This window comes from Engystomops pustulosus, chromosome 5 (assembly GCF_040894005.1).
Source record: "Engystomops pustulosus chromosome 5, aEngPut4.maternal, whole genome shotgun sequence".
Classification (NCBI taxonomy): domain Eukaryota; kingdom Metazoa; phylum Chordata; class Amphibia; order Anura; family Leptodactylidae; genus Engystomops; species Engystomops pustulosus.
Window position 1 is genome coordinate 85121670 of NC_092415.1, and position 288358 is coordinate 85410027.

Consider the following 288358-nt stretch of genomic DNA (forward strand, 5'->3'; position numbering starts at 1 on the left):
CATTGCCCTCTCTCCTGTACACTGCCCTCTCTCTCCTGTACACTGCCCTCTCTCCTGTATACTGCCCTCTCTCTCCTGTACACTACCCTCTCTCTCCTGTACACTGCCCTCTCTCTCCTGTACACTGCCCTCTCTCCTGTACACTGCCCTCTCTCTCCTGTACACTGCCCTCTCTCTCCTGTACACTGCCCTCTCTCCTGTACACTGCCCCCTCTCTCCTGTACACTGCCCTCTCTCCTGTATACTGCCCTCTCTCTCCTGTACACTACCCTCTCTCTCCTGTACACTGCCCTCTCTCCTGTACACTGCCCTCTCTCTCCTGTACACTGCCCTCTCTCTCCTGTACACTGCCCTCTCTCCTGTATACTGCCCTCTCTCTCCTGTACACTGCCCTCTCTCCTGTATACTGCCCTCTCTCTCCTGTACACTGCCCTCTGTTTTTATCTAGGGCCTAACCGCCCTTCATGTTGTACAGTGACTTCAAATTAAATATTTCATGGCTGCCCCCGGGCTTGAACATAAAACCAAGACACATGTCAGTCTCAGTGTATGTAAAGATCTTCTCCCGTTTATTTCACAGGAGATATAAAAAGACAGAAAAAATCAGCATTGGTTGGCGTGACAAGGAGATAAGGTGCTTAAATGCTATAGGCTTAGTTTAGAGTCAATAAACGTTTATTGGAAAGTACAAGACAAGTTATACAAAGAGTATTTCTGAACAATCCAAAAACAAAAATAACAACAATAGCGTAACAATGTGGTGGTTCTCTGGACCGGTAACTTGTATCCCTGAACTTCTTGCCTCATGAGGCTTGAAAATCATGCAGTTTAGGATAAGTGGATTGCCGATGTCAGATCAGTGCTGACTTAAAACAATCTTTGGTCAATTCAAAAGTACTAACATGGCCTCTTAGCAGTCAACTAACTGATAAACTCATGTTACTAATCTATGTGCCTGGTCAGGCCTGAGGCTGTGTGGCTTGAGGTAATGAGCAGCGTCAAACAGTTCAGAGTTACCTTCATGTGTGTAAAAAAAAAGTTTTAGAACAGGAACAAACATTAAAACACAATTACAATCATACATCCAAGCATACAACAATTGACACAGGGGGAAGGTGGAGCATATCTAGATCAGAATATACAACCAAGGAAAGCATCGGTATCCTGAGGGATAGTCTGTATAGGTGTGAGGTACATTTAAGTCAAGGAACCACCCCAGACGAGACCCACGTAGCGAGGGCAGGTGAGTCTTTGAAGACCAGCCAGGTGGACCACGTGGTGTGAAATCCCGTCACTCTACCCTCATCTATTGCCTTGAGCTCTTCCATCCTATGAATGTATGTCATGGCAGCCACCCAGTCAGCTCTCGACGGGGGTGTGGTTGACCTCCAGAGTCTGGGAATAATCTGGTGTGTGGCGACAAGAAAGTGCCTCAACATGCCTTTTTTAATCTTTGAGATGGGCCCAGACAAAGCTGAGAGCAGAGCCTGTTCTGGAGTAAAAGTCAAATTAGATTTTGTTAAGGCATTATATAGAAGATTGACATCATGCCAGAGAGGTACGATTGAGGGGCAGCTCCACCATATATGTACCATTGTTCCGACATGCCTCTCACATCGCCAGCATTGGTCCGAGACCTGGGGGTATATTTGTTTCAACTTTACCGGAGTACGGTACCAGCATGAAAGAATTTTAAAGTTAAGCTCTTGCAGTTTACATGATGATGATAGAACATGAGTTAGTGAATAAACTGTTTCCCATTGCTCTGGGGTTAGCTCCTTACCAATAGCTGATTCCCAAGCCCTAGCGTAGTACGGTCTGCAGTCTCCTGTCTCCCTTGTCAAAAAGATTCCATATAGTAGTGAAATGGTGTGTGTGATTGGGGTCTTGGTGAGGCAAAGTTCCTCAAATGTGGTAAGAGAGGAGTTTAAGATCGACAGCGGGGCTAATGTTGAGATGAAATTTCGCAGCTGGAAGTATTTAAGCCAATGACCTGGGCTTGCTCCCCCCCCTATATTTGCCAATGGGCGAACTCCTTCGTCGGATACCACGTCTCTCACTCTAGGCAAAATTTCCTGGCCCAGACCCAAAAAAGAACTAACTCGGAGCCCTGGTGTAAACTGGGGATTGCCCAGCAAAGGCGACATGGGGCCCGGAACAGCGATTATCCCCAATTTAAGCGCGAACTTCCTCCATATTTGTAGCAGTTTTTTCAACATGAAGGAGGTCGGGAGATGCTGAAGTGTAATGGAAGGAGGAAGCCAAAAGAACCCCAACGCATGGGGGGATGAGAGGTCCAGTTCTGAACGAACCCAAATCTTATCCTCTTTGTGATGAAAGAGGTCCAGAATGCAAGCTCCGATGGCAGCTCTATGATAAGTAGTGAAATCGGGGAGCCCCGCTCCCCCCAAGCGTTTAGGTCTTGTTAGGAGGCTTCTCCGTATGCGGGGTGCAGTGTCTAGCCAGATGAATTGGCGTGCTGCTTTATGGAGAGTCGTGAAGAAAGCACGCGGGATGTCCATGGGTACTGTTTGAAATAGATACAATAGCCGAGGAAGGATATCCATTTTTAAGACATTCATCCTCCCAAACCACGACAGACCTAATCCCTTCCATTTAGCTAAGTCGGCATTGATGGATTTTAGCAGGGGTTCGTAATTCAGGGAGTATAGGCAGCCAGAGTCTGAAGAGATTTGCACCCCCAAATATTTGATAGAGTTGTTAGCCCATCTGAATGGAAAGGTCGAGGCTAAGTGCTTTGTTTCCTCTTGTGTGAGAGAAATATTTAGTAGTTCAGACTTTTGTAGGTTAACTTTAAAGTTACTTAGTTTACCAAAGGTGGTGAATTCTTTTAATATTGAGGGGAGTGAAATCTGTGGGTTAGTTACATACAGCAACAGATCGTCCGCGAAAAGCGACATCTTGTGATGTGTGCGCGTAACCTGAAGCCCCTTAATGTCGGGATTGTTTCTCAGAGCAATGGCCAACGACTCCATCACCAGTATGTACAGGAAAGGAGACAGAGGGCATCCCTGCCTGGTCCCATTGGAAATTGAGAATGGAAGAGACAATGATCCATTCACTTTGACCCTCGCAGTAGATCTATGGTACAAGGCCAAAATTTTTTCCCTCATTCGGGACCCCAACCCAATGGAGCGCAAAGTGGATTCTAAGAACCCCCAATGGACTCGATCGAACGCTTTCTCAGCGTCTATAGAGAGCAGGCACATCGGAACACCAGCTGCTTTTGCTCTTTCAATCAGAGATATAGTCTTAATGGTGTTGTCCCTGGCCTCCCTTCCTGGGACAAATCCAACCTGTTCCTGATGCACTAAAGAGGGAATGTACGGTTGGAGTCTTAGGGCCAATAATTTGGAATATATCTTCGTGTCTACATTCAGTAGTGAAATTGGTCTGAAATTACCACAATGAGATTGGTCTTTCCCTGGTTTGGGAATTACCGTGATATATGCCTGTAGAGCTTGGTCTGGGAAAGGACATTTCTCTGAGACCGAGTTAAAGGCCTTGGTTAGTAGGGGCAGGACTTCAGACTTGTATGATTTATAGAATCTGGTTGTAAAACCATCTGGGCCTGGGCTTTTACCTGTTTTTAGATTTTTGATGACCAGAGCTACCTCCTCTTCTGAGAAGTTATTTTCCAATGCCTCTGCTGCCTCAGTCGGGATTTTTGGAAGGGGGTTTGTTGTCAAGTATGCCTCTACTTGATCAGTAGTTGGGACAGGAGGGCTGGATTCCTGATCTTTTATATTATATAGGTCAGAATAAAATTTGGAGAACTCATCTAGAATCTGGTATTCCTTGTGAACCAGACCTTTAGTCGGGGAATTTATAGAAAAAATATGCGTGGTCGGGGAGCGAGGATGGATCGTTTTCGCTAACCAGGCTCCGCACTTATCACCATATTCAAAAAACCCCTTGTGCATGCGTTCTCTAGCGCACCTATATTTCTGGTCTAGGATGGAAAGTACTTCCTGACGTAATAGGGCTATTTCGGCTTTCAGAGTCTCTGTTGGAGTGGTTTTATTAACGTACTCCTTATCCGCCAGAGCGAGGAGTGTGGTTTTAAGCTTATGGGCCCTCTCGCGCTTTAACCTGGACCCATGTGCCATGAAAATTTTTTGTATTTTAAGTTTTGACTCTTCCCAAACACGTATGGGAGGGGTAGCCTCCGATTCAGCAACCTCTATTGCCCTCCTAATTGCTAATTTAATTTCTTCCATGCAAAGAGCATCATCTAAAAGATGATCATTAAGGCGCCATGAGCTCTTGCGAACCGGATGAGGGGATCCTTCCAATGAACCACAAAAATGTGTCTATGGAGCATCTTGGGAGCATGTCAAGCAGCCGGTGGGAGAGGAACAAGTGGTCAAGCCTATGGTAGGTGTTGTGTGCTAGGGAATGGTAGCTATATTCCCTAACTGACGGATGTAGTGTTCGCCACATGTCAACTAGGTGTAAAGCTCGCAACTCAGCTTTTAGTCTACGTCTTTTGGCATGGGAGACAGATGACCTACCCGCAGTAGTGTCCAGGTCTACGTCCATCACCATGTTAAAGTCACCGCCCAGAATTATATCAGAACCATCTGCGAAGTCTGCCAACATGCGAAGCACCGACACTCTGAAGGGTACCTGGTCAGAGTTGGGAAAATAAACATTAGCAATAGTAAATATAAAACCGCGTAAGTTAATTTTCAGGAACAGAAATCTGCCCTCTGGGTCAAATTTGGAGTCCATGAGTGTGAATTGAAGGGACTTGTGAAATGCTACCGATACCCCCCCAGCCTTACGCTCAGGATGTGGGCAGTGATACCATTAGGAATATAAGTGCGTCGGGCAGGCAGGGACTGCATTAGCTACAAAGTGAGTTTCCTGGAACAGAGCAATAAGTATTTTCTGTTTGTTAAGGCGGTATAGGATTTGACCTCTCTTTGCCGGGGCGTTGAGCCCCTTTACATTAAAGGAGCAGAATGATAACCTCAGGTTGTTCATGATGGCAAAGAACGAGCAGATCCGATCGCGCTCCTAGGTGAGGAGGAACCCCAAGAGCGGGAGGATAAGAAAGGGAATAGAGGGGGATGGTAGTTAAGGGGGAAGGACAGAAGGACGACAAACAAGCAAACAACAGTCAATCCAGAACCAAATACAAAACACAAAAAGAGAAAACACCAAAGAAGACGAATTACAAATAGTCAAACCGTCTGGTCTAGATTGGGGTGCAGTAAAATAACACGCGTATAGTTTACTATACACGTAAACCCCTGGGGGATATGTCTAGCTAGAGAGGAGAGATGCGAATTCTATAGACCCCTCTTGTTAGCTGTTTCTGGAGTATTAAGACACGTAATTATCAGGCGTATCCAACACAAATGAACCTTGGGACCCGTGTAAAAGAGAAATAGATGAATAGTAAATAACCATTTTGGGATAAACAAACTCTTCCAACTCATCATGACTCTAGTGTGGACAGTAGTGTATAGTGAGCAAGTTATTGTCTGTTGGCCATCCACTAGTCATGAGGTCGGAGCTGAGGATATATTAAACATTCAGCAAGAAATATCAATCAGAGTTACTGGTTATCTCGAGGCCGGGCATTTCTCAGTGGTTGCGGAGCTGGGGGTAGCTGAGCTGCACGTCCTCTTTGGCCTCTGCGACCTCTTTGTCGTGGAGGTCTTGCTGGAAGTGGAAGTGGCGGAGCGACTCCCCCACATCCTGCCGGGACAGGGAGCCTTGACCATTCAGTAATAACGGGAGCAGGAAAACCCAGAACCTCAGAGATGCCCGGAACATCCGCCGGATGCTGCAGAGTGTATCTCCCACCTGCATGCCGAATATGTAAACAGAACGGGAACCCCCATGAGTAAGGTATATTTCTTCTTCTCAATTCTTCCAGGAATGGCTTAAGTGCTTTACGTTTAAGGAGAGTGAGGCGTGATAGATCTGGAAGCAGTTGCAGACGTGCGCCTTGGAAATCCACCTCCCCAGCTTCTCTGGCCTTTGTCATTATGGTGTCCTTTATTTGATATTTATGGACCCTGCATATGACATCCCTAGGAGGCTCTTGGGCAGCTGGTTTAGCTTGCAAGGCACGGTGTGCCCTATCCAGCTCCAAGTGTGTGTCCGCTGGGACTTCCAAGAGAGAGTTGAATATTTGCTGCAAGGTGGCGTGAAGACTTGTATTATCCACTGTTTCTGGTAAGCCCCGGATTCTGATATTATTCCGCCTCCCTCTATTTTCTGTATCGTCCAGCTGGTCAGCTATAAATTGAAGCTGAAAGGCATGCGCAGCTAGCATAGAATCGTGGTCATCTACCCGGTTGGCAAGGGTAGAAGAACTATCCTCTAAGGTGGAAACTCTAGCGGCCACTCTTTGAACATCCTCTCGGACCACCCCAATTTCTGCAGCATAAGACTGTTCCAGCCTAGCCACATAACTCTCCATGTCCTCCCTAGTGGGAATGGAACGGAGATGTGTGCGGAGAGCTCGTAATTCTGCTAAAGCTCCCAATTCTTGAGACAACAGGGTTGGCATATAATCACTTGTTTGTCTCGATTGCGCCAATTGAGGTGAAGGTGATGAGTCCTCTGAGAAAGGAGACATGGCTAAATTTGCTCCATCAGGATCCTGAGAGCCATTAGGTGGGATGGAGGCAGATGGATTAAACTCCGCTGGGGAGATGTGTATTGGTGTGGACGGCCATTCCCCATCCTGGGAAGCCCATAAAGCCGGGGAGCACATGTTCCCATATGAGGCTGTCACTTTAGGTGATGGCGCCCTGCACTCATGGAAGGTGTGTGATGGTGAGTCCCCCAATGCTCTGCTATCTCTTGGGGAGTACGTTCCAGAGCCCTGATAGGGGGAGGGAGGCTGCCTTTCATCCCCACATGCTGGTGCACCCCTGTATTCCTGCTTCCCTGGAGAGACTCTCACCTCTGACGTTTCTGAGGCCATGGAAGATCGGGGCCTCACTGGAGCCGGCTGTGAAAGGTCCCCCTCCATCTCCATCTTGCTGGGACATCTATGTGGCGCTGTCTGAAGCGTCTTCCCCGAGGATGTTGTCGGGGCATCTGCCGGTGAGCCACTGCTTGACAGGGTGATGTCAGCGCTTAGCTCCCGCTGCACCACGCTCCCGCGCTGCGCGGCGGGTTCCGCCATCTTGGCGACTCTCTTCAGCGGGGGATGCTCTGCGCTCGTAGCGCTATGACTGTTCAGACCCGATGGGCCAGCTTTCTCTTTCCCGCCACCAGGCTCCCTCGTTACCTCTTTCTGACGGCCTCCGGAGGATGATGGATGTGCGGGTCCGGCAGGAGAAGGTCCGGCTGATTTTTCGGTGCCTCGTGGTGCGGCCATAACGGGGGATAAGTATTTCCCGATGCCTTTTGAAGCAGTCCTGGTTAGAGGGGTGCAGGATGCTTTGGGGTCTGGACGCTTTTTGGGTCCCATTTTAAAGCTATTTTATGTGCTGGATCGCGGTGTTTAACAGCTTAATTCGGGGATAGAGCAGGAGCTAGCAAGATGCACGTCTCTTCTCCGCCATAGCCAGGCCACGCCCCCCCCTATAGGCTTAGTTTAAATGTACTACAACCGCCCTCTAATACATTCTACAAAAAGTTAATTAATTGTGCTCGGTTCTCAGGGACCTTGTACACAGATAACCAGTATTGTTTATACTAATTTCCCTGAGAAGAAAGAGATAAACTGTCTCCAGAATCATAATATAACGCAGCATGAAGGACAGACTAGCTTCTCATTAAATGTCAAAGGGAATTAGCTGACAGGCGAGCAAACACGTTACATAAAATTAAGTTTGAATCATGACATAACTTGACAGTGGATCAGCAAACATGTCTGCTGTATCTAAGATGGCGGACAGTAGTCAAGATGGCGTCCAAAACCAGTGTGATCTCCTTAACACCTCTCTCTCCTCTACACTGCCCCTCTCTCTTATACTCAGCCTGCTTTCATGTACACTGCCCTCTCTCCTATACACTGCCCTATCTCTTATACTCAGCCTGCTTTCCTGTACACTGCCCTCTCTCTTGTAGACTGCCCTCTTTCCTATACACTGCCCTCCCTCTCGTATACTCAGCCTGCTTTCCTGTACACTGCCCTCTCTCTTGTATACTGCCCTCTCTCCTATACACTGCCCTCCCTCTCTTATACTCAGCCTGCTTTCATGTACACTGCCCTCTCTCTCCTGTACACTGCCCTCTCTCTTATACTCAGCCTGCTTTCCTGTACACTGCCCTCTCTCTCCTGTACACTGCCCTCTCTCTTATACTCAGCCTGCTTTCCTGTACACTGCCCTCTCTCCTATACACTGCCCTCTCTCTTATACTCAGCCTGCTTTCCTGTACACTGCCCTCTCTCCTGTTCACTGCCCTCTCTCTTATACTCAGCCTGCTTTCCTGTACACGGCCCTCTCTCTCCTATACACTGCCCTCTCTCTTATACTCAGCCTGCTTTCCTGTACACTGCCCTCCCTCCTGTACACTGCCCTCTCTCTTCTGTACACTGCCCTCTCTCTTATACTCGGCCTGCTTTCCTGTACACTGCCCTCTCTCTCCTATACACTGCCCTCTCTCTTATACTCGGCCTGCTTTCCTGTACACTGCCCTCTCTCTCCTATACACTGCCCTCTCTCTTATACTCGGCCTGCTTTCCTGTATACTGCCCTCTCTCTCCTGTACACTGCCTCTCTCTCTCCTGTACACTGCCCTCTCTCTCCTGTACACTGCCCTCTCTCTTCTGTACACAGCCCCTCTCTCTCCTGTACACTGCCCCTCTCTCTCCTGTACACTGCCCCTCTCTCTCCTATACACTGCCCTCTCTCTCCTGTACACTGCCCTCTCTCTTCTGTACACTTCCTCTCTCTCTCCTGTACACTTCCTCTCTCTCTCTCCTGTACACTTCCTCTCTCTCTCCTGTACACTGCCCCTCTCTCTCCTGTACACTGCCCTCTCTCTCCTCCTGCTTTCATGAATCCTCCCCCCTCCAGCACTGGCCCCTCCAGCACAGTAGCCTCTTCCTCACATGCAGTCACATGACAGTCCCCAAGCAATAGAGTTTGACCACATGTTCCTGCTCTTTTACCCTCATGTCCTTCCACTCTGAAGATTAGACAGGACAGGTAAGAGCAGTCGCGTAATATGCACACCACTCCCTGTGCTGCTAACACCGAGCTTCTCTCATAGTCAGCAGTAACACCGGCAGCCAGCAGAGCGATAGGTGCAGACACAGGGACATTAGAAACCTTTATGTATGCAAGTCACACAGTGAGCATTCATGTAATACTGAAGAAATAGCCTCCCAATATGAGAGGGATCTATAGAAAGAGAGTACAAGTTGTAGAGAATGAATACAGATACAGTGTATCTGTACTACAGTAGTGAGACACCATTCCATATACAGATATAATCACAATTATCTGCTGCATTTGCTAAAGTGCTGAATGTTTGCAGGTTTTTACACAAAACTACGTCATGTCGGGACTGGCGTAGTTTTGGCGAATGGTCCAGCCGCCCGATGGATCTAAGCCTCTTTATGCATCCAGTGGCAGGACTAAGCCATTAACATACGCTTTGCACACAGGGCGCCCGCTACGATAAATGTCCCCCATAATGTAAAGGTATTTTTCGAAAAACAAAACAAACTGCATACAGTGCATTTTGCCTTATGAATATGCAGGATACACCAGATTATTGAATACTGGCGCACGGTCTTCAATTTTCTAGTGCACCCTGTACTGTTCGTGAAGTGTGCACCATTTTTTTTTTTTTGGTGCACCTTTAATAAACAGCGTGTGACACAATTCTGACGAGTTGCTGTATTAAAGGCGTTCTTCCACAAAACAAGTTAGGCCCTATCCACAGGGCAATTTCCGTCAGCTCTATAGAGATGAATGGAAAAGAACGGACGGCTGTATGTTCCACTTACATCGGGGAGCGACAAGGGGTCCGACAGACATTAGACCCCCATTCTCGCGATCTCTGGGGGTTTCATCACTGAGACTCCCACCGATCAGCAAGTTCGGCCCTATCCTGTCATATTACAGTAGGATGCTGTGGGTGAAGATCCCCATGCTATGTATGCCTATACAATAGGTAACAATCTTTTAGTTGGAGCTTTATGTTTGGAGCTTTTACAAAACAAAACCTAAAAAAGAGGACCACAGCGAGATGTTCTGCACTAATAATAATAAACCTTTATTTATAAAGGGCCATCATTTATAAAGGGCCATATACAAACAAAATCAGACATTTCAAAAATAGGATAGTCATATGAAATGATAGAAATGAGGGCCCTGCTCACAAGAGCTAGCAGTCTAAGCTTAGACTTTAGACTAAGGCTATCTGGACACTGAGTAGGATGGCTGAGAAGTTTACTCAGGGGTCATTTACGCTGCCAAAGACTGAACTTTGTGGGGTACACACAGACAGTTTTGCCATTTGTGGGTCCTCCAGTATATACAATAGCCATGAGTGAAAAATAGAACCCGGTTATTGCCTTATGTTATGGAAGCAATTGCCAATCCCAATTTTTTTACCAATCATGTCCCCTATAAATGGGGGGAGTGGCAAATGGTTAATGGTGAGTGCTGCAAAGAATTAAATGGATCGTAAAAATCCTGACCCGGCCATAATTCTTTGTTAACAGCTAATTTGTTAGAGAAATCTCCCTTCCTTACTTATAAATATGAGTTAGTACCCAAGGCCCAGCCTGGGATTTCTGCTGTAGTTTCCTCAATGCACTACATGCTATATCTTTCCTACGTGTGGTTTACACCAGGTGAACTTTGCAGGATATTCATTTGTGAACACCATCATTCAAAAGAATAGTACAGGCTCAGAAATTTCTTGGCCACACGTGAACATAACCTATATTTTTCAGGACCTGTTCTAGCTCTCATTAACTCTTTTTATCTTAGTAGTTAGATGACGATGCTATTAAAATCTGCAGTTGGACTCTGGAGCCACACATCTCCTTGTATTCTGTCATTAGGAGCTGTGAGGTTGTCTTCCACAAAGTCACATCAGACAGGTGTGTTTCTTTTTCATATATCTTTCCACTGTGAAACATGAATTGTATTGGCTGCATTTCTTGTACTGTATGTTGTGTTTATTATTGATTTATTCTGATAACTTAATTTTATTTCTTGAGCCTGGGAGTCACAGGATTGAATCGCTGCCATTTCCAGTGGTTATAAAGGGCAGCGGAAAACTGATATGAGATTTAGATTCAATGTTGAGAGAAACCGGGGGGTGGGGGTGGGGCACAGCCCAGGTTAAGTTTCCCAGGACTTATAGCCAAAAACGGAGTAATGAAAAGCTGGGGCGAATGATCGTATAAATATGTAGTGGTGCTCTAGCTCTCATAGTCCAAAGCGAACAACAACATGCATAGTGTTAGGAAGAAAACGAGCTGGCACTCACCATATAAAAGTATTCAGAGAGGGATCACACAGGAGCCCACGAGAGGCGACGGTCCTTTTCATGCTAACTGAGCGCTTAGTCCTGCCTTGCGGGTCGGCGTTCTCAGCTGCTATTTAATTGAGAAAGCCGGCCCTAGTAACTGTGGCAACAGCAACAAACAAATTACATCATAGGCTTGGAGGTAGGAGGCGTAGCATGAACAAACAGCGGCAAGTGCCGCTCAGCGGCTATAATTCTAAAACAATACAATTAGTAACGTCACAATGAAATTTCTGAAAAAAAGCAATGACAACATATTACAGGCGCAACCCCAGCAAAAAAATTATAGTTCTTTTGGAGTGAAAAATTCGTCCCGACAGAGTAAGATAACAATAGGACCATATGTGTAATTCCACAACGTTAAGGTGCAGCGTTAGAACGCTCACAGGAAAATCCCCATGTCATTTTTGTCATTTAAGCCTAGCGGCCCCAGTGCATTCGTTTTAATGATCCAGGAGGCTTCTTTCCTCAAAAGGATTTTATGTCTGTCTCCCCCATTAGGGGGTATTGTGACAGATTCTATACATGCAAAGGTGATAGCATTGGGGTTACCTGCGTGCTCCTCCCTTATATGCTGAATAAGGCGGGCTTCTCCTTCTCCTGTCGTGATATCTCACAAAGTTTTCATTCCAAAAAAACTATAATTTGTTTCATAGCCTTTGCTGGGTTTGCGCCTGTAATAATGTTGTCATTGCTTTTTTTCAGAAATTTCATTGCCGCTGTTTGTTCATGCTGTGCCTCCTACCTCCAAGCCTATGATGTAATTTGTTTGTTGCTGTTGCCACAGTTACTAGGGCCGGCTTTCTCAATTAAATAGCAGCTGAGAACGCCGACCCACAAGGCAGGACTAAGCGCTCAGTTAGCGCGAAACGGACCGTCGCCTCTCGTGGGTATCCTGCGTGATCCCTCTCTCCTGCATCATGATTTTAACGTTGTTCTGGAATAAAGACTGAATAATTTTATATGGTGAGTGGGAGCTCGTTTTCTTCCTTACACTATGCATGATATGAGATTTAGGGTATCACACAGCCGTATGACCATCCTCCCCTCTCCATAGAGAACAGCGCCGCACGGCCGCACATACGGGGGATGGATAGAGGTTGCTCTATCTTTTTCCTGTTTATGGCGTGGAGCTGCCACACATGTTTGTTTTTAAGTTAACTCAGGCTTAATATCCAGTCAGAACAGCTGCTTATCTTTGAATGTCCATATCCACTGACAGGATTGTGCTGTGAGAATGAGAGTGAGTGAACTTTGCACACTAGGTCTCATACTGCTCAGTCATATTTACTGATACATGAATGAACTTTGCCCTTTGTAGAATTGACAATCTTTGAAGATTGATTTGTGAACAGATCTATGCAGTAAGGTTTGTTTAATTTTGTATTCTTTGTCTTTTTGCTGCAAAACTATTGTATAAATTAATCTGATTATCACTTGAATTTACTGGGTTGTTTGTTTGTCCTGGATGTTTGAAGTACCAGCCATTTGCAGGATAGCCTACAGAATTGTGACTCTGTAGGAGTAGAAACTGAGTTAGCATTTAGTACAAGGTAATAGGAAATAATTTTTTACATGTAATCTATTTGCTCTTCGCATGGTAATGTTTAAATCAAGAGAACTTTTAAATCTACAAATGTAAAGAAAAATCTCCAAACTGTCTTATGTTGTCTTGTCTTACTGTTATTTGTCTTACTCTTATGTAAAGGTTGTTTGAGTGTTTTTGACCATTTAATGGATGAGAAGCGCGTATGATCATTTTATTTTTAAAAAGTGTCTTTGATTCTAAAGGAGACCTTAAAATTTTATACCTTATGTAATGAATTTAGATATAAGGCCCTACCCTTTTGGACTATGTGTAGGTGCACACGAAAGTGAAGCTCGGCTGTGTGCAGTCCATTTATTTTCGTGTTATTTTAATGAACTGTGCGACTGATCCGTAAAGTAGAGCATGTCCTGCTAGCTTTTCAACGATAACTTGTAGTATATAGTTTAAAAAAATAACATTTTTTGGCAATTTTTGCGTGCAGGTAGCCTGACTAAGGTAGCCCAGAAAGCTACAAGTTTATATAATGATTTAATCTGCTCCAAATCAATAAATCTTTATTTAAAACCTAGATTTTAAGTTTCACTCCAAGTGAGAATACATATAATGTACCCTGTCATATGTGGAGGTCTAAATCAAATAAAGTAAAATGAATCCATTGTATCAGATCTGGAAAAGATCCAGATGTTTAGAATTAACGCTAAAATTGAAAAAAAGGGAGGAACCACATAGCTAAGATATTACATGACTTTCATGAGTTGCTTTCAAATATTGGATATCTTCAGTGTACTAAAGCACATAACTTTACACCCTGAGTGAGAAGTACAGATCACACATGGATGTGTTTTCCCTTTGTCTCACTAAGGCAGGTGTTTGATTTGCGTCATTGATCCCTGTGATGTACTCATTTGGGATTGGTAATCTTCAACTTGGCTTCCAATTTGCTCATTATTTAGAAAACATAGAATTTAGCTATTTCACATTGCATGGTCTATTAATTCAACAGCAGCTGCTCCAAATAATGTGAACTTCTTTATTAAACCGCCCCATTTGCCTTTCAGACGTATTAGCATCATTTTAAAAGTTGATTTTAGAAGGAAGGTGTCAGAACTCGCTAATTGCTCTGAATAGGATCAAAATTCAGGCTTCTGTCTGTAGGCAGGGCCTTAGCTTGCTGGGACGTTGGAGGGTTAGTTCGCCACCACTTACCCAGTCTAGCAGATTGCTCCAAGTTTGGTTGTGGTTGCTCTGTTTGTTGGATAGGTTCCTGACAGAAAGAGGCAATGGGTAACAAATATCAGAAGATTCAGAAGATTAGCACAGTAACAGTGCCTGGATCTATTAGTAAGTGCCCCTGTTATATTAGTGCTTGATTTTGATGGTAAATTTTCAACTAAACAAATGCAGATGTGGTTAGACCTTCCAGGCAATAAATAACCAATGAGCGCTTCCATTATTGAAAGAAACTTTCATTGATTGGGAACCACAGATAGAAGTTAGTACATCTGACATGTACTTTCCCAGGTCTTCTTGTGGTCCTTGCACCACCTCTATCCTGGGTCCTGATTTTGGTTGTATGCGCCGGCATCAGGACCTATGGCATTGTGGGGCATTAGAAGAATATTGAGTGTTGTTCATGCAGCAGAAGTGGGGCGATGGTGAGTATTTTATTTTTGTATGTATTTATTTTTTATGTGATCTGGGGTCTTCATTAATAGTTTTTTGTCCGTTCGAGGGTGGGGTTCTCTATTATTTTTATTTACTTGGGATCTATATTTATTTTTTTATGTGATATGGGGTTCTCCGTAGCATTATTCTTACATGTCACTGACTGATTTTTGGTTTCAGATAATCTTGCTCATATTTATACTTTATGCATCCTGGTCACCTTAACAAATTAGTATTTTTTTTTTTAGTTATGAGGAGGACTGGATGCGATATAAAACACTATTTATTTCCTCTTGACATTTTGTTTTTTAAGACACATATGGTGTAAAGACGAACTTTTTATAGTAAAGGTAAAATTAACATTAGTAATCAGGATCTTCCCTGCAAAAGTGAGTATTATAAGATGTGATACAAAAATGGGAGAGTTTTCTTTACGTAAATACACTTGTTGATTTCAGAGCACTGTGGTTTATCTACGTAGACACCCACGTTATTCTATTTATGTATAGATGGTTGCCAAGGATTTGGCCAAAATAAACTGTTTTATATCCCTGGTATTTAGCAGCCCAGTGAAACATTTCTCTATTAATACAAGTAGATGGGATACAATGAAGACATGCAGACCTCTTTGTTGGCAACGCTAAAGGAACAACAATAACTGCAAAAGTTTATTGTATTTCTTTCATTATTGACCGTAACACCATCCTGAAGCTTTTCTTAACTGGTCAAAGTGAAGCTATGTCATTGAGCATGCAGTCCCTTCTGTTGGCAAAATGGTACTCAGTAGTAGAACCAATGAAGTTGAGTTGGGTTTTGCAAGAAAAGATTTCATCGGTCACAATAATTTTTAACAAAGAAAATGGCTGCATTGAGACAGCTGAAACGTTGCATCTGCCCACTGGCGAAATAAAACACAGATTTTTTTCACGGAGTGCTGCTTCCTTGTTTTGGCTTTTTTAAAGCTCTATGTACAGATGGGAAAAAATTTTTTACACGGTACCTTGTGTTACATTTATGACATGTAAACAGTGACATCATCGCAGATCTCTCAGCTTCTAAGAATAGCAAACTGTACACCATGCGATTACATGAAATCACAGCAGCCTCCATAGAGGATGGAAAGGAGTAGAAGTGCATGGAGGCTTCTGTGACTTCATGTGGTAAGATACATGCACGGGGTACAGTTTGCTTTTATTAAGAAGCTAAAATACCTGAGATGATGTCACTCTGGTCACATGGCATGAACTGTGACCAGTAAGGAGGCATAAGACATGTCGAGGAGTAGATGGGAGGGGCCTGTCATGCAGGACATGTCCCCCTGTGATGCCAGGTAATATAAGATAAAAGGTGATTTATGTGGATGTAAGTGAATAGGCTAAAAGAAGGGTGTCAGTAAGTGAATCGGGCTCTATAGGAACATGTCACTAACTGGATGCGTGCAAATGTGGTGCAAATTTGTATGTAAGTCAGATCTGGTATATTCTGTAAATGTACAGTAACTCCAGACACTTTTTCGTATGACATAGTCTACTGTGGACAACGTATAGATTGAGCGTAACCAAGGATGCATGCGTGATCTAACTGGCATAAACATCGTTGGATCTCACATGTCAGCCGCTTTCAGGAGCATAATGAAGATGCTGTACATGATTAACAGAGACAGCGGCTTGCAGAAGAATACTGACGCAGCTGCACTTTAACAAAGAAGTGACAGTACTGTATTGGTCACTCCGTCTTGTTTCTCAGAATTTTCTCCTGAATTTTAGTCTTGCTAGCGTGACAGACAGAAGCTCACTGGGTTGTCATATTATATAGAAGTCTGTGGAGCGGGATGGAGAATTATCAATTTTTAGAACTTCAGTGCAGAATACAGTATGAACCTAATGATCAGATATTGTGTTATAATTCATATTCACATTATACTATTTTGCAGTCTATTGAAAATATAGGTGTATTTTCAGTATGTCTAGGATTTTATTTTCCAATTGTTGAAATCTTTTTCTTACACACTACAAAGAAGTATGGGTTTAAAGAAGACCTGTCAGGACGATTAGGAACTGTAAACCCGCTACCAACCGTAAACCAACTGCTACTGTAAACCAACTGCTGCTACTACTGTAAACCAACTGCTACTCTTTGTCTATTGATTATTTTGCTATTGCTTTGCTTTTCTGCATAACCTCAGCTAGGTTTAGATGACCATTCCCTCGCTATGCGATTCTATGCCTTGACGCCAACTTGGATTTGACCCGTCTCTGTCTGACTTTGCCTGTTCATCTATTATTTTTACTTGTTCTTCTGTGTCTTGTCTCTCCTGGAGTGACCCAACGCTCCCTGATTCAGAAATGTGTTTGGTTATTGGATTGACATTTTTTGTGTCCGTCTATGGACACTAGTCTTTCTCTGACATCCTATTACCTGTCCTCTCCACCATCCAGCAGCTGCTACAGAAAGTGAGTTCCCTCTCTCACCTTGCAAGGTATATCATGGTCTGTTATCTGCTGTAGGCAGAGCAATAGCATGCAGGGATGTTGCAGGGTTAATTCACCACCACTTACCCAGTCTGACAGCTCCAACCCAGTCTGGCTGTGGTTGCGCTGTTTGCTGGACAGTATCGTGACAGACAGTTTAAAGGAGAAGTTAACAGGATCTCCCTTTATAAACAACGATCATAAAATCTGTTCCAAAAAGTTTGAGCTTTGTTTTTTTTACAAACACACTTGTTGATTTCCGAGCACTGTGGTTCATAGACACCCACATTATTCTATTTGTGCACATTTGGTTAGCAAGTGCTTAGCCAAAATAAACAGTTTTGTATCCCTGGAGTTTTGCGGCCCAATAAAAAACAGGACTATTCTGCTAATGTACGTAAATGTAATAAAGACTTGTAGCTCTACATGTTTAGGAGCCAACTATACATGCAATAGTTTATTGTATTTCTTTAGTTATTGATATAAAATCAATATAAAATAATAAAAAGTATAATAAAAGTCATCACTGTTAGAGTCTTAATCAAATTTTATTGAACAAATCTCCCAATGATAACAGTATATTCCTCAAAATTATACAAAAAAATCTAAATGCACAGCAGAGTTTCAAAACATTTTATACGTTGTGAAGAACTGAAAATGGTCATTTGTTGAATTGGTTTGCTTGAGATCAGAATAGACTCCCAGAGCTGCAGTTTTGAGGTGAACTGCCTCCCACCCTCATTGATCTTTTTTTGATACTCCAAAGGTTCTCTATAGGATTGAGGTCCGGGGAACATGGTGGCCACACCATGAGATTCTCTCCTTTTATGCCTATAGCAGCTAATGCCCCAGGTATCTTTACAACGTGAGATGGTGCATTGTCATGCACGAAGATGATTTTGCTCCAGGAAGAACAGTTCTTCTTTTTGTACCATTAAAGAAAGTGGTCAGTCAGAAACTCTATATACTTTGCCAAGGTTATTTTTAAATCTTCAGGAACCCTACAAGGGCCCACCAGCTCTTGCCTCATAGTTCTGGTCCAAAACCTCCTTGCTGACGTTGCAGCCTTGTTGGGACATTGTGGCCCTCCACCAACCAACTACTTCTCCATCAATGTGGACCATCCATGGTTGCACAGCACACGTCCGTAAACGAGACTGTTGGGAAAATTAGTCTTCAGGTATGCCTGGGCCCACTAACCCTAACCCTATCATCAAGCAAAAGATCGATGAGGGTGGGTGGCAATTACTGCTGCTTTTGATAGGTCAAATAAAGTAAACTTCTTGAGATTGTGATACCTTTTAATGGCTAACTGAAATAAAAGATGTTACAAGCAAGCTTTTGGGACATCTTAGGTCCCTTCATCAGGAAGGTGTAAATTTTCTCAAACGGCATGGAGCGTGGAGTAGCTGGACGTGGGGCTACACGTCGCGGATACTCCACGCCCCAGTTGCTTCTTTTCTCCTCCTACCCTGACATCTTCGGCATGCAGCTCCTCGTAGCTGTTCTGTGCGCAGAACTCTGGCTTCTCGGAGCTTAGGGGGGGCTGCACTCCGAAGATGTGAGGGTAGGAGGAGAAAAAAGGCTACTGGAACGTCAAGTAGCCACAACGTGTAGCCTCATGTCTGGCTACTCCACGCCCCAGTAGCCACTTGAGAAAATTTACATATTAGGGTATTAAAGATTTTAAAAAGATAGCGGGGACATGGGGATTAGCTCTAAAAAGGGCTATCCTCACATCCCATACATCCACCTACCACCCGTTCTACCTTTATAGGTAGAATCGTGGTGTTAGGTTCACCTTAATGACTCATGAACAGACCAATTATCTCAGGATAACATTTGTTAGATGTTGTAGTGGGTCATGAATCCCCTTGATAAGTCCTGTGTGGGGGGTGTCAAAGTGGGTAATAAACTTGTATTCCCAATTTTGTCTCTCATTTTGTGGATGGAAATTGCCCTAGAACCTTCATATTCATGGTATTATGGCCAGGACTGCAGAAGTGTTTGACCACAGGTAGATGTTTCTGCTCCTTTTTTATTGTGTGGTGGTGAGACCTGATCTGGGTTCTAAGTTTTTGTCCCGTCTCTCCAACATAAAGGCTTTTTCACACAGTGAAATAAACTTCTTGGACACAACAATATGTGCACCAAAGGTTCTCCAGCTTCTATGGAGAACTACATAGACACTGTAGTTTTTATTTTATTTTAAGCCACTGACTGTTGGCACTGTTGGGAACTTATTTTTAGTCAAGTTATCGATAAAAAATGTTCTTCTTTTGCAGGAACTATGAATGTAATCACAGAAAAGCATGGAGCGATTATAACAATTGGCATTAACAGACCTGATGCCAGAAATGCTGTAAATCCTGATACTGCATGCCAGCTTGTAAAGGCATTTGATCAATTTGAGAAGGACCCATCCCTAACAGCGGCTGTTCTCCATGGATTGGGTGAATATATTTCATTTTTACTCTTCAGTGGGGTATATAGCATTTGAAAATATTGTAAACTACAATTCCCTAGTCCTCCCTAACTATTTGTGTAGAATAGTGTAGATTTATAAAAGGATCATCTCTTTTAGACCTGGTTGTAGAAAAGCAAGTTTGCTCGGATAAATTCACCTCCTGTTTGTTTTGCCTGCCTGAACATAGAACATGATGAGGTTGAGGAAAGTGATAACTGCATGTAATTAACACATTGATTGGATTTAAGCACTTGGACTTGTGGTAAAAGATCTCATCTTGGTGATCTTTAGCTGCTTTTGGCTTCATAAAGCTACATAGAAGAAATGCCTGATCAAAACTAGGCAACCTTAGGCGATGTCCAGAAGAGAAAATATTAATTGGAAAAATTAAATTGCTGGGACCCCCATCAATCACGAGAACGGACTATCTCCGGCACTCCCATGGATACTGAATGGAGCAGTTAGATGCATTCTCAACATGCCACTCCACCAATCAGTGAGAATGTGATCATGGTGGTTCCATCAGATGAATCCTTGTTGATCAGATTCCCCTATTCTTTGAAAACTTTGATGAACTTCCTACCATAACCTGTTGTGATAACATGAGGGCATGCAGTGTAGAGGATGGTTTGATCCACCAAAAAGTAAGCTCAGTTCCTTGACTTGGCACAGTTGGTAACTTTATTACACATCCTTATCTCTTACTGGAAAATTTCACTGCAATCAGCAGAAGGAAACTCAGATCCCACCACAAAGTGTCAGGTATCCATCAGCCGTACATAGGCGCATGCATGAGTGTCCTCATTGAGAGGCCGCACGTGTTGGTGCACTTGATTTTGGATTACCAGTCTTATCTAAGTTATGTGAGTACTCCATGAATGTATATGTTAATGAGTCTCTGCCCACCTGTTCATATGTATCTATGTACCATCCATCCACCTATAAGGTTAATCTGCACAATGTTCCATTTGATTAAAATGTTTTAGTGGGTCAGTATTTGCCCCTGTATATGTTCATTCCTCTTATTAAAGGGGTTTTCCCACGACGGATAGGGCCTAACTTGCCAATCGGTGTGGGTTTCAGTGCTGAGACCTCCACAGATTACGAAAACGAGGGGTCAGATCTCCGTCAGATCCATAGAGATTTATGGAGCAGAGCGGTCATGAACGTCCATCTGCTCCAATAATCTGACGGAGCGATGAGGGGACCAATGGAGAACCCCACTGATCAGCAAGTTACTCATACTTATACTCAAGTATAAGCTGACCCGAGTATAAGCCGAGGTATCTAATTTTAACATAAAAACTTGGTAAACCTATTGACTAGAGTGTAAGCCCAGGTTGGGAAATGCATTGGTCAGAGCTCCCCCCAGTATATAGCCTGCCAGCCCCTGTAGTATATAGCCTGCCAGCCGTTGTAGTATATAACCTGCCAGCCGTTGTAGTATATGGCTTGCGAGCCCCTCTAGTATATGGCTTGCGAGCCCCTCTAGTATATAGCCTGGCAGCCCCTCTAGTATACAGCCAGCCAACCCCCATGAGGTATATAGCCTGTCAACCCCTGTAGTGTATAGCCTGCAAGCACCCTAGTATATAGCCTGCCAGCCCCCTAATATATAGACAGCCAGCCCCCCTATAGTATATAGCCAGCCTGCCCCCTGTAGTAAAGAAAACAATTTACGCTGTACTCACCTTTCCGACACCCCCGTAGGTCATTTTCTTGCTTTGGGTCCTTCAGTCTTCTTCGGCTCCTTTTCGGGTCGTTCTGATCCTCTTCGTGTCTTTGCGCTTCGAGTTGAGGAGTGGAAGGACCCGGAGATGCACCGGAAAATTGGAAGCAAGAAGTTGACCTACATGAGGCATCAGAAAGGCGAATACAATTATGCTATTTTTATATAGTCCAGTATAAGCTAAGTTAGGGTTTTTCAGCACATTTTGTGCTGAAAAACTCGGCTTATACTCGAGTATATCTACAGGATAGGGACTAAATTTTCTTAATGGGAAAACCCCTTTAAACTTTATCCCTATGTTTGAGAAAGGGGTTGACATTAATTGACATTCTGTACACTTTAATAGATAGCACCACCATTTTGCCATACAATTTTTTATATTCAGATTGTACTTGGACTGGGCCCTTCCCTGGATCTCTATTTTTATGTCTAAGAGGCTGTTTTCTGTTTATCGAAGACTACCAGCAGTTATAAATTAGCTTCTGGATTCTACTATTACCCCATAAGGGGCATTTTGCCAGAATTACAAGTGGAGACCAGCTGAGCACCACCGAATAGGGGACTGGTTAAATTATTCCTCATTGTTGGAAGTTATTACTCAAGGCGCCATACTCATTTTTGTTGTCCCGCCCATTAAAGAGTGTCATCCAGCTGTAAAAGTGTTTTTTCCTGTTTTAACAGAGATGCGTTTTGCTTTTTTTTATATGATATATATGAATAACTTCATAAATACCAGGAAATACTGCAACCAACAAAAGTGTATGCACAGGGGCATCTTCTGTTGCTATATTACCATCCTAACAGCTAGAAGTTTGTGTGTGCTGGCTAATTTACAGATTCCAAACTGCCCTAAGATCTATCACATTTGGCCAGAATTGGTTGACTCCTATATGGTTGACTATAAGACACAGATTAGAAAAAGGCATTTTCTCATTTATTGTATGGGTATATTTATATAAACAGACTTTTACAATTAGTGAAGTTACAGAAAAATTATTTTCTATTAAAAGAGACATGCAGTATATTGTTCTGTTTAGTCACCTGTTGTATCCAGTGACATTAAATTGGTAAATGAAAATCCATTTTTCACTGCTCCAAAGAATTAAAATCTATTGAAATTTATTACAAAAAATATGAATGATTCTTCTTTCAAAAAATTTGGATAAACCGTAGACAAACACATCCATAATATTATAGGGATTGTCATAAACTGTACAACATAGGGGCTTATGTACTAAGGGTCCCAGGGACGCATTTCCATCGGGTTTTCCAACTTTTCGGGGATCGCGCCGCCGGGGCAGGCATTTAGAAGGGGATTGTGTCGCACGCAATTGCATTTCGGCGCCAGCTTTCATGCGACAGAAATAGGGATTCGGACTGAACGCGGGATTTAACATTTAAATTGAGTCGCAAGTCATGCATTTACATGCACCAGGAAGAAGAAGGTGAACTCCGGCGGAACTGAGTGGGGAAGCGACACATGCAGGATATCAGCCACACGATCTTAGTGAATCGCGCCGGAGTCCATGATCGTCGGACAAAACACAGCGGGGATCGCTTCAGGATCGGGTAAGTAAATGTGCCCCAAAGTGTTTAATTCTAATAAGTTTCCATTTTATTTCAAGTCTTGCATTATGTACTGCTTGTGGATTGTTTATGAAATCAGCAGTGTTATAAAAATAATCTAAGTGGAAAACCCTCAAAAGTGTACAGGCAGTTGACTAACAGACACGACTTACTCAACTCACTCAACTTACAGATGACTCCTACTTACAGACGGACCTCTCTGTTCACTGTGACCTCTGGATAAGCTTTCTTCAATGTAGGTCATTTATTTTAGTCCCCAGCTGCAAAGGTCAAGTGTGAGTTATCAGAGAGCAGGTTTATTGTTAGTGCACGTTACTATGACCGTCCAATGTTTTGAAAAATCAAATTTTCACAAGAACAAAAAAATTGTCAGGTTTAACACTTACAAAATATACCTGTTCCGATTTACATATAAATTCCACTTAAGAACAAAAAGGCTACAGAACCTATCCTGTACGTAACTCAGGAACTGCCTGCATACATAAGTATACATTTATATTTATTGTGTTGGTTTTTCATACTAGATTTAGAAATATTTTCTAATGTAAGTTGAACTGTTTCTCAATGGTTGCGCTGGTCATAAGGTACCACTAGATGTCAGCATCCTCTTTGTTTCTAAATAGGTTAGGCATCCTTTGATATAATTCATTAAAGAGAACCTACCACCATGAATCTACCTATAAAGGTAGATCGGGTGGTAGGTGGATGTAAGGGACGTGAGGAGAGCTCTTTTTAGAGCTAATCCTCTCGTCCCTGCTAACTTTTGGGAAACTTTATTGACCGAATATGTAAATTTAGTTATGCGGCTACTGGGGCGTGGAGTAGCCGGCACGAGGCTACACAGCGCGGCTACTCCACGCCCCAGTAGCCACATTACTCCTCTTACCCTGTGTGTGCGGCGCGCAGCTCCTCGTAGCTGCGCGCCCTCGTCTGACAAGCCGGCTACTGCGCATGCGCAGTAGCTCCGGCCTCGGAGCTGGGACTGCTCAGCCGGCGTTCTGCGCATGCGCAGAACGCCATCATGACGGACGAGGGCGCGCAGCTACGAGGAGCTGCGCGCCGCACACAACAGGGTAGGAGGAGTAATGTGGCTACTGGGGCGTGGAGTAGCCGCGCTGTGTAGCCTCGTGCCGGCTACTCCACGCCCCAGTAGCCGCATAACTAAATTTACATATTCGGTCAATAAAGTTTCCCAAAAGTTAGCGGGGACGTGAGGATTAGCTCTAAAAAGAGCTCTCCTCACGTCCCTTACATCCACCTACCACCCGATCTACCTTTATAGGTAGATTCGTGGTGGTAGGTTCCCTTTAAGTTAAAGAAAATCTACTATCAAAATCCATCATGATAAACCAGGGACACCTACTCATATATCAGGGTACTGGGACTGTGGTAATCTTCTTATATTTGTTATCCATGCCCTCCTTTCTTCTAAAATCAACTTTTATAATTATGTTAATGAGCAGAAGAGGCTCTGGTTGATTTTTACAGAACCCCGCAGTGATGTATTTTCACTTGCTGTTACAATAAATAGAGCACTTCCTGCTGCTGCTTGATTACACAGGCAAAGGGAGGGGAGACAGCAGGGGGAGGGGGAGATATGTCTGCTCATTGTAACAGCCTGTGATGCTGCACCACTGAGGGTCTCTGGATACACCAACCAGTGCCCCTCAGACTCATTAGCATAGTGTTAAAATAAATTTTAAGGAGGCTATGATAACAAAAATATGATGCTTATCACAGTCACTGTACCTGGATCTACGATTAAAGAAGACCTTTCACCACATCACACTTGTGGAGATTAGCAAACCATTCTGTAGGGGCTGTTTGAAATTTGAATTTTCTTTCTAGCCCCTATGGTTGCGGAGATATCATTCCCAGTTTCTAACCATTGTAATTTGTGTGGTCAGAGAGGAGGATCTGGGGCTGGAGGCGTGTTTTATGCAAATCTTTTCTCATACTGTCCAATTAGTGACAGGTATTGTCAGAGAAGCTATTATGAATATTGAGCTGTGATTTTTTTTCTATGTTCATCTAAAGGCTGTGTTCACATACATTCCGCTAATATTCTGTTGACATTGCGTTTACATAATCACAATGTTTTGAAATTGCGTTCACATTGGGGGTCCCGACGTGTTACCCGAATATTTCCGATTTGCGCCGATTGTACCTGAATTGCCCCGGGATTTTGGCGCACGCGATCGGATTGTGGCGCATCGTCGCTGGCATGCACGCGATGGAAATCGGGGGCGTGGCCGAACGAAAACCCGACGGATTCGGAAAAACCGCCGCATTTAAGACAAAAAATGTGTCGCGAAAATTACACTTACCTTCACCAGGTATAGGCCGGTGAATTTCAGGGCATTCCAGCGCGCCTCCAGGGAACTTCAGCGCAGCAGCGCCACCTGGTGGACGGCGGAGGAACTACCTTAGTGAATCCCGGCCGGACCCGAATCCACCGCAGAGAACGCGCCGCTGGATCGCGAACGGACCGGGTAAGTAAATCTGCCCCATTGTGTGGACATTCCGTTTACATCGCAAATGAGTTGTGAAAGCCAATGTGATGTTACCACAAACGCAATGTAAATGCAAACATAAAACGTGTAAAAGTATCTACATTACATTTATGCAAACATGACATTTAAATGGTGAAGGTGCTAACATTGCATTTACATTGCATTTACATTTTACATGGTGTCTGCATTTACGCTTAAGTGGTGTTTGCTTTTTTCGCGTTTGTGTCACATTGGCACTTGGCACTTGCGCCACGTTTATACTTACATGGAGTTTATATTGTGTTTACGCTACCATGGCGTTTGCGTCGACTTTACAGTTACATTGTCTGAATCTGTACTTTTCCCTGTACTACATCCCCATTTCTGTGTAAACCTGTGTAAGCATAGGCGCATGGTGAGGCGCCATTACCCCCCAAAGGTAAAGATACGCTTGGCAATTCTTCCCTATAGTGCGCAGGCTGAGCAGGCTTTTAGCGCTGCAAAAGAGGGAAATGTCCGTAGCAGGATCGCAGCGCGTACCGGACCGCTCAGCAGGAAACGTGCAATGTCCGGCGTCCCGGAGAGACCCGACATGCGGGCTGTGGGGCTCCCTACCCATTCTGCAGGCCTGTGATTCCAGCTTCACCTGAGAGCAGTGCCGGGTGAGTGAGAGCCGCGGCCCGGGTGTACACTGCAACTCTATGTATAGTGAATATGTTTTGTGCAGTGAGTGTGTGCGGTGAGTGTGTGCGATGAGTGTGCGCTGTGAGAAGTGAGTGTGCTCTGTGAGCGTGCACTGTCTTCTGTGAGTGCTTGCTGAGTGCTGTGTGGGTGAGTGCACTGAGTGTGTGCCTGAGATAATTTTTTTGTTTCAATAGTGTCTATTAACATTATATACGGCTATGAGTTATATATATGTATTACCGAAATTTTCATACTCCTCCTCGGCTAAAAATGCTCCCCAAAAGTAGTGAGAGGAGTATTTTTAGCCTTCAGGAAAAATGTTAGTGCAACCTCTGAGACCAAATGATCTGTATAGTTTTGAATATGGATAGACCAAAACTACATAAGGAGCAGTGCTGGAGCCATGTTGATGCATAATAGATGGTTAGGGTGACAAGGTTAGAGATCTGTCAAGGGTGGGGGAGCCTTTTGAAACAATCCACGTGTCTCTTCAAACAGTGGGAAGGTGTCAGTCCTAGTCGCCTCAATTCTTAATTAAAAAACAATAGGTTGATTCTGTACTTAACCGCAGTAAATGATAGGTCCGGAGATTTCCATTTTGCTGCTATGTGAATTCTAGTCGCTACAGCTATCAATTGGACTGGGTGAAGGGCTTTATTTTTAACCTTTGCTGGTTTATCCCCTAGTAGGAGTACTGCTGGGATTGCAGGTGTTGCATTAGCTAACAGAGAGCAGATGAGAGTTTCTACACAATTCCAGAGAGATGGTTGCAGAGATATGGGCCATTTCACCCAGGGGGGAAGCAACTATTGGGAGGTGGGGGTACACGTTGGCAAGATGTGCGGGAATACAAGGCATAATGGGATCTGTGCGCAAGCTAACTGGCCTCAGCTTGGGGGCATAGACAGACATTAGTTTTCGTTCAATTCACCAGGTAAGCAGCACAAAGTAGGCATCGTTCTGTTTGTTTTCAAAGGGGGAATCACATATAATAATTTGGTAAAATTAAGGTTACAGTTACTCTTTAAGTCGGAAAAATTCTGAGGAAGGAACCTCATATTTGGATATAACCACGTTGTGGGACAGCGGTTTACCTCCGGACATCAGGTGCCATAAATGGGTGACACCCACCATCCAAAGTCCCACCGATACATGTCCCGGAGGAAAAGAGGGGTTATGAAACAGGGGTAACAAGGGAGAAGGGTTAGTTTGCAATTTATGTTGGAATCTAAGGGAGCATCACATTTTTAAGGAGGGAAGTGAGAAAGTGGAAAGGGTCTGCAATAAGGTTAGCAATGGGCCTGCCATTCAGAACAGGCTTGGTAGTGCGAATGGATGGATTCCAAGGGGGCTGGCAGGCTATATACTACAGGGGGCTGGCAGGCTATATACTACTGGAGGCTGGCTGGCTATATACAACTTAAGGCTAGCTATATACTACAGGGGGCTGGTAGGCTATATACTACAGGGGACTTGCTGGCTATATCTACTGGGAGGCTGTGGTCAATGCATTTCCCACCCTCAGCTTATACTCGAGTCAATAGGTTTTTCCAGTTTTTGGTGGTAAAATTAGGGGTCTCGGGTTATACTCGGGTCGGCTTATACTCGAGTATATACAGTATGTGATTAGCACTCTATTGATTGTGTGATATCATTTTAAATACGGTATGTTGGAATTAGTGTTTTCTGTATTTTTCCATATGAATAACATTACATTTTCAGGTAGGATTTTAACAATAAGTTGTGAGCAATGGAAGTATTTTCAGCGATACTGAAACAAGCAAGTATTTTTCTGAGTTCATAAAAGGGGCCGAATTAAACATTGCAGAGCAAATACATGGTCAGATGCTTTCTTCCAAGAGCTTATTAACTCACAAGGGTGTCATGAGAGCACCGACTGTACACTAGTACAACTGTGTACAGTAAGTGGATTATGAAACAGGTAGTGGGGGGTGCCAGGTGTCTGGCCCCTACTGATCTTTAATTCACCTATTATTATAGAATAATTGTACGGAATATATTATATACCATAATATGTTGCAGCTTTCAAATAAAATACAAACAAAATGGCTCATAAAAATACTATTTAGATTTATAGTAATTTTCACTAGTAAAGCTGGTAAAACAGAAAGAAATTGGGTTCTGTGTCCTCATTGAGAGCAATACATGAAATACAGGAGTCAGTTTTTACCCTGTTGAGCTTCCCTTTTACAAAAATACGAGCTGAGATGTCTCAAAACTGATTTGCCATCATGAGCTGTAACTCTACCCTAAGCACACTAATTCCAGTAGTTTTTCTGACGTATGCGCTAAGGGGCCAAGTTTAAGTTTCCATGTTCTCCATCACTTTGCCTCAAACCGAGATACAGACTCCATTTTTCAGTATTTTCAAAGAAAATATGACTTGCACCTTTTGTTACATGACCAGGAAGTCGGAGAGCTGAGCTGGGAAGCTATTAAGTTTAAACTTTCCAAAGAATCTTGTTTTTATTATTTCACATCCTACATTTTTCATCTGTGGAAAGAAATCATTGATAATTGGCCACTGATTTCCTAAAAGACCTGCTCAGAAAGGTTTGTTGTGAATGCAAACAAAGTGACATCACTGGTGAAATCATATTTAACCCATTCTCCTCATGTCGCTATTTATATTTTTGTTCTTAGATGGCACATGCTGATTACTTTTATTATTTAGCTCTCATGTCCCATTTAGTCTTGCCTAGAAAGTCTTCTTTATGGTTAAGAATTTTAAGTTTTTGGAAAATGTTACATCTTTGTGGGGGACTATTATATAATTAAACTACTATGAGACAAAAAATATTATAATTCTTGCTGTGGCCCCGGCATTGTCCGGGATAGTATATAACTGCTCTTAGCTATAACAAAATAGAATGGGTTAACAAAACATATTTCATCTGACTCTATCTTCCCCTGTCTTCCTCTCTCTGCCTCTGTCTCTCTATATCTCTCTGTCTCTTGCCATCTCCCTCTCTCCTGGTCTCTCTATCTCTCTCTCTCTCTGTCTCTCTCCATATTACCTCACACATAAGTAACCAATCAAAGCTCAAAGTTCATATTAATGACCTGTGGCAAAAAAGAAGCTGATCTGGTTACTAATTACCACAGCAATAAGCAGACAATGGCTTCTGTATGTGGTGGTTAATAAGTGTATTTTGGAAAACTTTTTGGGTGAAAATTGCCCGTACCTCCCACAAGAAGCGGCCATGGGAAAATGCCTTTCTTTGCTAACGCTACCTGCAGGATTGGACTTTGCTTCACTGCACGTTATGGGGACAGGAACAGGTAATAGGTGGAAGTGCACTGGCTTTTGATCTGACTGAGTAATTCAGCATGCTTCTGCTTCTGGGCCACTGCCCACCAATGAAACCTTCAGAAGATGAAAGGAAGGCAGGCAGTAAAACATCATTATTACCTGCACACCCCTACCACTCCCTTAATGTCATGGAAACTTTATAACAAATACACAAAGAAAAAAAGGAAGTATGCTCTGAGATCCAAAAGTAAAAAGTAAAGATATTTTTTTTGTACCAGAAATATTAAACACAGAAATATTAAAAACATTTAAAAGTGTGGACTACACACAACTGTAAACCAAACCTATATATATGATAAAGCCGGTCAACCTGACCAACACCAGCTCCCCCCAATGAGCAAAGCCTCTCTTGACCAGGTAAATGACGAAAAATGAAACAGGTGGAAATACTAGAATATGGTAGAAACCAAACAGAGGTTGATCCAAATTGTGAAGCAGTAAATCAAAATAAGATCATATAACTCTCTGTAAAGCACTATAAAGGCCGTCGACCCCAGGACACAGTTCACCAAACAGGACCAAATCGACAGAATCTTTCTGCAGTCCCATGCAACTTAAGAGATGCTGGTCTCTATTAGCACTAGCACTATTTTAAAGCGACACTTCATTGTCTGTTTAGAACTGCGGAAAAGTGAGAAGGTGCTGACAGAACTGCAATATCTTTGGAGGTCATCCTGCTGGACCCACTATTCTTCCTATACAGAGAGACCCCGGAGAGAAGCTACAATGAGAGTCTGAATATGCCCTCCTACTTTCAACTGCATTGATGGCCTCAGGGGCCTATAAGATTGAAAGATGTTGAAGAACAGGTAGCAATAAGTTACTGCTTAAAATGCAATGTTGGCAGTTCACGGTAAATAAGTGGATTTTGGTAATAGTTTGGGCACTCTGTCTCTAAAAGGTCTGCCATCACTGACCTAAGGGATGTATACAGGAAAAAAATGGAAAGAGAGGTGATTGGAGGTGATGGGAGGAAAGCTCTCCTTACTACCCCTCTTATAAAACTACTCTTCCCATGCCTTTAAATTATTTACTCCTTTTCTAGAAAGGATTGCTGGAGAATCTCATTTATTGCCCACCCATCATCATCGCCATTGTGCGCCTAGTTCTGAAATCATCCATCTGTTACATCAAATGACCGTAAATCTCACATGACTATAAAAGACACATCAGAGATGTCGATTGTGAATTAACTCTTTTGTGGTGGATATTATTGCCTTTGAAGGTATCTGATGAGTTTTATACAAGTAATAAAAGTATGGTAAAATATAATGTTTAAAGGAAATCGAACACTAGCTGGTAGACATATTAAATTACAAATACTTACCTACACTCTTCTTGATGTTAATCATGGCAGTGTCCTTCTCTAAGCTAGACAGGTCACCCAGAAAATAAACTTAGAAAAGAAAAAAAGAAATTAGTAGCACTAAGCGTGGAGAGTGGGGCACTCTGGGCTGCTAATTATGCACTCCTCCTTTGTGATGTCACCTCCCTCTCCAATATGGGAGAGCGCGGGACGAGAGGCGTGCATAATCATCAGCCTGGAGCACCGGACATCTCTTCCCCATGCTCTGGACAGCTGATTATAAGTTTCTTTTCTAGGTGCCCTGACATGTCAAGCTTAAAGGGAACCTGTCACCAGGAGACCCATTTTTAGCACTCCCCCAGTCCCAACAGAGCATAGTACATACACTGCCAAAGTGTTTTTGTATTAAAAATTGGTTTTACAGAAAAAAAGATATGTTATATTGTACCTTTCATTGGCATCTGCTGTGTAACTAGGCAGTTGCCTTTTGGGAGGAGCTGGAAAGGAGCAGTTCCCCCCACCCTTGGGGAACAGCTACTCCATGTGTCCTTTTCAAATATATGAAAACACCCATCATTTGGCTTAGCGACGCCCTCTGCTCCTCTACAGCCAATCCCGAGTGAGGGGAGTTATTCATATATTTGAAAAGGTCACATGTTTTTGTCTTTGTCAGTCTTCAGCAGCAGTTAAACTTCCTTCTCCTCTGAACAATTCCTACTAAACTGTATCAGGTAACTGGAGACTGAGAGAATTTTTACAAGTGCAGAATTTGGTCAGTGGGGCTGATTTACTTACCCGGTCCATTCGCGATCCAGCGGCGCATTCTCTGCGGTGGATTCATTAAGGCAGTTCCTCCGACGTTCACCAGGTGGCGCTGCTACGCTGAAGAGCATCGGAACGCACTCAAGTTCACCGGCCTATTCCTAGTGAAGGTAAGTGCAAGCTCCGCGACATTTTTTTTTTTTTAAATGCGGCGGTTTTTCCGAATCCGTCGGGTTTTTGTTCGGCCATTCCCCCCCATTTCCATCGCGTGCATGCCAGCGCCAATGCGCCACAATCCGATCGCGTTCGCCAAAATCCCGGGGCAATTCTGGGGAAATCGGCGCCAATCGGAAATATTCGGGTAACACGTCAGAAAACCGTGAATCGGGCCCTTAGTAAATGACCCCCAGTATTTTGTATCCTTATTTTAAAGTCATAACCAGGTGTAATTCTACAGCTATATATAACGGAATGTTTTGGACATTTTTGGTGTCCAGGATCCATTTTGGATTTCAAAATACTAATCTGAGTAAACTTGGGACCCAAACTTTATAAATGCGCTCAGAGGGTGTCCTAGGTGTTTGACCGCTGCAGCCACTGGATACATACAGAGAGGCAACTATAGGATCTGTAATTCTGTAAAGAAGATGAGAAGAGAGGTGAATATTACTTTGTATATCTTGCTGGTTCATAAAAATTCTTTCACCATAGAAAAAAATGTATATGTTACTGGCTCCTTGCAATAAAGACATAGACTCCTGCTTTGGGCTGGGCAGCGCCGTTGTCGCCTCCGCCCCTTACACAAGCAGAGAGGGGAGGGCTCCGCTTCTTCTTTGTCTCACTGTCTACCTGCTGTTGCACAATCCCGCAGGTTGCTGAGGACCAGTCTGTAGCAATCCAATGTTGTTAGGGTCGTCTTGTGCCAAGTGAGGAGTCTCCTGGCGTACAAGATGGCATCCTTAAAACAATTTATAAGGAGCCAGGCATCCTGCATATCCTCAATGGCATGAGTGCCCTGGAACAGTCCATTAAGTACCGCATGATACGTCACTCAAATTGCTGTTCCAGGATGTCCAGGCTCTGAGCACAGGTGCACTCCCAAAAAGAGTTCAGAGGGGTCTCCTCCTTCCACAGGCACCTGGGGCAGTAGGGAGTGTCACTTAGTCTTCAGGCGTACTTGAAGGACCGGAGGGGCAGCCCCCCCCGAATGGCCATCCACGATAAGTCCTTGTGCCTGTCGGACAGTCTGCTCCAAGACACATTGGCCCAAACAGTCCTGGCCGTGTCCTGGGGGACTCCTGGAATAGATTCTAACAAATCTTTGACTTGGATGAGCTTGTGCACGGTCTTTGGTTTCCACAGATCAGGTTTGAGTCCTTCCAGTTGGTGATCCCTCACAAAGCGGACGGCTTAAGCATAGTACTGTAGGTTTTTCACCATCTTCAGTCTATTTTTGAGTCTCTGGTTAAAGCCACTAACTTCACAGTTCTCTCCTGTAACATCAGTCGGGACCCAATACACACAACTGGAGTACCTCAGTGAGAGCCCTGTCAAGCAACCCCCCTCTTCTTTCTTCACCCCAACATCCTTAATGGGCATGGAAGAGGCATATGGGACTATGCAACCGTGATATGCATTACTAGGCTGCAACCAAGCCAGCCATTAATCTTCTGGTTCACATCCGACCCCATTCCATTATTAGGCTTTGATGGGGAAGTTGCTGTAGGAACTAAGAAAAGCTTAATAGTGTGTAAATCAGACACAACACATCACCCTACCCATAGAATCCTAATACTCAATTTACTTTTTAGGTATAGCAATGATAGTGTATGAATATTTAAATACATTAGGCAGCATTTCAATAGTGAATAGTATTTCTACTTCTGAACGAAAGCATTTGGGACTGTGTCATCTCAATTAGAAGATCTTTCATTTGTTTACACACTTCTCTAATTCTACTTCACTGTAAGGTGCCAATATTTGAGCATGTTTTCATTTAGAAATGAGTTGCAGCTGCTATGAGATATCTTGAGATCAACGGTTTAAGAAAGTTATCTTCTGTTTGACGTAGTCATCTGTCACAAGGGTTCCAATGTTGTATGCCAATAAATTGTATACTTGTTTAGTACTATGTACTTCTAGGGTGTGTTATTATACACAAAAAGGTGTCCAGCAAGTTGCTCTAGAACTTTTTTTCAAGTGAGACTTTTAAATTTTGCATGGCCATCTTAAAGGCTATGTTCATATTTGCATTTGAAAGCTCAGTGGCAAATGCCATTATGCTTGATAAGCAACAGTGCTCTTATTTTTCTTACAAAATCAATGGAACTTATTATTATTATTATTATTAAGTCAACGTTGTCCACTTGGCTGGTCCCATTACATGACAGATCTATTACAGCCTGAATTCAAAGCTGAGACGTAAGCTCAGCTGTATGTGGCAGCCTATATTGTACAACATGCACTGACTACATATCCATATCCACTGACCCTACATGTAAAACTTAAGCCCATTATTTAGACATTTCAGGCTATAGAAAAGTTTTTATTTTGATAATTTAAGGCCTACCAGCACCAAATCATCCCACAAGTATTGTGTAAGACATATTATATTTTCAAAAATAAATTTCCTGTTTCACAATGACTGTGTCACTATAGAGAAAATAAATTTTTATGCAAGTCAGATGCATCTGGGTAGTCGCCATCCAATATTTGTCTTTTTTCTATAATGGATGTCCACCATCTCCGCTATCCTCTATGTGTTATCTGCTGGCAGAATGTAGAAATGCACTGTGATCTCCAATATACCCTTACTATTTCTGTCTATTACGCCATTTCCAAGTTACTCCCAGTTTAATCCATATGCTAATGTCCTCAGCACCTGGAGCACTGCCGAAACCCCTGCTTATCTGATGGAGAGGGTGCTGACCCAGGCAGAATTAGCAGTACTCTGGGTGTTCAACACACATCCTAGTTGCACCTACTACATTATTAGCTTACACGTTAAAATGTGTTTTTCTCAAAAATGGCTTAGTGAACAGAAATAATAAACTTATTTTTTACATCTTTTGTGCATTATAACATGCTTTAAAACTGAATTTTCTCTAGAATGATAAATCACTGTTTAAAAAGAAAATCATGTGTGGAAAGCTTATAAAGTGCCAGTCTCAATGCTGCATTTAATAACTTTTTTTATAAATAATGATTTACATATTTTTAAGAAAAATATTGACCTGGAAGATCTTTTGTTAAACTAGTTTTTTGTATGTGATTTGTTTCTCTAGGAGGAAATTTTTGTGCTGGTTTTGATTTAAAAGAATTGGCTAACAACACAACTTCTCTCAAGCTAGAACAGGATGTCACCAAAGGGCCTGGACCCATGGTATGTTTAAGCGCCATGTGATATTAATATGAGGACCTCATTGGAATAGTTTTATATATATTTTCTATTTATTCCCAGGGACCCTCTAGGATGCAGTTCTCTAAGCCAGTCATTGCTGCTGTTAGCGGGTACTGCGTGGCTGGAGGTCTTGAATTGTCTCTACTAGCAGACCTGCGAGTTGTAGAAAACAGTGCAACATTTGGAGTATTCTGCAGACGTTTTGGTGAGTATTAGACAGACAGTATATTGGTTGTCAGATGTTACTTTTATGGGAAATAGTTTATACTGGGGAACTATTTTCAGTTCTGTTGCATGTATTTGCAGACAATGGTGGTGATGCATATTTGCTAATCTCTGACAGTTTTCTAGCCGAGACTGCACACAAATCTACCCCTGCCAGTCAGTTTAGGCATGTAGAGACTGGGAGCGGGGAGGGTGGACAGGAGGTAAACTCCCGCCCACCACACTTACTATAGTCTCGGCTGTAAAACCAGAGGAGACTATAGCGAACAACTTCAACAGTTCAGACCTGGTCCACATTTCTGAACTGGCACAGAGCCTCTTAGTGAATACGGGGTCAGGAGCACCAGCGGGGGGTGGGGGGGATGGCATTTTCCTGAAATTTTGTTACCTTCCCCTGGTTGCCGGACCAGTGTTTTTTCTGTGCACTCCATACCACCACCCTCCACCTTAGAAGACTTGCAAGCAGTCAGCTGCTAATTTTTTTTATAGCCCCTTTTCTATTTTTCTGTTGTTCACCATAATTTATAGGTCCTGCTGGCTGGCTTGGGTTATGAGCTTTGTGGTGGGCACTGTAACTAGTTTCTCAATGTTTATATTTCTTCCCCTGTTAGATTATGCTATAATTCCACTAACGCACTAAAGAAGTGAGAGATGCTGGGCTCAGTAAATAAATACATTGGGGGTCATTTACTAAGGGCCCGATTCGCGGTTTCCCGACGTGTTACCCGAATATTTCCGATTTGCGCCGATTGTACCTGAATTGCCCCGGGTTTTTGGCGCACGCGATCGGAATTTGGCGCATCGGTGCCGGTATGCACGCGACGGAAATCGGGGGGCGTGGCCGAACGAAAACCCGACGTATTCGGAAAAACCGCCGCATTTAAAAAAAAATTTGTGTCGCGAAAATTTCACTCACCTTCATCTTGGATAGGCCGGTGTATTTCGAGGCATTCCAGCGGACTTCAGCGCAGCAGCGCCACCTGGTGGACGTCAGAGGAACTGCTTTGATGAATCCCGGCCGGACCCGAATCCAGTGCAGAGAACGCGCCGCTGGATCGCGAACGGACCGGGTAAGTAAATGTGCCCCATTGTATTTGGTGCTAGGATGCAGAGACAATTCCTTTTGTATGGCTGTATGCAGGCAGAGCTTTTAGTCATACTGTGTGGGCAGAGGAAATAGATACTTGAAATTTATTAATAGCCACATATGGCATACTTCACAACTTTTGGGATCGAGGAAAAAGGACAGAAGGAGCTGTGCGTGCAGTGCCAGAATATTTCTGCCCTTAGCCATGCCCATAGAATATAATAAGATCTACCTCAATGGCTGCCCACGTAGCATAATGCCTCCTTTCTGTGACCAGCTATGACAACTCAGTAACGTACAATGCCCACACTTAATTTTATCATCATTTCTACTCCCTCCTCACTTACCCCTCACAAGTAATGCCCCATCTACTTTGATACCCCCCCCCCCCCGTATTGAGCCCTTTTATTTATCCCCTACTGCTTATAATTCTGTAGCTTTCTGAACACCTACCCCCCTCCTCACTTTGTGGTCCCTCTTCTTCTCCCTCTTACATTGTGGCCCCTATCCTCCCCCTTCACATTATGTTCCCCTCCCCTCCTTCACACTGTGGCCCCTGTCCTCCTCCTGTCTCTGTCAGTTAATGGCTCTTTGTATCATACTTGTATTTAAATCTAAATGTGCCTGGAGGCCCTAACCCTAGTTAATAAACTAGCCAAGGGCCCACAATAATCTGTCCATTCCTTGGAGAGGTTCTTTAAATAATGCTTCCTCTAGCTGTGAATATAGTTGATAAAGTAGAGCACAGTATATGGCATAGGCATTGGGCCTATAGCTGTGCCATGTAGTATGGTCCTATTCTGGGCTCTGGCCTGTGCTGTTTCGCAGTATAGGTATATTTTTAAACTGATGACTGCTTTCAATAAAACTTTTTTAAACCAAAATCAGTATTATATTTATATTATATTTCATGTGGTATGTCCATAATAAGTGTGTTTATGATTTCTGTCAGATAAGGCTTCTTTTCTTGTTTATACCACTTATTTGATACTGAACATCTGCCATTAATGGCAGATGCAGCTCTTTCTTCCTCACCAAAGTCCCCGGCCTGTGTTATGTTGTTGTGTGTTTTTCATAAAGTCATTATAAATTAGGGTAGGACATAGATGAAACCACTCCACATATTCAGTATACAGGTATATATGTCATTTTTCGACCTGAACAGATGCAGTGTGACTGGAGGTGTATACATTTTCCCATGTTCCCTTCTTTTTTGCATGGGGGCTGTTTGTTGACAACTCTGATGGGCTAAAATTAGAGTTTCCATCACCACCAAATAGAGAGAACTGCTTACATGCCTTCTGCTGCTCTATGTTTACAATCATCTGGTCTATTTTCAAGCCACACAAGCAAAATGCTACATTTTTATTTTTTCCTTATTTTGACAACTGGTTTCAACACATCTACCTTTGCTTTTCACATCCTGATTTTCTTTTTCCTCTAACTAGAAGAAGCATGAGGTCATCAGCCATCACAGCAGCTCTATCATACAAGTTGTGTTAAGATTACCGGTATTTCAAATTATCTGTTAAAATAACATCACACTAATAGTTCTACAAATTTCTAATCTGAAGTTACATCGGCTTGTGGCTTCCAGCTACCACTTGTGTGACTGTGTTTCCTCTCAGGTTATAGCTGGTTAGTAGAAAAGTTGGGATGCTTGAAACGGGATCAATCAATATTGCTTTACAGTGCCATGTAACTTGCCATCATTATCTCAAATAGATAAGGGGTCTATGCCATTATCTTTGAAGTCCAGGGCAGATAAAGAATAATGTTAAGTATGGCTGGTGGCTGAGGCTAGAAATGAAAGGAAACAATAGATTTTAACCCTCTAACTATTCTGTTACCACCCACATAGAGTGGGCTGCAAATGTTTTCATTCCCTATAACTTTTACTCATTGTACACATTTTAAGACACAAATGTCAATTTATTTAATTGATATTTTATGTAACGTGAAATTGTATTCTGCCCTCCGGACTCAATACTTTATCAGATCATCTTTTGCAGTTAAATTACATATCCATGGGGTACTTAACCACTTTGTGACCGGAGGGATATTAAGGAAAATGTATACAATAATATACTTTATATACCACCTATGTTAACTTTTAATTGCAATATTATATAATAATTATATAATAATAAAAAATAGGAACACCACTTGGTACTTCAGTGGAGTCATCCCCATTGGAAGCAGTTTTTTTGGTGTGTTCCTATAGCCAATGCATACAAATAGAGACCTGCTGTCATGTACATGTCTCAATAAAGATCGCCAGATTTGTGTTTCTATTTCCTTAGACAACTATGGGGGGCGTATATGTGGCTGTAAATTTGTGGCTGTATAAAAGTCCCTCATACGTTCGTTTGCATGGGCCCTTACAGTGTATAACACACTGCACTAGAAGAAATCACATTTTTACATCCCCATATTGGACAAATTATAACTTTAAAAATAAGTGAATAAATTTTTTTAAAAAAAGTTAAATATATATGTAAATAACAAATTAATAATAGGAAATTATTTGATATTGCATTGTCCATTATAACCTGAAATGCATAACAATATTTCTTCCCCACTGTAAAAATCATTACAATATACAATATAATTAATTTAAAAAAGAAAACAAAATGGTACCAATATAAGTTTCAAATTGTACTGCAAAAGACAAGCCCAAACAAAGCCCCATTGGCTGAATAATCAAATTCTTGTCTTGAAATGTGTTGACATGAAAACTCTTTTCCTTTTTTTAAACTGTTTTCATGATGCAAAAGACAAAAAAATAAACAATTACCATATACACTCACCGGCCACTTTATTAGGTACACCTGTCCAACTGCTCGTTAACACTTGCATTCAGTGCATTTAGGCATGTAGACATGGTCAAGACAATCTCCTGCAGTTCAAACCGAGCATCAGTATGGGGAAGAAAGGTGATTTGAGTGCCTTTGAACGTGGCATGGTTGTTGGTGCCAGAAGGGCTGGTCTGAGTATTTCAGAAACTGCTGATCTACTGGGATTTTCATGCACAACCCTCTCTAGGGTTTACGGAGAATGGTCCGAAAAAGAAAAAACATCCAGTGAGCGGCAGTTCTGTGGGCGGAAATGCCTTGTTGATGCCAGAGGTCAGAGGAGAATGGGCAGACTGGTTCGAGCTGATAGAAAGGCAACAGTGACTCAAATCGCCACCCGTTACAACCAAGGTAGGCAGAAGAGCATCTCTGAACGCACAGTATGTCGAACTTTGAGGCAGATGGGCTACAGCAGCAGAAGACCACACCGGGTGCCACTCCTTTCAGCTAAGAACAGGAAACTGAGGCTACAATTTGCACAAGCTCATTGAAATTGGACAGTAGCAGATTGGAAAAACATTGCCTGGTCTGATGAGTCTCGACTTTTGCTGCGACATTCGGATGGTAGGGTCAGAATTTGGCGTCAACAACATGAAAGCATGGATCCATCCTGCCTTGTATCAACGGTTCAGGCTGGTGGTGGTAGTGTCATGGTGTGGGGAATATTTTCTTGGCACTCTTTGGGCCCCTTGGTACCAATTGAGCATCGTTGCAACGCCACAGCCTACCTGAGTATTGTTGCTGACCATGTCCATCCCTTGATGGCTACTTTCAGCAGGATAATGCGCCATGTCATAAAGCTGGAATCATCTCAGACTGGTTTCTTGAACATGACAATGAGTTCACTGTACTCAAATGGCCTCCACAGTCACCAGATCTCAATCCAATAGAGCATCTTTGGGAAGTGGTGGAACGGGAGATTCGCATCATGGATGTGCAGCCAACAAATCTGCGGCAACTGTGTGATGCCATCATGTCAATATGGACCAAAATCTCTGATGAATGCTTCCAGCACCTTGTTGAATCTATGCCACAAAGAATTGAAGCCGTTCTTAAGGCAAAAGGGGGTCCAACCTGTTACTAGCATGGTGTACCTAATAAAGTGGCCGGTGAGTGTATACTCGAGTATAAACTGGGAAAACGTATTGACTTGAGTATAAATCTAGGGTGGAAAATGCAGCCACTACTCTCTAATAAAATGTCCACTAGTCTCCCCCATCAATAAAATGTCAATTAGTCTCCATTCCCCCTAGTATATAGCTAGCTCATGCCCCCAGTATATAGCCAGCCCCCTGCCCCAGTATATAGCCAGTCTGCCCCAGTATATAGCCAGCCCATCCCACCAGTATACAGCCAACCAATGCCCACAGTATATGGCCAGCATATGCCCTGAGTATGTACCCAGTCACCTGCCCCAGTATATAGCCAGCCAGCCTTCCCCCAGTACATACCCAGTCACCTGCCGCAGCATATAGCCAGCCTTCCCCCAGTATGCCCAACACATAAAAAAAGGAAGTCAATACTCACCTTTCCAACACCCCCTGTAGGTCTTCTCTTCTTCTATCTGGCAGTGCTAGGTCCATGCGCCGTTGCGGCGCACAAGCTCTGACGCCAGCCGCTGCTGCCATCATATTGTGTGTGCAATGTCACACGGATGGAAAAAGAGAAGACCCGTGGGAGGGAGGGGGGTGTCGGAAAGGTATTGTCTTTCTTTTCTTTTACTCAAGTATAAGCCAAGTTTGGGGTTTTCCAGCACATTTATTGTGCTGAAAAACTCGGCTTATACTCGAGTATATACGGTCGTTTTAATACAGAAATACTTTTTCTAACCATTTTTTATTACATTGTCCCACAAGGTGAACCTAGCAGGAGATCATTTGATAATAATATACTGCACTGCTTACAGAAATATGGGACAGGCAGTTTTGGGGTCCTTTAGAGGAACCCCAACTGCCACATAACATCATTGGCACCCCCAATCACCACTGAGGGTTCTGATGGGTGACAGAGAGACCATTACCTTTGCAACCACTTAGACTCTGCAGTGCATGTTTGGCTACAGTGTCTATGAGATTGGAGCTTTTCTTAACCTGGATGATTGTGCCGATGCTGGGCTGTGATAACACATGATGTCCTTCAAATTTCTCTTGAGGCTCTGCTGTAGAGACCTGGCACAACCAAAGAACTTCCCTGAATGACTGTTCTATAAACTCGATACAGGAGTTGTTAAGCAGTTTACTGTATATAGTCGAGTATAAGCCGAGTTTATCTGTGAAGAAACTGATTAGCTTGTACTGCATGGAAATGGATGTTCTGAAGACCTGAACTTGTATCATGTATTATGTCATATGGTCCTTCTGGTCTTAGTTTGCATCTCTCTTTTATGTAGAAAAATGTACTAAAAATTACCGCACATGCATATTTTTGGCACAAATTAAGCTATGCCATAAGCCACCTTTCACTTTCACTAAACCCCTTGAATAAGGTGGCGCATAGCATTTTAGGAGAAAATTAAAACCGATTTCTGTTCCCTTTATTGTGCTCTTTATGTACATACCAATTCATAAAATATATGAATTCATGAAATAGCAGTTACATCATCTTTGCTCCGTTTATACTACTTTACCCTTTTTGTTTGCAGGGGTTCCGCTCATTGATGGTGGCACAGTAAGATTGCCACAGTTAATAGGACTTTCCAGAGCTCTGGATCTTATTCTTACAGGGAGGCCAATAAGTGCCCAGGAAGCCTATACTTTTGGACTAGCAAATCGGGTAGTTCCGGATGGACAAGGTAAGGGTGGATGTCTTCAGTAAAAAATAATAATTATATGGTTATTAAACTACATTATTCTTTTTTAATAGATATTCTTTTTTTATTAATTTTGAATATTGTGTGTGGGGTGGATGTGGTGAACATTTTCTTATATACTTCAAATTCTGCTCAGTTTGTACAAAAATCAAGCTTCTCCCTCCCATAGAGATGTGTGTTCCCGCCTGTATACTTTGTGTCTATGGAAGCTGCATTAGCTTACATTTAATCTACCTATGCGTGTTTAAAGGGAACCTGTCACCAGGAGACCCATTTTTAGCACTTCCCCAGTCCCCACAGAGCATAGTACATACACTGCCAAAGTGTTTTTGTATTGTTATATTGTACCTTTCATTAGCATCTGCTGTGTGACTAGGCAGTTGCCAATTGGGAGGGGCTGGAAAGGAGCAGTTTCCCCCCTCACCCTTGGGAAACATGTGACCTTTTCAAATATATGAATAACTCCCCTCACTCGGGATTGGCTGTAGAGGAGCAGAGGGCTTTGCTAAGCCCAGTGGTGGGTGTTTTCATATATTTGAAAAGGTCACATGGAGAAGGTGTTCCCCAAGGGTGGGGGGGGGGACTGCTCCTTTCCAGCCCCTCCCATGAAAGGTACAATATAACATATCTTTTTTTTCTGTAAAACCAATTTTTAATACAAAAACACTTTGGTAGTGTATGTACTATGCTCTGTGGGGACTGGGGGAGTGCTAAAAATGGGTCTCCTGGTGACAGGTTTCCTTTAAGCAGCTTTGGAAGTGAGCATTAACCCCTTCTCATTCAGTTTCATGTTTGAATATAATGCTCATAGCATACTACAGTCAGGGAGAGACCAGGAATGGCTAACACTCACAGCTGTGTAAACAACAGGAGAAGAGAGGAGAGAGAGACCTGTCTTCAATACTGTATACAGATTTGTTATAGCAACATAGAAGTAACAATGGCAACTAGGTCCAAAAGCCTTATACCACTTTGGAAATTTGAGATTTTGCTCATTCAAACCTGGTGAGAAACAGTTTTTGTGGGCCAGATAATCATACACGTCACACCTTAGGGCAGAGGTGGCGAACCTATGGCACTGGTGCCAGAGATGGCACTCGAAGGCCTCTCTGTGGGCACACAGGCTGTCTCCCAGGCACAGAGTTTGCCAGACATGGCATCTTCCTGCAGTCTCAGGTAGCCCAAGTAGTGCCCTGCTATTTTAAAGTGACCCATCATGTGCTGCTTGGTCCTGTCCAAAGAGTGAAAAGGTGTGGACAGGGTCGGATTGGAGCTCAAAGATTCTGGTAGCAATAAGTTTGTTACTGCCTAAATTGCCGTGTTGGCACTTTGGGAAAAGCTAGTGTTTTTTGGGTCTCATTTTGGGCACTCGATCTCTAAAAGGTTTGCCATCACTGCCTTAGGGAATTTAAGTGCACAAGCAGGGTACCACCATGTTGCTGTATAAGAAAGGGATAAATCACCACTCAAATTTACAGTGAAATATTTTCTTATTTATTCAATTCGACCTTTCTCAGAAACTGTGGGATACACATGTAAACAGATTATATTGAATACAGTGAATAAAACCGCCCTAAGATCAAACAGGCAAATGGAGAGGAGGAGGAGCGCTATCTATGTAAATTGATATAGAATATTTTTAACTAGCAGGAAAATATGATCATATAACAGAAACCTGCATCATACAATATCATAAAAATTGAACATACAATTGTGGAATTTCCAATTTCCTCATATGGGGTACATCAAGTTATAATAGAATAATAAAAAAGAAGTGTGAGCACAGTCAGCACTACACATGATTTTTGATTATATTATTTCTTTATATATTTAAAAAATATTCACAATCCGTCAATGGTGGTATCACATATGCCTATTACATAGCACATATAGGTATATGTGATTTTGAATTTTGATGGACTGTGAGATTTTTTTAAATATAAAAATAAATCATATAATCAAAAATCCTATGTAGTGGTGACCGTACTGACACTTATGGTTCTTTTTTGTGATTTTTTTGGTATATACCGGTTGACACAGGGTGCAAGTGGTTGTACATATACATTGCAATTTCAAATACATAATTTTATATATAACAGAATAATAAACACAGAAAGGTGTGCTGCATAAGGAAAATAAGATAACGTTACACATTATAGAGGTAAGAAAAGCAATGGTAGAATATGTAGTAACCATAATGGCCAGGGCAGACAAGCCCAGGGCAGACAAGCCGTGCATAATTCTGTGTAAGGCATACACAGGCTGAGCAGTAATATAACTTGAAGCATATATAATGTTTAAGGGCTAAGGGATTTATCTGGGCTCTTCTTGTATAATTCTATATAAGGCTGTACAGGCTTAATAGGCTATAATTATACCTTTATACATTTATTGAACAAACTCAACGGATTACTGCAGGCTGAAAAGATGAGAATAGAGAAAGTAAGCAAGTAAGTAAGTAAGATGTCTAACCTGTGGCTTAAATTGGATGAAACATCTGGACAGTGGCGGTAAATGACTGGATGTGGAGAGAACGCTGAGGAAGAGGCGGTGGGCTGGTCTTAAATACCAGAGTGGAGGAGCTGAGTGTAGTAGGAAAGATGGCATGTGGAGATTCCTGCAGTGCATGCAGCCTTCAATACGACCGTGCCAACCCCCGGGCAAAAGTGACATCCGTGACATTCACGTCTATGGAGAGGAGTGACATCCAGTGATGTCACTGGAGCCTGTAAGGTAAGTACTGGGGCCAGAGCAATATAATGGCTTTATGTAATCTAAATATTGTAGGTTGGACCTGGTGGACAAAAGTTTTGCATTTGACTTTGGGTATTCTGGGACTAGTTCTGTATTGCTTAGCTGTTCTGAGGATCTTTGTAGGCTAGCCTCATGTTCGAAATGTATAATACCTTTTCTGTGTCCTGGCATAAAGTTGATTGGGATCAGACAATTTTTTTTTTTTGACTCAATCTGGGACATGGGAAGAGCTCTTTTGCTCTGTAGGATTTCCTTCAGGGGATTTAATCAGTCTTGTATCCAAAATAATTATCCTGTGTTGCTCATAGTGAATTGTAAATTTAAAGGGGTATTCCCATTTCATCAAATAAACATTATTGTTTGTAATGAAGATTTATTACATTTTCCAATATACTTTCTGTATCAATTCCTCACGGTTTTCTAGATCTCTGCTTGATGTCATTCACACAGCTGCACAGATTGTTAGCATCACAGAGAGTAATGAGAGCTGTGTGATATATTATGAGCCGTGCACCGGTGTGACCATGGTCAGATGTCTGTCCACTGCAAGTAAACATAGAAGCTTTCTATAGAATGGCAGCAAGTGGAGATCTAGAAAACCTTGAGAAATTGATACAGGAAGTTTATTGGAAAACTGTATATCTTTTCCTTATACAAACAATACCATTAATTTGCCGAATACCCCTTTAAGTTCTGGTCAAATATTATTGATCAACTCATGGAATTCTTAAAAGGATTTTAATAAACTAGCCCATATGCACACAATATCATCCATATATCTGTGCCATGTGATGATATGTGCCTGAAATATAGCATGTAGGTATATAGTGTTCCTCAAAGTATGCCATCTAGGCAATAGCATAGGCTACGTTTGACCCCATAGCGGTGCCACGGATCTGGAGTTTTCTTTAAGAATAAGTGTTTAAAAGTCACACAATAGCCAATAGCCTCATATAGATCAATAGCCTCATATAGGCTTGGGAATAGGACTAATCATTTTTATGAGTAACAGAAGCTCATTGGTGTCTAATAGAAAAAAGCTGTCGACTTTTTCACCAGTCGGGTGAAAATTCTCTTAAGAAATTTAGCCATTGGGGATAAATGGGAATTAGTAGCGGCCACAGTGTGCCTTCCTGAGGGGGTTTCGAGCCTCATGTGTATCTTAGGAAATATACATATATTAATGGGATGATATAATGGGATATAATTGTAACCCCAGCCAAATTTTTTTTTTGTCTCTGTGACAATTGAATTTTAAAAATGTTGGGTTGTCATAAGAACCAGGATTAACAATAAACCTTAATTACAGACACATTTAACAACGGTTACAGCTGATTATTGTAGCCTGGAACTGAAGTAAAGTAAACCTGCAGAGGTCCGTTTGTAATTAGGGGTCGTCTATAAGTCGGGTGTTCTTAAGTAGGCCGCCTGTATACAACATGTGAGAGATAAGATCCCAAAATACAAATCGGATATTAAGTGCTAATGCCTACTTTTACTCTTGACACATCAGTCTGAGGAGGCACATCGTTCTCTGTCACTCAAGTAGCTCAACGGCGCAGAGGTGCGGGGGGTGTATAAAGAGGGCTCACGGGCTGATCCCTCTTCATACACAGGTGGGGTTTGTTGCATATTGCAGGAAACCCCCACCGCTAATAAACGCGGTCGGTGCTAGCACCCATCACAGCTATTAACCCTTCCGATACAGCCGGCAAAGCTGCCGATGCCATTTAAAACCCTGCGGCGTGTGAGCGATTGGTTGCCATGACAGCCTCGGGTCTTCGTCAGACCCAAGGTTGTCTGTTTTCTGAAGATTCGTTACAATGAGCCAGTGGCTCATTGTAATGAATACTGTGCAATAATGCCATATACTGCGATACAGCAGTATTGCAGTATATGGTAGGATCGATCAGACAATCTAGGGTTATAGGGTTATAACTTATCTAAGAAATAGTAAAAAAAAAAAGTTTCAAAAAAGTTTCAAAAATATTTAAAAAAAAGTAAAAAACCTAAAAGTTCAAATCCCCAGAACTGATATAAAACTTAATAAACAGTAAAAATCACAATATGTATCGCCACGTCCCAAAATGACCGATTTATCATAATATAAAAACTGTTATTGGCGGCGGGGAACCACATAATGGAAAATAGCACTCAAATGTCCGAAACACAACTATTACATCATTTTACATTACATAACAAATGGAATAAAAAGTGACCAAAATGTTGCACAGACATCAAAATGTTGTCTCATTTCACAAAAAATGACACATCACGCAGCTCTGTACACCAAAGTATGAAAAAGTTATTAGCGTCAGAAGATGGCAAAATGTTTTATTTTTTTTTGTACACAATCGTTTAACTTTTGAAAAAGTTTTAAAACACAATAAAACCTGTATAGGTTTGGTATAACTATGATCATACCGAACCAAAGAATAAAGTAGAGTTGTTATTTGGAGCGCACTGTGAAAGTTGTAAAAACTGAGCCCACAAGAACGTGACGCAAACGGTTTTTTTTTAAAACATTTTTCCACCTTTGGAATTTTTTTCCAGCTTCCCAGTACACTGCATGGAATAATAAATGATGTGACGCAGAAGTAAAATTTGTTACGCACAAAATAAGCCCTCACACAGAAAAATGAAAAAGTTATGAATTTTTGAATGTGGAGAGCGAGAAATGAGCGAAAAAAACCCTGCATCCTTAAGGGGTTAAGCCTGTACGACCTTAAAGAGAACCCGTCATGCAAAATAACCCCCCTAATCTAAATATATTTTCATAAACTGCCATAAGAAAGCATTGCCTCTATCTCTTCATTGTCCCTCTACATGCCTGTAAACCAAAGCAATGAGGTCCTAAAGCTGTATGCAAATGACCTGTGAGATGTCCAATGAGTCATTATCATATTCAAGCTGTCCAGCCTATTCATGAGTGGGAGGTACAGCCACACCCTTAGTGTATTAAGAGGATGCAGCATATCAGCAGATGCAGCTCACACACTAGCAATGCTTTACTATACATTACACACAGACATGAGCAGGGGGAGGAGAGGGGAGGGGTAACAGGGGTGACATCACTGCCTCTGACCATGTGACCAGTCTCATTTACATAATAAAGAAAAGATGATTTTACAATGATTAATGTATGAAATAACTAGATAAAGCCTGGGATGGGATCCTTGTGATCTGCTCCAACAGGTAGAGGTGACAGAAATAGTGACAGAGACCTGATGACAGGTGTCCTTTAAGTAGATTTAAGAATAGTCTTTATAAATCACTAAATACCTTATATATTGTTAACATTATATTACTGCTTAAATACCCTATATATTCACAACATGTTTGCCCTGGGCTCTTATGATTCATTATGGCTACCACAAATTTTACAATAAAATTTCTTTTCTCTATAGTGCGTACAGTTATCCTGTTGTTTTTTATATACACCTTTCTGTGTTTATTATTCTGTTATATATTCTGATGTACCACATACAAGGAAGTTTGACACTCCACAATATGTTCAACTGTATGTTAAATTTTTATGATTTTGTTTTATGCAATTTTTGTTATATGCTCACAATTCCTTGCTATTTTAAATTATTCTATATTCATGTACATAGATGTGTTTAATCTCTATTAACTGTATTCATTATAATCTGTTTACATGTGTATCCCACAGCTAGAGGCAGGTCGCATTGACCGAAACATCAAATATATGTCGATAGTGGGGCAAGTTATTGCTTTCTTATACAGTTTTCATGGGTTACTGAAAATACTTTAGAAAGGAGACATCAATTTTAACCTGGAGATAATAGTACTGCACATCGCTCAATGCAGTACTATTACGTCCAATGTCGGGAAGGTGTTAGCACATGATACTAGATTACTACGATTACTGCAAGTATATAAAACAGCAGCTGTAATGATTTTCTTTCCTAAATAGCCATCTGTTAACATTATAAATACCTATAAATAATTTATTTGTATTTCTGAAATTTCATACACTTCCTTGCCCAAAAGAGGAGTATTTTTACTTGGTGGAAAAAATATAGTACAATTTCTGGGTCACATACTCAACCAGATAATATTCTCTAAGCTCACTTAAGAGTCTGCTATTCCGTCAACAGCTGGCCTAAGTCATGCTAAGCCTCACATAAAAATTTTGTCATTTGGGTTTCATGCCAGACTGGGTCAAAACTCTGACTCATCACTGCCACTAAAGAATGTAAAGACTTTACTGCTCGATTAAGAGGATTTCTTTTTCCTCATGTACAGAAGAAACTTTGGTAATATTTTCCAAAATGATATATATTTTTTATATAATTTAGTTTCAGAATAAAACTAGCATTGGAGCTGTTACTTTCTTAATCAACTATACGGTCATGTGAAAATCCTTTGACGCTTATCTACACAATTTACCCTTCTTAGAATCCAGTTTTTTATTAAACTTACTATTATTCTTTCACCTGACATTTACAAATCCCTGGTCACAAGGTGAATCATTGGATGTGACCTAGAACCAATACGGGAACTGTTCCATGTATGGCAGTTATGTTTGTTCGGGAGCCCAGACATGAGCATTACTCATAACCTTTAGTGCTAGGAAGAAATTATTTCTGTGAAATGCTTCATACCATGGACTTACTGTTCAAAAAATATTCATAACGTTTATTACTATATGTTTCCCTTTTGAATTTTTGACTGCTGTAGACATAACCCGAGTATAAGCCGAGACCCCTAATTGTACCACCAAAACTGGGAAAACCTATTGACTTGAGTATAAGCCGAGGGTGGGAAATGCATTGGTCACAGACCCCCCCCCCCCCAGTATATAGCCAGCCTGCCCCCTATAGTAAACAGCCTGCCCCCAGTAGTATACAGCCAGCCCAGCTTGCCCCCAGTAGTATACAGCCAGCCCAGCCTGCCCCCAGTAGTATACAGCCTGCCCCAAGTAGTATACAGCCAGCCCAGCCTGCCCCCAGTAGTATACTGCCAGCCCAGCCTGCCCCCAGTAGTATACAGCCTGCCCCCAGTAGTATACAGCCTGCCACCAGTAGTATGCAGCTAGCCCCCAGTAGTATACAGCCAACCCAGCTTGCCCCCAGCAGTATACAGCCTGCCCCCAGTAGTATACAGCCTGCCCCCAGTAGTATACAGCCACCCCAGCCTGCCCCCAGTAGTATTCAGCTTGCCCATCGTAGTTTACAGCTTGCCCCCAGTAGTATACAGCTTGCCCCAGTAGTATACAGCTTGCCCCCAGTAGTATACAGCCTGCCCCTAGCAGTATACAGCCTTCCCCCAGTAGTATACAGCCTGCCCCCAGTAGTGTACAGCTTGCCCCCAGTAGTGTACAGCTTGCCCCCAGTAGTATACAGCTTGCCCCCAGTAGAATACAGCCCAGCATTAAAAAAAAAATATATACTCACCCTCCGGTGGCCCCGATGCGCAGCGCTGCTCCCCCGATGTCTGCGCAGCTCGTCTTCAGGCTTCCGCGTCCGTCTTCTTTCTTCTGCAAGGCGCCGCCATCGTTCTCCCCCGGGCAGGTGCATAGCCATCATACGAGGCGCCGCCCCGGGTGGAAAACATGGCGGCGCCCAGCACGATGTTACAGATGAAAGAAGACGGGTGCGGAAGCCTGAAGAGGAGCCGCGCGGACATTGGGGGAGCAGCGCTGCACATCGGGGCCACCGGAGTGTGCGTATAAAAGTTTATTATTTTTTAAGTATTTTTTACTTGTGTATTGACTCGTATATTAGCCGAGGGGACGTTTTTCAGCACATTTTTTGTGCTGAAAAACTCGACTTATACACGAGTATAAATGGTACTTTATTATTATAAATAATAAAATAGTTTGTTTCCTGAGTGGTAAATGACAAAAAAGTAGCTATGATTATATGGTGTCACTATTCATGGCTATTTTAGTAAATGCTCTAATGCTTTTTTCTTTGTTCTGGAGTATCAATTTCCAATAGTTATGCATCATAATGTTCCTCTGTTATTCCTTATAAAATTTTTATGAAACCATTACAACACTTGGTGGTTTGTCCATGCATACTCTAACACTGTCCAATGGGACTGACAGTATTATACCGTAGAGGGTATAATACTCACTGTGGCAAGTGATGACAGATCTTATTAAACCACTTTACCACTTAGATTTTAGTTTCTATATTTATCCAAAGCATGTACACTTAAAAAGTGGAAGGAAAATGCTATAGTTCTGTAGAAGGACAATAATGGTTGTCTACTCTATAACCTGTAGTTTAACATTGTCACTACTTTTTTAAATCTATGAGGAAATATATTAAATCCGACAAGATTCAATAGGTACAGCAAACTACTTTGAGCAGGAGTTTTGAAGGAGTGGTCTGCTCAAAGAGAAATTGACACAACATTTAGGTTATTGCCTCCTCTAATCTTATGTATATTGGCCTGGGACATCAGAACTGGCCATACATTAGTTAACTAGATAATGAAAGGGAGGAGGCTTCTCTGATGTTGTTGAAAGCTTAGTTTAGAACTCCAACTTTTTGCATTCTACAGAAAGGTAAATGATAAGAAATGACTACCAACTTTTTTTTTCTTGGCTATAGTTAATCTAAAAGTGTAACCGTCATTCTGAGCAAAAAAATAAAAATAAAAACAAGATTCTGCACCAGGTGTATCTGGGATTCATTTGCCTATCGGCCCACATTTAGTACCTTTTTTGACCCATAGCAACCATGGTTTCCAGCTCTCAAAAGAACGACAATCAGCAAGAAGGAGGCGGGACCTGCCTCCTGTCACCTCATCACGAGCACCTGCTGCTGACCAATGACACCATATCTATCTATCTATCTATCTATCTATTTAATATCTATCTAATATCTCACATTATATGATATCTTTTTTATTCCATCAAATGCGACATTTTGGCCCTGTTAGAGTCTTTTTCAAGCAGTCTACAAGTGACATATGGGGGCTATATATACTAACATACAAGGGTCATATAACCTTACAAAACATGACCCTTGTATTAATACTAATACTAGTATATATAGCCCCCATATGTCACCTGTACACTGCTTGAAAAAGGTTCGAACAGAGCCGAAACATCACATTTTATGGAATAAAAAGGAGCCACTTCAACTACTGCCTGTGGGAGTGCTGTTCTTTCCTTGGATATTTTGAGGTACATATGGCCCAATTCCTATAAACTTGCAGCCACCAATTTGGATTTATGTTTGTGCTGCTTGGACTTCTTCCTCGTCTATCTATCTATCTATCTATCTAGCTCATATCTTTCTAACTATCTATCCATCTAGATCATATCTTTCTATCTATGTATGTCATATCTATCTAGCTCATATCTATATATATATATATATATAATATCTATCTTTCTAATATATATCTAATATCTATCTACCTATGTATCTAGCCATCTAAGTAAAACCTTAGCACAGCAAATGAGGGGACAACTTGAAGACATGGAGAATCTCTCTCTCCTGCCATGGCCTGTTGTGGAGTGTGAGGTGTTGTGGGAGGGGGATTGTGATTATGTCTGGTGGAATATTTGTTTATATACAAGTGTAGGGAAAATAGACCGAATGTGCCTTGCAACAGCTATCTAAGGAGTCCCCGACAACAGGGAGAAGGCAGCAGAATACAAGAGGAAGGCGCAAGATTCAGTTAACTATTCCAATTGCAAAGGGACTTAAAATTACCTGCCCTACAACATATCAAAAGTTTTTTGAAATGACGGTAACTTTTTAAAACCAAAAGTAGAACATTAGATCACATGAAACCTAATGCAATTTTCTATAATCTGCTGATATAAACAATTGAACAGTATTTAGTGAATTTCCAGGCTGCATAATGCTTTTTAAGAGAAATCTCCACTGAGTTACATTAATTCTTAGTCGGTTCAAATTGTCAGAGTAAATCATCTCTGTTAGAATAACAAGGGTGTAACTCTGTAGAAGGTAAAGGTTCCAGAATTCAGTCTGATACTGATGGATCACCCCGCTGAAAGGTAAACAAGTGCATGGCCTGTCAAATACTATACAAGAACATTGCACTGTCTCTATCAGTCTAATATTTGGATGATTATTAAAAGCTAACAGTACTGCTAATCCTGCTTTAACACACTATGGGTACTATACTCTCTCTATTATGGCGGTACGCCATGAAAACAAATGTTTATGGGAACAAACAGTGCATGTGAAAACACTTGTTGAACATTTCAGTAAATTTTATGAAAACTTACCATGTTTTTGTTTACGAGAACTGTTTTTTAATAAAATCTGCAATGAAGTAACTGCTAAAATAATATGAGGTAAAATGATCTCAATGTATTTCCTCTCTCTCTTCTCATCTTCCTCTCACTGTTGGAGTTCCTCAGGGCTCAGTCTTAGTTCCTCTTCTCCCTGTATACTGCCCCCATTAGACCATAGGCAGATTTGGTTTATGCTGATCTTTATGCTGATGATACCGAGCTATATAATTCTGCACTGACATCACCTCTGCCTTACTTCAGAACGTCTCAAACATCATGTCCTCTCTTTTCTTGAAACATGATCTTTGTAAGGCTGAAGTTCTTGTCTTTCCACCATCTACTAACCAATCGAACCTTAAACTTATGCTCTCAGTCAGTGGGATCACCATAACACTGCGGCAGCAGCCCCCCTGTCTTGGGGTTTTGTTGGACACCAACCTCTCCTTTGCACCGCATATTCAATCTTTTGCTCGCTCTTGCCACTTGCATCTCAGAAATATCTCCAGAATCTGCCCAATTGTTATAAATGAAACTTCTAAAATGCTAATTGTTGCTCTGATACACTCTAGACTACAGTAACTTCCTACTAATTGGTCTTCCACTCACTAAACTGTCTCCTCTCCAATCTATTCTTAAAGGGGTATTCCCATCAGGGCATTTACATTTAATTAAATTCATTTGCCATATGTAAACATTTCTTCAATTGGATGTTATTAAAAAAAATGTTCCTGTGTGAAGATAATTTCTCATAAATGTAGTCATGTTGTCCCTTAGAAACCAGATAGCTTCCCCGGATACGACCACGGCACACTCTGGCAGTGGTTGCCAGACTTGCGCTAAAGAGCCCTGCCGGACCACCTAGCTTCAGCAATCATTATCACAGGGCGGCTGTGCGACATGTAGTAACTACCGGACATTTTATATACAATAACCTTTTGTTTCTTTGTGCAATCCCTCCAGCAGAGGTGGTCGTATCCGAGGAAACGATCTCGTTTCTAAGGGACCATATGACTACATTTATAAGAAATTATCTTCACACAGGAACATATTTTTTAAATAACATCAAATTGAAGAAATGTTTACATATGGCAGATTAATGAAACTGAATGTGAGTGCCCAGACGAGAATACCCCTTTAATGCAGGAGCCAAGCTTGTTTATTAGACCAAACGCAACACAGATAGATGCCTCCAGTCTTTGCCAATCACTGCATTGATTGTTCGTCTCCTTCCGAATACAGTTTAACCCCTACGGGACTCATCCTCTTTTGGCCTTAAGGACGCCGCCCTATTTTTCAAATCTGCCCTGTGTCACTATAAGTGGTTATAGCGTGGGAACGCTATGAGATATCCAGGGGATTTTGAGATAGTTTTCTTCTGACACATTGTACTTCAAATTAGTTTAAAAATTTGGATAAAATCTTTTGCGTTTAGTTATGAAAAAAAAAATAAATTTGGAAAAAATTTGGAAAAATTCTTTATTTTCAACGTTCTAAATTCTTACATTTCCCAAATGTCTGCTTTATGTTGCCATGGTTTTTTAAGATTCCACATATTTTACTAGAATGTTATGAGGCTCAGAATTTAGGTATCATTTTTCACATTTTTTGTAAAATCACCAGAACCTGTATTTATGGACCTGCTCATCTTCTAATTGACACTGAGAGGCCCAAATAATAGCGAGACTCATAAATTATGGAAACTACACCGCTCAACGTATGAAAAACCACTTTTAAGAAGTTTGTTAACCCTTTAGGTGTCTTATAGGGGTTAAAACAAAACGGAGGTGCGGTCTACAAATTGTAATATTTTTTCACAATACACTCATTTTGGGTGGAAAATTAAACATTTGCAATGGATTAAACGAAAAAAGGCTCCACAAAGTTTGATACCCAATTTCTCCCAAGTACACCGATACCCCATATGTGGTGGTAACCTGCTGTGTGGGCACGTCTGGGCATAGAAGGGAAGGAGGCGCCATCCAGATCAGATTTGCTACATCACATTGTACAGGCTATAATTTTTTTTCTTTTTTTTAATGTGGACCTATAGGGGCTTATTTCTTTTGCCACATGAGATGCACTTTTCTGGTATGTAATTTTGGGGCATCTATAGCTAATTGGTGAGATTTTAACTCTTTGTTGGTGGAGGAAATCATCAATTTTTAGGAAAAGTTTCATGGGTTTTTTTGGCCGTTTATAATAGTATATTATTTTTATTCTATGGGTCACCACGATTATGAAAAGACCTAATTTGTATAGGTTTTTTTAAAGTTTTTTCCCATTGTTACTGAATAGAAAGTAATTTGGTAAAAATGTTAATTTTAGCATCACCGACTTTCATATGCATAACTTTTTTATTTTTTTATTTTTTATTAATTAAAAATCATCTTTTTTCGGAGAGTTTTTTGAGGTTGTTTTTTACAAGGTTCACTTTGCGGGTGCAATAATGATTCTGTTTTATTATGCAGATTGTCACGGACGTAGCGATATCAAATATGTGGGGGTTTTGTGTATTTTATTCAATTTTACTGAAAACTAATTTGGAGAAAATTTTGTTCATTTTTGCATCACCATCTTTTCATATGCATAACTTTTTTATTTTTCGGCTGACAAATCTGGGTAGGGGCTTATTTTTTGCGAGAAGAGTTGTTCTTTTTAGTGGTCTCATTTTAGAGTGCGTAACTTTTTTAAATCACTTTTTAGAGCATTTTTTTTAAAGGTATTAATTAAAAATTATCTTTTTTTGGAAAGTTTTTTGTGTTTTTTTCCCCTGGTGTTTACTTTGCAGGTCTAGTAATGATTCTGTTTTATTATATAGATTGTTACAGACGCGGCAATACCAAATATGGGGCGGGTTTTTTGTGTGTTTGCGTTTTTTATAGTTTATTAAGTGTTTTTATGGGAAAGTGGCATTTTAGGGACTGACAGCCACTGCTTCTGGTACCGGCTCCGTTCGTCAGCCGGTGCCAGAAGCAGGACGTTATAGTATGTCCTGGTGCGCTAAGTATCTAGCCACTGGGACGTACTATAACGTCCAGGTGCGCCTAGGGGTTAAAATAATCAACCTCATCCACAAAGCTATGCCCCTTTTTACAACTTGTATCGCAAAATAAAAGTTCTCCTGCCAATTAAGTCCTGTATGTAGGCGTGTTGAGTCTTATAGCCATTGATGCTCCACTAGGGGGATTCTGGGGAAATATGCCAAGTTTTCTTGTATGGGATAAGGAAAACCACACCTATTTTAGCTACCTTGTAAGGCAGCTCCTTTGACATCAAGCATGAACTACACAAGGCCTTTTTAAGAGACCTACAAGAGGTTTACCTTATCCCATCCTGGAAAACTTTGCATATTTTCCAAGAATCCCCTCTCATTTCAGTCTATCGCCCAACCCATGCTCTTCAATCTGCCAGTGATGTTAGATAAATGTCTTTGAATCTTAATTCAAACCTCTCACACACATCTCCAGGAATTCTCCTGAACTGCACCAGTTCTCTGGATTGCCCTTCGCTGAGTGCTTTAGCTTGCACCCCTAGTCACTGATGCGTGCTGGTCATGTGACCAGATTATCAGATTCTTTTACTGAATAGCATTGCTAATCGCTCTCCATCAGTGTCAATAATCATCACCATGATTTAGAATGATATGACGTTTCTGTATCACATTTCTTTTTATGGAGTGATCTATGTTTGTGGGTATTCTTTTGTTTTTTGTTGTATGTTCTTTAAAAACTGCGAAATCTTTTTTTAAAAATGTGTCACAAACAAATAATCAGGATCACGATCATTGTCCTTTTACCTGACCGCCTATCAGTCATGAGGACAAAGTCCGCAACATTTAAATACACTTGATGAAGACTCCTTAGACCAGTGATTTTCAACCTTTTTGTGCCGCGGCACACTTTTTATACTAAGAAAATCCTGGGGCACACCACCAACCAAAATAGCACAAAATGACACTAAAACAGTCATATTATACATATAGTTAATAATATAGATTCTAAATTTATTTTACTCACTCAGGTGAAACCTGGACCTGTTTAGATAAACACAAAAGGGAAATCCTGACAGGAATGGTGGAAAGACACACACAAAGCTCTTCCTCAACAGTTCTCAGGGTGCTTGGGGCAGCTGTGGGTGCTTGGGGCAGCTGAGGGTGCTTGGGGCAGCTGAGGGTGCTTGGGGCAGCTGAGGGAGCTTGGGGCAGCTGAGGGTGCTTGGGGCAGCTGAGGGAGCTTGGGGCAGCTGAGGGTGTTTGGGGCAGCTGAGGGTGCTTGGGGCAGCTGAGGGTGCTTGGGGCAGCTGAGGGAGTTGGGGCAGCTGATGGAGCTTGGGCCAGCTGATGGAGCTTCTGCACAACTTGTTGTCGCTCCTCTGCCATGATGATCGCTGATGCTGGGCTCAGTGTGTGAGGGAGGGATAGAAGCAGGACGATGGATGCATCTCTGCACACTTGTCCTTTACCCAGACCTCCAGTATATCACCTCCCGTGACTGTAGGGACATGACGGCGGCAGCTTGTTCGGGGGAGGGGAGGACCGAGGGCAGCTAGTGCCATACAGCAGTGTGCAGCAGGGTTTTCTTGGACTGGAGGACAGTGAAAGGCCAGGTGGTAGTAGCAGGATGGGAGCTAGCAAATGGCTTTTTTTTACCTGGTTCTGCAGTACTGTGGAGCAGAGGAGCGTGTGTGGCTGAAGTCTGGCAGCCGCACAAACTAATGAAACATGTTCAGACTCCAGTGCACTCAGCCAATAACAAAGCCCCTTACATGCTGCTTTATACTAACAGCATGAAAGGAGCATTGTTATTGGTCTTGTGGACACTGCATCATGTGCTGAGCAGTGCCCGCGCGCTGCGGTCACAGTGATACTTTTCTCCACGATCGCAGCGCGCCGGTCTGCTTATCCAGGACTTTACAGGGTATAATTGCCAAGCGTACTTTTACGCATGGCAATTATTCTGAAGAGTAATAGTGCCTCATCATGATGCTTGGTGAGGCGTTAATGCGACCTCTGGGGGGCACCATAGTTTGGGGAACTTTCCCCGCGGCACACCCGACCATGTGTTGCGGCACACTAGTGTGCTTTGGAACACTGGTTGAAAATCACTGCCTTAGACCATCCTTTGTATGGAACCAATTTTAGGTATAATACGTTACAATGAGTTATTGCTGTGAGCATTTTATATACTCTTAACCCCTTAACGACATGTGACATAGTATTATGTCACATGCCGAGTCCCGGTGCATGGAGAGGGCTCGCGGGTCGAGCCCTCTCCATAGCCGGTAAGTCTTTGCTGCATATTGTTTTCCTGCTGATCGCCACCGGCAAAGCTGGCCATGCGCCGCCATCTTTCCGAGGATCGTCGGGGAGCGGCGATCCGTCGCCATGGCAGCCTCGGGTCTCACGAAGACTCATGAAGACCCGAGGATACTTCGGGTTAACCCATGCATTACAATGTGCTATCAGACATCCACAATATATGAGGAGTAAAATCCCCATATACTGCTATACAGTAGTATGGCAGTATATGATAGGATCTTACAGACAACCTAGGGTTAAAGTACCCTAGGGAGTCTGAAAAATAGTAAAAATAGAAAAAAAAATGTTTAAAAAAAATATATAATAAAAAAACCTAAAAACTCAAATCACCCCCCCCCAGAACTGATATAAATATAAATTAACAGTAAAAATCATAAACACATTAGGTATCGTCGCGTCCAAAAATGCCTGATCTATCAAAATATGATAATAGTTTTTCACTCCGTTTAACCCCGTAACGGAAAATCACGCCCAAAGTTGAAAATGTCACTTTTTTGCCATTTAAAAAAAAAATTAAATTCTATAAAAAGTAATTAAAAGGTCGCACAGTCCTAAAAATGATAACATTGTAAACGTCATCAAAATCTGCAAAAAACTACACCACCCACAGCTCCGTACACCGAAGTATAAAAAAGTTATTAGCACCAGAAGATGGCAAAATCCCCCCAAAAATTTTTGTATAGGAGGTTTTAATTTTTTTAAATGTATGAAAACATTATAAAACCTATATAAATTTGTTATCCCCGTAATCGTATAGACCCAAAGAATAAAGTAGATGTGTCATTTGGGGCGTACAGTGAAATCCGTAAAATCCAAGCCCACAAGAATACGGCTTCCCAGTACACGGCATGGAATATTAAATACCAACATTTTGAAGTGTAATTTGTTACGCAGAAAATAAGCCGTCACACAGCTCTGTACATGGAAAAATAAAAAAGTTACAGATTTTTGAAGGTGGGGAGTGAAAAATGAAAACGCAAAAACAAAAAAAAAGGCTGCGGCGTTAAGTGGTTAAAGGAAACCTGTCACCACATCTTCACATATACAGCTAGTGACAGGTTCCTGTAGAGCCCTATTAACTAACTGACACCCTTCTTTTAGCTAAAAATTGTTTCCCTTACATCCACATAAATCAACTTTATATTATATTCCCTGGCTTCAGAGAAGGCTTGTGCTGCTTAGCCGACCCTTTCCATCTACTCTTCCCCATGTCCCATGCTTCTTCTCAGCATTTCATGTGACCAGAGGGACATAATCACAGGTCCTTTAGCTTCCTAACATTAGCAAACTGTACACCATGCATACATCTGATCACATGACATCACAGAAGTCTCCATGAACTTCTGTTCCTCCCCATCTACCATGGATTTATACTTTTCCCCATTCTCCATGGAGGCATGCTGTGATTTGTGTAAAAGCAATGTAATCAGGCAAATCTCCTCATCTCACCTGTTGTGAGAATTCCATGCGTGAATACACCCTATGGGCAATGCCCTTTAATTATAATTTTTAATGAAGCCTTTATTTTGGGTTGGTTAATTTGCATGGCAGGTTCTCTTTAACAAGAAGTCAACATGATTGACTCCTTGTGCTCATTTTGACCCTCACAAGAATTTTCCAAGCTTTTTTTTTTTTATGAAAAAGGTGCCTCTTTCTAAAGCTGTGGCTGACTCGGCAGTCACTTGCCATACATACAGACTTGAACACTTGACTTGACTTGAAGACTTGACTTGTTATCAGTCCTCTTCTTCCTGCTAAACTACTTAAAGGAAAACTGCTTCTAGTTTTTAGCAGAAGTCACAGACATACATGGGTTTTAATACATCTGCAGGATCTTTTTGTTAGGCATAAAACTTTAGTATTGCTGCCAAAGTTAGTTTTAAAATTAGCATCTGGCGCTCCAGGCGCCTCTTAACAATGCTGTTCAAGGTTCCTACTTTCAATCATTATTTACGCCTCTTTCCTCCTTTTATAACCTACCTCTCCAAATTGCCAAATTTATAAATGGCAAAAAAAGTTCCTTTTTTGTGAGCCGAAGAACACTGCGAACAGATTTATTAAAGCAGCAGAGGTCTGACTCATGATAAGTGTCCCCTAATGGGTTCTAAAGTATACCGTACATTGGTGCAATACATGTATGTACAGTATGACTGCTTCTGATAGGCATAGTACTGATACAATGGCTCAATATATCATACCAACTCAAAGACCTTATTGTTCTTGAAAGGGGATTCTGGGTACACCTGGGTACACCTGGGCTGTAAGGTTCTGATTACTTTCTGCCACTTATTACGGTAAATCCTGGTGGACTGCATTTTATAGTTGAGCACTGCACTTATCTTGTACAGTCTCCTATGGATAAATGAACCTTCAATGTTCATTCTGAAACTCCTGCTTTTCCTTTTCTATCAGGCACTGATAGAGTTAAACCCTAAACTGTAGATTTACATAGCATAGAGTTCTATATATTGTCTGGGAGTACGCAATAGCAGCCTCTAGTTGATGTTCTGTATTTGGGATGTGTTCCTCTCAGCCAGATGTTCTACCATTTGCAGCATTAGTCTTTTAAACCTGGAAAATGTCCATTTTCTATCTCATTTGGATCTGTTATGATTTGCACTACACAGTAGAGTTGAGATGTGCTTCAGAACTCAAGGCCAAGACATTTGCTGCATGATGTCTATGTTTGTATGTGTACTGCACAAGTTGTATACAAGGGAAACCAAGGGAGGTGATCACGTATGAAGTGTACAATATTACAGCACAGAACATTATTCAGACCTCCCGAAACTACGATCATTTCATCCAAGAGGTGACTAATGTCTCTACAGACTCAGTGCAGCTGCCTTGCACCCTGGGCATGTTGTTGCCCTGAATCAAATTAAAATATGAGTGTTTTGGTTGGCAGGTAATGGGCTATCTTTAAAACTAATGCTAATAAAATCAAGTGGCGTTTGCCGAATATACTGTAAGCAAAGTAGAATGACATTTGGCATGTTTTTCCTGGCAGGTCATAGTAACTTAAGGATGTACGGGTGGAGACTGACATTAAGATGGTAAAATGCAGACATAAGCTTCAGGAGCAAAATAACATAATTTTATCAGGGAAAATGTATTTCATTCATCTAGTGGTGTATCTACCAAGAGTGCAAAAATATTATTTATAGTCTAACATGGTGTATACATTAGTATTCTTATAGTGGAAAGCCACCTGCAAAAAACGATCTTCGTTTCTAATATCATCTAATTGCTAACTATTACTCTCCAGTGGTGCTGTTTTCGTCATTTAATTTATATAAAAACAGAAGTGAACTTGACTCATTATTTCATATTACTTTATTGGAGTGTCTGGCCTGGAAAATCTCATTTTTAATAAAAAAAAATGCTGAGATATTTTATTTCTGAACACTTATGTGAATAAGGACAGATATAGGGACCTAATATATTACATCATACAACATATTCTTTTAATGGAACCTGTCATGAGCATTTACACCACTAAACTAACAACCCCCCATGTAGGGTATGACATTTACTTTCTAGAATTACCTCTTTTATATTACATAGTGTCCATTTACCTTTAAAAAAAATAACACCTCCAAAGTCATGTGAAAATGAGCTGAGAGGAGTTTAAGTCATTTTAAATAATTCCAAAATCATTGTTCTAGGTGCTAAAGAGTCCTGTGTGTGAGAAGCTGTGCCCATGCGATCACCGCAGGATCCCGGCAGTAGCTGGGATGCCGCAGTAACAGCCTTGATTGCTACTATCGCGATCCCGCCTGTTAAACCCTAAAGACCCCTATAGTGCATCGGCATAACGATCGTTGCTCTGGCAACTTTTAGGTCCGATAAGGACCCCAGGGCTGCCTTCAGTAGCAGCCTTGCAGCACGATCTAACAGTGCAGCTGTCAGCCTATGCAGAATGCATTGGCTGACTATGTTATATGCCAGTGATGGCTAACCTTTTAGAGCCTGAGTGCCCAAACGTCAACCAAAAGCCACTTATTTATTGCAAAGTGCCAACGCAACAATTTAGGCAATAATTTAATTTCCCTGTTCTTTAACAACTTCAATCATATCAGCCTTCTGAGGACACCAATGCAGTTAAAAGGAGGAGAGCAAATTTGTCTATCGTTGCAAGAAGATTCTACATGAAAATTCTTTGAGTCCTGTCTGGTGAACTTCATTCTGGGTGATGGCCTGGGTGCCCACAGATAGGGCTCCGAGTGCCGCCTCTGGCACCCGTGCCATAGGTTCGCCACCACTGTTATATGCTGTAATACATTAGTATTGCAGTATATTACAATGAATAAGTGATCAAATGATCCCTTGTTAATGTCCCACCTAAATAAAAACATAAAACAAAATTTAAAAAAAAAACTGCAAGTAAAAAAATTATTAAAAAAGAATAAACGTCCCCTTAAGTCCCTTCCAATGTAATAATCAAATAAAGCATAAAAAAGTGAAAATCGCCCCAAAAAATACAACATAATGTCCATAACAACCCGTACACAAAAATAAAATTGTCACCGAACTCCTACGGTGAACGCCGTAAAAAAAGCACAAAAAATGCACAAAAATGAAATTTTCACATCTGACCTCGTAAAATGTGCATAAAAAGTTATCAAAAAGTAACAATTACCCTGAAATGACACCAAAAAAAAGTACAGCTTGTCATCAAAAAATAAGTTCTTAACCCCTTATCACCGACACTAGTTTTCAGCTCAATGACCAGACTCGATTTTTCAAATCTGACATGTCTCACGATAATTGGTTATAACTTCGGAACGCTTTAACATATCTGGGTGATTTTGAGAATGTTTTCTCGTGACACATTGTACTTCATGTTAGTTCTAAAACTTAAGTGATAAGTTTTGCGTTTCTTTCTGAAAAAAAGTGGGAATTTGGCAAAAGTTTGTAAAAATTCTTCATTTTCCAAGTTTGAAATGTTCTGGTTTCCAGACAAGATGTAAAACTACCCAAAAAGTTTGATTAACATTTACGGAATGTCTGCTTTATGTTGAGATGATATTTTATGCTTCCGGTCATTTTTCTAGGATGTTATGAGGCGCAGAACTTTAGGTGCGATTTTTCTTATTTTCATGAAAATTGCCAAAACTTACATTTTGAGTGACAACTCAGCTTTCAAGTGACTTTGAGAGGCCTAAATAATATTAAAACCCCATAAATTACCCCACTATAGAAAGTTCACGCCTCAACATATGTAAAACAACTTCTATTAAGTCTATTAACCCTTTAAGTGTTTCACATGGGTTAAAAAATATGGACTTGCGATTTAGAAACTATAGAATTTTTTTGGAAAATACATTAATTTAGGCCAAACTGACAGTTTCAGAATAAATTAACTGATGAAACGCACTGCAACGCTTGATGCCCAATTCCTCCCGAGTTTACTGATACCCCATACATGGTGGTAAACTGCTGTATGGGCGCACGGCCGAGTATAGAATGAATGGAGGCGCCATTCACAGCAGATTTGTATTGTCACATTGTACAACCTATAAATTTTTATTTTTTTTGGTAACATATGAGGTCTTATTATTTACGGGATGATATACAATGTATAGATAATTCATTTTGGGAGTCTAAAGCTTATTCATGAGATTTTATTAACTATTTCAAGGGGGACAAACAAAATCATCAATTTTTATTTTGGATTGTTAGCATTTTTTTACCCCCGCTCACCGTAACGTAAAAATAATATTTTATCTTTATTCTCTGGTTCACTACGATTGCGGTGATACCTCATTGATACAGTTTTTCTTATTTTTGCTCAATTTTCCTGAGCAAAACCAATATTGGAGAAAATCGCATTGTTTTTACTATTGACAACTTTTCAGGGCCATAACTTCTGTATTTTTCTGTTGTCAGATCTTGTTGAGGGCTTATTTTTTGCGAAAACAGTTGTTCTTTTCAGTCGTATCATGTTAGGGAACGTAACTTTTTTTGATCACTTTTTAGAACATTTTTTGTGATGGTGTTTGATGAAAAATTGTATATTATGGGAAGTTTTTCGAGTTTTTTTTTACGTAGTTCACCGAGCGGGTTCAATATTGATTTAGATTTATTGTACAGATTAATACGGACGCGGTGATACGTGTTTTTGTGTTTTATTTACTTTATTTGCATTTTATGTGTTACTGGGCAGATTATGAGACTTTTATTTTATTTATTTATTTAATTATATTATAAAAAGATTTAATTTTTTTTTTTTTTACTTTTATACATTTTCTACTTCTTGGCTTGAATAAGCGATCATCCGATCGCTTATTCAAGCCTTTACACTGCAATACACTTGTATTGCAGTGTATAGTGTAAGTAACTGAGCATGCCACGCATGCTCAGTTACTTACAGCCGGGTCCTGCCAGGAAGGCAGAACCCGGCACAGAGAGGAGCCGACAGCCCCGGGTCACTCGTTGGGACCCGGGGCAGCGGGGGACACGCTTACACGCCGCGGTCATGCTTGACCGAGGCGTGTAAGGGGTTAAACACCCGGGATCGGAGTTTTTCCGATCCCGGGTGTTAGTGCCGGGACTGGGCTGTGATATCACCAGCGGGGCCCGGTGTCCCGAAATCTTCTTCTGACGCGCTGCCGTAGAAAGGCGTACGCGTCAGAAGAAGTACCCTTAATGACCGCCATAAAAAGCCGATACGGCGGTCATTAAGGGTTAAACAGCTCTGTAAACAAAAAATATAAGCATTATGTGCATTGTTAAATGGTATTGCAAAAACAAGCTGATTTCTCCAAAAATGAGCTCTATATTCTGCAAAACAAGTTTACCATAAAAAAGCTATATAAATGGGGTATCGCCGTAATCGTGATGACTTGACTAAAGATCACACATTAGTTTTAGGGTAAACGTCCGGGAAAAAAAATTATAAAAACCATAAACAAGAATTAATTATTTTTTTAACCACCAGAAAGAAAGAGTTAATAAAATCTGATAATTAGCTATTGAATCCCCCGGAAATGATGTACCTGAAAAGTGGATCTCATCCACAAAAAAAATAATCCCCCATATGTCCAAATTACAAAAAAGTAAACATTTTATAGCCTGTTTACCAACACATATGGGGCATCCTCATACTTAGGAGAAATTGGGTTTCAAACTTTTGTGGAGTTTTTCTCATTTAATACTGTGTGACGATTTAATTTTTGACCAAAATTAATACAGTGTCTAAAAAAAAAATACAGCTTGTAAATTACACCTCCATTTTGTTTTAACCCCTGTGAAACATCAAAAGGGTTAACACACTTCTTAAAGTTGATCTTTTAGACATTGAGGGGTTGAGTTTCTAGAATGGCATAATTTATGGGGTTTTATTGCTATTTAGGCCTCTCATAGTCACTTAAAGCTGAGCAGGTGCCTCTAAATAAGTGTTTTTGCGATTTTCATAAAAATGAGAAAAATTGCACCCACAATTGTGATCCTCCTAACAACCTAGAAAAGAGAGAGGATGCAAAAAAAAGCCACGCAATATAAAGCAGACATTTGGGAAATGTTGGTTATAAAGTTACTGAGTGCTGTGACTATCTGCCTGAAAAGCAGAAAATTTGGAACTTTGAAAATGAATAATTTTTAGAAATTTTTGCTAAATTTCAATTTTTTTCATAACTAAACACAAAAGATATTATCAAAAAGTACATGAGAAAACAATCTCAAAATCCCCTGGATATGTTAAAGCATTACAAACCCCCTGTAATGACACATTGCAAATTTTAAAAATGGTCCTAAGGCCCTAAAATGGTTTAGACCAGAAGGGGTTAATGTGTATGATGCACACAACAAAATTACCTAGTTTAAGGCTTTAATTTATATGATTGATATCCTGTTTATATACTGTATACTGTGTACACTATCCATTAAGTCAGTTAAACCAATCCATTACTAGTAAAAGTTCTTAATAGAACAGCTATTTTACCTAATTACCTCGTATGTCTTTTTAGCTAAGTATCAAAACATGTATACAATTTCCTTATTGTTATGTATTATTATTAATATCACTACTAACTCCCTATTTTTTCCATGTTTTAGGCCTTCAACATGCTATTGAGTTAGCAAAACAGATCTCAGCCTTCCCTCAGCTGTGCATGCGTAGCGATAGAGCGTCTGCTTATTACAGCACTTTTGATGCCACAAGCTTCACAGATGCATTGCAGTTTGAATTTGACCATGGGGCAGAAGTTTTGGCTGAAGAGTCAGTTCGTGGTGCAAGCAGATTTGCTGCTGGTGAAGGGAGGAAAGCAAAGTTTTAGATTTTTTTCTACTCCAGTAGAGGGTGGTGGATAAGGCATCAATCTACTTTTTGTACGTACAGAATAATATGTAAAGATTCTCAATTAAGAGCTACGGAGTCTGGAGTCCCATCAGGCTCCCGGCTCTGTAGCCTGGTGGGCATAAGAAGAAAAAAGAGGAGTAGATCCTGCACACACCAGTATGTCAGTGTGCTTGGTTTACCATCCTTGATCCTGGTGGTAGATTTCCTTTAACGGCAGGATATATGAAAATTTTACAGTCTTGTAAAATACACCCCACGCATAATCTCTGATCCCCAAAAGAACTTTGTTAGAGCTTTGCTCTTCTACTGCTTGTCTCTTAACTATCTCCAAGACTTCTCCCATACATGTCCCAAACCTTCTACCAAACCATGTCATACTGCCCCCACTTTCCAAACCTTGAATTGTAACCTGAAAACCCACCTTGTTAGAATTGCCTCCAACATATAATAACCACACTACTATACTCCCTCACCTGATGTTTCCATCTACCTCTCCCATATAGATTGTGAGCTCTCATAGCAGGGTCCAACTCTCTCTTGTGGCATTAAAGTCTAGTTTTGTGTCTCTCAAACTAACTTGTTCTTAAATGCAAATGAATGAAAATAATGTAAAGAACAATGGAATTAATGGTGCTCTATGTAAAAATAATAATAAAATTTTAATCTAGCAAAAATCTCTTCTAAATATGGCTTCACTTTTTTTCAAAAGGGATTGGCTGATGTAATTGGCTGATGTGTTTAATACTATAAATTATAACTTTACAATACTGTAGGTTACATAGTAGAATAAAGTTAGTTAAAACTCACCTTCTGAGTTCTAAATCCATGGGGAGAAGGTTGGCATCTTTAAGTTGCAAAATAAAGGTACAGTACTTGCTCAACATCTGTTTCCCTTAACAGGACAGAAAAAGTGGAGTCCCAGAGCAGCAGCATGGATCTCTCCACGCTGGGGTGATATACACGCCTAGAACAGTATGTGCGGAGTATGATCCCATGTAGAAGCTTCACAGCCTCTAGTGACCCTGAATCATGCATGCTTGGTTTATACCAACATGGTCAATACCCCTACATTGAAACACTGATAGCCAGGGTTGGAACTTGAGGAGGTGCAGTCGCAATCGGGCCCAAGAGGCCAAGGGGGCCCATATGGTATATCTTTCCTATATAAGAAGACTAGTACTATAAACAATACAGAATCTGTAAAGCGCTACGGAATTTGACAGCGGTATATAAATAAAGATTATTATTACATTATAATTGGGGGCCTGGCACACATTTTGCCCTCGACCCCACAGCTCCAAGTTATGTCAGTGATGTTAGCTCAAAATCAGTTTCTGCCCAGGGCAACCATGACAATACAGAGGACTACAAGACTGATGTCCCAAAAACAGGACTTCTGAATTGTTTATGTTGAACATCACTGGTACCCACACAGGTCACAAGACACACAGAGGTACTTAGGATTTTGGACCTGGCAATGAAATCTGGATTCTGTCCAGATAGATAAGCTGTCGGTTTCTTTTTCCAGCTGTAATGTGCAATGGCATCACTGTACTTGGTAAGTGGCCACAATGCCAGATGTCACATTTCCACCAATCAACTACCTAAAAGGAAAGCCCTTTAAGAAAAGTCCATTTATATGCAGAAACATTTCTAGAGATTTAAAGAAAAACTGCCATCAGATAAAGCATGATAAACCAGGGGCACTTACTCATTGATCCAGGCACTGAGACTGCTAATATTATTTTATTTATTATCTATTGTCTGCTTCCTTATAGATTCAACTTTTAAAATGATGCTAACAGACTGTTACACTGTCTCCCACTCCCTCCTGCTTCCTCAGCACTTGTGCAGTGAGCACTTCCTTTTGGTGACCAGAAAGTTTGCAGTCTACAGCGCTATTCTACACTAGGCAGGACCTGACATTGAATTGTCCGCCAGCTGTAGCCTCCTGATGTATCTGGTGGGGAGGGGAATTCATCATACATGAATATTTGTAGAAAAAAAACTAGTAGAAAAATGTACCTAACCTCTGGTGCCTGCGTGTGAATGGGCTCCACATAAATTCATCAGATGGTGCAAAGGATGCCCCGTTTGTTCTGGGGAAGGAACAATAAATGTTGGTGAGAGAAAGTCCAGCACCATAAAATGCAGCGAAATATAAAATCTCCTTTATTCAATACATTTTAAAAGGGTCCTGAGCTGGGCTAAGCTAGGGACTCTTCTAAAATGTATCGAATAAAGGAGATTTTATATGTGATCATGAGTACGATAATAAAGTTCATAATATTGGCCCACATTTACAAAGGGCAGTTTTCTGGCTGGCGCATCCTGCATAATACACAGGCAAACACACTTTTAGGGCAGTTTGCCCTACTCTTAGTAAATTATCTATGTTACAGTACCATAATCTCAGGTGCGTCGTTTTATCTTTTATGAGTGACATTAATAGTGAAATGAAATGTAATTAAGATATTGTTTTTGTACTTTATTAATATTATTATAGTCCGTGTATCTGCTTTGATAGGTGGCTTAGTATTTTTCCCTTTTTACAGCATATGTAAAAACGCCTTCATCAATCTTCAGATACAACACAATTTTAAACTCTGTTTCCGTTGCAGTTGTGTCATTTTCTTATTTTTACAGTTTCACTTTAGCATCTCATGCCATCAGGTCTATTCACTGTAGAGCTAAGCTTCCCACCATACCGATGTACTACGTATAGGATGACTACTGAACCAGCAGATGTAGTGCAGTATCTACACCGAGCACTAGGTGTCTCTAGCGGACACGTTATGGTAATTGATAAATCCCTGCTTTGGAGAAGTGAGTCAGTAAATCTGCGATGGAAGGAAGAGCAAGTCCGCTGAAACCTGTATGAAGTTTTCCACTTGTGAGAGGAGGAAGAAGCCTGTGCCGAGGGCTGGAGGCTGCAGTACATTGCCCCCCACGTGATGCTGCTGAGGTGTCCTGAATCAAGGCTGTCACTTGTGAGGTGGAGGAGGGACACAGGTGCAGGTGGCTGTGGTGAGATGAGCCCTCCAGTGCTGTGCCATTAGCTGGTCACACTGGGCACACAGCATGCAGAGGTCACCCTGCTCCTGGCCACTCTGGCTCTCCTACTCCCTCCTGCTGCTCCCCCTGGCACAGGGGACACTGATGGAAGGCAGCAGGAGAAAAAACATGGACAGCGGCTTCTTATACAGGCGACTGAAGAACCACGAGAAGAGGGAGATGCAGAAGGAGATCCTCTCCATCCTGGGGCTGCCCCATAGACCCAGACCCCTGCATGGGCTCAGCCCCGCACAGCTGCACCAGCCCGCCAAACTCAACTCTGCCCCACTCTTCATGCTGGACCTGTACAATGCCATGTCTGGCCCGGAACAAGCCATGGACATGAAGGGCTGGTCACACAGACTCCCACAGGGTCACCAGCTGAAGGCTAAGAGTCTCCTGAGCAGCCCCCTGGCCAGCCAGCAGGACAGCGCCTTCCTCAATGATGCTGACATGGTCATGAGCTTTGTCAACCTGGGTGAGTCCTGGGCTATACATGTATGTGCTGCAGATGAGTCTAATAGAGAGACATGTGGGAAACACTGGGAAATCTCTATATTTTATCCAAGTTTCCATTTCTATTCAATTATCCGCCCAGTATTTCCATTGTGGGAGGATGTTCCCAATGATGGCAATGTATTCAATCAGGGAATGGGGCAGCGGAATGACACGACAAGGCATTTGTTGTGGAAGTAATAGTTATAGTAGGATGACACCATAAACAGATCAGGACAGGTGCATCTAAATTTATAGAAATCTATTCATACATGTAACGTGTATACATCATATCAAGATTCCCCTCATTCCTCATGGCTGACTCTTGAGTCTGTAGTTATAGTTTCTGTAAATTGGTTTCACAGTAACAGACTGGCCATTCTCAGCGATGAAAATGTATCCAAACATAACTCAAATGTCAGATATGTCTGTGTCCATGTATAACCAATGTCTGTACCTGTAGCTATGTATCTGTGCCTTGTTAATGATATCTTTCCTTTATATTCTAATGTAAGATTTGTGTTGCTGTCTACCAGGCATCTGTATTTAATAATTCACTTCTAACTTTGCTTATATAAGACGCTGCATTTCTTGTTGCTGAAAATTAATTTTGTACATTGATTCCTGTTCTTACACTATTACACTAAAGAAAGTGTGTTCTAGTATAGAAAGTAAGATTCACTAGCTGCCAAAGTGTACTTGTGGAGGGTAGCACACATACATGAAATGTATGTATAATGTATATTATAGTCATGTCAAGAGACAGGGGAGTAAGAAGTAGTAATATGGGAGTATCATACAGCAAATTCACATGTAGCCAATGCCTTTCATTATATCTAAAAACAGAAAACATTCGGACATTTAGTACTGCAGTGACACACCTTAGCCACTGATTCACTGAACAGTCTTTCCTATGTGTAAGTTCGGGCGAGGATGCAGGTCTCATCTTTATATGTTCAATTTGGTCTTCATTATAATGTTTAATTAAACAAAGAGGAGGAATATGATCAAAACACGTAATAACTATGTAACCATTAGAACTAGGTAGCTCCATGTTCTGAAACTAAAACAAAATAAACTTTTGGATTGTAAAGACACTGGGATTATGTGAAGCTTCATTAAGGAATGATTATTGTAACGAGTTGGTTAGTGTATACCATATATGCACCCTAAGGTCAAGTTCAATCAGAATACTATACAAGCTTTTCAGACAGTCTTTAATCCATTCCAAAATCTGCAGGGAACCATGTACATTGTGATACAGAAATAGCTATCAACAATATTCACTGGGAAAATCCAAAGCATTTCCATAGAATTTTTAAGCTGTGCAAGAATGTTATTCATTTAGATTGTGCTTTACTTTGTTGGGCAAATTTTCTATGGCTTCAGTAACCAAACTATGCTAAAAGTAACTCAGCCTAAAGGTGGACATGCACTCTTGATAGTTGATGGCCAGTTACCCAATTGCCATTACTCTCCACACACCTTCCTCAATATGCATGCATGTGTTCTCAGTAAGGAAAGGGGAATACACTGCTGTCAGACATCTTATCTGTAAGCTTATCTTCCTTGGCGACTAAAGATCTGGGAAATTAAATGTGAATGATTCTTTTTTCACGCATTGTTGGTTTGCTTTACAAAAATGGTTGTTTTTATCCATCCTTCATCTCATAAAGTACCCTTAGGTGAACGGCATTCACCCCTGGTTAGTCGCAGAATCATGTACTATGCACTGAATTTTGTCTGAACTTCTCCGAGGTGCAGCAGTGGAAGAATACCACATTTTTTCTTGACAAATGTGGTTGCTTATATTTGCACCTTCTCAGGTAAGTTATGCCAAAAAAGGTGCAAAACTTTCTGGCCCAACCTTCACATTAGCAAGTTTTTTTTTCATTGAAGCAAGAATGACAAAATTGACCCTGATGGTAATGGCCTTGGGTATATGGAATTTGTGGAGCTTCTTTCATTCCCGTAGATAGTATAAGGTATCCCATAGTATCTTTTTTTCTATTTTTGGATGTAATAAACTGGACCATATGTTCCATTTTTGTCTTATTTAATATTCTGGAGCAAATGGAAGGCAAGTCTATAAGCAGATGATTGACTTTGAGAAATTTCCAAATAAATTCCCCAAAGGGACTTGCTTGGCTTGGCAGTTTTAAAGCACAGGATGCATTGGCCTTTTTAAGGGATGGTGCACTGCAGGCAACAACGTCTGTCTGCTCCACAGAAAACAAAAAGGCACAAATTCTGGCAACAGTAAAAAAAAAAGATCAAATAAGAGAATTGATAGATCACTAAAATCACTTAGATAAATTGGACACAGACCACATTTACTAAGGCCCTTGCCCCAGTTTTTTTAAAAAGTGTCCACCCCACATATGTGTGGCACAAGACTCATTTGTGTCGCCGCAACCCGATGCAACACAAATTTTTGCATATAAAGTGGCATTCTGGTGCACAGTCGGAAGCAGTTGTCATGCAGAAGTGTTTCGCAAGCCCCATGCTAATGGTGCAAGTTGGTGCATTCTGGAGCTGTGTAGAGGGTGCTAGATTCTTGATGAATTTGGCACACACTACACAGGCAAACTGCACATAGTGCATAAATGTGCGTCATTGTTTGATGTTGAAAATAAAACCTAATTATAGGTGTTATTTTATGGACTGATGTAGGAGATATTATAATAACTTTGTTTATATAGTAATGTTGAAACATAATTGTGAATCATTGCATTGTTATAGATATAGAGTCCTTCAACAATTTGTAGCATACAGTTATAATAATAATAGATATTTTATTAGAAATAGTGGGAGGACTATACACACAGAAGAATATGCTGATATGCATGTGAATGTTCTAGCAAATATTTTATGATGTTTTGCTGGTTTTGGGTGGATTCCTTCCACATTATTCACATTACATCTTCCATATTCTATTGTTCTACATAACAATAACAACTCATTCACATAACAGTTGCTGTTCTAAATGTTCTACAGTGTTAAATATGCTGCTATCAGCATTTTTACCCAGCATGTTACTTCCCAGGATGGGTGTTAGGGGAGTGCTAGAATATCAATTGCGGATTTCAGATTTAAACAGCATTCTTCTTCCATATATTGGTGAAAATGAAAAATAAATAGATAAATTAAAATAAGTTCTGCTATGTGAGAGGCCTTTTTGCTTGAATTGTGAACCTGAATTCATCCAGTTTTTATTTCCTGTTTAAAATTATTATAGAATTTCTATGCCTGTCAAATAAAAACTAGAAATGTTGCCATCCTATTTTTAGGGGATATCATTTAGTAGAGCGTTTTTTATTATAGCACTTTATGTTGCAGGGCAGAAATAGCCCTTCTGGTCAGTGTGAACCCTATATTAATTAAACAGTATGCAGATCTTATGTCTACCAAACATGACCTGTGAGCTGAACTTCCTTCCACCCCTGGTTTCCTGATAAGGACCAATCACACTGTTTCACGGTTAGTGTTATGTCAGTAGCGACCACTTCTGACGGGATGTTGGATCACTCCCTCTCAGCCTTTCTATTTACAGTAGCACTCCTTTACCCTTTACTTTCTTAGTTCTTACATGTTCCAAATCCCCCCCCCCATTTTTTCTGTTTCCTCTCTGGCGGACTTCTTAATGTTGAGTAAAGAACCTTGACAAAATTGACAGGCTATTCAAGGTTATAAGATCATAGGTGAGTTATTATAGCATAACTAAACTTTTGACAATATTTTATAAATCAATAGTGCAAACGGTAATAATGAACTTTATAGTACACTTTACTAAAAAAATATGTTCCTGTGTTCTTCTTTTAAGCAGTTTGTATACACTCACTGGCCACTTTATTAGGTACACCTGTCCAACTGCTCGTTAACACTTAATTTCTAATCAGCCAATCACATGGCGGCAACTCAGTGCATTTAGGCATGTAGACATGGTCAAGACAATCTCCTGCAGTTCAAACCGAGCATCAGTATGGGGAAGAAAGGTGATTTGAGTGCCTTTGAACGTGGCATGGTTGTTGGTGCCAGAAGGGCTGGTGTGAGTATTTCAGAAACTGCTGATCTACTGGGATTTTCACGCACAACCATCTCTAGGGTTTACAGAGAATAGTCCTAAAAAGAAAAAACATCCAGTGAGCGGCAGTTGGGCGGAAATGCCTTGTTGATGCCAGAGGTCAGAGGAGAATGGGCAGACTGGTTCGAGCTGATAGAAAGGCAACAGTGACTCAAATCGCCACCCGTTACAACCAAGGTAGGCAGAAGAGCATCTCTGAACGCACAGTACGTCGAACTTTGAGGCAGATGGGCTACAGCAGCAGAAGACCACACCGGGTGCCACTCCTTTCAGCTAAGAACAGGAAACTGAGGCTACAATTTGCACAAGCTCATCGAAATTGGACAGTAGAAGATTGGAAAAACGTTGCCTGGTCTGATGAGTCTCGATTTCTGCTGCGACATTCGGATGGTAGAGTCAGAATTTGGCGTCAACAACATGAAAGCATGAATCCATGCTGCCTTGTATCAACGGTTCAGGCTGGTGGTGGTGGTGTCATGATGTGGGGAATATTTTCTTGGCACTCTTTGGGCCCCTTGGTACCAATTGAGCATCGTTGCAACGCCACAGCCTACCTGAGTATTGTTGCTGACCATGTCCATCCCTTTATGACCACAATGTACCCAACATCTGATGGCTACTTTCAGCAGGATAATGCGTCATGTCATAAAGCTGGAATCATCTCAGACTGGTTTCTTGAACATGACAATGAGTTCACTGTACTCAAATGGCCTCCACAGTCACCAGATCTCAATCCAATAGAGCATCTTTGGGATGTGGTGGAATGGGAGATTCGCATCATGGATGTGCAGCCGACAAATCTGCGGCAACTGTGTGATGCCATCATGTCAATATGGACCAAAATCTCTGAGGAATGCTTCCAGCACCTTGTACTTATCTTTCGCTTTATAACTTAATTTTTAAAAATTAAATTTTAAAAATTGCACTGATTTTAATGAGATTCATAATAGATCTGTTCAATTTCAGTTTCTAACTATTTTAAAGAGTAACTGTAAAGGTTTTTTGTTTTTCACAAATCAATAGCAACTTTGCCTATTATCTCTATTACCTATATGCATTAGTTTCCTTGCTATAGCCCTCACATTAGCTCATTGCTGTAATGGCTGCCTCCTCTCCATGTCCTGGTAAGCCCTGGAATCTGTGAGAGAAACAAAGTGTAATCAAACTATGGATTCATGGGAGGGGAGGAGTTGCTGCTCCCTGCTCACAGATGAGAAGGTCATGTAACAGTGAAATGAGCAGAGCTGGATGTGTGAATGCAGATGTCTCCTGCACCTAATAGTGCGGTACAAGGTCTCCCGGTTCCCTCCCTCCACCCCAGTCTGTGATTCTACAGAGTTTTATCTGTCTGTACCTGCTCTTCTCACTGCCCACTTCCCCCACCTTGTAATTGGCAGTATCAGCTCTGTGTAGATAAGCTATTAACCTTTAGTGCCCAGATAGCACAGGCATAGACTTCATGTGCTAATGATTTCTACCACTAATTACATTTTCCTTGCTCCTCCATGTGATGAAAGCTGCCAGGCCATATACATTCTGTATGTTCACTGTGCAGTATTCAGTGGGTTTACTTGTGAGAAACTAAATGGGTTTAATGCTAAATTACTTTGAGAGAGAACACAAGGCATCATGGGATCTGTAGGCAAGCTAACTGGCCTCATCCTGAGGGCATAGACAGACAAATATTAGTCTCCGCCCACTTCACCTCCAGTGAGAAAGATTTTTGTCAAACAAAAAGAAAGGGGTGAGCAGCACAAAGTCATTCTGTTTGTTTTCAAAGGGGGAATCACATATAATAATTTGGTAAAATCATTATAGCTTTACAGTTTTTCTTTAAGCATAAGCTAGGAATTAAAATCTGAACGGTAGTGGGAACTGAGCCTTAGCTATATTCTTGCCTGTATGTCAGCAATGTAATACATTCACATCTGTACATAGTGAACAGATATTTTTTCAGGTTTCCAAGTCTGATAAGAAAACTGTTGAAAGGAAGAAAGTTGCTGACCTTTCTTTTCAGCAGGGGATTGTGTCAGGGGCTGCCCTCTTTCTATACAGTTTATTATTGTGGTTTCCTGCTTTTCATATTGGATTTGGTTCCTGGTTTTAGATGTTATCACTTATTGCTGACATGATAACCATGTTGTTTACATCTTTGAGGAATGCCGAGGCACAGTCCTCCTTATAGCTGCAGTTTCTTCTGAAGTATAAGATCTAAACTTTCCAAGAGTTAAAAGTGAATTGCCTGAGAATTTAGATGATGACTACTTGTATTTAACAGCTGTTTATTGCATTATCTTTACACTCATCAATTGAGTAAAATGGCCAATCACCAAAGTGAGTGTGGTCTTCGATTTCCACACTAGATGTCAGTATAACCAGTCCTCCCACCTGAGAAAGACCACAATGCTTTGTAGCGGTGCTGTAGGAGGTAACTATGATCAAACTTAACACTCTATGGAATAGAAATAATGCAACATGTCTGAAAACTGCCATACCATCATCAGACACTGCTTACTATAAAATGGGTTCTCCAAGAGTTGCAAAAAATTAGGAGCCAGACTGGAAGGGACTTTTTGAAAAAATAAACATGTACACACCTCCTCTGTCCATCCCAATGTTCCGCAACGCGGTCTGTCTGATCCATGTCGGACACACTCACCCAACCCTATCTCTCAGTGTATCAGGTGCTGGGATATGGTGACGAGTGGGCGTGGATAGCCACCTTGGCTGGCTGGAGGCTCCCTGAGCACAGCTGTTTGTTTACAGGGGCACGGATCAGATGGACGTGGCACGGAACATCGGGAGGAATGGAGGAGGTGAGAATGCATTTATTTTTTTAAAAAGATCACCCGAGCCCTGCTCCTAATTTTTTGCAACTCTCAGACAACCCCTTTAAAGCTATGTTCCCCCTTCTCTCCAGTATTATAGTAGATTAGGTTGGAAAAAGACACAGATCCATCAAGTCCAATCTATAAGATTAAACAAATGTTTTTTGCCAAGATATTTTTGTTCTCACAAAAGGCATCCAGGCATCTCTTGAACTATCGTCATAACAACGCCCTGCGGCAGAGAGTTTCACAGTCTCACTGCTCTTACAGTAAAGAACCTTTGTCTATGGCAATGGTAGGACCGCCACTACTCTAGACGTAGAGGATGCCCCCTTGTCCTGGTCACAGATCTAGGTATAAAAAGATCTGTGGAGAGATCCTTGTACTGACTATTGTACAATGAGGTCTACCCTCAGAGGTCTTTTTTCTAAATTGAATGACCTCAAGTGTATTAATCTATCATTGTATTCTAGTCCCCCCATTTCCCTAATAATCTTGGTTGCTCTCCTCTGCACCCGTTCCAGTTCTATTTATAGAACCTTTTTATAGATTGGTGCCGAAAACTAGCCACAATATTACATGTGTGGTCTGACCAGTGATTTGTATAAGGGCAAAACCATGTAAGATTTATCACAACTTGGGTCTGACATACATGTTTGGGTGCAAGTTTTGCACATAAAAATTAGCAAATATGGACATGCATGTTTTTGGCACAAGAACACACAAGGCAGACCTGTCAGAGCTGTATTAAATCCCCCCACATGTCCTTATTATGAGTATCTATTCCGCTTTTGAAACATTTTAAAAATATATTTTCCTTATTATCGCCTGGCTCTGGACACTAAAATTAAGTTTACCATCTACCAATACCCACCTAGAAATAATATTATAAAGACATTGTGGCAGACATCCTTGGCTAACCCTTTAAATGTGTTTATGTAGACATTTTCAAAAACATTCTGACATAATATAGGCTGAGTAAAATATTTGCTTATAATACATGTACATTAAGGCCAACCAGAAGGAGACATTAGCACACTAAGATTGTGTGCCAGAAATCATGAATCTGCACTGGCCCGACAGAGCTCACCATCTTTTTTGTAGTGCACCTTTATCATATGGTCTGTGATACAATTTGCAAGTTAAATACGGCACTCCGTCCGACTGAACACACAACAGACCACCTCCTAATAAGTGATGTATGGAAGCTAGCGCAGCTGTGCCGCGACCCGCGTGCGACATAATCTCAGAGCAGACACTTCTTAAATACCTGTGAAAGCCTTTTCAGGCTAGAAGAATATGCACAGTCCGACAAAAGTGCATTGTAAAGCCCTTTGCAGAAGGCTTGAGAGAGCGTGTGTACACGCGAAACGGCTCGTCGCCTTGGCGAGGCAGCTCCTCACTCTGTCCTGTCACCTCTACTACAATAAAAAGAAGCATTTTTAAACCCTTACCGACATGGAGAGGGCTCGCGATCGATGGATGGGCGCCGCCATCTTTCTGAGGATCGTCGCTCCCCGTGAAGTCATCGGGGAGCAGCAATCCATCGCCATGGTAGCTTCGGGTCTCACGAAGACCCGAAGCTACTTCGGGTTAACCCATTCATTACAATGTGCTATCAGCACTTTGTAATGTATGAGTAGTAAAATACACATATACTGCCATACTGCAGTATGGCAGTATATGATAGGATCCTACAGACACCCTAGGGTTAAAGTACCCTAGGGAGTCTGAAAAATAGTAAAAATAAAAATTTTAAAAAACTTTAAAAAAATTATAATAAAAAAAACCTAAAAATTCAAATCACCCCCCTTTCCCTAGAACTGACATAAATATAAATAAACAGTAAAAATCATAAACACATTAGGTATCGCCGCGTCCAAAAATGCCCGATCTATCAAAATATGATAATAGTTTTTCACTGCGTTTAACCCTGTAACGGAAAATCGCGCCCAAAGTCGAAAATGTCACTTTTTTGCCATTTAAAAAAAAAAATTCTATAAAAAGTGATCAAAAGGTCATACAGTCCTAAAAATGATAACATTGCAAATGTCATCAAAATCCGCAAAAAACGGCACCACCCACAGCTCCATACACCAAAGTATGAAAAAGTTATAAGTGCCAGAAGATGGCAAAATCCCCCCAAAAAATTTTGTACAGGAGGTTTACATTTTTTTTAAATGTATGAAAACATTATAAAACCTATATAAATTTGCTATTCCCGTAATCGTACCGACCCAAAGAATAAAGTAGAAATGTCATTTGGGGCGCACAGTGAAATCCGTAAAATCCAAGCCCACAAGAATACGGCACAAATGCCTTTTTTTTACCAATTTCACTGCATTTGGAATTTTTTTCCTGCTTCCCCGTACACGGCATGGAATATTAAATACCACAATTTTGAAGTGTAATTTGTTACGCAGAAAATAAGCTCTCACACAGCTCTGTACATGGAAAAATAAAAAAGTTACAGATTTTGGAATGTGGGGAGTGAAAAATGAAAATGCAAAAACGAAAAAGGGCTGCGGCAGAAAGGGGTTAACATCATTCCAGTGAGTGCCACACTTTCCTCTCTTTTTTTTGCCTCATTTGACTACATATATAGGACGTGCATCCCAGACTGCTTTGACTTCCCTAATGCCCTCCTTTAACATATGGTGTGTCATACAGTTTGCAAGTTAAATACGGTGCTCGGTCCGACTGATGTATGGAAGCTAGCGCAGCTGCGCCACAAAAGGGTCGCGTGCGACATAATCTCATAGCAGACACTTCTTAAATACCTGTGCAAGCTGTTTTAGGCTAGAAGAACGTGCACAGTCCGACAAAAGTTCGGTGCAAAGCCCTTAGTAAATGTGCCCCAATGTTGTGCCTGCAGAGCTGGCTCGATTGTGAAGATAATCCACAGCTTGTTATTGTCCAAAAAATAGGTGTGGTATTAAATAGCAACAAAAAACCTCAATGGTACAGTCATATAGATGTGTACTTTGAAGGTTCTTGACCCTAATGCAAAATCTGCCCCAGGTCCAACACTTATTATGTATTATGTATAGTACTGGCTCCTAACATGGAGCATAAGCACTTTATGAGCCATGTAACCCTCCTGAGCCCTTTGCATCCCCTTTGATTGCACCCCAGGTAATTTATTGTAATAAATTAATAATTTATTAATATACCACCTGTACCTACATCAAAGAATTAAATGGACTTACATTTTAACAATATTTATCCCCTATACACAGGAATAAATAGAGCAGTGGTGCATGTCTGCAACTGCAATTCCATTAATTTCTGTGCTACTATGAGAGTATTGTACTCCACTATCTATTTTAGGCCATTTCATGTGTCTTTAGCATTTACCAGCCTGAATGTAGAAATGCTGAACTCAACCAACATGTTGAGTTTGGTTGAGCAGTAATACATTTGGGCCAGTTAACTCCTCAAGCACAAGAAGTGTGTTTGTTGGAACCAACTTGCTTGTGTAGAACCAAGCCCAGGCCTCATGCACACGGCCATTTTTGGTGGCCATTAACTGGAATTATGCACAGTCACAGTGCAGTGAGCACACTGGGGGTCATTTATCATCTCATTTTAAAAGGTGGTGGAAATTTAGTTTGTTTCCCCCTGCTGTGCCTCTTGCACCCTATTTATGAAGTATTGGTGCCACAATTTTGGTGGTTTTCTGACTCTCACAACTGTTTTTGGGTGCAAAATTGTGATGCTGCTTGTAAATCTGTCGCTTCTATTTTTTTTACTATCTTTGCGGTGCAATTTTTGGCGCAGATCATAATTCCTTGCGCCACAAACTTAAATTACACTGAAATTTCCAGTGCCACCCTGCTGACAAAATTGATAAATGCCCCCCACCGTATCTCACCACACCCTGGCCAAGCCACGCAGCTGCACTACAAAAGAGAGCACATATCCTATTCCTGTCCCATTCTGCATTCTTAGACTCCTATGGAGATGGGAGAGACGAGGACTTCTCACACTTCCCATCTACACCAAGCCAGAAACAAGTCTCATAGAAATGAAAGAAGCAGTGGTCACCTACCCACACTACTTCCAGCAATTCTACCAGCAAGTGGAGGTGAGTTCTACTGGACCAAATTTAGATTCTAAATCCGAATCTGATCACTGCCCTAAATCTGCTCTTCTCACTGCCCACTTCCCCCACCTTGTAATTGGCAGTATCAGCTCTGTGTAGATAAGCTATTAACCTTTAGTGCCCAGATAGCACAGGCATAGACTTCATGTGCTAATGATTTCTACCACTAATTACATTTTCCTTGCTCCTCCATGTGATGAAAGCTGCCAGGCCATATACATTCTGTATGTTCACTGTGCAGTATTCAGTGGGTTTACTTGTGAGAAACTAAATGGGTTTAATGCTAAATTACTTTGAGAGAGAACACAAGGCATCATGGGATCTGTAGGCAAGCTAACTGGCCTCATCCTGAGGGCATAGACAGACAAATATTAGTCTCCGCCCACTTCACCTCCAGTGAGAAAGATTTTTGTCAAACAAAAAGAAAGGGGTGAGCAGCACAAAGTCATTCTGTTTGTTTTCAAAGGGGGAATCACATATAATAATTTGGTAAAATCATTATAGCTTTACAGTTTTTCTTTAAGCATAAGCTAGGAATTAAAATCTGAACGGTAGTGGGAACTGAGCCTTAGCTATATTCTTGCCTGTATGTCAGCAATGTAATACATTCACATCTGTACATAGTGAACAGATATTTTTTCAGGTTTCCAAGTCTGATAAGAAAACTGTTGAAAGGAAGAAAGTTGCTGACCTTTCTTTTCAGCAGGGGATTGTGTCAGGGGCTGCCCTCTTTCTATACAGTTTATTATTGTGGTTTCCTGCTTTTCATATTGGATTTGGTTCCTGGTTTTAGATGTTATCACTTATTGCTGACATGATAACCATGTTGTTTACATCTTTGAGGAATGCCGAGGCACAGTCCTCCTTATAGCTGCAGTTTCTTCTGAAGTATAAGATCTAAACTTTCCAAGAGTTAAAAGTGAATTGCCTGAGAATTTAGATGATGACTACTTGTATTTAACAGCTGTTTATTGCATTATCTTTACACTCATCAATTGAGTAAAATGGCCAATCACCAAAGTGAGTGTGGTCTTCGATTTCCACACTAGATGTCAGTATAACCAGTCCTCCCACCTGAGAAAGACCACAATGCTTTGTAGCGGTGCTGTAGGAGGTAACTATGATCAAACTTAACACTCTATGGAATAGAAATAATGCAACATGTCTGAAAACTGCCATACCATCATCAGACACTGCTTACTATAAAATGGGTTCTCCAAGAGTTGCAAAAAATTAGGAGCCAGACTGGAAGGGACTTTTTGAAAAAATAAACATGTACACACCTCCTCTGTCCATCCCAATGTTCCGCAACGCGGTCTGTCTGATCCATGTCGGACACACTCACCCAACCCTATCTCTCAGTGTATCAGGTGCTGGGATATGGTGACGAGTGGGCGTGGATAGCCACCTTGGCTGGCTGGAGGCTCCCTGAGCACAGCTGTTTGTTTACAGGGGCACGGATCAGATGGACGTGGCACGGAACATCGGGAGGAATGGAGGAGGTGAGAATGCATTTATTTTTTTAAAAAGATCACCCGAGCCCTGCTCCTAATTTTTTGCAACTCTCAGACAACCCCTTTAAAGCTATGTTCCCCCTTCTCTCCAGTATTATAGTAGATTAGGTTGGAAAAAGACACAGATCCATCAAGTCCAATCTATAAGATTAAACAAATGTTTTTTGCCAAGATATTTTTGTTCTCACAAAAGGCATCCAGGCATCTCTTGAACTATCGTCATAACAACGCCCTGCGGCAGAGAGTTTCACAGTCTCACTGCTCTTACAGTAAAGAACCTTTGTCTATGGCAATGGTAGGACCGCCACTACTCTAGACGTAGAGGATGCCCCCTTGTCCTGGTCACAGATCTAGGTATAAAAAGATCTGTGGAGAGATCCTTGTACTGACTATTGTACAATGAGGTCTACCCTCAGAGGTCTTTTTTCTAAATTGAATGACCTCAAGTGTATTAATCTATCATTGTATTCTAGTCCCCCCATTTCCCTAATAATCTTGGTTGCTCTCCTCTGCACCCGTTCCAGTTCTATTTATAGAACCTTTTTATAGATTGGTGCCGAAAACTAGCCACAATATTACATGTGTGGTCTGACCAGTGATTTGTATAAGGGCAAAACCATGTAAGATTTATCACAACTTGGGTCTGACATACATGTTTGGGTGCAAGTTTTGCACATAAAAATTAGCAAATATGGACATGCATGTTTTTGGCACAAGAACACACAAGGCAGACCTGTCAGAGCTGTATTAAATCCCCCCACATGTCCTTATTATGAGTATCTATTCCGCTTTTGAAACATTTTAAAAATATATTTTCCTTATTATCGCCTGGCTCTGGACACTAAAATTAAGTTTACCATCTACCAATACCCACCTAGAAATAATATTATAAAGACATTGTGGCAGACATCCTTGGCTAACCCTTTAAATGTGTTTATGTAGACATTTTCAAAAACATTCTGACATAATATAGGCTGAGTAAAATATTTGCTTATAATACATGTACATTAAGGCCAACCAGAAGGAGACATTAGCACACTAAGATTGTGTGCCAGAAATCATGAATCTGCACTGGCCCGACAGAGCTCACCATCTTTTTTGTAGTGCACCTTTATCATATGGTCTGTGATACAATTTGCAAGTTAAATACGGCACTCCGTCCGACTGAACACACAACAGACCACCTCCTAATAAGTGATGTATGGAAGCTAGCGCAGCTGTGCCGCGACCCGCGTGCGACATAATCTCAGAGCAGACACTTCTTAAATACCTGTGAAAGCCTTTTCAGGCTAGAAGAATATGCACAGTCCGACAAAAGTGCATTGTAAAGCCCTTTGCAGAAGGCTTGAGAGAGCGTGTGTACACGCGAAACGGCTCGTCGCCTTGGCGAGGCAGCTCCTCACTCTGTCCTGTCACCTCTACTACAATAAAAAGAAGCATTTTTAAACCCTTACCGACATGGAGAGGGCTCGCGATCGATGGATGGGCGCCGCCATCTTTCTGAGGATCGTCGCTCCCCGTGAAGTCATCGGGGAGCAGCAATCCATCGCCATGGTAGCTTCGGGTCTCACGAAGACCCGAAGCTACTTCGGGTTAACCCATTCATTACAATGTGCTATCAGCACTTTGTAATGTATGAGTAGTAAAATACACATATACTGCCATACTGCAGTATGGCAGTATATGATAGGATCCTACAGACACCCTAGGGTTAAAGTACCCTAGGGAGTCTGAAAAATAGTAAAAATAAAAATTTTAAAAAACTTTAAAAAAATTATAATAAAAAAAACCTAAAAATTCAAATCACCCCCCTTTCCCTAGAACTGACATAAATATAAATAAACAGTAAAAATCATAAACACATTAGGTATCGCCGCGTCCAAAAATGCCCGATCTATCAAAATATGATAATAGTTTTTCACTGCGTTTAACCCTGTAACGGAAAATCGCGCCCAAAGTCGAAAATGTCACTTTTTTGCCATTTAAAAAAAAAAATTCTATAAAAAGTGATCAAAAGGTCATACAGTCCTAAAAATGATAACATTGCAAATGTCATCAAAATCCGCAAAAAACGGCACCACCCACAGCTCCATACACCAAAGTATGAAAAAGTTATAAGTGCCAGAAGATGGCAAAATCCCCCCAAAAAATTTTGTACAGGAGGTTTACATTTTTTTTAAATGTATGAAAACATTATAAAACCTATATAAATTTGCTATTCCCGTAATCGTACCGACCCAAAGAATAAAGTAGAAATGTCATTTGGGGCGCACAGTGAAATCCGTAAAATCCAAGCCCACAAGAATACGGCACAAATGCCTTTTTTTTACCAATTTCACTGCATTTGGAATTTTTTTCCTGCTTCCCCGTACACGGCATGGAATATTAAATACCACAATTTTGAAGTGTAATTTGTTACGCAGAAAATAAGCTCTCACACAGCTCTGTACATGGAAAAATAAAAAAGTTACAGATTTTGGAATGTGGGGAGTGAAAAATGAAAATGCAAAAACGAAAAAGGGCTGCGGCAGAAAGGGGTTAACATCATTCCAGTGAGTGCCACACTTTCCTCTCTTTTTTTTGCCTCATTTGACTACATATATAGGACGTGCATCCCAGACTGCTTTGACTTCCCTAATGCCCTCCTTTAACATATGGTGTGTCATACAGTTTGCAAGTTAAATACGGTGCTCGGTCCGACTGATGTATGGAAGCTAGCGCAGCTGCGCCACAAAAGGGTCGCGTGCGACATAATCTCATAGCAGACACTTCTTAAATACCTGTGCAAGCTGTTTTAGGCTAGAAGAACGTGCACAGTCCGACAAAAGTTCGGTGCAAAGCCCTTAGTAAATGTGCCCCAATGTTGTGCCTGCAGAGCTGGCTCGATTGTGAAGATAATCCACAGCTTGTTATTGTCCAAAAAATAGGTGTGGTATTAAATAGCAACAAAAAACCTCAATGGTACAGTCATATAGATGTGTACTTTGAAGGTTCTTGACCCTAATGCAAAATCTGCCCCAGGTCCAACACTTATTATGTATTATGTATAGTACTGGCTCCTAACATGGAGCATAAGCACTTTATGAGCCATGTAACCCTCCTGAGCCCTTTGCATCCCCTTTGATTGCACCCCAGGTAATTTATTGTAATAAATTAATAATTTATTAATATACCACCTGTACCTACATCAAAGAATTAAATGGACTTACATTTTAACAATATTTATCCCCTATACACAGGAATAAATAGAGCAGTGGTGCATGTCTGCAACTGCAATTCCATTAATTTCTGTGCTACTATGAGAGTATTGTACTCCACTATCTATTTTAGGCCATTTCATGTGTCTTTAGCATTTACCAGCCTGAATGTAGAAATGCTGAACTCAACCAACATGTTGAGTTTGGTTGAGCAGTAATACATTTGGGCCAGTTAACTCCTCAAGCACAAGAAGTGTGTTTGTTGGAACCAACTTGCTTGTGTAGAACCAAGCCCAGGCCTCATGCACACGGCCATTTTTGGTGGCCATTAACTGGAATTATGCACAGTCACAGTGCAGTGAGCACACTGGGGGTCATTTATCATCTCATTTTAAAAGGTGGTGGAAATTTAGTTTGTTTCCCCCTGCTGTGCCTCTTGCACCCTATTTATGAAGTATTGGTGCCACAATTTTGGTGGTTTTCTGACTCTCACAACTGTTTTTGGGTGCAAAATTGTGATGCTGCTTGTAAATCTGTCGCTTCTATTTTTTTTACTATCTTTGCGGTGCAATTTTTGGCGCAGATCATAATTCCTTGCGCCACAAACTTAAATTACACTGAAATTTCCAGTGCCACCCTGCTGACAAAATTGATAAATGCCCCCCACCGTATCTCACCACACCCTGGCCAAGCCACGCAGCTGCACTACAAAAGAGAGCACATATCCTATTCCTGTCCCATTCTGCATTCTTAGACTCCTATGGAGATGGGAGAGACGAGGACTTCTCACACTTCCCATCTACACCAAGCCAGAAACAAGTCTCATAGAAATGAAAGAAGCAGTGGTCACCTACCCACACTACTTCCAGCAATTCTACCAGCAAGTGGAGGTGAGTTCTACTGGACCAAATTTAGATTCTAAATCCGAATCTGATCAATGCTCAATATATTTATATTTGTTTATATTTATTTTATATTCTTCATAAATAAATTGATAGCTGATTGGTCTGTTATAAATGGTCTTTTATAGTATAATGCTAAGCTTTGCTCTTTTTCCTATAGATAGCTGGTGCGGTACATTTAGCCTGTACCTGCTGTACATCTGTAGCTCTATATGTGTTTCTTTGATCCCTGAGATCTCTCCAAATATGTTCCTAGTAACCTAAGAAAAAGAAAACATTGCTACAAACAATTTAGGACATGAGGTGAAGGTGGATTGCTGAAGAGTGTTGACTAAAAGAAGGAAATATGCAAAATGCAATTTTCTTTCTAACAGCAGATGCTTTATTATTTTCTGAAAACAGGGGTTTAATGAATACACTGCCTGAGGTGTTTCATTCATGCAGTGCATTTTCAGGCAGACGTTACATAGTTTAGCATCATTTCTATACCATGAGCTCAAAGTAGCAACATGGAGAATCCACTTTCTGCAAATGAAGAGAGTAGATCTGCAAAGTCTATCAGGAGTCTTATGACATCATAAATCACAGTTCCTCATCTTCCAACTCCAGAATTTTGGCCATAATCTGTCTGTTTTATGTCTTTGTGTGGGATGGAGAAAAGAAAAATTTTGCTCAGTGTCTCCGATTTATGTAACTCTTTCAGTGTGTGGATTGTTTTTACAAGATCTTAATAGATGGAGCAAGGGTTAATACAGTTAGATCAGTAGCACAGTAGATGTTTGTTTTGTGTTCTGAGGTTATAGTGATGTTGGGCTTGCAGGCTCCAAACCATGGCTTTATGTGGTATTGATTGATGTTGTTTAGATTTTTTTTGTATTATGTTTTCTTTGTTATGTTGTAAATACTGTATATATTGTATATAGTTGGGTTTGGGACATAGTGTTAGGTTGGGAGGGGGGTGATGGTGGTGGGACTTACGAACTGACCTTGGACACTGGTCTGGACTACTTAACGCAAACTTTGGACGTTAGACCAGTGTCTGGGGGGAAGAAGAGGGTGCGGGCGAGGGATTTAGTTTAGTGTAGTGTTATGTGTATTCTGTGTTTGTTATTATATATTTAAGAAAAATAAATATGGGTGTGGGTGGGTTTATGTATATTTATGTTTATTTGTGGGTGTGGCTTGTGTTTGTTTATTGGTTTGGTTTGGGTTGTGATAATCGGTTGGGTGGGGGTTGTGGTATTTGGTGTTCATTTCGGTGTATTTTAAGTTATTGTTTTTGCTAGGTGTGAATGTGGCTGGACCAGCAGGTAAGATATTGTATATATTATGTTTGGTTTGTATTGTTATGTTTTTTACTTTTATATAAAATAAAAGATCTACAGTTAGATCAGTATAGATACAATTCTCTCTTTAGTAACATATCCTTGTAGATCGTGTAACAATCACCAGAAAAGATAGATGCATATACTGGACCAAGGTACAAGTATGAATTTTATTAATCAAAGCAAGACAAGACAAAAATACAATAAAAACACTAAAAGGGTACATCAATGATATGAACCCAGCTCTCACAGGTCCAAGAATGACCCAAACCCCCCTGATTCAAAACTGCCCACCAATACAATATATTGGAGTATCAAAACTGGCACAGTAGAGTAAACAGAAAACCTGTGGTAAGCAAATATGTGTAAAGGTGTGAAATACCTGCCCTACTGATACAATACCCAGCTAAATCAACCGCATGAGAACGAGTGTTCAGGGTAATGGAGGTGGACAGAGAGCCAGGAGAGTGGAGAACCCCACGCAACAATTTTTGATTCTGGCAGTGCCTGTCCTCTTCTGTGTATTATTGTCCATATCCTTGTAGATCATCACAGGCTCTCAACAGCAGATACAGGCCAAAATAAATTCCGTAGTTATTAATAATCAAAACCAAAAACTATTGTATATAAAAATGTAAAATGTTGTCAGAAGTAAAACCAGGTTTACTAGACAAACCTCCATGGATTTCTTATAAGGCATTAAAGCAGTCAGAGTGCTTTAGCATCACCAGGACATTGCACATTGTACGGTCTATAATTCTTTTTATTACACTGATGTAGCAGTATCTTTACATATAGAAATAAGCATGTGACAGTGTAGTATCTAAGGTTGTATTGCAGAATCTACTTTAGATGTATTGTAGAATCTGTATGTAAAAATTTGTATTTTCTGATCTGCCTTTTATTTACATTGCAGGTGAAAAACTGTGGTTGATGTCTTTTTTAAGAGACCCTGACAAGGTCTGACAGTACCCTGTTTTTTGACAATAAGCATAATATTGCAGACTGTGTTTGAAAATAGGAATACATCTTTCATAATAACATTGCTGCTTTGCTCCAGGGGCATGTGCCAGTCCAGTAGTTTTCCTACTATAACTTCATGGCAAGAAATGATGTAAGAGAAAATAAGGGTGAATTAAAGCTGAGTGACTTTGACTGATAGGTCTATGCATCCCTCAGCGTCTGTGTTGCTGTTTACCTGTTTTTTTTTCTGACTGAGAATTATGTGAAATGATTTTTTATGTAAAATCAAGTATAAAATTCAAGAAAAAATATAGACGGATTGTCTTTTTGATATTTTCACAAAATTAACATATTATTACTGTCATGGACTTAGGTTCAGGAAGGGAACCTGCTGAGTCACACTGGACCACTCTCCACCCTCCAGAACCTGAGTGATTTTAGCTGCCACCATTCATTATATATAGATTGATGAGACACTTTGCATTGACTATGCCCAAATAGAATATTACACTCTTTTACTTAGCTTGTGAACATTCTACTACTATCTGACACATAGAAAAAGATATCCATGATATGGATATAAACTACACTCCGCCCTGCTAACTCACCTATAACAAGCACAGAGTCAGCCCTGGTATATGCCCCCGTCCTGCATAAAGACCTTATCTGAGTGCCTGTGTGTGACTGGGTCTTGTAAGGCAAGAGGGAGGGGCAGGAGGCAGAGAGCACTGCAGTGTACAGAAAGGAGAAGCTATTCATAAGGTTGTATCCAAGGGCAACAAAAATAGTACTGTTAGAGACAGGTTGGACTTGTATCTGTAAAATGCTGTATTTTCGTTAATAACAGTGAAATAGAGAATGTGTTATTATGTTATCCTGAGTATATTTATGAATCGTGTCTTCAAGGGAATATCCCTTTAAAAAGATATTTACCATGAGAGATAACAGGTCAATAATTATCAATGCTTTCTATTTTCATTAGGACCACTAATTACAACTATCTGTGTCTTATACATGTGAATATTCATTAACTTCCGCTTCTGTTGAACCAGTACATTTGTTGAATACATGAGGGTGGCCTCCAAATCTGCAATGTACTCACCCAATGAGTCCACTGACAGATTCCCCAAGGTAGCATGATGGTCACTGTATCATAGTATTTAAGGCTGGAAAAAGATGCAAGTCCATCAAGTACAACCTTTAAGAATTAAATAATATTTTTTTTCACCATAACCCAGCTTTCCAGAAAGGCATACAGGCCTCTCATGAACATTTCCACCATAACAATCCCCTGCGGAAGACAGTTCTATAGTCTCACTGCTCTTACAGTAAAGAATCCTTGTCTATGGTTATGGTAGAACCTCCTTCTCCTCTAGGTGTAGAGGATGCTCCCTTGTCCCGTCTACAGGCCTAGATATAAGAAGATCTTTGGATAGATCCTTGTATTGCCTGCACAAGTATTTTCACATTGTAATGAGGTCTTCCCTTAGACGTCTTTTGTTTAAAACGAATAATCCCAAAGTTTGTCTCTGCTAGGTCCTTTTTATACTCTGGTGCCCAAAACTGTACCTAATATTCCATGTGTGGTCTGAACAGTGATTTGTATAAGGACAAAACTATGTCTTTAGCATGAGAATCTTTTCCTTAAACTTAAACGCCATATCTTTCTGACTTACAGTACTAGTTAACCACATTGACTTTTTCTTGTTTCTCTTATGCTTTTTCCCATTTGGTATGTTTTTTTCACAGGCCTTTTTTGAGTTGTTTTTGAGAACCTTGTCCCTCTACTAACCATCATAGTAAAGCATAATATAAAATAAATGAACGTTGTCCCTCTACTAACCATCTTAGTAAAGCATAATATAAAATTTATGATATTGTGGTCACTATTACCCAGTTTCCCCTCAACCTGTAATTGTGATATTCTGTTAGGTATGTTGGTTAGGATAAGGTCCACCAGTCCTCCCCCCTCCATGACTAGTTGCTATAGGTAATTGTGTTTTGTTGTGGACAAAAACCTGCTATCTTTGAAGGATGGGCAGGTTTCTGTCCCCCAGTCTATATCGGCGTGATTGAAATCCCCCCTGATAAGTACATCGCCATCCTTTGACCGCTTTGACTTATCAGCAGTTCCTCTGCTACCTCCATTATATTTGGAGCCTTATAATTCTTTTTTCTTCCCCTTATCTCCACCCATAGGGACTCCACATTTTCATTTTCCTCACTAATGTCATTGCGCAGGACGGGCTTGAGGCAACATTTCACATATAAACATACCCTTCCCCCTTTTTATATGATCATTTCTAAAAAGAGTATAACCTTCTATATTAACAGTCCAATCATAGCCATGGTCCAACCATGTTTCACTGTTTCACCCACTATATCATATTTGCTCTTTAACATTAAGAGTTCCAGTTCCTCCATTTTGTTTGTGAGGCTTCTGGCATGAGTGTACATACACTTTATATGGTTTTCCCCATCCCTATTCCTTTGGTTCTTGTCCCAGACCCCCTTCCTCCCCCATGCCTCCTTTGTGTAGACAAAATAATTTTTCAAACATGCAGTATAACTGCAAGTGAAGAGACATCACTATATCCCTATTAAAGCCCCCCCCCCTGTGTACTAGGGGGGCCACCGGCTTCAGGTACCCTTCTATGCAGAGCGCATGTGCAACACTTCCCTAAAGCTATCATTGCAACAGGAGCCACAACGCAATTGCAGACATGTAACAGAGAAAATCGTAGGAAAGAATGGGGCATGTAATCAGTGCTGGGGGGAAATAAAAAATGTGCTGAAAAACCCTAACAAAGTTTATACTAGAGTCAAGAAAAACATCAAAATGTGTACTCATCTTCCCACGCCCCACCAGCAGGTCCTCTTCTATACATTGCGGCTCCGGCATCGGCTCTGTGTCCCGGTCCGCCACAGGCTTGGTGACGTCACTTTGATGTCAGCGAGCAGCTGACGTCACAAAGACTGCAACGGAACTAGGGGCTGGCAGGCTATATACTCGAGGGGGCTGGCAGGCTATATACTTAAGGGAGCTGGCTGGCTATATACTCCAGGGGGCTGGCAAGCTATTTATTACAGGGGGCTGGCAGGCTATATACTCCAGGGGGCTGGCGGGCTATAAACTCCAGGGGGCTGGCAGGCTATATACTCCAGGGGGCTGGCAGACTGTATACTACAGGGGGCTGGCAGGCTATGATATTGATGATTCCAATAATAAGGAAGCAGGCATCCGTGAAACCCTCGTCCGGGCGCTAGCTGTGTGATACCAAAAATGGGCAAGGACCATGTAACAGTCTCTTATTGTTTGGGAAAAAATCTTTGCATATAATCCGAATAGATTCTTATACTTGCTAATCACCCACTCGGCACTTCTGTGTGTGTCACAGTGCTTAGGCATTAGCATAATAGGGCAGGCATGTAGTGTAGCGAGCCTTCAGGAGCATTAGGGCTTGAGCATTCCTGGCTTGCAAAGTGCACCCGCCAGCTCGAAGTGTGGCTGTGCGTACATGCTATCGCAATACTTCAGTGAGGAGACCCTGCGAGCAGGCCGTGAGACTTCGGCGGTCTCCTCGCCGAAGTCTCGCAATAGCACAAGACTTCTGTGATAGTATGCGCACTTGCTCGGAGAGCTGGCGGGTGGGCTTTGCAAGCCAGTGATACGCATGCCCTAATGCTCCTGAGAGCTCAATGACTGGCTCTCGGGAGCGAGGAAGGGTGGGTGGGGGGAGATGGGGACGGTACGCTACATGCCTGCCCTATTATGCTAATTATTGCTGTGACGCACACAGAAGCGCAGAGTGGGCGATTAGCACATATAAGAATCTATTTTTATAACAAAACGGCCAAATTAATGCTTAAAGTGTAACAGTCATTCTCAGCAAAAAAAAAACTAAAATTGATAATTCTGCTCCAGGTGTCCCTGGGAATCTTTCCTCAAAGTATTTTGCCTCTAGGTGCTCATTCAGTACTTTTTTTGGCCCATAGCAACCAGGGTTTCCAACTCTCAAAAAACCTGCAATCAGCAAGAAGGAGGCGGGACCTGCCTACTGTCACCTCATCAAAGCGCCTGCTGGTGACCAATGACACCGTATCTATCAATCTATGTCGTCTCTATCTATATCATATCTATCTATTTATCCCAAATCTATCTATTATCTACTCTTATCTATCTAATATCTTTCTATCTCCTAACTATCTATCTATCATCTATCTATCTATCAGCTATCTATCTCATATCTATCTATATATCTATTATCTATCTCATATCTATCTGTCTACCTACCTATCTAAGTAATACTCCAGCACAGCACATGACAGGACAGCCTGAAGACTTTGAGAGTGTCTCCTGCCACTTCCTGGGGGGAGAGGGAGGGCTGCATCTTGTTTCTGTGTGGATTATTTGTTTATACACAAGTGTAGGGAAAGCTGAGGGAGGCATGACTGAGTGCTGGGGCACTGAGCCATGAGGTAATCCGCTGACTGCAGGGAGAGAGATGGGGGTGTGTCTCCTGCTCCTTAGTCTCTGCTCCGAATGTCCTTAATAACAGCCATATGAGAGATGACTGATATCTAGGGGAAGTCTGCAGAATACAAGAGAAAGGAGTAACTAATCCAATTGCAAAAGGGCTTAAAATTACCTGCCCTACAACATATCAAAAGTTTTTTGAAACGATGGTTACACTTTAACCAAAATATGTTCCTGCTTCATCTCAGCTACACTTATGTGCGGGTATGTGTGGGTCAGAACGGCCATTTACAAATGTAACCTATTTTGGAGGTTAGATTAAAGAAAATCTACGATCTGATTTTATGCATTATGAACCAAACATACCTTGAGAATAATGTACACTTATGCAGAAACATAATTTGTTTAATTCCCGCGTTGAGTGGTTTTGCTAAAGAAACAATTATAATATTCAAGATAATGAGGCTCTGTCGCTCCTTTGCCCGGCTCCTTCTCCTCTCACATTAAGTATGCACTGCTGGAAAGAACGATGCAATCACTGTGTTGTGCCTGACAGGCAGAAGTAATCAAGCACCATCTCCCAGCTTCTGTGTAGGAGTGATCTAGCTCAGGTTGATCAGTCCTGTTTAGACAATTCAGAAAACTCTGTGTAATGTGTTTATCAATGGCAGGCTGAAGCAGTGCAATTTTCTCAAGGTCCTGCATGTTATAATTGTATTTTCAGCAAAACCACTCAGCTCAGGGATTAAACAATATATGTCTCTGCATCACTGTAGCGACAGCTTTCTTGAGGTATGTTTGGTTCATAATGCATGAAATAAAATTTTTTTTTCATAAATAAATGCAAAACATTTCAACCAAAATATACCACAAAGTACAACATGTACAACATATCATGAAAAAACATTCAGAAAATTACCATGGTAAGTTAAAGTGTTATAAAGTTATAATCACATGTAGTGATGCATGGCAGCTTAGAAAAATTGGAGTATTTGAAGAGAAAATGAGTAGAGTCCTTAAGGGGTTAAAAGCCTGTTTGGATAAAGTTAAAATGTACACAAGTTTACTAACAAGTATGTGCACCCCCTTTGCCTGTAGTTACTACTGTATACGTAAAAATTATAAGAATACCATTAGAAAAAAAGTAACAGTGATACTTAAGATGAGGGACCCTCTTGCAGTTGGTCCAAATGCTAGGATAAGACACCAGGAGCTAAAGACCTGCAAGAACCTGGGAATTTATGTGACAAAAAAGCTTTGTACCTTCATTCTGCTATTTGATTGTTACCTAAACAATACATTTTGTGATGCAACAAGTTTTACCATATTTTAAAACTTCAGATTAGTGCATGTGTTACATAATACTTGGCATCATATAGCAATGAAAATAAAGTTAGTCTACTACAGTAAAAGCAAATGCTTTATACTAGCCATGTTCATTACTAGGGTAACTGAATTTATAAGGGCATGGTTGAAAAAGACCACTCTTTCATGGGCTATGATTAGCTCAGAGTGGATTTTGGGTCGGGTCACACCTTGGTGCTTTACCACATGTGATGAAGTTTGGAGTCAGTCTGTACAACGTTATGTCCTTCAAGTGTTATATTTGAACTCTTTGGGCCTCACCAGATCAAAGCCTGTGCAAAGTGCAAATAAATAACGCCATCAGTGTTTTTCTCACCCCAATTGCTACTTTCTGCCTCATATTAATTATTTGGTTCACTTGGCATGAACTCTTTTCCCTAATGACGTGTTAGTGAGAATTACTCTCTTTACTGAAAAGACTTGTTGATTCATGATGATGGAGTTCTATATGCTGCCAGAGACACTCTCTTCTTTTCCTAACAGCATTTGTAAGTAAATGCTTGAGAACTGCATTGCTATGGTATGTTCTACTTATCAAACATTTCAAACATATTTTAAACTTTTCATAAAATCAGTGAAGAGCACATTCTATTTTTACAACAGACTCTCAATACAGTACCTCTGTCCGTTGTAAAAACATTCTCAGAAGAACCTGTATTTTTATGTGGGAATCCCTGAAAAACTCCTGGGAGACAGGGGTGGGGAAAGCTCCAGCTACCTGATCACCAGTTTCAGCCACCTGTCTGTGAACATAGACATACAGTGGGTACGGAAAGTATTCAGACCCCTTTAAAATTTTCACTCTTTAAATTTTGTACTCATTAATGAACACTCTTCACAACATCTTGACAGTGAAAAAACAGAAATGTAGATATTTTTGTTTAAGTTATTAAACTGAAAGAAAAGAAAAACTGAAATATCACATGATCATAAGTATTCAGACCCTTTGCTGTGACACTCATATTTAACTGACATGCCTTCCATTTCCTTCTTATCCTCCTTGAGATGTTTCTACTCCTTCACTGGAGCCCAGCTGTGCTTAATTAAACTGAGGCTGATAGACCATCCTGGCTGCTGCTTTTGGAATAGATTGTAGAGGCGAGAGTTTAGTAAGTAGAAAACCGATTAGTAGGGAGTTACAGTAGTCAAGACGAGAGTGAATCAGTGCAACAATTAGGGTTTTAGGGGTTTCCATGGCGAAGAAAGGACGGATTCTAGAAATGTTTTTGAGGTGCAAGCGGCAGAAGCATGCAAAGTGATTGTGTGTATGAAACAAACAAAGGCTAGGAGCCCAGCACAACCCCAAGACAGGGGATCTGCTGCCTGGGAGCTATGGTGATAGAAATGGAGATGTCAGAGTTAGATTGATTAGTAGGCGGTGAAATATAGATTAAAGGGGTATTCCCCTTTCAGCAAATAAATGTTATTGTTTGTATAAAGAAAAGTTAAACAGTTTTCACACTGCACACACTACACTACACTCACACAGCACACACTACACTACACTCACACAGCACACACTACACTACACTCACACAGCACTCACACACTACACTACACTCACACACTACACTACACTCACACACTACACTACACTCACACACTACACTCACTCCGCACACACACTAAACTACACTCACACCGCACACACTACACTACACTCACACAGCACACACACTACACTCACACACTACACTACACTACACTCACACAGCACACACTACACTACACTACACTCACACAGCACACTACACTCACACAGCACGCACTACACTACACTCACACAGCACACACTACACTACACTCACACAGCACACACTACACTACACTCACACACTACACTACACTCACACACAGAACACTGCACACACTCACCCGGCCTTGCTCTTAAGTCCCGACATAAACGCAGACAGCTACGGGCAGGTAGCGAGATGGAGCAGAACAGGGAGCAGCAGCCCCGGTGTCCACAGGTCTCCCGGGGCCTGCGCTCTCGCTCCGGAGTGCTGCTGACACAGATCACTGTGTCACGTGTCCCGCTGAGCGGCCCGGCGCGCGCTGTGATCGCGCTACAGACACATACCTCTTTTGCAGCGCGCGCCGGGCCGCTCAGCCTGCGCGCTACAGAGAATAATTGCCAAGCGTAACTTTACGCATGGCAATTATTTTGGGGGGTAATGGCGCCTCATCACGTGTCTATGACGAGTGGTGAGGCGTTAATGCGACCTCTGACCCCACTCTTAAGGTGGGTAACCCTATATGTATATAGTGCAGTTAGTGTACTGTATTTTACCATGCACTGTAGCTGGTGAGGACTGGCTGTCAGTATTACCCATGGTCACTTAGGGCAAGATCGAGGTGGGAGATCCTTTACCTGTGCTTATATTTATAATTATAAAGTTTAGAATAAATTATTGCTGTTCATCTAAGGATGCTTCGACATCTAGTATCCTCAAAAATTGCTCAGTTGTGTGCCACAGCTTTATTTTAAAGGGAAGGAAAAAACTTTATGGATAACTTTTTGTATTAAAAAAAACCTAACCGCATTGCTTGTAGAATCAAAGTGTGCACAAGTTCTTGTCAATTCCTTATAAGACTCAGTAAGTTTTTTCCAAACATCTAGAAATAGGCATTTTATTGGCTACACAGTTAATGTGATAGCTACAGTATATTGCATTGGACAATTTCATAGTTAAGTCACTAAAAGTTTATTCCCATATTATGAAGTGATAGAATGACACTAGAATATGGCATCACTTTATGATTCATGGAGGTTTGGCCTTGTACCTACTATAGTCCACTGAAAATTTTTTGATTATAAGAGTTTTTTTAAGTATTATATAACAAAACAAGCTCTGAACTAAAAACCTTTATGATGTTTGTGTTAAGTAAATTCTTTTTTTCATGCATGTTTTCTAATCATTAATATTTTAGTCTTTTTGGATGCAACAGACATTAGGGCACATTTAATATAGGGTGTGCAACACATTTCTGTCAAACTTTGCATGTTAAATCTGGTGCACCAGAAAGCCAGTGCAGAAATTTGTGTAACATGAAGCACAGTGCAGCCGCGCCACAAAACAGACACGTGCAACACAAATGCGGCGCAGGCACTTCTTAAATACATGTGCAAGAAGTCTGCACATAATAGAACGTGCACAGCCCAAGAAAACTGGCGCCCGGCCCTTAGTAAATGTGCCCCATTAAGTTTTATATTTACTTTAAATGTCGAGCAAAAACATCTGTATGAAACAGGGAGGAGCAGCAAATAGGACACATCTTGTCCATGTTCACCCGTTTGAATAATTCTTCCTGCAGGTGCAAAATTGTGTACTTATCTTGTCATCATTTGCATGACGCTAGCCTGGCACAAGTTATTTAGGTGTTAGACATTATGTTTACTTGTGCCAAGGAGGTGACATAATGTCTATTGAAATTCAGTCACTGGTGACTGACAGGGAACATTAAAAACAGAAAACTAGATCAAAGGTGTAAGAGGCCTAGATGCCCTCAATTACTGTATGGTGGCAGCAGCGGGGAGGCCAGGGGAACACAGTAACTAATGTGAGGGAGAAGTAAATAAGCCCATATTAAATCATTTAATGACAAACCTGCTGAATATTACAACCATGAAACACTTCCCGTCATTAGGTGTTACTATATTTTATAGCTTTAAAACATCAAATAAATCCCACATGAGATTTACATACATATTATGTTTTTTTGTGATCTAAGCGAACACAAATTCTTAAAGGGATACACCTTCAATCACAGATCTAGTATATGGCATTAGGTGTATTACGTTTTTGCTTTATTAAATGTATTTCACAGAGCAATCTTTGCCATGGGCAGAATTGGTGTAGGACCCCTGACTGCAATCTACTCAGAATAAATTAGTTTGTGTGACCATTTCTCCCAGTATACTAGATATACATGTTAACAACATTGACACATTCTGAACTCTTGTCACAATATAAAAAAGTCTTTTCTATTTTGTAATAGAAACAGACACCCAAAATCAGTGCTGGTACCGATCGCAGGTGTTAAACCTCTACATGTTGCCATGTAACAGCCAGCGCTGCCATCTTGGCTATGATTGTTGCTTCCCATGACATCAGCGATGACAGCATCAGATCTGTGCAGAATCCCATATACTTCTTCAGCATGGCAGTATATGGTAGGATCGATCAGACAACCTAGGTTTAAAGTATTCTAGGGGGTTTGAAAAAATAGTAAACAAATTTTTTTTAAAGTTTCAAAAACCAGCCAGAAAAGTTCAGATCACCCTCTTACCCTAGAACTGAAATCCTTATAAATAAACAATAAATACACATGTTAGGTATTGCCGTGTCCCAAAAGCCCCGATCTATCGATATATAAAAATGGTTATTCCTGACGGTGAACCTTGTAACAGAAAATAGCGCTCAATTGTCCAAAACATTACTTTTGTCCTTTTGCAATTGATAAAAATGTAAATAAAAAGTGATCACAAGGTCTGAGCTCTCTCCATACAAGGTGGGTGTTTGCTACATATTGCAGCAAACACCCACCTGTAACACCCACGGTTTCTGCTGGCACCAATTGCAGGTGTTAACCATGTAAATGCTTCCAGCGAAACCTAAAAATTCAAGTCACCTTCTTTCCCTATAACTGATAAAAATATAAATAAACAGTAAAAAATGTTAGGTTTCTCTGCATCCTAAAATGTCCCATCTATCAAAATATAATAATGACATTTAACCCGTAACGGAAAATAGCTCCCAAAGTAGATAATGCCACTTTTTTGCCATTTTGAAAAATATTAAAAATTCAATAAAAAGTGATCAAAAGGCTGTACAGTCCTTAAAGGGAACCTGTCACCATTTTTAGCACTCCCCCAGTCCCCACAGAGCATAGTACATACACTGCCAAAGTGTTTTTGTATAAAAAGGTTTTACAGTAAAAAAGATATGTTATATTTTACCTTGCTGTGTGACTAAGCACTCTCCACTGGGAGTGGCTGGAAAGGAACAGTTTCCCCCCCACCCTTGGTAAACCACTCCTCCATGTGACCTTTTCAAATATATGAAAACACCCATCACTTTCTTAGCGACGATCCCTGCTCCTCTACAGCCAATCCCGAGTGAGGGGAGTTATTCATTTATTTGAAAAGGTCCACTACCAGTGCCTAGTCACACAGCAAGGTACAATATAACATATCTTTTTTTCTGTAAAACCTATTTTTTTTATACAAAAACACTTTGGCAGTGTCTGCACTGTGCTCTGTGGGGATTAGGGGAGTGCTAAAAATGGGTCTCCTGGTGACAGGTTCCCTTTAAATTGGTAGCATCGAAAACACCATCAAAAGTGTCAAAAAATGACACCACACACAGCTCCCTACAAGGAAGTATAAAAAAGTTATTAGTGCCAGAAATTACTAAATAAAGATTTTTCTTCTGTACAGTAGGTTTGTAAGTCTATGAAAACCTTATAAAACCTGTCATTTGTCATTTAAGTGAAATCCTTAAAATCCAAGTCCACTAGAAAATGGCGCAAATGTATTTTTCACTACATTTAGAATACCTTAATACCTATACAAATTTTGTATCCCCCTACTTCCACCGACCCAATGAATAAAGAGGAGTTGTCATTAAACCATAAAAACAGAGTGTCAGGCTTGCAGGTGTGGATCCTCTGGACCACTGCAGACGATGACTCAAGCCACTACCTGGGACCGGAGTCTAAGTGGTACCCGGTTTTCACCAGAGCCCGCCGCAAGGCGGGTTAGACAAGCTGCGGCGTGGTACCACCAGGTCGTTCCTCAGGCGTGACTTGTCTGCAGTGGAGGCCAAGGTTGAGGTACAGAAACAGCAGTCAAACTCGAGGTCACAGTCCAAGCACAGGGTCAGGGCAGGCGGCAGAGATGCAATGTAAGAGTCCAATCCGGGGTCAGCAACAGGAGGTCCAAACAGAAGGGTACGGGAACACAGCACACACGACAGCAACATGGAGTAACAGGTACACAGGAACACTGAGGAGGTCAGGTAACACAGGAACACGGAGGAAGTCAGGTACGCAGGAGACACTGGAACGCAGGAGACACTGGAACGCAGGCAAATCGCAACAGAGCTTTCTCTAAGGCTGTGAGGCACAAAGATCCGGCAATAGTGTAAGGAAGGTGCAGGGTGCCCTTTAAATTTTCTGAAGATGCCGCGCGCGTGCCCTAGGAGGAGCGCGGCCGGAACCTGGCAGCGATTCCGGAGCGGGGAGAGGTGAGTCGCGCCGGCACTGCGCCTGCGAGCCCCGGGGAGCACGGGTGAGCCCGCGACCCGCGATATGGGTCGCGGGACCACCCGTGACACAGAGTCCCCAAGAAAATGGTGTAAATGCATTTTTTCGTCACGTTCACTGCATTTTTTTCCTGCTTTCAAGTACACGGCATGGCAAGTACACGGCATAGAAAATTAAATACCGCCAATAGGGTGTAAAATTTATTACACTGCAAACAAGACCTTATAAAGCTCTGTACACAGAAAAATAAAAACTTATGGATTTTTAAAAAAGGGAATTGGCGAGAAAGGGAATTGTCGGGAAGGGGTTAATGTATTCCATCCTTCCCCAAATTCCCTTTTAGTTTATAGTCTAATATTTTTCCTATTTTTTTTCTAAATATGAAACTGATAAATGTTCCTCATTACTATTGTAGCAATGAGGGAATACCAAATATATAGCAAAAGAACACGACTACGCTACTATGGGTAGTTTGTTGCATCCATGTTTTTTGGTATTACTTGTAGCTCATCTATTGCTACAAGCTGGTTTCATGAACAGAAATACATTCTTGAAGTGAGATGTAGTTGGATTATGTCATAACTCTAAGGTCTTTCCAAAACATTGACATTGTTTCTCAGCATCAAGTCTTTATTGCTAAATATTTTATTGCAAGATTTTTTTTCATTCTCAACCTTTCCATCACAGTTACAAAACGGGACCTCCCAATGTGTGAGAAGGCCAGTCCAGCTGGCTGCACCTCAGCCACATGATGCCCTCAAGAGGTTTCTAGCTCATGATGAGTCAAACAGGCTAACAAGAGGAATTAGTAAAATGGCAAGTTAAGTATTTTAAGGGATTTATGTAAAAATGCATAAATCTGTGCATTAATTACAAATACAATAGACAGCTTTTTTATTTATTATACGAATCAAGCTTCCCTGTTTCCAAAGTTTTGTTCCAAAGCAGTGGCAAAGATATAAAAATGCAGCAAAGTTTTGGCACAAGGTTGGCCGAGCTTCCTGTGAAGCCGCACACATTTTCTGCTTGGTTATGGCACATTTTAATGCAGTTTGTAAGTCACTTGGAAGTATGATTCAAAGCAGTCGGGTACAGTTTGTTTAGATTATCTTCCTCAAAGTGTTTTTTGCAGAACAAATTTGGAGAAAAATGTTTACATTGTGTAGCTATGTAACTCTATGTAATATATGAACTACTAGTATACTGGTAAACTAATATATAATAATAATTTTTACTTAGTGAAACAAGATAGCGGAACATTTCACTTTTTCAATATATTATAATATGCTATTATAGAGGGTGGTAGAGTATAGACAAAACCTCCCAACTGTACTGGATTCAGTGGTACAGAAAAGGGTCATAACTGGGATTATCACAGGAAGGTTATCATAGTAAGGTATTATACTGTGCAGCTCACTAGGGGGATAGGTGGCAGATGAGTAAAGGACATCAGGACATTTTCTTAAATTTTCTCAAGTGCCAGAAAGCCATCAGGGGGTTAATGGCAGCAATGTCACTCTGGAGGGGTAGATTTGTATATGCATATGTGAGTTGACAAATATGTATATTTTTAAAGCGGGAAGGGGGGCCCGATTCAAAAGCCTGCTATGGGGCCCTTCCTCTTGTAGTTATGCCACTGGATGCATTGTGCCAAAGTGGAGTATCAGAAATTCTATCGAGTCTAATCAAGTGTATTGTTAATAATTTACCAACAAAATGAGGGGAGCTCTTAAGGACTGGTCTAAGACACAACAATGGGAAGCTAAATCAGAATAGATGATTTCACAGCTTATTTATATCTACTGAATGCTACTAGAGCACAGGCAAAATGGTAGTCCCGATAATCGTGGACAGATAATAGAAGAAACAAATCTACAATCACAAACAGGTTCGAAAAAATTATATATTTTGCTTTAATCTTTGGGAGAAAAAAGCCTTGTATTTAATTTTTCTCAATTAGATGTAAAATTCAAGTTCTTTTTTATGTGTCATTATAAATATTTCAGAATATAGAATATCATCATTGTACTGTATAATAGGTTAGTGGCTCCTTGTGGGCCTAAACCCTTTTTAAAGATCTCTCTAAAAATGGAAGATACAGGGGCACATTTACTTACCTGTCCGAGGAGTTCACCCAAAGTGCATTGTTCCGATGATAATACACTCTGCCGCGATTCACTAAGATTGTGCGCCCAATATTCTGCATGTATCGCTTCCCTGCTCAGGTCCACCGGAGTTCACCTTCTTCTTCCCAGTGCATGTAAGTGCTTGATCTTGAAGTGCTTGATTTGAGAGGTGCAAACCCCAAAAAGTCAGAAAACGAAAGTGCGTCTGCGGGACTTTAGTAAATAAACACCACAGATTTTGAAGCCTCCTTAGTTTGTAAAGAATCTTTAAAAAAAAGTGCCAGAGGTAAGGAGGATCCAGCATGGCCAGATCCCCCACTGACAAAGTATTTCACCTGATTTTCAAGAGACCAGTGTCCTGTGTGAAGATAATTTCTTATAAATGTAGCCATGTTGTCCCTTAGAAACGAGATGTCTTCCTTGGATACGGCCACCACTACTGGAGAGATTGCACAAAGAAACAAATTGTTTTTCTATATGAAATGTCCAGGAGTTACTGCATATCCCACAGCCGTCCTGTGTTAATGATTGCTGAATCCTGGTGGTCCGGCAGGACTCTATAGCGCATGTCTGGCCACTGCTGCCAGAGTGTGAGGTGGTCATATCCGAGGAAGCCATCTGGTTTCTAAGGGACAACATGGCTACATTTATGAGAAATTATCTTCACACAGGAACATTTTTTTTATTAACATCCAATTGAAAGAAATGTTTCCATATGGCAAATGAATTTAATTAAATGTAAATGCCTTGATGGGAATACCCCTTTAACCTTAATATTGTGTTGCACAAATTTTGTAGCAATCGTTGCAATCAAAAACCTGTCAATGAGACTTATGCACAGCTCAACATTTATTTTGGCCCACTCCTCACAAGCAAACTCCTCCAGTTGTGAAGGTTCCTTTTCCAGATGGCATGTTTCAGCTCCTTCCAAAGACGCTCAATAGGAATTAGGTCAGGGCTCATAGAAGGCAACTTCCTAATATTCCAATGTTTTCCTCTTAGCCATTCTTGGGTCTTTTTAGCTGTGTGTTTTGGATCATTATCCTGTTGCAAGACCCATGACTTGCTGACACTGAGCAGCGCATTACTCTCTAGAATCCATTGATAGTCTTGAGATTTTACTGTACACAGCACAGATTCAAAACACCCTGTGCCAGATGCAGTAAAGCAGCCCAAGAAAATTACAGAGCCTCCTCCATGTTTCACAGTAGGGACATAGTTATATTCAAGATTAATTTTATTTTTCCATCATTTAACATAGAGCTGGTATTAAGAACAAGAAAAAAGTTTAGTACAGCTCACCCATCCATTATGGCAGAAATCTGCTGCATCCAGTGTGAACGGTGCCCGAGGTCCAGAGGATAAATATCCTGTGTCAGTTCAGGTGAACTTGATATTGAAGATTGGGAGATCCAGCACTCGTTAGTGAAAAGTAAAAAAATCCATTTTCTTTATTAGAACTTCATTAAAAAAATAGAGGAATATACAATACACAAAAAAGTATAGTAAGCTTACATACGGAGTAAAAAACACAAAGGTGGACCTACGTGTTTCGGACGCTATATATTCCGTCCTTAGTCATGGTCTGGCGTGTACTGTGTGAAACGAAGTTTTAAAGGTAAAGTAGGTGTGGGTAAGCATGTGATGCGCGTGCGTGTGGTTAGCAAATATATTAAGCTAAACCCGTAAAGTATCTAAACAAATACCAATAGCAGACACGATGCTGATAATATCATTCTGAAGTATTAGTATAAAAACATGGTGTCTGTTCTATTATTAAGTCCAGCCGGTGACCGTGTGTCAAGTTTTAGTATCCAGTACATCTCCCTATTACGGAGCTTGCGGGTTCTGTCTCCTCCCCTTTTGGGAGGGGATACTCTTTCTATTGCTGTTACTCGCAAACTAGTTATATTGCCTTGATGGAGATTTAGGAAATGTTTAGACAAACAAGACATGCCTCTATTAAAACTTTGATCTTTTTTTGTAGCATCTCGTATATGTTCAGATAATCTGGTTTTTAATGGTCGAATGGTGCTACCTACATATTGGACCCTGCATGTAATACAGGTAGCCAGATATATAACATAACGAGTATTGCAATTGTTCATGGATAAAATATCATATGTATTATCAGAAGCAATGGAAGAAAAAGTTTTGGTGGATGGAATGTATGGGCATATATTACATCTTGTTCCTCCACAAGGATAGGAACCTTTTACATTCAACCAGGTAGTGGGTTGCATCGTTTTTTGACTCTGGTATACGGAGGGTGAAAGTATGTTACCTATGGAGGTGGCCTTCCGGGCTACAAAACGGCAGCCATTTTTAAGAATATCATACAGTTTATGATCTCCTGTAAGCAGGGGTGAACCTAGCCTCTCTGCTGCCTGAGGCGAACTTAAAAAAAAACGCTCCCTCCTGCGGCCAGCCAAATAGCTATATGTTAGTTACTATGATTAGTGCAAACAATCGATTGGAACCCCCACGGATCACAAGAAGGAGGGTATTGCAAATTGAAAGAGCAGCTGTTTGCACATGCTCCCTGTGGGGTTTTTAGTGCTGAGACCCCCACAGATCACTAAAACGAGGGGTACAACGGGGTCCCACAGACCTCCGTCGGACCCCTTGTCGCTCCGTCAGATTAATGGAGCAGCCGAATGGGCATGACGATTCTGCTCCATTAATCTCTATGGAGCTGACGGATATCGCCGAGCGCTGCGCTCACCGATCTCAGTCAGCTCCTTAAAGATTAATGGAGCAGAACGGTCATGCGCAGCCGTCTGCTGCATTAGCCTGACTGAGCCATGAAGGATCTGACGGAGGTCCGTGGGACCCCATTGGACCCCTCGTTTTCGTGATCTGTGAGGGTCTCCGCACTGATCAGCAATTTAGGCCATATCCTGTGGATAGGGACAAACTTTTCTTCATGGGAAAAACCCCTTTAAGACTGGTCTTTTAAATGCCAGTCTTAAAATTATTCCCTCCAGCACCCATATCAACTAAAAGAATTTCGGACGTGATACAAGGTCTGTTCCGCACTTATACAGACACACACATTCCAGACACATTCTTTATAGATACATTGCAGACACAAGCTCTACAAACATGTTACTGACACAAGCTCTATGTATACATTACAGACACAAGCTCTACACACATGTTACTGACACAAGCTCTATGTATACATTACAGACACAAGCTATACTTATTACAGACACAAGCTCTACATACATGTTACTGACACAAGCTCTATGTATACATTACAGACACAAGCTATACTTATTACAGACACAAGCTCTACATACATGTTACTGACACAAGCTCAATGTATACATTACAGACACATGCCCTACATACAAACAGTAGTTTACACTTAGCTCTCCTGCAGATAGTAAGAGGTGGTCAGGCAGCCAGTAAGGAACATTGTCTCTCCCACCCCAGGATAACAGTGCAGGCTGCAGCAGTAGGGGGGAGCACAGGACAGAGCAGACACTCAGAGCACTTCCAGCTCTTCTCTCTTTTCTGTCCCCTGACTCCCTCCTCCCCTCACCTCTGTTCCGTCTCCTCCAGTTGATAGTGTCATGCAGCAAAAGCTTCCTCTGTGAGAGGGGCTGCTTCCTCTGCACATGAGGAGGTAAGGGACCCCTAGGAGCCACTGACAGCACTTCCCTGGTACACAGAGGCACGGGAATCGTGGGCGGGGCCTCATTAATGAGCGAAGGAAGCGGAGTACCCTGACTGTACTGAGCTGTGCAGCAGCTTTTACTCCACCTGCAGCGCTGCACAGCACAGTTGAGTCATTCTGTGGCTCCACACTAATGTTGCTCTCTATTGAGCCTGCTACCTCCTACTGACTGATGCCTAGCCAGGACATGCCATGGTTATTATTATTTTAACATGACATGTCCTGGCTTAGACTGGCTGCTCTTTACCGACATCAGTGCATGATGCCTGTACGAAGGTCTCAACTCGCCTCATGGGTGGTGCGCCCCTGCCTGTAAGTATCGGCAGGTAAGTTTTCACGATATTTACTATTTAATAATACACATTGCTATATGGAGTGGAAAAAACTACCTGTTGTTGTTGATTGTCAGGGTATTAAATTTTTTCTGATAGTAAGGATGATCTATCTTTGTTTTTAACTTTATTTTCCGCAGTGTTGATTGTATGACTATTGTAACCTCTATATAAGAGGCGTTGTCTCATAGTCTTACATTCCAAATGAAATGTGTGGTTATCACTACAACTCTCTTATAAATTCGCCCATCGGTAGATTCTGGGTGACATGTTTCGGGTGATTACTATCTGCATGCAGTAAAGAATTCCCACTAGTGGGTTTTCTGTACAAGCATGTGGAAATGATGTTTTTATCCGGGTGACCTGTTAGAAGGAGATCTAGAAAAGGTATGGTTTTATTTTCCTGGGTATGGGTAAACTGTAAATTATATGTATTGTCATTGATGTATTCAATGAATTTTTGTACCTGTTGTAAAGGACCCTTCCATATGATAAGCAGATCATCTATATATCTGCCATACCAGGAAATAAATTCCTGGTATGGGTTGATAGCATTATAAATGTATTGATCCTCCCACATGGAGACATAAATATTTGCTAGTGATGGAGAAAAACAAGAACCCATTGGACATCCAAGGGTCTGAAAAAAGAAACATACATCGAATGAGGAATTGGGTAGTATTAAGTATATAATTTTTTAGATCTGAAGTATATGTAGTATATTTATTCATAGAATACCTTTATGCCTCTAGTGACTTATCATGGGGAATGCATGTGTATAAAGCGGAAATATCGCATGCAGGCCAAATGTGTTGTTCAGACCAGCCTTGTTTGGACATAGCATTTAAAACTGATTTGGAATCCTGTAAATAAGCGGGGGTCTGTTTGACAATAGGCTGCAAAAGTCGATCTACCCATGTACTAAGTCTTTCTGTGATCGATTCTACCCACATGCTTGTACAGAAAACCCACTAGTGGGAATTCTTTACTGCATGCAGATAGTAATCACCCGAAACATGTCACCCAGAATCTACCGATGGGCGAATTTATAAGAGCCCGCAGGAGTTGTAGTGATAACCACACATTTAATTTGGAATGTAAGACTATGAGACAACGCCTCTTATATAGAGGTTACAATAGTCATACAATTAACACTGCGGAAAATAAAGTTAAAAACAATGATAGATCATCCTTACTATCAGAAAAAATTAAATACCCTGACAATCAACAACAACAGGTAGTTTTTTCCACTCCATATAGCAATGAGTATTATAAAATAGTAAATATTGTGAAAACTTACCTGCCGATACTTACAGGAGATCATAAACTGTATGATATTCTTAAAAATGGCTGCCGTTTTGTAGCCCGGAAGGCCACCTCCATAGGTAACATACTTTCACCCTCCATATACCAGAGTCAAAAAACGATGCAACCCACTACCTGGTTGAATGTAAAAGGTTCCTATCCTTGTGGAGGAACAAGATGTAATATATGCCCATACATTCCATCCACCAAAACTTTTTCTTCCATTGCTTCTGATAATACCTATGATATTTTATCCATGAACAATTGCAATACTCGTTATGTTATATATCTGGCTACCTGTATTACATGCAGGGTCCAATATGTAGGTAGCACCATTCGACCATTAAAAACCAGATTATCTGAACATATACGAGATGCTACAAAAAAAGATCAAAGTTTTAATAGAGGCATGTCTTGTTTGTCTAAACATTTCCTAAATCTCCATCAAGGCAATATAACTAGTTTGCAAGTAACAGCAATAGAAAGAGTCTCCCCTCCCAAAAGGGGAGGAGACAGAACCCGCAAGCTCCGTAATAGGGAGATGTACTGGATACTAAAACTTGACACACGGTCACCGGCTGGACTTAATAATAGAACAGACACCATGTTTTTATACTAATACTTCAGAATGATATTATCAGCATCGTGTCTGCTATTGGTATTTGTTTAGATACTTTACGGGTTTAGCTTAATATATTTGCTAACCACACGCACGCGCATCACATGCTTACCCACACCTACTTTACCTTTAAAACTTCTTTTCACACAGTACACGCCAGACCATGACTAAGGACGGTATATATAGCGTCCGAAACACGTAGGTCCACCTGTGTGTTTTTTACTCCGTATGTAAGCTTACTATACTTTTTTGTGTATTGTATATTCCTCTATTTTTTTAATGAAGTTCTAAGAAAGAAAATGGATTTTTTTACTTTTTACTAACGAGTGCTGGATCTCCCAATCTTCAATATAGAGCTGGTATGCCTTGCCAAAAAGTTAGATTTTAGTCTCAACTGTCTATAGCATATTCTCCCAGAAGCATTGTGGCTTGTCAAAATGTAGTTTTACAAATTAAGGTCTTGCTTTTTTATGGTTTGTTTTCAGCAATGGTGTTGTAACGTCCATGCCTATGTCGCAATATCCGCAGTTGGCAGAATAGATGGTGTTTATTTGTGTGTGAACTGTGGCTTACTACTTGTGTTTGGATTAACGGAGCCACACCCTGCTCCTTGCATTTCTGTCCTGCACAGCAAGGGTTACTAGCCTGATGGACAGTTTCCCCAGTGTGCTGGAGGCGTGTGCGGGATCGGCCTTAACCCCTTAAGGACGGAGGGTTTTCCGGCTCATTTCTCGCTCTCCAACTTCAAAAATCCATAACTTTTTCATTTTTACGTGTACAGACCTGTGTGAGGGCTTATTTTGTGCGTAACAAATTTTACTTTCCCGTAATGTTATTTATTTTAACATGCCGTGTACTGCGAAGCTGAAAAAAAATTCCAAATGTGGAAAAATTGAAAAAAAACCGCACGTGCGTCACGTTCTTGTGGGCTCAGTTTTTACGACTTTCACTCTTCGCTCCAAATAACACGCCTACTTTATTCTTTGGTTCGGTGCGATCGCGGTGATACCAAATTTATATAGGTTTTATTGTGTTTTAATACATTTTCAAAAATTAAACGAATGTGTACAAAAAAGAAAAAAAATTTTTTGCCATCTTCTGACGCTAATAACTTTTTCATACTTTGGCGCACGGAGATGTGTGAGGGGTCATTTTTTGCGAAATGAGGCGACGTTTTCATTGCTATCATTTTGAGGTCTGTGCGACATTTTGATCATTTTTTATTTCATTTTTTATGTTATGTAAAAAGGTGTAAAAGTCGCATTTCGGACATTTGGGCGCCATTTCCCGCCTCGGAGGTCACCGCCGGCCGTAACCGTTTTTATATTTTGATAGATCGGGCATTTTGGGACGCGGCGATACCTAATATGTCTGTGATTTTTACTGTTTGTTATGTTTTATATCCGTTCTAGGGAAAGGGGGGTGATTTGAACTTTTAATATTTTATTAATTTTTTTTATTTTTTAAACTTTTTTTTTTCTTTTTTTTTTCACTATCTTTTAGACCATCTAGGGTACATTAACCCTAGATGGTCAGATCGCTCCTACCATATACTGCAATACTACAGTATTGCAATATATGGCGTTTTTGCAGGTCTTACATTACAATGAGCCACTGGCTCATTGTAACGAACCTGCATAAACCATGTAGCCTCGTGTCAAGAGAAGACCCGAGGCTACCATGGTAACCGATCGCCGCCCCCCGATGACGTTCGGGGGCGTGGCGATCGAAAAAAAGATGGCGGCGCCCACGCGCCGCCGTCTTTTAAACGCCGCCCGCGACTTTGCGGGCGGCGTTTAGAGGGTTAATAGCCGCGATCGGTGCAAGCACCGACCGCGGTTATTAGCGGTGGGGGTTTTGTGCAAAATGCAAAAACCCCCACCTCTGTATGAAGAGGACTCAGCCCGTGAGCCCTCTTCATACTTCCCTTATACCTCTGCGCCGTAGAGCTACGGCGCAGAGCGTTAAGGAGTTAAAGGGAACCCGTCACCACTATTTTCACAAATACAGGTAGTGACAGGTTCCTATAGAGCTCTGATAACTATTTGACACCCTGCTTGTAGGTAAAAATTATGCCCCTGAGATTCCCATATATTCAACTTTATAGTTTTATCTGGTAACTAAGCATGGCTACATGGAGTCCAGGTGGTCATGGCCTCCTCAGGCTGAATCCAGCAGCTCCTCCCCATCCCTATCTCTGTATGCTGCTATAATGTCATGTGACCAGGGTGACATCATCGCAGGTCCTATAGCTTTTGTAGCATTAGGAACTGTACACTTAGCATATATGTCATGAAATCACAGCATATTTTATAACATGAAATCACAGCAGCCTGCATGGAAAGGAGTAGAAGTCCATGGAGGCTGCTGTGATTGTTTTATGTGGTCAGATATGTACATGGGGTATAGTTTTCATATTAAGTAGCTGAAGGACCTTTGATGATGTCACCCTGGTCACATGACATTAGGCCACGCCCCCGTGGACTTGCTCCAAAGCTGCATAGATACCAGGCAAGATTATAACTCTGATTTTATGGGGATCTGAGGGGTACAATTTTTAGCTACAAGCAGGGTGTCAGATAGTTACTAGAGCTCTATAGGAACCTGCCACTACCTGTATTTGTGAAAATAGTGATGACGGGTTCCCTTTAAATACCTGCCCATTCCCATCTTACCTGGCTGGTTATTTTGAGTCTTGTCTTCCCTGTGTTTCTAGTTCACTTTTACCTGTCTCCGTTTGTCTGCCTGTATCTGTACCTGATCTGTATATTACCCGCTTGATCTTGATCTGACCTGGTCTATACCTGCATTCCGGTTACCTGCCCGCTCCACCATGCAGCAGTTCAGTTTTACCTGTCTCCGTTTGTCTGCCTGTATCTGTACCTAATCTATATATTACCCGCTTGATCTTGATCTTGACCTGACCTGGTCTATACCTGCATTCCGGTTACCTGCCCGCTCCACCATCCAGCAGTTGCCAGACGAAGTAGGTTTTCCTGTCATGTTGTAGGGTTGCTCAGGGACCATCAGTTAGGTTCCTGTTAGTGGGTTCGCCCTTATCAGGGCGGTTTATCTGCTTTGGCAGGGCCTTAGCCCGCAGGGACGTCGCAGGGTGAGTTCGCCACCACTTACCTAGTCTGACAGCTAATGCCAAGCCTGGTTGTGGTTGTGCGGTTTGCTGGACAGGTACTGACAGGTGTCCTCCTTGGTCATCTCCCATTAAGTCCACTTTGGTTCAAACAACGACAGATGGTGCAATCTACCACTGATGTTCCTTGAGCCTGAAATTCACATTTAATCTCTTTAGAAGTTTTTCTGGGATCTTTTGTTACCAATCGTATTATTTGCCTCTTTGATTTGTCATCAATTTTCCTCCTGCGGGCACATTCAGGGAGGTTCTCCCTTTGCCTACATTTTTTTCTGGGTTACCATCATTTCTGCCCAGGGCTGTTTTATGAGTTTTAATTCCATTGAAACATGGTTGAAAAGCAGTGTCTGCCTTTCATTTGTTTATTTTCATAGAAATTTCATTTATTTTTACTTTAGTCAGATTTAGGTTTATTTTATTAAACTAGCAGTTTAATGGGGTAGCAGCCATTTTGTCCATGTATGTATACACTGGAGAACAAAATTAGAGAACAATGTCTGATCACTTGATTTTTTCAGAAATAAAGTAATCTCCATAGATCAACATTTGATGGATTTTTGGTAAGGGGTACACCATGCCACTAGAACAATGTTTTACAAAACTACCAAAGTATATCAATATAAAACCTTTATTTTGCAAAAAATGTGATGATCATAATGAGACAACAGAAAGGACTGTAGAATAGAGAAAGATTATAATTACATTTTCTGTAGGTTTCAACACACACCAATCGGTAGGAAGGGCAGAGGCCTTCTTCTTCAGCCTCAAGACATCACTAGCGCCTCACACTGCTCTGGTGAGATTTTAGTCCACTCTTCTTTCAGTCTCTTCCACAGTTCTGTGACTGTTGTGGGTTTAACTTTGTCACCAAGGATTTTCCAAAGGTTTTCTATTGGGTTTAGATCAGGACTCTGGGTTGTAGCCATTTCATTGTTTCAATTTTTTTGGTTTCAAGGAACTGCTTTACCCATTTTGCTATGTGACAGGGGACATTGTCCTGCATGAAAATTGCTGGCTGATTTAGTGAAGAAGGAAGGAACCACGTGTTGTTGAAAAAGGATCTGATACACACTTGTATTCATCCACTCTGCCATGTAGATGTATGACTCCTGCTGCAGAAAACATTTCACATCTGCAGTGAAAGATAGGCACAATTGTCAAAAGCCCTTATTAACATACATTTACTAAAAGCAGTGCAAACCAGAATCAGGATTTCTGGCACCCATTCTTCATGAATCTGGCGCTCCCTTCACTGCTCCGACAGAGTGCACCACTTTTTTTGGTGCACCTTTAACATGCGGTGTGTGACTTCTGATGGGCATGATAAACTGGGTGCACACTCTGTTTGAGCACCGGAACGCCCATTTCAGTGCAGTATAGCGCAGCTGTGGCACAAATGTGTCCCCTGTGACACAACTCATACATCTTAAAGGGGTTTTCCCATCTGGGCATTTACATTTAATTTAATTCATTTGCCACATGTAAACATTTCTTCAATTGGATGTTAATAAAAAGAAATGTTCCTGTGTGAAGATAATTTCTCATAAATGTAGCCATGTTGTCCCTTAGAAACCAGACAGCTTCGTCGGATACGACCACCTCACACTCTGGCAGCGGTAGCCAGACATGTGCTATTGAGTCCTGCCGGACCACCAGGATTCAGCGTTCATTACCATAGGACGGCTGTGGGACATGCAGTAACCGGAGCTCCCAATATTACTCTTTTCCCTCATTATTCCATCTTCAACCACCCATGAACGGCACTAATCCTCAGTTTCTCCTGCTGAAAGTATGTCACCATTCAGACTAGCACCATCGCACTTTCATTATCCTCCTTTAATTATATTTGTAGCTGGAAGAAAATATGCAGGCAGATGGTGTGGTACATTCCAGCAAAGTTAAAATTTATTTAGGTTCATCATACTCACAAGAGTCAATTAAAAATGTGCATATCACAAGTCAAAATAGTGGGACGCTAGCTTTCATGTCCGCCCGACCCAGGGTTTCGCCGGCAAAGCTTCTACCGACCCAGGGTTTCGCCGGCAAGGCTTCTACCGACCCAGGGTTTCGCCGGCAAGGCTTCTACCGACCCAGGGTTTCGCCGGCAAGGCGAAACCCTGGCTCGGGCGGACATGAAAGCTAGCGTCCCACTATTTTGACTTGTAATATGCACATTTTTAATTGACTCTTGTGAGTATGATGAACCTAAATAAATTTCAACTTTGCTGGAATGTACCACACCATCTGCCTGCATATTTTCTTCCAGCTACAAATATAATTAAAGGAGGATAATGAAAGTGCGATGGTGCTAGTCTGAATGGTGACATACTTTCAGCAGGAGACACTGAGGATTGGTGCTGTTCATCGGTGGTTGAAGATGGAATAACGAGGGAGAAGAATAAAATTGGGAGCTCCAGTCATAGTGAAATTATTTTCTCTATTTCATATACAAAATCTTTTTTTTCTTTCTGCAATCTCTCCAGCAGAGGTGGCCGTATCCGAGGAAGCTATCTCAGTTTCTAAGGGACAACATGGCAACATTTATGAGAAATTATCTGCACACAGGAACATTTTTTTTAATAACATCCAATTGAAGAAATGTTTACATATGGCAGATTAATAAATCTGAATGTGAGTGCCCAGACGAGAATACCCCTTTAAGTACATGTGCAAGCAGTTTGCACTGAAAAGAATGTGCAAAGTCTGACAGAAAACTTGTGCTGGGGCCTTAATAAATCTGGGCCATTGTCTAATACATCTTGCAGTAACACAAGAGCTTTACATTACCATAATAATACAAGACATCATGGTGTCACATTGGATATTTTGCCATGAGGGTATTCCTTTGGTATCATAAATTGGAACTTTTACATTCCCCATTGTGTAGAAGCAGCAGACAGGACCTGATGCGTTTTTGCCTTTAAACCCAAAGTCAAAATGCTATTTGAGGCACAACTGATACAGTCAATATTGAAGCGCAAGTGTTATGAGACACACACCTACTTTGTAACCAAATCTTTAGTTGAACATATACTTAATTTTTAATCTAAATTCCAATATACTGCAACTTTCAACCTGGCTGCTAGGCTTCATAATAGAATAAAACAGATATGGTCTTAGTAAGTCACAGCGAAGAATCATCTAACTTTAGATAATAACAGTATTATTTAGATAATAACAGTATTATCTGCAGAACATAAATTTATGTGAATTATCTGCTGTAAAAATGCTTGGCTAAAATAATCCATTGAATCTTATAGTGAAGCATGAATGTACCAGGAATCACCAATGATTCATCACCATTTATGCTGAGCGACATTTCTAGGCAGCGACTATCACATTGCACAGATGTGTGGAGGGACTTGTTATTCCCTGCCTTGGAGCCTATGAGTCAGATTTCTCTTTCTAAAATGTTTATGTGAAATCATTTCTGAGTCATATATTTGCATCATATACAACCTGTTTAACAATTAAAACAGTATGCCCTTCAGCCGACAACTAATGATTAGATGATGTTTTCCAGCATAGCCCTCCGGTGTCACATGGCTGCCCATACCCCTAGTATTACTCCTTATTATGTAAGTGTGCTGTCATGCTGCTTCAGTGTTGCGATGTAGAACTCTTCGGTGATGTCAGCTTCTAAATAGTGAAATGCTACCATCTGCCAGTGAATTCTTTATTAAAGGAGTCCATAATTAATACTAATACTTTGGCACCATCATTTTTTCAGTTTTTCCCAGCCTTTCAAGAACTTTTCTTTTAACATAGTCAAATTGGGGCTTATTTCTTGCAGATACATTTTGCATATAATATATCCAACATTGCAATATGATGACAAATATTTTGTTGGGTGAAACTGAAAAAAAGTCTTTAAATTATATTTTGAATTTTTTTTCCTTGAAGTGTCCACTGTGTTTTTAAAAATGTTGGGGGTAATTTATCAGAAGCCGAGGCATGATAGAGGCCATGCCACCGGCTGCCCCACCGGATACATCAAGAGGCTTAGGCCTGGCGTATTTTTGCTCAAAAACCTTGTGTCCGCCTACTTCGCCATCGCCCACGTCGAGAGATAAATTCCCCTTGTTGTGTTAATTTTATTCTTCAGGTAAGTAGAAATTCAGCAGCTTTTTTTAAAAGTATAATAAAGTTTTAAAAAAAATATTGCATTGTGTTGCCATATTTTTTGATGGAAAAGACTTTCTAATCTTGCAGATTTTATAATCTGTTGTTTCAAAAGTTTGGATTTATAAATGTGGGGTCAGAGTTAGCATTTCAAGATAACAAAGTCCAGACCTCTGCATATCCACATTCAGAGATTGGTTAGAATCACATCCCTTTTTACACCTGAGGCATCCATTTCAGATTGTCAACACGCTTTTATAAAGATACTCCTTCCCATAAACAGTTGTCTTTTATCTCATAAATGTATGGACAGTAGACTTTATAACGGAATGCATTTGATGTTATATTTACTATTTATTAATTAACTGTGCTGTTTTTTATGCACTGTGTGTTTTTATATTTTTATGAATAATTTTTACTATTTGTATTAGTTTTTCACTTATTCTTGTCTTGTCACTCTTGGACAAATGCCAGCTGGATGATTGTTCATGCTTTGTGGGTGTTGTGGGTGTTGGTTGAGATGTCTGAAGACCATGCTCCAAAACATTATTTGATGTGGAGGTATAGGGCTATATGGTAGCAAATTTACAGTGCAATATGCCCCCTGAAGATTTGATGATGCATCAAGGGTTCAAGTTTCCGCAAACCGCCATAATATTACGGCATGCTTCAGGCACCGACTCACAAGTGGTGCTGGTGCCAGAAGCTAGGGGTTTAACCCCTTCCCGACATTTGACGTAATAGTACTGCATCGCGGGAGGTGCGTTCCCGCAAAATGCAGTACTATTACGTCAAGCTTCTGGCCCCGGCTCCTGAACGGAGCCGGGGCCAGAAGCTGCGGGTGTCGGCTATATGTTATAGCTGACACCCGCCTCTAACACCCGCGATCGGAGATTTCTCCGATCGCGGGTGTTAACCCCTAACACGCCGCGCTCGCGCTGACCGCGGCGTGTCAGAGACATTTAAAGTTAATTAAATGCGAATCGGACCCCCCCGCGGCGCTTACCGGGGGGGTCCGCTCCTTCGATCGCAGCCCCGGGACTGCCGGTGCCCGGGGCTGCGCGATCCTCCTCTCGGTGCCGGGTCCGTGCCTCCTGGCAGGACCCGGCTGTAAGACACTGGGCATGCGCAGCATGCTCAGTGTCTTACATTACACAGTGCAATACATCTGTATTGCACTGTGTAACCTGTAAAAAAGCTTGAACAAGTGATCAGAAGATCACTTGTTCAAGCTTAGATGACAGTAACTGTAAAAAAAGTAAAAATAAATAAATAAAGGTTTTTTACAATTAAAATAAATAATAAAAGAAAGTGAAAGTCCCCCCAAACACCACATTTCCCTTTACACAAGTAATAAAGTATAAAAAACACTAAATCACGAAAAAACCCCACTTATTTGGTATCGCTGCGTCCGTAACAATCTGTACAATAAATCCTAATCATAATTGGACCCGCTCGGTGAACGTGGTAAAAAAAAAACCCAAAAAACTTGCCAAAAATTAAAACTTTTTATCAAATTGCTTTACAAAAAATGTTCTAAAAAGTGATCCGAAAAAGTTACAAGCACCAAAATGATACCGATAAAAAGAGCAACTTGTCACGCAAAAAATAAGCTTACAACCAGCTCCGTAAACCAAAAAATACTATAATTATGCCACTATAAATATGGCAATACTAAAACAAATGCAATTTTTTCTATTCTAGTTTTCCTTCAATAAAATTGGACAAATAAAAATAAAACTATATAAATGAGGTATCACCGTAATCGTAGTGATCCGTAGAATAAAGATAATATATTATTGTTATGCTACAGTGAACAACCCCCCAAAAAAATGCTAAAAATCCAAAACAAGAATTGATGATTTTATTTTCCTCCACACGTAAAAAGTTAATAAAATTTCTTCAATAAGCTAAAAACCCACTAAAATTAAGTTTTTTTTACAGTGCATCTCGTCTCGCAAAAAATAAGCCCTTATTTGTCTAAATTGCTTAAAAAATAAATAAAGATTGTATAGCCTATTCCCAACGAGCGTTGTTATAGAACGGTGCGGCGGGTAGTGACTTTCCAACACCGGTCAGGGTAAGACGGCGGCTGTTCACTGATCGGGGTAAGACGGTGGCTGTTCCTGACAGCCATCCATCCTGCCCCATGGACCAGAAGGGTTACGTCCCCCCCACACACCCCCAGTTTATTATCGCTGCTATTGGCTCATCAATTCAGACGAGCCAATAGCAGCGAATTTACTTATGACGTCAGTAATACTGATCACCATGTCTGTAGACACTGTGATCGGGGCAGGGTGGCGGCTGTTCCTGACAGCCACCAATTTTGCCTTGCGGTCCAGAGGGGTTTTGTTGCCCCCCTCTGTCCATGTTTGCCGCTATTTGCTGGTCGATATGGTCCAGCCAAAAGCAGCAATATTCGTCACAATGGGCATCGCTAGGGTGAATAAGAGCAACACTTGGCGATAATTTCCCTACGAAAAACCAAGATATGGTACAAAAGTGCTGGCCGTGCACATTGTACAGATTATGCTGTACAACTCTTACGAGCTGTTCCAATGTGCAGGTCCTGCCGTATCATTTCTCTGTTTTCAAGAGGAAGATATTAGGAAACTAATATTGGGACAAGAAGGACGGGGCCCCAGTACCTCTGGTTTAGATGTTCCAGGACAGCATTTTCCCGGTGAATTCGGCTGCTTCTAATGGTAGGACTCAATAAAGAGTCTGTTCCAAAAGAGAAGTTAGGATGGACACTACATACTACTAAGAGACCTGCAACACCTCCAGAGTGACAAAAGTTTAGTTGGTCCCCTGGTATATTCTACCTCCTTATACACTAGACATTCACAATTCACGCCCAACCTATTGTGAATTAATTTCGGTAAAATGAATAATTGTAACAACTGTTATGTCCCGTTGCTCCCTATACCCCTCGATTATCTCATAAGGGGCGCCACATAACGGGCACGGAACTTTCCAGAAATAATTGCAATTTCCATCTTGGACTCCATTGCACATCATATTTGGAAACCACCTATATGTTCAAAATGCTCATTTCACCACATGTATTACACTACACCACATATTACACCTTGCTATATTCCCCAAGGGGTGTACATTCAACAATTAGGGTAACTTTTCGGGTTTTCCTCTGTTTTGGTACCACTACGTCTCTCCAAATGTATCCTGACACATGTGAAGGATTTCTTACAAATTTGGCCTCTAAAAGACAAACATCCCTCTTTTCCTCTACTGTGCGCCCATAAAGCATTTTATATGCACATGTGGGGTACTTCTACACTCGGGAGAAATAGTTTTACACCTTTTTTGGGGTTATTTAATATATTATCCCTTGTGGCTTACATAAATTAGGGGTAAAGTGACATTTATAGGAAAATTTTCACCTTTTTAATGATTCGGGCCTAATTGGATCATTCACCTGTAGGGGCAAATACATATATTACACATTGCAAAATTCTCTAAGGGGTGTGCATTCAAAGATTAGGGTCACTTTTCGGATTCTTATCTGTTTTATACCACTAGGGTTCTCCAAATGCATGTCAAACATTTCTGTCAAATTTGGCTTCTAAAAGGCAAACATTCCCCTTTCCTTTTACTGTGCGCCCATACAACATTTTATATACACATGTGGGGTACTTCTACACTCCAGAGAAATAGGTTCACACATTTTGAGGGGTTATTACATTTTTTTATCCCTTGTGGCTATATAAAATTAGGAGTAAAATGACCTTTATAAGAAAATGTTCACCTTTTATCTATTTAAGTCCTAATTAAATCAAACACCTTTACGGACAAATACACATATTACACCTTGCTAAATTCTCTAAGGGGTGTGCTTTCCAAAATGGTGATACTTGTTGGGGTTCCCCTCTGTTTTGGTACCACTACGGCTCTCTAAATGCATCCTGACATATGTAAAGGATGTCTGTCAAATTTGGCTTCTAAAAGGCCAACGCCCCTCTTTCCCTTCTGAGCTTCACTGCGTACCCATACAACATTTTATTTGCATGTGTGGGGCAATTTTATACTCGGGAGAAATGCTAGTACACATTTTTTGGGGTTGTTTCATCTTTAATGCCTTATGGGATACAAAAATTAGCCGTAAAAGTGACTTTTTGGGGAAAATGTTCACCTTTTTCCTTTTAGGGACCTAATTGAAGCAAACACCTGTAGGGGTAAATACACATATTACACCTTTCTGAATTCTCCAAAGGGTGAACTTTCCAAAATGGTGACACTTGTTGGGGTTCCCCTCTGTTTTGGTACCACTAGGGCTCTCCAAATGCATCCTGACACATGTAAAGGATGATTGTCAAATCTGGCTTCTAAAAGGCCAAAGCCCCTCTTTCCCTTCTGAGCCCTACTTTGCACCCATACAACTCTTTATATGCAAAAGTGGTGCAGTTCTGTGCTTAGGAGAAATAGTTTTACACATTTATGGGGTTGTTTCATCTTTTATCCCTTGTGGCTTACAAAAATTTGGGGTAAAAGTGACTTTTTTGAGAAAATTTTCACCTTTTTTCCCTTTTGGGGCCTAATTGAATCAAACACCTGTTGGGGAAAATACACAAATTACACGTTGCTAAACTCTCCAAGGGGTGTACTTTCCAAAATGGTGTCTCATGTTGGGGCTTTCCTCTGTTTTGGTACCACTATGGCTCTCCAAATGCATCCTGACACATGTAAACTTTTTCAGCCATATTTACCCTGCAAAAACGAAACAACGCTCTTTCCATTCCAAGTGCCCCCCTGTGCCCGTACAGCAGGGTACAGTGACAAAATGGGTATTGGCATACTCAGGAGGAATTGCCCTCAACATTGTAAAATGCATTTTACTTTTTAACCCATTGTGAAGGTGCAAATTTTAGTGTTCAATGAATCTATAGTAAGATAAAATTACATTTCTCTAATTTCACTTTCATTTATCTTTCACGCTCATGAAACGCTCAAAGGGTTAACAAAATTCCCAAAGGTTGTTTTGAATATTTTGAGGGGTGTAGTTTCTAAAATGGTGTCATTTGTGGGGGGTTTCTGTCATGTGGGCCTTATAAAGTCCCTTCTAACTAAATTGACCCTCCAAAAGTAGGTTTTGATGATTTTCGTGAAAATCTGAAAAATTGCACCTAAAGTTATAAGCCTCCTAACATCCAAAATAAAGGAAAAGATGTTTGAAAAATGATGCCAAGTTAAAGCAGACATATGGAAAATGTTAGTTATCAAGTTATTTTAGTGATATGACCAACTTTCCAAAAAGTAGAAAATTTTGAATTTGGAAAACATTGTTTTTTTGCCAAATTTCCATTTATTTCATAAATAAATACTAAATATATTTATTAAATTTCTCAACCAGCATGAAGTACAATGTGTCACGAAAAAACAATCTCAAAATCAACTGGATATGTTAAAGCGTTCCAAAGTTATAACCACTTAAATAGACACATGTCAGATTTTAAAAAATGGTCCGTGTCAGGAAGGTGAAAAGTGGCTTCAGCGTTAAGGGGTTAAGCTTTATTTTAACAGCCTTCATCTGAGATAACTCAGATCATACAAACCACAGTCAAGCATGACCACAACATGTGAGGTGCTTCCCCAGTGAACTGGTTCCCCCCTTGCCTGATGAGTGCCCTGGGCTGCCTGATGTCTCCAGGAGTCAGATCCCTCTTCCAGGTGTAACTGTAAACTGTCTACGCATGTGTCTGCATTTAGTATGAGTATTGCAGTGCAGTGGCCTTCCCTTCAATTATCATCATGTGCCCATATTGCAGTTTTCCACTACTTATGGGTTGTTGGCATGCTTTGAAGAAATTGTTAACAAACTTTATATTTCATTTTGTAATTTAATCCACTGTAATTTTTGGGCCCAAATGAATGCATTTTCCTAAAAAGAAATTCAATTTCTAAATTACATCTACATTTGCATTTACATTTTGTTTTAACCCTGTAATTTATTTACCCCTGTGGGGTAATTTATGGAGTTTTACTATTATTTAGGCTTCTGAAAGTCACTTGAAAACTAAGCAGGTCCCTCAAAACCAAAAGACTTGTCAGTTTTTATAAAAAAGTGAAGCACCAAAAGTTTTAAGCCTCATAACATCCTAGAATAATGAGTGGACTCATAAAAAACCATAGCAACACAAAGCAGACATTTGGAAAAATGCTAGTTACCAAGTTATTAAGACAATTATGAACTTTGAAAATCGAGAACTTTTTAAAATTTTAGCCAAAATTTAGTAATAGTATGGCATGCGGTAGGTGCACCCTGCTGTAATACCTACCACTGGAGATTCTTCCGATCGTGGGTATTAACCTCTTACACGCTGTGGTCAAGCATGACCGTGGCTTGTAAGGGACTTCTGAAGTGGATCGAACCCCCCAGGCCACTTAATGGGGGGCTCCGATTCTCCAATGGCAGCCCCAGGGCACTGCATGATCCTCCCTGCTCCTGGCCCTGCCTCCTGGCAAGACCTGTCTCTAATCCACTGAGCATGCGTAGCATCAGTAGATCGCTTTTCAAGGCAGCCTGTCAATAAAAAGAAAAAAGGTTTAAAACAATAAATAAAGGTTTTTTTTTAAATAAAATTAAATAATAAAATAAAGTGAAAGTCCCCCAAACAGCAATATTCCATATATACATCTAATAAAGTACCAAAAAAACACAAAATCACAAAACATGCATATTTGGTTTTGCTGCATCTGTAACAATCTGTATAATAAATCATTATCACCCGCTCGGTGAAAGCTGAAAAACCCTGAAAAACTTGCCAAAAATGTACATTTTTCATCATCTCCCTTAACAAAAAAATGTTCTAAAATTGATCAAAAAAAAGTTTGAAGCACCAAAATGGCACCTGAAAAGAACTTGTTACACAAAAAATAAGTTCACAACCAGCTACATCAGCTACATCAGCCAAAAAGTTCTAAAGTTATGCCCCGGAAAAAATGGTGATACTAAAACAAATGCTTTTTTTTTCCATTGTAGTTTTTCTTCAGTAAAATTGGCAAATATAAATAAAACTACATAAATTCGGTCACCGTAATCATAATGATCTGTACAATAATGATAATATATCATTTTTATGCCACAGTGAACACCCCCCCCCCCCCAAAAAAAATCCAGCAATAAGCCACAGAGCAGCTAAAATGATTTCAAAGTGCATCTATTCTCACAAAAATAATTATTATTTGTCCATATTGGCAAAAAGACATAGCATAGCCTTTAAACCCCTTCCCAATGCGTGTTGTCACAGAACGGTGCAACGGGAAGTGACTTGCCAACACGGTGATCGTGGCAATTTGGCGGCTGCTTCTGACGGCCATCCATCTTGCTCAGTGGACCAGAGGGGTTTAGTCACCCCCCCATCCACCCAGTTCATGATCGCTGCTATTGGCTGGTCAATGCAGACCAGCCAATAGCAGTAGTTTAACTTCTGAAATCAATTATACTGATCACTGTGTCTATAGACACCATTATTCAACCATGTTAAAAAGCACTACAAATTACAGCCATGAGAATAAGCGGTAAATCTTATGCGTATCAGACCTATTGAGGTCCTTAGTCATAGATAACCTTAGGAGAAAGTAAGCTTACTGATATGCCATCTTGGCCTAAAAGATGCGCTCCTGAACAGGTGATAGCACCTCAGAGAAACTCCTACTCTCAGAAACAAGGCACAATACACATTGATACGATAAATGCAACAATACAACGATACATAAAAAATATACAAAACATATATCAATAGTTTAAAAGCAAATCAGACCTTTGGGAGAAATGCTATCCATAATAAGGATCCAAAAACCCTCACAGTTTAGCAGTTTTCTTTTTGCATCTCCCCTTCTGTTGCAGTTTTTAACTCTTTCTAGACCACTGAAGCAAAAAGTTGTTGTGTTTCTTTTGTGTTTGTATATAAAATGTTTAGCAGCATTTGTGGGATTCTTGTGTCTGAATTTGTGATGCCATATAAATTCTTTCTTTTCACATGCGGCTGGTATAGCCTATATCAGTGATGGCGAACCTTTTAGAGGTCGAGTGCCCAAACTGCAACCCAAAACATGCATATTTTTTTGCAAAGTGCCAACACAGCAATTCAAGCAGTTACTTATTGCAATCTTCTTGCTCTGTGCTATACCACAGTTTTCAATGGACCTGAGGGCACCAGAAGGAGAGGAAATTTGCATTGTCATTGGAGCCTCTCTTGACATCCACCTGAACAGGAAGATTCAGGGGTCGCACAGAAGGAGCTCCAATGATAACCTGACCCTGTCCACACCTCATCTCTCTTCCTGCAGTCTTAGGTAGACCAGGATGCTCCACATTAAAATAATGCTAAACATGGCAAGTCCAGGGACTGCAGGAGGATCCCTGTCTGGCAAACTCTGCCATGGGGCAACAGCCAGAGTGCCCACCAAGAGGGCTCTGAGTCCCACCTCTGGCAACCGTGCCATAGGTTCGCCACCACTGGCCTATATAATCCAAATTGCATGCAGTGCATGTAACACGGTATACTACATTATGTGTACTACAATTAATAAAATCATTTTTGTTGTACAGTGTGTTAACAATTTTGCTAGCAATAGGTTTTATGTTGTAAGCATATTGGCAACATTTACAAATATCATCACCACATTTATAAAAACATTTTGAACTAAGCCAAGACCTAGTCCTTCCAGAGTTATCAGTGGAACTAGGGGCAAGACTGTTACCTAATGTAGGTGCTCTTCTAGTAGAAAAATGACAACCCTCCTGTAGGATGGTATGCAATTCATCATCTTGAGACAATAATGGTAAACATCTTTTGATTATACCTTTGATAGATTTTAGTAGGCAGTAACAAACACTGGTTTATTCTGATAAATACTCATACATTTCTGCTTTGATAGTGTGGAAAGAAGCTCAGTATGTGAATTATTAGAACTGATGTTTTTTGCCCTTTTTAGAATCCAACTACTATAGCCTTCTTTTCTCAACCTGTCCTCAATGGAAACTTTTTCCTTTTCATATAATGTTCTAGTAGAACAATTGCATTTTTTTTGATGGTAACATTTCTCCTACTGGGTTGCCTTTCAAAGTATGTATAGGATGACAAGAAGAACCATGTAAAATGGTATTTCTTGTCATGTCCTTGTGATATGTAGATATATTAATGCAACCCAATTCACTATCTGAACGGAGACTAAGATCTTTTTATATACAAACACAATAGAAACACATAAAGGTTTCGCTTTTGTCTAGAAAGATTTAAAAATTGCAACAGAGGGGGGATGCAAAAAGGAAACTGCTAAACCGTGTGGGGGGGGGGGGGGTGGATTCTTATTATGAATAGCATTTGTCCCAAAAGTCTAAATGTTAGGAATGACTTTCTTTTAAACTATTCATATATGTTTTGTATATTTTTTTTATGTATCTTTGCATTGTTAAATTTATCCTATCAATGTGTATGGTGCCTTGTTTCTGAGAGTAGGAGTTTCTCTGATGTGCTATTACCTGTGCACAAATAGAACAGGGGCATATCTTTCAGGCCAAGATGGCATATCAGCAATCTCACTTTCTCATAAGGTTATCTATAACTAAGGACCTCAATAGGTCCCAAACGTGTAAGATTTACAGCTTATTCTCATGTCTGTAATTTTTTGTGCTTTTTATCATGGCTGAATAAAGAACATTCCACGTGCATTGGAACACGTGAATGCTGACCCTGTTTCCTTTTGTTAACTGTACACTGAACAGAGTGGAGGGCATCTCCTGGAGTCGAGCACCTCGGGTTAGAGCAGACCTGTGCTTTTTTCTTTGCACTGTATGTTTCTCCTCTGTTTTGTACCAGTAGGGCTCTCCAAATGCATACTGAGACATGTAAAAGATTTCTGTCAAATTTGGCTTCTAAAAGGCAAACATCCCTCTTTCCCTCTAGTATGCACTCATACAACATTTTATTTACACATGTAGGATACTTCTATGCTTCCTTCCATGGCTTTTTTGGGAAAATTTGGGGAAAATGTTCACCTTTTTCCTTTTTGGGGCCTAATTGAATCAAACACCGTAACGAGCAAATACACATATAACAAATTCTCCAAGGGGAGTACTTTCCTAAATGGTGACACTTGTTGAGGTTCTTCTCAGTTTAGTACCACTAGGGCTCTCCAAATGCATCCTGACACATGTAAAGGATTTCTGTCAAATTTGGCTTCTAAAAGGCCAACGTCCCTCTTTCCCTTCTGTGCTTCACTGCGTACCCATACAACACTTTATATGCACATGTGGGGCAATTCTATGCTCAAGAGAAATAGTTTTACACATTTCAAGGGTTGTTTCATCTTTTTCCCTCGTGGCTTATTGAATCAACCACCTTTAAGGGGAAATACACATATTAAATCTTGCTAAATCTCCAAGGAGTGTACTTTCCAAAATTGTGTCTCTTGTTAGGGTTCTCCTCTATTTTGGTAGGGCTCTCTAAATACATAATGACACATGAAAACTTTTTAAGCTATATTTGTCCTCCAAAAGCTAAACAACACTCTTTCGCTTCCAAATGCCACCCTGCGCCCGTACAGCAGTATATTGTGACAAAATGGGTATTGGTATATTCAGAAACAATTGCACTAAACATTGCAAAATACATTTTCCTTTTAACCCATTGAAAATCTTAGTGTTTAATGAATATATTGTTACATTTCTGTAATTTCACTTCCGTTTATTTTTCACCCTCATGCTCATAGGGTTAACAAACTTCCCAAAGGTTGTTTTGAGAATTTTAAGGGGCACAGTTTCGTAAATGTTGTAATTTGTGGGGGGTTTCTATCATATAGGCCTAATAAAGTCACTTCTAACTAAATTGTTCCCTCCAGAAATAGGTTTTGATGATTTTTGTGAAAATCTGAAAAATCACACCTAAAATTATAAGCCTCCTAACATCCTAAGAAAAGGAAAGGATGTTTGAAAAATGGTGCCAAGTTAAAACAGACATATGTAAAATGTTAGTTATTATGTTATTTTGGTTATATGACTAACTTTCCAAAAAGTAGAAAATTTTGAATTTGGAAAACATAATTCTTTTCCAAATTTCCATTTTTTAAAATAAATACTTAACATATTGCTTACATTTCTGACTAACACAAAGTACAATGTGTCAGGAGAAAACAATCTCAAAATCACCTGGATATGTTAAAACATTCCAAAGTTATGACCACTTATAGTGACACATGTCAGATTAAAAAAAAAAGGCTGTGTCAGGAAGGTGTATATTGGCCATGTCGTTAAGGGGTTAAAGGGAACCTGTCACCAGGGGCTTGTTTTTAGTTTCCCCCTTGTCCCCATAGCCAATGCTTAGCACATTCCCAAACTGTTTTTCAAATCAATCAGGGGTTTTTTAATTAAAAAAAAAATTATATTAAAGTTTACTTGTCTCAGTCCTCCTGTGTCCCACATCCTGGGGGGTGTTTCTAGAGAGGAGCGGTTTCCCCTCCCACCCTCAGGAAGCGCCACGTTCTCAGCCAGGAAATAAAAACACCCTCATCCTGGCTAACTTATCTGGGGTGAAATACCGATGGTATAGTATCTTTCTTCTGGTTTTAAGGTGTAAGGCACATTTAGAGATATCGGGGCTCATTTACTAAGGGTCCACGGACCGAGATTCCGTCGGGTTTCCCAAATATTGCCATTTTGCGCCGAATTGCTCCGGGTTTTTGTCGCACGTGATCGTACTGTGTGCGACAGAAATCGGGGGGGTTGCCATCAGACAACCCGACGGATTTGGACAAACCACGGAATTTAAAAAAGGAATTGTGTTGCAAGATCAAGCACTCACATGCACCAGGAAGAAGAAGGGGAATTCTGGTGGATCTCAGCACGGAAGCAGCAGACCCGAATCCTCGTCGGACAACGCACCGTGGGATCGCAACAGGACCGGGTAAGTAAATCTATTTAGGTAGGTAGATAGGCAATATAGGGTTAAAAATGCCCAAATACAATAGGCATACATTTAAATACATTGTGGGTTTATTATGCTGAGTGCCCTATGGTTCAAACTGTTTATGTTGATGTTATTGTTTACACATTGATATGTTAAGTTGTTATGATCACAAAATCTGTGATGGAATTTGGAAAAGGAGCCAGACTAAGATATTTCGCAGATGTTAATATTTTTTGTACACAAACTATTTCTGTAACTGTATATGATGTGATTCGGCTCCAATAAAGATATTTAAAAAAAAAACACCCTCATCTCTCCTCCCCCCATTTATTCTCTACCATCTAGGGCACAACTATATGTATGCGCCCTATGTCCATGCCTGCATAGTCAGCATCTTCATGTGGACATGAAGAGACAATGTGGAGCTGGCCGCGTGGTCTCCACATCAATCTGCGCATGCGCTACACTATGCTCGCATTTGTTGATGAGGATGTTTTCATTTTTTGACCCTGGCTGAGAATGGAGCAGTTTCCTCAGAGTGGGAAAAAATCCTGAATAATTTTTGAATAAAACAGTTTAGGAATGTCCTAAGCTTTTGGCTATGAGGGCAATGGGAAGACTAAATACCAGCCCCTGTTGACAGGCTCCCTTTAAGAGAGGTATCATTATATTTATCCTGAAGGACTATTTCTACTACATGTACAGAAGACCTTGTCTTCACAGTATTTTTTATCTTTAAATTTTCACAATGGTGGAGAATACAGCATAAACCACACTTTAGTATCTGTCAGAATTCAGGGGTAGTGGACCCACTGAACCACCGTGGACGATGACGTAAGCCGACACCTGGGAGCAGAGTCTCAGTGGTACCCGGTCTTCACCAGAGCCTGCAGCAAAGCGGTTCAAACTTGCTGCGGCATGGTACCACCAGGTTACATACTGTAATCAATACTCAATACAGAAGAGTCTGAGGTAAAACAGTTGCCCATGGAAACCAAGAGATCAGAGGTCAGCTTTAATTTAGCTGTGGGAAAATGAAAGTTGAGCTCTGATTGGTTGCCATGGGCAACTGGAACAGTTCTGCTCTCAGACACTTCTGATATATCTCCCCCATTGGGGTTTTTTAATCTATTCTGGTAGTAGCATAATGTTATTTTAGATATATTGGGGAATATATTTATCAGGACCACTGACGTGGCGCAGAGGCCTTGAAATAATTGCAAATGCTAGTTTATTGCTAGCACTTGCGATTATTTACCCCAATTGCCACCTTCACGCCAGGGGGGGGGGGGGGCGCGGCCAGCTGGTCGTCACTGTCCCTGCGCCCTCACTGCCAATGTTGACTTTTCACAAAAGTCACCGGCTGCATTTATTTCTACGCCAGGCCCTGCCTGCCGTAAAATAAACACTGCACGGCAGCCTGCCCGGCCTCTGGATGTATCCTGCTGCGAATTTGTAGCATCGGGCCTATCAGACAACTGCGCACAAGCAGCGGCGTATGATAAATGTCCCCCATTATGTCATTACTTACTGTGTCGTGTCATGTCTTGAATACAACTACTTTGGATGGCAAATCTCTTAACCTACTATTATTTGTATCCTATACATGCTTTTGGTAATATAGATATCTACTGTATTACTGGTGTTAGGTATTATATTGTAACTAGAGTACATAACATATGCCCGTCATTAAAATTACACAGCAGGTCCTGGTCCCCCGGGATGTCTTCTCGTATAACTGTATCATTTTCTCCTAATTGAAATTATTTTATGCATGAATTTTATATTATATAAATAAAGATTTATACTTTTTTAGTAGTTTGTTTTCTTTGTAAGATTGATGTACCATTAGCAACTAGTACTGATATTGTGCGTGATGCTTAATGAGTAGGCCCTAAATATAGTATTAGACCAAAATATATTTATGATACTGTCTCTCCTCTATCAGTTGTTCTCCTTTGGTGTACTGTGTAGGTACCCTATAATAGTATGAAATGGTCTATTATGTGCATATCAATCATTGATAAAAAAAAGGCAATTTTATGATTCAGAGACCATAGCTATATTTTTTAATCCCTGCTTACTATGCCAAGAAAGTCTCTGGAATCTCTCCATTAATTCAGTGTTAATTGCAAAGCCCGTAAACAAACACAGCTGCTGAGTGTTGGAACTGTATTTCTCATATTAAAAAAGCACAGTTAAAAGTCTCGCAGAGCTGAAGTGACATATGTGTGTGCATCATGGGCCCAAAGAAAATAGTATATGTTCCAGGAACGATTTCTAAACCACAGGGTTATAAAAAAATAAAAAAATCAACAAGTTGGATTAGACATAACTGGTAACTAATGAAATAAGATGCACAATGGCATTGTAAAGTTATCACCTGTTTCATTAGACGCTTTAAAATTTCACTAAAGCGTTTCTAGCCTTACAAATACCCATATAGTCAGTCTGTGCTAATTCTAATACAGGACAGTGGCAAAAATTGCAATGTAACATTGTTGATATCCTTTTAAAAATAAATATTAGTGTTATAAATAAAAATATACTGTATCATGTCACACAATGCCCTTATATGGGGTTACAGGGAACTTATCACTATGAATAAGTTTTTAAGCTTTTAATAAGCTTTTAAGATAGCAGAATTTTTTTATATAGGCTCTGTAAATTTCTTGTAGACCATCTCCAGTCTTGGTGGATGGCACGTTTCTTTCTTTCAAAAATTCCTGGCCTGTTAAAATATGATTAACCCTAATCAGCAGGGCCTGATTAAGGTTGGTGGGGGCCCCTGGGTGCAAAATCTGGTGGTGGCCCCCACTGAGTGTAGCATACATACACCTCCTCCTGCTCACTATCCACTATCCCAGCAATAACACATCTACATCTACATCTACATCTCGTCCCCAGTAACACAGCTACATACAGCCGCCTTGCCCCCAGTAACACAGCTACATACATCCGCCTCATCCCCAGCAACACAGCTACATACAGCCGCCTCTTCCCCAGCAACACAGCTACGTACAGAGGCCTCGCCCCCAGTAACACAGCTACATACAGCGGCCTCGCCTCCTAGTAACACAGCTACATACAGCCGCCTCGCCCCCAGTAACACAGCTACATACAGCCGCCTCGCCCCCAGTAACACAGCTACATACAGCCGCCTCGTCCCCAGTAACACAGCTTCATACAGCCGCCTCTTCCCCAGTAACACAGCTACATACAGCCGCCTCATCCCCAGTAACACAGCTACATAAAGCCGCCCCGCCCCCAGTAACACAGCTACATACAGCGGCCTCGCCTCCTAGTAACACAGCTACATACAGCCGCCTCGCCCCCCGTAACACAGCTACATACAGCCGCCTCATCCCCAGTAACACAGCTACATACAGCCGCCTCATCCCCAGTAACACAGCTACATACAGCTTCCCCGCCCCCAGTAACACAGCTACATACAGCCCCCTCGCCCCCAGTAATACCGCTACATACAGCCGCCCCCAGTAACACATGTACATACAGCCGCCTCATGCCCAGTAACACTGCGACATACAGCCGCCCCGCGACCAATAACACAGCTACGTAAAGCTGCCTCACCCCCAGTAACACAGCTACATACAGCCGCCTCGCCCCCAGTAACACAGCTACATACAGCTGCCTCATCTCCAGTAACACAGCTACATCTGCCTCCTCCCTAGTAACGCAGCTACAAATAGCCGCCTCGCCCCCAGTAACGCAGCTACATACAGCCGCCTCATCCCCAGTAGCACAGCTACATGCAGCTGCCTTGCCCCCAGTAACGCAGCTACATACAGCCGCCTCATCCCCAGTAACACAGCTACATGCAGCCGCTCTGCCCCCAGTAACACATCTACATGCAGCTGCATTGCCCCCAGTAACACATCTACATACAGGAGCATCCCACCCAGTAATACAGCTACATACAGCCGCCTCGCCCCCAGTAACACAGCTACATACAGCCACCTCCTCCTCAGTAACACAGCTACATACAGCCAACTCATCCCCAGTAACACAGCTACATACAGCCCCCCACCACCAGTAACACTGCTACATATAGCTGCCTCACCCCAGTAACACAGCTACATACAGCCGCTTCCTCCCAAGTAACATAGCTACATACAGCCGCCTCCTCCACAGTAACACAGCCATACAGTACCATGTAACATACACCTCAGCCCACACCAGACACACAGTCCCATGTAACATACACCTCAGCCCGCTCCAGATATGCAGTCTCATGTAATATACACCTCAGCCCACACCAGCCACACAGTCCCATGTAACATATACCTCAGCCCACACCAGCCATACAGTCCCATGTAGCATATACCTCAGTTGGCACCAGCCATGCAGTCCCATGTAACATACAACTCAGCCTGCACCAGACACGCAGTCCCATGTAGCATATACCTCAGCCTCCACCAGACACGCAGTCCCATGTAACACACCTCAGCCCCCACCCCGCAGTCCCATGTAACATACAACTCAAACAATTTGTTTGTTTAAAATGGGATGTCCTTTGTATTTGGCATTAAGTGCTCTTCACTAGCAAACTCTAAACAACATAAGTTACAATAGTTTATATATAGAGTTAATGGGGGTGATTTATCATTAGGCAGCATTTTGAGCAGTTGTCTATGTGTTAGACTGGCAGGTTTCCAGCAGTCGGATTTATAGTCCGGTGTATGTTCAGTGTTAGATGCCTTCTGATGTGAGTGCTGTGTGCAAATAGACTGCACCAGTCGCACATATGTTTAACATCTGCTCAATTTCAGCTTTTTCCGATGTTTTTGCACAGGAAATTCTCAGATACATCAAAAATAAAATTGAGCAAAAACTTTAAAATTGAGCAAAAACTGAGGAAAAATCTCCTCCCTGTAGTAGCAATGGACCTACATACACCACCTTCTATGTGCTGTAGTTTTGCGATTAAATTTGCGTTCTTTTGAAAATTCTCAGTTGATAAATGTGGTGGGGTTTTTTTCTGCCATTGCGTGACTTCAGAGTTGCATTTTTTTTTCTCGCTAAAACCCTACAAAAACAATGTTTATGCAAAAATTTGCGACAATTATACGCCAAGAAGCTACATAGGACTAATGATATCTATCTGTACGCTTAGACAACTTTTTTTTATATCAAAACTACAACAACCTTCAGAAATTAGAAATTTTAGAGGTATGTGCTAATACTTAGTTCATCACTCCTCATTGGTGTTTTTTGGGACCAGTGTACCACCTGTAAGGATAATTTTGAAATTTTTTTTCTTTTTTTGTGTTTGAAAATTTTATAGAAAATACGTGTCAAAAAAGCACTAACTTATATTTGTAATTGATTGTTGGCAATAAATAAAAAAATCTATATTTTTAAAATCAAAATAGAACCAATGTTTTTTTTCTTTTGGAGTGCTATGAATTTTTGTGTTATAAGGAAGTTCCATGGTACCAGAACCTTTATGTCACTTGCACTATGAAGTTTGAACTTTGTGGCTGATGTCTTTATATATGAATGTTTAACCATTCACTCCTTTGAAACAGTTTTCAGTGGGCTTCAAATGCAAATATAGCCCATTCTTATGTATCTATAGTTTTGTGTATGCTAGTGAATAAATTCATTCCTAAACTGTACTTCACTTGTTGACTTCTAGTTGTTGACTTCACTTGTTGACTTTTTGACTATTAGAATTGTTTTCTGAGACTTTCATTTTGCGAAAATCATATTGGGTCACATTTACTAAAACAGCGCAAACTGGCACCCGTTCTTCTTGAACATAGCGCTCCCTGCACTGCCCCAACAGAATGCACCAACTTTTTTGTGTTGCACCTTTAACAACACATTTCTGTCGGACTTTGCATATTAAATGTGGCACACGGTCCAACTGTGCACTGGAACACCTATTTCAATGACGAAATTTGTCGACAATAGTGCAGCCACGACACAAAAGGGTTGTGTGCACCAAACTAAAAAGTGGGGCCCCAAAATAAAACTATTTTATGACCAGTCATAGTCAGCAAGAGGCTTCATTTAGTATGGTATAACATACTGTAATATGGGAGAATTTTATAGGAGATAGATGATGGGGAGATTGATGGGAAGCACGGTGGCTCAGTGGTAAGCACTACAGCCTTGCAGCGCTGGTCAACATCTGCAAAGAGTTTGTATGTTCTCTCTGTGTTTGTGTGTGTTTCCTCTGGGTCCTCCGGTTTCCTCCCACACTCCAAAAATTTTTACAATTTTGACGTTTAAAAATAAAATTACAGCAAAAAGAATTAAAGTAAACCCAACAAACCACACATTTTCTGAAAGCAGACACTTGCCCCATTTTCAAAATTGCATTAAAGAGTTTATACATAGGCGCCTTCATGCAATTTTGATTCAAACTGAAACATTTTATAAAAAATACTTAAAATTTGACTTTGGTGGCAAAAAATGTGCTCCAAACAGAAAATATTTACCTTCACATCTCCTAAATGTAATAGATGGACATGTGTAGAGTTCACAAATGTCCCATATTGATATGTTCACATAAATAAATCCACATAATATCACTAAAGCTGTAATAACTAGACATGTGCTTTTCAGCCACAAAGACAATCACAGCCTGCAAAATATAGCAATAAAACAGAATAAAAAATAAAGGTGCCATAAAACCTATATAATTTTTAAAGCAGACAACCAGGCGATGCATTTGGCAATTCAAAATTTCCTCTAAAATATGTACAAATCCATAATACTTATATAAAGTAAATATACTGTATATACTCGAGTATAAGCCGACCCGAGTATAAGCCGAGGCCCCTAATTTTACCACAAAAAACTGGGAAAACCTATTGACTCGAGTATAAGCCGAGGGTGGGAAATGCATTGGTCACAGCCCCCCAAGTATATAACCACCAAGCCCCCAGTAGTATATAGACAGCAGCCCCCTGTAGTATATAGCTGGCAGCCAGCCCCCAGTAGTACATAGCCTGCCAGCCGCTGCCCCAGTATAGTCTGCCAGCCCCTGCCCCAATATATAGCCTGTCAGCCCCTGCCCCCTATATGTAACCTGTCAGCCCCTGCCCCAATTTGTAGCCTTTAACCCCCTGCCCCAATTTGTAGCCTTTAACCCCCTGCCCCAATTTGTAGCCTTTAACCCCCTGCCCCAATTTGTAGCCACCAGCCCCTGTGCCCTCTTAAAGAGCCGGATCCCCGGCCCGTTATGGAGCCGGGTCCCCGGCCCGTTATGGAGCCGGGTCCCCGGCCCGTTATGGAGCCGGGTCCCCGGCCCGTTATGGAGCCGGACAGTTAATTTAAAAAAATAAAAAATCTAAACTCACCTTTTCGGCGGCCGCGCGAGTCTTCTATGCGATCCCTCTAGCTGCGGCGCCAAGTCCGTGCGGCGCGCAACTCTGACGTCAGCCGCAGCGCTGACATCACAGTGTGTGCCGGCTGCCGGCACACACAATACGATCGCGGCGGCGGCTGAAGTCAGTGACTCGGACCTGGTGCCGCAGCCAGAGGGATCGCATAGAAGACTCGCGCGGCCGCTGAAAAGGTAAGTTTAGATTTTTTATTTTTTTTTTAGTCTTTTTTTTTTTTACTTTTACTTTTTGACTCGAGTATAAGCCGAGTTAGTGTTTTTCAGCACATTTTTTCGGCTTATACTCGAGTATTTACGGTACTTTCCTAAAACAGTAAGATGGGAGGAGATCATACAGACCCCACATGTGGATATTCACCAAAATATGCAGCGAAGGGAACGTTAAATCCACAGGGCACAATTTTTGCAGAAAAATGCACTGAGCGTCACACAGATCTATCATTGTATGCTCCTTACACAATGGTATATAAATAACTATATATCGATAACCCAAGCTAATGAGATAATAAAAGTCACTTTTAGATTTACACCATTTTATTATCCGCACAATAACAGGACCCTCCGCGCTTCATAAGAATTTGAGAGAGAACGTCATAACATAGGAGTAAGTAATGGAGGATGGTGGGAAATAAAACCTTTATTCCAGAACACGGTGTTAATATATAATATCGACATTAGGATCGAATGTTCATCATATCAGTCAATTTTCACGAAGAAAAAACTATCACAAAATAAAAGGCAATAAGAGAGAAAGTGTGTTCTTAGATAGTTCTGCAGAGAGAAGGGTAAAACATGAATATTAGTTGATATTATCCCTTCTCAAAATGTAGTAACATATAAAGTAAATATTTCCATTATCTGTGAGGTGCAGCAGCTCCTGTGTGCAGCAAATTCTCCCTGGAGCCTGATGGCTAAGAATCTGGAGGGGGGGGGGGCTACACTTCAGAGAGCTATATCTCTGGCTCTGTGACACAAAGAACCTCACTTCTTTTTTTCTATGAAAGAAGAGAGTCTCTTCTTTTATATGAATCTGTGTTTCTAAGTTTCAGGAAAATGGAGATAATAACTGTTAAACTGCCATCTGGAGTGATTTTTATATATAAAAATGGCACCTGATATTCTCACTTTAAACCTAAATATCTCCGGATTGCCCACTTTGCCTACCCATAGCGCCGGCCCTGACTGGATCCACCACCCTTACAGTAAAGATGGTTTGTTTTCAGTGTAGTTGTGTCTCTATGTAACTCAGCATATATGTTTTCCCATACTTATCTATTTATCTCTTCCGCTTATGTAAAATCATGGGCCATGGAAGAACAAAAAGACATCCATATTTATTCAATTCTATTCACAGCACAACAGATGTTATTATATACTCACAAATTTTCCAATATAAAACAGGTAGCCTGTTAAGATTGAGCAATCCCATAGTCTGGAGTATTTAATAAATCCACAATAAATCAAACACAAGGATTTAAGTGTAATTTACTGGATAAAGGAAAGGACACAATTGTGTCTAACATTAACAAGAATAGACTTAAATTTCTATTTCTTAATCTGCTGAAATATTAAAATATTACAGCCTTCTCAGCAGCACCATTTTGCCATTGCCTCATTGTAATGAATCGGTCTAGATCATAGTTATTTACCATGTACATTTTATATCCTTCAGTTACATTCCTTATTCTACCATAAGGGGCCTCACGGTACCTTATTATGTTTACTATGTGGAGAAATCCCTTCCTCCCTTTTTCTTTACCACAGATATCCATTACACTGCTTTGAGCTACTATGTTGGACCTCTTTGCTTTGTAGGGGATTCAGGTCCCAGTTCCCATATTTTATTCTTGGCTTGAAATCAGTTATGCCTGGCTGCATGTACTGTAGGTTGGACCGGGGGATTGTACCTTAATTAAGTCTCTGCACACAAAACTGTATGGCTCATGGTTGACTTTCTGAAAATGTAGCTTTTTAATTCTTGATATAGGCTGTTGTACTACTATAAATATCACCTGAAAGTCAGACATTAATGACTGCTTCTAATAACTTTATGAAAAAGCAGTCTTTTGATTGCAAGCATCGGATTGACATTTATCGTAACCTAGCCTCACTTACTGCAGACTGTTTTTATGAAAAAAGTAAAAAGGCATTATAGACATATATATTTCTATAATATAATATTGATGCAGAAGCTCTTTTTTGAAGACTGATTCATGTGAAACATACCGTCTATAATGTAAATTTTATTTTTTCATCAAAATGGTCTGGAGTAGGAGTAGGTGAGTCTAGTTTTGAGCTTGTGAAATCAATAGTTTTGAGAATTTCATACAGGCATCATGATTTTACATAGAATTCAAACCCACAACACAGTGCCAGGTCTTTCATACTACTGATACCACTAGGACTGAATGGACCCCATTGTCTTAAAGGGTTTGCCCTTGAAAGAAAATTCTCAAATTTCAACCCACTAGTTATGTTTACATTATAAAGGTTACATTATAAAGGGTTTTTTAACCCCTTACTTTACTATTTTACTCAGTTTTATTGCTGTTTTAGCTCCTATCACTCAGTGGTGGTCAGTATAAAATTCCAGAGTGTGGGTGGGGACTCTCTAACCAGACACTTCATGATCCCTCTGTGCTGTGAGCTGACAATGTGGTTAGAGTGTCAGGGTACCGGTTTATATACACTTTCATTTAGCTTCTGGACATTAACTAGTATCTGACACATAGAACAAGAGACAAGAGACAGATCAGAGATGAGAGATGAATACATCCATGAGATGCATATTACATATGACATTCTCAGCTCTACTATTACAGGCACAACATACACAGCATTGCTATATCTCACCTATAACACATACTGTCAGATCTCATGTGCCTCCCCTTCCCCCAGATAAAGATCTTATCTGTATGTACCTTTTCTCTCCTCATTAACTGCCAGCAGGAAGTCAGTGTGTGTGTGTGAGTTCATCCTGGAATGCAAGGGTGGGGGAGGGAGATAGAAGCTCATTGCTGTGTCAGACAGAAGAGCAAGATGTCTGCAGACCCAAAACTCAGAAGATACAGGGTCGGGTCCAAGGGCAACCAAAATTGTGTACAGCAGGACTTATAGAGACAGGTTGGAATTATATCTGTGAACTGCTGTATTTTTGTTAATAACATTGAATTAGAGAATGTGTTATTTTGTTATCCTGTGTACATTTAAGAAACTTGTCTTTGTGGGAATTTAAAGGAAATCTACCATTTACTGAGGATAGATGTGTCAAAATCTCTACACGTTGCAATTGCAGAAATATAGAATTTTTAAAAGCCTATACTAATTACCGTATATAATCAAGTATAAGCTGACCCGAGTATAAGCCGAGACCCCTAATTTTACCACCAAAAACTGGGAAAAACTATTGACTCGAGTATAAGCCGAGGGTGGGAAATGCATTGTTCACAGACCCCCCCCCAGTATGTAGCCAACCAGCCCCCTATAGTATACAGCCAGCCCAGCCTGCCCCCTGTAGTATACAGCCTGCCCTTAGTAGTATACAGCCTGCCCCCAGTAGTATACAGCCCTGCCCCCAGTAGTATACAGCACTGCCCCCAGTAGTATACAGTTTGCCCCCAGTGGTATACAGCCTGCTCCCAGTGGTATACAGCTTGCCCCCAGTGGTATACAGCTTGCCCCCAGTGTTATACAGCTTGCCCCCAGTGGTATATAGCTTGCCCCCAGTAGTATACAGCTTGCCCCCAGAATTAAAAAAATAAACTTATATACTCACCTTCGGTGGCCCCGATGTGCAGCGCTGCTCCCCCGATGTCCGCGCCGCTTGTCTTCAGGCGTCCGCGCCGCTTGTCTTCAGGCTTCCATGCCCGTCTTCTTTCTTCTGCTGGGCGCCGCCATTGCTCTTTCCCGGCCAGCGCCTAGTATGACGCGCCGCTGCTGACGTCATACTAGGCGCCTCCCGGGGGAAAGACATGGCGACGCCCAGCAGAAGAAAGAAGACAGGCGCAGAAGCCTGAAGACAAACGGCGCGGACGCCTGAAGAGAAGCGCGGACATCGGGGGAGCAGCGCTGCACATCAGGGCCACCGGAGGGTGAGTATATAAGTTTATTATTTTTTAAGTATTTTTTACTTTATATTGACTCGTGTATAAGCCAAGGGGACGTTTTCAGCACATTTTTTGTGCTGAAAAACTCGGCTTATACACAAGTATATACGGTACCTACGGGAGGAGTGCAAAAATAAACAAATAAACATACTAGGCTTCCTGAGACGCTCGGGTGACATAGGTAATTTGCATAAATTTTATAACTCTATATTTCCACAATTGTGACGGATAGCATACCTCCTAACCGTCCCGGATATGGCAGCACAGCCCAGGTTCCGTCGCTCCGGGAAGTTAGGAGAATGTCCCAAATGTTCCCTCTGTCTCCTGTGCTATCTTGGGTTGTCCCGACTCCGTGTCCCTCCCCTATGTGCCACTGTTGTCCTCCTGCTGTCTCCAGCTCCAAGCAAACTATGTTATCTTGAGCACAGCCCGCCACCTTCCCCATCAACTCCCCCAGCTTAGCAGATATCTAGAGCCTGGTGTCCTCCCCCCACCCCAGGGATGTTGTAGGAATGGAGCTGCAGCACATGCTGCTACCACATGCTGAGAGCTCCATTGATTCCTGGGGCAACCCTCCAGGATCTTCTTATCAGTGCAGTGACTGCAGCTGACCTGCTCTGCTATCAGCAGGCCCCTGCCCCCTCCTTGCTCCCTCCTCCTCCTTCTCACAGAACTTCAGCCTAGGACAGGAGATGTAGCAGAGCCGGGAGTGTACAGCTGCTGCAGTGTGATGTCAGGTACTCTGTGACTGCCGTCTGTATAGGCAGCTAAAGTGTTCAATACACTTCTCATAGAACCCCCTGCCAAATAGGATCCGCCAATCTCCCTCAGTGCCTTGATATTCTGCTATTCTGCTTTTATTTTACCAGATGTGACTTAACTTTTTCATTTTTGCGTTTCCATTTTTCACTCCCGACTTGCAAAATTTCATAACTTTTTTATTTCTTTTTGTACAGAGCTGTATGTGGCCTGTTTTCTGTGTAACAAATTATCCTTCCTAGTGACAGTATTAAATATTCCATACCATACACTGGGAAACTGGAAGAAACTTCAAACGCGGTGAAATTAGAAATCTATAAGAGACATGGCTGTTGTTGGCCAACATTGAATATTTGCTGCATCCTGAAAGGGAAATATATATGGTATATGTACTGTTTATAATTACAGCCTTACTCACAAGCTTCCTCTGTGCATAGTTGAATATTTAGCAGATGTGATCAACCGTAATTTTGAGTAGCCACTATTGGAAGGGAAGAAGAGTGGGGTTTGAGTAGGGGATGGAGAAGAGGGAAAGCTTCAGGCTACATTATAGTATAGTTGCTGATACCATTGATTTAACCCTTTAACAACCTGTGACGTAATAGCACGTTCCCAGGAAACAGAGTCGCATATTGCCCAACATGTCACTGAATATGCCAACTATTTGCACATAAGTCTATAGTTTATCGTTACCATGACACCTTTAGTTTTAATGCATTTTTCGCGATCACTAAAGCACCTTATCCATGGCTGGCTATATTTATACTCACCTTTGTACATTTACTATATTTGTTCATTGAATTTTTCCTTGTTGATTTTTTGTGGCAATACTTGTGATATCCTCTTCTGTGCGACTTTTTGGTTTGTACCATCCACACATGCATGTGGGCTTACAGCGTCAATCATCGCCAGTGACCTGTTGGGCAATATGTGACTCTGTTTCCTGGGAACTTGCGCATGCACATAAGATCATAGCATCAATCGTTGTCATGGCACTTTTTGCGATTCATCACTTCCGGTTACATACTATGTTTTTCGGCCATCGATGTCGGTCTTTAAACTACCCGTGTACCCATTTAGCCATGTGCATCATCGTAATCTACCCCTCGGCCCGATACTTCTGGTAATATTTCACTATGTCCGGTTGGTAATACTTCCATTACCGTGACATATCAACGTGGCACACAGGTGAATTTAGCCATACCTTTATTAGAGAGTGTGTGTGTGTGGAGGGGATGGGGGGGGGTCCAATTATCAAGGGGTTGGGGTTGGTGAGTATATATGCAAACATACCTATTCTTGACAATTTAACCTTGAGGAAGTCACATTTTGTGACGAAACACGTGGGGTCCTTTTCCCACACCCTATGCCTCATTACCTGCAGGTTGTCCTCACCAGCTCCACATTCACTTCTCACCCCAACTCTCTTACTTATGTTGTTATTGTATGACTTGCTTTATACTGGCATTTATCATTTATCTGTATTATGTTGTCTTTTTTTTTGTGGGTGGTGTTACTGTTTATGTCATCTAATTATATGCTGGTTTGGCAGCGCATGTGATTTCGACCTCTATTGGGTGGCTACTTACCTGTACATACTATTCCATCATGTTTGGTAGGATGTGGGGATTATTTGTGTAGGACATTGCTTTTATATTCCACTTTGTCCACACACAGGTGCTATTCCACAGTGTTTTTATAACTCTTGTGTAACGCCAATACACCTTAATGAATGCCTTTTCTGCATCTGCAACAATCCTGCCGATGCACAGGGTGAGTAGTTGTTGCATATAGCGCCCTCTTCATATTAGGAACTGCCTAGGGAGACTATACACCTTGCTGGGAGATCTCCAAATGTGTAGAACTTAGTAACTGCAGCTGGAGCAACTACCTGGTAAGGCAAGAGTTAACATGTGAAATGTTATTAGCTAATGATATCCTTTGTATTATTGTAAAGCAAGATTGAAGCTGGTTGGACCCTGCTGCCACCTCACTAGGGGAGTATAAAAACCTCTTGTGGATGGGAGCACATGGTCCTGCAGTTCAGTCAGCATTTGAGAAGCAAGTCCATTGTGAAGCTCCAGCAGAGCTGCCAGCCAGACACACTACCAGGAAGCAGTGGTATCTCAGGCCTGCTGCCTGACACTTGTAGCCAGTCAGGAGACTAGGCTAGAGCAGAGGTCCACTGTCCGGACTCAGCTCCATCTCACCAAGCCCAGCCTGAAGCTATTGCATGCCTGTGAGCAAACCTTCCTGCTGACCATCTCCTACCAGCTTTCCAGCCTGCTGAAACTGCTGATTATGTTAGGCCATTGCCTGCTTTTTCAGTTCCAATAAAGAACTGTAAGTTGATTTGCACAACGGGAATTTATGTGATCCCTGGATCAGACTGCTTCACCGTCAGGGGCTCCCCATCCTCCATCACCCAGGGATCCCTATATACATTGCAGGGGTTGCCCTAGGAAGAATCTCATTACATCAGCCTCTCCCTCTACATTTCTTGCACACACCACCTGCTGTAGACCTGCCAGGCTGAAGGCCCCTCCGGTCCCAATACCAAGCACCGTGACTATATCGTGCCAAGGCCTCATAAGCCAGCCACTCCGTTATCCGGGACCCTGGCTGTCTACAGCCACCAAAGAAAAGCTAGACCCCAGTGGGGGATGTTGCACATCCAAGGGCAGAAACAAGGAAAGCAATCTGTTGCTCTCCACCAGATCTCCTCTTTCAATGGTGGCTTGTTTTTTTTATTAAAGACTTGAAAGCAAGAGAAATAATCCAGCGTGCTGCATCCGGATGATAAAAAACTTTCTAGGTTTATTATGGACCCGTAGTCCGAGACAAGCAGATAAAAAGACGACTACCGTCGTAGTCACAGCACAGCAAAACAGCAAATAGTGAAGGTTAGCCTAAATTTAGGGTCTAAATTTTAGAAACAAATTTATGTTCCATTACAGAGATTAATTCTTTCCTTATGCTTTTCATCTAGTATATATATATTTTTTTTCTTTCTTTATGTATAGTATCTCAGTAGTACTATCAGACATCACTTATATATATACCAATTTATGCAAAGGAAGATATATATTTAACAATGTCTCTATTTGGAAATCTTTTTCCTCTTCTTGCTTCTTTTTGCTTCTTTTTGTTTTGCTTGTTTTTAATGCCTATATCAAACAAAGGGTTCGTGTTGGAAATAACAAAAGTCAATCTTTACAGCGATTATCAATGTAAGTATAATATGAGGAAACAACCACATCGAGTACAATAATGTTAAGTTATACAGTTAACATGTATCCATCTTGTATTGACTTACCCTTTTGTTGTCTGTCATTTCTTAAATTTCACTAAGCAACATTTAGATTCCACTACTCCACACTTTGAACGCTGTGAGAATCCATTTCTTCTTTTCCATTTCACCTGAAGCCGTTTATGGCTTCCGGTCCGATATCGCACATAACATTCACACAGCGTTCAAAACATTTGCCATGACTAAGAGTGTCGGATGACACTAGAAACGCGTTGGCCGGAGTAGGCTAACCTTCACTATTTGCTGTTTTGCTGTGCTGTGACTACGACAGTAGTCGTCTTTTTATCTGCTTGTCTCGGACTACGGGTCCATAATAAACCTAGAAAGTTTTTTATCATCTGGACGCAGCACGCTGGATTATTTCTCTTGCTTTCAAGTCTCTATTCACGCAGTGGTCCGTGTGGAATCCGTGACGTGCAGCGCTGGTTGAAGTCATCGGGTGAGCAACAAAAAACTTACAATACTTATCCTATATTTTTTTATCAAAACCCCCTCCCCCACCTAGTCAGGATAGAATGTTTTGTAAAAGAATCTATATTTTGATGTCACTGTTAGGAAAGGATAGAGGGCAATAATTTCATATATGTGTGGTATCTCTATCAGGTGTCATATTAGATCACCTTGTGCACAGTTTCATGTATGCCAAATAATAATAAGAAAAGAGATAGAAATACACCAGACCAGAACACAGTATGACACTGCATTATTACTGCACTATTACCGAAGGTTAACTTTAGGGAAAACTTGATGATAACATTGTAATCATTGGCACAACGAGGCCAATGTATCATGGCTTGTGTACCAGTTTTTTGGTAACAAGGGATGATAAAGTATAAATTGCTGGGTCACACCAAGGAAATTGAGACTTTGCCGTTCTTTTGTGGCAAAAAGTCGGTGAGGTGGGGAATAAAGCAGACCAGCCAAATTTACTATAAACTGTAGGTGTAGCTTATGACTAAAGTCTATGAGGACTGGACCTGGTATTGATTTAATTATTTTGGCATATTGCATACCAAGTGTACCAATTATTTAATTGGCTTCCAGCACCTGGATTTATAGCTCATTACATAGACACTGTCATGGGTGCTCCTGCGACCCATGTTCTCGGTCACAGACGCACCCGTGTTCATACTTGTGCCTCCTCACGCAAGCAACAGTTCAACTTACCTAGCCGCGCTTCAGAGAAGATCTCCTCACTCCAGCGCATGCGTCTCTGCCTCCCAGGACGCGGGAGCAGCGGCCGTCTGAAATTTAAAGGGCCAGTGCACCGCTAATTGGCGCCGATCATTTGACAACCTGGTGCCTCATAGCCTTAGAAAAAGCTTTATCCCTATGCCTTGTGACTGTTTGCTGAATTCTCATTGTGACCCCGGCTGCCTGTCCTGACCTCCTGGCTGTCCCCGACTACGATACTGTCTCACGATTCTGTACTTCACCTTGACCGCCACAACGGACAAAGTCGCACCTGTGCAGCGACCTGGTGGTACCAAGCCACAGCAAGTCCAACCCGCTTTGTGGCGGGCTGTAGTGAAAACTGGGTGCCACTTAGACTCCGCTCCCAGGATTCAGCTTACGTCATCGTCCGCGGTGGTACAGAGGATCCACTACCACTGATCCTGACAGATGCATTTCAATCCTCCCAAGAGACTGACTCCAAATCCCTGTACTGTTAAGCCATCACACCTATGCATCTTTTAATCTATAGTGACCTAGGGGATGTGGGATTCCGTGTAGACAAAGTCCGTTTAGGTAATCAGTGAAAATGTATCAAAGCAACTCTACATAAATAACGAAAGTTAAAAGGTATGCATTTTTTCATAAAGGATGGTAATGTCATTCTCTTCCTAGATAACTAGTGACAGTCCTCAGGTGTTGTATCACCTTATATATTATAAGCCTTGACAAACCTGACATTGAGATTACCCATCCAAAATAAATGCTTCATTAAAATACATGATTAAAAAACATTGTCCTTATCCCTAAATGGTCAGTTTCCATGGAGGCTTATTAAAAATGAGTTTGTAAACTTAAATGCAACTCATCTGGTGTCCAATCAAGTCCTTCATAGTAAATTTTACTTGCACTGCCCTTCCTCCTTGTTCCTGATTGAAAGGTCTCACTGCTAGGACATGCTGCTGTCTGGATCATCTAAGGTCTTTTAACCCAGTTACATTTGCAATGTCTACCCCATGTATGTATCTTATCACCAGGGAGGATGGGGAGGAGTAGAAGTCATGATTTCATGTGATCAGCTACATACATGGGGTAGACTTAGCAAATGTAACTGAGTTAAAGGACTTTAGATGACATCACCCTGGTACATGACATCAAGTGCTGAATGCTGACAAGAGGCATGGGACATGGGGAGGAGTCGATGGGAGGGGCCTGCTAATCATGACATACCCCCTTTGATGCCAGGTAATATAAGATAAAGTTGATTTATGGTGATGTGAAGGAAACAATTTTATCTAAAAGAAGGGTGTCAGTTAGTTAATAGGGCTCTATGGGAATCTGTCCCTAGCTGTATTTGTGAAAATGTTTTGACAGGTTCCCTTTAAATAACAAAAAACATAACTCGTGTTGACATAAGGATCTGATTGTTTTTCCATACATTGACTAGCCACTGGAAGAAACAACATGCATCCCTAATGCCGGTTAGTTTTGTGCAAGGAGGACCTATAAAGTTAAGCTTTCACAGTTCTGGCTACACGAACAAGTGGTGTTTCTAGCAGAAACTAAAGATTAACCCAAAAGAATCAGGAAAGAATGTACAGCATGAAAGATGTTTTTCTTTGTGGTCATGTGCAGACGGAAAAGGACGAAATGTGGTTTGAAAATTAAATGCAGAGAACCACTGCTCCCCTTCGAGGTCAGAAAGAAAAACATTAACCCCCACGCACAAATCTGCAGGTTGTAATGTACATTTGCATGGGGGTTATTGACACACTAGTATCTTTGAACTGTAAATCTGAACCTCTTCCATTTGGATGGAGAACGAAGGCACAATGGGGCACAATTACTTACCCAGTCCTGTCGTGATCCCCGCTGTGCGTTGTCCGACAATCATGGACTTCGGCGCGATTCATTAAGATCGTGCGCCCAATATCCTGCATGTGTCGCTTCCCTGCTCAGGTGCGCTGGAGTTCACCATCTTCTTCCTTGTGCATGTAAGTGCATTTGTCTTGCGACACAATTTAAATGTTTAATCCCGCGCTCAGTCTGAATCAGTCGGATCATCCGATGCCCCCCCCCCCATTTCTGTGGCATGAAAGCCGGCACAAAATCGGTGTGCCAAAATCTGATTACCTGAACACAATGCTCTTCTAAATTGATCCCCGAAAAGTAGGAAAACCCGAAAGAAATGAGGCTGCGAGACTCCTTAGTAAATAAGCCCCATTGTGTCCTTTGCACCTGTGCAGTCACTACTCCTCTTGAGCACCTGTTCCCAAATCTAGGTAACTTTTTTACTTAGAAAATACTTAGAAAACAGTTGCACAAAAATGGGCATCTAAAGCCTCTTGATGTATCTGTCGGGCAGTTGCACATCCCAGAAAAACTACACCAAGTGGGCTGAGGGCCAATATCCCACTATACCATCAAAGAGTGCACTCTTTTTACACTGACATCAGATTACGAAAGAACTTGTTCCGTTAAATGCGGATACATGTAGAAACCCCCCAAAAGAGTGCAGAGGGTGTCGGCAGTAATTCTGCATTGACGTCACAAATCATTTTGCCCTTCATTTCATCCGTCAGTGTCCGCTTTCAATTGGTCAATAATTCATCATCAGCATTGCTAAAGCCAAAAACAAACATGAGTGGATCCCAAACAGAGATGACTAGAAAATGGGATATTTGCATGTCCTTTGTGTTTTGTATCCACTCCTGCTTCTGGCTATCAATCCTAAGGCTTTTGACAGATGAAATGAAAGGGAAAATTAAACATAGTGGCAATGTCGTAGAGCAGTGGAGGTTGAAAACATCATTATGGAAATCACAGGGGGTTCCAGGGAGACAGCGGTCAGTTGGCAACAGCATGGGTAGGCCGCAGAGGGGCACAATGACAAATTATGTAGGTGGCAGAAACATGGTAGACCACAGAGTGGCACAATGACAGAGCGTGGAGGTGGCGGTGGCAGCAGCAGGAGGACACAGAGTGGCACAATTACAGTGTGGAGGTAGCAGCCACATGGAAAGCCACAGAGTGGCACAATGATAGAGTGTGGAGGTGGCATTGGCAGCAGCAGCAGGAGCACAGTCATAGAGTGTGGAGTTGGAGGCAGCAGAAGCAGCAGCAGGAGCCCACAGGTGGCAACAACATGGAAAGCCACAGAGTGGCACAATGATAGAGTGTGGAGGTGGCGGCGGCAACAGCAGGAGCCCACAGAGTGGCACAATGATAGAGTGCGGAGTTGGCTGCGGCAACAGCCCACAGAGTGGCACAATGATAGAGTGTGGAGGTGGTGGCAGCAGAAGCATTGAGTAGGTGGCGGACAGTTCCAGTCCCTGGTAAAGATGGTGGGAGGCAGATGGAGCAACTGGCAGCAGATGTGTGGCTTCAGACGGGTTGCAGCATCAGAATAGTGGCTGAGGGAAATAGTTAGAATCCAGACCCATTTCTCAATGTTTGGAGGAGGCGCCATGACTGATCTAGTCTGATGCGTAAGGCATTGGTGAGTTGAAATCTGGGCCGATCCAAGCCTGTTTCATCTTGACAAAGGTCAGTCTCTCCACATTATGGGTGGACAAGCGGGTTCTCCTTGGGGTAACGATGGCCCCCGCTGCACTGAACACCCGCTCTGATGCCACACTACTGGCTGGGCAGGACAGCTTCTCTACTGCAAACTCTGCAAGTTGTGGCCATGCATCAAGTTTGGCTGCCCAATAGTCCAGGGGATCCTCTTCCTGGGGTGGTAAAGTGCTGTCCAAGTAGGCCACCACCTGCTGGTGCAGGGTCTGCTCCATGTCCTGCTGCTGTTGGCGGCTACCCTCCTCACTAGGCGGGTGAAGGAAGTTGCTCATTAAGGACGGCAGACTTAAGCTGCTGCTGATGCAGCTGGTACTGCATCTCCCCACAACAGCCATGGCAGTAGTACATGAGCGATCACTGCTAGGAATCCCTCAGTCAGACCTGACAGAGGATGGACAATGGCGCACAAAGGCAGCGGCCATCTGTGTTTTCAGTATTTCTCTATAGTACGCCAGTTATTCCTCCCTCTCGGCAGCTGGAAAAAAGTCACCAATTTTTGACCAGAAGGGAGGGTCCAAGAGGATGGAGAGCCAAAATCTTATGCTGGATGTTGACTTTTCGGCTGTCACTAGTTAGGCAAAGCAGCATGCTGTGGGCCATCTGCGCAAGTGACTTTGAGGGACTCCCGGCCTCCATCTTCACTGTATACTGCCGCGGTGCTTCCGGGTCATCTGCCTCGTCTTCTACCTCCTCCGCATGCTCCTGCTCCTCCTCTCTTGTGACTTGAGTGGAAAAACCACTGATTTCACCAGACTCTGCTTGTGCTCCAATGTCCTCCTCCTCCAGATCAGCCCCCACCGGACTCATGTGGCCAGGAGATGTAGTCTCCACTTCTCCAGTGTCCTGACCAGACAGATTTTGTAGCATGAGTTCCAGGACATGAAGCAGTGGAATGACGTTATTCATCCTGCAGTCTTGGCGACTGACAAATAACGTTGCCTCTTTAAAGGAGCAAACGGCAGGTGTCACGCATGAGCTGCCAGTTGACACAGGGGAGTACTTTGATGTCCGCTTGCATCATCAAAAAATCATCAATGGCTTTTCTGTGTTCATACAGGCGGTCTAACATATGGAGGCTGGAATTCCAACGGGTGGAAACATTGCATATCAGACTATGTTGGGGGAGGCCGTTCTGACGCTGCAACTCGAGGAGGGTGTGCTTGGCTTTGTAAGAATGGCTGATGTGCAAGTACAGTTTCCTGGCCATTTTTAGAATGTCTTGCAGATGGGTTGAAGACTTGAGGAACCTGTTGACTACCAGATTGAACACGTGCGCCATGCAGGGCGCATGGGCCCTCCCTCTGCGCTGCAGCGCGGACACCATGTTCCTCCCATTGTCTGTTACCATGGTTCCGATTTGCAGTTGTCGCGGAGAAAACCACAGATTGATTTCTTGTTGCATGACACGGAGCAGTTCCTCCCCTGTGCGACTTCGTTCGCCCAGGCAAACCAGGTGTAGAACTGAGTGACACTGCTGTGTCCTGCACATGTGGTATGATGGAGCACTACTTAGACTTGTGGAGGATGAGGTGGAGAAGGAGGAGGCGGACACCGGCGCAGGAGCAGCAGTTTGACAACGTGAAGGAGAAAGCGGCGTCTCTTGTTCAAGTTGTTGGTGTGGCTGGGTGTGAAGCACTTTCACCCAGTGGGCCATAAAGCGCAGAAACGGGCCCTGACCATAGTTACAGCTCCACACGTCTGCGCTGCCATGCACTGTGGAAGAAACCGTTAATCTCAAGGACTGGCCCACCTTCTGTTCTACATATTTGTGAAGGGCTGGCAATGCCTTTTTGGAAAAAAAAAATTGCGGCTTGGAACGCTCCACCTCAGTTCGGCACAAGCCATAAGTTCTCTGAAGGGTGCAGAGTCCACAACTTGGAAAGGGAGGGACTGCAGTACCAACAACTTGGACAAGAACATGGTCAGCTTCTGCATCTTAGGATGGCTGGGCGCATACAGTTGTCTCTTTGTAATCGCCTCTTTCAACGATTGCTGGCGCCATGCGTAGCGAGGAGCAGGAGCATCTGGACTGGGAGATGATGTCAAAGACAAACATGTCCCTTCGGCAGAGGTGCTGGAGCCTTGACTGGCTAAAATGGCATTTGTGCCACTAGGTGCTGCTGCTGTTCCTGCAGTGGCAAGATGGACTTCCACATTTGTTCAACATTTCTCACAGGCATTGGAAGGTGACTCTGCATGTGTTGACGCAAGGCTGTGGTGCCAATGTTAGCTCCCTGGCCACTCTTCACTTTTTGCCCGCAGATTCTACATATACCCATGATTGGCTCCTCTGGTGTCACTGCCACACTGCCAACACTCTGCACTGAAAGACTATTAACGCCGCTCCCTCGCTGACCCCCTGTACCACTGCTTACTTGGACCTCCGAAGCAGGGTTTGTTCCGTCCTCACACTGCTGCCACCCTGCTTACTCACGGCCATAGTAGCAACTTGCCGGCACTCTCTTCGCCCGATGATGATGAATCCCTTGCTCCCAAGTACGATCGGCTACTTCATCGTTAATTTGTGTTTCCCTTTCACTGCTATTCTCCTCAACGGTGTCAGTAGGTACAGCCTGCCTACTGCACGAAGCAACGGATGTCTGCCCCACTTCTTCACTGTCGTCAAACACTTCATCCTCGCTGTATAGTGGCGCTGAACCCAGACCTCCTAGTAGCTCTCTGGTTGAGGGAAATGAACAGGACAGAGGCTAGTTGAGGACAGGTGAGGGCCGCTGACCTGCTTCTGGGCCATGCCAACTAATTGTTGTATGTGACGAACCCACTGACTCAGATGTTATATTTGAGGAATTGTATGACCTAGTCAACCAATCAACAACCTTTGGGTTGTTGAGCAACACACTGCCGCTAGATGACAACGGCAGTTCTGGCCTCACAGAGTCACCCCTGCTGCGAAGTCCCCTTACTGTGCTGCGACCTTTGCTTGCTCCACCTGCCACCTTTCTGTCTGACATAGTGGTTAATCAACTACGTGGATTTGACACATATTTCTTGCACTTAACTTTAGCAACGCAAAAGTATGGGAATTTGCGTTATACAGATACCCCACGACGGACACCGTGTAATTGGAGCGAAAAATCACTCTATAAACTACGTGGCTTCTAGTGGCTTCAGTAACAAAAAAGAACTGCTATTTGGGGTATACAGATCCCCCTAAATGCACACTCTAGGAGATGGGCATAAATCACTACAGCAGCTGTGTGGATATGAAACAGATTTCTTCCTAGTGGCTTCAGTAACAAAATTAAATGCTATTTGGGGTATACGGATCCCCCTAAATGCACACCCTGGGATTGGAGCAGAAATCGCTACAGCACAGTACTGTAATAGCAGCTAGACGCTATAGACAGCACATGCAGTGTGAAATGCAGAGTTTGCTAATGGCTGATTATAGTTTTTATAGGGCTGTGACATCACAGGAGAGAATCCTCATAGAGGAAGAATCAGATTTATCAACCGGAGAACAGTTATGCAGCACTGGAGGGGAAGAGGAATCTCTTTTAGCCAACCAGGCTAATAGCTTGCCAGCCTGATTACCTGTTTCAAAAATACTTTTATTGATGTCCTCTGTTCCAGTCATGGAGGTGGGGAGCTGCAGGTTACAGTCTGTATATCCCACCTCCTCACTGACACTGCATACCGAGTCCCCCCTCATGAATGAGAGAGACATGTGACTCTCTGAAGATAATTCCTGAAGGCAGCTTATGGTTGCTTTGTTTTCACATAGCCAATTCTCTCTCAGCCACCATCTTTCTGAAGTAGTGGTTAATAATGTAGCAGTGATGAGTCACACAACCACCATCTGTGTCTCTCTCTCACTCTCAATTTTTCAGCAAGGGATTGTGTACAACCTTCTACTGCCCCTGAAGGTGAAAGTAAAGGGTGCTGTATATGCCTATAGTTGAATATTAGTAGAAGGTACTAGTCCCGTTCTGTAGCAGTAGCACATATCAATCAGAAACAAAGAGGCAGGTCAGTGCAGTGAGCACTGTATATGCAGGACCCCATAACTATCATTGAACTCATATCAGGTGAATGCCATACACGTTTACAATCTGAATTTTTAAGATTCAAGCTATCCCAAACAACCTTTAAAAGACATCTGGCACCAGGATGAAAGCTTGTAAACCAAGAACACTCACATGCTGGTGTGTGCCCCCCTGTGGCAGGATTCACTCTTCTTTAATCTTCCCATGTCCTTGTTTTCAAGAAAAAAAAGGTTTTAAAAATTATGCAAATTAGCTTTTTGGTGAGAGGTTTGTTTAACACCAAGAGCCCCTCAGGTTCATTTGCAGAATTTTAAAGCCTTTTTTTGTAAAAAAAAAAAAAAAAAACCAAAACAGGGCATAAGAAGCCACAAGAAGAGAAGATGCAGTGGCATGTATACCTGGGTTTAGGGTTGCAGGTTGCATCAAAGTTGTGGTACCTTTTTGGTTTTAAAAGAAACAAAACGGTTCCTGAGCACGTGATCACTGCTCCACCAATCAGAGAGAGCACAGCCGACGCTATGGGTAGGCCCAGGGCCCCCTGAAAGGGGAGAATCTCTTCTTTCAAATTTTCAAATGAATCTTGAATTTTGTTTCTAGGTGCCATGGATCCAGAGATATTCAGGTTTAAAGTGAGAATATCAGGTGCCATTTTTATTTTATAAAAATTACTCCCGACAGCAGTTTAACAGTTAATGGGGCAGATTTACTTACCCGGTCCATTCGTGATCCAGCGGCGCGTTCTCTGCGGTGGATTCGGGTCCGGCCGGGATTCACTAAGGTAGTTCCTCTGACGTCAACCAGGTGGCGCTACTGCGCTGAAGTCTGCTGAAATGCACTCAAGTACACCGGCCTATTCCTAGTGAAGGTAAGTGCAAGCTCCCCAACAGATTTTTTTTTTAAATGCTGCGGTTTTTCCGAATCCATCGGGTTTTCGTTTGGCCACGCCCCTGATTTCCACCGCGTGCATGCCAGCGCCGATGCGCCACAATCCGATCGCGTGCGCCAAAATCCCGGGGCAATTCAGGGAGAATCGGTGCAAATCGGAAATATTCGGGTAACACGTCAGGAAAACGCGAATCGGGCCCTTAGTAAATGACGCCCAATATGTCTGTTTTCCTGACACTTAGAAACACAGTTTCTAACACAGAGAGAGACTCTCTTCTTTCATAGTAAAAAAGAATTGAGGTTCTATGTGTCACAGAACCAGAGATACAGCCATCTGAAGTGTACCCCCCTCCAGATGCTTAGCCATCAGGCTACAGGGAGAAGTTAATGCACACAGGAGCTGCTGCACCTCACAGATAATGGAAATATTCACTTTAATATCAACTAATATTCATGTTTTTAACCCTTCTCTATGCAGAACTATCTAAGAACACACTTTCTCTCTTATTGTCTTTTATTTTGTGATAGGTTTTTTTTTTGCGATACGATGAACATTCGATCCTCTTTGCCTAATGTGGCTACATATTAACTCCGCCACCCAGAACATGTCCATAAAATTATATGTAACACCAAAAACACACACATGTGCTGGAATAAAGCTTTAATTTCACACCTTCCTCCATTATATACACCTATGTTATGACGTTCTCACTCTCATTTTTATGAAGCGCGGAGGGTTCTGTTATTCTGTGGCTAATACAATGGCGCACATCTAAAAGTGACTTTTGTTATCTCATTAGCTCGGTTCATGGATATATAGTTAATCATTCGGGTTACCATTGTGTAAGGGAGCTACAATGATAGATCTGTGTGAAGCTCAGTGCAATTTTCTGCAAAAATAGTTTTGTGTCCTTTGTGGATTTAATGTTACCTTTGCTGCATATTTTTGTGAATATACACATGTGGGGTATGTATGATCTCCTCACATCTTACTGTTTTAGAGGAAATTCTGGATGTTAATTGCCAAATGCATCGCCTGGTTGTCTGATTTCAAAAATATATAGGTTTTATGGCGCCTTTACTTTTTATTCTGTGTTATTGCTATATTGTGCAGGTTGTGTCTTAAAATTTCTAGCTGAAAAGCAGATATCTAGTTATTACAGTTTTAGTGATATTATCTGGTTTACTTTAATTATTTTTGCTGTAATTTTATTTTTAAACGTCAAAATTGTAAAAATTGCTCTGGTCAATAACAAAACAAAATATCCAGAAATGGCGGGTGGTGAAAGGGTTAATACCTTTTGGTTGAATTCCCGGGTGAAGATGCTTATCATCTCTCTCCTGTCTATATATCTATCTGTCTAGTTATACATCTCCTATAATCTGACCATTTATATATCTCGCTTTTTTTCTATCTATTTATTAATCAATCTTCTATTTCTCTTATCCATCTACTATATGAATATATCACCTACTACTTCTGCATCTAGAAATCTCTATCATCTTTCATATTTATCTTCTATCATAATAATTATAATTAATAATTCTTTATATAGCGCACACAGATTATGCAGCGCTGCACAGAGTTTGTCAGATCAGTCCCTGTCCCCGTGGGGCTCACAATCTATTCAACCTACTAGTAATTTTTTGAAGTGTGGGAGGAAACCAGAGGACCCGGAGTAAACCCATGCAAACACAGCGAACATACAAACTCTTGGCAGCGCTGCAAGACTGTAGTGCCTACCACTGAGCCACCGTCATCATTCTCCCTATCATCTATCTTTCTCCTATAAAATTCTCCCATACTACAGTTTGTTTTACCATTCTATAGGGAGCCTCCTGCTGACTGTGACTGGTCATAAAATAGTTTTATTTTGGGGCCCCACTTTTAGTTTTGCCCAGGGCCCCACTTTGTCTAGAACCGGCCCTTAGAGAGAGTGAAGTACATGCTGTGTTTGAGCACTGGCACAAGATGCAGGGACATTCTGTGCTGTGTTTGAGGTAACTGCAAATGAAGTTTCCCTGCCTCCAGTTCCCCTGACTTCACTGACCCTTATCAGTGCAATTTCTTTAACCCTACTCCTGGACCTTGAAAGAAGCAAGACAGTTCAACCCGCTCCTTGTGAGGTAACGAAGCTCTGGCCTTTTGTCTGTCTTTTCAAAGTGTGACAGCAACCTAAAGAGAACTACAAGCTACAGAGGGAAAAGTTCTGGGCAGGCAGAGCACATGTAGTGTGTTGTGGAATAGCATGGATGTAGTAGAGCTGACTGTGTCATTGTATGTTATAGGCATCTCATGCATCTCATCCTCTCTGATCTGTATCATCTCTCTCTGACACTGCAACCTACACATAAAAATGCTACTTCTATACTTCTGGTCCCCTCCTTGGACAAAATAAAAAAGTAAAAAAAAAAAAAAGTAAAACAAAAGTTAAAAAAAATATAATAATAATAATAATAGATGTTTAAATGTATTTAAAAAATAATTATCTGTGTCAGCATGGCTTTTATTCCCATTTTATACTAAATTCTGTTAAAGTCTATCTTTACTTTAAATGCTTTGTTCTAGGGAAAGGGGGGTGATATGAGTTTTCAGGGTTTTTTTATTATATATTTTCTTTAAACTTTTTTTTTATTTTTACTATTTTTCAGACTCCCTAGGGTACTTTAACCCTAGGTTGTCTGTACGATCCTATCATATACTGCCATACTGTTGTATGGCGGTCCCCTACTTAAGAACACTCGACTTACATACGACCCCTAGTTACAAATGGACCTCTGGATATTGGTAATTTATTGTACTATAGTCCTAGGCTACAATAATCAGCTGTAACAGTTATCACTGGTGTCTGTAATGAAGCTTTGGTGTTAATCCTGGTTCTTATGACAACACAACATTTTTAAAATCCAATTGTCACAGAGACCAAAAAAGTTCTGGCTGGGGTTACAATGATAAAATATACAGTTCCGACTTACATACAAATTCAACTTAAGAACAAACCTACAGACCCTATCTTGTATGTAACCCGGGGACTGCCTGAATATGGGGATTTTACTCCTCATACTGTGCTGATAGAACATTGTAATGCATGGGTTAAGCTGAAGTAGTCACGGGTATTCAGAAGACCATGGCGATGTATCGCCACTCCCCAATGATGTCACGGGGAGTGACGATCCTCAGAAAGATGGCGGCGCCCATGCGCCACCATCTTTTTGAAGCCACCGGCAGCTTTGCTGCCGGCATCGATCGGGGGTGTTACCGGTAAGCCTTTGCTGAAATATGCAGCAAAGACTTACCAGCTATGGAGAGGGCTCAGCCCGTGAGCCCTCTCCATGCACCTGCACCCGGCATGTGACGTAATACTACATCACATGTCGGTAAGGGGTTAAGGTTCACTAGACATAATTAATAATAATAATTCTTTATTTATATAGCGCACACAGATTACACAGTGCTTCACAGAGCTTGCCAAATCCGTCACTGTTCCCAATGGGGCTCACAATCTAATCAACCTACCAGTATGTTTTGGAGTGTGGGAATGTGCAGCTCCTGCAACCCCTCCCGTTACTACGACTTATCTTCCAGCGGCAGAACTTAGGCTCAGACTCCCTATGCCTGATAAGTATGATGGAGAGTCGTGCAGGGGCTTTATTTACCAGTGCTCTGGTGCATCCCAGTTTGTCACCGGACGCTCCACGGTTGCATTCATCGTCAGTCTACTTTCCGGGAAGGCCCTGGCCTGGGCTACACATCTTTGATCAAGTCACGGCCACCCATACTGCATTCTTGGCTGAATTCCGCTCCGTGTTTGAGGAACTCGTACGAGCCTCCTCTGCTGAAATGGTGCTGCTGGACCTGCGCCAAGGAGACTCGACTGTGGGTGAATATGCCATCAAGTTCCGTACTCTGGCTTCTGAGCTCTCACGGAACGACGCTGCCCTGGCTGCTACTTTCAAAACGGGACTGTCTTCCCAGATCAAGGACGCATTGGCCGCTCGTGACATGTCGTCTACTCTGAGTGGTTTCATCACCCTGGCCACCCGGATAGACGTGCGGTTTTTGGAGCGTGCTGGGGAATTGCATCACGAGTAACCTCTGACTCCGCTTCCTCAGCTACCTTGTTTTGCTCCAGTCTCCCAAAGGCCACTCCAGCTTTCGGGTGCACAGTCTGAAATGGAGCCTATGCAAGTCGACAGAGCCCGTCTCACCGTCAAGGAACATTCCAGGCGTTGTCAGGAGAACCTCTGCTTGTACTGTGCCAGTCCCAAGCACTTCATTGGGGCTTGTCCTGTCCGTCCCCCCACGTCCAGAAGACGCCAGCACTTAGGGATCCTGGGTAGAACATCCCTAGGTGTAAATATTGTTTCTCCACGCCTAACAGTTCCTGTACTCCTCGGTGTCGGTTCTCATACTCCTGTGCAAGTTTCAGCTTTCTTGGTCTCTGGTTCTACTGGGGAACTTTGTGGATGCCGCTTTTGTTTCCCGGCATCACATCCCGGTGCTTCCCCTCAAGCAGCCCCTTGACATCTCCTCAGTTAGTGGACAGCTTCTCTCCAACCCAGTCCGGTACCGCATTGAGCTTATCTGTCATCAAGTTGGAGATCTTCACAAGGAGAAACTGTCATTCTTCATGCTGCCACATTCCACTTCACCTGTCCTCCTGGGTCTCCCATGGCTGCAATGCCATGCTCCGGTCCTCAACTGGGAGATGGCTGAGATCCTGCGTTGGGGTTCAGATTGCCACTCACGCAAAGACATTACCTCCATCTGTCCTGACGGCTGACGGATGTTGTGGGAGAAGGGCCAGTCCCTCGGCATATCATCTCTCCAGTACAACCTGCTTTTCGGAAGAGGTTTCTTGGGACCTAGATGTAGAGGAGGCCAAAAGGGGGGGGGGGTACTGTAATGGGTGCCCCGTGATCCATGTTTCGGATTACTCGTGCCCCTCTCCATTGTGGCCCGGCATCCAACTCATCTGTCCGCACAGATTGGCGTTGGATTTTCCGGTTTCCTTAAAGGAAACAGCCTAAGAGAAAGCTCCCTTGTGTCATTCCCTGCATTCCTTTACCTGATCCTGCATTCCTTTGCCTTGATCTTCCATTGTCGTTCTCGGACCTGACCTCTGCATCTCTGCCGCCTGCCCTGACCTCGTGCCCGTTCCTGACCTCGAGTCTGGATTCTGATTTTGGCTGCCACTGCAGGCTGGTCGCACCTGTGGAAAGACCTGGTGGCACCCCGCCGCAGCAAGACCATCCCACTCTGGTGAAGACCAGGTGCCACTTAGATTCCGGTCCCAGGTGTCGGCTAGTACCATCTCCTGCGGTGGTCCAGGGGGTCCACTGACCCCGAACCCTGACAGGGCTAAATTCTCTGCCTCCTAATTCACTGACATCTAGGGGAAGTCTGCAGAATACAAGAGAAGGGAGCAAGATTCGGGTAACTAATCCAATTGTAAAAGTGCTTAAAATTACCTGCCCTACAACATATCAAAAGTTTTTTGAAATGACGGTTACGCTTTAAATATACTATAAGGGGAAAGCGGCTGTAATAATACTTATACTTGGGAGGTGGGTATTGCAAGTCCTACTACTTTGGAGGTAAGAGCTTGTGTGCTTACGACACACCCCTTTTGTGATGCACCCTTTTAGTACCGTGAACATGTTTTCAAAGATCGCATGCATGTATACAATTTACTTATGCCTAAGTGGAAAACACATGTGTTACAATATAGGAATTTATTCAGATCCATGCTGGAAAATGTGTGAACATAAATACACCAATACACTAATACACTGGACACCTGTTACATATTCTGAATGGATATTAGGTAATTTACCAATACACATCTCTTAAATGTAAAGTGAAGTCCCTGATTCAGAAATGTCTTTTACCTCATCAGCTGCATTCCTGTACATAAAATGGAACTGATTGCGAGTGTTACCCTGTAAATTGCACTGGCATCACATCATGGGGAGCACCGATCCTCTGGAAAATGGAGCTGGCAATTTTGGTGGTGGCATTTAAAGTTTATGGAGCTGCGTAAGGTCTCATTGTTTGCGGGATGGGATTCCATTTCATCAATACCATTGTGAAAACCATACACCCTTTTGATCACTTTGTGCTTCAATTTTTATTGGAGCCTAGATGATGAAAAAAATGACAATTCAGACATTTAGGTGCTATAATGAATATGATGATTTTACTTGTTTATTTATTTTTATATAGTTTTCTAGGTAAAGAGGATGATTTAAATTTTTTTTTTATTTTTTTCATATTTTTTTTAAATTACTATTATTTCAGGCCACCTAGAGTACTTGTACTGTAGATATATTGCTTCTGTATTACAGTATGTCTCCTTTAAAGCAATTCTGCACGTTCTGACACAGAGTATCATTAGTACAGTAGACTGCCACTAACTCTCATTTCATAAAAGCCTGGTAAGTAACGGGATTGTATCGGGTCAGAAGTCAACCCAGGTAGTTAATTTAAAACTGAGACACAGACGTGGGGATTTGGGGATCAAGATGAAACAACAACGCAGGTTAAATTCTATATTTAATTGCCTGAAGAGTACACAAGACAAAACAATACTCACAATAGAATATATATACAGTTAACAGAGTGTAGATATCAAGTAGAGTACTTCAAATCTAAGCAATTCAGTGAGTCAGTTACCTTAGGTGGAGATGAGATGGCCGACAATTGAAGATTCTCCCTGCTCTTTTGTAATCTTATGATGGTAATATCCCTCAGGCAAAGAAAAATAGACAGAATGGGGGATCTGCTTATATTAGGTGTTCGCCCCGCTGCCCTGATGTATTTGGCCTCTGCCTGGGATGTGGAGTCTTTCTTTGTATAGTTTTGGAGGAAACTCTACGAAGGCTGTTGGTTGCACCAGGTCTGTGGAAGTATTAGTTGGTTTGCACCACCCACAGAGTTAATGAGCCTCTACAGCTTGCCTCCAGGAAAAGGTTGGGGGTTGACTGGTGTGATGCACTGTTAAACAAGAAAATAAACCTGACACATGCCCTTCCTCTTGATGTATATTCCAATATTTCCATTACGTCAGAATTAAGATAGATGCATTCCAATAACACTGTGGCCTACAAACCAGAACTGAGGGTGCCAGGGTCTCACCAGTGGCCATGTCAACATTTTCAAAAATGACCCAGATATATCGTAAAATGTGTAATTTGAACCCAGTGGAATATTAAAAGAAGCACAAAACATGTCTATGGTATGTCAGAGAGTGCTGAAATAAGAGAAAGCAATCAACAGATTTTAGGGGCTACCTCACAGCTTGAGAACCACTGGTTTAAGAAATAGTTATCCCATGAAGGGGTCTGAAAACTTTCCGTACCCACTGTACATTTGATTCACTGGCAGGGAAATTCTACAAACTGCGTAAAACAGGATTGCTATATATGCTACATTTTCTAGTCACATTCTTGTTCTTATCAACAGGTTTTTGTTTTTTGTAAATTTCAGGAACTAATTTAGCAGTTCGGCTCAGATTCAGTGAGATAATTATGTTTAAAGTTAAAAATAAAATAATGTAAATAAATAAAATATATAAATATAAATGAATAATAGACTGGATGGACCATGTGTTCTCTTTCTCTCAATCATTACTATTTGTGATGCACCTCAGTTACAATTTGTTTACTTGGCATTTTGAAGTCCCCATGAATAACTCAAAGTCATGTTTACAGTGCCTGTACAGTATGGCACATGGCATTCCCATTGCTCTACCACATCCCATTCGGTATCGGCACTGTGTTCTAGAGAGTAAAATACTCCTATATTTGTGCAAATGTGTATGCCAAATAATGGATAGTAACACAGATCCTGAAATGAGCTATACATACAGCCAGCATTGGGTAAACATAACTTTTTAGGTTAATAGATACGTTATTCCATGGTACCCCTATGGCTAGAATTAGAGTCCATGAATAGGCAGAGAGCTGAATTATTTGCCCAAAGTGGTCAGTGGTCTATTTGGGCTGTATCCCAGATCCACAACCAAGATATGCACAATATCAAAGTAGCAAGTTAAGTTTCTTTAAAAAAAAAAGTCATATCAGTACATTTATTTATAGGGCCATAACAGCAGATGGTGTTTATCCTACAAAAATATGTTGTTGTTTTCCTATCAGTTAAATTAAAGTTTGAAGATTTATTCCTGCAAAACCACAAATAACTATTCCATGCAAGAATTTTAGCAGCTCGTTTTTCACAATTTTAAGTATACATTTATAATTGAAATACATTTGACACATAGCTGCCCAAAAGTAGGTTGTACTTTAGGGTATATGTTGTAAAGGTTTATTTCCTGTTTTATAATGTTTAAGCTTTTATACTAAAAAAAGGAAAGGTATGTAAAGTATTAATGTTAATTAATGTTAATGTTAATTAAAGTATTAGTGTTTAATTAACACTAAAAAACTGTCTGCACCACATTCATAAAGCGTATCAGACAGTTTTCTGGCCATCCAATGACCAGGTCGTCAAAATGGGTAGGGCCTATGGAAAGTGGCATGGCCTTGCACTAAAAATGTATGTACGCCAAAAAATAATGCTGACCAACTGAGTTTTGTCCTAGTTTTCTGTCGTGAAACCAACTAATAGGAAGTGCAAAGCACGAATAGACAATTTTAGTCTATGAAAGATTTATTCTCCAGCAGCAGGCACCTACAGGAATCTTGTGCAGCACAAGACTGTCTTGTCTTACTCTGCACTTTCTTACCTTATGACATTTTTCATAAATCTGTTCCTTTGTCTGATTCTGGACTATAGGGGAGATGTATCGAGTGCCAGTACCACCGGATGCATCAAGAGGCTTCTACTCCATTTGTAATTTATTTCCACCTTCCCTGTACACTGAATAAAATACAAAATAGTGCCACTAGAAAGTACAGTTTGTCCCAAAAATAATAAGCCCTCTTACGTCTTTGTAAGGAAAAGAGGGAAGGGGAAAGAGGAGTAAAAACTGAAATACTTCAGTATGTAAGTCAGTGAGTATTACCTTATTTAATAAGGAAAAAGCTGCATAACTCTGTAGTAATCCAGCGAATCGAGTGTCCTCTTTATTCATCAGAAATACATGCAATGTTTCGACACTCTGGGGCTCATTACTAAGGGTCGCGGATCACACTTTCGTCGCACTGTGCGCCTTTTTCAGGGATTACACGGCTTGCACAGGTATTTAACTAGTGTCTGTGCCAGCATTTTGGCGCACACAATCGTTTTTTGGCGCAGCTGCACTGGCTTCCATGTGACACAATTTGGGGGGGTGCTGTTGGACGATCCCACTGATTCAGACTGAGCGCGGGATTTAAGTGGGTATTCCCACTTCGGCAAATTAATGTTATTGCTTGTATCATGAAAAACAATACAATTTTCCAATATACTTTCTGTATCAATTCCTCACAGTGTTCTAGATCTTTGATTGCTGTCCTGCTATAGAAAGCTTCTATGTTTACTTCCACTGGACCATGGTCACACAGGTGCACGGCTCATTAGTATCACAGAGAGTAATCAGAGCTGTGTGATATAACGAGCCGTGCACCTGTGTGACTATGGTCAGACTTCTGTCCACTGGAAATAAACAATGAAGCTTCCTATAGAATGACCAAAAGCAGAGATCCAGAAAACTGTTAAGAATTGATACAGAAATTACATTGGAAATTTGTATAACTTTTCATTATTCAAACAAGATCAATTACTTGTTGAAATGGGAATACCCCTTTAACTTTCAAATTGTGTTGCAAGCCCTAGTACTTACATGCACCACTAAAAAGATTGTGAACTCCATCTGAAGCAGGGAAGCGACAGATGCAGGATATCGGGCGCACACGATCTTAGTGAATCGTGGCACAGTGCATTATCGAACAATGCACTTTCAGTGAACTCCAGCAGCCAGGTAAGTAAATGTGCCCCTCTGTTTTATCAAGCTTAGTGATTACAAAGTGCTGCTGCTTTTCCTCAGTTGTATTTTCCTGGACCCATGCAACTGCGATCTTTCTGCTGCGGGCTCCCACCACAATGTAAGCAGGCCCAGATTGGGCAAATTTGAATGCTGTCTTAAACTTTGTTTTTCTGTACATATTACCTTATTTAGTTATTGCTTTCTATCTGCTCTGCACTAAGGAGCAAAAACACAGAACTATTGCTAATCTGAGTCTTTTCCTTATGAAAGAGACTGATTTGGCTTGATCCCAAGTCATGTCACAAGGCATCTTGAAAGTTAGTCATTGACTCATAGGAAGCTTAGTTACCTGTCATGGTCAGAGAAATAGTATAAAAAAACAGGCTCCGGTTGGGTACAGGTTCCAGATTCAGGAAAGGTGTTCTGAATCAGGCAAGATACAAGGTTCTGGATTAGTTTGGGGATAGAAGGTTCCAGATCTGGGGGGGGGGGGGGGGGACATTCTGGATATAGCAGTATAAAAGGTTCAAGAATCAGCTGGGATACAGGATTTTACAGACTGGGGTTTAGGGTACCAGCTCGGGAAGAATACAGGGTTCCATATCAGGCGCGATAAAGGGTTACAGATCTGGTAGCATACAGGGTTACAGGTCTGGCAAGGTACAGGGTCAGGTAGAGGCTTAGGGCTCATGAACACTAACGTATGCCCGCTGTCCCATAGACCGGCTAGCACACGTCGGCGCATGGGAGAGGAGGAGGGGGTGAACGCTGCTCGCCCCGCCCTTCTCCATAGAAAACAGTAGCCGCACAGCTGTCAATACGGTCAAAGATAGAGCAGGCTCTATTGCTTGTTGCGCTCACCGTACTGAGCTTGTGCTCCATAGCTGTCTTTGGGGGACGTATGTACGGCCCTTAGGCTTCCTGACCAGGCTTGGGTTCAGGGTTCTGGCTTAGGCTGGCGCCACACGTAGCGCTTTGTCTGCGCTTGCAAACGCAGACAAAGTCGCGCCCACCGGGGCGGCCCTCGGCCCGATTGCATCGGCGTTTCTATGAAAACGCCAGCAATCGGGAACGAGCCGCCGGTGTTTCGCGTTAAATTAACGCAAAACACCGGCGGCTTGTTCCCGATCGCCGGCGTTTCCAAACGTCGATGCGATCGGGCCGAGGCCCACCCCGGTGGGCGCGACATTGTCTGCATTTGTGTTTGCAAGCGCAGACAAAGCGCTATGTGTATCGCCAGTCTTAGGCTGGATACAGATTCAGATAGAACGTTTCAGTTCAGACCAGGGTTTAGGGTACTGCATCAGGCAGGATAAGGATTCTAGGTCTGGTAGGATACAGGTTCCAGGTCAGACACTGGTTCAGGGTATCGGTTTAGTCAGGAAACAGGCTGAGATACAGGATCCAGTTCAGACTAAGGTTCAGGGTTCAGATCCAGGGTTTCAGGTTCAGCAAACCACAAAGAAAACAATGCTGCAAAGCGGTACGAGAAGGTGGAATGTAACGGTGCCAAAGTAGAAGATGGAGGGGAATTATTGGTTGATCTTTAGTGTTAAGGCAGGAGGTTCACATATGGAAATTGTTTTGGGATAAAGTTGTCTCTTTTTATTATTAAAGTTTCATATCCTTTCATCAGATCTGAGGGAGAATGATCACTGTTCTCTGTGTGGACAGTTCTGATGAAGGCGGTAGTTCACCTCCAAAAGGTGAAATTTATGAAATAAAAAGAGATCATTTTATCCAAAAAACATTTTCATGTGTGGACCTCCTGCCTTACCACAGAATATCACTCAATATTCCCCCTTCTTCTAGTCTGGTGCCATTCCTGTCCACCTTCTCATACCCCTTTTCTATTCATTGGGGCACATGTATCATAGTTTTGTCTCTCTGAGGTGCATTTTAGAGACTTTTGGCGGCTAGGTTTTGCACCTTATGTATGATCCTGTCTTTTTACTTGTGATACATGCTCAGTTTTTCCTATCCTGGCAGGCGCAAATTTTGGCATCTTTTTGAGCCTTTTTGTTGCAAATGTCTCAAATCCACATGGACACAAGCCACGTGAGGGGGTTATATACAGGAGAGGACACAAGCCATGTGAGGGGGTTATATACAGGAGAGGATACAAGCCACGTGAGGGGGTTGTGTACAGGACACTACTGTTAATTTGGGATTTAACATGTTGCACTTTTAGTGCATTTTGAAACCTATTACTACAGCTGAGGAGAGTTGATTTTCCTAATTACATTACTGTTAATATTTGAATATACAAAACGAATAGTAAATGCAATGTTAACACATGCGTTAACGTGGCGTTTATATTGTGTTTTGTAAATGCAAATGTTAACAGTAATGAAATAAGGCAAACCACCTCTCCTCAGCTGTTGTAATTAGTTTCAAAATGCATTAAAAACACAATTAAACAGCTACAGGGTGTCACCTCACCCTTAGAAGTAACCAATTAAAAAAAAATCCAAAATTTTGACAAAAGAGGTTACTGTGCAAAATGTTAAACAGTTAAAGCATGTGAAATAATTCCAATGTACATGTTAAAATCGGGTCCATGAAAAAAAAACTTCCTTTGCACCTGCCCTGGACCAGGTGCAGAATTGCGCAAAAGTCGCTTAAATTTGACAATTTGCCTAGCTGAAACTATGATACATGTGCCCCATTGAGTGCAACATCCAGCACACAAGTCCAGACTTTCAGGCAGCCGGATTGAGATCTGTAAAAAGAGTATCCCAGGTAAGCCTCTATCTACAGGGAGCGGCCCAGAGGGTTTATATTAAGCCAACAATATTACGTTACTTGGGCCCTCTCGCCCTTTTGTTTTCTCCCCAATAGCAGTACTGCAAGGCACATGAAACGGTATAACCAGCCCTGAGTAAACTGAGGATTAACCATTTATCCCGTTTCTGGATGCTGTCCTGGCAGCTGACTGGCTAGGCTCTTCATCACTCAACCCACTGCTGAAACTAAGGGTATTCACTTGACCGTTGCGGGCGTATATACGTCCCCCATACACGGCTATGGCACCCGGGCTTGGAACGGTGAGCACTACAAGCATGCTCTATCTTTGGCCGTAATAATGTCTGTGCAGCATTATTTTCTGTGGAGAGAGGAGGGGTGAGCATACCTGATGTATGCCCGCCCGTCCATGTGAAAGCACCCTAACACTGAGCTACAGAATGAAGCAAGGCAGACGTGACTGTGGTTTACAAGCTCTGAACTCAACAGCCAGAGTCCATTCCGAGAGAATTTCTCCTTATTTTCATAAGGTCATATAGTTTGCCACTCAGAAAGCAAATATTAGCACTATATTTTCATTATGAGAATGTGATTGATATTGCAAGAGAAAAGAAGGAGACTGCACATAAATGGGAGATTGGAAATAACCTAAATATAATGTATCAGGGGTTCATTTGATTTCTTATCTCTATGTTGTGCTTCTTATCAGTTCTGGATTTTGTTCAGAGAAAGGGAAATAGCGATTAAATAGAAAGGTTAGAGGAAACTAGATGGAATAAGCAGTGATTACTGATTAGAAACAGAGGGGTGCAGATCAACTACAAATAACTATAAACAATAGTGTTACATAAATGTACTTGAAGGTAAGAAACCTCAATTACCGGAGATTACTTCCATGTACAATCGCTAACTTTGCTTGACGTTTAGCTACATTCCATGCCTGAATAGCAACTTCCTGATAATGAAGCCAGCGATAAGCTGCATTTCCCAGTGATCATGTGTTTCCTGAGTGATTTGGCTTCCCTGTAAGCAGTTATATGACATTCGAAAAAAGTTTTTTGTGTATGTGGGCACGCTCAAAAACGGTCTCGGAAGTGAATCACAATATTTCAATATTTAATACCACATTCAAAGTATAGATAAAAAGTATAGATAAAAACATTCACAATGGTCTTGATATAATAACAGATGGTTGAATTACTACATGTACTGGAATTTGATTATTACTCGATAGCTCTGACAAATTTGAAGTGTGTATACACTTATGTGTTTACTGTAAACTTATGTGTTTACTGTGGACTGGTGTGTTCACTGTGAACTGTAAACTTTTGTGTCCACTGTAAACTTATGTGTTTTACTGTAAACTTATATGTTCACTGTAAACTTGTGTGTCCACCGTAAACCTATGTGTCCACTGCAAACTTATGTGTTTACTGCAAACTTATGTGCCCACTGTAAACCAATTTGTTTACTGTAAACTTTTGTGTAAACCAATTTGTTTACTGTAAACTTTTGTGTCTACTGTAAACTTTTTTGTTTACTGTAAACTTATATGTTTACTGTGGATATCAGATAAAACAACGTTACACAAAAATCAATTGAACTTGCATGTATGAAGAAATATTAAAATGTCCAAAAAGTAAAAGACAAAAAACAATAATCAATAATGAATGTCCAAAGTTGTGAGTCCTAAAAAATAAAGATAAAAAATAAAAAGTAAAAAGTAAAAGTCCAAAATCAAAAAGCGAAATTCAGCTTTGTATAGTAAATTGATATCCAGGAGGTTTTGCTATTTAAACAGGATGCAGGGCCCTACACCTGTAAAGACTCATATATATTTTCGCCTTTTTACGAGATTTAAAATAGAGGTATAGACACTCACGGTTGGTTGGCAACAATGGTTCTGATTGTCCTTAAAATTATGTTGCTGTTCTCGATGTGCCGGGGTGGAGAAAAAAACAATCCAGATATCCACATATATTGTGGTTAGCGGCCTTCCACATGTAATGGAGTCTGTGGACGCCGTTTGAAAGCGTGATCTCAAGGCGTTGCGGGATGTTAGTCCACACGCATCCGCTAGACTGAATGGATCCTCCTCCTCCTAATCCAGATCGAGCGACTGAACTGTGTCGCAAATAGTGTGACTGTACTGTGCTGTGTCACAGATGGTGCCGTGCTACTCACTGGGTGCGGTCGTGCTCGTCAGTGGATGTAGTCTTTCAAGTTGAGGCTCCAAGTGGTGCACTTTAGTTTGTAAAAAAGTTTACAAACTAAAGTGCACCACTTGGAGCCTCAACTTGAAAGACTACATCCACTGACGAGCACGACCGCACCCAGTGAGTAGCACGGCACCATCTGTGACACAGCACAGTACAGTCACACTATTTGCGACACAGTTCAGTCGCTCGATCTGGATTAGGAGGAGGAGGATCCATTCAGTCTAGCGGATGCGTGTGGACTAACATCCCGCAACGCCTTGAGATCACGCTTTCAAACGGCGTCCACAGACTCCATTACATGTGGAAGGCCGCTAACCACAATATATGTGGATATCTGGATTGTTTTTTTCTCCACCCCGGCACATCGAGAACAGCAACATAATTTTAAGGACAATCAGAACCATTGTTGCCAACCAACCGTGAGTGTCTATACCTCTATTTTAAATCTCGTAAAAAGGCGAAAATATATATGAGTCTTTACAGGTGTAGGGCCCTGCATCCTGTTTAAATAGCAAAACCTCCTGGATATCAATTTACTATACAAAGCTGAATTTCGCTTTTTGATTTTGGACTTTTACTTTTTACTTTTTATTTTTTATCTTTATTTTTTAGGACTCACAACTTTGGACATTCATTATTGATTATTGTTTTTTGTCTTTTACTTTTTGGACATTTTAATATTTCTTCATACATGCAAGTTCAATTGATTTTTGTGTAACGTTGTTTTATCTGATATCCACAGTAAACATATAAGTTTACAGTAAACAAAAAAGTTTACAGTAGACACAAAAGTTTACAGTAAACAAATTGGTTTACACAAAAGTTTACAGTAAACAAATTGGTTTACAGTGGGCACATAAGTTTGCAGTAAACACATAAGTTTGCAGTGGACACATAGGTTTACGGTGGACACACAAGTTTACAGTGAACATATAAGTTTACAGTAAAACACATAAGTTTACAGTGGACACAAAAGTTTACAGTTCACAGTGAACACACCAGTCCACAGTAAACACATAAGTTTACAGTAAACACATAAGTGTATACACACTTCAAATTTGTCAGAGCTATCGAGTAATAATCAAATTCCAGTACATGTAGTAATTCAACCATCTGTTATTATATCAAGACCATTGTGAATGTTTTTATCTATACTTTTTATCTATACTTTGAATGTGGTATTAAATATTGAAATATTGTGATTCACTTCCGAGACCGTTTTTGAGCGTGCCCACATACACAAAAAACTTTTTTCGAATTTTCTCATTGGGGCCCTTTTTGGTGTTAAGACCCTTTGTGGCTGCACCCAAGGCGGTGTGACAGAGATCAATAAGTGCCACTAAACCCACTGTATTAGTTATATGACATACCTGAAATATCTAGAATTTAGATAAGACCTCCTTAGACACATGTATTATTATTATTTGTTTCTGTACTTCCTGATTAGTAAATAGAATCAAGTTGGCATTGGTGTAACTAACAGAGCCCTTTCCAGATTTTGCCATGGGTCCATTGTACTTTTGTACTGAAAGGATATTGTAATGGATTATAGCAGTGGTGGCGAACCTATGGCACGGGTGCCAGAGGCGGCACTCAGAGCCCCTTCTGTGGGCACCTGGGCCATCACCCCAGCACACCATACAGGACTCAAAGAATCTTCCTGCAGTTCCAAGCAACTTTAACCCCTTAATGACCGCCCTATCGGGATTCTACGGCGGTCATTAAGGGTACTTCTTCTGATGCGACGCCTTTCTACGGCGGCGCATCAGAAGAAGTTTTCGGGACACCGGGTCTCGCTGGTGCCGGTGTCGGGCTGTGATATCACAGCCCAGACCCGGCACTAACACCCGGGATCGGAAAAACTCCGATCCCGGGTGTTTAACCCCTTGCACGCCGCGGTCAAGCATGACCGCGGCGTGCAAGTGTGTCCCCCGTGGATCGGACCCCCCCGGTGTGCTTACCGGGGGATCCGATCCCTCCTGCCGCTGCCCCGGGTTCCGACGAGTGACCCGGGGCTGTCGGCTCCTCTTCTCACCGGGTCCTGCCTTCCTGGCAGGACCCGGCTGTAAGTAACTGAGCATGCGCAGCATGCTCAGTTACTTTCACTATACACTGCAATACAAGTGTATTGCAGTGTAAAGGCTTGAATAAGCGATCGGATGATCGCTTATTCAAGCCAAGAAGTAGAAAATGTAAAAAAGTAAAAAAAAAAAAAATCTTTTTATAATATAATTAAATAAATAAATAAAATAAAAGTCCCATAATCTCCCCAGTAACACATAAAATGCAAATAAAGTATATAAAACACAAAACACGTACATATTTGGTATCACCACGTCCGTATTAATCTGTACAATAAATCTAAATCAATATTGAACCCGCTCGGTGAACTACGTAAAAAAAAAACTCGAAAAACTTCCCATAATATACAATTTTTCATCAAACACCATCACAAAAAATGTTCTAAAAAGTGATCAAAAAAGTTACGGTACCTAATATGATACGACTGAAAAGAACAACTGTTTTCGCAAAAAATAAGCCCTCAACCAGATCTGACAACAGAAAAATACAGAAGTTATGGCCCTGAAAAGTTGTCAATAGTAAAAACAATGCGATTTTCTCCAATATTGGTTTTGCTCAGGAAAATTGAGCAAAATAAGAAAAACTATATAAATGAGGTATCACCGCGTCCGTATTAATCTGTACAATAAATCTAAATCAATATTGAACCCGCTCGGTGAACTACGTAAAAAAAAAAACTCGAAAAACTTCCCATAATATACAATTTTTCATCAAACACCATCACAAAAAATGTTCTAAAAAGTGATCAAAAAAAGTTATGGTACCTAATATGATACGACTGAAAAGAACAACTGTTTTCGCAAAAAATAAGCCCTCAACCAGATCTGACAACAGAAAAATACAGAAGTTATGGCCCTGAAAAGTTGTCAATAGTAAAAACAATGCGATTTTCTCCAATATTGGTTTTGCTCAGGAAAATTGAGCAAAATAAGAAAAACTATATAAATGAGGTATCACCGCAATCGTAGTGAACCAGAGAATAAAGATAAAATATTATTTTTACGTTATGGTGAGCGGGGGGGGGGGAAATGCTCACAATCCAAAATAAAAATTGATGATTTTGTTTGTGTCCCCCTTGAAATAGTTAATAAAATCTCATGAATAAGCTTTAGACTCCCAAAATAAATTATTTATACATTGTATCTCATCCCATAAAAAATAAGCCCTCATATGATCGCATTACCAAAAAAAATAAAAATTTATAGGTCGTACAATGTGACAATACAAATCTGCTGTGGACGGCGCCTCCATTCATTCTATGCTCGGCCGTGCGCCCGTACAGCAGTTTACCACCACATATGGGGTATCAGTACACTCGGGAGGAATTGGGCATCAAGCGTTGCAGTGCGTTTCATCATTTAATTTATTCTGAAAATGTCAGTTTTGGCCTAAATGAATGTATTTCCAAAAAAATTCCATAGTTTCTAAATCGCAGGTCCATATTTTTTAACCCATGTGAAACACTTAAAGGGTTAATGGACTTAATAGAAGTTGTTTTACATATGTTGAGGGGTGAACTTTCTATAGTGGGGTAATTTATGAGGTTTTACTATTATTTAGGCCTCTCAAAGTCACTTGAAAGCTGAGTTGTCCCTCAAAATGTGAGTTATGGCAATTTTCATGAAAATAAGAAAAATCGCACCTAAAGTTCAGCGCCTCATAACATCCTAGAAAAATGACCGGAAGCATAAAATATCATCCCAACATAAAGCAGATATTCTGTAAATGTTAATTATCAAACTTTTTGGGTAGTTTTACTTCCTGTCTGGAAACCAGAACATTTCAAACTTGGAAAATGAAGAATTTTTACAAACTTTTGCCAAATTTTCACTTTTTTTCAGAACGAAACGCAAAACTTATCACTTAAATTTTATAACTAACATGAAGTATAATGTGTCACGAGAAAACATTCTCAAAATCACCAGGATATGTTAAAGCGTTCCGAAGTTATAACCAATTATCGTGAGACATGTCAGATTTGAAAAATCGAGTCTGGTCATTGAGCTGAAAACTAGTGTCGGTGATAAGGGGTTAAAGATGCTGCTTTCAATCATATTTTCATACTGACTTCGCTACTTGGGACTGTAGGAAGAGGGAGAATTAGACCGGGTCAAATTATTTTTGGAGGACCTCCTGCTGGCCCCACGATTCTCTGTGTACAGAGGGAAACTGGAAAGAAGCTAACTGTGTTGCTGTCCTCAGGAGGCCATTATGATTGAAAGTTATTGAACAGGGAGCAATTAGTTACTGCTTTAATTTTTGGTTGGCACCTCCCGATAAATAAGGGGGTTTTGGGTTGCGGTTCGGGCACTCGGCCTCTAAAAGGTTGCTGGATTATAGCAAGGGTTTCAAGCAGTTCTGCTATATTTAAAGGAAATCACTGAAAATAATAAAAAAGGCTACAAATACACACCCCACTCCTCTTCACCTTGATCCCATCGCTGTCCATCGCTAATCTTGACACGTCGAGATCACATTAAAAACAAACTTATAATTAGCAGCACGGAGCGTGGGGACAAGATGCTGGGAGCTTGGGAGAGCAAGGCGACATCATGCGAGAGGCGTGAATTCTTGACTTTGTAGTCAATTTGTGGTGACAATGTGCTTAGATTATTAGGGTCCAGGTTTATGTAAACTTTTTTTTAGCTTCTGAACATTCTACTTGCATCTGATACATAGAAAGAGAACTGAGACAGATCAGAGATGAGAAATGATGAGATCCATGAAATGGATATAAAACACAATAGCACTCTTAGCTCTGCCAACTCACCTTATCAATAAAACAGACAGTCAGATCTGCTAGGAAGACCTTATCTGTCTGTAGCTTGTAGAATACAAAGTGCCTGTGTCTGAGCTAGTCTTGTTATGCAGGGGGGAGGGGAAGGAGGCACTGCATTGTGCAGACAAAAGAAGCTATTCATGAAAAGAATCTAGTAATAGTCAGAAGATTTATGGTGGGCTCCAGGGACAACCAAAATTGTCTACACCAGGACATATACAGACAGGTTGGAATTATATCTGTGAAATAATGTATTTTTGTTAATACCAATAAATTAGAGACTGTGTTATTTTGTTATTCTGAGTATATTTAAGAAGCGTATCTTCATGGGAATATCCCTTTAATATCTCTTTAAATGTTTATGAACATTTATATTGTGTTAATATCATGGAAGTAAATTGAAATTTCTGTACTAGAATTAAAGAAGTTTTTCCACGTGGGGTCCACTTGTAATGGTATGGTGGTCTCAAATGAAGCAATTGTGCATGTGTGGCTACATCTCTCCAGTTTTAAATCACAAAGGGTACTTAGGCCTCCCATTTTTGTTATTGCTGAAAGTCCCACTGGTTGTACAAATAGCAGTCAGACATGTGTCCCATATCCTATGGATGGTGATATGTGTACCTAGTACGAAGACTATTTAACATGGAGGTCGAGTTAACATTAGCTTTACTTTTCATTCAATGCAAGTGTAATATGAGCAGGGATTCTAGTGGTTACATTTGTAAAAAAAAAATGTATAAATGGTTATTCTGGGTTTTGCTAATTTTGTAAAGTTATAATGAAAAGTTCTTTAATTCCCCAAAATACTTTTGGCATCAGTTCCTCCCATGTATTGGAAACCTACATAGTTAATTTCGAGTAGGTATATTGCTGTCCTGGTCATGGGATCACAAGTTGCAACTCTGATAACTGGATCTATCATATCTTTATATGCACTGGAATTAAACTGTAAAGGTGCTATTGAATGAAGGCAAGCAAAACTGGAATTGATAGAGAAAAAATAGATCATGTTTCAGTATACCCAAAAAAGTAATTTGTTGATCTGTTATAACCCTTCAGTCCTTAATATTTCATATTTCGGAAGTATTGTATTGCCTTTTATTTTCTTCCCTCTTGCACTTTATACGCTTACTGATATGTTGACCTGATCCTTTTCTTCTTATTTTAGTTGAACATGAAAAGGAACTTTCCCCTCGTCTAAGACATCATAAGGAATTCAAGTTTAATTTATCTCAGATTCCTGAGGGAGAAGCAGTAACCGCTGCCGAATTCCGAATATACAAGGACTGTGTTCTGGGAAGCTTCGAGAACCAGACTTTTTTAATCAGCATTTATCAAGTATTAACTGAGCACAGAAACAGGTACCAATTTTGTACTTCTAAATACATAATATATATTTGCTCATGCCATAACAATGCATGGTATCACACAGGTATCTATAACAGTACTATTCAACTAGTTACATTGATATCTATGAAACACATGAACAGTAACATCACGATCTATGTGATGTGTAATAGAGTCATTAATTTTTTTCTACAAATTGGCAGCATGTTCCTGTCTTTCCCTAGATCTAGCTTCAACCTTAAATTAGTTCATATACAAATTTCTATTATGTAAAAATAATGCCAGAATTAATATATATCCTACCTATTTTTGTTACGGAAACAAACCGCAGCACCAAGGACTACATAGAGAAAGACGGCCAGGATAAAGAATAGTGAGGTAGAAGTGTTACTTACCTGGGTTGGTTTTGAAAAGTCACAAAAGTCACATTACAGCCTGTAATTTTTCCCAACTATTAAAATTGAAAATTCTGTTTTCATCCACGGATGAATCATGAAATCAGAAGAAGCAGAACAACAAAAACTGCCTAGTTTCTTACTGAATTTTCAGGCACACTGACAAAACCATGCCCCCTTTCCCCTTTATGTAAAAGTCAGGAAAACTGCCTGACAAAGGTCTTAAATCCTTAAAAAATGTGGTGCAAGCCATTTCAGGTGCAAATTACACTACAATTCAGACAGATTAATAAATCCCCTTCATTGTGTTTGATTTGCGTTTCTGAACACAATACAAGCACTATGTGTGAATGTTGCCTAAAAGACCCTCCAACAAAGATAAGAATCAAGCAGGACATGACTGTGCTTAGTCTGATACACCAACAACAGTTTTGGGGATGGAACTCCATGCATCATAGTGCTATATGATGTCCCTTATTCCCCAAACTGTAATCTGGAAAACAGTGGGAAAGAAGGGACTCCTTGGATCATATATCACTATGCTGCAGTGAGTCCCATCACTGGCATTGTGTTTGGTCTGTAAAATCAAGCCAGCGGATGGCCTGTTTTTCATAGATCGATTGCAGTTACGTGCCGTCAGGCTTTTATAAATCCTTATTACCTCTGAAATATACCTGTATAGATGCAGATTATATAAACTGCCACAATTCACAGATAATAGTATGATATGTAGTGGTTGCTCTATAATATTGGAGTTCTTCTACTTAATGTTCGGTGACTATAGGGGTAGAACCCCTAGTTTGGATCACTTAACTTGTATGGAGGTGCAGGATCATATCCACACAATAATGTTGGCTTCACACATATTACTTTACATATTGTTTTTATATCAGTTCTTATAAGAAGGTGGCTGCTGATGCCTTTTAAACCGTTCCATTAGACTTATGCGTTTGTGGGAACAGGATTGGAGACCATGAACATACCTCCAGCTATTACCTAGAAATGACAAGCCACATCAAGTGAGTTTGCTTGACAAGAAGCTGATGTGGATGCACTTTTTTATTTCTCCTGCCTGTGATTCATTGGGAATGTCATTTCAGGCCTGGTGGGAGCCCAATGCTCATCATCTTTACAAGAGGAAGTGTAGAGATAGAAGCAGCCAGCTTCATATTTGGAAGATTAAGTTATGTTGTAGTGTGATACATGCTGCTCAGTACAAACAAGGATATACTTCTTGAAATGACATATTTAGTTAAGTACTTAAATCATATTTCACTTTCTTTGATGCACATAGGAATTTTGCATACATTTAAAGCTGTTGTCTGGTAAAATGGTTGTCCAGGAATGCAATGATTTTACACAACTAGGCAGTTATCCATACAATTTAATATGAGATTGCTGTCTGGAGTTGACTTTACACAGTGGATCGGCAATCATTCTAATAGTCATCCAGGGAGTTATTTATCAATATTATTTTGGCTGAAAACAAAGTTGACGCTAACAAAATACCTTCAAAGTGCGACTTCCATGCAGTGTGTTTTTCAAAGGCTTTTTCAGTCCTCGTTGAAAGAGATTTGCAGTCACCAGTACTTTTGGAGATAGGAGGGAACACATAACTTATTGATCTGTCACTGCCAAATATCATCATGTCTGAACTGTTCAGATTACGTCAGTGGCGAATACTGAATATAAAACACTCCAAATGATTCATGTGACAAAAGTTTTAAAAGAACAAGACCACAAAGGATAAAATATAGTATCAAACTTTCATGCTGATTAAATCCCTTACAATATTATAAAAGCAGCTGGCAATTATAAAGTGATTACAGGAGAAATACTCAGTTTAGGTGCTGGAGTGGAAGAGAGGAGATTTAGATATACAGTATAACATATATATATAAACAGCCTGCAAAAGTGGAGAAAATCTTTAAAATCAAGGTTCACCACAGGTAAATGTATAATCTTTATATAGAAATGCATTCCAATTTTATTTAAGGTAAAAATGCATAGGCAATCAAATTGTTTAGGAGAGTAAAATTTTGTTTCCAGGTCATAGATCAAAGGATACATATACATATACATATATAAAAATTATAGTGTAACAAATCTCAGGGTAATGTGCAGAATCTTAAGGAAGCGAGATCATTTGTGAGATGGGAAAGTTTCAGTTAAAATTGATATTATTTAAAAATCTACTATTTTTAAATAATATCAATTTTAACTGAAACTTTCCCATCTCACAAATGATCTCGCTTCCTTAAGATTCTGCACATTACCCTGAGATTTGTTACACTATAATTTTTATATATGTATATGTATATGTATCCATTTTTAAATATTATTTGACTATTGATTGAATGTTTTTAATACTGTATAGAAACCCCCTTCCATATTGTACTTGAAGAAGGGCAGTTTTGCCCGAAACGCGTTTACTCTGGAACTAATAAACCTATTACCCTACCTGAAGATTACCCTTTCAATAGCGCCGTACCAGTTTTTCCTTTGGTTTTCCAACCACACTTTGCACTTAACTACACCGGTTAACCGTTCCCCCAGACGGACTACACCGGCTACCTGATGGGCAGCTATTGATGTAACTCTATGCGCTTTTTTAGCGCACTAAGGTGAGCATAACATATAGGGGGGGTGTCGCTTACACCCTCCCACAGAACGGCCTTGACGCCTATTGATATATCCTCCTACCCCACAATAATACACGAGGCGCCGTCCTCTTGTTTTGCCTTCTCCCCCCCCTTTTTTTTCTCTCTGTTGTTTTAGCACATAGATCAAAGGACACAATAGCATTGTTCACCAAAGTTAAGAATCATATGTCTTACAAATACACTCATCCCTACAGAGATGAAGCATATCATTAGTAAATGATACCACAATATAATATTTTTAGGTAATTATGCAATTTTTCCCCTGCATTTTGTTTGCCATGTCACCAAAAAGAAAAAGTAGTAATATTGAGGAATACTCTTTGGTGTCTCTCCACTGTCTAGCAAACCTGTCCAGCACCACAACCAGACTTGGAGCAAGCTGTCAGACTGGGTAAGTGGTGGCGACCTCACCCTGCAATGTCTACCAAAGTAGATAAGACCTGATAAGGGTGGACATACTATCAAGAGGCCAACTAATGGAACCTGAGAGACCCTGCAAGGCGACAGTGAATACTTACTCTGTCTGGCAGCTGCTGGATGGTGAAGCGGACAAGTATCAAGAAGTCAGAGATAGACCAGTAATTAAACTAGGACACAAAGAGACAAACAACAGATACAGACAAACAAGCAAAGTCAGACAAAACTGAGGCAAAACCAAGATAGCAAGGTAACAACACACAGTGGTAGGAAAAAGGTATGAGGAGACTAGTAGAACCAGCAAGGAGTAATGGAACTGGGTAGATATATAAAGGAGTTCCTGGACACCACCTCCAGCAGCTGACTAGATTGGCCTTCCGTCACTCTAGTAACCCTTGTTGGACAGGGCTGGGCTGAAGGAAGCTGGGTGTGGATCAATCAATAAATCCCAACACAGCAGCAACCTTAGCCACAGTTCACACACACAAAACAAAGAAGTGAATTGGACAGAAGACGATGCTGGCACATATGTTACTGCTGTCAGTGCCAGGCTGTCTGCTCCTGCATCGGACCAGCCACCAAAGTTTAGGGAGCCTAATTTGGTGCCAAAACTAACTGCTCTGATGCACTGCTAAAAAGGGACGTTGTGATGCTTGGTAGCAGGAACAGGGCAGCAACTTCAAAAAAATTATACATATAGCTGTCCTAAACATACAGTGCAGGTCAATCTGCTATATGAACATCACATCATGAATAATATACAAGTTCACACAACTACTTGGGCTTCTACTTACATCCCTTTACAAATTTAAAGGGAATTTACCATCAAAAATCAAGCATGAACACTTATTCACAGATCCAGGCACTATGACTGTGGTCATTTTCTTATTTCTTAATTTGTTATCCATGGCCTCCTTCATTTTAAAATCAACTAACATGCTGTCAGTGTGAAAGGAGCACTCCCCCTTCCACTTTGTGCTGAAACCTCTTCTTCAGTGAGATAACATCAGGCAGAGGAAGGGGGGAGTGCTGAGAGAGCAGAAGGAGAGGGGCAGGTAGTGTATTAGCCTGTCAAGTTACACCACAGTGTGGCTCTGGTAACACCCCTTTCAGGTGAAGGCATTTTATTTATTTTATTTCCATGTTTAATTTAAACTACACATAACTTTTGTTTTTTATCTTTCATTCAACATAGGCATATGAGGGGTTAATTTTTGTAAAATGGAAATATTTTAGCTCTTTTCTGTGGAGGGGAATAAAAGGTCACCAATTATTTAATAGGTGTGATTAGGGAGACATCCTATGTGCAGGCTTTCTTAATTTTCACTACTTTTGGAAACAAAACATCTTTTTAAGAAGAATTAATTTCTTTATGTTTTGCCATATTCTGAGACCTATAATTATTCTTTTCATCAATCAAAAGAAATTGATAAGGGCTTGTTTTGTTCTGAATAAAATAATATTTAAATAGGTACTGTTTTTGGATGAACAGAATTTTTTAATGCTTTTTATTCAATTATTTTGGAGGCAGGAAGCACTAGAATCCAAGGGTGTAACTACAGGGGTAGCAGCCATAACTAGGTAACTAGTAGAGGCAGGGCCTCATAGCAGACTTTTGAATGGAAACCCCCTAAAAATGTACATATTTGTATACTCACACATTTATACACTCTTACAAACATTTATACACTTATGCACACACATTTATGTACTTATATAAACATTTATACACTTATGCACACCCATTTATGTACTTATATAAACATTTATACACTTATGCACACACATTTATGTACTTATATAAACATTTATACACTTACACAGATATGTCCTAGTAGCTGCTGACCAAATGGGGGAAGCACATAGCAGGAATTAGAGATGAGAGATGTCCTGTCGTTATGCCGTCCCCTCCCTCTCCCCCGACATCCTTCATTCTTTAGTGGTGTGTCAGGTCTGATGCCAGGGCCACTTGACACTATGGGCCCCATAGCAGCTACTAGGACTGCTACTAATATATTTATCCCCCTAATCCCCATAGTGTCAGGGGGCCCCGACATCTGGGGTATTCGGTGTGTATATGCTAGATGTGTGTGTATATACACTGTAAGTCTGCATGTATGGTACCATCTGTATATGTGTATATGTCAAATGTATGTATTGGGGGTATATACTGTATGTATGTTTATACTGCTTGTGAATATATGGTATGTATATACTGTATGCATAAACTTATATAAATGTGTGTAATTGCAACATGTGTGAGTGTACAAATATGTATTTTTTTTTAAGGGAGAGGGAGGCCTGATTCCAAAATCTACTATGGAGCCCGGTCTCTCCCAGTTATGCCCCTGCTGGAATCGTATAAATATATGACATTCTCTTAGCCAAAGTATGCTGTGACAAGCCCTATATCATATGTCTACCTCATCATCCTTGATCGTTGAATAGGACCTCATAGTATCATCATCAACGTCTACCCTTTAATCCTACAGAGTTTATTCAGAGGGAGACATTAAAGGAAATCTACCACATGGGTGGCGTGCATCTAAACCAAGTACACTTACATGCTGGGGGGGTCCTCCTGAAACAAAATCTGTTCTTTTTGCTTCTAATGGCTTAGTTTTTGAGAAAACCGTCTTTTAAAATTATGGAAATGAGCCTCTGGCGCTAGTGGATACATTACAGAAGCCTTGTCTGGCTCCAAAGTCTGTTAATTTTTCACACCTCTATTCAGCGTTGCTGCCGCCTCCTCCCTCCACACCCACAGAGCTGAATTGAGGTTTGAATAATTATCAGACGTCGGAGCCAGAAGAGGTTTCTGTGACATAGCCAGGAGCCCTTGAGACTCTTTTGAATAATTTTAAAATATGGTTCTCTCAAAAACTAAGCCATTTGAAGCAAAAAGAAGAACATATGCTGTTTCAGAAGGCACACACCAGCATGTGCTTGGTTAAAGGAAACCTACCATTTAGAATGGCGGGGGTAAGCTGTAAGTACCGAGCACCAGCTCAGGGTGAGCTGGTGCCGGTACTTACTTTCGTTAGTGTTATAAACTGCGGTATCGCGGTTTTAACACTTTTTAAACTTTAGAGCAGGAGAGGCTTCGGCGCTGCGTGCGACCGTGCGCGCGCAACATCTCCGCTATTTCCTATGTAGGGGCGCGCACGATCGTGCGCACGCAGCGCCGAAACCTGTTCTGGTGCTCGGTACTTACAGCTTACCCCTGCCATTCTAAATGGTAGGTTTCCTTTAAGTACCACTGCATCCGTGAGGTAGATTCCCTATTAGGCTTATGCCAATAATGGGGATCAATGTCCCATCTCAGGAATGTATTTCCCATAACATTATATATTTTCCTTCAAGGCTTTGTGGCTGTCACTGGTATATACTTTCTATTTACCAGTATTTAATATTCTTATTTTCATATTAGGGAGACTGATGTTTTCCTTCTGGATACCCAGACAGTGTGGGCTTCAGAAGAAGGATGGCTTGAGTTTGATATCACTGCAACCAGCAACTTATGGGTAATGAATCCAAGACACAATCTTGGACTGCAGCTTGGTGTGGAGACCAGAGATGGTAATTTTATGGAATGATTTCCCTGATTTTGCTTACACAGTGCATAGTTTGCTTTGTTAGTTTTAATATTGCTACATTTTGATGATAAATGATCAGCCTGCATGAAAACAGGTGTTACTCTCTCTCAATGAGTTTTGCCAAAAAAATAATAATTTTCCGGACCAAGCACCATTGGACCGAGCACAATGCAGCGGACGGGAGTCCTTGCATCATAGTGAATGATGATGTCTGCGGCCAAACACTGTGACAGCTGTTAGGTGCTGCTGTTCAGCTGGCAGACAGAGAGTCCTTGCATCATTTATCACTATGCTGCAAGGACTCACTGTGCCCAGTCCATGGGATGTCACCAGAAAATGGATCCAATTGCATGGACAGAGCACATACTTGTGCAGGGGACCTTAGGCTTGGGCCATATGGGATAAACATGCTCCTGAATTTCTTTCAGTAACAGTCTGGGGCATGTTGCTTGACAATTCTCTCTCGGCAAAACCACCTCATAATCATATGGATTTATCATTATTATTTTCTACAGCTTTCCCCATAGCTTTTATCCTTGGCATAGGTTGAAAGTGCTTTGCTGCTATAACAGCTCCCAGTGAGTGAGCTGCAGGTGAATTTGCAGCAGCTTGCCCCAGCCTTGGTGGTAATTTTTCTTGTCACATGTGAGATTTCCATTTGCTTCCTTTAAACATTTGGCAGAAAATCAATTTTTCAGTTATTCTTGCTGCTGGTAACCTTGAGGGAGACCATTCACATGTATATTTCCATGCATATTTACATATACAATATTTCACTAATGGACACTAATAATATCTGTCGTTTGGTTCCAGGTCAAAATGTAAACACAAAAGCCGCAGGTTTGGTTGGCAGAGATGGCCCGTACGACAAGCAGCCATTCATGGTTGCTTTTTTTAAAGCGAGTGAGGTTCATCTGAGGACTGCTAGATCTGCAACGAGCAAACGCAAGAACCAGAATCGCAACCGCTACTCTCAATCTCAAGATGTATCAAGAGTATCCAGTGTAACAGGTATAGTGTTTTGTTATCAATTTTACAATCAGTGATCTCACCTTAAAGGGATTTCCCAATTCATTTATACAAATGACCTATTCATTGGATAGGTCAACAATATCTGATTGCTAGGGGTTTAAGGCTATCTGCACACGATCCTTCTCTTTCAATGTCCGCAATCTGTATTTGTGGGCCGTGTGTAATCTGTATTTTCCCTATGTGTTGGGTGTATATCTGTAAAGTTGGTCGTGTGTAATCTGTGTTTCCATGGTTGAGTTAGACCTGCCCACAAGGTTATGTGATTGTTGTCCACAATGCCTAGGAACCAACCACAAAAATGGTAAGAAAACCTAGAACAACAGCACTAGAGGAAAAAACAATTGTGTGTAGAAGGGCTAACATTTAGTTACCGGCAAATCCCATTGACTATTATAGACTTTTTTTTTATAGTAATGTTAATTTTACAAATGGTTGCCCATTTTAAACATAATCTGTAATTGGGGCTCTTGTAAAGTGTGAATACATCTTAAAGTAGTAACTGTACTGTCAGGGCACCCCGGGATCCTTGTCTCGGATGACGGGTGCACTCGTGCCCCTTGCGCTGGCCCCGCTGCCCCGGCCCTGGCATTACCTCTCCACGGTCCTGCTCCCATCCAAACGAGGGCCCACGCGCGTCCCCACTCCCGAGGGCGCACACTTGGCGGTGCTCAGAGAGAGCGCACAGGTGATTGGCGCTGGCCACTTCCAGGGCTGCATTTAATCTGTCAGCTCCCATCATTCCCCGCGGGATCTTCTAGCCTTTCTTGTGAAGAGAAAGCCCTCCTGTGTCTCCAGTGTTCCTGTGTCTCCAGTGTTCCTGTGTCTCCAGCGTTCCCGTGTCTCTCCGTTCCTGCATTCCTGATCCGTGTGCCAGCTCCTGTGTTCCTAGTGTTCCTTCCTGTGCTGTTCTCCTGCTGTCAGCCAGGGTTCGGACTGTCTCCTGCATCGCTACCTTGGCTGCCACCGCGGGCTTGTGGCACCTGTGGAATGACCTGGTGGCACCCCACCCCAGCAAGACCATCCCACTTTGCAGCGCACTTTGGTGAAGACCAGGTGTCACTTAGACTCCAGTCCCAGGTTGGCTAGTACCATCTCCCGCAGTGGTCCAGAGGGTCTACAGACTCTGAATCCTAACAGCAAGATCTGGCCATTTTTCCACTCTGGTGTCTCATATCGTGGCACTCACCAAGAAGGGTGCCAATCCACATGCCTGGTATCCTGCAGCTGAAGAGGCCTTCTCCAAGTTGAATTCCGCTTTTGCCTCGGCTCCAGTACTCACTAGGCCTGACACAAACAAACCCTTTCATCTTGAGGTAGATGCGTCCTCTGTAGGAGCTGGAGCAGTGCTCACCCAGAAAGGGCCCAAGGGCCGAACTTTCACATACAGCTTCTTTTCCAAAATTTTTTCTCCCCCTGAGAGAAATTATTCGATTGGAGACAGAGAGGCAGATTTACTTACCCGGTCGATTCGCGATCCAGCGGCACGTTCTCTGCATCGGAGTTCACTGTCCTACCCTGGGTGCAGGTAAGCGCGCGTCGAGCGACACTTTTTTTTTTAAATGCGGCGGTTTTTCCGAATCCGTTGGTTTTTTTTTTACGGCTGTGCATTGAGAGCTCTGCATTTTTATGTTCCACTGCCCCCTTTCTGATCTGAGTGATGGCTTTGTTGAACCTTCGAGAAACCTTCTACTGCTCTTACCCGTAGTAGAGGGGAAAACCGCTGAGATACAATGCAAGTTCGTCTTGCAAAATGCTCATAGACTGGATTATCCAAGACTTTAATGTACATAGAACAATTACAAGAGTGCAGAAGGTATAAAAAGAAAAAGACAGCAACCTCTTAAATGTTCTCCTGGCAAATTTCTCTACCGATCAGATGGTGATAAGTTCAGATCCTGTTTTGTTACCTTAAGAAAACCTTTTGAAAATCTTATAGGACGGGGCATGTTCCTGTCCTGGACACTAAATATATGGCATCTTCTATTCTATTCTCAGTAAAAACAAAAAATGTCAATTTTTAGGAGTAGTTATTTGTGCAAAAATCTAAAGTTGCATTTCATACATAATGAGGGAGAAAAATAATAGTTACTTTGGCTTCATCAAAAACAAAACAATGTCAAAAGCAACAGCTGCTCCTTGTCACCGAGATGCCTTCTAATTGAGTCCTCAACATTGAACTATTTCCAAAAAAACATCAAGCATTTGTTTAAGCCACCAAGAGAGTTGTATTAAGTAGGGCAAGATGTGCATTAGAGAAGGCAAATTTTTATTAATGCTTTGCTGATGGTCACAAGGCTTTGCAGTACAAATTTGGACATGTGGGGAAGCCAGCAGCATCTGTGGAATGTTGTTCTGATATTTCTTTACTTTTAGAGAGACATTTTTGTGATTATTTTCTCTTAAAACATAAACATCATTCCCAGTTTCCCGTCTTTACGTTGGAAGCATATTATTGTACATAGCGTTTGACGTGCAGGCAAACACTCACTGCTATGCTGAGAGTATAGCATGGACTATAAACTGTGCCTTGGCTAGGTATTTGAACACAGGAACGTAGAAATGAACAAAATCTTTGTCATGGCTGAAAGAAAGTCTATGGTCTACACCAACCTTTCTCAGATGGCCACTTAGAGGACATCTACCATCAGTTTTTTCTGATTATATTTGTCCTACTAAGAAGAACTTCTTTTATTATAACTCTATAAGCCGCAATTGCGGTAATATGGAGTTATAAAAATTATTCTATTTAGCCTGAGGTTCTGCAACTACATCACCGGAGCACCCAGCGGTCCCACCCCAGCTGCTCTATGTACTATCTGGGGGTCTTCTAGCACAACGAGGGAGGTAAGAATAAATTAAATACGAGGTGCTGTAAGGCACTTTGGTGACATAGTCAGAGCAACCCAGGCAAATCAAAATACTTTTTATAACACTTTATTGTCCCAATCACGGCGTCTAGAGTTAAAATAAAAGAAGTCCTGAGGATAGATGTTAGTAGGGCACGTCTACAATCAGTAAAACTGATGATATATGTCCTTTAACCCTTTCACACTCTGCGCTATATATGTCCAGTATATAGGTGCGGGGGCAGTATGAAGAGGCTCACAGGCTAAACCTTCGTCATAGACCCACTGCCTTCTTCATACACCCACCACTAATAAGCAAACACCCACTACTAATACCTGCGGTCGGTGGTTGCGTGGGCGTCGCCATCTTAGTTGCAATCATCGCTCTCCCAAACATCATCATGGAGCGGTGATTGGTTGCCATGTCTGACGGAAACCCAAGGCTGTCTGGCTTCTGCAGTATTATTAGAATGAGCTTCAATGAGCCGCCATCTTGGCGAGGATTGTCCGTTCCCCGTGATATCATCAGAGAGCGGCGATCTGTCGTCATGACAGCCTCGGGTTTATCAAAATATAATAAAATGCACAATATTTTTCACAGCGTTTTACCCCATGATGCAAAATAGCGTCCAAAGTCGAAAATGGCACTTTTTTGCCATTTTAACAAATATTCAAAATTCTATAAAAAGTGATCAAAAAGTCATACAGTCCTCAAAATGTGAGCATTGAAAAAATCATCAAAAGTCACTAAAAATGACACCAGCCTCAGCGCCGTACAAAAAAGTATGAGAAAGTTATTAGTGCCAGAAGATGGCAAAATATTAAAAAAAAATTTTGTACACGAGGTTTTAATTTTTGCAAATGTATGAAAACATTAAAACACCTATACATATTTGGTATTCCCATGATTGCACCGACCCAAAGAATAAAGTAGACATGTCATTTGGGGCGCTCAGTGCCCACAAGAAAACGATGCAAATGCGTTTTTTTCACCATTTTTACTGGATTTGGACTTTTTTTTTCCCGCTTTCCAGTACACGGCATGGAATACAGGCGGTCCCCTACTTAAGAACACTCGACTTACATACGACCCCTAGTTACAAACGAACCATCGAATATTGGTTATTTATTGTACTTTAGTCGTAGGCTACAATAAACAGATATAACAGTTATAAAATGTGTCTGTAATGAAGCTTTAGTGTTAATATTCATTCTTATGACAACCCAACATTTTTAAAATCCAATTGTCACAGAGACCAAAAATGTTCTGTCTGGGATTACAATGATAAAATATACAGTTCTGACTTACATACAAACTCAACTTAAGAACAAACCTACAGACCCTATCTTGTATGTAACCCGGGGACTGCCTGTATTAAATACTGTCACTATGAAGTGCAATTTGTTACGCAGAAAATAAGCCATCACACAGCTCTTTAGGTGTAAAAATAAAAAACTTTTTTAAAGGTGGTGAGTGAAAAATAGAAATGAAAAAAACAAAAAAAAGGCCAGGTCAATAAAGGGGTAGCAATGAAAATGTCAGCTTATTTTGCAAAAAAATGACACCTCACACCATAGTATGAAAAAGTTATCAGAAGTTTTTTTTAAACAGCACAACACCGTGATCGTACAACCCAAAGAATAAATCAGAGGTGTTATTTATTTGGCACGCTCAGTGAAAGCCGACAAAAATTGAGCCCACAAGAAAGTGACGCAAATGTGTTTTTCTTTGCCAATTTCACCACATTTGGAATTTATTTTCAGCTTCCCAGTACACGGTATGGAATAATAAATAACGTCACAGAGAAATAAAATTTGTTACACAAAATAAAAGCCCTCAGACAGCTCTGTACACAGGAAAATGAAAAAGTTGGGAATTTTTAAAGGTGGAGAGTGAGAAATGAGCGGAAAAAAAAAGCCCTGCGTCCTTAAAAGGTTTAATTAGGGAGCTACATAGTAATCAAAATGCATCTACTCTTCTGGATAGTGACATAGATACGGTGCATGGTCTAGGTTTCCCCTGCAGGGTGTAATCTTTGTGGACAGGGGAATCAAAGATGTAGTGGCAAACTCTAGTCTGTGCAGCTTGGCTCCTATCCAAATGAATGGGAGCTATTCTGCAATAACATTGTTTGACCACTTCTCTGCATCAGCTGCTGATGTGTGGTGGTGCTGAGTGTTGGACCCCCACCAATCTGATGTTGCTGATCTATTCCTATAGATACGTAATAAATATTTTTAGCCCAAAATCCCCTTTATAATGATTTCCTTTTGTTACCATAATGACATATACAGCATTGATTATACTGCTAATATATAACAACAAATAATAAAAATCTGACTTTATATAGAGGAAAACATAGGTTCTTTGTCACATATCTAGTGTAAATGTATGAGAATATAGATCACAGCATATGCATAGTGTGTGCTGAGTGCTTATTGTCTATCTATAACACAGTTTTACAGCTTGTTTTAAGGGTGATTTTTTACATCCCTTCCTGAGAGCTCCATCCCTGTAGAAATACAGAAGACATTGGGGCTTATTTACTAAGAGTCCCTGTTCGCATTTCCATCGGGTTTCCCGACGTGTTCGGGGATTGCGCCGCTGGAACAGGTACTTACAAGGGGATTGTGACGCGATCAGATTTTGCTGCAATCGGGGCGGCGGGTAATCGCATGGGTCGCTTCCCCCCTCAGGTCCAGACGGAAATGCGATCCGCGGACTCTTTGTAAATAAGCCCCTCCGTATTGAATGAACTCCGTTGGCCAGGTAAGTAAATTTGCCCCATTATTTAAGCACTTGATCTTACAGCTACAGGTGCAAATACCTGACTATGGCAGAAAAAGAGCAGCTTCTCATCAGGATGTGCTCTAGGAGTGGTAAATGAAATAAAATTTCCTCATTTCTGAACTGATTTCCATGAAATGTAAGATATCCCACTGGTACAAGTCTTAAACTGAAAAGCAGAGCTTCTGTTTTAAAATTACTTTTGTGATGAGAAGACCGTGTCCTTTGGTTGTTACTAAGCAGCCAAAACTCAGAAACCTGATCTAAGCAGCAAGTCCTATGTTAAAGCAGATGGTTTTACACTCAGATGTGACGGGACTGGAAGAGATTTTGTCTTGTCTCATGTGCAGTATTGAAAAACCATATTTATCGCTGGTTATATTAAAAATGTGAAAATACGAGAAAGGGAACCTCACGCTCCATCATTGACATGTGAAATATTTTCCGTCAGATCATGGAGAACTGTTGCCTTGCTGTTAGGGCAGTCACTCTTGAAACTTTCGGTGGCATTAATCTAAGTTTTTTTTTTCCTGCCTTTTAATACGACTTTCTAGATATAGAAGCAGGAAAAAGTCTTGGTGAAAAGGCGCAACAATTTGCTTTAATAAACTCCAGTCCAGAGCCTGCGTAGGCAAGAGGTTGAGACAAAAAGTCTTTTCAGACAAAAGTCTCAAAAAACCAACAGACTCACATGCCTCATCAACCACTAAGATAAATCAGGCCCAAGACGTTACAAAAAATCCCAAAAACAGAACAGACAGTTCTATAATATAATACTCAAAGCTAAATTATTCCTGTAACTCTAAACATCAATGGAACATAACCTGCTCTTCACTGAAGCCATTCTCATAATAGTCAGAGGTTTCACCCCCTTCCCAACCCTAAAAGTGCCAAAACAATCATTGATAGCAATGGTATCTTCACCGATTTGCCTACACATAGCTTGAATATCAGTTATGGATCATTGGGCAAAGATTCCGCAGCGAGTCAGAGCAACACTGAGAGAACCTGCCCACCATGTCGCACATGTGGGTTGATTTACTTGTCCATAAAAAGCTCATTATTTCTGCATTACTTCATTGATCAGTTGACTATTACTGGTTTGGGGGGTATTTTGCATTACTTCCTTTAACATCTGCATAACATTCACGCTTGTAGGATAAGGATTCTATCCATCGCAGCAAGCTAACTTTTTGAACGTGTGAACGCACCCTGTTTTTCAGATGCAGTTTTCAAAACCAAAAGCAGGTATAAATCATAATGTGTGAGAAAATATCATTGTGAGAAGCTGCTCCTCCTCTGTTTTTCACTCCACTTCTGGTTTGGACATCGAAAACTGCATCTGAAAACCTGAATGTGTGAACGCATTCAGAAAGCAGACTACTGGGTGTGGTGCTTGATGAATCAGTACTGCTAGGAAGTAATAGACCGGTGTTCACACTAAAAAAAAAGACAGAACTATATTTATCAGCGTATTCTCAGCCACACCTGTTGACCGAGGAAGATGCCTTCACAATTATTACAGTTGGATGGAAAATAACATTGCGTGTATTGCAGTCCTATCCCAGGTATCTGGCAATGTCACACTCCTAACACCAGGGGTGTAGCTACATGAATGATGCAATGGAAGGTGAGGAGGTCCATTCTGTCCTGGCCATGGTATCTAAATACAGTAGTTTTGCAGAGAACTAAATCGTTGCCCAGATGAAAGAAACCCTAGTCACAACTCTGGTTACTCACTGAAAAAAGCCAGGGGGTCATGTCTCTTTTGTGTGTAGCAGGAGTAATATTAGATATACACACGGCACGTAGACATTGATTCAAATGGATAAATCTGTCAAAGACATTGTAAAGAAATAATGCCAGGGAGCGCTGTAGGGCTGGAGAAATGATTAAATGTTTGCTTGTTTTGGACCTGGGAGATCATAGTCCTATGGATCAAACAGGTGGCAGCTTTTCTTGTATTTGGAAAGAAATGTCTGGAATAGGAGAACTTACAACTAACCATATGACCACACATTCTCCACATTTGCACTAGAGATGGATTGAACATAAAGGGTTTCCAGGAGTCTGTAAATGACCATGAAAATAGATTGGTGGTGAGGGGTTTAACTTTTGAGCAATAGCTGGTTAAAGGGATGCAGTGATCATGTGAATCCTTGTCCTTGTACACCTTGTAGTGGCTGCTTATGGTATTACAGTCCACTACTGTCATTACTAAATAGATAGCACTGTGCCCAAATAATGTAGCTCTCGGTATAACTGACCTATGAAATTGAGGAGAGCTGGGCTCTAGCCGATTAAAATTTTGCCAGTCTATTCTAAGGATAAGCCATGAAAATTAAAGTGCTCAAAAATATTTATAGCAATGCAGGTATTGTGCATGCAATGTATATTGATTATACAAGTTCTGGACTCTTCTATGCACCATTTCCCACACAGAAATGTTTGCATCAGAGGGCACACTAAAGATTGTTTAATCTGGAAGAGGACAACACTGAACGCTCTGGTGAAATGAAGGAGAGATGAACAATTCCCATAACTGTTTGTTTTTAATAACGAGATACAGAGCCGGAGGGAATATCATGTAATGCACTCACTTTGATTAAACATATCTTCCAAGCAGAGAATTCCCACTTACATGTCATATTTTACCATAAAGGTACAATATTAATAATAATCATTGTATTTCTTCCTCTCAGATTACAACAGCAGTGACCTTAAAACTGCCTGTCGGAAACATGAATTATATGTCAGTTTTCAAGACTTGGGTTGGCAGGTGAGGACAATAGCTTATACAGTCTGTATGGTAAAGAGGTCATTTAATTACATGGTCACATTTATTAATATCACAGAATTCCTCCTTTTCTATGTTTTCCTTACAAATATTGTTAGAATGCTTTAATAAATATATCCATCGCTATAATAAGACTATTGGGGTTAAGTTTGTTTTTGGTCTTTTAAGATCTGCCCATTTTTACAGATTTGCGACTTTTTACTGATCCCCTCTATTTTCTTTGGTCAATATACTTTAGATTTATCATGTGAATCACGATGTGGTACACAGATTTATAAACTGTGACCCACTTCAGTCTCTCAGAGGTACAGAAAAACTTTGGAACTGGTTGCTTATTTCAGACATTTGCCAACATGAAACCAATAAAAAAAATGTTTTTAGAGGTATTAAAGCTTAATAAAAACCTATATGAATTTGGTATCTTTATGATCGTTCTGACCCAAAGAATAACAGAGATGTGTAATATAGACCAAAGAGTAAATTCTGTAAAAACAAAGCCTTTAGAGGGAACCTGTCATTTAAATTAACCCAACAAAAATAAAGACTTCATTAGAAACTATGCTTAAAAAGTATTACCCCTAATCCCTAAATGCTTCCTTTCCATGGCTGCAATGTTACAAAAATCATTTTGTAAATTTATATGCAACTCACCTCAGGTGAGTCCAATGATATCAATGGAGTCCTGCAAAGTAAATTTTACTTGCACTGCCCTGCCTTCGTACTTCTAATTGACAGGTCTCACTGCTAGGACATGCTGCTGTATGGAACTGGTATTTAGGGACCATCTGCCAGTATTCAACTACAGACATATACAGCTCTGTTTACTTATGATTAGAGGTAAAAAAAATAGTGCCTTGCTGGAATCTTGAGATAAAGAGTTGTAAAACAACTTTTATGAAGTTTGTTAACCTTTTAATTGTTTCACAGGGGTTAAAACAAAATCGTTTTTTTTGCTAAATGAAGGTGCATTCTAAATAAATTCTAAATAAATAAATTCAAGACATTTAGGCCCCTTTCACACTTGCGTTTTTTCACACGCGTTTTCTGCGCATGCTTTTGACGCAGCCGAGCCACAATCCGATCGCGTGCGACAAAATCCTCTTCGCAAAACAGAAATTGTCGGAATATCCGACGAAAGTGTGGCCGCAGGACCCTTAGTAAATGAGCCCTATTGTCATAACAGCAAAATAACTTCACAACTAACATTTACGGAATGTATGCTTTATGTTGTTTTTTTTAATGCATCCTGTGATTTTTGAATGAATATTAAGAGGCTTAGAACGTTAGGTGCGATTTTTCACATTTTCATAAAACATGCAAAATCACACTTTTGAGAGACCTGCTCAGCTTTCAAGTTACTTTGAGAGACCTAAACAATAGTAAATTTTAGAAATTTTATTTTAGAAACTACACCCCTCAACGTATATAAAACAACTTTTATGAAGTTTGTTAACCTTTTAATTGTTTCACAGGGGTTAAAACAAAATCGGGTGCGATTTTGAAATTTTTAGTTTTTTTGCTAAATGAAGGTGCATTCTAAATAAATTCTAAATAAATAAATTCAAGACATTTAGGCCCCTTTCACACTTGCGTTTTTTCACACGCGTTTTCTGCGCATGCTTTTGACGCGCAGAACTTGCATTGCACTCTGACCCATTGTAACCAATTGGTCTTTTAAGACTTGCATTTTTTTTCACACACACACACACGTTTTTTTTAACGCGCGTTTAAATCTCGTCATGCTCTACTTTTGCAAGTCACGCGCGTGAAAAACGCACCATACAAGTCTATGGAGATGCATCAAAAACGCATCGCACTCGGAGACACATGCAAGTGCAATGCAAGTGCAATGTGTTTTTCACGCATCAATTGCCACAGAAAAGATAGAGCTCAGTCCTGAGTCTTCTGCGCGTGAAAAACGCATTGAAATTGCATCAAAAACGTGCGTGAAAAACTGAGACACTGAACAAACTCTGACTGAAAACTGATTGAACTCTGATGCAAAATGTGCGTTTTTCACCAACCAAAAACTGATCGCACCCTGATCAGACTCTGACGTGATCTGCAACGCAACTGTGGAAGGGGCCTAACACATTCTCAGTGGATAAAATACCAAAATGTTGCGTAAACTGTTGTATGGGCACACGGCATGGCATCGGAGGGAAGGAGCACCATTCAGAGCAGATTTGTTTTTGGCAATTTGGACATATAAGGGTTTATTTTCTGCTAGATTAGATGTACTTTAAAAATACTTCACTTAAGTAGGTTTTTAGCTTATTGATGACGTTTCATTAACTCTTTAATGTGTGGAGGAAAAGAAAATTAGCAAATCTGGTTTCAGATTTTTTGCATGTTTTTTGGGTCGTTGTCCGTACTATAAAAGTAGTAAAAATCACTAAGATTACATTGATACCTCATTTATATATTTTTATAATTTTACTGAAGAAAAACTAATATGTACAAAATCTCATTAGTTTTAGTATCATCATATTTTTTGGGGCATAATTATTTTTTTGGTTGACAGAGCTTGTTGAGGGCTTATTTTTTCATGATGAGTTGTTCTTATCAGTGGTAGCATTTTGGAGCACAAACTTTTTTTGATCAGTTTTTAGTGAAGGGATTTGATAAAAAAAAATTTAATTTTTGGGAAGTTTTTCCAATCGGGGGTGTTACAGGCAAGAGTCAGCTATAATATACAGCTGACACTCGCAGCTCCTCACAAGTGGAGCCAGTGCCAGAAGCAGGACATAATAGTACGGTACGGGTGGACAAGCCACTGCCTCCTGTGCCATACTATTACATTTTATTTCGGGAAGGGGTTACGCTAACTATACTTGCCTGTCAGTGTTTTGTGTGTGACAGACAGAAGAGCGCTTTGGCTTTACATTCTGTAAAAAAATATTTAACAAAGAAAATCATTAGTTATACAAATTACTGTAGAAGAAATGGTGCATGTGTCACCTTAATTGTCATGTTTTTCACATGGACACCTTTCTAGTAGATTGAGCTAACTATTTATCTTTGTGTCCCAAAGGACTGGATAATAGCACCAAAAGGCTATGCTGCCAACTATTGTGGAGGAGAGTGCTCATTTCCTCTGAATGCTCACATGAATGCCACAAACCATGCTATCGTGCAAACCCTGGTGAGTATTGTACTGTACAGAACACATTAATGTGTGTTTATAGACATGAATTTGAAATAGATATGTGGAAAAATATTGCTTCAAGAACACCCTACTCTTACCCCATGCCGCCAAAGCCACTTTTCACCTTCCTGACACAGCCCAATTTTTTCAAATCTGACATGTGTCCCTATATGTGGTTACAACTCTGGAAGGCTCTAACATATCCAGGCGATTTTGAGATTGTTTTCTTGTGAGGCATTGGGGCAGATTTATCAAGTGTCTCAAAGTCAGAATATTTCCAATTGCCCATGGCAACCAATCACAGCTCCCCTTTAAAATATTCATGAGCACTGGTCAAATGAAAGCTGAGCTGTGATTGGTTGCCATGGGCAACTGGAAATATTCTGACATTCAGACTGCTTGATAAATCTGCCCCATTGTACTTCATAGTAGTTGAAAAATTTGGGTGTTATGTTTATGTTTTGCGTTTACCTCCGATCATAGTGTTACAGGCGGATGGATGTTAGCTGTAATATACAGCTGACACTCGCATCTTCTGGCACTGTCTCTGTTCATAAGCCGCTAGCATAGTAGGATGTTATAGTACGGCACGGGCCGGTAAGACACTGCCGGCCATGCTGTTCTATTACGTCCACTGTCAGTAGGGAGTTAAAGGCTACGCTAATCTAATTTGCCATCAACATTTTTTAGAGTAGAATTTGTGGCATACATTGACATATAATTTTGTAGTCAGAGATTCAGTGTCATTCTGGGCTTAGGAGTGTTGTAGGTGCGTCTTGTTATTCCCGGGTTAACAACTGCCAGAACTGCCCATTTGGCTCCTAAACCCAAAATGAGGAGGATTATAAATAGATACAGTGCACATAAGTTAGAATGCTTGAGCTACATAATTTAAGGTAAAGCCTTATTTTTTTTAATTAAATGTATGTTTTGGAAATGGCTTCTACTGCAAGACATTTGTTTAACTTTTCTTCACTGACTAGGTTCACCTCATGAATCCAGAGTATGTCCCAAAGCCATGCTGCGCCCCAACCAAGTTAAATGCCATCTCAGTGCTTTACTTTGATGACAACTCCAATGTCATATTAAAGAAATACAGAAACATGGTGGTTAGAGCATGTGGTTGTCATTAAGAATGGGATCCATCTGATCATTTCAAGGAACTGACAAGTGAAGGAAGATCATCCAATAATATCCAATTTACTTGTAATTGCCAATTGTGACTGAAACATTCAGCAAGAGCATGGTCAATGCTTATTTATAAAGATGCCAGTTATGTGTATTACTCGTACTCACAGGATGGTCACTTCACTTCAAAGTTGGACAAACGAAATCTTCCAAAATGAAATTTTGCAAATTCATTATTGTTAGCTTGGATCAAGCTGTGTTTCAATTTAAAATAAATAATATATGTATTAACCTCTTTGAGTCTGTTTACTGGTCTGTATTCCAAATGTACTAAGAATTTCAAAGGTCACAATCCAAACACCTTCTGAAATTACCACTGCTATAGTGAATACAGGTAGACTGTTTTCACTCTGAGGGCGGTTTCTTATTGGCGTTTTTTTCACATCAGTGATTTTTCATTGAACCCATTTTGGCTTATGGACAGATACAGATTGGTTTTCTCTTCCTGGCTTCAGTGATTTTTCACCAATGCCTTACTGACCCATTCTTTTCAGTGGCCTTTTTCACACCAGTTTTTTTCCCACTGATCCAATCTTGTCACTGAACACAAAAAAGAACACATTCTAAACTGATCCCTGAAAAAACTGAAGTGTTAAAAAGTCCATTCAGTGAAGAATCACTGATGTGAATGATTCCCAGAGCAATAGAGACTGTATCAATAAGCCATTTACCGCACAGCTAGAAGTTTATAGTCCCAGGAGATCACCTCATTGAAATGAATCAACCTTGTTTTTTTGTTTGTCAATACTGAAAATAGTATAAGGTCACCTGTGTTATATTAACCCACATTGGTCTTTGTATGTAGATGCCGTAGTTGTGTAAGGTAACTTGCCTAAATTTAATGTGACCAACTTCACTAATCCCTAGGAACTCCCTGGAGGGCCACATCCGTAGGGGTGCCACCCCTTTTTACTGCCATTCACTAGCCCTACCAGCCAATTGGTAATGGACAGGACCTTACAGGCATGTACTGTGGACAGCCCTGGGGTCTTAAAGCAGACCCCCAGGGTTGCCATATCACCAATCAGAGCCTCCTGAAAATACTTTGGGGCGGGGAATCTACCTGCAGGCATTTAAATGCCAAGGTGACAAAGACTGTGAAATTTAACCCCTTAAGGACGTAGCCAGTTTATAGTTAAAGGCATTTTTTGTATTCTGGCCTGCATCGCTTTATATGGGTATAACTTTTGAACACGGTTACTGAACAAAGTGATTATGAGAATATTTTTTAATCACATATTGTACTTCAATTTAAGTGTTAAATGTTGGCTGATAAGTTTTGCACTTATTTACAAAAAAAAAAGAAAAAGAAAAAAAGTGATACATTTTTGGAAAAATTTGCCCTTTTCAAAATTTGAGATCATCATGTTTTCAGGCATATAGTTTTACCACCTAAATTAGTTGCTTAATATTTCCCATATGTCTGGCTCCGTTTCTACATTTTCCTAAATTTTGAAATGTCTGGATAATTTATTTTGATGTCGCGTGGCTTACAAATCGAATATCGGTTTTCCGTATTTTCAGATTTTACTATTTTGGGGATAATGACTGTTTTTAATGAAACTTTAAATATTTAACATTAAAACCCCCTATATATCAACTCATTTTCAAATGAATCTGCATCCCTCAACCTATCAGAAACAGCTTTTAGGAAGATTGTTAACCTCTTAAGATCTTCATAGTAATTAAATCAACATGGAGGTGAAATTTAGAATGGTCAAATTTTGTCGGTTATATGTTTATTTAGCCCTAAAATTGACAAATTTTCAAAAGATAAAAAGAGGAAACCCATCTTACAATTTATTACGCAATAACTCCCAAGTACAGAGACCCCCCACATGTGGCTGTTACTTGTTTTATGGGCACACAGGGGAAGGGAGAACCTGCAGCTGCCAGGATTAGTTTCCTCATAGTCTCTTTTTGTAGGCTATAAAATTTTAGCTTTTTCCTTATTGGGGCCATGTGACGGCATTTTTTTTGCAGGATGAGATGTTTTTTCTAGTCTTACCATATCGCCTATTGTTGAAATTTATGAACTTTTTTTTTTACTGCAGGAGTAGAAAAGCGTCAATTGTATACTGGATTTTCCCTATTAGTCTATACTGGTGTTCACCGTATAGACTAATAATCATGTTATCTTTATTCTATGGCTCAGTAAATTATGGGGATACCAGACTTAGATACTGACACCGTGCCTTTAAGTTGCTGTTACAGACGGCATCTGACATGCACTACCTGCGGACAGCCTTGGGGTCCTGATCAGACTTCTGGGTTGTCATGACAGCAATGCCCCCCAAACACAGCACGGGGGGAACATTGTGGGGGAAAGACCCCTGTCAGGCATGTTAAATGCCACAGCCGGCTCCAATCTTGATCTGAGCTTGCATCAGTTCTGCGTCTGATATATCGGACACAGTGTGTGAACCAGTTAAAGGGTTAACACCCACCATTGGGGCTTCGACTGCGGGTGGTACACAGGGTTGTCAGTGGTAGATTATCACCGAAACCCCATGTTTCCTAACAACATTTCAGCTCCAGTGAAGAGCTGAACTTTTATCGGGTCCACAATGTACTATTACCGCAAGCTCGATTAGCTGTGCTCCATGTATTAGTACGTCAAGGTGCCGAAACGAGTCAAGTGTGGTTTCACATTGGTGTTTTTCTTCCCCGCAATATTGATTTTTCGCTGAAACCATTTTGGCTTATGGACACATACAGAAAAAGTGTTGTGGTTTGGAGAATTTCTGCAGCAGAAGTTGGCCCTCTCATGCAGCTACATAGCGGTATAAATGCAAATGTATATCAGAACCTTCTTTAACACATGGTTCCTTCCTTCTTCACTCAATGAGCCAGTAATTTTCATGCAGGACAATGCCCCGTCACACAACAAAAAAAAGTTCATGAAATGGTTACAGCCCAGAGGCCGGATATAAACCCAATAGAAAATCTCTATGTATAAATCAAAACCCGGTGATGCAGAGAGGCGCTCAGTAACATCAACCTGAGCGCCTCTGGATCATTTACATATCTTGTTTGGTATAAAAATTACTTTTACATGTACTTTCTTTATGCACTAAAAACAGTTCCAATCCAATTATTGCATAAAAAAACTACTGTCATGCTGGATATCAGTCTAAATGATGGTAGATGTTATTAAATTAACCATATCCCAATATACAATTAGCCAATATTTGGCATAAATCACTAGGGCGGGGCTGTGAACCTCATCTTAACTAAGCATTGAGTACTTGGTTCCAATTTGCTAAGAACATTCTAGGCTTAGTAAATTAGAAAATACTGGAACAGAGAAGCATGTTGTATTTTGTAATATTTAAAGATGCTTAATATATTATTCTAGAACTTAAGTGCTCTCACAGGTGTTTATCTCATCCATGATTTTTCACTGAAGCCTTACCATTATTTTCTATAGGTGTTTTTACATTTCAGTTTCTTACATTGAGCAATTGTCCTTGAAAATTTTTTTAAAACTGATCAAACTGATGTTTTTCCTCACTGGTGATGCTGGGGAATCAGGTGTTATGTATTCTATTCACAGTTAAAATATAATTTTTTTGCTTTGCGAATGTGAATATAAAAATGGAAGAAAAGCATAACGGATGTTTTAAAGGGGGAAAAAAAAAAAAAAAAAAAAAACCCTCACACGGACAAATAAAAGACGGACAAAACCGTCATGCTGTGTGATGCTTGAACCCGCCCTACGTAAAACCATTTTGCCACCCACGGGAAACATGTGGCCCTCACAGTCAGAAAGCAGCATCACACAATGGAGAGGCTGGTGAATGAAGGGGAATAACTGAATGTAAATCCACAGACACTGAGGGCACCTTGCCACATGCCGTTTTTCTCACATTTTTAAATGCATCCAAAACTAAAGTGGGAGGAGGGGGTCTACCTAACGCATATGCGTTTTGGACAAACCCCCTCCCACCTTCGTTTTGGATGCGTTTAAAACACGAGAAAAACGGCACGTGGGAAGCAGTCCTGTGGGTGTGGAGAGGAGGCAGGGCTTTGCTGTATATAGATACATATAAAATATATTTTTTTAACCCATTCCATTTTGTTGTAGCTAAGAGCAGTTATTTACTATCCTGGGCAACGCCGGGAGCTACAGCTAGTATATGAATATAATCCATAATTTAAGAGAGATTCTGTACTATCTGCACAAAGGGGGGCAGCCCCAGCATATAATCGAAGACATGATGGACTGTCTGTGTGACGTACTATTTTGTGCAGAAAAGGATCCCTGTATTCTACTTGTGTTGCTGTACTTGGTGCCTTTTCTTGCTTGTTATTGAGAAACTTGAGACATGGTTAATACAAACATAGTAAAGATCTGTCCACTTTGTAAAGACCGTCAACTAGACTACATAGTATTTCATAGAGGGTCTCTCCTGGCACAGAATGCGGACTAATGTAAATGTTGTCTAACAGCCACATTTATTGGTGTAGCATGGCCCATTTATGAGAAACAGTCTGGCTCAAACAGTACATAAGACAATGTCATTTCACACCCCCCCCCCCCCAATTTAAGAAAAAATGTGGTAGGTGACAATTTATAACAAAACTTTTCTATACAAACGAAAACCATACTGCATTGGCTACACAAAGAAGAAGAGGACAAGGGGAAAAAAAAACAACAACTATAAAACAATCCCTCACCAACCTAGGAAGTAAGGCACTTCATATCTGACTAAATAGGAAGAAATTGTTGCAGAATGGTAAAAATTGTGCACAGAAAAAGTTTATAAACCAATAATTTCCCTCGTAGTGGTATAACATACATCCTGAGGAGTCTGTGTAGAGGACCTGCTTAAAGACAGTTTGTTACATGGCCTCCAATTTCAGGACTGAACAGAAAGTAGACAAACTGTCAATACAAGGATAGGGCTACACATTGTCACCAATAATCCATACAGGTTGGAGTTGCATGCCAACATGTAGCCTTCGTACTGCATGTAAGTAATTCAGTAACCATTTGGCCCATACAGGTAGCACAAACCCATAGGGTTTAGGACAGATTTAAAGTTCATCTCTGGAGTGACGCAAGACAAAGCTCTGTAAGGTGTCCAGATCTCTGGCTCCTTCATGTTCACCAATTTTGTCCCCAGCACGGAAGAGTAATAAAGATGGATAGCCACGTACCTGTTGAAGGAAAATTCAAGTCATTTAGTACAGCGATGTGAACAAACAGAACTAACATTTACTGTGCCCCAGCTGATTCCTGGTACAGATGTCGTCGTCATCATCTCTTTTTAGCCTATCCTGTAATTTAACCTTCAATAGGATAGGTGTGTGGTTCCCAAGAAAGTGTACAAGTATTGCTATGGCTCAGTTCACACATGTGTTGGGTTTATCCTTTACAAAACACAGTTCTGTTTTTCTGCCTTGACCCAACATTGAGATCAATAGGAAATGGAGGAAGAGAATGTCCGCAACGGCAACCAATCTAGTCTGTACTTTCAGAGCCTTTTTGAAAAATAAGAGATAGACTCTAACCAGTTGACATGAGATACTATGCCACAATTACCGTATTTTCTGGACTATAAGACGCACTTTTTTTCCCCAGAAAATGGGGAAAAAACAGTGGTGCGTCTTATAGTCCGGATGTAGCTGCAGGAGGGCACCTGGATGCACAGTGAGTGCCGCTGCGCTCCTCTCCTCCTCTCCCTCCACTGCTGGAGGGAATGGATGGCACCCCGTGTGCTCTGCCAGCTCTGCAGTCCTCTAGGCACCGATATACAGGAGCGTAGCAGTGGAAAGAGAGGGGGAGGAGAAAGGCACTGACTCTGGCCAATCCCCGCTGGCTTGTAAGTAGCCCGGGAGGCTCAGAGTGAAGACAGAAGAAGAAGGCTGCGGCAGAGTGTGTGAAGAGGAGCCTGTATGTGTCTGACCTGTAACTTCTCTCTGGAGCACAGGATCAGATAAGTGTTAGTGCTCCCTTCCCCCGGGTCTCTGCTCCCACACTCTTAACCCCTTGTTGCCTGGTTTGTAGTGGCTGCTGTCTTGTAAAAGTACTTTATCCCACATACCAAGCTCTTGTGGCCATTGTACAGGGACTGTCACCTTCTGTGTACCCTCATCCTCCTCATAGATTGTAAGCTCTTGTGACCATTGTACAAGGACTGTCATCTCCTGTGTCCCCTCCCCATAGATTGTAAGCTCTTGTGGCCATTGTACAAGCACTGTCATCTCCTGTGTCCTCCTCCTCCTCATAGATTGTAAGCTCTTGTGGCCATTGTACAAGGACTGTCATCTCCTGTGTCCCCTCCTCCTCATAGATTGTAAGCTCTTGTGGCCATTGTACAGGGACTGTCATCTCCTGTGTCCCCTCCTCCTCATAGATTGTAAGCTCTTGTGGCCATTGTACAAGGACTGTCATCTCCTGTGTCCTCTCCTCCTCATAGATTGTAAGCTCTTGTGGCCATTGTACAAGGACTGTCATCTCCTGTGTCCTCTCCTCCTCATAGATTGTAAGCTCTTGTGGCCATTGTACAAGCACTGTCATCTCCCGTGCCCCCTCCTCATAGATTGTAAGCTTTTGTGACCATTGTACAAGCACTGTCATCTCCTGTGTCCCCTCCTCATAGATCGTAAGCTCTTGTGACCATTGTCACATATACTCATACCTATACAGCCCTGTAACTCTTGAGACCCCCCGACTATGTGCCAGCATAATTCTATCTAAAGATAGACATCAGTGTCCAGGAGAGGAGGAGGGGGTGACCACTGCTTGCCCCTGCCCCTCTCTAAAGAGAAACATGGCTGCACTGCACCGCCCAGTTACTTTATTAAATATTTTAGCATACTATTTGGGGAAAAAAACATTTTTTCTTGTTTTTCCTCCTCTAAAACCTTGGTGCGTCTTATGGTCCAGTGCGTCTTATAGTCCGAAAAATACGGTACTTTCTTTTAAATCTCCCCAATAAAGTCTAGCAATGTCCTTCTGAACTGATCACTTAACACAGTGGTCCGATTTGGCAAGCTCTGTGCAGCGCTGCGTAATCTGTTAATTATTATTATACAGTATCCAAAATGCCACTAGGTTTTGCCATGAGTGATGACCCACCACATCCACATGCTGGGAAAAAAGACTATATACTGTGGGTTCAGTATCTGTAGCAGGTCAAATACGGTTGTCGACTTAATATGTGGAATTGGGTCTCTACAAGGCATCATTTCCATAGAAGATCTGTTCATCTTTAATCTTGTAGGGGTGGAGGGCAATTAGTGATAAGGTGATGGTCTTGCATGGAGAGGTTTAAAGCATTGGTCCAATCACAGCATGTTTATCCCCTATCCACGAGGGATAACTTGCTGAGCCTGGAGTACCTCTTTCAGCTATAATATGAGGCAATTGGAATCAGAATGATAAAATAACATATATGCAGGGCATCATTAGGAAGTTACAATGTAGGTTAATATTGATCTGCACTTACTGAGAATCTGTTACACAGGGAGCGCTCCGCAGTGCAGTCTACTTTGGCAATTTTCACATCACTCAAACCAGGAAAGTCCTTTTTAGAAAGATCCTCCCATGTTGGGGCAAGATGTTTACAGTGTCCACACCTTTATTTAAAGGGAAAAGAATGGTATATGATGAGAAAATAAAGAGATCCCAAAACGTATGTGGAACCTTCAAATCCATTAGTCTCACTACTCACCATGGTGCGTAGAACTTAATGAAAGTGACTCCTTTGGCAACAGTCTGGTCAAAGTTACTTTCAGTAAGAGTCAGAACTTTAGACTGAAACATAAAAACAAAATATTTTTGTGATTACCAACATGAATTTACAGTTTGCTTAATGTCCTAATGAGCTGTAGCAAATATTCCCTCCATTACACATAGAAACTAAATGTACCCAGTTTCATTCAGTCGAGCATACAGTCTCCATTTACAATTCTTATGAAATCGTTCTTCAGCTGTTTTTAAGTAAAGTTTCAACAGAATTTCATGTTTCATTTCAGAAGTTACTGCTACCATAGAAGAATTATGAAAACAATTAATAGAGAAGCGGATTAGCAGTGTATATAGAGGTTCAGTGAAAGCTACACTGACAAAAGCCCTAGAATAACAATAACCAGTCAGCCATAACAGGGAACTCTCAAATCTACCCAGTCTGGGATTTATTAGAAGTGTCAGAGCAGAACTGTTGTAGTTGCCCAAGGCAACCAATCAGAGCTCAGCTTTCATTTTCCCACAGCAGTTTAGAAAAAGAAAATTGATTCAGTTTAAACTCTGATACTACAGATAAATCTCCCCACGTTACAAGCCTAGAATTCCATCCAGCAGAGCTCCAGTACTGTCAGAAGATGACATGTACATCAGTAGATCACAATCCCCATCTTATTTGCTGTAGGGAAATCTAGGAATACATCAGTCAGGTAATCATATTGTACTACACACCTCCACTACTGCCGGCTCTTCAGCCTGTGCTGGGGCATCAGTGTCCTCCTCATCTGCAGTTTTCAGCTGACCTTCAGCGTATTCTTTAAGGGAATCCAGGTCTCTCTTTCCCTTGTATTGGTCCACCTGAAACAATGACGTACAGAGGCTTGTTAATTTTAAAGGGAAACATCATCCTTAATAATGTGACTGCAGACACCTTAAAAGGAAATCTACCACCAGGATGAAGGATTATAAACCAAGCACACTGATATACTGGTGGGAAGCCTCTCTGGCAGAATCCGCTTTTCTCTTAGCTTCTCATGTCCCTTTTTTTAAAGCCCCTACGGTTGCAGTGATATTAGTTCTGAGATCTGACCATTAGAATCTGTTTTTGGTCAGAGAGGAGGAGCTGGGGCTGGAGGCGTGCATTATAAAGAAATTCTCATCTCCCTACTGACCGTATCAGAAGATTAGCATATGTTCACACACACCATCCGCTAACATTCTGTTGACATTGCTTTTACAAAAATGCAATGTTACCAATTGGAATGCGACCACGATGGAAACATGCAATATAAACATAATGTAAATACCACGTGAATGTAAATGCAGCGCATAAAAGGCATGTAAATGTGAATGCAACGTAAAACATGAAGATATGTAAATGCGACATACGCAAACACCACATGATTACACTGCGAACGCTGTGTGGCGTAAACGTGATGCAAATGCCACAAAAAACACCACAAAAGCACAAATGAAATCCAAACGGTAAATAAATGAAGTGTAATGTAGATACTTTTACCTCATGTTTTATGTTTACATCACTTTTGCGGTAGAATTCCGTTGACATTGCATCTGCGTTCACATCATGTTATCTAGTTTGCATTTACGTCACATGTGTGATAAAATCTCATTTCGTATATCTGCAATTGTGGGGGCTAGAAAGCTATCCCGTAGCAGCCCCTACAGAATGGCATGGTGATCCTCCACATGTGTGAGGTGGTGAAAGGTCCTCTAAGTTTACAAAGGTGGGATAAGCAGAAGTCAGTACATGCGTCCATGTGTACGTCCCCATAGACGGCAATGGCCTCGCCGTACACCGGGAAAAGATAGAGCATGCTCTATATTTACCCAAGTGTGCAGCCACACGCCACTGTTTCTTATGCAGGGGTCACCTCCTCCTCTCCAGCACATGGCGGGCATACCGCGTGTGAACGCACCATATAGCAGTGAGGGCAAATCTTTTAGAGGCTGACTGCCAAAACGACAACAAAAACCTGCTTCCTTACTGAAAAGGGTCAACATCACAATTTAAGCAGTAACTTATTTCTCGCTGCTCTGTCACAGCTTTCAATGGTATCAGCATCCTGAGGACACTAATACAGTAGAAAGAAAGTAGAGAAATTTGGTGAATCATTGTAGCTTCCCTCGTGGGACCCCTGAACATGAAGAATGGTGGGGCCTGGCGCAAAGCCAGCTCTGTCCACACCTTCTCGCTCCTCCGGTAGTCTCAGATAGGCCAGGGTGTGCGTTTGAAAATGGTACGGAGCCCGACATGTCCTAGGTTTCCATGGACTTTAGGAGGAGGCCTTCAGTCTTGTTTAGCAAACTCTGTGATAGGGTAACAGCCTGGGTGCCCATAGAGAGTACTCTGAGTGCCACCTCTGGCACCCGTGCCATAGATTCTACACCACTGCTCTATAGCAAGGTAACACCACCTTCAATTAAAATGTTCTACATAAGATACAGTGTTACTCACTTTTTCTCCATTTCTAAACCATAGCAAAGTAGGATACCCACGGACTTGATTATCAGAGCACAGGTCATTATGCTGAGTACAGTCAACCTAAATAGAAGTGAGAGAGCAAAAGTTAAATACACAACTATAGTTAAAGTAAATGTATAGAAGTAACTACCGTATTTTTCGGACTATAAGGTGCACCAGATTATAAGGATGATTGACCAGCAGGTGGCAGACCTGTGCACAGTTCAAGGTAGCTATTGTCTGTAAGTACGGTTTATATACAAGGAGCACTGGACTATAAGGCGCACCTTTGATTTCTGAGAAAATCAAAAGGATTTTTTGTGCGCATTATAATCCGAAAAATACGGTACCAATGCAAATTGTTATACAACATTCAGTCTATAACTTATGTGTTTCCAGTGATGTAACCACTTTACAGCTCATTTTGGTTTGCTGGTTACATTTTGAACACATCAGGTTGTTTGGTTTATTTTAAGGGCAATTACAATTATTTTTTTAAGTTGCCAAATTTGAACAGTGAAAACTGACCATACACCATCAGTTTGTTGAACAAGGGGCACACGACTACACTAAATGCAGTACTTCTTAATATAACGGCCATGGGCACCAATCCATTAAAGGACAGTGAGATCCACCCTTTAAAAAAAAAAATAGAGCATGTCCTAGTCAGAGCAGTTTTTATGGACTATAGTTTATGAGGATGGCAGGATGGATGGAAAAACAGATGGTAGACTGATGAAAATCAGCAGTGGAAAAAAGCCCTTCCCTTCGTCTGTGCAAGACCCCACCCCTCCATCAATATAGTAATATAGGATAGTAAAAATCTATAAATAAAATAAGACTGTGGCGAATGCCCTTTAGTAATAGAAAAAAGCACCATTGTTTTTCAGAACTGGGGGATAAGTTTGCGTTTCAACCATATACTTAAAGAGTAGAACAGGATATGAAAATAATTTGCACATTTGTTAGGGATAGAGATGAGCTCTAGAAATGTGACTCTAGAGACTTAATGCAGCTCTTGAATGTGAAACATTAACACCTTCCTGCATCCTGGTGTGTACATGGTAACATCCCCACAGGCAGTTCCTGTGATGGATGCACAGAAGTACAAAAAACGTGCAACAGTGAATGAAGCAGAAAAACGGCTGTGACTGAAAGTCGCTGTACTCCAGCAATGGCAGAGATAGCTGACAATAGGAGCATAGCTAGAGAAATGGCAATTATGTCCCTAAGCAAGGAGAGACAACAGCTCCCCCTTAGCACTAACTATGCAACTTATATTATAGGACCCTAAAGCTTCAAGTATCATTTCTAATGGTGCCAGATTTTACAATCCATCCAAATGTTAATACAATACAGTGTGCCCTTCTTTCCTTCCCATCTTATTTAGTAAGCTACTGTATAATCTATTAATAAGAACTTAATTCTGAGGATGGACAATTTGAAAAGCAAAAAAGGTTTATCCAATTTAAGTAAATGTATTGTGCCCTGGAATTATTCTAGGAATTCTGGAAAGTATATTCTCCCTTCCTAGGAGATATATATATATATATATATATTATATATACACACACATTATATATTCTATTCACTTTTGTGATGTTTACCACACACCTTTGCAATCTTGACAGTATTAGAATTCTGATAAGATGATGCCAGCTGTTCCCATGCAGGAGCCAAAGATTTGCAGTGTCCACACCAAGGCGCAAAGAATTTGATGAAATGATTTCCTACAAAAAGTAAACAGTTATATGTAAAGCCACACAGCATTTTGACTTGACATGAACTCCTACACTTCTCCATCCTCCATGCAGGATTCTGTGATATCTTGTGATCAGATACATACACGAGGTAGACGTTACAGGACCTTAGATGTCATCCTGGACACACAACTAAGTGCCCAATGATTTAACAGAACTCTCAATGTTCCACATAGCAGTAAGATCTGTTTATCAGAAACAAGGAGGCAGGGCAAAGCAAGTAAGATTTAATATGCAGGACTCAATTAGTGTGAATGACTCACATATTGTTGCATATTGGTTTACAAACAGATTTTTGTAACATTGCAGCCACGGAAAGGAACCATTTAGGGTAGTGCTTTTTAAATCAGTTTTTAAAGCAGTATCCCCATGAAGATTAGATTTTTACATATACTCAGGATAAAATAACAGGTGTTATAGGCGAGTTAGCAGAGCTGAGAGTCATTGAGTTGACTAGGGGATTAAAATTAGAGAACTTTCGTTCATGGGCAAACCCCTTTAAAGAAGTCTTTTTTTTGGGTGGGTTCATTTTCATGACAGGTTTCTCCAGTTAAAGTGAGATAAAATATGGATATTTTAAAGAGAACCTGCTTGTGGCCTGTTTGTCTTCAGATTTGGGCAGGGAAAAAGGACCTGTTCCAAGTTTTGCAACTCAGGCAGTTGTGCCACATGTAGGGGCCTTCTAGTTAGAGATTATCACAAGATTGCATCCTATATATGGACACTGCTAGTCATGGAAGGCTGTGAGAGAAGCAACGATAACTATCTGATGTGAGATGAAGTTATAAGATACTAAAAAAATCATCAATGAAGCCATGCGTCATTTCATTGTAACACTGAGCAAGCTATGAGAAACCCTATAGCCCAGATTTATTAAAGTCTTCTGCCTGACTTTGCACAATTTCAGCGCTTGCACGTGTATTTAAGAAGTGTCCAAGACAAATTTGTGTCCCAGCTGCACTGAAAGGGGCATTCAAAGTTGGCCAATGCGCCAAATTTATCATGCAAAGTCCTCAGAAGTGTGCTGCACGCCCTATATTAAAAGAGCGCCCCAAAAAAAATAAAAGCGGTGCACTTTGTTGAAGAAGTGCAGAGGGTGCCATATTCATGAAGAACGTGTGCCAGAAACCCAGAATATGGCGCTCCCTGCACACTACACAGGCAGTTTGCAGTTTTTGAAAAACGTGGGCCTATACGTACAGAAGGCATGCCTTGAAATACATAAATGGTCAGGTAAAAAATTTACTCTATTTCGAACAGTTATGTACATAAAAAAAAAAAAAAAAAAAAAATCACAGTTTAAAAGTAAAGATAGCCAAAAGGCAGGATTGAAATGATGGTGTACAGCGGCAAAAGGCAGTCAAAGCCTGGACATACTGAGAAAGATATCAAATGTAATACATTATAAAGGAGGGCTGGTGTGTAGGGATATATGGCTACATATAGTGTTGTTCAATGTAGGTATAGCGCAAGTGCTAGCATAATAAACGTTTGAGCCATTTCAATAAACCAAAACGAAACTGTTTAAAACAAGGTGGAACCAGTCCTTACCAAGTATTGATTAGGTGATAGATCCGATGTCCGGGGATGACTGCCGCCCCGTCGCGCGTTTCGGCTAGTAATTAAAAAACCTAAAAATTCAAATCACCCCCGTTTCGCTAGAACTGATATAAATAAACAGTAAAAATCAAACTCATTAGGTATCGCAGCGTCCGAGAATGCCCAATCAAAATTTAATAACGGGTTTTCACTCCATGTAACCCCGTAACGGAAAATAGCGTCCCGAAGTTGAAAATAGCACTTTGCCATTTTAAAAAAGTTTCTAGAAAAAGTGATCGAAAGGTCGTACAGTTTTAAAAATGGCAGCATTGAAAATGTCAGAAGTCGCAGAAAATGACACCACCCACAGCTCCATACACCAAAGTTATTAGCGCCAGAAGATGGCAAAAATCTAAAAAATTTGCAGGTTTTAATTTTTGTAAATGTATGAAAACATTATAATACCTATACAAATTTGTTATCCCCGTGATCGCACCGACCCAAAGAATAAAGTAGACATGTCATTAGAAAACTGCGCAAATACGGTTTTTTTCACTATATTTGGAATTCTCCCCCCCCCCCCCCCGCTTCCCAGTACACGTCATGGAAAATTAAATACTATGACTATGAAGTGCAATTTGTTACGCAGAAAACAAGCCATCACACAGCTCTTTACGTGGGGGAAAAAAAAAAAAAGTTATTGATTTTTGAAGCTGGAGAGTGAAAAATGGAAGTGAAAAAACGTAAAAAAAAAAAAAAAAAAAAAAGGGCCAGGTCGTTAAGGTGCATAAAACACAAAACACCCCATCACACACACACACAAAAGTTAGAAAACAATATACTATACAGTCTTGGGTACCCAAGTGAATGTTATCACTATTCGTGGTATACAGTATATTGACACAATACTAATATCATCTAAACCACTAATAGTGATAACATTCACTGCATCGTCATCATTCCCAACATCACAAGGAGAAAACAAATAGTGCAACTGGGGTTTATCAGTTTAGTTACAATGGGTTGGACTTTACCAGTTTTTCATCCAACTATATACTGTATAGGCATTACAATTAGAGATGAGCGAGCACTAAAATGCTCGGGTACTCGTTATTCGAGACGAACTTTTCCCGATGCTCGAGTGCTCGTCTCGAATAACGAACCCCATTGAAGTCAATGGGAGACTCGAGCATTTTTCAAAGGGGACCAAGGCTCTGCACAGGGAAGCTTGGCCAAACACCTGGGAACCTCAGAAAAGGATGGAAACACCACGGAAATGGACAGGAAACAGCAGGGGCAGCATGCATGGATGCCTATGAGGCTGCTTAATCGCACCATTATGCCAAAATTATGGGCAACAGCATGGCCATGACAGAGTGACAGAATGAAGCTAGATAGCATCTAAAACATGCAATAATTGACCCTGACACTATAGGGGACGGCATGCAGAGGCAGCGGCAGCAGGCTACAGAGTGGCATGGCGACATACCCTAAATGGACTCAGGCTTCAAACCAATGGGTGGCAGAGAGGAACCAAAGGAGGTGAGCAAGAAGCGCTCAAATAATATCGGTACATGATAAAAGTTTGCCAGTATATTTTGTGGATTACACAGCAGGGTGGCGACAAAGTTAACATGGAAGCCATGAAAACAACCCAAAATTCTGCCTGACACAGCTCGTTTGATAAGGGGACCATGTATGGAGGCAGTGAACTAGTAGTAGATTAAAGGTGCTGCAGTTAAAACTATGTTAGTTGGATCTTGGCATGGAGCTGGCGCTCCGCTGCCAGGCGAGCTTTCGCCAATCCAAGCCCCTGTCTCTAGGCTACTCCCCAAACAGCACTTCTAAGAACCTTTTGTATAAGATCAAGTGTAGTAGCGTTCTTATAAGTTTGGGATATGCCGGGTGAGGGGAATGTAAACAGATGCGCAAGAAGCGCTGAAATAATATCGGTAAATGATAAAAGTTTGCAAGTATATTTTGTGGATTACACAGCAGGGTGGCGACAAAGTTAACAAGTTTGATGTGGAATGCCCTGTAATAGCTCTTGGGCGGTGTGCCTTTTATCGCCTAGGCTCAGCAGTTTGAGCACCGCCTGCTGTCGCTTAGCGACGGCACTGCTGCTGTGCCTAGAGCTACCGACTGATGGCGCCATGCCCACGGATGGTAATTCGGAGGAGGAGGAGGTAGAGGAGGGTTGGGAGGAGGTATAGTAGGCCTTTGAGACCTGGACCGAGGTAGGCCCCGCAATTCTCTGCGTCGGCAGTATATGACCAGCCCCAGGGTCAGACTCGGTCCCAGCCTGCACCAAGTTAAGTGTAGCAGCGTTCTTATAAGTTTGGGATATGGCGGGTGAGGGGAATGTAAACAGATGCGCAAGAAGCGGCTGATGCGCATGGAGCTGGCGCTCCGCTGCCAGGCGAGCTTTCGCCAATCCAAGCCCCTGTCTCTAGGCTACTCCCCAAACAGCACTTCTAAGAACCTTTTGTATAAGATCAAGTGTAGTAGCGTTCTTATAAGTTTAGGATATGCCGGGTGAGGGGAATGTAAACAGATGCGCAAGAAGCGCTGAAATAATATTGGTAAATGATAAAAGTTTGCCAGTATATTTTGTGGATAACACAGCAGGGTGGCGACAAAGTTAACAAGTTTGATGTGGAATCCATGAAAACAACCCAAATTTCTGCCTGACACACCTCGTTTGATAAAGGGACGATGTATGGAGGCAGCTATATGGACGACTTTTGGAGGTAGCAATGGAGACAACGTGTGGAGGCTGCTATGGAGACAATTTAATTTGGATAGTGCCTGTATGTGGCAGTCCCAAACATTTTTCAAACCAGAGGAGCAGGTAGGTGGCCCTCCAGAAAAATGGAATAGATTGAGTGCCTATATGTGGCACTCCCAAAAATTGTTTAAAACAGAGGACCGGGTAGGTGGCCCTCCAGAAAATTTAAATGCATAAAGTACTATAGCTAGAGCCAGTGGGCCCTGTCAAAAAATAGCCAGTTTCCTCTGCTTTACTGTACAAAGAGGAGGAGAAGGAGGAAAATGAGGAGGAGGAGGAGTGGATCAATTATTCAGGTTGAGCTTCCTTCACCTGGTGGAGATTGGAAATTATGAGAAATCCAGGCTTTATTCATCTTAATAAGCGTCAGCCTGTCAGCGCTGTCAGTCGACAGGCGTGTACGCTTATCGGTGATGATGCCACCAGCTGCACTGAAAACCCGCTCGGACAAGACGCTAGCGGCAGGGCAGGCAAGAACCTCCAAGGCGTACAGCGCCAGTTCGTGCCACATGTCCAGCTTTGAAACCCAGTAGTTGTAGGGAGCTGTGTGATCATTTAGGACGATGGTATGGTCAGCTACGTACTCCCTCACCATCTTTCTGTAAAGATCAGCCCTACTCTGCCGAGACTGGGGACAGGTGACAGTGTCTTGCTGGGGTGACATAAAGCTGGCAAAAGCCTTGTAAAGCGTACCCTTGCCAGTGCTGGACAAGCTGCCTGCTCGCCTACTCTCCCTCGCTACTTGTCCCGCAGAACTACGCACTCTGCCGCTAGCGCTGTCAGAAGGGAAATACTGTTTCAGCTTGTGCACCAGGGCCTGCTGGTATTCATGCATTCTCACACTCCTTTCCTCTGCAGGGATGAGAGTGGAAAGATTTTGCTTGTACCGTGGGTCCAGGAGAGTGAACACCCAGTAATCGGTGCTGGAATAAATTCTTTGAACGCGAGGGTCACGGGATAGGCAGCCTAGCATGAAATCTGCCATATGCGCCAGAGTCCCAACGCGTAAGAATTCACTCCCCTCACTGGCCTGACTGTCCATTTCCTCCTCCTCCAACTCCTCTTCTTCTGCCCATACAAGCTGAACAGTGAAGGACTCAACAATGGTCCCCTCGTGTCTCGCCAACATTCTCCTCCTCTTCCTCCTCATCCTCCTCCACCTCCACCTCCTCCGATATGCGCTGAGAAACAGACCTGAGGGTGCTTTGGCTATCAACAAGGGAATCTTCTTCCCCCGTCTCTTGTGACGAGCGCAAAGCTTCCGACTTCATGCTGATCAGAGAGTTTTTCAACAGGCCAAGCAGCGGGATGGTGAGGCTGATGATGGCGGCATCGCCACTGACCATCTGTGTTGACTCCTCAAAGTTACTCAGCACCTGACAGATATCAGACATCCACGTCCACTCCTCATTGTAGACTTGAGGAAGCTGACTGACCCGACTACCAGTTCTGGTGGAAGTTGACATCTGGCAGTCTACAATCGCTCGGCGCTGCTGGTAAACTCTGGATAACATGGTCAGTGTTGAATTCCACCTCGTGGGCACGTCGCACAACAGTCGGTGAGCGGGCAGTTGGAGGCGGCGCTGCGCTGCCCTGAGAGTGGCAGCATCTGTGCTGGACTTCCTGAAATGCGCACAGATGCGGCGCACCTTCGTGAGCAAATCAGACAGATTGGGGTATGTCTTGAGGAAACGCTGAACTATCAGATTTAACACATGGGCCAGGCATGGCACATGTGTCAGTCTGCCGAGTTGCAGAGCCGCCACCAGGTTACGGCCGCTGTCACACACAACCATGCCTGGCTTCAGGTTCAGCGGTGCCAGCCACAGATCAGTCTGCGCCGTGATGCCCTGTAATAGCTCTTGGGCGGTGTGCCTTTTATCGCCTAGGCTCAGCAGTTTGAGCACCGCCTGCTGTCGCTTAGCGACGGCACTGCTGCTGTGCCTAGAGCTACCGACTGATGGCGCCGTGCCCACGGATGGTAGTTCGGAGGAGGAGGTGGAGGAGGGGGTGGGAGGAGGAGGAGGCATAGTAGGCCTGAAACACCTGGACCGAGGTAGGCCCCGCAATCCTCGGCGTCGGCAGTATATGACCAGCCGCAGGGTCAGACTCGCTCCCAGCCTCCACCAAGTTAACCCAATGTGCCGTCAGCGATATATAGTGGCCCTGCCCGGCAGCACTCGTCCACGTGTCCGTGGTCAGGTGGACCTTGTCAGAAACGGCGTTGGTCAGGGCACGGATGATGTTGTCTGACACGTGCTGGTGCAGGGCTGGGACGGCACATTGGGAAAAGTAGTGGCGGCTGGGGACCGAATACCGAGGGGCGGCCGCCGCCATGAGGTTGCGAAAGGCCTCGGTCTCTACTAGCCTATAGGGCAGCATCTCCAGGCTAAGCAATCTGGAGATGTGCACATTAAGGGCTTGGGCGTGCGGGTGGGTTGCACTATATTTGCGTTTCCGCTCCAGCGTCTGGGGTATGGAGAGCTGAACGCTGGTGGATGCTGTGGAGGATCGTGGAGGCGACGATGGGGTTTTTGTGGCAGGGTCCTGGGCAGGGGGCTGACTATCAGCTGACACAGGGGAAGGAGCAGTGGTGTGCACGGCCGGAGGTGAACGGGCTTGTTGCCACTGAGTGGGGTGTTTAGCATTCATATGCCTGCGCATACTGGTGGTAGTTAAGCTAGTAGTGGTGGAACCCCTGCTGAGCCTGGTTTGGCAAATGTTGCACACCACAGTCCGTCGGTCATACGGTGTTTCCTTAAAGAACCTCCAGACTTCTGAAGATCTAGCCCTCGCCGCAAGAGCCCTTGCCACGGGAGCTTCACTAGTTGACACATTTGGCGCTGATGCACCAGCTCTGGCCCTGCCTCTCCGTCTGGCCCCACCACTGCCTCTTCCAACCTGTTCTGGTCGAGGACTCTCCTCCGTCTCAGAAGCACTGTGTTCACCCGGCCTCTCAACCCAGCTTGGGTCTGTCACCTCATCATCCTCCGATCCCTCAGTCTGCTCCCCCCTCGGACTTCCTGCCCTGACAACAACTTCCCCACTGTCTGACAACCGTGTCTCCTCATCGTCGGACACCTCTTTACACACTTCCACTACGTCAAGAAGGTCATCATCACCCACAGACTGACTGGTGGAAAACCTGGGCATCGTAAAATTGCTCAGCAGCAACCGGACAAGTGGTTTGTGACTGTGGGAAGGGTCCAGAAAACAGTTCCTCAGAGTATGCCGGTTCAAATGCCAAATTTTCCTGGGAGGGGGCAGACTGGGGGGGAGGAGGCTGAGGTGCAGGAGCTGGAGGAGTGGCGATTTCGGTGACATGGGTGGACTGCGTGGAAGACTGACAGGTGGACAAATTGCTCGAAGCATTGTCAGCAATCCACGACATCACCTGTTCGCACTGTTCTGGCCTCAACAGTGCTCTACCACGAGTCCCAGTAACTTCAGACATGAACCTAGGGAGTGTAGCTCCCCTGCTCCCTCATAAGCAGGTGGTGTCTCACCCCGGCCAGGACCACGGACTCTGACCCCTGCAGTAGTTGGACGCCCACGTCCCCGCCCTCGTCCTCTACCCCTAGCCCTCGGGTTAAACATTTTTAAAATGAGAGTTATAGCTTTAATTTTTTTTTAACTTTTTTTTGTGTTTTTTTTTTTTTCTTTTGTGTTTTTGAGTTTTTAAAACCAAACGATGCTATCCTATTGCTATGGCTATTTTCTAGCCAAGTATGAAAGCACACTACTATGCCAGATGAGATGACACCGAGTTATTAAACAAAATAAACGTAAAATAAAAAAGGACAAATGGCAGACTGTGCCTAATTGAAATCCAACCCCTACTAAATTTTCCCACTTCGGTCTTTGCAATGGATATGTGCGTCACTAAGCGCAAAACACAGCGGTCGCAAGTCTCACTACAAATTGCTCACAATTGGCTAGTAGATGCACTGCAGCAAGTACAGCCACCAGCAGATCAACCAGAAATCAAATATATAACGCTACTGTAGGCGTAAGCCGTTTGGATTCTCCTATGGCTATTTTCTAGCCAAGTATGAAAGCACACTACTATGCCAGATGAGATGACACTGAGTTATTAAACAAAATAAACGTAAAATAAAAAAGGACAAATGGCAGACTGTGCCTAATTGAAATCCAACCCCTACTAAATTTTCCCACTTTGGTGTTTGAGGTGGATATGTGTGCCACTAAGAGCTAAACACAACGGTAGCAAGTCCCCCTGCTAATTCCTCACAAAATGGTACTAGATGCAAATAAAAAAAAAAAAAAAGTAGAACGTTATTGTAGCCCTAAGAAGGGCTGTTGGGTTCTTGGAGAATCACTCCTGCCTAACAGTAAGCTAATAGAACACCCTAACGCTTTCCCTGACCAGCAGCAGCTCTCTCCCTCGTGGCATCCAGACACAGAATGATCCGAGCAGCGCGGGCAGCGGCTAGTCTATCCCAGGGTCACCTGATCTGGCCAGCCAACCACTGCTATCGACGTGTAAGGGTACCACGTCATGCTGGGTGGAGTGCAGAGTCTCCTGGCTTGTGATTGGCTCTTTTTCTGGAAGCCAAAAAGCAAAACGGCGGGAGCTGCCATTTTCTCGAGCGGGCGAAGTATTCGTCCGAGCAACGAGCAGTTTCGAGTACGCTAATGCTCGAACGAGCATCAAGCTCGGACGAGCATGTTCGCTCATCTCTAATTACAATCCTTGTAACCTCATTTTTGCCTTTTAGTGGTGGCTGTCCCGGATAACCCCTTTAACTAGATTCACCTTTCATATTGCACTCGAGAACAAAGAGCTCTATGAAAACATGGTTAGCGTACAATGTACAACAGGTATTCCATGCAGGGAGCACTACATGTAGGAATTACCTTGAGCTATATGATCCTTGAAGTTCGATGAGGCAAGATCATATAAACCCAGCCTGGCTTCTGGAGCTTTGGGGGCTTCCTGTTCAACGTTATGTTCCTAAAAGAAAAGAAGGTAGCCAATTAATTTAACCCCTTTGTGACTCATTGTCATTGGTGCCTGAATGTCCAGGTCAATTGTTGATGTTCTGTTATGTGCTTCTTTAAATGACGAAGACTCTGGAAAAGCTTGACATAAAAAAATTTACTTTTTTGTTTTCATGACATGCAAGACTAACTTGATAGGATAGTTTTATTAATTACATCTTTTTTTCTTTGGCAAACATTTACTACAATTGTGAAAAAGCAGCTTAAGATTTGCTTTTTTTTTTTTAAATTAGTAACTTTTACCAAAATATGTTATAAATATGTAGAGCATTATTCTATCACCCTTTCCCATGTTCAGCTACAGATGCAGAGGGTGCATGTACTTCTGCAAAGTGAAAGTCTCCTGCCGCTTCTTCTAAATTCTGCCTTCAGCTGACAGGCTGGAGAGGGGCACTTACATCTCCTGAACCCTCGCATGTAGGAACACAATTCTCGTGTCATATTAAACAGTAGATTCTACTCTTTAATATATAAATAGATTGCGCATGGATGCTTAAGAGAACTGGAGATATCTATTGTTAAAATTGGACTCACGTCCAGTAGAAGTATAATATTTATTTATTTTTAAACATCGGGGCCGCGAATAATACCTGATACAGGCCGATTTGGCATGACAGGTCCTGTTAAAAGTTTTACTGATGGTAGACGTATCCCAAGTATCATAAACTCTATACACTAGTTGCGGAAATATAGAGTTATAATAATTATTCTAATTAGCCTGGATGCATCACTGGAGCGCCTTGCATTATAAATGTATTCTCTCCACTGACAGGGGGAGTGAATAAGTTATAGCACAAGGCGCTCCGAGGTGCTCCAGTGATGTAGCCAGAGCACCACAGACTGATTAGCAAAATTTGTTTGACTGTATACATCGCGACTGCGACCATATACAGTGATAATAAAAGAACTCCTGAGGAGCATAGCTCCTCAGGAACATCTTAGAAATGCTAGGCCACCATCAGTAAAACTGATGGTAGATGCCTTTTAACTAGACGGCACTCTTTCTAGGTTATAGCAGTCTATCAACTGTAAGAAGCCATCTTGTATAATGAGCAAGCAAAAAAAAAAAAAAAAGGAAAAAAAAAAATTGAAAGCTCACCCCCATACTATAAGAATGGAGGGGGGTACTGCATGAGTGTGGAGGAGAGGAGAATGAGACATGCACACAGGATACAGATGCCCCCTCTGCCAGGGACTCACCACATGCTGCTGGCAGGGGACCAGGTAATGTAAATTAAACTATTATAAACTGCTGAAATGATTCAGAATGCTGACAAAGGCATTTTTAAAATTAGCACAGCATAGGCCAGTGATGGTGAACCTTTTGGAGACAGAGTGCCCAAACTACAACCAAAATCCATCAATACAGTTAAAGAAGGAGGGCAAATTCAGAATCTCGTTATAGCATCGCTCCAGGGTCTCTCTGTAGGGAAAGAATGGGGGGTCCAGCAGGATGAGCTCCAAAGATAAGGCAGTTTTGTCAACACCTTCTCATTTTTCCAAACAGCCAATAAAGTGTTGCTTACGTTGTCTGGGACTGCAGGAAGATTTGGTCCTATTTGGTGAACTCCTGGAGTGATGGTCTGAGTGCCCACAGAAATGGCTCTGAGTGCCACCTCTGGCACCCGTGCCATAGGTTCGCCACCACTGGCATAGGCTATAGGAACCTGTCACCATCTAAAGATCACATATCTGGTGCCGGGTTACCTTTCAGATCATCTAATCCAAATTTGCACAAATTATTTAACACCATTGGAAAATCGTCCCCAACATAGCAAAAGCAAGCCAACAGTAGATCTAAACCCTTCTGTTCCCGTGGATGGTATTTTCCATGATAATTTTAAATACTTTTTTTTAATAACAACTTTTCTACATATTAATATGGTTATTGCATGGATAATACAAAGCTTTACTAAAATAGACATACAAGACCTGACAATGCCTTTACGTAGTATCTGATAATTCACCAACAAGGAAGTTTCATACATCTCCCTCACACAAGAAGGAAGCCTGTGGGAAATTACAAAACTACCCATGAATAGAAGAGCCGGAACTATTACTGCTTTTCTTTATTGGTTCATGTAACCCTGGGATGTCACCATCTTTGCTCTAATGAATCAATTAGTACCGTATATAAGCGGAGTTTTTCAGCAGAAAAAATGTGCTGAAAAACGTCCCCTCGGCTTATACACGAGTCAATACGAAAGTAAAAATTACTTAAAAAAATAATAAAAACTTATATACTCCCCCTCCGGTGGCCCCGATGCGTAGCGCTGCTCCCCCCCATGTCCGTGCGGCTCGTCTTCAGGCATCCACGCCCGTCTTCTGCAGGTCGCCGCCATTGTTTTTCTCCTGGGCGGCGCCTAGCATGACGTCAGCAGCGGCCCATCATACTATGCGCCTGCCGGGAGAGAACAATGGCGGCGCCCAGCAGAAGAAAGAAGACGGGCGCGGAAGCCTGAAGACGAGCAGCGCTACGCATCGGGGCCATCGGAGGATGAGTATATAAGTTTTTTTTTTGTTTTGTTTTTTTTAATGCTGGGCTCGCTGTATACTACTGGGGGCAGTGCTGTATACTACTGGGGGCAAGCTGGGCTGGCTGTATACTACTGGGGGCAATCTGGCTATATACTGGGGGGGGGGGGGTCTGTGACCAATGCATTCACCACCCTCTGCTTATACTCTAGTCAATAGGTTTTCCCAGTTTTTGGTGGTAAAATTAGGGGCCTCGGCTTATACTCGAGTATATATATGGTAACTAAAATATAGTAAGATATTATAAATATAGTACAGAATAAATGTAATAATTGAGCTCATTGAGCATGTAAGAGGCATCAGGAAGGATTGTTTCCTGGACACTCACCTCTTCTGGCTCCTCATTTAGAGTCTGCAGCATCCAATTCTCCAGAGTCTGGAAATCTCTTGCGCCCTGGTACTTCACAGCTTCTTGGCCTGGTTTAAACAGTTTAAGACTGTGGAGAACAATGAGAGGAAGTATTACTAGTCACTGCACGTCAATAAACTATATATTATACACGGGAAAGGATGGTGGGAAAATCTTCAAAGCAAGCAAAAAGGTGACAAACAGCTATGGGGAAGGGCACAGCGTCAGCCAAATTTCTAGTTTTGATTCTTCTTTCCCAAAAACATTTCAGGTGCTGCTTTTCCTCTCAGGAACAAAGTAGAAGAAGCAACATCTTCAGTATTTTGTTTAGGTGCAGTTCTCTCTATTGTTATGCCCCCTCAGTCAGGCAGTCCCATTATTTATAGCAATAGCACAGCAGCCCAGATCATTCTAGCTGCTATAATTGAAGGTGTAGGGAGGGTGAGAGAGTGCAAGAGCCTGTAAAGCCAGATCAAAGAGGGGCTAGGGTAGCCTCTGGCTCATCTGCATAATTATAAAAGTTGATTTTAGAAGGAGGGAGGCCATGGATAAGAAATATAAGAAGGTAACCGGGTCACAGTTTTTGAATCTTTGAGTAAGTCTCTCTGGTTTTATCATGATGGATTTTGATTGTAGATTTCCTTTAATCTTTTTGAAGCAGGTGATCTACAATTTACATTGGAAAAAGACGCTATAGGCAGAAGTATGTGCCCCACTGCAACCCATCTGTAAAGAGCTTCACAACCTGAATATTGTCCATCTACAAATAAAAAGGGGGAAAAAAAATAAAATCAACTTACGTGGGATATCCACGAACACCATTGTCCGAGCAGATCTTGTTATCAACTGTACAATCCACCTTTGCAACATAACATGGCGCCTTTTCCATATTGTTGTACTTGTCTCCTAGATCATTCCAGGTTGGTTGGAGACGCTGGCAGTGCCCACACCTGAAAATAGACACGTTGTGAATATAACAGTTATTCCTGGTTTTCAAGGAAACAACTGTGAATGGTCAACTTCAGACAGTGCCAGGACAGCTGGGTAATCTTCAGAATATATTTAATAAACTATCCTAAAGGGGTTTTAACAGGATAGATATTGCTTGCATATCACTTATACTGCTATTATCAACCTGGCCACCTAGAAAGATTGGCAAAATGAAGACACAGAGCCCGGAGCAATGCCTACTGCCACGTCATTGTCTGCTGCCGACTATGCATGAAGCTCTCTCCGGTGTATGGGGAGCCTTAACATTCAATATGAGAAGCACCAACTGGACAGATGGCAGCAACACTAGAAAAGTAGTGTGCCCGTACTATGTTCTTACCGGGATCACAAATGTCAGAAACGAGAGGACTGGATATTGTGGGCACAAACTAGCCATGTGCTATACATACTAGCCATGTGCTATACATACTAGCCATATGCTAGACAATTCACTGCCACTGCCCCCCCCCCCCCCCAGAAATGGTCACAGTAAAGTAAATGCACAGTTTTAACAGCTTTACCCTATCCCCATCGGCACAGCATATGCATGGGATTTAGTTCCATCTCATTCACAGTGCTGTTACTATACACAGTCATAGTTTACCCACATCCATTTCACCCCAGGAGGCCTAAGGACCGAGAGTCTTTATCAGTCTTTCTTTGTAGCTACAGGTCTCTGACCTATAAAATGTGACAGCAAACTAACCAAGAAGACTGAACATCCGTAAATATAGAAATCAGTTTTTTATGTGCACACATATGTAGATCAGGCCTGAGGTTATGATGAGGGGTTTCCTCATTCCCTCTACAAGACACAGAAGAGAACAGCGGATGTCACACCTAGCACCCAGACATCACCCCCTTCTTACAAGGACCAACCCTCTAAGCAAACGTAACCTAATGCAAAGAGCCCAGAGCCACGTCAGCAGCTCATCCACCCAGTAATGAGGAGCAGACCCTGGGACCTACATATCCAGGCCGCAGCCATACAACTACATGGACAGTCACATACTACTACAGTCACATCATACAGCTGGAGAAACACAGGCCCAGGGGATAAGCAGCTCCTGCCAATAACTTGGGGACACAATCTCTGCCTCCTGTGTACTGACAGATAAGAGAAGGCGCAGGTCTGCCAGTGGGCACAATGCCATCAGGGTGAGGGGCCTGCCACCATGCTGCACACTGTCTGCTCCATTACCAGGGGGCGAAGAACATGATGAAGTGCGGCGCCTCTCCGATGGCATGGCTGAACATGTCGGCAGAGTAGAGGTGCTTGCTGTGCGGGTCTTCCTCCTCCTCCTCCTGCTGCTGCTCCGCCAGCTCCCCGGACACGACCACCAGCAGCAGCCATGGCAAAACTACGAACCGGCTCGCTATCATCTTTCCGGGTAAGACGGCAGTGTGAGGCCTGGCCCGTACAAGGGGAGGAGGAGACACTGCACAGGCCGAGGAGAGAGACGAGAGAGGAGGAGGAGGAGGAAGAGTCAGGCTTATCAGGGCGGGAAGAGAAGGAGGAGACAGGCCAGGTGTATTACCACAGCCCCGGGTGACAGGGAGATGTCACCCCTGCAGCCTCTTATGTCACACTGTTCCTCATTACTCACATTTTAGTTTCTACAATTCCCTCAGGCCATATTGTGTTGATTTCAAATGTGTGCCATCTTCTACTGGGAACAAGATACTGAAGGCTAAGCTACTTTATTAACCCCTTTGTGTTGCAGCCTTTTTTCATTCATTTTTTACTCCCCTTCAAAAATCTATAACTTTTTATTTTTCCATGTAAAGAGCTGTGTGAACGGGCATTTTCGGACGCGTTGATACCTAATGTGTTCCTGATTTTTACTGTTTATTTATATTTATGTCAGTTGGAAAGGGGGGTGATTTGAAATTTTAGGTTTTTTTATTATAATTTTTTTTAACTTTTTTTTAATTTTTCTTTTTACTATTTTTCAGACTCCCTAGGGTACTTTAACCCTAGGTTGTCTGATCGATCCTATCATATACTGCCATACTACAGTATGGCAGTATAGGGGGATTTTCCTCCTCAATCATTACAATGTAATATTAGCACATTGTAATGAAGGGGTTAAAGCGAAATAACCTCGGGTCTTTGGAGGCTACCATGGAGACGGATTGCCGCTCCCCGATGACGTCACGGGGAGCAGCGAACCCAGGTAAGATGGCGGCGCCCATGCACCGCTATCTTTTTGAGGCTGCCGGCAGCTTTGCTGCTGGCATCGATCGCGGGTGTTACCAGTAAGCCTTTGCTGCAATATGCATATAACTAAAAAAAAGTCTAAAACATAACACAAAACCCACATATATAGTATCAACGCGTCTGTAACAACCCGTATGAATAACAGTACATAATTATTGAACCCGTACGATGAACGCCGTTAAAAAAAAACTGTTATAAACCCTTGAAAAATTATGATTTTTACCTATTCAATCCCACAAAAAATTCTATAAAAAGTGATCAAAAAAACATATGTACTCCAAAATGATACTGGTGAAAAATGTATAATATGTCCCGAAAAAAACAAGCCATCCACCAGCTCCGTAGCCTAAAAAAATTAAAATGTTATGCCACTTAGAAGACGGCAGTACAAAAATGATAGATTTTTCCCAACATTAGGGATTTATTTGACAAATTTAGTAAAACGTAAGAAAAAATATTCATGTCTGGTGTCCCCGTAATCGTATCAACCCGTAAAAAAAAAGATAACATGATTATTAAGCTATCTGGTGAACACCAAAAAAAAGTAAAAAATCCAGTAAAGAATTGATGCTTTTCCACCCCTTCCCCTTTAAAAAAAAAGTTCCTAAATTTTCAACAATAGGGGATGCCAAACCCAAAATGGTAACACTGGAAAAAGCATCTCATCCCGCAAAATAAAATGCCGTCATATGACCCCAATAACGAAAAAGCTAAAATTTTATAGCCTACAAAAAGGGGCCAAAATCCTGGCAGCTGCAGGGCGCTCCTTTCCTTCTGCACCTCGTTGTGCGCCTATAAAACAAGTAATGTCCACATGTTGGGGGTCTCTGCACTCGGGAGAAATTATAGAACAAATTGGTGGATTTTATCTTTTGGAAATGTGTAAATTTTAGGGCTAAATGAATGTGTAACAATTTGGCACAATTTGACCATTCTAAATTTCAACTCCATTTTGATTCAATTACTATGAAGATCTCAAGGAGTTAACAATCTTTGTAAAAGCTGTTTCTGATAGCTTGAGGGTTGCAGATTTGAAAACGGGTTGGTTATATAGGGGGTTTTGATGCTAAATATGTAAAATTTCATTCAAAACAGTAATTATCCCCAAAATAGTCAATTCTGAAAATCTGGAAAAACGATATCTGATTTGTAAGCCGCGTGACATCAAAATAAATTATCCAGACATTTAAAAAATTATGAAAATGTAAAGTAGACAAATGGGAAATGTTATTCAGCAATTTATTTAGGTGGTAAATCTGCCTGAAAACTTAATGATTTCGAATTTCAAAAATGGCAAATTTTTCAAAAAATTCATAATTTTTCCCTTTTTTTTGTAAATAAACGCAAAACTTATCAGCCAAAATTTACCACTAAAATGAAGTACAACATGTGGGGAAAAAACAATCTCAGAATCACTTTGATAAGTAACAGTGTTCAAAAGTTATAACCATATAAAGCGACGCAAGTCAGAATCCAAAAAAGCTACAAAATGGCTGCGTGTTTAAGGGGTTAACATGTTTGTGGTTTTTACTGTTTATTTTTACCGTATATACTCGAGTATAAGCCGACCCGAGTATAAGCCGAGACCCCTCATTTTACCACCAAAAACTGGGAAAACCTATTGACTCGAGTATAAGCAGAGGGTGTAGTATACAGCTAGCCAGCCCCCATGTAGTATACAGCCAGCCCCCATGTTGTATACAGCCAGTCCCCATGTGGTATACAGCCAGCCCCCATGTGGTATACAGCCTGCCCCCATAAAGTATGCAGCCTGCCCCCATAGAGTATGCAGCCTGCCCCCATAAAGTATGCAGCCTGCCCCCATAAAGTATGCAGCCTGCCCCCATAAAGTATGCAGCCTGCCCCCTGCCAAGCGTATAAAAAAATAAAAAACTTAGTACTCACCCTATGGTGTCCGGATCGATGGCACGGGTCCCGATCTTGAGCGCGCGGGTCCCGATCTTCAGCGCGCGGTACCAGGTGGCGGCGGCTCCTCTTCTCTTTTCTTTCTTCTGTAGCCGGCAGATCACGTCCATGCGATCTGCCGGCGAGCACGCACTATGATACCACAGTGTTGCGGCTGATGACGTCATCAGTCGCGACACAGCTGCATCTTATTGTGCGCTCGCCAGCAGATCGCATGGTCGCGATCTGCCGGCCACAGAAGAAAGAAGAGGAGCCGCCGCCTGGTACCGCGCCGAGGATCGGGACCCGCGCCAACGATCCGGACACCAGAAGGTGAGTATTACGTTTTTTATTTTTACTTGACTCCTGTATAAGCCAAGGTGAGGTTTTTCAGCACATTTTTTGTGCTGAAAAACTCGGCTTATACACGAGTATATACGGTATATCAGTTCTAGGGAAAGGGGGGTGATTTGAATTTTTACTATTTTTCTATTTTTTTTAGACCCTATGGGGCAGATTTATTCTGAAAGTCAGAATATTTCCAGTTGCCCATGGCAACCAATCACAGCTCAGCTTTCATTTTACCAGTGCTTATGAGTATTTTAAAGGGGAGCTGTGATTGGTTGCCATGGGCAACTAGAAATATTCTGACTTTCAGGCACTTGATAAATCTGCCCCTATAACTTTTAGACCCTATAAACGCATGCGTTTTTTTACTATCTGAACTAAAAACGCCATTTGTGTCACCACCCTTATTCTGAATATCTTCTTATTTATACAGCATTTTAGACAGTTTTTTTGGCATAAATCTGTCATTTCGAAGGACAGGAGCCATAATGAATTCCCCCAGTGTGTTTTTTTCAGTGTGAAAATTGTTGCTCAGTGCAGAAATTAAAATTATGATCATGTTACTTTTCTCGTGCGTCCTTGTGATTTTTTGCATGTCTTTTTTTACATTGAAGTCTATGGGAGAGATACAGATTTTTGCTTTGAGGGCGCTGTCCCACGTTGTGTTTTGGCTGCGCTTGAAACGCAAACCAAACCGCACTCGGCCCCATCGCTTCAGTGTTTCTATGGAAACGCCTGTGTTCGGGAATGAGCCGCCGGTTTGGTCTGCCTTTGCAAATGCAGCCAAAACGCAACGTGGAACAGCGCCCTAAATGATGTCAGATCAGGTCAGGTCAGTTCGCCCTATGTTGAAGGTGCACCAAAAAAAAGTGGTGCACTCTGTCAGAGCAGTGCAGAGTGTGCCAGAAAACCTGAATCTGGAGCACTCTGCACTATACAAAGGCAAACTGAACATTTGCACAGTTCTTAGTAAATGTGCCCCATTGTCTCAGTTAGGGCCAGAAATATTTGAGGTGAAGCAGAACATCCTGAGGCTGAAAAAAAAAGAAAAAATCCATCAGAGAGATAGCAGACATACTTGGAGTAGCAAAATTAACAGTCGGGTACATTCTGAGAAAAAAGGAATTGACTGGTGAGCTTGGGAACTCAAAAAGGCCTGGGTGTCCACGGATGACAACAGTGGTGGATGATCGCTGCATACTTTCTTTGTTTCTTTGGTGAAGAAGAACCCGTTCACAACATCAACTGAAGTCCAGAACACTCTCGGTATAGTAGGTGTATCTGTCTCTAAGTCAACAGTAAAGAGAAGACTCCATGAAAGTAAATACAAAGGGTTCACATCGAGATGCAAACCATTCATCAATTCCAAAAATAGTCAGGCCAGAGTTAAATTTGACGAAAAACACCTCAAGAAGCCAGCTCAGTTCTGGAAAAGTATTCTATGGACAGATGAGACAAAGATCAACCTGTACCAGAATGATGGGAAGAAAAAAGTTTGGGGAAGAAAGGGAACGGCACATGATCCAAGGCACACCACATCCTCTGTAAAACATGGTGGAGGCAACGTGATGGCATGGGCATGCATGGCTTTCAATGGCACTGGGTCACTTGTGTTTATTGATGACATAACAGCAGACAAGAGTAGCCGGATGAATTCTGAAGTGTACTGGGATATACTTTCAGCCCAGATTCAGCCAAATGCTGCAAAGTTGATCGGACGGCGCTTCATAGTACAGATGGACAATGACCCCAAGCATACAGCCAAAGCTACCCAGGAGTTCATGAGTGCAAAAAAGTGGAACATTCTGCAATGGCCAAGTCAATCACCAGATCTTAACCCAATTGAGCATGCATTTCACTTGCTCAAATCCAGACTTAAGACGGAAAGACCCACAAACAAGCAAGACCTGAAGGCTGCGGCTGTAAAGGCCTGGCAAAGCATTAAGAAGGAGGAAACCCAGCGTTTGGTGATGTCCATGGGTTCCAGACTTAAGGCAGTGATTGCCTCCAAAGGATTCGCAAAAAAATATTGAAAATAAAAATATTTTGTTTGGGTTATGTTTATTTGTCCAATTACTTTTGAGCTCCTAAAATGTGGAGTGTTCGTAAAGGAATGTGTACAATTCCTAGATTTTCTATCAGATATTTTTGTTCAACCCTTCAAATTAAACGTTACAATCTGCACTTGAATTCTGTTGTGGAGGTTTCATTTCAGATGTGGTGGCATGCAGAGCCCAACTCGCGAAAATTGTCCAAATATTTCCGGCCCTAACTGTAAGGCCAATTTTTGACCACAGAAATGTTGTCCAAATGAAAACATGTACAGTAAAAGCACTCTACCAGTGGCTCTGTGCCCATATCCACTAAGGCCCCCACCACACTTGGGAGTGTGATGCGCTGAACTCGCATCACACTCGCAGCGAGTGCTGCCTGGATCGTCCGGCCCGAACTTTGCAAACCGGAACTGAACTGACATGCTGAGTTCAGTTCCGGTTTGCAGCGTTTGGGCTGGGAGATCCAGGTAGCACTTTCTGCCAAGTGTGGAAGGGGCCTAAGAGGCTCTGGCCTCTTAGTGAGTATGAGCGGAAACTTTTTTGCTATAGTCTACAACGGTTTTCTGATGGAAAACCATAGTATATGTAACATTCCAGACGTTCACGTCATCATTCTGCCCACCCTGCTCCCTGCCCGCTCTCAGTCACGACATGCGGATCAGAGAATGCCAGTAACTGGCAGGGATGGGGAGATTCATGCAATTTCTATGCATCATAGATGCATGTAGAGACAAATTTACTCCTTTAAAAAAGCCCCATGCGTATAAATACAATTGGGGCTTCTCTTGTACCTCCCTTAGTCCTGGCCGTGCTGCAGACACTACATTACTGCTGTTGACGGCCCAGATGGATGGTCATGTGACCGGAGCCCATTAATTGTGTACATACCAATGATGCTTTGGTCACATGATCAACAACTGCTGGGATTGAGCCTTGCACTGCTGAAGCTGTGCCTCACCCTCTCCTGCAGCAGCCGACTGTGTGAGGATGGGGGAGGGGCTGCAGCAATACTGCACAGAAATTTAGATTATTTAGAAGATTTCTATCTCCACCACAGGCTGTAAGTGTATAGAAGTAACTGGTAGTGGGTCATATGTATTGTACTGTATGTTTGTGTGTGCAGTATATGCATTGCATGTATTTATGTGGGCAGTATATGCATTGCATGTGTTTATGTGTGGGCAGTATATGCATTGCATGTGTTTATATGTGCGCAGTATAAGCATTGCATGTGTTTATATGTGTGCAGCATTAGGCCACATGCACTTCAACACAGGTGCATTTTGCATTTTCCATAAACAACAGGTTTGGTCCCATTGTTTGCAGCCCATCTGACATCGGTGGGGTGAGTGGTACTCACCTTGCCAATGTCCATAGTAAGTGACTGTGTGGGATGCAAAGATGGCAGGTCTTATTCCTGCGCTATTTGCATGCGTGAGGAGGTTCTGCAGTAGCTGAGGCTTGTATGTAACATTGTAACCAAATACCCTAGAAACATCCCTGTCTGGTGTCATGGGCAGGATTGGGCTGTCACACTGACAGCCTGATCCTGTACAGTCATGGCCATACGTTTTGAGAATGACATGAATATTATATTTTCACTTCATCTGTTGCCCTCTGGTTTTTATGTGTGTTTGTCAGATGTTTTTAACACATACAGAAATACAAGTGCAATCATATTATGAGTAACAAAACCTTTTATTGACAGCTAGAATGAGTTAATGCAGCAAGTCAATATTTGTAGTGTTGACCCTTCTTCTTCAGGACCTCTGCAATTCTCCCTGGCAGCTCTCAATCAACTTCTGGACCAAATCCTGACTGATAGCAGTCCATTCTTGTACAATCAATGCTTGCATTTGTCACAATTTGTTGGTTTTTGTTTGTCCACCTGTCTCTTGATGATTGGTCACAATTTCTCAATGGGATTAAGATCTGGGGAGTTTCCAGGCCATGGACCCAAAATCTCTATGTTTTGTTCCCTGAGCCATTTAGTTATCACCTTTGCTTTATGGCAAGGTGCTCCATCATGCTGGAAAAGGCATTGTTGATCACCAAACTGCTCTTGGACGCTTGGGAGAAGTTGCTCTTGGAGGACATTCTGGTACCATTCTTTATTGATGGGTGTGTTTTTAGGCAAGACTGTGAGAGAGCCGATTCCCTTGACTGCGAAGCAACCCCACACATGAATGGTTGCAGGATGCTTTACAGTTGGCATGAGACAAGACTGGTGGTATCGCTCACCTTGTCTTCTCCGAACAAGCTGTTCTGCAGTTGTTCCAAACAATCGGAAAAGGAATTCATCAGAGAAAATGACTTTACCCCAGTCCTCAGCTGTCCACTCCCTGTACCTTTTGCAGAATATCAGTCTGTCCCTGATGTTTTTCCTGGAGAGAAGTGGCTTCTTTGCTGCCCTCCTTGACACCAGGCCTTGCTCCAAGAGTCTCCGCCTCACAGTGTGTACAGATGCACTCACACCTGCCTGCTGCCATGCTCTGCACTGCTGGTAGCCCGATCCCAAAGCTGAAACACATTTAAGAGACGGTCCTGGCGCTTGCTGGTCCTTCTTGGGCACCCTGGAGCCTTTTTGGCAACACTGGAACCTCTCTTTTCTTGAATTCCTTGATGATGCGATAGATTGTTGACTGAGGTGCAATCTTTCTAGCTGCGATACTCTACCATGTTAGGCCAGTTTTGTTTAGTTTAATGATGACTTCACGTGTTTCTGTAGAGATAACCATGGTTAACAGAAGAGAAACAATGATGACAAGCACCAGCCTCCTTTTAAAGTGTCCAGTGGTGTGATTCTTACTTAATCATGACAGATTCATCTCCAGCCCTGTCCTCATCAACACCCACACCTGTGTTACTGGAGCAATCACTGAAACGATGTTAGCTGCTCCTTTTACGGCAGGCCTGCAATGAAGTTGAAATGTGTTTTGGGGAAAAAAGTTCATTTTCTAGGAAAATATTGACTTTGCAATTAATTGCTGTTAAGCTGATCACTCTTTATAACATTCTGTAGTATATGCAAATTGCCATTATAAAACCTGATGCAGTAGACTTTGTAAAAATTAACATTTGTATCATTATCAAAACTTATGGTCATGACTGTACTGTGACGGGGGCTGATATAATTGGTTTTCTGTCACAGTGCTATGGACACTGATTACGGGGGATCCACCGATGACTTCATCGGCATATATATAATGGCGCGTTCACACGTGGCAGTAATGCATACGTTTTCAAACACATCAGAATAGTTGAGAAGAGGAAATTTGCCTGATTACATAGCTATTAACATTGTGTTTATGCATGCATTTTGTAAACACCATGTTAACAGAAATGTAATAAACTGTTCTTATGCGTTACGGCAACATGTGAACGCACCCTAATAGACATGCAGGTAAAAAGCCATGTGCATTCTCTCTGCATGTCTGTCTACAGATCACTGGTACCTAGAGATGAGCGAGCAATAAATGCTTGAGTGCTCGAGTTAAACTTTTTCCGATGCTCGAATGCTTGTTTCAAATAACAAACCCCATTGAAGTCAATGAGAGACTCGAGCATTTTTCAAGGGGACCAATGCTCTGCACAGGGAAGCTTGGCCAAACACCTGGAAACCTCAGAAAATGATGGAAACACCAAGGAAATGGACAGGAAACAGCAGGGGTAGCATGCACGGATGCCTCTGAGGCTGCCTAATCGCACCATTATAAGGCAACAGCATGGTGATGACAGAGTGACAGAGTGAGGCAAGATAGCATCTAAAACACCCAATAATTGACCCTTACACTATAGGGGAAGGCATGCGGAGGCAGCGGCAGGCTAGAGAGTGGCATGGGGACATACCCCAAATGGACTCAGGCTTCAAACCAATTTTAAAAATTCCTTTTGGCGAGGATAACGTGTAGCACTGTACTTAACAGTATTTGGCCTGGTTATGGCGGCAGAGAGGAACCAAAGGAGGTAAGCAAGAAGCGCTGAAATGATTCTCTATGTGACGGTATGTTTTGTCGATAACACAGCATGGCGGCGTCAGAGTGACCAAGTTCCATAACGTATCTGGTGAAACACCCAAAAAATGAGCATGACACGGCTCGTTTGCTATGGAGACAACTTTTGGAGGAAGCTATGGAGACGACGTCTGGAGGCTGCTATGGAGATAACGTGTGGAGGCAGCTATGGAGACGGCGTGTGGAGGAAGCTGTAGAGACGGCATCTGGAGGCTGCTATGGAGACGATGTGTGGAGGCAATGGGGACGGTTATGGCACCCGAGGTGAACGTAAGGAGGTGAGAAAAGAGGAGTAAAAAGATAGATTTTAGAGGTAAAAGGTTATAGGTTGTGGGTTGAAGGTTGCTGCAGTTCAAACGATGTTAGTTGGATCTTGGGATGGAGCTGGCGGTCCGCTGCCAGGCGAGCTTTCGCCTGTCCAAGCCCCTGCCATTATGTATCTGGTGAAACACCTGAAAATTCTGCCCGACACAGCTTGTTTGCTAAGGGGACGATGTATGGAGGCAGTAAGGTAGTAGTAGATTAAAGGTGCTGCAGTTAAAACTATGTTAGTTGGATCTTGGGATGGAGTTGGCGATCCGCTGCCAGGCGAGCTTTCGCCTGTCCAAGCCCCTGTCTCTTGGCTCCTCCCCACCCAAAATGGGCCTGGGGGGCAGAAGCGTTACTGCAAAAATTATAATTTTCAAAGCATACGGGGGCTCCAAACAGCACTTCTAAGAACCTTTTGTATAAGATCAAGTGTAGTACTGTTCTTAGAAGTAATTGGCCTGTTTATGGCGGGGGAGGGGAACGTAAACAGATGCGCAAAAAGCACTGAAATAATATCGGTCAATGATAAAAGTTTGGCAGTATATTTTGTGGATAACACAGCAGGGTGGCAAAAAGTTAACAAGTTTGATGTGTAGGCAGTTAAAACAACCCAAAATTCTGCCTGACACAGCTCGTTTGCTAAGGGGACGATGTATGGAGGCAGCTATGTGGACGACTTTTGGAGGCAGCTATGGAGATGACGTGTGGAGATAGCAATGGAGACAACGTGTGGAGGCAGCTATACAGACGACGTGTGGAGGCTGCTATGGAGACAATTAAATTTGGATAGTGCCTGTATGTGGCAGTCCAAAAAAGTTTTCAAAACAGAGGAGCGGGTAGGTGGCCCACCAGAAAAATTAAATAGATAGAGTGCCTGTATGTGGCAGTCCAAAAAAGTTTTCAAACCAGAAGAGCGGGTAGCTGGCCCTCCAGAAAAATTAAATACATAGAGTACCTGTATGTGGCACTCCCAAAAATTGTTTAAAACAGAGGACCATATTTCTAGATTGCAAATTCCATTCTGACACTAATCAGTGGGTCGGCCTAGAGCAATTTACGTCAGCACTACCGTTGAGGGTCCTCCCGTGGGTACCGTGGGTGGCAATAACACTGTGGCAGAGATTGCTCCGCAGGGGTCTTCTCTCTCGACCCTATGGTCCACTCACCCCTTTGTTCTACAATCCACAGTTCCCCCCAGAACTCGGCAGGGACTCCTTCCTAATCTGGCAGTCATCCACGGACCCACGCTTTCACACTATTTTAACCAATGGGGCCCTCCCTTCGTTTGCTGACCTACGCGCACAACATCCCAATACCCGTATTTCATGGTTAGAATACTCACAGCTGCAGTCATACACGCCCAGGTGGACCAGGTAGCATCCTCTTCTCCTCTTACTGCGTTTGAGAAACTATGTAGCTCCCCCTCTCCACCGATGCATGTAATCTCGCAAATCTATGTCATCCTACAGGAGGAACTACATCCTGGAGATCCTAGTTACATAGACAAATGGCAACGGGATTTAGGTACTGCATTTACTCAACAGGACAAACAGAAAATATACATCTTTGCTCATAAACTCCCATCGGCATGCGCTGCTCAGGAAAAAAAAATTAAAATAGTAACCAGATGGTACCGGGTTCCAGCAATTTTACACACATTCCACCCCACCGTCCCTGACCCTTGCTGGAGATGCGGCGAGCCGGGTGGGATGATGCTACATATATGGTGGGACTGCGCAGGCCTTAAACCCTTTTAGGAAAGAGTATTCTCAACATATAGGTCGGTCTCTGGCCGCTCTGTTTCCCCCTCAGCCAAAATAGGTCTCCTCTCTATCCTCCCAGGCACAATAGGAACGCAGAAAAAGGACCTATTACGTTTCTTTCTTACAACTGCCCGAGCGGTTATACCTCGGCATTGGAGATCTACTAATACTCCTCCTTTCATAGACTGGATTCATGAGCTCTCAAATATATGCCACATGGAGGAACTCAGTGAAGAGATGAACCAGTCTATGGAAAAATTCACACGCATTCGGCAGCCTTGGTTTCTATTTAAAGGAAACCTACCACTTGAAGTGGCAGGTTTCCGATGGCATTATTGGGCACCAGCTCAGGGTGAGCTGGTGCCGGAGCTTATTTTAGTTAGTGTTTTAAACCGCGGTAACGCGGTTTAAAACACTTTTTAAACTTTATAGCGGACGCAGGGAGGTACGCGCTTGGCGCTTACCATGCACGCGGCTCTCATTCACTTCCTATGTAGCCGCGTGCACGGTAAGCGCCGAGCGCGTACCTGCCTGCGCCGGCTATAAAGTTTAAAAAGTGTTTTAAACCGCGATACCGCGGTTTAAAACACTAACTAAAATAAGCTCCGGCACCAGCTCACCCTGAGCTGGTGCCCGGTATTGCCATCGGAAACCTGCCACTTCAAGTGGTAGGTTTCCTTTAAGGACACTCCAGTGTATGCCCAGCTATTTACCGATCCGTCATAACGTGTCCCCCCTTTTCCCGTGATGTTTTCTTCCTCCTCCTATTTTCCCCCTCCCTCTCAGTCTTACTTCTTCTCACTCCCCCTTGTTTTTCTTCCACTTTTGTTTAATTCAAAACCGAACCTTCATACGGTTCCTGCTCACTAAAGAATGTAATAGGGCGCCCATAAGGTCGCCTATTTGGTTGTATTCGTTTGCATAAATTCAATGTTTTTACCTTGTTCTTTTCTTTTCAACTATGTAATAGTTCACATACTCATATTTTTGCTCATGCATTGAATGTATCTTCCTGGAACTCTAATGCGTCAAGCTGACTCTGTTCACAAACCTTGGTGATGTAGTCACCTTACCGGACGGACACTTCCTGCTGAATTACTCTGTTTAGGTCCTGCGTGACCAATACTGATATTGATCTGTTATACTTGATAGTTCTGATCTTTTGTATCTTGGTATGTGAACTTTATTACTTCTTAAATAAACTATATTGAATATAAAACAGAGGACCGGGTAGGTGGCCCTCCAGAAAAATTAAATACATAGAGTACTATAGCTTGAGCCAGTTGGCCCTGGCAAAAAATAGGCCGCTTCCTCTGCTTTAGTGTACAAAGAGGAGGAGAAGGAGAATGAGGAGGTGGAGTGCATACTTTATTTAGGTTGAGCTGCTTTCACCTGGTGGAGAATAAAAATCATGAGAAATCCAGGCTTTATTCATCTTGATAAGCGTCAGCCTGTCAGCGCTGTCACTCGACAGGCGTGTGCGCTTATCGGTGTTGATGCCACCAGCTGCACTGAAAACCCGCTCTGACAACACGCTAGCGGCAGGGCAGGCAAGAACCTCCAAGGCGTACAGCGCCATTTCAGGCCACATGTCCAGCTTTGAAACCCAGTAGTTGTAGGGAGCTGTGTGATCATTTAGGACGATGGTATGGTCAGCTACGTACTCCCTCACCATCTTTCTGTAAAGATCAGCCCTACTCTGTCGAGACTGGGGACAAGTGGCAGTGTCTTGCTGGGGTGACATAAAACTGGCAAAGGCCTTGTAAAGCGTACCCCTGCCAGTGCTGGACAAGCTGCATGCTTGCCTACTCTCCCTCGCTACTTGTCCCGCAGAAGTACGCCCTCTGCCGCTAGTGCTGTCAGAAGGGAAATACTGTTTTAGCTTGTGCACCAAGGCCTGCTGGTATTCATGCATTCTCACACTCCTTTCCTCTACAGGGATGAGAGTGGAAAGATTTTGCTTGTACCGTGGGTCCAGGAGAGTGAATACCCAGTAATCGGTGCTGGAATAAATTCTTTGAATGCTAGGGTCACGGGATAGGCGGCCTAGCATGAAATCTGCCATATGCGCCAGAGTCCCAACGCGCAAGAATTCACTCCCCTCACTGGCCTGACTCTCCATTTCCTCCTCCTCCAACTCCTCTTCTTCTGCCCATACACGCTGAACAGTTAAAGACTGAGCAATGCTCCCCTCTTCTGTCTCACCAACATTCTCCTCCTCTTCCTCCTCATCCTTCTCTACCTCCTCCGATATGCGCTGAGAAACAGACCGGAGGGTGCTTTGGCTATCAACAAGGGTATCTTCTTCCCCCGTCTCTTGTGACGAGCGCAAAGCTTCCAACTTCATGCTGACCAGAGAGTTTTTCAACAGGCCAAGCAGCAGGATGGTGAGGCTGATGATGGCGGCATCGCCACTGACCATCTGTGTTGACTCCTCAAAGTTACTCAGCCCCTGACATATATCAGACATCCATGTCCACTCCTCATTGTAGACTTGAGGAAGCTGACTGACCTGACTACCAGTTCTGGTGGAAGTTGACATCTGGCAGTCTACAATCGCTCTGCGCTGCTGGTAAACTCTAGATAACATGGTTAATGTTGAATTCCACGGGCACGTCGCACAAAAGTCGGTGAGTGGGCAGTTGGAGGCGGCGTTGCGCTGCCCTGAGAGTGGCAGCATCTGTGCTGGACTTTCTGAAATGCGCACAGATGCGGCGCACCTTCGTGAGCAAATCAGACAGATTGGGTTCTTTCTTGAGGAAACGTTGAACTATGAGATTTAACACATGGACCAGGTATGGCACATGTGTCAGTCTGCTGAGTTGCAGAGCCGCCACCAGGTTACGGCCATTGTCACACACAATCATGCCTGGCTTCAGGTTCAGCGGTGCCAGCCACAGATCAGTCTGCGCCGTGATGCCCTGTAATAGCTCTTGGGCGGTGTGCCTTTTATCGCCTAGGCACCGCCTGCTGTCGCTTAGCGACGGCACTTCTGCTGTGCCTAGAGCTACCGACTGATGGCGCCATGCCCACGTATGGTAATTCGGAGGAGGAGGTGGAGGAGGGGTGGGAGGAAGAGGCATAGTAGGCCTGAGAGACCTGGGCCGAGGTAGGCAATCCTCGGCGTCGGCAGTATATGAGCGGCCCCAGGGTCAGACTCAGTCCCAGCCTCCACCAAGTTCACCCAATGTGCCGTCAGTGACACATGGTGGCCCTGCCCAACAGCACTCATCTATGTGTCCCTGGTTAGGTGGACCATGTCAGAAACGGCGTTGGTCAGGGCACGGATGATGTTGTCTGACACGTGCTGGTGCAGGGCTGGGACGGCACATCGGGAAGAGTAGTGGCGGCTGGGGACCGAATACCGAGGGGCGGCCACCGCCATGAGGTTGCGAAAGGCCTCGGTCTCTACCAGCCTATAGGGCAGCATCTCCAGGCTGAGTTATTTGGAGATGTGGACGTTGAGGGCTTGAGCGTGTGGGTGGGTGCAACTGTATTTCCTCTTGCGCTCCAGCGTCTGGGGTGTAGAGAGCTGGACGCTGCGCATGGAGACATTGGTGGACGCTGTGGAGGATCGTGGAGGCGAAGGTGTGGTTTTCACCCGGGAGGTGTTTGTGCCGGGGTCCTGGGCCGGGGGCTGACTAGCAGAGGCAGCAAATGACACAGGGGAAAGAGCAGTGGTGGACCCGGCCGGAGGTGAACGGCCTTGGTGCCATTGAGTGGGGTGTTTAGCATCCATATTCCTGCGCATACTAATGGTGGTTGAGCTAGTAGTGGTGGAACCCCAGCTGATCCTGGTGTGGCACAGGTTGCACACCACAGTCCGTCGGTCATCCGGTGTTTCTTTAAAGAACCTCCAGACTTCAGAAAATCTAGCCCTCGACACGGGAGCTTCACTACGTGAAACATTTGGCGCTGATGCACCAACTCTGGCCCTGCCTCTCCATCTGGCCCCACCAATGCCTCTTCTGTTCTCGTATAGGACTTGCCTCCGTCTCACAAGCACTGTGTTCACCCGGCCTATCAACCCAGCTTGGGTCTGTCACCTCATCATCCTCCGATCCCTCAGTCTGTTCTCCCCTCAGACTTCCTGCCCTGACAACAACTTCACCACTGTCGGACAACCGTGTCTCCTCATCGTCCGACACCTCTTTACACACTTCTTCCACTACGTCAAGAAAGTCATCATGACCCAAAGACTGCGACCGGTGGAAAACCTGGGCATCGGGAAAGAGCTCAGCAGCAACCTGACAAGTGGTTTGTGACTCTGGGAAGGGTCCAGAAAACAGTTCCTCAGAGTATGCCGCCTCAAATGGCAAATTTTCCTGGGAGGGGGCAGACTGGGGGGGAAGGAGGTTGAGGAGCTGGAGGAGTGCTCACTTGGGTAACATGGGTGGACTGCGTGGAAGACTGACTGGTGGACAAATGGCTAGAAGCGTTATCCGCAATCCACGACATCACCTGTTTGCACTGTTCTGGCCACGAGTCCCAGTAACTTGAGACATGAAGCTAGGGAGTGTAGCTCTGCTCTCCTTCATCAGCAGACGCGGTGTCTCACCCCGCCCAGGACCACAGCCTCTGTCCCCTGCAGTAATTGGATGCATTTTCAAAATTAAAGTCTATTATATAGACAAAACAGAAAAATAAAAGAATACAATTTTTTTTTAATTTTTGTCGGTTTTTTTGTGTTTTGTTTTTTTGTGTTTTTATTTTTTATTTTTTTGTGTTTTTTTATTTATTTTTTTGTGTTTTTTTTTTAATAGAACAAAACGTGCAGAAGAAATCAGACAGCAACCACAGAAGATGATTGCTATGGCTAGTTTCTAACCTACACTGACAGCACACAAAAGGATTTTGTGCTGTGACTGAGTGTGTCACTTTAACTTTTGAAAAACCCTAATGTAGCCCTAACAAGGACTTTTGGCTTCTTGGAGAATCACTCCTGCCTAACAGTAGGGTTCTTGGAGAATCACTCCTGCCTAACAGTAATCTACTAGCACCCTAACGCTATCCCTGACCAGCAGCAGCTCTCTCCCTAACGGCATCCAGGCAGAGAATGAACCGAGCAGCGCGGTCAGGGGCTGGTCTATCCCAGGGTCACCTGGTCAGGCCAGCCAACCACTGCTATCAACATGTAAGTGTACCACGTGATGCTGGGTGTACTGCAGAGTCTCCTGGCTTGTGATTGGCTCTGTTTCTGTCCACCAAAAATCTACATGCCGCGAGATGCCATTTTCTCGAGCGGGCGAAATACTCGTCCGAGCACCAAGCAGTTGCGAGTATGCTAATGCTCGAATGAGCATCAAGCTCAGACGAGTATGTTCGCTCATCTCTACTGGTAACCATCTGCAACATCCCCCACCGGGGCCTAGCCTTTTCTTGGGGCCTGGAGACAGCCTGGGCCCGCAGTACCTGAGGGGCTGGCGGTTGCGGCCTAAGCACGCTTGTGTCACGGTGCTTGGTATGGGGAACCGGAGGGCTGTCCTACAGCCTGGCAGGTCTCCAGCAGGGTGGTGTTGGCAAGAAATGATGAGGGAGAGGCTGCTATAGCGGATCTCCCTGGGGCAACCCTTTGGTGTCTAGAGTATGAGTCTCTGTGTGGTGGACAGGGTGCCCGTGATGGTGACAGCCGGAGTAGCAGGGACCAGACGGAGGCAGACGTTGAACAAAAACAACTTAAAGTTCTTTATTGGAACCGATAGGAACCGCAGCAACGTGCCTTAACAAAATGGTGGAGTGCTGAGATGCAAGTTGGAGGGATCTACAGGAGGGATCATCAGCCTGGATGCAGAGGGCAGGCTGGGAGGTAGCTGTGTCCTAGTAGGATGCTTCAGCTTTATCCTGGGTTGCTTCAGGTATCACCCTGGAAGGTAGGATGATACCCCTTTTCTCTCTCTGTCTTTCTCACTACACTTTACAGTCTCACTGCTTGGTCTGACTGGCTAGTCTTTCTGACTGAATCCTGTCAGACTCACTTCTCTGGCTGAACTGACTGTTGGAAATCTCCAACCGTCACTTTTTCTCAGCTCTTGGTCATGTGGTGGTTACTCCTCCAATTACATCCCAGCTTACAATACATTAGGATAATACATGTGATTGGATGACACATCTTACATCACATCAAAGAATTAACTCCTGCCTTGCCAGGCAGGATCTACCACTGCAGAGTTCATCTGTGTTATCTAGTGTTATGTAGTGACATGCTGTGAGGCTAATCAGACCCTACACAGGCTGCAAGCTACATGGTGGGACGTATTTGCAAACACAGCTCTGCCTTGCATCGGCGAGGGTGTTGCATACCCCCGGGGCAATTGAAAGAGCCGCCCTCGGCTCGACTACAGATGGTTTGGGGGCGCAGAGGTGGATAGGGGCACTTCTAGGAAGTGCAGGCTACATGATCTGTAGGGACAAACCGCCCATGGTCCTGGAGACAGGCACCTGGGTTGGTGTCGGACTAAGACAAGGACATTTGTGACAGTTGGTTGCTGACGCCATTAAACCAAACTGTACAGTAGGAAAGGTGTGGTGTCATGTACTGTAATCCACTCCTTGCACCAGGGCCTGTATATTTGTTATATAAACACTTCTTCCCTGGCGACAAATATATAGTGTATATATGCATTATATTGGCATATGTGACACAATAAAACATTGTACAATGTACAAGTACCTGCCGACTGACATTCTTACCCTTGTGTGAGTGGCATCCAGGTGCTATATCTTTAACACCCCCGGTCCCCTAAGGACCTGCAGTTTACGGACTACCCCCACTTGCAAAGCTTTGGTTTGAGGCATAAGATAGGTTTACAGATTAGACGGTCCGACACAGCCACACTACAATCTGAAAAGCCTATAAAAGGTTAGTGCAAACTACTGACATATATTGACAGTGTGCAAACATGTTGTAAACTCACATTGGCTTAGGAGCCCAATGGGTACACGTCTTATAACATTACAAACGTTACAGATAGTTAGGCTACTCAGGGTAGCAGCATAGAATGTCTCTTTACCTGAAAAGGAAAGGCATAAAAGTGCATGTAGAATGTCCGTACCTAAAAGGAAGGCATTAAGTGCAATATAAAAATAAATAAAGTAGCAACTTTTCCTTGAGGTTGGCAAAAGTCTCTCAGAAGGTCTTTAATAGCAAAGTCCATCTTCTGGGTACAGCCCTTGAAGTGGGAAAAGTGCAATAAAGATGCAAAGGGTCTCCTCTATGTGTAGAGGGACAGAGTCCTTTGTAGGGGTGCTATCATAGCACATGACAGTGGGCAGTTCAAGGTATGTCTCTTGACTGAAATCAATAAACAGGGGTGAGAGTCCCAGGAAAGTCTCTGGCTCTATAGGGTTAGCGGAAATAATATTTACATATGTACACAGTATTCACAGTACCTGAAGTGGGCTACAGCCCATCAGGGGTTACTCAGTATCTTCTTCGGTGGTAAGTACTTCGGTGTCAGAAAAGCGTACCTGCCTCCTCCTTCTGTGTGACACCAGTTGGTACTCCTGCAGGTACGCAGGAGCTTTACCTTTTGTCTCCCTTTGAGACCTCCGAAGTTCCGGCCTGGAGAAGATAACAACCTCCTCATCGTCCTCCTCTGAGTCAGGCGCTGGAGTCAGAGTCTCAGCTGCCTCTGATGCTTCAGGGGTTGCAGACACTGGAGCCGGATCATCCTCCACAGGCAGCAGTATTGGAGACTGCGGTGGGGATGATGGTCTCTCTGGGGTACCTCTTACTGGAGTGGAAACAACAAAACAGAGTTGAGGCACAGTCACAAGTTCTAAGAAACTGGGGGTAGTTGAACACAAGGAGGTCTGTAAGTTGGGGGTCGAGGTGAGAGGTGTGGACATAGGGGCAAAAGGACGAAGACATCTCTTCAGCCGGTTCCTATGTACCCGGAGTGGTGGACGGTCTCCTCTTGAAATCTCGTAGACTTCAGGGGAGAGACTGTCCCTAACTAGGTATGGCTCACGCTCCCAACGCCCATCTAGCTTACTGGTAGGATGGTTGTTGCGCAGCCACACTCGATCTCCTGGGGCAAAAGGCTCAGCACAGGCATTACGATCGAAGTCCCTTTTTTGTTTCTCCCGGGCCTCTTCCAACCGCAGATCCACAACTTCTCTGGCATCCGCCAGGCGCCTCTGGTGTTCGTGAACCCAGTCAGTCTGGGGGAGTAAAGACTGGGAATCAGGGGACTCCATGTCCCAGGTCATATCCGCAGGGAGATGGCCGTGCCTCCCGAACATCAGATAATACGGGGTGTATCCTGTGGAGCAATGAGTGGTATTGTTGTACAGGTACACTAATTCGGGCAACAGTTTTGGCCAGTCAGCCCTTTTTGCAGGGGTCAGAGTCCTCAGCATATTGATTAGAGTCTGATTCATCTTTTCACAAAGCCCGTTGCCTTGGGGATGGTAGGCTGTGGTCCTCAGCTTTTTGCAGCCATATAGAGTGCACAGCTCCTGGAAGACTTGGGACTCAAATCCTGTTCCTTGGTCCGTAAGGATCTGGTCCGGACAGCCATAGGGGAGGATGAAGCTCTTCCACAGGGCCGCTGCGGTGGTCCTTGCAGACAGATCTCTGACAGGTACTGCAACCACAAATTTGGTATAGTGGTCGATGATCGTGAGAGCATAACTGTGACCAGATCTGCTGGGCTCCAACTTCACATGATCCAATGCCAGGATCTCTAAGGGCCGTTGGCTCACAATGGGATGTAGAGGTGCCCTTTGATTGTGTCGCTCTCCCCGAGCGATGGCGCAAGCTGGGCATTCCCGACACCAGGCTTCGATGTCGGGCTTCATGTTGACCCAGTAGAAGCGCCTTCGGAGGGTGGCTTCAGTCTTCTGAGCGCCAAAGTGTCCGGACTGGTCATGGTACATATCCAGTACTATCTTGGCGTCCCTCCTGGGAATCACAATCTGGTACAGCCGGTCATAAGTGATAGGGTCCAGAGTTCTTCTCTGTAGCAGACCCTGGTGCATGTTCAGAGTCTTTCTCTGGCGCCACAATTGAGACAGTTCTCCATCAGCTCTTCTGCGGCGGATTCTTTCAGGCACTCGCCCACTAGAGAGATAGTCCATTACTTCTCCTATGGCGCGGCTATCAGCCTGAAGACTTATCCAGAGGTCCTTTTCCGCAGGGGGCTCTGACTCTTCTTGAGGAGTAGCTGGCGCTGCCTCTGACGGTAAGGAGTAAACTCTCTGGGCATCTTGACGCACAAACCGGGCATAGAACGCTGGCATCTCGACATCTTCCCACTGAGCATCCGTGGAGGGTCCCTCCCACTGGTCAGGGAGACGGGACAGAGCGTCGGCGTTGTCATTGGTCTTACCAGCCCGGTACTTGATGGTAAAGTTGAAGTTGGCAAGTCTGGAGGCCCACCGTTGTTCCAGTGCTCCAAGACGAGCGGTGTTCAGATGCGCCAAGGGGTTATTGTCTGTGAAGACAGTGAAGAAGGATGCAGCCAGGTAGTCCTTGAACTTTTCGGTCACAGCCCAGACTAACGCCAGAAACTCCAACTTGAAGGAACTGTAGTTCTGGTCGTTTTGCTCCGGTTCTCGGAGGGAACGGCTGGCGTAGGCTATGACCCTTTCAGTTCCGTTTTGGAGCTGGGATAGTACAGCCCCTAGGCCTTGCTTGCTGGCATCAGTGTATAGGGTGAAAGGCAGACTGTAGTCTGGATATCCCAACACCGGAGGCTCAGTCAACCGTTGCTTGAGCATCTGGAAGGCAGCTTCTCGTTCGGCTGTCCACTCAATGGATACTCGGGAACGTTGGCTCTCTTTTGGCAGGCCCCTTAGAAGTTCTTGCAGGGGAGCCGCCAGCTGGGCAAACTTCGGGATGAAACGCCTGTAATAACTGGCAAATCCCAGGAAGCTTTTGATGTCCCGTATGGTTGATGGGGTAGGCCAGTCGTGGACAGCTGCAATCTTCTCTGGATCCGGCTCAATTCCATGAGCGCTCACCACATGTCCCAGGTACTTGACGCTAGGTTGTAGCAGGTGGCACTTGGATGGCTTGACCTTCAACCCATGTTGGGTCAGGATTTGGAAGACTTCAGCCAGATGGTGGAGGTGGTCTTCATAAGTCTTGGAGTAGATGATGATGTCGTCCAAGTATAGCAGGACGGTCTCGAAGTTTCGATGACCCAAACATCTCTCCATCAGCCGTTGAAATGTGCCTGGGGCGTTGCATAGTCCGAACGGCATGTTGTTGAACTCGAACAGGCCCATTGGGGTGGTGAAAGCCGTCTTCTCTCTGTCTTCCGGCGCCATGGCCACTTGCCAGTAGCCACTGGTCAGGTCCAGGGTAGAGAAGTAGGCAGCTGACCCTAGGGCTGCGAGGGATTCCTCGATTCGAGGCAGAGGATAGGCATCCTTGTGGGTGATATTGTTGATCTTCCTATAGTCAACACAGAATCGAAGGGTTCCATCCTTCTTTTTCACAAGGACCAGCGGGGCAGCCCATGGGCTGTGACTCTCCCGGATAACGTTGGCTGTCTTCATCTCTTGTACCAGCTTTTTCACCTCTTGGTAGCGGGCTGGAGGTATGGGCCGGTATCGTTCCTTGATAGGAGGATGAGAGCCAGTAGGGATGGTATGTTGGATCAGGGTAGTCTGCCCAAAATCCAGTGGGTGTTTGCTGAAGGCCTGGTGGTGCTTCATAACGACATCCAGGACACCTTGTACTTGGTCTGCAGGAGTAAAATCGTCGTCTCCAATATTCAGCTCAAGCCACCAGGATTGCTCGGCAGGCTCACCTTCAGCACTTTGCTTCAGTTCCAACTGTTGGGAGGCAGACAGAGAGGTTTCCACCAAGTTTTCAGGATGGACGCTGAAGAGAGTGGCTACGGCCTGGTACTTTCTCAGATCCACTGGGGAGTCTCCCACATTTAGTAGTCGAATGGGTACTTGTCCTCGGGATACAGTGACTAGGCTCCGGGCGGCTAGAATGGGCAGGTCTTCATCAGCTGGTAGAGGTTCTACTATCGCCTGGTAGTCTTGACCTTGGACGCCCATGCAGGCTCGACACCATACTAACGTCTCAGTCCCAGGTTGAAGGCGGACAGGTTGGGGATCCTTGATCCGGGCTCTGCAGATTTCACCATTAGGGCCAGCAAACTTCTGTTGCGCCGCTAGAACCTGCATAGTCTCCTGAATTACCTTCCGGGAACCGTTGGGCACTGTTGGCAGGGAGTCGTGGAGAGCCTTCAGCACTTCAGGGTAGCAGTGGCGGAGGACATTGGTACCCAGTACCAGGGAGAAGTTACCGTTTTCGGGCACTCGTGTCACCACTACGCCCTGCCTAGTTAACTCAGTGTCTCCAATGGTTAGCGTGGGCTCCCAGTAGCCACGGATGGGTACGGGTTTTCCGTTCGTAGCAATAATGTTCAAGTAAGCCTTGGGAGGCTGGACTAAGGATGCTCCTCCTCGGCATTTCTCGAAGGCAGCACTCCGGAGGGTGGTCACTTGAGAGCCGGTATCAATTAAGGCCGGTAGGGTAACTCCGTTGATGGTTAGATGAACCATGGGGCGAGTCCCCACGAACCTGGGCATCCAGTTAGCATCTCGGGGACTTACAGGTTCTTCCCTTGGAGGTCGTCCCTTAGCTCCAAGGGTTTGTCGTTTAACTGACGACATCCATCCTCTTCATGCCCATATTTATGGCAGTAGCTGCACCGCTGGCGGGGTTTCTTCTGACTCCAGGTGCTTAACGACTTCGCTTCTCTTGGGTGCTGTTTGGCCGGAGAGTCACGAGGGGTAGCTGACCATACAGAGTTCTCTGGAGGTTTCTTCCTCATAGCGGAGACAGTCACTTCCAACTGGGTCAACCGATCGAGTATTTTATGCTGGGTGTCCGCCAGATTAGGGATCTGTCCTGCTAAGCCAGAAACTTCCGTAGCCGCAGGAGTAGGTGATGTTGACTGCGTTGGATGGCAAGCTAGAGCAGAGTCCTCCATTTCCTCGGATTCAGGCTCTTTCTGCGGTCCAGTAGGCGATCGGTCCCCTAATATGTCAATGGCAATTTCCTTAAACTCAAGAAAGGAGGCCTGGGCATGTTGAGAAGAGATGATCTTTAGTTGACACCTTTGATTTCTATCAACTAGTCCATTAATGAATTGTTCTCTCAGGGTTTGATCAGAGGTTTCAGCGTCTTTGGGCTCAAGGCAGGTGATGGCCTTCCATGTCTCCTGTAGGGAGAGGGCAAAGTCTCGGAGGGACTCTTGGGGCTTCTGTCTTTTCCCAAAGAATTGCTGCTTCAACTCTGAGGCAGTACACTTGTCAAAGGTGTTGCGCAGCCTATCAAGAATTTGGACCACATTCTGATCCTGTTCGTGACGCCACTTGCAACATCCCCCACCGGGGCCTAGCCTTTTCTTGGGGCCTGGAGACAGCCTGGGCCCGCAGTACCTGAGGGGCTGGCGGTTGCGGCCTAAGCACGCTTGTGTCACGGTGCTTGGTATGGGGAACCGGAGGGCTGTCCTACAGCCTGGCAGGTCTCCAGCAGGGTGGTGTTGGCAAGAAATGATGAGGGAGAGGCTGCTATAGCGGATCTCCCTGGGGCAACCCTTTGGTGTCTAGAGTATGAGTCTCTGTGTGGTGGACAGGGTGCCCGTGATGGTGACAGCCGGAGTAGCAGGGACCAGACGGAGGCAGACGTTGAACAAAAACAACTTACAGTTCTTTATTGGAACCGATAGGAACCGCAGCAACGTGCCTTAACAAAATGGTGGAGTGCTGAGATGCAAGTTGGAGGGATCTACAGGAGGGATCATCAGCCTGGATGCAGAGGGCAGGCTGGGAGGTAGCTGTGTCCTAGTAGGATGCTTCAGCTTTATCCTGGGTTGCTTCAGGTATCACCCTGGAAGGTAGGATGATACCCCTTTTCTCTCTCTGTCTTTCTCACTACACTTTACAGTCTCACTGCTTGGTCTGACTGGCTAGTCTTTCTGACTGAATCCTGTCAGACTCACTTCTCTGGCTGAACTGACTGTTGGAAATCTCCAACCGTCACTTTTTCTCAGCTCTTGGTCATGTGGTGGTTACTCCTCCAATTACATCCCAGCTTACAATACATTAGGATAATACATGTGATTGGATGACACATCTTACATCACATCAAAGAATTAACTCCTGCCTTGCCAGACAGGATCTACCACTGCAGAGTTCATCTGTGTTATCTAGTGTTATGTAGTGACATGCTGTGAGGCTAATCAGACCCTACACAGGCTGCAAGCTACATGGTGGGACGTATTTGCAAACACAGCTCTGCCTTGCATCGGCGAGGGTGTTGCACATCATCTTATGAGATGATATCTCATTAGATCATATTAGATCACTGCTACATGCCGCGATAACACGCTTGTAGTGGCTAATTTACTCACTAAGAATACGCTTGGTGATTTTCCTGTTAAAGTGTTGGCTGCCGGATTGTGGCACATCGGCGCCGGCATGCACGTGACGGAAATGGGGGGGCGTGGCCGTAAGACAACCCAACGATTCTGAAAAACCGCCGTTTTTTTTAAAAAAAAGTGTTGCTTGACTCGCACTTACCCATGGTAGCTTGGTGAACTCCAGTGAACTCCGACGGACTTCAGCGCAGCAGCGAGAACTAGTGGACATCAGGTGACTACCTTAGTGCAACACCCCTGCTGATGCAAGGCAGAGGGGTTGTTGCGAATACGTCCCACCATGCAGCTTGCAGCCTGTGTAGGGTCTGATGAACCTCACAGCAGGTCACTACATAACACAGGGGAACACTGCAGCGGTAGAGTCTGCCTGGTAAGGCAGGAGTTAAGTGTTGAATGTGATGTAATATGTGTCAGCCAATCACAGTAGTTCATGTATTGTTTCTGTGAGCTGGGATGCGATTGGAGGAGGAACCACCACCTGACCAGAGGGAGTAATAAAACCCCTGGTCAGGAAAGTTCTAGAGTTAGTGTGGATTAGAGACTCAGAAGAGTCAGTGCAGTCAGCACACCAGACCAGAGCAGGAGAGCTCAGCTCCCTGCCTGAGTGGAGTGATTTAGTTAGTGAGAGAAAAGGGGTATCATCCTATCTTTAAGGGTGATATCTGAAGCAACCCAGGACAAGCTGAAGCATCTTACTAGGACACAGCTACCTCCCAGCCTGCCCTTGCATCCAGGCTAATGGAGAAATCTGCAGAGCCCGGATCAAAGATCCCCAACCTGTCCGCATTCAACCTGGGACTGAGACTTAGTATGGCGCCGAGCCAAGGTCAAGACTACCAGGCAATGGTAGAACCTCTACCAGTTGATGAAGACCTACCCATTCTAGCCGCCAGGAGCCTAGTCACTGTTTCCCGAGGACAAGTACCCATTCGACTACTAAATGTGGGAGACTCCCCAGTAGATCTGAGAAAATACCAAGGTGAGGTGAAGGTGAGCCTGCCAAGCAATCCTGGTGGCTTGAGCTCAATATCGGAGACGACGATTTTACTCCTGCAGACCAAGTACAAGGTGTCTTGTATGTCGTTATGAAGCACCACCAGGCCTTCAGCAAACACCCACTGGATTTTGGGCAGACTACCCTGATCCAACATACCATCCCTACTGGCTCTCATCCTCCTATCAAAGAGCGATACCGGCCCATACCTCCAGCCCGCTACCAAGACGTGAAAAAGCTGGTACAAGGGATGAAGACAGTCAACGTTATCCGGGAGAGTCACAGCCCATGGGCTGCCCTGCTGGTCCTTGTGAAAAAGAAGGATGGAACCCTGTGATTCTGTGTTGACTATAGGAAGATAGACAATATCACCCACAAGGATGCCTATCCGCTGCCTCGAATCGAGGAATCCCTCGCAGCCCTAGGGTCAGATGCCTACTTCTCTACCCTGGATCTGACCAGTGGCTACTGGCAAGTGGCCATGGCACCGGAAGACAGAGAGAAGACGGCTTTCACCACCCCAATGGCCCTGTTCGAGTTCAACAACATGCCGTTCGGGCTATGCAACGCCCCAGGCACATTTCAACGTCTGATAGGGAGAAGTTTGGGTCATCGAAACTTCGAGACCGTCCTGCTATACTTGGACGACATCATCATCTACTCCAAGACCTATGAAGACCACCTCCACCATCTGGCTGAAGTCTTCCAAATCCTGACCCAACATGGGTTGAAGGTCAAGCCATCCAAGTGCCACCTGCTACAACCTAGCGTCAAGTACCTGGGACAAGTGGTGAGCGCTCACGGAATTGACCCAGATCCATAGAAGATTGCAGCTGTCCATGACTGGCCTACCCCGTCAACTATACGGGATATCAAAAGCTTCCTGGGATTTGCCAGTTATTACAGGCACTTTATCCCAAAGTTTGCCCAGCTGGCGTCTCCCCTGCAAGAACTCCTAAGTGGCCTGCCAAAAGAGGGCCAACGTTCCCAAGCATCCATTGAATGGACAGCCGAACAAGAAGCTGCCTTCCAGATGCTAAAGCAAAGGTTGACTGAGCCTCTGGTGTTGGGATATCCAGACTACAATCTGCCTTTCACCCTATACACCGATGCCAGCAAGCAAGGCCTAGGGGTTGTACTATCCCAGCTCCAGAATGGAACTGAAAGGGTCATAGCCTATGCCAGTCGTTCCCTCTGAGAATCGGAGCAAAACGACTAGAACTACAGTTCCTTCAAGTTGGAGTTTCTGGCGTTAGTCTGGGCTGTGACCGAAAAGTTCAAGGACTACCTGGCTGCATCCTTCTTCACTGTCTTCACAGACAATAATCCATTGGCGCATCTGAACACCGCTCGTCTTGGAGCACTGGAGCAACGGTGAGCCTCCAGACTTGCCAACTTCAACTTTACCATCAAGCATCTGGCTGGCAAGACCAATGACAACGCCGACACTTTATCCCGTCTCCCTGACCAGTAGGAGGGACCCCCAGTGGGAAGATGTGGAGATGCCAGCGTTCTATGCCCGGTTTGTGCGTCAAGATGCCAAAGAGTTTACTCCTTACCGTCAGAGGCAGCGCCAGCCACTCCTCAAGAAGAGTCAGAGCCCCCTGCGGAAAAGGACCTCTGGATGAGTCTTCAGGCTGATAGCCGTGCCATAGGAGAAGTGATGGACTATCTCTCTAGTGGGCGAATGCCTGAAAGAATCCGCCGGAGAAGAGCTGATGGAGAATGTCTCAATTGTGGCGCCAGAGAAAGACTCTGAACATGCATCAGGGCCTGTTAAAGAGAAGATATATAATACCAATGAAGATATATAGGACCACAGTATACTCTAACCAGTAATACTCATAACCACTTTCAAATTTTAATATATAATGCAGACTTTATTAATCAATATGGCCATCCAAAAAACATTAAAAACATAGAAGTGTCCGGGGATGACCGCCGCCCCGACGCGCGTTTCAGCTCCTACTGAGCCTTCGTCTGTGGGTGGCGTCATCCCGGTTACAGATCATATTTAATATGCTCTGTAACCGGGATGACGCCACCCCCAGACGAAGGCTCAGTAGGAGCCGAAACGCGCGTCGGGGCGGCGGTCATCCCCGGACACTTCGCACTACCAATTACCCACACGGTAAGGACTGATGTTGCTGTTCCACTCTACGTAGTCTATACAAGGCATTAGCGTTGCTATGCCATTACCAATGCACTTGCATCTTTTTCATTTTGCTTACCCTCAGTCTCTAAACATGATTCCATTCAATTTGGCTTACCTTTGGTTTAAGTGCTGTGTCCGGGTATGACTGCTTTTTCTGCTGTATTGTCACCTTATAACCCTGTTATCTTGTAACTTTTCTACCTAATATGTTTAAATATGGCTATGTATTTTAACTATACATCTAATAAAATTTTGTCTTTTTTAACCATGCCAGTACCCTTTTTTGCCTCATATCTTTTCCCCTCTTTTTGAGGGGTACCATAGGCTTTTGTATATGTTCTTTACATATGGGGCACCGAACAATTGGTGTAAAGACGTGTACAGCTTCTATAACAAGAGTATAGACATTCCTGTACAATTTCTGTTTTCATTCCTTGGGTGAACATGAAGCCCGACATCGAAGCCTTGTGTCGGGAATGCCCAGCCTGCGCCATCGCTCGAGGAGAGCGACACAATCAATGGCCCCTCTACATCCCATTGTGAGCCAACGTCCCTTAGAGATCTTGGCATTGGATCATGTAAAGTTGGAGCCCAGCAGATCCGGTCACACTTATGCTCCACGATCATCGACCACTATACCAAATTTGTGGTTGCAGTACCCGTCAGAGACCTATCTGTAAGGACCACCGCAGCGGCCCTGTGGAAGAGCTTCATCCTCCCTTATGGCTGTCCGGACCAGATCCTTACGGACCAAGGAACAGCATTTGAGTCCCAAGTCTTCCAAGAACTGTGCACTCTATATGGCTGTAAAAAGCTGAGGACCACATCCTATCATCCCCAAGGTAACGGGCTTTGCGAGAAGATGAATCAGACTCTAATCAACATGCTGAGGACTCTGACCCCTGCAAAAAGGGCTGACTGGCCAAAACTGTTGCCCGAATTAGTGTACCTGTACAACAACACTACTCATTGCTCCACAGGATACACACTGTATAATCTGATGTTCAGTAGACGCGGCCATCTCCCTGCTGATATGACCTGGGACATGGAGTCCCTTGATTCCCAGTCTTTACTCCCCCAAACTGACTGGGTTCATGAACACCAGAGGCGCCTGGCGGATGCCAGAGATGTTGTGGATCTGCGTTGGAAGAGGCCCAAAAGAAACAAAAAAGGGACTTCCACCATAATGCCTGTGCTGAGCCTTTTGCCCCAGGAGATCGAGTGTGGCTGCGCAACAACCATCCCCCCAGTAAGCTAGATGGGCATTGGGAGCTTGAGCCATACCTAGTTAGGGACAGTCTCTCCCCTGAAGTCTATGAGATTTCAAGAGGAGACCGTCCACTACATAGGAACCGGCTGAAGAGATATCTTCGTCCTTTTGCCCCTATGTCCGTACCTCTCACCTCGACCCCCAATTTACAGTCCTCATTGTGTTCACCTACCCCCAGTTTCTTAGAACTTGTGACTGTGCCTCATCTCTGTGTTGTTGTTTCCACTCCAGTAAGAGGTACCCCAGAGAGACCATCATCCCCACCACAGTCTCCAATACTGCTACCTGTGGTACTGCCTGTACCGGCTTCAGAATCTGCAACCCCCGTGGCCTCAGAGGCAGCTGAGACTCTGACTCCAGCGCCCGACTCAGAGGAGGACGATGAGGAGGTTGTTATCTTCTCCCAACTGGAACTTCGGAGGTCTCAAAGGGAGACAAAAGGTAAAGCTCCTGCGTAACTGCAGGAGTATCAACTGGTGTCACACAGAAGGAGGAGGCAGGTACGCTTTTCTGACACCGAAGTACTCACCACCAAGGAAGATACTGAATAACCCCTGATAGGCTGAAAGCCTTAACAGGTACTATGTAAATATATTGTTCATATGCTTATTTCTGCTACTCCCAATTGGGCTGAGCACCCGCTAACCCATAGAGCCAGAAACTTTCCTGAGACTTTCCCCCATTTATTTATCTCAGTCAAGAGACATACCTTGAACTGCCCACTGTCATGTGCTATGATAGCACCCCTTCCTCTGCCACAGCAGAGATTCCTACAAAGGACTCTGTCCCTCTACACCTAGAGGAGACCCTTTCTTCTTTTATTGCACTTTTCCCACCTCAAGGGCTGTACCCAGAAGATGGACTTTGCTATTAAAGACCTTCTGAGAGACTTTTGCCAACTCCAAGGAAAAGTTGCTATTGACTTATTGTATTGCGCTTAATACCTTCCTTTTAGGTATGGACATTCTGCATGCGCTATTATGCCTTTCCCTTTTTAGGTAAAGAGACATTTTCATATCCTGATACCCTGAGTAGCCTACCTCTGTAACGTTTATAACGTTAATGTTTTAAGATGTGTACCCATTGGGCTCCGAAGCCAATGAAAGTTTACCAAAATGTTTGCACACTGTCAATGTGATGTCAGTAGTTTGCACTAACCTTTTATAGGCTTTGCAGATTGTAGTGTGGCTGTGTCGGACCGTCTATGTGTAAACCCTGACCGCTATCTTATGCCTCAAGCTTCGTAAGTGGGGGTAGTCCGTAAACTGCCGGTCCTTAGGGGACTGGGGTTGTTAAAGATGTAGCACCTTGATATCACTCATACAGGGGTAAGAATGTCAGTCGGCAGGTACTTGTACATTGTATAATGTCTTATTGTGTCACATATGCCAATGTAATGCATATATACACTATATAGTTGTCGCCAGGGAAGAAGTGTTTATACAACAAATATACAGGCCTTGGTGCAAGGAGTGGATTACAGTACATGACACCACACCTTTCCTACTGTACAGTTTGGTTTAACGGCGTCAGCGACCAACTGTCATATTTAGCATACACATGTCTTTGTCTCAGTCCGACACCAACTCAGGTGCCTGTCTCCAGGACCATGGGCGGTTTGTCCCTACAGATCAAGTAGCCTGCACTTCACGGAAGTGCCCTTTTTGTAATTTACCTCTACTGGCCATTTCTTACATGGACCCCCCGGAGGTCCCCCACTGCTGGCCAGCGGTTGGTCCTCTGCGCCCCAACCAGTCCATAGTCGAGCCGAGGGCGGCTCTTTTTTAACTGCCCCAGGGGTATGCAACACCCCTGCTGATGCAAGGCAGAGGGGTTGTTGCGAATACGTCCCACCATGTAGCTTGCAGCCTGTGTAGGGTCTGATCAACCCCACAGCAGGTCACTACATAAGACAGGGGAACACTGCAGCGGTAGAGTCTGCCTGGTAAGGCAGGATATAAGTGTTGAATGTGATGTAATATGTGTCAGCCAACCACAGTTGTTCATGTATTGTTTCTGTGAGCTGGGATGCGATTGGAGGAGGAACCACCACCTGACCAGAGGGAGTAATAAAACCCCTGGTCAGGAAAGTTCTAGAGTTAGTGTGGATTAGAGACTCAGCACCCTGCCTGAGTGGAGCGACCCCTGACATTGTGCATTCTTTTCAGTGCAAAGTCAGACAGAAAACTGCTCAAATGCTTTAATAAATATGGGTCAAAGACATTTCAGTTTTCCTTGGCTGCAGGATACAATTATCAACATTAAAATAAATAAAAACTTGCAAAGTTTACTCTGTTTTTAATGCTGCAATGTAAATTTTCGATTTTTTTAATTGAATTACTAAAAAAAACATTTTTTTCTTATGTTCTTATTGCTTGAGAGGCACTTGTATGTGGAGCTATTTTCACTTATTTTCATCACATTTTATGACTTTTATGTATATGAAAAATATTGCTTTTGCACTTATTATTGCTTTATTAAATTTTTTTAAACATTTTTTGTTCATCATTAGTCCTACAGATGGGACATATACAAGCCATCTTCTGATAATACTGCAATACTGATGAATACTGAATTTTTTAATTGTTTTTTGAGCAAAACCACTCGGATCAGGGATTAAACAAGTTATGTTTGTGCATCAAAGTAGCTACAGCACTCTCAAGGTATGTTTGGTTCATAATGCATAAAAACAAATGGTAGATTTTCTTTAACACACACTGTTACACCATGTGTCATCTTATATCATAAATTTTAGAATAAACCACCCCCTTCCCCTTTCCTGTGTAATTTTCCTTAAATGTTCAATCACAGAAAATTTGATGATAAATTTGCACAAATGCTTTCACTATGCTAATAAATAACTAATATTCTTAGTATATTGGTTAAGGTGATCACAATAGATTTTTGAGTGAAAAGTTGTTTGGAAATAATGAGAAGGTAGCTATTCTACTAAGCTAAAAGAGTTTTTGTGTCCATGCTGGCTTATACACAACTGATGAAATTCTGACAATTGTAAATCTCATCTACCCAAATGAAAAAAATGAATGTAGCATTAAGCAATGGCCAGGAACAGCAAATAATCTTAATTTACAGATCGTAAAACAGGTCGGTACATAATGCAACTGCCAGAAGGAACAAAAAGTCTTAGCTTACAGATCATAAAACGGTACAGCATGAAATGCAATATTTGATAATTCCGTGTTACAGCTTCAGAAGTGAATGATTATTTAACCAAACTGCACAGTAACATAAGTAGGTATAGTCAGGAAACTGGCAATAGATGAGAAACTTCCTCAACATATAATCTGGTCCAAGGGAGAACATTTAGTTGCTGTGTTTTGGCAAAATTGGAGCTCATGCAGTCAGACAGCGACAGATGTCATAAATGCCTTGGATGCCCTTAAAATCTAAATTGTATAAAATACATGCATTTCCAGTGTAATGATATTCATGACCTGTTCATAGGGGCAGATCCCGGGGCCAGGTCCATTCTCTTGCACCAGAGGCTTTTGAAGTCAGCTGACCAGCAGGAGTCTCAAGTGTTGGTGATTGGTGTCTCCCCACTGATTACAATCTATCCTGTGCCCTATTGACCCCGGAAGACTGGGATAAATCTTCCCTCTTCACCCACAAGCTGTCCTCCGCTTGTTCAGCACAGGAAAAGGTATATAAGATAGTGTCAAGGAGGTACCGGGTGCCGACAGTGTTGCATTTGGCTTTCCCCCTTGTCTCAGATGCTTGTTGGCGCTGTGGAACTGAAAAAGGAGATAGGTTGCACGTTTGGTGGAGCTGTAGCGAGCTCAGGCACTTCTGGAACAAAGTGTTTGACACATACCAAGAGATTTCGGGTAAGCAGGTAATTGCATGTCCAGATGTCGCACTACTCTCCGTACTTCCAGGCCAAATTGGAGCTTAAAAAAAAGATATCCTACGCTTCTGTTTGATTGCTGCTAGGGCGGTGATACCACTACTTGCCCCTCCATGGCTGAATGGGCATGGAGCATGGAGGAATTGGCAGCAATGACACCAGAAGCCCATGAGCGGTTCCTGCATGTATGGACCCCATGGATGCGATTTAGGGACTCCCAGGACTTCAGGGATCTCTTTTGAATAAGACCATCTGCCAAGATACCCTAACCATAAGTGCTGCCGGTTCCTCCCTTTGGATCTTGAGTCGACCAACTCAGCAGTTGGCGACCCCCAAACCCCCGCCCACTCCCTTGTTCCCCGTAGATTAATTAAACGGGACCTATTCCCCCCCCCCCCTTACCCCACACTGCGCGTCCTTTCCTAATTGTATCTGTCTAACGTTGATGTTAGTTGTTTGTCTGGTTCTCATAGAATTAGAATAACAGGTCTAGACATGGAGCTCCCTGCAGGTCCCTAGTAATAATTTACTCGCATCCACTAGTGGAGGAGAGCAATATATCTCTCAATGGGCATGTCATAGTTCTCTCACTACTTAGTGAACTGGCTTCAAAACTATCTGTCAATTTTCTTAAGGGATTTGCCTTATGTCAGAATTCTTGAACCTTTGCTGACTGTAAGCCAACAACCTAGACCCTGTGTACACGTTATAATATGTTCCACAAGTCTATACTTGTTTGTATGAGTTGTGATTGTTACACTGTAATGTTATATTTTGTGAGTTGCAATAAAATTGATTCAACATAATTTATCCTGTGGATAGTTGATTAATATCATTACAGTTTCTCCTTGTAAAAAAGACAGAATTCACCATGTTGGAAATCATCAGATTTTATATTAATGGTCTTTATGATACAAACCTCCTCCATAAATAGGCCCATTTATTAAGTAATGTGTAATAATGAGAAATGGCACAGGGAAAAGGAAAAGGACTAAATTTCAATAAGCATGTTTAATACTTTGAAACACCTTGAAATCCAGTTTCAAGCCTTTGTTGCTGATGACAGATTAAAGATACCTCCTATATTGAGAAGTTAGGTGCTTAAATTGCACAGGTTTGATTTTTTTTATAGTTCTTCAACACTGAAGATTCCTTGGGCTCCTCCTATGAACTCATAGTTTTTGCCTACCTTCCTTGGCTCTTAGTCAACCCTTTTGTTAATACTTTTTATTTAGAAATCTTGTAATGAGCAGCTGGTTATGGAATTATTTCCATTTCCAGAGTTTGGCCCCAACAGAGCGCACAGTAGTTGAGAAATGTTTCTGTAACCAATGCCATCAGCATGTTTTGCAGCAATAAGATTACAAATACTATAAGAAAATACCTGATTTTATCTATTATGAACCACTTCATATGCCATCAGTTGAACCAGTTGATAAGTGGCAGGATTGCATTCTGATTTCTGATAGACTTCAGCTGTTGTGATGACTTTCCATCTCGTTTTGCATCTCTCTTGGCACAAGAGTATGAACCATGCAATCTCCACTGCTGCTGCAGCTTCTCTCTCCGATGGAATGCACCAGAAGTAAGGTCAGAAGATCAGCCCTCATTACCCACTGCTCTGCACACCTTACAGTCTCATATCCAACTACCATTGCAGTTTCCTGTAACACTCCCTCCAACACTGGGACCTCTTCAGTATTTCTGCTCTTAAAAGAACTTATTCTGTCGAGAATAAGAGATATTCCCTATGAGCATCAGAATAGCGATATTTGCTCAGAGAACACTGGTCCATACTCATAGATTAATTTCTGAATGTCATAGAATTCCAGAAAACCCCCATGATGGCATACAAAACAGATAGAAATATTAAAGACGGCCTTGCGCATGACAATTCAGTGAATGAGAAACCTATTACGAGCAGAAAAGGGTGCTACCCATGCCTTTTTTGGAGCAACTGCAGCAAAATGTTAAAAGGTGTCTCGTTTACCCGCCTTTGTACAAGAGAACGTTACAGGATAAAAAAATTATTTTACACGTCTGTGAATTCATCATATCTCATTCTTTGTCCATGTGTTTTGGTGAGAAATCCAGCAGATTGTACCACTACCATAAGTAAAACGTAACTTTTAATAATTACTGATAAAATAAGTTCACAGTTAACCACAAAAAAATGCACATCAACCATCTAGTCAGCAAAAACACATCAGAAAGGGAGCTCGTTCAGACCTCCAATAAGTCTCGTCTGACACGGTCCCCAGTAATAGCTCACTGTGTATTAGTGCATTCCTGTATAGCATATGACACGGTGCATCATCTCAAAACCACGGACCAACATTAATCCGGAAAGTAAGGAATAATAGGGTAGATCTCACCAGTCTTCGATGCGCCGTCTCCTGGTTGAGCGGTACTGCTCCGGAGGTCCAGGACCTATTAAGCCCTACGATCGCTTTGTATCCTGACCCCGCAATATTGCTCCCGCCCTGACAAGGACGGTCCCAGTACTGTCCCTTTCAGACCCTGATAGTCCCTAATATGTAATCCCTACGCGTTTCGTATGTCGTGTGACGCACTCATCAGGGGAATAAAGTAATGTAGTGGACTATGAAGTCTTGATGCTAAGTATGGCTGCAAAAGCTCCACATCAAAGGGTTAAAATGAATCAAAAACGAGCAGTGGCCCATATAATACAAGTATACTAGTATGGTGGCTAGATGTAGTGGCATGGGTGCCACAATATGGTGCTCTCACACTTTTAAAGTTGATGCTGCCCTCCCTCATACGCAGTCAGAAAGCTGATAGGCTGAGGACTTCCCTCCGTCAATGAGTGGGAAGTTTCTTAGCAATTTTTGGATGTATTTCTCTTGACTAGAAAAGGGAGTTAGCCAACTAGGCAACCTTTTTCTGTCTTGTTGGGATTTAGAATGTGTTTTTGGTGAAACTACACAGCAATATAAAGCAAGGATTACCTAACATACTGTGAATCTGGACAAATAAAACAGAACTTCCATTACCAGACCATTTTCAAAAATGTGGACATCACATCTCACAGTTGAGATTTAACATTATTGATGGAGTGGCAAAGATGAAGGAGAATGGCATTCAAGAGGCTTGAATTAAAATGGATATATGAACTTGAGACTATTTAACCTGAATTCAATTAAATAGTGAATTCAAGATGGCTGGCATCATTTGACCCTTGTTTTTTTAATTACTCAGTGATAGTAGTATATACTTAATGATAACTTTAAGAACCTATTTTAATTTGCACTGAGGTTGCCATTTTTTTTTTAATTATTTACCTCCAAAATTGCCGATGTATATTACTAACTCAGCTCCATATCCCGGGACTTGGTTGGATGCCTGATCTATTCATGTTTTGTCAATTCTTTTTTACAACCATTATTTGGGGTATATTTTTTTTCTAAACTAAGTTGTTGACCTGTGTTGTGTGCTATCGTGCAGAATTATATAGATATAGAGATATCGTTTTGGGTTTGCACTCCTGCAACAAGCAGGAGCATGTGCATCTTGAATTTTGTTTCTAGGTGCTATGGATCCAGAGATATTTAGGTTTAAAGTGAGAATATCAGGTGCCATTTTTATATATAAAAATCACTCCCAATGGCAGTTCAACAGTTATTATCTCCATTTTCCTAAAACTAGAAACACAAATTTAGATTCATATAAAAGAGGAGACTCTCTTCTTTCATAGGAAAAAAGAAGTGAGGTTCTATGTGTCACAGAGCCAGAGATACAGCCCCTGAAATGTTCCCCCCCTCCAGATTCTTAGCCATCAGGCTGCAGGGAGAATTTGCTGCACACAGGAGCTGCTGCACCTCACAGATAATGGAAATATTCACTTTATATGTTACTACATTCTGAGAAGGGATAATATCAACTAATATTCATGTTTTTAACCCTTCTCTATGCAGAACTATCTAAGAACACACTTTTTTTCTTATTCCCTTTTATTTTGTGATAGTTTTTTGTTGTTGGGAAAATTGACTGATATGATGAACATTCAAACCCAGAACATGTCCATAAAGTTATATGCAAAACACCAAAAACACACACAGGAATAAAGTTTTTATTTCACACCTTCCTCCATTATTTACACCTATGTTATGATGTTTTCACTCTCATTCTTATGATCCGCGGAGGGTTCTGTTATTGTGCGGATAATAAAATGGTGCACATCTAAAAGTAACTTTATTATCTCATTAGCTTGGTTTATGGATATATAGTTATTTATTTGGGTGACCATTGTGTAAGGAACATGCAATGATAGATTTGTGTGAATTGTCTAGCTGAAAAGAAGATATCTAGTTATTACAGTTTTAGTGATATGTGGATTTATTTATGTGAACATATCAATATGGGACATTTGTGAACTCTACAAATGTCTATCTATCTCCTATAAAATTCTCCAAAATTACAGTTTTACCATACTAAAGGGAGCCTCTTGCTGACTGTGACTGGTCATAAAATAGTTTTATTTTTGGGCCCCACTTTTAGTTTTGCCCAGGGCCCCACTTTGCCTAGAACCGGCCCTGGCAACAAGTGAGGCATAACTTGTGTATGTTTGGTCCCTATAAAACTTTGTTTTATACACCATTTTCCCCCTGTGTTATAGATCAGTGTTCCTCAACGCGGTACCAAGACCGAGCCGCAGAGCACCTGGCACTGGGCCGGAGCCGTACTGTCCAAACAAAATAAAATTCAATCTACGTTGGAAGCAGGGGAGACATTGAACAGGAAAGGGGCCAATATAGGTGTGGGGCAGGGGGCGCATCTTCAGACATTATAAGCCGAATTATGGCCGAACAAAAATACGGATTCGGAAAAACCGCCGCATTTAAAAAAAAAATGTGTCGCGGAGCTTGCACTTACCTTCACTAGGAATAGGCCGGTGAACTTGAGTGCGTTCCGATGCTCCTCAGCGCAGCAGCACCACCTGGTGGACGTGGGAGGAACTACCTTAATGAATCCCGGCTGGACCCGAATCCACCGCAGAGAACGCGCCGCTGGATCGCGAATGGGCTGGGTAAGTAAATCTGCCCCATTGTTTTTATACCAGACAGGGATCGCCTTTATTTCACTGCCCTCAACCCCTAAATCACCTTAGGCTGTTATACAGGGCAGGGTGCTCCCCTACATTCCACTGCCTTTATCCGAGAGCTATACAAGAAGTGGATCTTTACTATGCAGTGCTCCTTTATTTCAGGGGTTAATTTATGCTGTTATGTACATCTACCTTAATTTCAGAGTAATACAAGATGTGACCCTTTATTTCCGGGTCAATACAGCTTGGACTGTTATGTCCTTATTCCACTGCACAAATTCTATAAACAAGTGTAGCAATAAGCAATTCTATAAGCAAGTCCACACACACAAATTAAAGGGGTTTTCCCACGGAAAGAAAATCCTCACACCTCAATACCTTAATGATGTTAACACAATAAAGATCATTTTAATCCCTCACTTTACAATGTTACTCAGTGTTATTGCTGTTTTAGCTCCTATCACTACCTCGGCTGCTCAGTGCAAAATCCCAGGGTGTGCGTGGGGACTCTCTGAGCAGACACATTATGACCCATCTAGTTTTGTGGGGTGACAATTTGGTTACATTTTCAGGTTACAGCTGTAAATACACTTTCATTTGGCTTCTGACATTGTACTAACACACTGACACATAGAGAGAGAGATGAGACAGATCAGAGATGCATGAGATGATTACACAGAGGCTGACAGAAAGAGGCTGACAGACTTTTACACTGTTACACAAATCTCACAGATATGTTCTTGCCTCCCACTTCCCCCGGATCACTTATCGCCTAGTAGTTTGCAGCCTCTCTCTCTGCTCATGATCTCCTGTCAGGAAGTGATCAGTGAGTGTCTCCGAGCTATGTGCAGGGTACGTGGCTACAAGCTCAAGGCCGAGACAGACAAAAATCTCATCTGCATGATTTCACACAGAAATCCAAGATGGCAGCCCGACCCTAAGTCATAAGTTACAGGGTCGTGTCTAGGGGCAACTGAAATTGTGTACACCAGGACTGATAGAGACAGATAATAACAGTGAATTAGAGAATGTGGTATTTTGTTATCCTGAGTATATATAAGAAACTTGTCTTCGTGAGAATAGCCCTTTAAGAACCAGCCCCCTCTTGCATAAATTAAGACAGATGCAAGATTTTTGTGATTAAAAGCCTTATTGATTCTTCTGTGCAATCTGGATATAGAAACTTTGCTGAGGTCCCTGTTTTTAAAACAGAAACTTTTATTTCTTTTGCTGATAACAGAAATATATACATTACAGGAAGCCAATATTCTGTACACAGTATTACACAGTATATACTAATACAAACATATATAACACTAAAATCCCCTTGGTCTGTTATCTCTCCCATGTTTCGCCACAGCTTAACACATCCTATACAGCCTTGAGTATAATTGTGTACCCTTTAGAACCCTAATGCCCTCCCCAGATTCAGCATAGACCAACCTCTCCGCAGTTCTTCAGTTGTCAACCACAGAATTTGCTTAGGTCTTTACACTGATCAAAATGCAAGCTCCTACTCCTAGACCCATTATTACTCACAGAACAGGTGGCATACATATTTCCAACATGAGCATAACATATTTGGGAATACACATAGGTTATAAACCAAACACTCTATACACTTCAAACTATTCACCCCTCTTTTAAAGGGATAAAAACTGAACTGACAAGGTGGGAAAGCTTGTGATACGACTATGCCTACAGAATGGTATGTAATTGAGAAGAACATATGATGGCTGTAAATGTTCTCATGGCAATGGTAGTGGAAAAATAATCAATGAAATGGATGATATTGGTGTGGTGTTGGAAATTTGGGCCTCCTCAAATTTATACCCCCCATTTCTATCTCCTCCTCCTGATGTTCTATTATTCTTATGCTCACAGCATCTTTTAACTCAACACAACTATACACAGAATCAGCAAGAGTAAGTGCTGTGAGTAAGATAAAGGGGCTCATTTACTAAGGGTCCCGAGGCACATTTCTGTTGGGTTTTCCGACTTTTTGTGGTCGCGCCACCGGGACAAGCATTTCGAAGGGGATTGTGATGCACGCCGTCAGACAATCCGACGGATTTGCAAAAGCTGCGGGATTTAACTTAAAAATTGTTTCGCAAGCCATGCACTTACATACATCGGGAGGAAGATGGTGATCTCCAGTGGACCTGATCGAGGAAGCAACACATTCAGCAACTCGATGCTTACCTTCCCGATGCCCCAGCGGCAGGTCAACGTGCGCCAGCCACGCACACACTATGACGCAAGCCGCTATTAACATCATAGTTTGTGCGCGGCCTGTCGGACCTGTGGGAGTTTCGGAAAGTTGAGTACCAAGTTTATTATTTAAGTGCTTTACGTACTGGGGTCTTTCTGGCTATATAATAGGGCAGGGGCTGGCTACTTATATACTGGGGGCGGGCTGGCTATATACTAGGGCAGGGGCTGGCTAGTTATATACTGGGGGCTGGCTAGCTATAAACTGTGGAAAGGGGGCTGGCTGGCTAGCTAGCTATATACTAGGGCAGGGGCTGGCTTTATATTAGGGGGCTGGCTGGCTATATACTGAGGGGCATGGGCTGGTTGGCTATATACTGGGGGAAGGGGGGTGAATAGCTAAATACTGGGTGGAGGCTGTGACCAATGCCTTTCCCATCCTAGACTTACCCTTGAATCAATAGGTTTTCCAAGTTTGTTGTGGTAAAATTAGGAACCTCAGCTTTTTTGGGTAGGCTTATACTTGAGTAATTGGAATTACTAGCAAACTGCCTGGAACTGAAATTATTTCCCCCTTTACAACAACTCCACGCCAAGTGGGTATGGTCAGGTTACAGCATAAAACTGTAAGCCATGCAGCCTGGCTGACTAGTACATCAAGAGGCAAGAGCCTACTAATGTATTTGGCAGCAGTAGAGGGGCAGAGACTTCATGATAAATACCCCCATAAAAGTATAGTATACCCCAACATAGAAGCAAGGAGATTTTGTAATATTTTCTCCAACTAATCTACTGCAATAATTTTATGTTAAAAAAACTAAATTACTTACATAAACCTTGTCCCAAGTAGTAAAATGAACATTGAATTACTTCAGAAATGTACATTTTGTTAGGAACATTACATTTATTTTCTTAAGCATTTCTAGAAAGAACAACCCATCACCATGCTGAACTATCATATTCTGTGGCACGGGAACAGAAGGGTATGCTGGGGAAAAACATGCAAAATAGCCAAAAATAACAATAGACTCAGTGGTCAAGTTAAGTGCAGCTGGCAGCCGGCCTCTTTAAACTAACTGAAATAAAGTAATATTAAAGTGAATGACTCAGCAAAGTGTGTGCACTATGCCAGCTATTGATAACCTGCAGGTTGGAGTGTGTGGTTCTGTACAATATATGTGTAAAGATAACAAAACAAAACCGGTTTCACATGGTCGAATTATGTGTTATTGTTCTTTTAATATGATGTTTCTCCAGATTCCACAACCCACATAGCAATGGAAGTGTTCACTCAGAATCCAGCAGAAATAAACTTTGGCATCCAAACTGGGTGAACATACCCAAAATAAAGAACTTCTTAGCTGAATCACTTTCAGTAGCTGGTATAGATCTCGCAGTATTTTAGCTACTGGAGAGGAAGCAAGCAAAGCAGATTATACGCATGAAATCTGGCCTTAAAATTCTGAATATTGATAGAAAGAAATGAGGAAAACATGGCTATGGCATTCATCCCCAAACCATATTTTGGACTCTGTTAACCCTAGTTGGTAGCTGGCAGTTGCTTAACCCCTTCAGGACACAGCCAGTTTGTATGTAAAGGCTCAGCCTCTTTTTTTTTTTGTAATCTGCATCTATCACTTTATAGGGTTTTTGAACACTTTAGTAGACATCAGGGCACATATTCTTACCCAGTCCCTGCGCAATCCCCAAGGTGCGTTTTCCAGCGAGGATGAAGTCTGCCGCGATTCAACAAGACCCCGCTTAGGTCTGCCGGAGTTCACATTCTTCTCGATGTATGTGAGTGCATGTCTTGCGACACAATTTGAATTTTAAATCCCGCGCTTAGTCTGAAACAGTCGAGTAGTCCGTTGGCCACGCCTCCGATGCGTGCGCCAAAAACCCCTGTTAAATGCGGTGCAAAACAGAAATAGTCTGGAAACCCGACGGAAATGCGCTCCGCGGACCCTTATTAAATGTGCCCCATCAAGTTACCAAGATGATTTTGAGATTGTTTTCTTGTGCAACATGTACTTGATGTTGCTGGTAAATTTTGGTTCACATGTTTTGCATTAATTTATATATAATGTATCATTTTCAAAATTCAAAAACATCTGCTTTTGAGACTGATAGTAAATAACTAATTTGGGTGTTAAAACTAACATATTCCATACTTCAACTTTATATCCAGCTTACACATGGAACAGAGGGTTCCCACTTTTTTTCTGAAAATTTTTGGTATTGTTTTAGGGGTTTGAAATATAATTTTTTTAATTCCCCCTATACCCCATTTTTAAAAGTACACTCCCCAAACTGCTTTTAGGAATATTTTTAACCCCATGATTAAAACAAAATGGAGGTGAAATTTCAAATGGTCTAATCTTGTCGGTAACACGTTCATCTAGCACTAAAATGTACATATTCCCAAAAAATAAAAGGAGAAAACACAACTTTTTTTTACGGAATTTCTCCTGAGTACGGAGACCCCCCACTTGTGGACATTACTTGTTGTATGGGCTCACAGCAAGGCGCAGATGTGAAGGAGCGCCTGCAGCTGTCAGTTACCTTATTGGCGCCCTTTTGTAGGCTACAAAATATTCGTTTTTCTGTTGGTGAGGTCATTTGAGGGTATTTTTTTTGTGGGACGGAATGCTTTTTTTAAGGAATACCATTTTGAGGTGGCTATGCCCTAATGTTGAAAATGTATTACCTTTTTTGGGAGCAGAGGTGAAGAAAAGCATAATTTCTATATTTGAGTTTCGATTTTTTTTTTTTGGTGTTCACCGTATAGTCTAATAAACACGTTGGGGAATATTTATCATACGCTGGACCCGCCGCTGCAAATTTGCAGCCCGATACATCAAGAGGTTTCTGCCTCTTGATGTATCGGGCTGCCAGCAGCGCAGCGTTTATCCTACACCAGGCATGAAAAGTAGCCAGCAGCAGCGAGTGCGCAGACGCGGGGACAGTAACGCCCCACGCCGGCCCACTCCCGTCCGGCCGCGCCCTCCGCTCGGCCGGCCGCGCCCCTCCTTTACACCCCACTGGCGTGAAGGTGGCGGATTGGGGAAAATAATCGCAAAAGCTAGCAATAAACTAGCATATGGGATTATTTCAGGGCCTCTGGCGGTGCGCAGAGGTCCTGATAAATATCCCCTGTTCTCTTTATTCAGTACGATTATGAGGATACCATACCTAGAAAAATATATTGGGGAAGTGGGGAAAAATATATTGCTTTTGCATTCCAAGTGGCATAACACTTTTGTTTTTTGTTCTATGGAGCTGGTTGAAGGCTTGGTTTTTGTTGTACTTTGTACAAGTATCATTTAGGAGCAGATATGTTTTTGATCACTTTGTGTAGTGGTGGGTTTAGTGGGTTTTTAAACAGTTTTTACTTCATTCACTGTGTGGGTACACAGTTTATTTTTATGCTATATTTTTTAACAGACGCAATGATACTATAAATGTTATGATTTTTACTTTTTTCACATAATATGTCTTTTTATATGTTACTGGGACTTATGTGCATTTTTCTGAATTTATTTTTTATTCAAAATTTTTTTTTTCTTTTGTTTAAAAATGATTTCCACCATAGAAAGCATACTCACCTGGAGTATGCTTTCCAGTTGTGGGCACCAGTCCATAAAAAGGATGCCCTGGAGCTGGAGGGGGTTCAATGAAAAGCCACAAAAATGATAAAAGGTATGGAGGGTCTCAATTATGAGGAATGATTAAAACAACTAGATTTATTTAGTCTGGAAAAGAGACGACTACGAGGAGACAATATTACTTTATATAAATATATGAATGGTCCATACAAAAAGTATGGCGTAAAGTCATTCTAGGGAGCACTGTCTCAGTCTGGAGAAAACAAGGTTTAATCACCAGAGGCGACTTGGCTTTTTTTTTTACTATGAGAACAGTAAATCTGTGGAATAGTGTGCCTCAGGCACTGGTCTCAGCAGGGAGAGCAGAGAGCTTCAAGAAGCCTAGATGCCTTTTTACACCTAAATAACATTGATGGTTACGTTATATAGAATTGTTTCCCCTAAATCCCTTCCTAATCCAATCCCTTCCCTTCCTTGGTTGAATTTGATGGACATGTGTCTTTTTTCAACCGTATAAACTATGATACTATGATTCATGTGGGCCTGGATTTCACGTCTTACACTGAACGCCTCTAAATTACATATCTACTTTATTCTTTGTGTTATTAGGGTTTATTGGGATACCAAATTTAGGTTTTATAATATTTTCATTCATTTACAAAAATTAAAACCTGTTCAAATTTAAAATTCTTCATTTTACCATGTTCTGGCGCTGATAACTTTTTCATCCTTAAGTGTACTGAGCTGTGAATAGTGTAACTTTTTGCGACTTTTGATGACGTTTTCAATGCAACCATTTTTAGGACTGTACAACCTTTTGATCAATTTTTATTGACTTTTTTTATATTTTTCAAAATGGCAAATACGTGTTATTTTCAAACTTAGACGCTACTTTCCGTTATGTGGTTAAACGGCGGGAATAACCGTTATTATAATCTGAAAGATCGGACATTTTGGGACGTGGAAATACCTAACATGTTTATTATTTTTACTGTTTATTTATATTTATATCAGTTCTGGGGAAAGGGGGTGATTTGAATTTTTAGCTTTTTTAATTTAATTTTCTTTTTAATTTTTTTATTAATTTTTCAGACACCCATAGGGTACTTTAACCCTAGATTGTCTGATTGATCCTACCATATACTGCTACAGTGTCGGACTGGTGTACCTTGGGCCCACCAGAGAAAATTTTTTGGGGGGGGAAACCCTTCATGTAATAAGAAAGACTACCAGACTACTCCTAATTGAAGTGTAAATCACGTTCTATCAAACATTAGATACAGAGCCAGAATCGAGGTCCATACATTGCTGTAGCCAAGGTTGCAGCCATATATGCGTCCCCACAATGGCAGTGTGAATGCACCCTAACTGTGTCCAATCATCGCTGGGAAAACATCTTACTATAATACAGTGTACTGTGCCTGTAGCTCCATGTATGACTGTGTACTGCTGCTGTAGCTCCATGTATGGCTGTGTACTGTGGCTGTAGCTCCATGTATGGCTGTGTACTGTGGCTGTAGCTCCATGTATGGCTGTTTACTGCGGCTGTAGCTCCATGTATAGCTGTGTACTGCGGCTGTAGCTCCATGTATAGCTGTGTACTGCGGCTGTAGCTCCATGTATAGTTGTGTACTGCGGCTGTAGCTCCATGTATAGTTGTGTACTGCGGCTGTAGCTCCATGTATAGCTGTGTACTGCTGCTGTAGCTCCATGTAAAGCTGTGTACTGCGGCTGTAGCTCCATGTATGGCTGTGTACTGCGTCTGTAGCTCCATGTATAGCTCTATGGCTGTGTTCTGCTCCTATAGCTCTATGTATGGCCGTGTACTGTGGCTGTAGCTCCATGTACGGCTGTGTATTGTGGCTGTAGCTACATGTATAGCTGTGTACTGCGGCTGTAGCTCCATGTACGGCTGTGTACTGCTGCTGTAGCTCCATGTATGGCTGTGTACTGTGGCTGTAGCTCCATGTACGGCTGTGTATTGTGGCTGTAGCTACATGTATAGCTGTGTACTGTGGCTGTAGCTCCATGTACGGCTGTGTACTGCTGCTGTAGCTCCATGTGTGGCTGTGTACTGCGGCTGTAGTTCCATGTACCTCTGTGTATTGTGGCTGTAGCTCCATGTATAGCTGTGTACTGCGGCTGTAGCTCCATGTATGGCTGTGTACTACGGCTGTAGCTCCATGTACAGCTGTGTATTGTGGCTGTAGCTCCATGTATAGCTGTGTACTGCGGCTGTAGCTCCATGTATGGCTGTGTACTGCGGCTGTAGCTCCATGTATGGCTGTGTACTGCAGCTGTAGCTCCATGTGTGGCTGTGTACTGCGACTGTAGCTGCATGTATGGCTGTGTACTGGGGCTGTATAGAGACAGCCCCCCCCCAGGATAGAAATAGGGCCTCATCCCCCACTCCAGGATGCAAATAGGGCCTTATCCCCCACCCAAGGATAGAATTAGGGCCTCACCCCCCACCCCAGCATAGAAAAAGGGCCTCATCCACCACCCCAGCATAGAAAAAGGGCCTCCCCTCCCACCACAGGATAGAAATAGGGCCTCACCCCCCACCCCAGGATAAAAATAGGGCCTCATCCCCCACTCCAGGATAGAAAAAAGGCCTCATCCCCCACCCCAGTATAAAAAAAGGGCCGCATCCCCCACCCCAGCATAAAAAAGGGCCTCATCCCCCACTCTAGCATAGAAAAAGGGCCTCATCCCCCACCCCAGTACCGAGATAGGGCCTCATCCCCCACCCCAGTACCGACAGACATACACAGAGGGCCTTATCATATGCAGAAGCCGCGGGAACGCGCCATCTTAGGTGCCGGCGAGCACATGAGTAGGAAGCAGGCATTGGGCGCCGGGACCACGCGGCCACGCAGAGATGGTACCGCCGGGGCCGCGCCGACATGGGAGCGCCGGGACCCGGCAGGCGCCAGGGCCCACCGGAGAATCCTCAGTCCGGAGAATCCGGCAGTCCGACGCTGTACTGCTATACTACATGGGGATTGAAGAGTAAGCAGTGAAGAGTATCGAAGAGCCTTTTAGAGAATAATAATAAAGGAATTGCCCACACTTGCCCATGAAACAGCGTATGAGTCAAGTAGTCAATTACTTTTTGTCCCTTTAACTGGTTCACGACCGCCCGCCGTGTATTCACGGCGGAGATCAGGTCCCGCTGCATGGAGAGGGCTCACGGGCTGATAGCACATTGTAATGAATGAGGAGGAAAATCCCCATATACTGTCATACTGTAGTATGGTAGTATATGATAGGATCGATCAGACCACCTAGGGTTAAAGTACCCTAGGGAGTCTGAAATATAGTAAAAAGAAAAAGAAAAAAAAGTAAAAAAAAAATTATAATAAAAAAACCTAAAAATTTAAATCATCCCCCTTTCCCTAGAACTGACATAAATATAAATAAACAGTAAAAATCATAAACACATTTGGTATCGACTTGTCCGAAAATGCCCGATCAAAATATATTAACGGTTTTTCAATGCGTTTAACCCCGTAATGGAAAATAACGGAAAAATTTGAAAATGGCACTTTTTTGCCATTTTGAAAAATATTAAAAAAATCTATAAAAAGTGATCAACAGGTCGTACAGTCCTAAAAAATTATATAATTGAAAATATTATCAAATGTCGCAAAAAATTACACCACCCACAGCTCCGTATAACAAATTATTAAAAAGTTAATAGCGCCAGAAGATGGCAAAATAAAAAAAAAAAATTTTGTACAGGAGGTTTTAATTTTTGTAAATGTATGAAAACATTATAAAATCTATACAAATTTGGTATCCCCGTAATCGTACCAACCCAAAGAAGAAAGTAGACATGTCATTTGGGCGCTCAGTGAAAGCCGTAATATCCAAGCCCACAAGAAAATTGCGCAAATGCGTTTTTTTACCATTTTTTCTGCATTTGGAATTTTTTTCCCGCTTCCCAGTACATGGCATGGAATATTCAATACCATCACTATGAAGTGCAATTTGTTATGCAGAAAACAAGCCATCACACAGCTCTTTACGTGTAAAAATAAAAGAAATATAGATTTTTGAAGGTGGGGAGTGAAAAATGGAAAAGGGCCTGGTCCTTAACCGGTTAAAGAGAGGGTGGCACGTGTTAAGGAACTGCAACTTCTAAACCCTCTAACCAATTTTAATGTGGATACCCTCAAATTAAAGCGTGGACTTCTGTATATTACATAACTATAACTTGAATATGTTTCAGTAAACAGTTAGAAAAAAACTAAATTTATCTAAAGTGTCTAAATATTTATGGACGTTACTATTTGGCAATACAAAGCTTTTGATGTGTATTTTAAAACATTTTTAATATTTTTTTTGTAACATGAAAAAAACTATATAAATTTGGTATCTGCAGGATTGTGGTTTAATAAATTTGTTGGTGGAAGTAAATAATCTGAACTGTACAGCAGCACACTGCACTAAAATATGTGCAAACATTGAATATGTGGACTCTTTGGTTTTGGATTACTGCTATATTTACTGTAAAATAAATTTGAATAGTGTATGCCAACAATGTAATCTCCTTTAACCCCTTTGCGTTTTTTTTCGTAAATTTTTTGCTCCTAACCTTCAAAAATCTATAACTTTTTCATTTTTCGGTGTGCAGAACTGTGTGAGGGCTTATTTTCTGCGTAACGTGTACTCCTCAGTAACATTATTTATTATTCCATGTTGTATGTTAGGAAGCTGCAAAAAAAATTCCAAATGTGTTGAAATTGGCAAAAAAGCACATTTGTGTCACTCCCTTGTGGGCTCAGTTTTACGACTTTCACTGTGTGCTCTCAAACAATGCATCTACTTTATTCTTTGGTTCGGTATGATCACGGTGATACCAAATTTATATAGGTTTTATTGTGTTTTAATACATTTCAAAAATCAACAATGTGTGTGAAAAAAAAACTAATTTGTTTTGCCATCTTCTAATGACTTTTTTTCATTCTTTGGTGTACGGAGCTGTGTAACACATCATTTTCTGTGAGATGAGCTGATGTTTTCATTGCTACCATTTTGAGGACTGTGCAACCTTTTCTTCACTTTTATTATAGTAAAAATTTTTATGCAATGTAAAATACAATAATAGTAGTGTTTCAGACATTTAGGCGCTATTTTCCGTTATGTGGGTCACTGCGGAAATAACCGTTTTTATAATTTGATAAATCAGGCATTTTGGTATGCGGCAACACCCCCAAATCATGTTTGTGCTTTTTACTGTTTATTTAGTTTTATTTGAGTTCTAGGGAAACAGGAGTGATTTGAATTTCTAGTTTCTTTTTATATTTATTTATTTTACCATTGTTTAGACCCTTCAGGTTACTTTAACCCTAGGCAGACTGATCATTGCTACCATATACTGCAATGCTACTGTATTGCACTATATGGCATTTTTTCACATGATCCATTGCAATGTGCCATACAGCCTCTTATAAAGCCCTGAGGCTGTCATGTTAACCGATTGCTGCTCGCCGATGACATCACGAGGAACGAAGATCGCAAAAGAGATGAGGCACCATTTTACTATTAAATGCTGCCAGCGGCAATCAGAGAGTTAAAGCCTGATCAATAGATGGCACCGATCGTGGGTATTTGCTACATTTTGCTCAAAGCCTTCTTCATACATCATTAGCAGCTCTGCACTGTACTAAGAGGTTAAAGGGTACCTGTCATAAGGATTTAGACCTGCAAGTTGTACCAATCTGTTACACACAGGCCTTACACATTCCTTTTAAAATAATTGGATGTACAATCAGGAAGCCGAAGTTTTAAACATTTGCAAACAGTGATGCATGAAAATGTACAGCTGACTTCTTTAGAATAATCCCTATTTGACATGGATACAACCTTTTTAGGGAAAAGGCAGGCTTTAGTGGAAAAAGTTGGAGCTTACAACGCTAAACTAAACGATGACTACTGTGCCAACACAAAGACAACTTGGCCGGACAATCTAAAGATTCCCCTAAATTATTATCCACAGTAATAAATCTGGTGTAGACTGTCTAGGTCAGTGATGGCGAACCTTTTAGTGGCCGAGTGCCCAAAAAGCAACCCAAAACCCCCCTTATTTATCGCGAGGTGCCAACCAAAAATTAAAGCAGTAACTTACTGCTCCCTGTTCTTCAACGATCATATTGGCCTCCTCAAGACAGCAACACAGTAGAAAAATGGAGAATCGTGGGCCCAGCAGAAGGTCTTCCAAAGATCATTCGGCCCTGTCTATTCATTCTTCCTTTTCTTACAGTCCCAAATAGCAAAATAAGTATCAAAATATAACTTGAAAGCAGCATCTTTTAAGTTGCTTGGAACTGTTTGGTGTGCTTGGGCGATGGCCCGGGTGCCCACAGAAAGGGCTCTGAGTGCCACCTCTGGTCTAGGTTATACTGTCTAAATCTAAAGTTGTGCACTGCTCTATCTAGTGTACTTCAGCCGTAACAGCCAACAGCTCCAATTTTTTTTTTTCATGTTGTTTGGCGGTGCCTGTCTAACATTTGTTTTCTATAGTAGATAATGGTGATTTGATAGGAAAACACAAGGCATCAGGTACAAGGCATTTATCATCTATGTTGCAAATACATAATGTGGTCAAAAAACAAAGTACAGAATATGAAGCCAAATCCGTTATCTGGCTGGCAAAATGTTCAGGAACTGAGGGTTGTGGTCACGTATGTGCTTCATACTTAGGTGGTGAGCAAAATAACAGGATCCTTGCCAACACAGGCCTGCACAGTACATGGTGATATGAAAGCTGGAGGTCTGGTGCACAGAGCAGGAAGTTATAATGTCTTACCTTCATTCTAAACGCCTCATGTGGATTGTTTTTTCCGGATTCCTGGGAAGTCTGCAGAATTTAAGAAGAATATCAGGAACTGATATCCAACACATTTACTGGGAAGATTATGACTTTCTAAATACACATATTCAGGAAATATGAGTTTGTCATTGTTAGATGATGGAGACAGCAGTCGCAGGGTTAGAATAAAACATGCATATGTATTGTAGGAAAAGGACTGAAACAAGTATTGGCTGCAATGTCTAGACAGATTTCTGGCAAGGAACAAATTACATAGAAATTGGACGCGATAGCCCCTTCCCTACTGAAGAAAAGGATGTCGCTGTGTTGCCTTTTGCTGATGGAGATACAGAGTTAGAGTTGTTGAATCAGGATGTAAAATATCATTATCTCAGAGTATGGATTACAAGCACAGAAATGTTTCCTTCTATGTGTTTTGTGTGAATTGTGCATGCTTAAAGAACAAATGGGTAAAATATAAGCTAATATGCAATTGGTTGTTGTCTCAAATTTTGCTCCCCTTAGCAGAAAAATGCTGTTTACATAGAATGTAATGAAGAATAAAATACTACTGGCCCTTTAATCAGTCCGTTGATTTTCTCTGCATGCAGCAGAAGATGGTCGCTGGTCACATGTCCACATCACCTGTCCTGCACCTGGCTGGGCAGGTCATATGATAAGAACTATGTTTGGCTGTAGTTGGTTGGTTGCATGGCATCCAGTATGGCCAGTGTTGTGGTGAGACCCAGTGTGACAATACACTCACCGGCCACTTTATTAGGTACACCTGTCCAACTGCTCGTTAACACTTAATTTCTAATCAGCCAATCACATGGCAGCAACTCAGTGCATTTAGGCATGTAGACATGGTCAAGACAATCTCCTGCAGTTCAAACCGAGCATCAGTATGGGGAAGAAAGGTGATTTGAGTGCCTTTGAACGTGGCATGGTTGTTGGTGCCAGAAGGGCTGGTCTGAGTATTTCAGAAACTTCTGATCTACTGGGATTTTCACGCACAACCATCTCTAGGGTTTACCGAGAATGGTCCGAAAAAGAAAAAACATCCAGTGAGCGGCAGTTCTGTGGGCGGAAATGCCTTGTTGATGCCAGAGGTCAGAGGAGAATAGGCAGACTGGTTCGAGCTGATAGAAAGGCAACAGTGACTCAAATCACCACCCGTTACAACCAAGGTAGGCAGAAGAGCATCTCTGAACGCACAGTACGTCGAACTTTGAGGCAGATGGGCTACAGCAGCAGAAGACCACACCGGGTGCCACTCCTTTCAGCTAAGAACAGGAAACTGAGGCTACAATTTGCACAAGCTCATCGAAATTGGACAGTAGAAGATTGGAAAAACGTTGCCTGGTCTGATGAGTCTCGATTTCTGCTGCGACATTCGGATGGTAGGGTCAGAATTTGGCGTCAACAACATGAAAGCATGGATCCATCCTGCCTTGTATCAACGGTTCAGGCTGGTGGTGGTGGTGTCATGGTGTGGGGAATATTTTCTTGGCACTCTCTGAGAAATCTCAAAATCTCTGAGGAATGCTTCCAGCACCTTGTTGAATCTATGCCACGAAGAATTGAGGCAGTTCTGAAGGCAAAAGGGGGTCCAACCCATTACTAGCATGGTGTACCTAATAAAGTGGCTGGTGAGTGTATGAGACAATGTACAGGAATGGCAGTTACACCGCTCATTAAAATGGTAACAGAGCAGGACAGTCTGTTAGATCCTCACTGGGAGAAGAGCATAAGAGGGGGCAGAGGATTTACTGAGAACTGAAGGATCATGGGACTTGTAGTTTCCAGTTGTGGCCATCTTGGTCATAACTCCGCCTGCTTTAGAAAGCCCAAAACATTTTGTGAATCATAAAATCAAACTATTTAATCTCAATTTTATGGCTAATGACATTGAGTTCTGTTGTATTCACTTATTTATAGCATTATGGGTTTTGTATCTAACATTTATATCACTGCACAATTTAGCCTTTCATTTCTCACTTCATTCTCTAGAACAACCTAAATCTCAGAACTCAAACAGAGAAAAAAGCACAGAGTAGGAACCTTTTTAAAATGTACCTTTTGTGCATTACAAGTGATCTTTATATAAATGACCTTTTTCGTGTACCAGCAGCACCCATCTTAGCAGTGCTAGGGCATGTGTAAAGATGTAATTTTCTCTAAAATGAAAGATTTCTGGGAGCAAAGTGTATTTCTCGAAAACTTATAAAGTGTCCTTCACAATGCTGTTTTTCTTGTGTGTTTTTTGGTTGCTGGTATACCGTACTAATATGGGGAACATATCAAAGTTATTAAAGAAGATGTACAGTCAAACACATTGGCCTTAAGCATAATCCTTAACGATGATTAAAACTGTAACTAATTTAACATTATAGACATTTGTTAGGCATTTTTGAGTTAGAAAATGAAAGTTTTATTCCCACAGTCTCACCCAATCTCCATATTTACGACCAGGAGACTTACTGCAGATCCCAGTCGCACATGTGTCTCGCTATGCCTCTGCTCCCCGAGCGATCACTCACATCCTCACATGAGAGGGACACACAAGAGGCACGTGTGCACTCCACTGCTTATTGGTCGGCTTGTGCTGGAACACAGCCAATGGAGGAACACAAACCCTGCATGTAAATATTCACCCCCTCTGTTATGAAGTCCCTAAAAGGTTCTGGTGTATACTTATGAAGCCACATGCTTAGTGCTAGTAAGCCCACCTGTGGCAATCTAAGTTTCATGTGGTCTGTTGGTATATACACACACCTTTTCTGAAAGGTTTCATGAAGGCCAAGCAGAGATTAGAATATTTGTTCATACAACCACAATTAGTTGTACACACTTCTCATTATCCCATGAACACCATGATACCACTTGCTGGTGGTATCATCATGCTATGGGGCTGGGAAACTCATTTGATTCAAGGTAAAGGAGGATGGTGTTAAATATAGGGGTATTCCTCAGCAAAACCTGTTTCGGTCTGTCAGTCTTTTGATGACCTAAAAATACTGCTAAAGCAACACTAGAGTGGAGAAATGTGTAAATCTATTGGAATGGCCGAGGCAAAGCCCAGACCTTAACCCCTTCATGACCACCAATTGTAAATATAAGTTGGGCAGGTCATGAAGGAGAGGTCTCACGGGCGGAGCCCTTTCTATATACAATTGGTGTTAGCTGTGTTACCCAGCTGACACCTGCCAGGAGCAACTGCGTTCAGAGCTTGCAGAGGCTGGAGGCGCTACCAGGAGACAGGCCAGTACACCAGGAGACATGGAGGGGGCCATAGAAGAGCAACAACCCAGCAGCAGGACAGCTACCTCCGCCTTTGTGCAAGGAGGAACAAGAGAACCACTGCCAGAGCCCTCCAAAATGACCTCCAGCAGGCCACAAATGTACATGTGTCTGTACAAACGGTTAGAAACCGATTCCATGAGGATGGTATGATGGTCCGACGTCCACAGATGGGGTTTGTGCTCACATCTGCTGAAAGTAGATTCATACTAAGCACATGTGTCAGACGTGAAAGAGTCCGGAGATGCAGTGGAGAGCAATCTGCTGCCTGCAACATCCTTCAGCATGACTGGGTTGGCGGTGGGTCAGTAATGTTGTGAGTTGGCATTTCTTTGGAGGGTCACACAGTCATCCATGTGCTCTCCAAAGGTAGCCTGACTGCCATTAGGTATCAAGAGTAGATCCTCAGACCCCTTGTGATAGCATATGCTGGTACGATTAGCCATGGGTTTCTCCTAATGCAACACAATGCTAAACCTCATGTACATGGAGTGTGTCAACAAAATGAAGGAATCAAAGCTATGGACTAGCCTGCTCATTCCCCAGACCTGAATCCGATTAAGCACATCTGGGAGGGCACTTCTCGCTCCATCCACCAACTTCACATTACAATACAGACTGTCCAGGACTTGGCGGATGCTTTAATCCAGGTCTGGGAGGAGATCCCTCAGGAAACCATCTGCAACCTCATCCGGAGCATGCTGAGGCGGCGTAGGGAGGTCATACAGGCACGTGAAGGCCACACTCAATACTGAGCCTCGTTTTGACTTATTTTTAAGACATTAGATCAAATTTGGATCAGCCTGTAGTGTGTTTTCCATTATAATTTTGTGGGTGACACCAATTCCAGGCCTCCATTGGTTAATAAATATGATTTACATTGATTTTTTTGTGATTTTATTGTCAGTACTCAACTTTGTACAGAAAAAAGTATTGAATGAGAATATTTCATTCATTTAGATCTAGGGTGTCATTTGTGTGTTCCATGTTTGAGCAGTGCATAAATCCCATATGTTGGTGATGATAATTATTTGGTACAAAAAACATCTAAATATCGAAACACATAACACAATCTCATTGTGGGCTCTCCCCTACACAACATTTTAAACATTGTAATAACTCATATGCATATTAATGGATGAACCATTAATATGTGCAATTGTATGCATTAAGTGCATGGTGCATTAAACAACCATAATACAATATATAAAATATACAATACAATAAGTGATGGCGATGGGGAAGGAGACTGCGGTTAATGCACTTTTTTATGCATCATATTCTCATCCACCACAGACCATTCAAGCTAAACCCATTGGATAATTTCTCAGCATGAGAAGAATTTGTACCATTGATCAAGAATTTGAGGCAAAAGCAAAATATCTTTGGACAAGTTTTCTACAATGGGGATATAGTAATAGAACATCTAAGTGTGCATATTTGCGAGCCAAAGGAAGAGTTCGTATACTGGAAGGTTGATTAGATTGTGAGCCCCATTGGGGACAGGGACTGATTCGACAAAATTTGAATGTGCTGTGTAATCTGTGTGCGCTATATAAATAAAGAATGATTATTATTATAACATTCTCTCAGAATCTCTTACATTCTAAATCAAGAAATTCAGTCCACACCCAATATTAAATCAATATTAAAATCTGTTACAATTCGATAATTTTCAAAACTTTGCCTCTCAACCAAGTGTAATGGCACGTCACTCCAAAAAAAAAAAATTGATGTGATTTACTTGTTCTCAGCCATTATGATCTTTAGAGTGGAACCACCGAATGGTGCTGCAAACCATGGCACAGATGTGTGGATGTTGCTCATTATTCATTAGAGACAAAACCTGATGTTGCATCCGTTTTTTGGGGACCCTTAGACTTCTATTGCCTTCCATGATTCGTATCAGTGAAAAAAAATAGGACGTTTCAATTTTTTCCCCATTACTTTATATATTGTATTAATTGTCTTATGCTCGTTTAATGTGCAGTGCACTTTATTCATACAATTGCACATATTAATGGATAAAATCAGCATAGAACTAACATGGGTGAGTGTTATATATTTCCATATTTATGCATTTGGACCTCATAGGAGCTTTTTGCATATTGTTTATTATATATAATACTATATCGCCCTAATGCTACTAGATATTCCATTAGACATATAATACATTTTGGCTTCTGGATGTTCCCGGGTTTTCTTGTGTTCTGCTTTCTGTGGACAGTATCTTTTTAACTGGTTTGATTAATTTATATTTAACAAGCTGCAGATCTCGACGTTGCCCGGGATAGTAAATAACTGCTCTTAGCTATAACAAAATAGATGTAGAATAATTTTTTCTTAACTAATTCTATCTATGCATCTATTTCTCCCTGCCTGTCTCTCTCCCTCTGTTACTCTCCCTGCCTGTCTCTCACACAGTCACTCTCCCTGCCCATCTGTCTGTCTCTCAGTCAGTCACTTTCCCTTCCTGTCTGTATAACTCTCCCTGCCTGTCTCTCTCTCGGTCAGTCACTCTCCCTGCCCGTGTGTCTCTCTCTCTTAGTTCGTCACTTTCACTGTTTGTGTGTCTCTTTCTCTCAGTCACTATCCCTGCCTGTCTCAAAGCTCATATTAATCACCTGTGGCAAAACAGCAACCAATCACAGATCAGCTTCTAACTGCCACAGCAGCAGACAATGGCTCTTGTATATGGTGGTTAATGATTGGATTTTGGAAAGCGCAGGGTGAAAATTTCTGCTCAAAACCTGGTCTATGACGTTCCCTAAGTCACAGAGAGCAGCAGTGCAAAATTTGGCGATTGTAAACGCGACGGTGCAGATTCCTTTATATATATTAGATAAAGATTTTTTTGTTTTAATATATCATTGTCTTGGTTATTTGGTTCCATTCTCCAAATTATGAAGTAAAATAGATGATATATTTAATAGATGAAGCAACAACTGTATTGTGTCATTATTACCAGAGAGGCTTATTGACCAATATTCATAACATATTATATGTGACATCCTTATAGCCCCTCATTAGCTTGCTCAATATCTGTTATATATATCTCAATGCCCTAAATGCAGACAACCTGTAGTTCTGTCGCCCTGTGAAAGGCCCTTTTGTACATTTCTCAGTAGGTTAGACATCTTTGTGGAAGATCTGTTAAAGTCATAGCCACTTTCTTTTCCATGCATCAGGTACAAAAATCTAAGTTGCAGTGACCGACATTCCAACACGTCCTAGTGATGGCGAACTCCTTCTTCAGGCCGGTAATGATTGATGATGCCTCAGACCGACAGTAGCGGATAGGGAAGCTTGGCTGCAGTTCTGTGTTATTGTAAGAAATCTCAAATATTTATTCCATCTCCTGCACTCACTGTAATCACATTTTCACCATGTTGCCAGGAAGAGAGCTTTGACATAAAGCCATAAACTGACACAGACTACCATTGTTGCACTTATGCAATTGCAATCGCTGAAATAATATTAAATACTTCTATATTTTCCAAACTGAAGAATTGGGACGTCTAAAATGTCATGTTAAATGCAAAAAGTCATAAAAACATCCTTCATTATTGCATTTAATTTGTTTGATTCAAACACATTGCTTAATATGGTTTCCGCCGACTTATTCTCATACACATGAAAATACTACAGTCATTTTTATCCAAGGGACACTATACTATAAATGTCCCACACTAATATGATTCCCTTTGCAAACATCATGTATACCCCCTGCATCTATAGTAAAAGGAAGTAGTAGTATTGTGCTATATGTAGTTTAGGAGCAAAAGCACACCACCCATGAGGTGATTGGAGACAACTTCTTCAGGTGGCATCATTGTGGGGGGCAGTACTGCAAAAATGTGAAGAATATTTTTTTTTTTAAAGACTTTTCATTTTTCAAGAATATACCAGTGTACAAAAGGCAAACATCCACCTCAGGTACAACATACAAGGTCCAGTCATTTCAGATGGGCAATCAGCACAAAAATCTTAGCATAAGATAATTACATCAGTCTGTGATGCAAAAACAGAGATAATTGCCCCCACAAGAGGCAGCCCCTTCCCTAAGGCGGAGAACACTCATTCACCCAACCATTCACACATCACGCAGATGGAGCTATTCCTCCTCCACAACGAAGCAGTCTGGACTGCCACCCACACATCCCAGGTCAAAGAGAAACAATGCGGAGTACCTCTAGCAGTGTAAGCGAGTTTATTAAACGGAAGTTCCGCATTAATCAGCATAATACATTTGGCTAACGTAGGACTTTTAGTAGGCTTTCAATTCAGCAAAATAACCTTTCTACCACAGAACTTTAGGAGTATACAGACCCCTCTCAAATTTAGCCTGGAGAATGTCCACTACCAGGCCTAGAAGACACACCCAAGGGGAGCAGACACCCGGGAGACCCAGATGCTCATTAATTTAAGGAATGAATGTCCATCCAATAACCTGAATGGATGGGCTTTCCCCATACCATGTGAATGAAAGTACCCGTGCCCTCTCTGCATCTAGAACACAAATCTGAGGGGAGTCTACGCATCTGACGCAAGCGCAAAGGGTTCAGGTATACTTGGTGCAGCAGCACTTGACCTGTATCAGCTGGTCCTGAGCACTGATAACTATTGAGCGCCAGTTATGTGTTATTTCCTTAAGATTATGGTCCTACATATCTTATTGCCATATATGAAAACTTCTTGCAGCGAGGGAGAGCTGAGAGACCATCAATTGCATATAAAAGGTGGATGTAGGTTTACCAAGGTCTTTGGTTCTGGCAATGGCTTCCATAAGACTGTGCTCTATCTTTAGTTACTCCCAAACTGGACCCCCAGCATGTAGCGCAATTGCAGGTACCTATAGAAAGCCGTAGGAGCTAGTTGAAATTCTTGAATAAGGGATGCAAAGGTCCGGAGAATCACATTCTGGTACAACTGAGCCAGGTATTTGCCCTACGTGCCCAGAATTCAAAGTCTGGCAGGGATTTCAACTCTGCCAGGAAGGGGTTGCAACACAAGGGGGTAACAGGAGACCAAGCCCTAGAGTCATACCCCCGACAGTCCACCACTCTATTCCATATTGTCATGGTGGCCACTATGTTAGATATGCAATGTAACCCATGAACCTTCCCTCCCCTGTAGACAAAGTTGGTCAATGCTTCATATGAGCCCATGCCGCCTCTAGGACTATAGCTGGATTGTTGGAGTCTGCCTTAATCCACCACATTGCGTATGTCAGCTGCACTGTCTGGTAATAGTTCTGCATATGGGGAAATGCTAGCTTTCCTCAATCAGTCGGGGCCTTCAGAGTATTTATCATGCGTGGGAAGAGGGTGGAAGGGATCCGGTAGTGCGTGTAGATTAGCGTTAAAAGTCACCAAGAACAATGTATGGAGTCTGGGGATAAAATGCAATTTTGGCCATCAATTTCCTCAACACTGATATCTCCTGCAATTACATAGAGGATACCCTGTATTGAACATGGGTAACCACAAAGTTCCCTAAGGGATCTAGGTACACAGTGTGTAGCTGAAAAGAAAGAGATTTACTCACTAGAATTGATACCCCCCTTGCGTGGTTCGAGTATACAGAATAGTACACATGACCAATCCACAGTCTCTTCAAGGCTAGTATCTTCTGACCCCTCAGATGTGTCTCCTGAAAAATAAGTATGTCTGGATTATGGATTTTGAGAAAGTTAAATACAAGAGCACTTTTGATCTTTCAGAACCCGGAACTTCCAGGACACTATTTTGCATCCGGCCATAATGTATAAATGCAGAAGATTGCAGAGGACGGAGAAGCTCCCAACATCCAATCCCACACATAAAGACTCATCCACACTTCAACCATCCAAACACACACACCAGACCACAGCCACACATATACCTTATATAAAACCAAAATCCAATAAACCCACTCACCCCCACCCTGCCGGGCCTAGATCCCCTAAACTAAATCTGAATTTCATCATAAATGAACCTAACAAGAGGTATACCTGTTGTGCAGGGGAGTAACTAGGAGAGGCTGGGTTCCATAGCAGATTTCTGCATGGGGCCCCCCTCTCCCTTAAAAAAAAAGGAGGAGGAGGGGCATCCATCCACTCTGTCAGCGGCTGGCTCTGCCGCTATGCAGAGGGATTGACGGGTGGTCACCTGTGCTGGTGGGTGGGTCAGGGAGGTGGTGGGTGGCGGCCACAAGAGAGTTGGGCGGGTCAGGCTTAGGAGTGCGGTAGCCAGGACACAGAGGGAGGGGCCCGGGGGCACGATTCGGCAGGCACCCGGCAGTGCGTCCCCGGACCACTTACCACAGGGCAAAGCACTGCAGGAACACAGGGACCGTGCATCCCCGGGCCCCGTAGTAAGGCGGTAGTTATGTCACTGCTGTTGTGGGGGTGTAGCTCACCGGTAGACACTGTTTCCGACAGAAACAGTTGTAGGTGCAAAAGTAAAATGAGATTTATTGTCTCTTTAAGTTTCAAGCAAAATAAACACGTTTTCTTCAGTTTATAAACATAAACTTAACAGTCCTTTCTTCAGGTATTACCAACACAAATGGAATGGTCTCACCAGGGCAGCAATATAGCACTCCCAGGAACTCTGAGGCAGCTTTCCTCCCTCAGCATATGGAGGACACCACCATCTCACACATACACAGTTCCTTTCACCTGAGCAGCCCCTGCTGCCTTTTGAACTTCCCACCCAGACTCTTTGGTCGCTCCATAAAAACCCAGACCCAAACTACCACAAGAAAAACTGCTCAGTAACATAACATTACTGGCACAGCTACTGGGTTTTTACATCACCGAGGCCAGGCAGGTTGGTGACACATATCTGCCATCAATAATTTTTCCACTTGTCCTCTTAAACTGTCTACACCATACCAAACAGACTTCACAATCTTGCAGAGTCTCGCAGAGAGAAAGGCCTCTAAACAATAACCATGTTGCTAGATGTGTGTGTCTCTAGTAGCTACTACTCACTGCCAGACTGGGAGGAAGAGCTCCAAATAGGTATTATGACGATCCTACTGTAGAAAAGGAGCCATAAACATATAAACTGCAACTGAAGTTATCAAATGTCTCGCCCCTTTTTCCCTACCACCTGTCAGCACCACCACACATTCACTACCATAAAATAAACTTGGCAAAAAAGGGCAGAATTATGCCATCAACGAGGCAGCCGAGGCCTGCCATTGATCCAATCTGTAGCTTCCTCAGGCGTGGTGAAGAAATGGACCTTGTCAATATCTAGAACTCGGAGTCGGGTAGCAAACAACATGGAGTATTTTAGTCCGAGATTGCCACTAACAGTTGAAAATTGCCTCCTTTTACGCTGGACTTCAGCCGTATAATCTGGGAAGAAGGACGGTCTGGTATTCTCGTACAGCACCTCTCCTTTGTTATAAGTTGCAGGTAGGATACTATCTCTGTCCTTATAGTTTAGGAGCTTAAGATGAATATCCGCGGTGGCGACCCCACAAAGCACTGAGAGAGGCATAGCTGAGAGAATAAGTCCTTCATCAGGTTATCCACAAAGGATTCTGTCTGGTTCCCTTCTGCTCTTTCTGGAAGCCCCAAGATCCGTACGTTGTTTCTGCGATTATGGTTCTCAGCATCCTCCACTCGCTCATGCAGGACATTTACTTGACGCACAAATGTCTGGATTGTCTGTTCACTGGAATGTGCAGAGTCCTCCACTTCTCCCAATCGACGCTGGACCTCAGTCGTCCTATCCAGTATTTTATCAATGTCACACCGCAGGAGTATAATATCCCCCTGAACATAATCAATTTTCATAGTAAGAGATGCCTGACATGCAGCGATGAGTGGCATGATTGTCAAGATTTTCTGAAGCAGACTTTCCCTCTTGTTGTCGTGCAGGGCTTGGTTGACTCATTGTAGAGTTGTTAGAGTCCCCAGCACCCGCTTTCTTGGGTGCAGATTTAGGGCCCATACAGAAGGCCTAAGTAGCACAGCTCGGCCGATCGGTGTGTCCACACAGTGGGGGAGCGACCAGTGTAAAAAGCACCGCAGCAGATGTGTAGGCTGTGTAGCGAGATTCAAACTGCCACCCTTACAATGGAGCCACTGTAGAGGAGGGATCAATGGAGCACTTATGGCAGCTGAGCTCCCTTTGACGTTGTTAAGAGCATCTAGAGGGTGCAGCAGAGTTCATCATGCCTCTAGGACAATATCTGGGAGGAGCAACAGATGTAGCAGTGTTCACTATGTCACTATAACAATGTCTGGAGGAAGCTGCAGGTGTAGCAGAGTTCACCGTGTCACTTTAGCAATAGCTGGAGGGAGCTGTATATGTAGCAGAGTTCACTGTGTCACTATATAAAAGAATCCAGTAAGCAGCATATGTAGCAGAGCCTTAATGTATCCTCTGCAGCAGCACTTCCAGCCAAGAGGGCCTCACACTGGGCATAGGAGGCGTCTCAGCTGGAACCTGGCCGTGGGGAGAGCAGGGCCCAGAGCCTACCACTTACCTGCGGGAGCCGGCCAGACAGCAGAGGGGGGCACGAATGCAGTGGAGCAGCACTCATCATGTGTCACACTGGGCCAGGTAGAGCAAAATGGCAGCGCCGTCACTGGGCCTTCCCTGGGGGCAGCTCCACCACGGGACCTAGCAATCCACAGGTGTCTTGTTTGCCAGACACTCATCGGCTGTGGAGCAGTTCCACCACATGGCTGGCACCTGAACTAACCCGGGGGCAGCTCCAGCAGGGGACCCAGCGATCTGCCGAGAGAGGAGGTCCAGAGACACACAGAGGGCTGCCGGCACGTGGGGGAGGTAAGCTGGCAGTCTGCACCACAGCAGGCCGCAGATGAAGGAGAAGGGCAGAAATTGTCTTTCACTCCTCATCAGGGCGGTTGGGAGGGTCCAGGCTCCGAGGGGAGCAGTGCAGAGGCAGGATGGCAGCAGGAAGGTCAGGATCTGGCAGGATTCAGTGGGGGCTCAAGTGCCACACATTTCACTCCATTGGTAGCAGACCATGCCCCTCAAACACACTGCTTTTCCATGCAGGACCAGAAATTACATAATTCAGGTCCTGCCACGCCAAAGAAGCAGGGAAGGGGGTATGGGTGTTAAATCAATAAATATGGGGTGAACATGATGCGGGAGCTTAATGAAGAGTAGGGAGAACCTGGTGGGATAGCTCAGTGAAGACGGAGAGACCATGGGGGCTACATGAATAAAGAGGGAGAGAATGAAGAGGGGGAGAACACAGTGGTAACTGAATGAAGGAGGGGGAGAACATGGGTGTGCTAACTAAATGAAGAGGGGGAGAACGTGGTGGGCTAACTCTATGAAGAGGGGTGAACATGGGGAGGCTAACCAAATGAAGGGAGAACATGGAAGCTAAAGGAATAAAGAGGGGGAGAAAGTTGGGGGGGGGGTTACGGAATGAAAGTGAGAAAATGGGGGGGGGGTACATGAACAAAGAGCGGGAGACCATGGACGGGGTAACTAGATGAAGGGGGGAAGAACAGGAGCTAACTAAATGAAGAGGCAGAGAACATATTACATTTAAGCCAGGATCTTAGGGGGTTAAAATGATCATAGAACCCTTGATAAATTCTTTGAGGGGTGCCCTTTTTATAAAATGGGGTCACTTCTCAGGTGTTTCTTTTGTAATGGTACCACAGGGGCACCCCAACTCTTCTCTACTGAAAATGGAGCTCCAAAAGCAAAACTTTGCCCCCTCCCTTGTCAGCCCTGCTGTGTGGCCAGCCTGTCTAATATTGGCACCTATGAGGTATTGCCATATTCAGGACAACCCGCAGAATGATGTTTGGGGTGTTTGTCTAAAGTGGTATGAGTTTGGCACAATATATTTGGCACTAAAATCACATTTTTACTCTGCACCATTTACTTTGCATTAGATTTTGGCCAGCATGTTGGGGGTTAAATGCCCCCCCCCCCCCCGCCCCCAGATAAATTCTTTGAGGGGTGTAGTTTCCAAAATGGTGTCACTTTTAGGGGGTTTCTATTGTACTGGTACCTAACAGGCTCTGTGAACGACATGGTACTCCAAAACCAAACTCATGAAAACGGAGGTTCAAAAGCAAATTTCCGTTCTTTCCCTTCTCAGTCCTGCTGTGTGCCTGATCTGCCTATTATTGGCACATATGGCGTATTGCCGTACTCGGGACAACCCGCAGAATGATTTATGGGGTGTTTGTCTAAAATGGCATGAGTTGGGCACAATATATTTTGCACTAAAATGCCATATTTGAGAGTTTAAGAGTTTTTATGGCCCTTTGTCTGCTTGTGAGTGTGGGGAGATGCCTGGAGACAATTTGACTGCAGAGCTCTTTTGAAACACAGACACCCGCTGTGTGATCGGAACAACCTAGCTCAATTAGACCAATTAAGCTGAGGCTGGGGTAAAATGGTGAATTTGTGTACTATAAGGCCTCCCCCTAGTAAGGCTTGTGCCCTGACATATAAGGATAAAGAAAATCAAAGGAAGAGGTGGTGTTTTGTGGGATGCGAAGACTGTAGAGGAAAGGGGGAAGTGGGGTTTGGTGTATAGGCAATTGAAATTTTGAACTCAGCACATCAGAAGGAGGTCATAGTGCTCAGGTGAAAAGGGGTCATGCAAACTTACCTCTTATATCCACCTGTTGGCAATGATTTCCGGTTTACTATATGTCGAAGATGAGTTGCATAAAAGAGAGGAATATCAAGTAAAGCAAGCCCCCCCTCTTATCTTTTCTAGACAGGACGACATTTAGGAACACAGTGGCTGTTCCAGGCTTTTAGTTGAGATGAATGTGTGCTGCACTTTATGTACATGCTCAGTAGTAAAACTCCTCTGCTATAGAACAAAGAAAAAAAAGTCACTGGGAAGGAATGCCTGCTCTCATGTTAGCACTACTAGATTGGTCATTATAACAGGGCTGTGAAGTCACTGACAATTTTGTTGAATTCAGAGTTAAGGAAATTGAAAAGATGGACGTTTGGCTTGCTGACTCAACAGCCCTGTTTTCCAGCTTCTATGTAGTCTGGCCATTAAGATTCAGAGTTACAAGATTCTACATTGAAAACCTATGGGATCTGCTTAGTTTCTATGATATTATGGTCTGGAGAAATTATGGACCAATCACTTTGAGGTACCCCAGTCTCCAGCAGTTGTTCACTATTGATGCAACTTCAATTATCACATTGTCGCTCATAAAAGAGGAAAGTCGACCTGTGCTGTTAATATAGAAGTCCAATGACTGTAATGAATTGCACTACACAATAAACTGTAGTGCAGTTCTGTACTGACTAGACAAATCTAACCCATACCACCACCAGTTGCGGATGTTTAGCTCTCTCCGGTGGTCTCCAACACCATTGGTGGCAGTAATTTCAGTTCAGCGTCAATTGAGTTTCAGCAGCAAACATCGAGGCCAGCTCATGCAAGACAAAGATTCCTGTGCATGGTGTTGTGGTCAGATATTTTGCAGGTCATCCAGCACAAAGACCACACTGAGGTAAATAGTTTTGAAGGTTCTGACATTACACTTGGGTGCCTCTAATCTTCCTTAACCCCTGGGCGCACCAGGACGTTATAGTACGTCCCGGTGGCTAGATATTTAGCGCCCCAGGACGCACTATAACGTCCTGCTTCTGGCACCGGCTCACGGACGGAGCCGGTACCAGAAGCAGCGGCTGTCAGCTGTCTAGTACAGCTGACAGCCTGCGCTAACACCCGCGATCGGAGCCGACTCCGATCGCGGGTGTTAACCCCTTACACGCCGCGGTCAAGCATGACCGCGGCGTGTAAGGGTCTTCCCCCTATGGATCGGATCCCCCGTGCCGCTTACCGGGGGATCCGATCCTCTTCTGGGCAGCTCCGAGGACTGGCATGTGCCCCGGAGCTGCCCAGTCTCCATGGCAGCCAGACCCCTTCCGGGTCTGACTGTAAACTGTCTGATCATGCGCAAGCTTGCTCAGACAGTTTACACTGCTCTACAATAAAATAGTATTGTAGAGCAGTGTATTGAACTTAAACCAGCGATCAGAGCATCGCTGGTTTAAGTTCAAGTAAGTATAAGTAAAAACATGCAAAAACACTTAACACTACACATTATAATAAATAAAAAATGAATACACAAAAATATAAGCCCCTAAAATGTCACTTTCCCATAAAAACACTTAATAAAGTATAAAAAACATAAAAACACAAAAAACCCCGCATATTTGGTATTGCCGCGTCCGTAACAATCTGCATAATAAAACAGAATCATTACTGGACCCGCACGGTAAACGGCGGAGGAAAAAAACGCAAAAAACGTTCCGAAACAAGATAATTTTTAATTAATACCCTATAAAAAATGCTCTAAAAAGTG

General features: G+C 42.2%; 3 protein-coding genes across 7 annotated transcripts; 2 read left to right on the forward strand and 1 right to left on the reverse strand.

Moving 5' to 3' along the window:
* The first annotated feature begins 8994 nt into the window (after positions 1–8994).
* LOC140133017 (enoyl-CoA hydratase EchA19-like) lies at positions 8995–67230 on the forward strand. 5 transcript variants are annotated; one of them, XM_072152552.1, is made up of 7 exons: positions 8995–9149; positions 10947–11059; positions 19461–19628; positions 34821–34918; positions 34997–35141; positions 41745–41894; positions 66293–67229. In XM_072152552.1, exons 2-7 carry the CDS (start codon positions 10954–10956, stop codon positions 66511–66513), a joined length of 888 nt encoding a protein of 295 aa, XP_072008653.1. In that variant the 5' UTR covers positions 8995–9149; positions 10947–10953; the 3' UTR covers positions 66514–67229. The 5 variants fall into 5 exon arrangements, with proteins under 5 accessions (XP_072008653.1, XP_072008657.1, XP_072008655.1 ...); XM_072152556.1 differs by lacking the exon at positions 10947–11059 and having other exon boundaries at positions 9028–9149; positions 66293–67230; XM_072152554.1 differs by lacking the exons at positions 8995–9149; positions 10947–11059 and adding an exon at positions 12304–12456 and having other exon boundaries at positions 66293–67230.
* A 2125-nt stretch (positions 67231–69355) lies between these two features.
* Positions 69356–195776, forward strand: BMP6 (bone morphogenetic protein 6). The gene is made up of 7 exons (XM_072152557.1): positions 69356–70068; positions 174496–174688; positions 181580–181728; positions 182559–182756; positions 191114–191190; positions 194243–194353; positions 195340–195776. Exons 1-7 carry the CDS (start codon positions 69618–69620, stop codon positions 195487–195489), a joined length of 1329 nt encoding a protein of 442 aa, XP_072008658.1. The 5' UTR covers positions 69356–69617; the 3' UTR covers positions 195490–195776.
* Positions 195777–199983: 4207 nt separating this feature from the next.
* TXNDC5 (thioredoxin domain containing 5) lies at positions 199984–222185 on the reverse strand. Its single transcript, XM_072152558.1, has 10 exons — positions 221904–222185; positions 220513–220662; positions 219692–219800; positions 216685–216781; positions 207334–207449; positions 205714–205800; positions 203970–204095; positions 203227–203309; positions 203002–203131; positions 199984–200707 (listed from the first exon to the last, which is right to left on the reverse strand). The coding sequence occupies exons 1-10, from the start codon at positions 222083–222085 to the stop codon at positions 200585–200587; spliced, it is 1203 nt and encodes a 400-aa protein (XP_072008659.1). The 5' UTR covers positions 222086–222185; the 3' UTR covers positions 199984–200584.
* Positions 222186–288358: the final 66173 nt, after the last annotated feature.

Excerpts from the sequence above, each read along its gene's own strand:
- LOC140133017 (XM_072152552.1), top strand. The coding sequence starts at position 10,954 with ATGACGATGCTATTAAAATCTGCAGTTGGACTCTGGAGCCACACATCT. Across the intron at positions 19,629-34,820 it reads GGCTGTTCTCCATGGATTGG|GAGGAAATTTTTGTGCTGGT; the intron begins GTGAATATATTT and ends TTGTTTCTCTAG. Across the intron at positions 34,919-34,996 it reads CCAAAGGGCCTGGACCCATG|GGACCCTCTAGGATGCAGTT; the intron begins GTATGTTTAAGC and ends ATTTATTCCCAG.
- BMP6 (XM_072152557.1), top strand. The coding sequence starts at position 69,618 with ATGCAGAGGTCACCCTGCTCCTGGCCACTCTGGCTCTCCTACTCCCTC. Across the intron at positions 70,069-174,495 it reads CATGAGCTTTGTCAACCTGG|TTGAACATGAAAAGGAACTT; the intron begins GTGAGTCCTGGG and ends TTCTTATTTTAG. Across the intron at positions 194,354-195,339 it reads ATGCTATCGTGCAAACCCTG|GTTCACCTCATGAATCCAGA; the intron begins GTGAGTATTGTA and ends TTCACTGACTAG.
- TXNDC5 (XM_072152558.1), bottom strand. The coding sequence starts at position 222,085 with ATGATAGCGAGCCGGTTCGTAGTTTTGCCATGGCTGCTGCTGGTGGTC. Across the intron at positions 205,801-207,333 it reads ATACTGTCAAGATTGCAAAG|GTTGACTGTACTCAGCATAA; the intron begins GTGTGTGGTAAA and ends ACTTCTATTTAG. Across the intron at positions 200,708-203,001 it reads CCCTGTGTAACAGATTCTCA|GTACGTGGCTATCCATCTTT; the intron begins GTAAGTGCAGAT and ends TTCCTTCAACAG.